The 286,997-nt window shown below is 40.1% G+C and overlaps 3 protein-coding genes across 7 annotated transcripts; 1 reads left to right on the top strand and 2 right to left on the bottom strand.

Moving 5' to 3' along the window:
• Positions 1–49,474: 49,474 nt before the first annotated feature.
• Positions 49,475–245,132, bottom strand: LOC307164771 (uncharacterized protein). 5 transcript variants are annotated; one of them, XM_079881848.1, is made up of 9 exons: positions 245,033–245,132; positions 244,564–244,848; positions 229,764–230,063; positions 206,152–206,436; positions 183,869–184,159; positions 101,877–102,032; positions 75,482–75,553; positions 75,368–75,451; positions 75,032–75,283 (listed from the first exon to the last, which is right to left on the bottom strand). In XM_079881848.1, exons 1-9 carry the CDS (start codon positions 245,091–245,093, stop codon positions 75,132–75,134), a joined length of 1,686 nt encoding a protein of 561 aa, XP_079737974.1. In that variant the 5' UTR covers positions 245,094–245,132; the 3' UTR covers positions 75,032–75,131. The 5 variants fall into 5 exon arrangements, with proteins under 5 accessions (XP_079737973.1, XP_079737974.1, XP_079737972.1 ...); XM_079881847.1 differs by lacking the exon at positions 75,032–75,283 and adding an exon at positions 49,475–49,694 and having other exon boundaries at positions 75,368–75,553; XM_079881846.1 differs by having other exon boundaries at positions 75,368–75,553.
• LOC307164783 (uncharacterized protein) lies at positions 166,454–199,345 on the bottom strand. The gene is made up of 4 exons (XM_079881875.1): positions 199,318–199,345; positions 189,374–189,727; positions 188,860–189,167; positions 166,454–166,532 (listed from the first exon to the last, which is right to left on the bottom strand). The coding sequence occupies exons 2-3, from the start codon at positions 189,666–189,668 to the stop codon at positions 189,124–189,126; spliced, it is 339 nt and encodes a 112-aa protein (XP_079738001.1). The 5' UTR covers positions 189,669–189,727; positions 199,318–199,345; the 3' UTR covers positions 166,454–166,532; positions 188,860–189,123.
• A 9,922-nt stretch (positions 245,133–255,054) lies between the features above and the next one.
• Positions 255,055–272,501, top strand: asmt (acetylserotonin O-methyltransferase). The gene is made up of 8 exons (XM_079881462.1): positions 255,055–255,188; positions 257,090–257,261; positions 258,430–258,559; positions 259,475–259,543; positions 263,546–263,664; positions 267,189–267,329; positions 268,884–269,006; positions 271,176–272,501. The coding sequence occupies exons 1-8, from the start codon at positions 255,111–255,113 to the stop codon at positions 271,385–271,387; spliced, it is 1,044 nt and encodes a 347-aa protein (XP_079737588.1). The 5' UTR covers positions 255,055–255,110; the 3' UTR covers positions 271,388–272,501.
• Positions 272,502–286,997: the final 14,496 nt, after the last annotated feature.

Here is a 286,997-nt window from a genome sequence, read left to right as displayed (position 1 = left end):
AGTTATAGGATGAATTTACTGTTGCTGTATAAACTCATGCTGTGGTTCTTTTCTGTCTTTAGTAGATTTCTTAAACGTTATTGTGGATTAACTAACATTTATGAAATCGAATAAAGACACAGAAAAGAAGCACAGCGTGTGCAAACTGGTATATCCATATATCTTTAGTAGATGTTAGTAAATGTTAGTGCTGTCCTGTAACAGTGAATGTTAATCCTCTCTGACTAATTTAACCAGTCATTTATTACATGGAACCAGAACTGAAGCCATAAAAACAATTTTAAAAGAAACACAAACAGAAGAAAACGATGCGAAACATCTTCAGCACTTTCAGTCCACAAATATGTTAAAGGGGGGGTGAAATGCTCATTTTCACTCAATCTCCTGTTAATCTTGAGTACCTATAGAGTAATATTGCATCCTTCATATCTCCAAAAAGTATTTTGTTTTATTATATTAATAACAGAAAGATAGACTGTACCGAGTCTTTCCGGAAAAAAACGAGCGGCTGGAGGCGGGCCCTGTGGGCGAAGCTTAGCTGTGCTAACGCGCCAAGCTAGTGACAACACACAGAGACATTTGTTCAGTTCAACAGTTTTACTCACCGTCCGGTTCCAACGCACGACCGCGAATCTTTATCATTGCGACTGCTCGATCCTAAGCATTAGACGATCTGCAAATCCATCTGTGGGGGACCGAACGTCACCCCAAGTATTGGGATGTGTAGGCTCACTAGCTTGCGATGGTGGAGGTGGAAAAGACGGCTACCAGATCTTAATTGTTCCAAAAAATAAAATAAAGTTTATTTATATTTTAACTCAGAATTCAAGAAAACAAAATAATCAAAAATAAATCAAAATAGCACAATGCTTTTAGCTTCCAACAAGAGCAAACACTTTGTACATAGCCTCACAGCAAAATAGTACTCACCCTTCCTCCCCGAATACAGAATGAGGCCCTTTTAAATAGGCCAAAGCATTAAGCCAAATTGGACCATACCAACATTCAGGGTATTATCTTTAGCCTAAGGCCATAAGTAAGCTATAAGCTAAGTAGAAAATAAACATTACATGAAAACAAAATATTATCATCATATCACTAACATTTTATACAACATTTACACCACCTATTCACACCACACATATACATACAACACATTATTACAAACAAACACCCCTGTGAACAATGCTCTGCACCCTCTGCCCTGTGACCAAGATAAATATCGCCCCTACAGCGGCGCGCGCATCCGCAAAGGAGCAGTCGAATCGGACCGGGATGCAGGAAATGCGTGAGTCACAATATGTATGAATTAACTAGGATTTCAGACAGAAACAGGGAGTAAATGGGACATGAACTAGTGGGTACCGCACTACATGTCATGGAGGTGGTAAAGTAGGAAGTAATAAGCAGTGACAAATTAGTTTTGAGTGTTGTGAATGAAATCGCGGACTAACCGTTCTACAAACAAATGAACGCGAATGCGTTAATGGCGCATAGCCCCGCGTCAGCCTTCTCTTTAAACACAACCCCCCCCTGTGTCCATTAGCCATCCATACCCCTTCACAAAATAACACAAGTAGCCTAAGCATGGCATCATGTTTATAAAGGAGCGTGCAGGTGTATGTGTGTGCGTGTTCAAATGTCCAGAGTCTCTCCCGCTCTCGCGTGTAACGCCATTCACAGTCAATGCGAGAGTGCGTAACAGTGAGAAGTGAGGTTCACTTTCTCACATTTCCCTCCCCCTTTGGAGTCTCGCCAACAGGGTGGCGAGACAGAAAGTCTGCAACAGTATTCTGCTTGCCCGCTCTGTACTGCACCGTGAACCTGTAGGGCTGCAGTGCTAAAAACCAGCGGGTGACTCTAGCATTGGAGTCCTTCATGCGCCCTAGCCATTGCAAGGCGCGGTGGTCAGTCTCTAGGGTGAAGTCTCGACCAAGCAGGTAATATTTCAAAGTGTCAAGCGCCCACTTCACGGCCAGGCACTCAAGTTCTATGGCCGCATATCTGGTCTCTCTCGGGAACAGTTTCCGGCTAATATACGCCACAGGTTTCTTGTCGTCACCCTCTCCTTGGAGCAGCACCGCCCCAAGACCAACACCAGATGCGTCCGTCTGGACAGTGAAGTGCTTTCCAAAGTCAGGGCTCTGGAGAACTGGATCTTTGCAGAGGGTCTCTTTCAAATCCAAAAAGGCTTTGTCTTGCTCCTCCCCCCATTGAAGCTGGGTGGAGCTTGACTTCCGAGTCAAGTCCGACAAGGGAGCTGCTCGTCGGGCAAAGTCTGGCACAAATCGGCGATACCAGCCCACCAGCCCCAGAAATGACCTAACCTGCTTCTTTGTCTGGGGCCTTGGACAGTCCTGTACTGCCTCGACTTTGTCCTTTTGCGGCCGGATCACACCACGACCCAGAACATGGCCAAGGTATTTGACCTCCTCTTGGGCTATGGTACACTTTTTTGGGTGGATGGTCAGGCCCGCTCGCTGAATGCGCTGCAATATCTCACCTAGATGACGCTGATGCTCCCCCCAGGTGGCGCTGTACACCACTATGTCATCCAGGTATGCAGCAGCAAAAGAGTCTGTACCTGCCAACACGATATCCATAAGTCTTTGAAAAGTGGCTGGCGCCCCCTGCAGGCCAAATGGCATTACCACAAACTGGAACAGACCCTGCGGGGTCCGGAATGCAGTGTATGGCCTGTCTGTCTTGGCCAAAGGCACCTGCCAGTATCCCTTGCATAAATCCAAGGTAGTGATGAAGGATGCTTTGCCGAGGCGCTCGATCAAGTCCTCGAGCCTAGGCATGGGGTAAGCGTCAAAGTGGGACTGGGCATTCACCCGCCGAAAGTCAATACAAAAGCGCATAGTGCCATCTTTTTTGGGCACTAGCACCACAGGATTACTCCACTCACTGGAAGAGCGCTCAATCACCCCCAAGGCTAGCATCTCCTCCACCTCGGCTTTGAGAGACGGGAGAAGACGCTCAGGAACCCGGTACATCCTTTGGCATATTGGGGTAGTGTCTTTGAGTGGAATGGAGTGTTCCACCACAGAAGTAAATCCCGGCTTTTCCTGAAATAGGTCAGGAGGGATGATTCCTTCTAGCTCCCTCTGCTGGTGGGAGGTCAAGTGGGATACCTCCAGGGTAGATGCTGGCTGACTGGTGGGGAAGAATTGCTCAGGACTCTCCTCTTCCTCCATCACCGCCTGCACCCGGAGTTATATTCCTGGCTGTACGGCCCTCTCATGCCATTCTTTCAGGAGGTTGACATGAAAGGTCTGTCTGGGCTTTCTTCTCCCAGGAAGGTCAATTTCATAGGTGGCCGGACCCATTTTCCGCACCACCTCGTACGGACCCTGCCACCTAGCAAGCAGTTTGTTTTCCGAGGTGGGCAGAAGAAGCAAAACTTTCTGCCCTGGGTTGAGGTGCCTCTGCCTGGCAGCCTTGTCATACCAGGCCTTCTGGTGCGTTTGGGCCTGCTCCAGGTCATCCCGCACCAGCTCGGTCATTTCCTCCATCTTGTCCCTCAATTTGAGGATATGCATGAGGACGCTGTGGGATTTGGGGGTCTGAGGTCCCTCCCAGGCCTCTCTCAGGACATCCAAAGGCCCCCTCACCTGTCTCCCATACAGAAGTTCAAACGGCGAGAAGCCGGTAGAGGCCTGGGGGACCTCCCGGTAGGCAAAGAGCAAGTAAGGCAACCAGCGGTCCCAGTCTTTACCATTGGCCGCTACAAACTTCCTCAACATGCCCTTTAAAGTCTGGTTATAGCGTTCAACCAGCCCGTCTGTCTGAGGGTGGTATGGGGTGGTCCGGATGCTTTTGATGCCTAGCAAGCTATACACTTGTTTTAATGTCTTTGACAGGAAGGCGGTGCCCTGATCGGTTAGAACTTCCTGGGGAATGCCTACCCTAGAAAATAGCTGCAACAGGGCCTGCGCAATTGGACCAGCCGTAACCTTGCGCAAAGGAAACGCCTCAGGGTAGCGGGTGGCATAGTCACAAATGACTAAAATGTATTTGAACCCCGTTTGGGTTCTTTCCAGGGGCCCTACAATGTCCATGGCTATGCGAGAGAAGGGAACTTCTATGATTGGCAGTGGCTGAAGGGGGTAAGGGCTAGTTTTCCTCTTGCTGGTGAACTGGCACTCGGGACAGGATTTACAGTATTGCTGCACCTCACTATAAAGCCCTGGCCAATAGAACCTGGCTGCAATACGCTCATAGCTTTTGGTGTTGCTCAAGTGACCTGCCCAAGGGATGGTATGCCCCATGGCTAACACCCTTTCCCTCAACTGCCTAGGAACCACCAGTTGCTCTGTCCTGCCATCGCCTGGCTCATGGTAAAGCAATCCCTCCTTCACTACGTAGCCTTCTCCAGACAGTGAAGTAGGCATCTCAGTGGACATACCATCTACTTGTGTGACCCTGTCATACGCTTTCTGCAATGTGGGGTCCTCTCTCTGCAGCTGCTCAAAGTTATCTGGGACCTCATCCCAATCATCCACTGGCTGGGTAAGTTGTAGCTCTTCACTTCTCTCCATGGCGCCCACTAGCCTAGCCTGCCTCCGCTGTCTTCTGCTCTTTCTGCACTTTGTTTTGGCTGGAGGGGTATTCTCCTCCTCTGAAAAAGGCAACGGAACCTCCTCCGGTACACCTCCTCGTTGATTTCATATTTGTGCAGTATTGCCTCCTTCACACTGTCGTACTCCATCGACCGGTCCACACCCATGGCCACATAGGCACTGCGGGCCTTCCCAGTGAGGTATGGCACCAGAAACACTGCCCAGTCCTCTCTAGGCCAGCGGTAAGCTGTGGCCAGCCGCTCGAACGTGGTGAGGTACTGTTCGATGTCGTCCCCTTCCTCGAACCTTGGAATGGCCGATCTGGCCCAGGCTGCTGGAGCTGCAGGTACTGCTGGTGCCACCGGCGCCACTGGAGCTTGAATCGGAGCTGGAACTGGAGCTGCTGGTGCCGGTGCTGGTGCCACCGGCACCAGCTGCCGGCTGAACTGGCCCTTCTGGTTGAGGCCCTGGTGGAGCTGTAGGTGGATGCCTCCTCTCTGCCTCCACATCATCCCTTAACTGGTTCAGCTGCATCTCCACACTCCTCCAGCGCTGCTCCTGCTTATACGCCTCCCTCTCATGTGTCTGCAGAGTCTTCTCAAGGAGATGACGCAGGGTTGCAAGGTCAGTCCCCTCTGTCTGGTCTCCGCCCATTGCTTGGGCCCCACCATCGCCATCTGGGAGTTCATCGGTCTCCTTTTCAACCTCCTTCGGGTCACCTTTGGCTATCCGCCGATATGCCATTCTCCCCCGGGACTGGCGCCGTTTTCCTCCTCTGTCAGCCAGTGTCGGTCAGCGTACCATCCCACCGCTGCCACCAAATGTGGGGGACCGAACGTCACCCCAAGTATTGGGATGTGTAGGCTCACTAGCTTGCGATAGTGGAGGTGGAAAAGACGGCTACCAGATCTTAATTGTTCCAAAAAATAAAATAAAGTTTATTTATATTTTAACTCAGAATTCAAGAAAACAAAATAATCAAAAATAAATCAAAATAGCACAATGCTTTTAGCTTCCAACAAGAGCAAACACTTTGTACATAGCCTCACAGCAAAATAGTACTCACCCTTCCTCCCCGAATACAGAATGAGGCCCTTTTAAATAGGCCAAAGCATTAAGCCAAATTGGACCATACCAACATTCAGGGTATTATCTTTAGCCTAAGGCCATAAGTAAGCTATAAGCTAAGTAGAAAATAAACATTACATGAAAACAAAATATTATCATCATATCACTAACATTTTATACAACATTTACACCACCTATTCACACCACACATATACATACAACACATTATTACAAACAAACACCCCTGTGAACAATGCTCTGCACCCTCTGCCCTGTGACCGAGATAAATATCGCCCCTACAGCGGCGCGCGCATCCGCAAAGGAGCAGTCGAATCGGACCGGGATGCAGGAAATGCGTGAGTCACAATATGTATGAATTAACTAGGATTTCAGACAGAAACAGGGAGTAAATGGGACATGAACTAGTGGGTACCGCACTAAAAGTCATGGAGGTGGTAAAGTAGGAAGTAATAAGCAGTGACAAATTAGTTTTGAGTGTTGTGAATGAAATCGCGGACTAACTGTTCTACAAACAAATGAACGCGAATGCGTTAATGGCGCATAGCCCCGCGTCAGCCTTCTCTTTAAACACAACCCCCCCCCCTGTGTTCATTAGCCATCCATACCCCTTCACAAAATAACACAAGTAGCCTAAGCATGGCATCATGTTTATAAAGGAGCGTGCAGGTGTATGTGTGTGCGTGTTCAAATGTCCAGAGTCTCTCCCGCTCTCGCGTGTAACGCCATTCACAGTCAATGCGAGAGTGCGTAACAGTGAGAAGTGAGGTTCACTTTCTCACACCATCGATCTGGGCTTTGTTTATAAAACAATCATCGTCGAAATGCAGGGAACAAACAGTCTTACACAACTCCGTTTATGCTCAGGAAAACAAACTCCATCCACGGGTTCCTTAATGCTGGGTTCTTTGGGAATCTGTGCAGGGTTGTCTTGCCCTGGCAACCAAAAACCCACTTCTTTGGTGACATTGACTTCCCAAAAGCAGGGCAGGGCGAACTGCTTTCACTCTCTTGCTCTGGTCTAAGAGTGCGCGCGCGGCCGCGATCTTACCGGAGAAGTGCCCTTAGGACCCATATAAGGAAATTCCGTTACATCTGACGTCACACATACCCATACTCGAAAAAAACTTTCCGAAACTTGTGACAAACCGGAAGGAGTATTTTTGGAACAAAAATACTCCTTCAAACGTACAACTTAGTTTTTGAAACTTTGTCCATGTTTAGCATGGGAATCCAACTCTTTACCAGTGTAAAAAACTCAGTATGCATGAAATAGCATTTCACCCCCCCTTTAAGACAAACTCTTCAAAACTGCTTCAGTAATAAAATGACAGATGATCTGATGTGAAGCTGCTCTGTAGTGAAATGAAGTGAAACTCCACCAACATCTAAAATAACTGCACATCTATAAGTGTTAATGCATGAACATCTAGATCTTTATTCCTGATAATTCACACTCTGACCTTTATCACTTTGAGCTCCAGTGCGCCTCAACTTCTTGTCATTTTCAAGCATAGTAAACACTGACCCATGACGTGTTAAAAGTGTAAACATATTCTCTTGATATTTTCATATATGATCCACAATGGATTACACCACTGCTGTGACACTCTAAATGCTCACTTTATTCAGAGTAAACACTGCATTAGTGAGACGCTCAAACAAAAACACTGAAACGGTGCAACAGTTTCTCACATGTCTCAGACGAGCTGCTAAAGACTGTGACCTCAGAGCTGACTAAGATAATCAGTTATGAGATACCATTGTGAGCAAATGCTTGGATTCAAGGCTGGCAAATAAAGCAATAATTTGAGACCTGAATCCAATTCCAGCTCCAGACGAGCTCCTTATTCTAACAGTGAGCAAAATCAACATGAAGTTGCATCAGCGCTCGTACTGAGGGAATATCTCTGAGGATATTATTATACTTGCTCCAAACCAAGAGACACTTGATCAGAGACAACATGCAGAGGCTCGTAGACCTTAAACATTTTTAAGTCTGAAAATTGTCAGGGCATTGGCGCATGTTCACATAAGAAAACAACTGAAAACAGCGCTGTTTGTTTGCCTTAGTTGTAGTTGTATCCAATAAACTATGATATTAAACAAGCTAACGCTATAATCGCGAACATAGCAGACTCATGGACAAATACATTCATTTTCTTTTTTATCATGACTAATTTATAAATGACTCAGCATCGTCTGTATTAATGAGAAAATAACCACTTCATCTGATGTTTAAAGTGAATAAAATAGCCTTGACTGAAGAACTTTGTTCTCTCCACCGGCAGCGTTCCCAGATCGGGAGAACGATTTCCAGCCAAAGAGCCCAACAAAAAAACACCCAAAACTTTAACTATAAATATAATGTTATATAATTTTATTGCCATGCCAATAAGGTTGATAATGATTTTATTAAACTCATTAAAACAAAATAATGTTAAAATAATATAAAAATAGTTAAATTCCCCAGGAAAACTAAAGAAAGAAATTTTAGCAGATATGACTAAAATGCGCAGACAGACTCTGTCATGATTCCTGTCTTGTGTTCCACTTGTTTTGTGTGTACTTTTGTCATTTCCTGTCTTGTAGTCCTATGTAGTTTTTCATGTTGATTAGTCTCCAGGTGTATCTTGTTTCCTCATTTAGTTAAGCTTGTTTGCCCCTGTGTATTTATAGCCCTTGTGTTTCACTTGTTACTTTGTCAGTTGTTGTACATATACAGGAAATGACAAAAGTACACACAAAACAAGTGGAACACAAGACAGGAATCATGACACAGACACTGTCAAAATGGCAATCAAGAAATGAACCGATACCCTTGGAAAAACAGATGGAACATTTTCAATGTCAACAGTCAGAATAAGTAATGCAAAAAGTGAACTGAATAATTAACAAAATTAGCAGGTATTTCACGCTTGTTCAGACACTACGACAGTCAAAACTGTCAACAAAGAATTAACAGCAATAATGCGCTTTCCTTCGTGTTGCAGTTTAACTTCAGACAGAAGTGTAAAAGATGTCCTGATGCAGGTTTCATATAGTTTCATATTCAGTTTTGATTTCAACTGTGAACAAACAGTGAGTTGTATTTTTTAGAGTTACAATTATATGAACTAAGAGCCTTCCTCATCTCCCTCCACAGTGTAATTCACGTTTTGAGAGTTAGTGACTCTCCCACTCTTTACCATGTAACTTATATTTAGGAAACCCTGGCATTGTGATCACTTGAATATACCAACCCGGTCACACTAAATGCGTCTCTATAGCATGCATTGTCTTTATCGTGCAATTTATATGCGAAAATGAGTTTTTACGTGCATATGATATGCATGGTTAGGTTTAGGGTAGGTTTAGTAGTGGTGTGGTGTACGTGTGTATTATTCGTCTGGTTGGGATTAGTGGTTTATCATTTGAGAAACCAATCCTGTTCAAGTAGTGCTATAGACAACACTTAATGCTTGTTGTTGGGTGCGTGTGTAAGCCTATTACACACAATAAAGTATGTATCACATGCACATAAAAACTAATTTTCGCGTATAAATTGCACGATAAACACGTTCAACATCGGATATCTTATCGCGCTAAAACCCGTCACTCATGAATCATTATGTTTGTCTGCTGATCAAAGCACTGTGAGGGAAGGGAGTGAGGACTCAATGTTTCTGAACTTTTTGTTTTACCTCATTTGTGTTTGTATTGTTTTACTTACAGTTATTTGAGTATATATTATTATATTATTTCCAATACACAGCTTGGTTTTTAATGATATTTTTAGGGGGGAAACCCTGAGATCGGGTCCTGACCCCCGCTATTTCTGCCTACACTAATAACTGAGTTTAGACCTGAATTCAAACTTGATCTCACAGTAAAATCACAGCTCAATTATTTCTATATGAGAATAACAGTGAATGTTAAATCCTCTCTGTCTAATTTAACCTGTAATTTATTACATGGTACCAGAAGAGAAACAACCAAAGTCATATTTAAAACTCACCATCCAGACGCCAGAAACACAGACAGAAGAAAACGATGTGAAACATCTTCAGCGCTTTCAGTCCACAAATATGAAAAGACAAACTCTTCAAAACTGCTTCAGTAATAAAATGACAGATGATCTGATGTGAAGCTGCCTCCTGTTTTCTAAACTCCACCAACATCTAAAATAACCACACCCTTAACCCTTAAACAGGCAAGAGTAGAAAATGATAAGCAACAAATAATTTCATATCATTTTTTTATATCATCTGGACTTAAGTAAATCATATCCAAAAGAATTTTTGAAAAATGATGTATTTTGGATTTTATGAGTTGTGACTCCCAGATCACATTGCCTGTTTAGGGTATAAAAAAAGGACCAAATCTATAACTGCAACTGCCATTGCATGTTTAAAACAATTATATCCTATACTTCAACTCATTATAACATACATTATATATGTTGACATTATATATTATATATCATTGGAAAGCTTACAAACTCAAAATTCAGCCTGAGAAAACCGTTTTGAAATCGGACCTTGCGTTACCATAAAAATTGTACTTTAAATTATTTTAGCAAGTTCCTTACCTAGTGGGTGGTGTCAGGTTTCTTATTACAAAGTTTATTTTAACTACTTTATAATAAAAAACTTTTCTAATCTTGACAAAACACATATCGTCGGAAAGGTCTGAAACTGTATTGAGACTAAAAATAAATAAATGTTTTACAAAAAACACCCAGTGGCTATTTTTGGTATAGCTAAAGCATTCTTGAATTACAACCATTTAAATTTGGATAGTGCAATATTACATATATTCTCAAAAAGGGGGATGACAGGTTTGTAATATTGTTGTTGTTTTTCAAATCATGTGACCAGAATACTCAAGACAGGCATGCTGTATCAGTTTAACCTGTACATTTTATAATTTGTAAAAATAAAAAAAATAAAAAATACCCCAGAATACAAAGATAGTCAAAAGTAGGGTTAATCCCTTTTTTATACCCAAAAGTGGCAATGCGACTCAGGTGTAACATATATTTCAAAACGTGCTAAATAACAACATGAACAACATTTTTATAAATTTTCTTTTTCAGCACCTTAAGAAAATGTTCATAATTAATGTTAGCAGTGTTAGAATTTTTTTTTTTTTCAAAAGAAAAGTAAGTTTAATATATACACTCACCTAAAGGATTATTAGGAACACCTGTTCAATTTCTCATTAATGCAATTATCTAATCAACCAATCACATGGCAGTTGCTTCAATGCATTTAGGGGTGTGGTCCTGGTCAAGACAATCTCCTGAACTCCAAACTGAATGTCAGAATGGGAAAGAAAGGTGATTTAAGCAATTTTGAGCGTGGCATGGTTGTTGGTGCCAGACAGGCCGGTCTGAGTATTTCATAATCTGCTCAGTTACTGGTATTTTCACGCACAACCATTTCTAGGGTTTACAAAGAATGGTGTGAAAAGGGAAAAACATCCAGTATGCGGCAGTCCTGTGGGCGAAAATGCCTTGTTGATGCTAGAGGTCAGAGGAGAATGGGCCGACTGATTCAAGCTGATAGAAGAGCAACTTTGACTGAAATAACCACTCGTTACAACCGAGGTATGCAGCAAAGCATTTGTGAAGCCACAACACGCACAACCTTGAGGCGGATGGGCTACAACAGCAGAAGACCCCATCGGGTACCACTCATCTCCACTACAAATAGGAAAAAGAGGCTACAATTTGCACAAGCTCACCAAAATTGGACAGTTGAAGACTGGAAAAATGTTGCCTGGTCTGATGAGTCTCGATTTCTGTTGAGACATTCAGATGGTAGAGTCAGAATTTGGCGTAAACAGAATGAGAACATGGATCCATCATGCCTTGTTACCACTGTGCAGGCTGGTGGTGGTGGTGTAATGGTGTGGGGGATGTTTTCTTGGCACACTTTAGGCCCCTTAGTGCCAATTGGGCATGGTTTAAATGCCACGGCCTACCTGAGCATTGTTTCTGACCATGTCCATCCCTTTATGACCACCATGTACCCATCCTCTGATGGCTACTTCCAGCAAGATAATGCACCATGTCACAAAGCTCGAATCATTTCAAATTGTTTTCTTGAACATGACAATGAGTTCACTGTACTAAAATGGCCCCCACAGTCACCAGATCTCAACCCAATAGAGCATCTTTGGGATGTGGTGGAACGGGAGCTTCGTGCCCTGGATGTGCATCCCACAAATCTCCATCAACTGCAAGATGCTATCCTATCAATATGGGCCAGCATTTCTAAAGAATGCTTTCAGCACCTTGTTGAATCAATGCCACGTAGAATTAAGGCAGTTCTGAAGGCGAAAGGGGGTCAAACACAGTATTAGTTTGGTGTTCCTAATAATCCTTTAGGCGAGTGTATTTACTTATCTCAAAATCTGAATGTCCTGCACCACTGGCAGCCATGTTGGATTTAGGTCAGGCTGACTAATAATCACAAAATTTTTTAAACAAATCATGTGACCAGCATACTCAAGACAGACCAGGCTGTGATACATGATAAAAGGATTTGATGAAAAAATCATTCTTACGCCCCAAACAAGATGACAAAAACTATGTTACACCCAGATCACATTGCCAGTTTTTGGGTTAAGTTAATGCATGTGAGCAGCTAGCACTTTATTAACTCATCATTTCATGCTCTGAACTTTGTCACTTTGAGTTCGATTGCATCTCAACTTCCTGTAAGTGTGGATTTCCTGCAGTGGTTCAGGCTGCAAGACTGCTGAATGACTAAACATATCTGTTTTATATCAATATTTTAATCAATATTTTCAAACAAAGGTTCATAAGACTGTATATGACAAACAATGTAAAAAATATATTTAATAGGCTACTCAATCAAAAGAGTTAACACAACTACAAGCCAAGTATACTTTGAATAATTATACTTTTAAGTATATCTCGATTAAAAGATTGAGTACAAGTACTGGCCAAATATACTTGGACTTTTCTCTCAGTATAAGTCAAGAACACTTAAGTGTAATTAAGTATATTTCTGAGAAGTACATAAAGTATATTTTTGAGAAATACTGTATATAAAATGTAGACTGAAAGTATGCTTTCTTCTTTTTAGTTAAAAAGAAGTATACTAATAGAACACTTGAATAAACGTATTTTCCATGCTTATTTTATTTACTCTATAAGCTATTCCACCCGAAAGTTTGTTACTATATTGTAACAGTTTTACAGTTACATTTTGTCCCATTCGCCTTATTCACCTCGAACGTTCCACCGAGCCTGAGGGGTACACTTACCACCTTCCGGGAGTTCTCAAAACGCGATTTATCTCAGTGCAATGGCGCCTCACGGCTGTGTTCCCCAATGTAAAAAAAAATTATTGCATTACAATAAGCGTGTCGTGATTGTCAAAACATTTTTAGTAACTAAACTGAATTTTATTAGGTTTAGTGACAACATGTTACAATGTTTACATGGTACAATTTCTGGTAAGCTACGCTTTTTTATTATTTCAATTCAATTCAGTTATTGTGATTTGATTTAATATTGACTTATTTGGATAAATATTAGGTACACAAGATAGGCATTACATTTTCTCAAGAAAAAAACAACTCACAGGTGTCTAATTATTAGGTGTCTATTAGGTCTAATGCTGTAAACATACAGAGAGCCATATCAGCTGGCAGTATTATTTAAGGTTAAAATAACTCAAATTAAATATAATGCGTTTTTTTTATTATAATAACAACTTTATTTAATGATATAAGTACAAATATAATAAATATGTAATATAGTAGGCCTACACATATTTAGCAAAATACTCTCTATAGCTCTTTTTTTCTATCCAACTAACGTGCTATAGCCTCGACAATGGATAATACACATCAGAAGGGATCCTGGTCGTAATTTTAAGGTTAGTTTTATTATATGTCTGGAGCTGCTGAATCTTCTATAGAAGATCGTATGCGTCGGAGTCAAACTTCCGGGTTTGTGTACCCCTCAACGGCGTTCGAGTTTTCAAAATGGCCGCCAGGTGAATAAGGCGAATTAGCTTTCAGGGCGTGTGTTATTTAATCCTGTCACTAGGGGTGCTCTAGCCAGTGAGATGCCTAGTAGCATAAAAGGGTAAGAGCAGTGTTGCCAGATTGGGCGGGTAAAAAAGGGTTTGGGCGGGTGGACAAAATTTGGGCTGGTTTGGGGTCAGTTCGGCGGTTTTCAAACATCTACATTTTAAAGTCTAATTGGTTAAAAAACTACACTAAAGTGTGCATGTAGTCCATAAAATCAGTCATCATGACATTACTGTACACACACGCCCATGCAGAGTCAGCTGGCGTTGGTGTTGACATCACCAACGAGCACCAGAGCATTCTCTGCGAGCACGCACTTTTAGCCAATCAGCGATCAGCAGGCAGATGCGATTGAGCGCGATAAGTTGTAGCTGTATACTCAAGTGATTGCTAATACCTAAGTAATATATAGCCTACTAAACATTAAGTTGTACACAGTAAAGAGTGAGCAACTCTAAAAGCGTACACGTGGTGGGAGATATCGATGGTGACTATAACTCTGAGAGGAGAGCACAGTTGAATGACTTGAAATTAAATAAAATATGGGACGTGAAATATGTCCATGGTCATGTGCACACTAGCCTAACCTTACCAGACATCGGCAACTTTTACACCATCCAGACTGCACTATACTCGACCCTGACAGCTGCTGAAAAAGGTTTGAATCAACGATTGATCCATTTTGACTGCTAAATTCTGCATTATGTTCTGCAATATGTACTTCCGAGGATTGTCATCGGTTAATTTCTTGATTGCCGTTTTGATAGTGTCCATCTGGACATTTTAGTCATATTGGCTAATTCTCCTTAATTATTGCCCTGTTTTGATCTGTTTTCCTGGAAAAAAAAAAAAATATATTTTTTTTATCATTTTTATTTTGTTTTAAGGAGATACAAATTGTGCTTATCAACCTTGAATGACATGGTAATGAAATTATATAATATTGTTTTGACAGTAAAATTTTGGGCGGTTTTTTCTTGTAGTGGGCGGGTTTTGGTGAGCTTTTGGGCTGGAAATCACCGTCCCAATCTGGCAACACTGGGTAAGAGAACAAGTATGGAGTAGGAAGTATGTGTTAACCACATGGAGGAGCCTTCTCACCAATGCTGTCTTGCTTTTTTCCCTCATTTGAGGAACCTGAGGTTCTTTAACTCAAATGTAAGTGATCTTGTTAGTACTTTATTTGTATATATGATGTTGGGTAATGTTTATGTAAATATGGGATGAGTAAATGTGTTACTGGTGGCACTAAGTTTATCTGTTTGTTTGATGCAGAGGGTTCAACATGCAGGCCTGAGCTGGCAGCTGGACTATTGATAGGACCTTGATCAAAAAATGGGATTAACTGTCTTTGTTTTGTCCACAACATCTTTTTGCCATCTATGGTTCATTTTATAAACTACAGTTCACATTACTGACAGTTATTGGGAAGCTCGGATGCAGGCAGATGGGGCCTCATCAACAAGGCACTTAAGTACTATTTCATCTTGCTTCTATGTCACTTAAGACTGAACCTTGAGTAATCAAAGACACTGCTACAAAAGTCTGAACTGAACTGTTTGATTTTTCCCATGCAACTGTGTAACTATAAGTACATTGTAAGTTACTGACTGTATGTTGATTTGTGGTGTAATACACGTGGCTCATTGAAATGAGAAAGTCTCTGGTCCCTTAATTATGTAGCATCAAAAACATTATTTTAAAATCAGGTGTTACAATATAAAGCTGAACATGTTAGTTTATAAGTCGGTGTGTAATTTTATAATTTAAAAAAAGTATTTAATAAGCTACTCAATCAAAATAGTAAACACAAGTACAAGCCAAGAATACTTAGAATACTTAATTATACTTTTAAGTATATCTCGATCAACAAGTATAGGCCAAATATACTTAGACTTTTCTGTCAGTATAAGTCAAGTATACTTAAGTGGAATTTGAAGTTTATTTCTGAGAAGTACATAAAGTATATTTCTGAGAAGTATATAAAAAGTAGACTGAAAGTATAATTTCTTATTTTTAGTTTAAAAGAAGTATACTAATAGCACACTTGAATAAACTTCTTTTTCGTAAGGGATTCGTTACATGTGTTCCCTGTCGGAAAACAAATGGATAATTCGATAAATTACAATTTTAGTTTAACAGAATTTATCAACTTGTTGCCTGATGTGGTTTTCATTCACATCCTCTCTAAAAATGTGAAAGTTTTTGGTTTAATATATTCTTAAAGGGGTCATATAATGGTACATGCACTTTTACAAGCTGATTGTACTGAAATGTGTGTTGGCAGTCCCTGTACACAACCATCATAAAATGATAAAAATCCATCCAGTGTTTTTTTTAATCTTCATATGTTTTCCTCCGTCTCAAATCAAGCCGTTCGATTTTGTGACGTCACAAAATCGACACCCCTCCCACAAATGTTGATTGACAGCAGCGTTTCAACACAGACCCGCCCTCGCTCGTGAGTCATCATAGTCCGCGCGTCATTGTTGATACGCTGGAGCACTGTCTATGAGCAGAATGGCGTCTGAGCGATTGTGGTGTTCTGTTCTTGGGTGTAATAACGAACACAGCATCAACCGCTGAAGTCACAGTGGCTGAGTTTTGTTTTCGAAGGGAATATTCCCCACGATCAACGTCAATGCTTTCATGTTTGCGCGAATCATTTCACACACCAGACAGCTTTACAAACAAGGGTCAGTAAAGCTGGTTGTGCTAAGAAGCTGCTCCTGAAAAAAGGATCGGTACCAACTATTCGTGTTCCTGCTGCACCTCCAGAAGAAGTGAGTGTAATGTTTTATTAACCTTTATATTAATATTTATATTAATCTTTGCAAATCACTTGCTGCATGCTTCACAATGAATGCCTTTTACACTTCCTCCTACAATGACGCAAAAATCGTCATTTTGCGTCATTGTAGGAGGAAGTGTTAGAGGGGGGGATTTCTGTTGAGACTACAAGCACTCGTTCCTCATCTTTCCCAGGGGGCGGGACCCGCTCACGCTACAGACCTATTACAGATCAGTGGGTGGGACTTTACTCTCTGAAACTGAAAGCAATATCCTCCATCTTGTTTGAAGCTAAGCTAACAGGCGCTGTGGAGACAGATGTAAAGTAATGACAATAGCGGAGGAGAGTCCTCAATATGATATAGAGGAAAAGGATTTCGGAAGTCTGATGCTTGAATCAGGTGTTTGTGGCTACCTTTACGAGCCGGATTATAGCGAAGAGCAGCCGAGGCAGAAGACCTGCCCGCCGCGGACGAGCAGCCCGGACTGGCTCGAGTTAGGGCGGACTGGTGGCGCCGGTGATCTCACTATGCAGCTACGAACCGCTACGAACACAGAGATAGAGTCCGTCTGCGGCAAAGAATTTCAACGATGACAATTTCTCCTGGACGAAATCTCTGAATCAGACGAGGACACGGACGTTTGTGTTGAGAACTATCCTAGTTTCGCACCGCATATGTTCTGACTGAACATCCAGGTACCATGCAATAATTCACCTTTTCGAAAGAAATACAAACGAGGAGTAATGCACTAATGAGTTCGCCAACTAACTAGACATTTTGTGTGAATGTGAAATGAATTTCAAGCTCTGGTAGTAGCTAGCCTTGTAGACGGAAGAGTGATTTCTCTTATAGGCAGATGCGCTCTCTGGATTAGTGGGAGTGGCTTGCGGAGCTGTGCAATGTGGTGCATTGTGGGAGTTGTCTTTCATACAAATGCGTCCTGAAGTTATTTTTTGTCTTTCCTCGGTCACAAAGGCACCAAATTCAAAATTTATTTTACATATCGACTACATATATGACCCACTTTAAATAAAAAACAATGTTCAAATGGGTGGAATGCCCCTTTAAAGTATATTACAAACTTTTAATTTAGACCCTAAAGAATCATATTAGCTTGTACAGAAATGGCATTATATGACCCCTTTAAAATATAAGACTGTCAATGAACTAATTTCATGTTGTTTTATATTTTATTTGTTCATTATTCATTTTGTTGGATTTTAGTTGGACTTGGTCAGAACTGTTTAAAAAATAGTTATCTGCATGATTATCAAGGTGGCTTTATTTAAATGATTTAACTCTACACTTCCCTATAACATAAATTCTATATTTTTAAAACTGAACACTCACAATATTTTTCTCAATTACAATTACTATAATTATGATCACATACTTGTATATTTTATATCATTGATCAATCTGTCAATCTGTTGACCAGGCTACACCTGACACGAGTTGTGGTCTCATTGGCACAAATTAATGTAGATGAGATTAGACAGAACTGTATTGACCCCACTCTTGTATGTCACGGACTTCTGAAGCTTTGTTTGGTCACATGCTTTTCTTCTCTGGTGATTTGTTAGATATGGTGCAGAAAACAAGTCTGACCACCAGATGTCACTAATGCGCATTGTGGTAAAAGCTTCGAGTAATGAACCTTTTTTTCGGCACAATCTGATGAGAGCCTCAAATGCTTCAGAAAGCCTCAGTTTCCCATCACTAGTTTACAGATGGAGTGGAGAATATACCTGTGAAATGTAAGTTTTGCACAAACACATAAAACAGCACAAAATATCGGATCTTTGTGTGTGCTGTGGTGGATCGATTTGATCCATGATCGACCTCTAGGACTGCTTATATGCTGGGGCGCATGCGCAAGTGCTGACCCAGACGCTGGCGTGTTCGTGTCGTTTGTTTGTATTTTAAATTTTGTTTCTGATGCTGTTTTACTCTCAAAACTTTGGAGATATGTTTTTTTTTAACTTATATCGATATGGATCTGGATCTGGAGCTTGGAATATTCCGCCGATGGTGCTTTTGCACTCGAGGCTGACATAGAGTTGGGAAGTCTGAGAAACGGCAAATTGATTATCTACAGCCGGGAGGATCTACTGAGTCTTCGCTATAATGCGAGAGTCCCACCGAAACCTCCTTGTGCTATTCCCCTTGAAATCATCTATTCTCCACAAACAAGAGAAGGAAAAGGAGAAGGAGAGGTACTAGAGGGGGAATTAGGAACAGATTGAAACGACGTGGTAGCCGTTTTCCTCTGCCCACAATTACTCTAACTAATGCTCGATCACTTAAGAACAAAATGCCTGAACTCAAGGCATTAATCAAATATAACAGAGACTATAAAAAAATTAATCTTCTTTGCATCACTGAAACATGGCTAACGGAGGAGAATGATGATGTAAACCTCTAGGGATATACTCTAATTCGACTGGACCGTGATAGTCAGAAATCATCCAAAACCATCGGAGGAGGATTGTGTATGTTTGTCAATAACAGCTGGACAACAAACATCACGGTACGTGGAACTTATTGCTCAACCCATTACGAACTGTTATCGGTGTCTTTCAGGCCACACTATCTGCCCCATGAGTTCGGACAAATAACTGTTATTTTAGTTTATGTACCTGGGCCGAATTTTCCATTTGCAGCCGAGGGCATTGCTGCCAGCTACAACATGGCATTACGTAACTCATCGGATGATCCGGTGTTCCTTTTGGGAGATTTGAACAACTGTGAATTATCTGCGTTTTTGCCGAATTTGGAACAGTACATAACTTGCCCAACAAGACTGAGTAAAACCTTGGATAAATGTTTTGGTAATGTGGATGGGGCTTATGTACCAAGGCTGCACCCACCATTAGGATGTCCAGACCATAATGTTATCCACCTCCTTCCAAAATATAGACAGATACTAAAAAGGACTGAACCTGTCATTCAGCAGGTCCAGTTATGGACTAAAGACTCAATTGCAAACCTCAGAGATTGCTTTGAAAGTACAGATTGGAATCTGTTTTTTAATAATTTTAATTGTTGTAATGTCGATCATGAGTCCTTGAATGACACGATTACCAGTTATATTAACTTCTGTACAGAGTCAGTAATTCAAACAAAAAATATTAGACTATTTCCAAACAACAAACCTTGGATTAACAAAGATCTTAAACAAATTTTAAACAAGAAAAGAATGGCCTTTTTAAGGAATGAGACAGACATAGTAAGAGAATTAAATAAAGAAATCAAATGTAAGATAAAGGAGGCCCAAACACAGTATAAAGGTAAAGTTGAAGATAAATTCAAAACCGGTAATGTCAGAGACGCATGGAAAGGATTAAATGCAATGATGGGCAAACACCAGAGACGGGCACAACTGGTTATCAATGATGACCCGCATAGCTTTGTAAACAATTTAAATGTTTTTTGTTAAATGTAGATATTGAGCATAATGTCACTCTGATAGAATCTGAACCTATGAAAATAGAGGTAGGGGAGGTTATCAAAGTGCTCCGTAGAATTAAACCAAATAAGGCTACCGGTCCAGATGGCATTAGGGGTATTGTTCTAAAAGAGTGTGCAGTACAACTTGGGCATGCATGTACTAGGCTGTTTCAGATCTTTTTAGACGATGGCTTTGTGCCGGTAGCATGGAAAAACACCACTGTAATTCCAGTACCTAAAACCACTTATGCAAGAGATCCTAAGGACCTTCGCCCAATTGCCCTCACATCTGTCCTGTGCAAGGAACTTCTAGCACAAATTAACGGATCTGTTGACCCATTACAATTTGCTTACAAGCCCAATCGGAGCACCACTGATGCCTCCCTGACCTTACTTCATAAAGCCCAGCATCAAAACGAGTTGCTCTCAGACGCACATCAGAAAAGGGGTAGAAAAGGGGCCTGTGGAGCTATAATAATGAGGAATTCAGACCCAAGCATTGCAGTTCTGCTTTATATAGACTACAAATGTATGATTTATATGTAAAAAGGAACGACTTAAAAGCATGATATGTCTCCTTTAAAACTATCACCTGTGATCCGTCGCAGCACAGATTTGTTACAAGGTAAACAATACTTTTTCACCATTGACGTAAGGAAAAGTAACGCAAGTTATACTAGAGGTCGTTCTGGCGTTATGCACAACCATGCTATGGTTAGACAAGCAACTATAAAACTTCGAATTTACACAAATAAGCTGAATTACCTGTCGAGAAGAAAGCAGGCAACTTCGGCGTCAGTTTGAAATCTTTGCTCCTCATGAGCTCTTTCCATCTGGGAAAAGTTACTGCAATATTGACTTTGGTCTTGTTGATTTGCCTGTCGCGTTGACGTTTTAATTCTCTCTTTCGCTTCCTTGTCGACTCTGCGACATGTCCTCGAAAATAGGCGTGATCCTCCATCAGCAATCTTTCAAATCTGCCGGCAGTTGCGAGTAATCTCCCCCTCGCATTCGTCTCTGTGTCACTGAGTGTAAAGCGCGAAAGGCGGAGCTTGAATTTACAGGTATTGTCCCTCTTTGGCTAATGTAGTTTCAAGATGGAGGGGCAACATGGCGACCGGCATTCGAACCCCTCACCCGTATGTACTTTCAATGGCAGATTATAAACTTACGAGAATACTTTATTACTTGAAAGAAGTAAATTTACACAGTGTAGCTTTAAGAAAAGCGTGCACATGCAATTATCCAGACTAGATAAACCTGGAGAAAATTAGTGGGATTGCGTGAACTTCAATTACCTTTTATGAAACCGCTTCAGCCCCAATTTGTTCATTCAAGTCAGGTGTTGGAGTTTAATCCCCGCTTTTATAGCGTCTTTTATGAAACAGGCCTCAGATGTAGTAAATGATTGGTGTAGTCATTCAGCAAGTGCTATGCCATGTAGTTAGTTTTAGCTAGCTAAGTTTCCACTAATACAATTATTTAAATTGAGATTACATGACAATTTGAAGTTAAAGGCACAATATTTACGTTTTTGCCACCATTTTCAAAACAATAACAAAGTCGAAGCTTGATGATGCTATGAAAGAGAGTGGAAAGATGGGAGAATAATGTTGTTTTCATCATCCAGAGATGTATGGATTTCATGAATCATATTCACGGAAGAGGTAATGTATTAGTTTTTGTATCACCTGTATGTTTTATCAACATTATTTTATGTCATCGTAATGAATTAGCTGCAAGTAATGTGAAATGTGATGCTATATTAGCCTGTTACTGATATGTGACTATTTGTCAAATTATTTGTTGCGTTAATGCTGCGCAGTTTTACACTTTTAAAACAATCACACTTAAAGTAAAAATGAACAAATTTGTGGGTAATGGCTAAATATTTTTGTGCAACACGAACTGTATTTAATTTTACTGCCACAGACTTGGTCACCAGACTTAATAAAAAGCATTAGTACAAAGTACAAAGTACAATCTAACTGTATGTTATATTTGCTTTCTTGTCTATCTATTGCTTGCATGTCTCTGTAATTAGAGACTGAGTGTGAGTTTACAAGTGATGGCTAAATTTGTGTTTTTATTAACTACTAGTTCTATTTTTCATTTTCATTAAATGAGTAGAGCAGATTAAACAAAAAACAAACATTCCTCCACCCATCCTCCCCACTCCCAGTCCAATTTACTCCTGCTCATCAGAATCAGATTCTGGAGTTTCAGAGGTGCTTTCCTGAGCATTCTTCTTCCCCTCCATGAACTCTGGCCTTCTAGGCCGGATGCTAGCCTGATGGTGAGAATGAGGTCAGCCAGGGTGAGGATGTCGGGGCACTGGTGTTGCAAAAACCTGTTGATTTCTGGCCATGTCTTCATGTGGAGCCTCTCTCCCGTCTCATACAGTCTGGTCTTGAGAATGGTCCACTGATCTGCGATGAGCTCAACAGCGACCCCCGAGGATGTCAGGATGCTCTTGAAGTGTCTAGTTAATTCCTCCACTTCTGATTCACCAAATTCTGAAAAGAGACGGACATAATGAAACAACTGACTTTCATGCTTTCATGACTTTGTAGATGAAATGTTATGTATGAACCTAGACCACATACCTTTAGAGCGATCTGCGTCAGGCCAACTGTTCAGATTCACTAACTTTGTAGCTTGGAGAATCCCTATGGTCATGTTTGCAGACTCTGGCAGAGTTTGTCGAGCAGCTCAAACTTGGCCTTCATGACACGGTTTAGGGCGCTGTCATCATTCTCGTGCTGCTTCATACAGGCTTTCAGCTTGGGCCCAGCTCTATGGTACATTAGTAAGTTAATTCAAGATATTCAGCAATGAGTGAAGGGCATGGGACCGCAATCTTCGCTTTCTCGTCTTTGCTCCACAGTTGGACACTTGATCTCACAGGCATTGCTCAGGAGGGTAACACATTTATTGTCATACCATTTGACTGTGAGTACTCCTTCAGCAGACTTAGTCAAGAGCTCCACGTCCTCTCTCCATCAGCTCTTTGTCTTCTATCAGGTGAGCTCCACCGATGCAGTTTGATCGGGCTGTGCCGATGCACTTGATGCCCAGATTTGCGTGCAGGATCAGGTCGAAACTAGTTAAGTAATTGTCAAAGAAGACAACTGAAAGCCATGGCTGTAGTACAAGGGCCAGAAAATTCCGTGGCCTTTAACCATAAAATGATTAAGCATCCATCTTTTGCTTCTAAAACACAGAAATACAAGGTGGGAATAAGGAAATGATGCACCATTACATATAAATGTCAGCATGTTACAAAAATCATACATATTAAACTATTTAAGTATAATAACACTATAACTGTAACATATTGATAACAATGCATGAACAGCAGTGTTTTTATTCCATGGAAAATAGTGCATTTCAATAAAATTAGCATAACTTCACCAAACTGTTACCATGCGGTTGAGCTGTCATTCCATGCCAAGGTTTACCATGGAGTGCCAACTCAACCGTATGGTCAAGCATGTTTTAAAAAAAATATTTGACCATTATAAGATGTTTCTGTTTTGCATCAATTTACATAATTCTGTTAAGTAACGTGTTAGATGATATAAAATGTTGACAAAACTAACTCACCTTTGAAAGTACAGCCAAAAATAGTCCATATGTCAGAGGTGATTTTTCAGTTTTAAATTTGCTAGCAGCAGGATGAGTGACAAGTTCTACTGTCAAAAAATAGTGACCTCTAGTGGATTTGTGAAGCATAGCATACCTCAACCAAGCTGACCCAATCAGCTTGAGTTCAGTTCCACACATTTTTCAATAAGATATAGCGACTCAAAAAGTGATCTACCAAATGGTTGAGCAGAACATTAAAGGGTTAACACAACTTTTCAGTTCTCTGACACTCACCTGGTTTTGTATTTTGTGAGCACTGTTTGGCTGTCAGGCAGCTGTGTACTTCAGCCACTGTGATAGCTGAGGTTTGAAGAGTCAGAGATGGGTCAAGCAATCATGCATGAAGTTGCAAAACATGAAAAATGCTGGATCCTGGCAGGTTTGGAAGTAGTGGCGTGCTTTACTCTTCTGCACTGCATTTACCCCTTCAGCATCTGGTGACTGAATCTTTATACAAAATCCGTCAAATCAAACAAGAAAAGTCATTAGTTCAATTGCCATTTTTATAAAGTGTAAGTTAGTTTGATTTATTAAATTAAACGGACCTAACCTTTTAACTTAACATTCAAGTTCTCTACACTGTTATTTAGCCTAACTGGTCTAGGTGCTGGGTAAGTCCCTGGTAACCCCTCAAAAAATGGTCAATGGCCCTGAAGAGGTGAGAAACCCACCTTGTGCCTCCAACCCTAGTTGGTACAAGGGGATTCTGGCCCAGAATCTTGAAGCTGTGCTTTAGGTTTGCCCTGTTGAGAGCACTTTTACTATAGAACGTATGCAGCCCTGACAGCACATCTTCAAGCTGTTTTGCCATAGAGCAGCTCTTAATGGCATCCTTGAAAGCTAGTTCCAGGCGGTGTGCCATACAGTGAATACCCAGGACATGCATGTTACTTCCTCTCAGCCTGCTCACTACTCCTTTACGTGTCTCTGTCATCACCGACGCACCATCAGTTGCACATGCCACCGACTTGGCCTGCCACTCTTCTCCACAGACCTCCCTCATCATGTTATCTATTGCCTGGGTGATGTTCTCACCGTCTGCTTTCTCCACATCCTGTATCCCTACAAAGTGGACCTCCACCTTGCCTCGGTTGCACAAGCGCGTGTACAGCATTTCCTGAATGCAGAAAGCTCATTGTGTGTTTCTACAAGAGACTCTTTCTTCAGACTTGGATTCCTCTTTCTGGACTAATCAATGGGGAGATGAGATGTTTTTCAGTTATGGTTCTAACCGTTCTGGAGGAGTGGCAATTTGCTTTTTGTGAGAACTGCAGTGTACTATTAATATTTACAATATAATAATCAGAGCCATTCCAGTTCCTTTAAGATTAATGGTTGAAGAAGACATTTTGTACTCAAAGTCTCCCCAGAACTGAGGCAGCTCTCCTTAGAAGGTTGTGATTTTTGTGATTTAAAATGTACAAATAGAGTCATTAGAAATGTTATTTTACAGGCTTATTACACAAACACTATTAGACGGGAATACATGCAATCAGGAGAAAATATTATTTTCCATGAGTCTTTTCCTCTCCCTCCTAAAACTAAGGAGGTGAAAGAAGCTAAAGCTATTACCTTTCATGTAGTGGTGGGGTGCCTGCGGATGATGATGATGGCGCCGGTGTGTGTGGCTTGCCGTCCGTTATCTGTTATACTTTCTCGTCTTTTTGTTTTAACGTGTTTTGTGTCCGCTATTTTACAAAATGTTTCATCACTTTTAACATACGATCGTCAAACGCTGCTTGATATCAAAGACATCACTGAAGAGCTATGCCATGACGTTCAGTGTGGTACTCAGTTTGACTCTACTTTGGTGACTATACCTGACTATCTGCGCTGCCTCCACTGTCCTTTGCCTGGAAGGAAGCGCCGCAAAAGACGGGGAAGGCGCGGAGGTGTTGCGGTCAAGTTCAAGCTCCATCTGATGTCTGAATCGGATTTCCTGCATCGCGCTGGCCTTCGCGCTTACGTGGCAGGGTGCGGCCGCTACGTTGTAGGGCGTTCGCTGGAACGACTGCGTGTATGGAATACACCGATTGTAGGTGATCCGCTGGATCAACGTCCAAAGAGCCGCTCACCCCGTCTGCGCCGCGGCGGCGTTTGCGCCATTCACCTTCGTTCGTTATGCCGGGCCACAGAACGGACCGTCGAGTCGCGGCAGATCAGGATGTCTTTGATCAATGCCAGGTCAGTGGCTAATAAGACGGTGATCCTCAATGACTTTTTTACTTCACGCAGCCTAGATTTTCTATTTATCACGGAAACTTGGCTTACTCCAGGTGATAGGAGCCCTCTTTCTGAACTGGTACCAACTGACTGTTCATTTTTTAACTCTCCTCGTTCTGTGGGCCGAGGGGGAGGACTGGTCTCTATTTTTAAACAGAACTATTGCTGTCGGATGTTAGCGACTGATGTTTACTCGAGTTTTGAATTGCAATCATTTGTCTTGGAATTGGATAACCCAGTGGCGATCTCTGTTATTTATCGTCCGCCTAAACCTCATAAAGATTTTATCAATGAGTTTTCTGACTTTCTAGGGGGAATTATCCCCAATTTTGATAGACTGTTAATTATTGGGGATTTCAACATACATGTGTGTTGTCCAGCTAATTTATTAGCCAAAGAATTTTTGAGCCTTATTGACTCTTTCGATTTGGTACAGCTTGTGAATTCTCCTACTCATAAACAGGGTCACACTCTTGATTTGGTGCTTTCACATGGCTTGACATTGTGCGACTTAGAAATAGAAGATCATGCTATTTCTGATCACAAGCCTATTACTTTCAGAGTGCCCATTTGTTTTAATATCACAAGACCCACTAAGGCTGTTCGATTGTCTCGTAAAATCACGCCAACTACTTGTACTGAATTTACAGCTGTTTTTAAGGAGGTGTTTCAATCATCTGACTTATTTTGTGATAACTGGAGTGGTGCAGATTTTCTTAATCATTTTTATACCACCTCCACTAATATTTTAAACTCTTTGGCTCCCTTAAAAGCCAAACAACACAAACCAAAGTCTGAGCCCTGGCTCAATGATGATACCCGTGCTCTTCGGCAGGTCTGCAGAAGGGCCGAAAGAAGGTGGAAAAAAGACAAGCTGCAAGTCTCATATGAAATACTTAGGGACAACCTGATACAATATCAGAAGGTGGTGAAAATGGCAAAGTCTAAGTATTTTTCAGATTTGATTGAAAAACATAATCACAATCCAAGAGCTCTTTTTTCCATCATAAATGCTGCTGTTAACCCCTCTGTTGGTCTTTTCCCCACAGAGTCTCTGACACATTTTTAAAATTCTTTGTGGATAAGATAAGTAATATTAGGGCAAAATATCTCCACTGTATCTCTTGAGTTTTCTGTCCCGCCAGTTTGCACGGGTCTTTTGAGTTATTTTGAGCCTGTAACTCTGCCCGATTTACAAGATATTGTAGCCAAGCTCAAACCCTCAGGATCTCCCTATGACGCTCTTCCCCCATGGTTTTTTAAACAAATTTTTGAGGTGATTGGGCCCATTGTTCAAAAGATCATGAACAGCTGTCTTGTAGCAGCAACGGTACCAGATGACATGAAGCATGCAATTGTACATCCACTTCTCAAAAAGCCAAATTTAGATCCGGCAGTTCTGACAAATTTTAGGCCAGTCTCAAATCTTTCTTTTATATCTAAGATTTTAGAGAAAATAGTGTTTCATCAATTACAGAACTTTCTTAATGAAAACAAGATATTTGAGGTGTTCCAATCGGGTTTTAAGAAATACCATTCTACAGAAACAGCATTGGTTAAAGTTTTAAATGATATTTTATTGACCCTTGATTCCGGCAAGTCTGCAGTGTTGGTGCTGTTAGATTTGAGTGCGGCGTTTGACACTATTGACCACTCTGTTCTAATTTCACGGCTGGAGCATTGGGTGGGCATTCGGGGAAATGCCCTTAAATGGTTTCAATCCTATTTGAGTAATAGAAGTTTCTCTGTTAATATTGGTGAGTTTACTTCAAATGCAGCGCCGCTTACGTATGGGGTCCCTCAAGGTTCTATCCTTGCTCCGATTTTATTTTCCTTATATATGCTTCCCCTGGGGTCGATTTTTAGGAAGCATGGCATCTCCTTCCATAGTTATGCTGACGATACCCAAGTTTATCTGCCCCTGGGATCAAATAACTTGGGTTTAGATAGTCTGTTGGCTTGTCTAGCAGAGGTAAAGGCCTGGATGTCGCTAAATTTCCTTCACCTTAATGATGGTAAAACTGAGATCATAGTTTTTGAACCATCAGAAGCTGCTAGCTCCCTTTGCCCAAATTTTGGCTCTTTATCTCCATGTGTGAAATCATTAGTGAAGAATCTGGGCGTGGTTTTTGATAGTGCTCTCAAATTTGACAAACAGATTAATACGGTAGTCAAAACCAGTTTTTTTCATCTTAGAGTTTTAGCCAAAGTGAAATCATTTCTTTCTTTTAAGGACTTTGAAAGGGTGATTCATGCTTTTATTTCGACAAGGCTTGACTATTGTAATTCCCTGTATCTGGGCACTAATCAAGCAACTCTTAACCGTCTGCAAATGGTGCAGAATGCAGCTGCCAGGCTCCTTACTGGTGTACGCAAACGAGAGCACATTACCCCAGTTCTTAAATCTCTGCATTGGCTCCCAATCCGTTACAGAATTGATTTTAAAGTTGTGATGCTGGTTTTTAAATCCTTGAATGGATTGGCTCCTGTATACGTCTCTGATTTACTTTCCATCCACAATCCTGGAAGGTCTCTAATTAGGTCATCCAACCAGAGACTGTTAAATGTTCCGCGGGTCAGATTAAAAACGAGAGGAGATCGAGCCTTTGCCGTTGCTGCACCAAAACTTTGGAACAGCTTACCTGTTTTTATTAGAACTGCCACTACACTACATGAGTTTAAAGCTAAACTCAAAACCTATTATTTTTCTCTGGCTTATAATTGTAGCTGATTTGTGCGGTGTCTGGTATGTTCTGTGTTTTGTTATGTTTTCTTATGTAGTAAATGATGTTAATGCCAATGTTTTGTGCAATAATGTACAGCACCTTGGTCAACAATCGTTGTTTTTAGTGGTGCTATATAAATAAAGTTGAGTTGAGTTGAGTTGAGGTGAACTTCAGAAAAATTGTGAAGCAAATATTGAAAATTTAGAGCGGAAATGTAATTAGGTTTGGTATTTTTCTGGAAAACAAAGAGTTTGAGTTTATTATTAATTTCTTGTTGTGTTGGAAAGTTTTTCATTCATAAGTGCAGATGGTTTAAATCTAAACCCAACTTTATCTAGTGGATGAACGAGGTTAAACTCTTGTGCAAATCTTTAAAACTTGTTAAAAACCAGAAAGCCCTTACATTGATTTTTCTTTTGGATGCGTATAAATTAATTAAAAAAACCCTTCTTGATTTACTAATCAAAAACAATCAAAAAATCAATCAAAAACTTTATTGACAAAGGCAAGCAAATCCAGATGACAGATGAACAGCAGTAGTAAAGTGAGATCTGTGCCTTTGAGAGAAATGTGTCGTGTTTAGTCTGTAAAAGAGCTTCAGTATTAGAGACGTCTGATCTGAACAATAATAACAATGCAACACATGTGAGACTTTAAGTGTGATTGGAAGTCATTTTTAAATTCCCCAATCAAATATGAATTACGTACTAGATGAGTAAAAAAATCAGTATTTACACTGACAAACACTTTGAGCACAAATGAGAAAATATATTGCTGTTTGTTCTCAAATTATGTTCTAGGGTGGAAATAAGCCTCCTGAAAATAAACATACAGTAAATGCCAGCATATAAAGCCATTACAAATAAATGAAGATTAATAAATGACAAAAAATAGTAATATGAGAAATGACACCATTAGGTTTCTGATGTGTGAATATGTGCTTGATCTCGTTCAGCTCTTCTGGATCTGATGTCATAAACCAGAATAATGACAGTAGCCACGCCCACCAGAGCAGAGAGGACCAATCGGATCACAGCTTCAGTAGGACCACACCAGTGGACAGAGTCTGAGGAATAAAAGCATCAAACTGAGATCAGATCAGTTCATAAACACTAATATCAGGAACAGGCAGACAAGCTGGAAAACATGAGAGAGAAAAGATAAATACAAACAAATCTAATCAACAATCTTATTTTTGGTTCTTTTTGGTTGAGTCAGTGTTTATATGATCTATCATATCAAACTATTAAATGATTCAACAATGAATAAATATGTAAATAATTGCTTAAAAACAAGATTATTTGAAGGACATGAGAAATGATCTCTACTCACCAGAGACAGAAACTCTGAAAGCTTTTAATGAGAAACTTTCTGAGAGCCCAAACTTTCTCTCACTGTTGATCTGTAGTTGATAATCTCCAGCATGTTCAGTTGTGATGTTTGTGATGGTCAGAGATCCAGTTTGATTGTTCAGCTTCAGTCTGTCTCTGAATCTCCCAAGATAATCATCATATAAAGTGATTCTGTCGGCCTTTACATTAATTTCAGCTATTAAAATATTTTCATTTCCAAACATCCACCGAATCCAATCATAATCCTTTATTTCAGTGAGATTAGAGTTTACAGTGAGTGATTCTCCCTCCTTCACTGATATTTCGACTGTATCAACAAACAGAAACAGAGTTTGCATCTGAGATATTGATATGTCAAATTAACAATATAAAACAAAAACAGAAAAAAAGCTAAATGGTGTTTGGATTAAAATTGTATCTGGGTAATAAAACATAAAATGGTAAAACAAGTATTTAACTCACCAAAGACAGCGAGAAAGAACTTATAACTGACCACTGTATAGGAAATTTGAGCAAGTTTATTTCTGATCAGTCGTCTATAAACTCCAGCATGTTCAGTTGTGATGTTTGTGATGGTCAGAGATCCAGTTTGATTGTTCAGCTTCAGTCTGTCTCTGAATCTCCCATCAAGAACATCATCATATACAGTGATTCTGTCGTCCCGTTTATTGATTTCAAATATTACAATTGTTTCATTTCCAAACATCCACCAAATAAAACTATTATTTTTTATTTCAGTGAGACCAGTGTTTAGAGTGACTGATTCTCCCTCCTTCACTAACACTGACATCCCTCCTGTAAAACCAAAAACACACACAGAACACACACAACCAGGGTTTGTCAGATTACTGTGAAATCATTTAATAATGTTTTACTAATAATTTAAAATGTCAGTTTTAGAGATGCATGCACCGATTACAATTTTCTAGGCCGATGCCGATTTTTCATTGAATTTGACCTGCCGATACCGATTTTAGCTGATTCTGATTTAATTTTTTTCTAACCACTTTACAGCACACACAAATATTTATTTTCGATCTTTTCAACTTACACTTTAACCCTTTCACGCGTAAGTTTAAAATATTCTAACTGACACCGCCACCCCCCACCCCCAGAGTGAGTTTTTTCAAGGCGAACGTTCCCTTTAATGTTTCCATGGCGACGCGTCACGCGATACACCGCAGCCACAACAATACTGTATGACAGATGCGTCGCTTTTATTTCGCTTTTCCCTTTTTATTCAAAATATTCACAAACTTGCTTACCATGTCATCAACTAGCCTATCTGATAACCCGATTCTCAAATACGTGTAAGTGAGTGTGTTTGGTCGTTTAAAAACCTTTATAAATAATCTTGATCTAACGTTATAACATGAGATGGGCGCCGCAATGTTGTCCTGTCAGTCGTATTTACGTTACAGCACGTGAATTCATCAGTTTCTCCCGAAATAAATGCAAGAAAGTGGCCGGTGAACTGAGAAGAATAGAGTAAACTTTATAGTTACTTCCACTATGTTTGTCTGATGTGAATAACACACGTCGGCAAATTATATTTGAATAGATTGTTATTGCTGCTTCCACAGACATCAGTGTGTTTTACAAACTCCAAATGTATTGTTTTACTCGTGCTTATGTGTATTTAAATATCTGAAACCTAAAATAAACATTATGAGGTTGAGAACACTGCTTAAGGCCCTTTCACACCGGATGCGTAACGAAAAAGCGAATAGTTCGTGTGCGAATAGTTCGCGTCAAAACCAAGCGGCAACCTCCCCGTCTCTCTCTTGAAACCAACACGGAAGTGAGTTAAACTGCAATTCATTAACTGGCCGCTTGGGCTGGCTGCAGAAGTGAGTCAAATCTGTATCTCCCTCATGTTAAAATTACCAACTTTACAGCAGAAAAAAACATGTTTACAGCCTGGTTCTCTATGTGGCTTTGGTCTATACAGCTCATTTTGCCCTTCATAACAACTGTGAGGGGGGTGAATTTTTTTATAACTCATCCGTTTAGTTGATTAATATTTAAATTTAAGGGTGTGGCCACTTGAGTGACAGGTGGATTCCCGCTGATGTCAATGCTAGCCGTTTGTCTGCTGTTACTAGCCGTCACTTCACCTCAGCAAATGTTAGCTGCTGAACTTGCCATCTCTGCAGTGTTTGTGCTTTTTTTCGGGATTATTTCATACAATTTAATACTTGGGTACAAAGCCCACGTCTTTGGATTCAGTCGTTGTCGTCGAGTTTCGTTCGAGAGAACAACCAGCGCTGTATTTCAGTTGTTTTCCTCTGTGAACATGCACTAATGGATGTCTGACAATTTCGTTGCTTTTTGGGGTTTTCAAATTTAAAACGTCAATAAAGGCTCGTTCGTTCTGCTCTCACGGAACAGATGGATTATAATATGCTTATGTACCGTCAGATGAAATCATGCAGGCGTCGGCGCTTTCTCCGTCCGTGCAATAAATGCACATGAATGAGCGCGGATTTTCTAGAGCATTTACTTGCACTTCAAAGGCAATATATCTATGGTTTAACGGTTTAACCCATTTGAGAGGCGGCCAAAATCAGAATTTAAAATGGACTGAATAAGCTCTCTACGAACTTGAGTGATGCCGCGCTGACGAACCATGAAAGAGTGACTGACATGTATGCACATAAATCACTGTCACACACAAACACTCTCGAAGTAATACACAGTCTCACTTGTAGCCATGTATTTTAACTATTATAATATTTCGAAGGGCAAAAACAGGAACTTTTAATTGGCTTTACATCATCAGCTAACTCGATCACGTCGAGCTAGGTGATTTCAGATAGCCAGGCTCATATCTATGGCCAGGCTCCTCAGCTCCACCTCACCTGTTTGCCTATTTTCTGTTATCCGGGAGTGACGCAGGGCCAAGATGGCTCCGCCCACTTTAGGCTTCAAAAATGCTCTTCAGAAACCTACGGGTGACGTCACGGACACTACGTCCATATTTTTTTACAGTCTATGGTCAAAACCCATCACATGAGCCGCGTAAACACGGTCTCTATCTCTATCTTTGACGATTAGCTTTCTACCCCAAATGTAGTTTAGCCTGCTAGCCTACACAGCACAGGACTATACAACAACTAAAACTATCACACAACATACTCACAGTCGTGATAACCGAGTTGGTTGGCAATGCTACGCCACACAATCATTGTCCTTATGTCCTTATGAGTATATGATTGGCTGAAGTCTTTTCTGTCGCCGCAAAAGGAAAAAAAAATCGACATCGAAACGAAAAAAAAAAAGTTGTTTTTTCGCCGCAGCACATTCGCGTTCGGTGTGAAAGCACTCATTACACAAACAGCTGATCAAAAAATAAAACCATCGCGCGAATTATTCGTGCGTAAAAATCGCGTCCAGTGTGAAAGGGCCTTTAGTTGTGATATGACAGCGCTGAACGCGTCCGACTCTGGCTCAGCGCCAGCCAACGCATGAAAGCACAGTTTGAATCTGGCAGTTATGCGACGTCACTGAACATTCTAAATGTGGCACCGTACTCTCAGGGGCACAGAAATAAAAATCCCTTTTTCTCAATTACATTGAGACCGTACCGCTCAAAAGGTTAATCATGCGGCGCCCGAGTGCATTTGACCAGCATAAAATCGGAATATGTCAGACTGACCGGCCGGTCGCCGGTCATGGCCGATCACGTGAAAATCGGCCAATTCCGGTCACCAGCCGATCAATCGGTGCATCTCTAGTCAGTTTGAAATAAACAATATTATAAAACAACATAAAGAAATGGAATGGTGTATGAATTCATTGAAATGATGAAATTAAATAAAGGTGAAGCAAATGTGTTTAACCTCACCATAGTAGCCAATATTGATCTTTCTCTTTCTCACACCGTTGATCTGTAGAGAATAATCTCCAGTCTCTTCAGTGATGTTTATGATGGTCAGAGATGCAGATTGATTGTTCAGCTTCAGTCTGTCTCTGAATCTCCCATCAAGAACATCATCATATACAGCGATTCTGTCGGCCCGTTTATTGATTTCAGCTATTAAAGCGTTCTCATAATATCCAAACCTCCACTGAATCACATCATCATCCTTTATTTCAGTAAGATCAGAGTTTAGAGTGAATGATTCTCCCTCCATCATACGCTTAAATTCATCTTCATCACCAAACACACCTGAAGAACAGAGTTTTTCACAGATTTAAGCTTTAAATCACTTAATGTTGGTTTGATGAAGCTTCACTGAAATATTTTAAACATTTAAATGTGATATTAATAATATTCTGCAGCAATACAAAGACAAAAGATGATGAATTAAAAGAGAATTTTTTTTTTTTTTGTTCCAGATTTACATATGGAACAAAAACTAAATAAAAAGACACTTTTACTTTAAAGGGACACTCCACCCATTTGCATTAAGCTTTGCATTGTTAGAAACCCAGTCATACTATTGAATGGTCGTGCAACACTCTCTCATTTTCCCCTGAGACGGGAGAAATCCGTTATTTACCTTTTACACTTCCTCCTACAATGACGCAAAAATCGTCATTTTGCGTCATTGTAGGAGGAAGTGTAAGAGGGGGGGATTTCTGTTGAGACTACAAGCACTAGTTCCTCATCTTTCCCAGGGGGCGGGACCCGCTCACGCTACAGACCTATTACAGATCAGTGGGTGGGACTTTACTCTCTGAAACTGAAAGCAATATCCTCCATCTTGTTTGAAGCTAAGCTAACAGGCGCTGTGGAGACAGATGTAAAGTAATGACAATAGCGGAGGAGAGTGCTCAATATGATATAGAAGAAGAGGATTTCGGAAGTCTGATGCTTGAATCAGGTGTTTGTGGCTACCTTTACGAGCCGGATTATAGCGAAGAGCAGCCGAGGCAGAAGACCTGCCTGCCGCGGACGAGGAGCCCGGACTGGCTCGAGTTAGGGCGGACTGGTGGCGCCGGTGATCTCACTATGCAGCTACGAACCGCTACGAACACAGAGATAGAGTCCGTCTGCGGCAAAGAATTTCAACGATGACAATTTCTCCTGGACGAAATCTCTGAATCAGACGAGGACACGGACGTTTGTGTTGAGAACTATCCTAGTTTCGCACCGCATATGTTCTGACTGAACATCCAGGTACCATGCAATAATTCACCTTTTCGAAAGAAATACAAACGAGGAGTAATGCACTAATGAGTTCGCCAACTAACTAGACATTTTGTGTGAATGTGAAATGAATTTCGAGCTCTGGTGGTAGCTAGCCTTGTAGACGGAAGAGTGATTTATCTAGCAGATATGCGCTTTCCGGATTAGTGGGAGTGGCTTGCGGAGCTGTGCAATGTGGTGCATTGTGGGAGTTGTTGTCTTTCATACAAATGCGTCCTGAAGTTATTTTTTGTCTTTCCTCGGTCACGAAAGCACAAAATTCAAAATTTATTTTACATTTCGACTACATATATGACCCACTTTAAATAAAAAACAATGTTCAAATGGGTGGAATGCCCCTTTAAAGGGGTGGTAAAACACGATTTCACTTTTCTAACTTTAGTTAGTGTGTAATGTTGCTGTTTGAGCATAAACAACATCTGCAAAGTTACAACTTTCAAAGTTTAAAGCAAAGGGAGATATTTGCTTTTAAAGAAATCAATTTCTAAGAACTACAAAAAACGGCCAGTAGGGACTACACCACATTCCTGCGGGCTTGCTGACATCACTAAGCCCAATATTTACATAAACCCCTCCTCCGATGAAGGATTCGCACAATGGCTAGTCCTGAAAGATGGAGCAGTTCCAACTTTAAAAACAGAAACTGTTTAAGGGCCACAACCTGTAAGTATGATTTATTTTTCGTCGTTGTGTTTTCCTGTAATAGTTCGTATTGTTAATTGTACGTTGTAGCAAGGAAGTAAACGAAGGACAACGCTGTTTCGCTCCACAAACCAGCACTGTAAAAACGAACTTTTTGGTATAGTAATATATATTAAATTAACCATCATCATTTTTACTTTATAAAATTAAAATTCAATGAGAACTAGAATTTTCTAAGTAAAATTTGAAATATCTACACATTTAATTCATGTAATAAATTAACTGGTTGGAAAGAGTAAATCTTATTATATATTTGCTTATAATATTTAAACATTTTATAGTCACTTCACATAAACATAGTAATTTTAAGTAAATTTTAATCGAAAAATATAGCGCGTTTGAATCCGCACATGCGTGTTTGGACAAGACAGTCTAACTGCCACTTTAGGTCAGACGGATTGGCGAGCTGCTGCGTGGCTGCTTTTTGTCGTGTTTGAGGTAAGTTTGTCTTTCTGTTTTACATTTAATAAAACATGGGTCTGTGTGGATTTTGATTGATGATTCTTGTTTACTTGACTCAATAAACATTAATGCTCATCTTATAACATGACCTCGTATTAGTGTAACGGGTCTGGGTTATCCATAGTACATTAACGTTATAACCCCGCCTTACATTTCACTTCCTACATTAGTTAACGGATATTTAATCGGAAAAGTTTTCAATAGTTTTATAGATTCACAAAGCACTGTTTTTCGTGTAAAAATTTCAAACTGATTGGATACCGTTGTAACTGCTAATTAGCTTGCTAACATTAGGCCTTAAAATTAACATTAACCGCTTTCCTGCTGTAACGTTAAGTAAGTTAACGTTAACGTTATACTGTTGACTATGGAAAAGTTTGAATTTTCTTAATGAATATTGCCCAGGAAGGTCTACACATAAAGCTACAATTTTTCAATTGCACTAAATCGTGCATAAATGAGGTCTCAAAATAAGCAGGTCTGTGTTTCTAAAAGCATTGTGCGCTAAGTTGATCGTAGAGATAATACTTTTTTTAGTATGTGTAGGCCTATGTGTTCATTCTGTTGTGATAATGAAGTCACTTTCTATTTTTGTTTCTCAAAAGATTTATATTTTTTCTTCTAAACTGTATGCAGGAGGACAGCTGCAGTGACATCACTCAGCACATCACTTTTATCCATATCTTTCACATCTACTGCAGTCAGATTCACCCGTGTTCACTCTGAAGGAATCACTCACATGGCCTGTGCACTTGTAATGACACATCAAGGATGTTAAGAGGCTAAAAGCAGGTTTAAAACTTGCCCCATTGAAGTCAACAGGGTGCAAATTTTAAAAAGAGGATAACACGGTGTAGGCAACACTGATTTTTGTCGTTGTTCTCTGTACTGACAGCACTCCAAATTTACAAAAAAATGAGCTCAATGTTAAAATTGACCGGAGTTCTCCTTTAATCTTTACCCAAAAGTTCAAAGATTGAAGATGAAGTTGTATTAAATGCTTATGGTATGATGTAACAGTTTAAACATTCAGCTGTTCATGTTTTAATACATTAAAGTTGTAATGGTATTCTTTAAAGTTCACTATTTCAGAGTGCTGTTTTGAATGTTGAATGGTTTGCATAATTTTTTTTTTAAATACATTTGTTATGTTTAAAACAAGGGTTACAGTATAATTCTGAAGTTTTTACTGAATGCACCTGTGTCAAGAGATGACTGTGAATGTTCATTTTTGTATGAAGAACATTTTTTGATGACTGAAAAATAAACTGTTTAATTGTATTTTAATTGTGTGATTTGTGAAAAATATAGAGAAAATGTTAATTTATTTATGTTCATGATTATAAAAAAGAAATTAGCAATGTTTACATAATTATAGGGAGTATTATAATTTCATAAAACTAAGTAAATGAAAACAAAAAAACTTAAATAAAATCTACTTATTTACTTCATTAAATGGTAAGATTTACTTAATAATTTCATAAAAGCAAGCTTCCTAATTATAAAACAATAAATAAACTTTACTTAATTACTTTAAATAAATATAACTTCTAAATGAAATGTAAATAGGTAATTTTTACTTAATTTCTTCATGAGCGTTACGTTCAATACTAAGTAGATTTTACTTGATAATGACACGTAAGTTGTACTTGATATTATAGCAGTAAAATTTACTTAAAATATACTTGTGCAAATTGTTACGAGGATTTTATTAAGTAAATCTTACAAGTAGTTTTTTTCAGTGAGTTTGTTAAATGCTAACGTTAATTCATACTTACACTGTATCCGACAAACACATACAAACTTCTGTTTAATATCACCAGCGCAGCGAACGTGGAATGTTCGTGGTTGTTGTCGTTTATGTGATCACTGTAAATTATTCTATGATTATAGCTTTTTTGTATTGTTTATCTACAGGCATGCTAAACATGGTTTTGTGTTTGATTTGAACCCGGAAATCATCCGACCGTTTTTACAAGGAGGGACAGAGCAGTGTAGAATAATGGTTAAATATGTGAAAAATAATGCAAATTTTTAAAAACGAAGCATGAACACATGTTACAGTGCACCCCACAAACACAATCAAGCCTTCGAAAAAAAGGTGTTTTACCACCCCTTTAATGTTGTAACAAGTTATAGGATGAATTTACCGTTGCTGTATAAACTCATGCTGTGGTTCTTTTCTGTCTTTAGTAGATTTTAAACGTTATTGAGGATTAACTAACATTTATGAAATTGAATAAAGACACAGAAAAGAAGCACAGCGTGTGCAAACTGGTATATCCATACATCTTTAGTAGATGTTAGTAAATGTTAGTGTTGTCCTGTAACAGTGAATGTTAATCCTCTCTGACTAATTTAACCAGTCATTTATTACATGGAACCAGAACTGAAGCCATAAAAACATATTTAAAAGAAACACAGACAGAAGAAAACAGTGCGAAACATCTTCAGCGCTTTCAGTCCACAAATATGAAAAGACAAACTCTTCAAAACTGCTTCAGTAATAAAATGACAGATGATCTGATGTGAAGCTGCTCTGTAGTAAAAGTGAAACTCCACCAACATCTAAAATAACTGCACATCTATAAGTGTTAATGCATGAACATCTAGCTCTTTATTCCTGATAATTCACACTCTGACCTTTATCACTTTGAGCTCCAGTGCGCCTCAACTTCTTGTCATTTTCAAGCATAGTAAACATGATATATGATACACATGGGTTGGTTTAGTAGTGGTCTGGGGTACGTATGTATTATACGTTTGGTTAGGATTAGTGGTGGGGGGTGTATTACACGCAATAAACTGCATATGCACATAAAAACAAATTTTTGCGTATAAATTGCACGATAAACACGTTCAAAATCTGATTTCTTATCGCGCTAAAACCCGTCACTCATGAATCATTATGTTTGTCTGCTGATCAAAGCACTGTGAGGGAAGGGAGTGAGGACTCAATGTTTCTGAACTTTTTGTTTTAACTCATTTGCGTTTGTACTCTTTTACTACTTACACAGTTATTTGAGTGTATATTATTATATTATTTCCAATACACAGCTTGGTTTTTACTGATATTTTTAGGGGGGAAACCCTGAGATCGGGTCCTGACCCCCGCTATTTCTGCCTCCACTAATAACTGAGTTTAGACCTGAATTCAAACTTGATCTCACAGTAAAATCACAGCTCAATTAATTCTATATGAGAATAACAGTGAATGTTAAATCCTCTCTGTCTAATTTAATCTGTAATTTATTACATGGTACCAGAAGAGAAACAACCAAAGTCATATTTAAAACTCACCATCCAGACGCCAGAAACACTGACAGAAGAAAACAGTGCGAAACATCTTCAGCGCTTTCAGTCCACAAATATGAAAAGACAAACTCTTCAAAACTGCTTCAGTGATAAAATAACAGATAATCTGATGTGAAGCTGCTCTGTAAAATAAAGTGAAACTCCACCAACATCTAAAATAACCACATCCTTAAGTGTTAATTCATGTGACCATCTAGCACTTTATTAGCTCATTATTTCATGCTCTGAATTTTGTCACTTTGAGTTAAAGTGCATCTCAACTTCCTGTAAGGGTGGATTTCCTGCAGTGGTTCAGGATGCAAGACTGCCGAATGACTAAAGAAACGTTATTAGCAAGATGGTAGAAAACTGTACATTTCTTGTCTATTCCACCCACTGCCACTTATACCAGCGACTGAAATAAGCGCAGTTACAATAGTTTAATATGTGGGAGAGTGTTGCTATAGAGAGTGACGAAGGCAATACCAAATCAAGACTAGTTAGCACATTATTTGTAATTGAAAAGGTTTAATGACAAAATATGGTTACACTTAAAATAGTTACAAAATAGATGTATGAGATGATGATAACTTATACCATTAATTGTACCCAGCATATATGAAAGATGTTAGAGAGAGAGAGAGAGAGAGAGAGAGAGAGAGAGAGAGAGAGAGAGAGAGAGAGAGAGGACAAATTCAAAATCGCAATAATCAAATTATTCAACATTGTTTTGAGTGGATATTTCCCCGACTCCTGGAACCAAGGCCTGATTACACCCATCTTTAAACAAGGAGACAAATATGAGCCAAACAATTACAGAGGCATATGTGTCAATAGCAACCTGGGGAAAATATTCTGTTCGATTATTAATATAAGACTGCAGAACTTTCTCAAAACCCACAAAATTCTGGACAAAAGTCAGATTGGTTTTCTGCCCAAACACAGAACATCTGACCACATTTCCACCCTCCACACCATCATTGATAAACATGTTTACCAAAATAAATCCAAAGTCTTCGCTTGTTTTATTGACTTTGAGAAGGCTTTCGATTCGATCTGGCACGAAGGACTCTTCCTAAAACTACTGGAAAATGGGATTGGAGGGAAAACATTTGATCTGATAAGCACCATGTATAAAAACAATACATGTGCTGTAAAAATAGGAAATAAACGAACAGAATTTTTCCCCCAACATCAAGGAGTCAGACAAGGTTGCCCATTGAGCCCCACTCTATTTAACATCTATATAAATGAGTTAGCCAAAGCCTTAAATAACTCCACTGCCCCCGGCCCAACCCTGACGGACTCAGAGATTAGATGTTTGCTCTTTGCAGATGATCTAGTCATTCTGTCAGAAACAAAAGAGGGACTACAACAGCTCCTCGACGTCGTAGAGACATTCAGTCAAACGTAGGCTCTCAAAATTAACTTCGATAAAACAAAAATAATGATTTTTCTAAATAGATCCAGATGTAGGGAAAATAAATACGTCTTCAGAGCAGGAAACCAAGTCCTCCAACACACCCACGATTACACATATCTGGGACTAAAACTGAGTTCTACAGGGAACTTTAATCTGGCTGTGAATGAACTGAAAGCAAAAGCAATGAGAGTCTTCTACATGATTAAAAACACTATTCGACATGAAATTCCAATTCAAACCTGGCTAAAAATCCTAAAAGCAATAACTGAACCCATTGCTCTGTATGGCAGCGAGATATGGGGACCTCTAAAAACCCAAGATTTTTCAAAATGGGAAAAAGAGGAAATCAAAACTCTGCATACCCAAATTTGTAAAAGAATCCTAAAAGTAAACAGAGCGACACCAAACAACTCGTGCAGAGCTGAATTAGGACAATACCCCTTATTGATTAGAACCGACACCGGAGCGCAGTGACCCGAGCTCATACCAGCTGAAGCCCTGCGGTGTCAGGAGCAGAACCGGCACCGGAGCTCAGTGACCCGAGCTCATACCAGCTGAGGCCCTGCGGTGTCAGGAGCAGAACCGGCACCGGAGCGCAGTGACCCGAGCTCATACCAGCTGAAGCCCTGCGGTGTCAGGAGCAGAACCGGCACCGGAGCTCAGTGACCCGAGCTCATACCAGCTGAGGCCCTGCGGTGTCAGGAGTAGAACCGGCACCGGAGCGCAGTGACCCGAGCTCATACCAGCAGAAGCCCTGCGGTGTCAGGAGCAGAACCGGCACCGGAGCTCAGTGACCCGAGCTCATACCAGCTGAGGCCCTGCGGTGTCAGGAGTAGAACCGGCACCGGAGCGCAGTGACCCGAGCTCATACCAGCAGAAGCCCTGCGGTGTCAGGAGCAGAACCGGCACCGGAGCGCAGTGACCCGAGCTCGTACCAGCAGAAGCCCTGCGGTGTCAGGAGCAGAACCGGCACCGGAGCGCAGTGACCCGAGCTCATACCAGCTGAAGCCCTGCGGTGTCAGGAGCAGAACCGGCACCGGAGCGCAGTGACCCGAGCTCATACCAGGCTGAGGCCCTGCGGTGTCAGGAGCAGAACCGGCACCGGAGCGCAGTGACCCGAGCTCATACCAGCTGAAGCCCTGCGGTGTCAGGAGCAGAACCGGCACCGGAGCGCAGTGACCCGAGCTCATACCAGCTGAAGCCCTGCGGTGTCAGGAGCAGAACCGGCACTGGAGCGCAGTGACCCGAGCTCATACCAGCTGAGGCCCTGCGGTGTCAGGAGCAGAACCGGCACCGGAGCGCAGTGACCCGAGCTCATACCAGCTGAAGCCCTGCGGTGTCAGGAGCAGAACCGGCACCGGAGCGCAGTGACCCGAGCTCATACCAGCTGAAGCCCTGCGGTGTCAGGAGCAGAACCGGCACCGGAGCGCAGTGACCCGAGCTCATACCAGCTGAGGCCCTGCGGTGTCAGGAGCAGAACCGGCACCGGAGCGCAGTGACCCGAGCTCATACCAGCTGAGGCCCTGCGGTGTCAGGAGCAGAACCGGCACCGGAGCGCAGTGACCCGAGCTCATACCAGCTGAAGCCCTGCGGTGTCAGGAGCAGAACCGGCACCGGAGCGCAGTGACCCGAGCTCATACCAGCTGAAGCCCTGCGGTGTCAGGAGCAGAACCGGCACCTGAGCGCAGTGACCCGAGCTCATACCAGCTGAAGCCCTGCGGTGTCAGGAGCAGAACCGGCACCGGAGCGCAGTGACCCGAGCTCATACCAGCTGAAGCCCTGCGGTGTCAGGAGCAGAACCGGCCCGGTAGCGCAGTGACCCGAGCTCATACCAGCTGAGGCCCTGCGGTGTCAGGAGCAGAACCGGCACCGGAGCGCAGTGACCCGAGCTCATACCAGCTGAGGCCCTGCGGTGTCAGGAGCAGAACCGGCACCGGAGCGCAGTGACCCGAGCTCATACCAGCTGAGGCCCTGCGGTGTCAGGAGCAGAACCGGCACCGGAGCGCAGTGACCCGAGCTCATACCAGCTGAGGCCCTGCGGTGTCAGGAGCAGAACCGGCACCGGAGCGCAGTGACCCGAGCTCATACCAGCTGAGGCCCTGCGGTGTCAGGAGCAGAACCGGCACCGGAGCGCAGTGACCCGAGCTCATACCAGCTGAAGCCCTGCGGTGTCAAAAGCAGAACCGGCACCGGAGCGCAGTGACCCGAGCTCATAAATAAATGGAACCAGAACTGAAGCCATAAAAACATATTTAAAACTCACCATCCAGACGCCAGAAACACAAACAGAAGAAAACTACTTTCAGAAACATTTTCTTCATCGGTTCACCGAAAAGCCCTTAAAATGTCTGAAAACACTGAAACGCGACTGAACTGTGATTATTTATCTGGTTATGTGTGAATCCTCCCCCAGTTTACTCTGACGTCCGTAAACATCACGAAAATCAAAACAAAAATCAAAAGTTTGAGTCAAAATCAGTGTAAATCAAGTAGAAATACACAGGCTTGGTAATGTGTCTCCGTCCGCACTATAGCGTTTTCAAGTGTTTTCCAAAAGCCTGAAAATACTTAAATCATCTCCATGTTTATGTGTAAAACTTAATAAACGCTCACAGAGACTTTCTGGTACCCAAGTCACAATCAAAATCATCATTACATGTGTAGCCGGTCGATTGAGACATTTGAGCTTTATTTAATATTTTTTTCATGTAATTTGTGAATTTAATTTGATAGTCGTGTACCTCAGTATATGCTAGGGCTATCTTCATACTAATTCCCTCGTGGTATATTTGCATGCAATGTCTGTGTCTGTGTTTGTGCAAAAAATAACTTTATTATACACACAGTAGTTCAACAATCAGATTTTGATGCACTTAAGAGTTTACAGCACATTTGCATTTTATGTGAGTTTACAGCATATTTGTATGTTAACTTAGGGACTGTTCATTTTTTATTTAAGGGGCTACCGGAGGAGTTTTGAGATCTGTAGTCAAAATAGACTTGACCCTCCCTTCGCCAGCAATACATTCTTCTATGACCCTTCAAAATGATTGTGAAAAAAGGCATGACCCTCCCCGATAATTTATTGATTACTTCTGTACTGATTTGCGCTTGGCAAAGATGATCAGATAGCCACTGTTTTTTTACAACCATGACACACTCCGTACGTGAATACGTCTATTAAAGAGTGTATATGTGTACAAAGAGAATCGTAATGCTGACACAACTTTTTTTTAATTAAAGCTGCTGATAACTTCTGGATTAGAAAAAAAAAAAAGTGAGTATGTGTTTGTGGTTCAGCCGTGGTTTACACACTGCAAACGCAGCATATGTGAAAGCACTATAGCGTGAGCTGCTCCTGCACCGCACACACACTGCACACGGAGTCGGCCTGTGTGTGAAACAGGCGTTAACCTCTGCTTTCATCACACTCCATTTCAGTAGATTTACTCACTAACATTTGTAGGACTGATTTTCCTGCTGAAACAAAACTCACCCTGCAATAAAGCCATGAAATGCACCCTGGACAGCAAAGACAGAGCACAGGACACTGCCCTGCCCAAACTTATCTCCTTGTCTCCTTGTTTGACTTCAACTCATCCCCCCTCTCCCTCCTCTTCTCCCTCCTCAAGTCACTGAAAGTTCATTAAGAATGTCTATATATCGCATATGATGTATCTTGTGAATATGTTGTTTTTTCCTTTTCATGTTTGGTATCATTTTAAGTGTCTCAGTGCGATTGGTAAAATGGTCTTAATTTCATTGCAGTCATTGGTTTAATGAGAAAGATTGAGAACTTAGGAGAATCCGGTTCCCCTCTCTGGGTGAAATCTCCTGAAACCAGGTGCTACCCCCTGGGGTACATGGATTGACCCAAACAACTCTTAAACAATATTTGTTAACCCTTTTGTTCTGGTCTGGGTATTTAAGGCGAGGTGACAGAGCAGTCTTTGGGACTCTTTACCAGGATCATCCCCCATACAGTGATGTTTCAGTGTTCTCCTGTTGGAGAGCCCTCACACACTGTGTGTCTCTGTCAGGAATGCATTGCTTACTTTTAGAGTCATCTTTGAGTAAATTATGTCATGTATTTATTATTTCTTGGCTTTTAATCATTTACTTGTGTAATTGGCATGATACATTTTTATCTGACAAATAAATGTTACATCTTGATTTATTCTGAAGTTTTCTGAAATCATTATTTTAGTAGACTATGAGGAGGCTGGCGCTCCCGCAGCTCATGTGTCCAGGATAGGTCAAACTAAAGGCGCATATGAACGGAGCAGTAGCACGTCATCTGAAGACCTTTTGATTTCTGTCTATCACTGACTTGGCAAGTTGTACGTAAGTGGCAAAATAAACTACACTTTTTGTATGCGTGAGCAGTAGGCAACCGACTTAAGAGGTATTAGCAAACCCTGCACCCTCTGACCAAGATCAGACTGGCGAGGCTGTGTCCGTGAGATCCACGTAAACCCGGGGCGTGTGACTCTGTGCGGCATCGGGTCCCTTAGTGAATTAATAATTGAAAGTATGGGATACTCAGAATAATCAAAGATCTAAATAAACTCGTAATCAATATTTATGACAATTTTCTAATCAGAAACACAATCTAAATTTGGTTATCATTTGAAATTGGAGTCAGATTAAGCGCAGAGCTAAAGTAATATTGAAACTAAATTCCAATAAATTAAGTGAATTTCACTGGCGCGCTGAAAAGACATGCATGCATTATTCCTTCGCCAGGCCGTTGGATTCCGTCATTGGGCCATTGGGTGATCCTTACACTTCCAACCTTGGAATACGTCCTCAGAAAGCAGCATTTATCAATTTTCTTTCTAAACTTTCTAGCGTTTACAGTAGTGATGGGACGGTGGATACCGGCGCTCTGATGCTCCAAAGCAATACCACGTGATTGATGACATTTGAAGCTTCGAACAACATGCAGTGTTGGAGGATCAGGACAGATGGTTTGAAATAAATTGGAGCGTCGCAACCTCATCTGATGCATAACAAGAGAAATGATTATCAAGGAGGCTTTATTTAAATGATTTAACTCTACACTTCCCTATAACATAAATTATATATTTTTAAAAACTGAACACCCACAATATTTTTCTCAATTACAATTACTATAATTATGATCACATACTTGTATATTTTATATCATTGATCAATATGTGAATCTGTTGACCAGGCTACACCAGACACGAGTTGTGGTCTCATTGGCACAAATTAATGTAGATGAGATTAGACAGAACTGTATTGATCCCACTCTTGTATGTCATGGACTTCTGAAGCTTTGTTTGGTCACGTGCTTTTCTTCTCTGGTGATTTGTTAGATATGGAGAAAACAAGTCTGACCACCAGATGTCACTAATGCACATTGTGGTAAAAGCTTCGAGTAATGAACCTTTTGGCACAATTTGATGAAAGCCTCAAATGCTTCAGAAAGCCTGTTTCCCATCACTAGTTTACAGATGGAGTGGAGAATATACCTGTGAAATGTAAGTTTTGCACTGAGGAAAACACCATGTCTCAAACGCATAAAACAGCACAAAATATTGGATGTTTGTGTGTGCTGTGGTGGATCGATTTGATCCATGATCGACCTCTAGGACTGCTTAAGAAACGCGTGCACACGCAATTATCCCGACTAGATAAACCTGGAGCAAATTAGTGGGATTGCAGGAACTTCAATTACCTTTTATGAAACCACTTCAGCTCCAATTTGTTCATTCAAGTCAGGTGTTGGAGTTTAATCCCCGCTTTTATAGCGTCTTTTATGAAACAGGCCTCAGATGTAGTAAATCAAATGATTGGTGTACTCATTCAGCAAGTGCTATACCATAAAGGCACAATATGTAAGTTTTGCCGCCATTTTCATAACAATAACAAAGGTGAAGCTTGATGATGCAATCATGGGAAAATAATGTTGTTTTCATCATCCAGAGAGAATTCATGAATCACTGATAAGGTAATGAATTTAATGAGTTTTTGTATCACCTGTACATTTGATCAACATTATTTTATGTAATCGTAATGAATTAGGGACTGTTCGTTATTTATTTAAGGGGCCACCGGAGGAGTTTTGAGATCTGTTGTCAAAAAAGACATGACCCTCCCTTCGCCAGCAATAATTTTTTCTATGACCCTCCAAAATGATTGTGAAAAAAGGCATGACCCTCCCCGATAATTTGATTAGCCTACTTCTGCAAAGATGTTCAGATAGCCATTGTTTTTTTTTTACACCATAAACTCTTGCTTTCTCATCTTACAAGGGCTGTAACGATAGACCAAACCCACGATTCGGTTCGTATCAAGATTTTTGATTTTAGATTTGAAAAAAATAATGTTTTCGGTGCTGATGCGGTGTGACTCGTTCACCATGTGGGTGGCGCTGCCAACAAAGCATCTAAAAGCTGTCACAAAATAACCGGCAAAAGTAATGATTATTAGCCTAATATGTCAGATATAGCAAATATAGTAAGGAGACATTTTAATTGTTTATTAATAAACAAGTGTGTTCTGTGTCGACTGCAAAGATGAAGTTGACAATGAAGTTGACGATGCGCCGTGATCTTCTCAGAACGCGCCAGAGAGAAATGCACATTTCAAAAGCAGAAAGCAGTCTGTTTTCCTTCGTTTTGAATTGTTCTGTTTAAAAGTAGACATTTCAAGCTTTCTATATATTTCTCAGGTCTGTGAGGCAAGTAGCTTACCTTACGCTGAGTTTCGGTTCATTTATGAGACAAGAGTCCAGTTCACTCGCCCGCGCCTCCGTGTCATGATCACCTAGACAGTTCTACTATATTTACTTCTTAGGCTATTTATTAAATACAGATGAAACATTGATTAAAATTAAGATACAATTAATAAAGAATCGAAATTCACTTTAAAGAAAGGCTTTGTGCTTTCTGTTTGAGGTCTCTGGGATATTTTTAAAGTCGCTTTCAGACGCAGAGCAGTCATGTCTGTAATGGAGAACTGTCACGCCCGTAACATTGTTTTTATTTCATTTTTTCACATAAATGCGAACACGAAAAATAAAATAAAAATAGCCTAATATTTGATGTTCTGTGGAGGCCGATCTTTATTCATCCGGTGTGTATATATCTTTTGGTTTGCACAGTGTAATTTATAGAATTACTAACAAATATTTTGCCACCTAAAAGTTAAAGATTTTTTGTGTCACGTCACATGTGTATTTCCCTCATATTAAATATAAAACGCATTTGTAGACTGATATTTTTCTAATGTCTTGACTCCTTTCAGACGTTTCAACATATTGGTATTAAATGCATTTTCTGAGAATTTATATTTCAAGTTTTGACTGCAAATGTCACGTCCATAACACTGGAATCGCCCAATTTTAACCAAATTTATCCTCAACTAGTTTTTGTGGTGTAGGTCTATGTATTTAATGTTAACTTAAATAATACTAATAGTAATTTAAAGATGTGGTAGCCCTACATCTTACACATCGTGGAAACAAAATAAGAATAGAAACTAAAATATGGTATCGCGCTAGCGCACATTCTATCTGCAGTTCTGGCGCCTCAGTCCCAATACTGTAAAACTCGACGTACGTTCACATCACATGTTAATGCAGTGGTAGAGGTACACTCACAGGACACTGTGCACTTATTCGCATTCACAAAAGTTCATTATTAGCTCGTGCTTTAAAGCTTTGCCGGGTAAACATTTCTTTGGCATTCTGTTCTGACATGATGCACTTTTTCTAAGCACGAACTGAAGTGCGCGAACAGCGGCAAACGTGATTTTTGTTGGGTCAGACCCATCTGATATCGAAGGGGGGCTGATAACGCGAGATCAACATGCCATGGAGCTAAATGGAACAAAATAGCACCAAACAAGCCACTTTGAAATGTTGCTATTTTCATGAATATAAAAGTTGGGTGACCCTCCCCTTAGACTTAAAAAAAGTTGGATGACCCTCCCCTCAACAAAGAATAAAAAGACATGACCCTCCCCTATTTTCCTCCGGTGGCCCCTTCCATAAATACCGAACGGTCCCTTAGCTGCAAGGAACGTGAAATGTGATGCTATATTAGCCTGTTACTGATATGTGACTTTATCAAATTATTTGGTGGGTTAATGCTGCGCATTTTTACACGTTTAAAACAATCGTACTTAAAGTAACTTCATCACTTGAAGGAACACTCATGGATGAAGTCGAACTGGAAGCCATGTTAATCTTGGAATAATACGTCCACCGTAGGAGTTAAAACGCCCTCGGAATGGGAGGAGCTAGAAAGCAATATTCAGTTGGTAGTCATATACAATAGCTAGATCACCGCTAGAAGGGAGAAAATCCTAGCTTTAACAATAATGTAAACATTTAGAAATGTTTAAAGTGCTAGAATTGTTAAAATACATATGGAGGGTATTCCTGCGCTCGACATAATAAATCTAATAAAACAATGAGTTAATGTTAAGGAGAAAATGTTGCTGTTTATTCTCAAATTATGTTCTAGGGTGGAAATAAGCCTCCTGAAAATAAACTTACAGTAAATACCAGCATATAAAGCCATTACAAATAAATGAAGATTAATAAATGGCAAAAAATAGTAATATGAGAAATGACACCATTAGGTTTCTGATGTGTGAATATGTGCTTGATCTCGTTCAGCTCTTCTGGATCTGATGTCATAAACCAGAATAATGACAGTAGCCACGCCCACCAGAGCAGAGAGGACCAATCGGATCACAGCTTCAGTAGGACCACAACAGTGGACAGAGTCTGTGGAATAAAAGCATCAAACTGAGGTCAGATCAGTTCATAAACGCTAATATCAGGAACAGGCAGACAAGCTGGAAAACATGAGAGAGAGAAACGATAAATACAAACAAATCTAATCAACAATCTTATTTTTGGTTCTTTTTGGTTTTGGAGGAGTCAGTGTTTATATGATCTATCATATCAAACTATAAAATGATTCAACAATTAATAAATATGAAAATAATTGGTTAAAAACAAGAATATTTGAAGGACATGAGAAATGATCTCTACTCACCAGAGACAGAAACTCTGAAAGCTTTTAATAACAAACTTTCTGAAAGCCTAAACCCTCTCGTACTTTTGATCTGTAGTTGATAATCTCCAGCATGTTCAGTTGTGATGTTTGTGATGGTCAGAGATCCAGTTTGTTTGTCCAGCTTCAGTCTGTCTCTGAATCTCCCAAGATAATCATCATATACAGTGATTCTGTCGGCCTTTACATTAATTTCAGCTATTAAAATATTTTCATCTCCAAACATCCACCGAATCCAATCATAACCTTTCATTTCAGTGAGATCAGAGTTTACAGTGAGTGATTCTCCCTCCGTCACTGATATTTCAACTGTATCAACAAACAGAAACAGAGTTTGTATCTGAGATATTGATATTTAAATTTCAAATGAACAATATCATAACAAAAACCCAGAAAAGAAACAAAATGGTGTTGAGATTTATATTGTTTCATTTGATTAAAAAATTAAATTGTAAAACAAATATTTAACCTACCAAAGACAGCAAGAAAGACACATTTCATCGAAATCAGCCTTCGTTTATAAACTCCAGCATGTTCAGTTGTGATGTTTGTGATGGTCAGAGATCCAGTTTGATTGTTCAGCTTCAGTCTGTCTCTGAATCTCCCATCAAGAACATCATCATATAAAGTGATTCTGTCGTCCTCTTTATTGATTTCAGCTATTAAAGTGTTTTCATCTCCAAACCTCCACTCAATCGGTCTATCACCTTTTATTTCAGTGAGATCAGTGTTTAGAGTGACTGATTCTCCCTCCTTCACTGACACTGACGTCACTGATCCTGATACTAAAAACACACACAAACAGGGTTTGTCAGATTAATACTGTGAAATCACTTAATAATGTTTTACTAAATAATTTAAAATGTCAGTTTGAAATAATATCATAAAACAAACAAAAATAAACAAAATGGTGTATGAATTAATTTAAATTTGTTCATTAAAGTCCGCGTGAACCGGAAGTTGCAAACAACTTTTCTCCAGTGTTGTGACGTATTTCCGAGTGAAAAGGAATATTGAACAGAGGGCAGGGTTTTACTCTAGCGCTCCTCCTCTCCATCTCTGCTCATAACAGACTAACGGTTTGAGGGGAGTGGTTAAGCGTTTCTCAAACCAAGCCGTCAAACCTACGTCATCAGAGAAGGTCCTCCAATGCAGAGGGGAGGGGCATTTTCAGATTTTGATTAAAGATTACGAAGCCAAAACATTTTTTTGTGTGGATTGACTTGCATGGATGAATTGTTCACCACAAAACAATCAATTTAGGCAAACAAAGTAAATATGGTCAATTTTGATTTCATGTGGACTTTAAATAAAGGTGAAACAAATGTTTAACCTCACCATAGGAACCAATAATGATCTTTCTCTTTCTCACACCGTTGATCTGTAGAGAATAATGTCCCATCACTTCAGTGATGTTTATGATGGTCAGAGATGCAGATCGTATGTTCAGCTTCAGTCTGTCTCTGAATCTCCCATCAAGAACATCATCATATACAGCGATTCTGTCGGTCCGTTTATTGATTTCAGCTATTAAAGTGTCTTCATAATATCCACACTTCCACTGAATCACATCATCATCCTTTATTTCAGTAAGATCAGAGCTTAGAATGAATGATTCTCCCTTCATCATATACTTTTCATCTTCATCACCAAACACACCTGAAGAACAGAGTTTTTCTCAGATTAAAGCTTTAAAATCACTTGATGTTGGTTTGATGAAGCTTCACTGAAATACTTTTAATAATTTAAATGTGATGTTAATAATATTCTGCAGCAATACAAAGACAAAAGATGACAAATGAACAAAAACTAAATAAAATGACACTTTTACTTTAATGTTGTAACAAGAACTAGGCTGAATTTACTGTTGCTGTATAAACTTATGATGTGGTTCTTTTGTGTCTTTAGTAGATTTAACAAACTGGTATATCTTCCTCTGAGTCTGCACTTTCGTGACGTAATGCCGCTTTGATTGTCGGGAAGAAGTCTGCCGCGGGCTCGGCAAAAGTGCGCATCAAGGACGCAAATCGACCGCACCCTTCTGAGATCTAAAGATGACAAATGGGACACACTGCGGTCTCACGGACTATAAGTGTTAATGCATGTGACCATCTAGCTCTTTAACATTAACATTATTAGTGAGGTCATAAAAACATGCAATAATTACTACATGAAAGTACCAGGGAAAAAAAAACACATTCACAACTAAAACACAAGATGGCAGCAACAGGGCTTCAGTGCTGACAGGTCTGATTACTAATGAGCCAACGTTTTAGATGAGATCGAAAGGCTATATGTGTTGATGTCTCTGATTGTTAATGGAATGGTGTTCCATTCCTGGGAATCCTAACAGGCGGACTGACTAAAAGCACTTTATGAAATAGGGTAGAAATAGATTTATATATGATACAAAAACTAAATAAAAAGACACTTTTACTTTAATGTTGTAACAAGTTCTAGGTTGAATTTACTGTTGCTGTATAAACTCATGATGTGGTTCTTTTCTGTCTTTAGTAGATTTTTTAAACATTATTGTAGATTAACTAACATTTACGAAATTGAATAAAGACACAGAAAAGAGAAACAGCGTGTGCAAACTGGTATATCCATATATCTTTAGTAGATGTTAGTAAATGTTAGTGCTGTCCTGTAACAGTGAATGTTAATCCTCTATGAATAATTTAACCAGTCATTTATTACATGGAACCAGAACTGAAGCCATAAAAACACATTTAAAAGAAACAAACTGAACAAAACAATCCAAAACATCAACGCTTTCAGTCCTCAAATATGAAAAGACAAACTCTTCAAAACTGCTTCAGTAATAAAATGACAGATGATCTGATGTGAAGCTGCTCTGTAGTGAAATGAAGTGAAACTCCACCAACATCTCATGTAACTGCACATCTATAGGTGTTAATGCATGAACATCTAGCTCTTTATTTCTGATAATTCACACTCTGACCTTTATCACTTTGAGCTCCAGTGCGCCTCAACTTCTTGTCATTTTCAAGCATAGTAAACACTGACCCATGACATGTTAAAAGTGTTAACATATTCTTTGATATTTTCCTATGATTAATATTCATCCACTATGGATTACACCACTGCTGTGACACTCTAAATGCTCACTTTATTCAGAGTAAACACTGCATTAGTGAGACGGTCAAACAAAAACACTGAAACGGTGCAACAGTTTCTCACGTCTCAGACGAGCTGATAAAGACTGTGACCTCAGAACTGACTGAGATAATCTGTTATGAGATACCATTGTGAGCAAATGCTTGGATACAAGGCGGGCAAATAAAGCAATAATTTGAGACCAGAATCCAATTCCAGCTCCAGACGAGCTCCTTATTCTAACAGTGAGCAAAATCAACATGACGTTGCATCAGCGCTCGTACTGAGGGAATATCTCTGATGATATTATTATACTTGCTCCAAACCAAGAGACACTTGATCAGAGACAACATGCAGAGGCTCGTAGACTTTAAACATTTTAAACACTTCATAAAAATGATAATTCAGCCAGCGCACATACCTGTATTTTCTTCCTGTTTTCGGTCAAAGTCCAAAGTAGTCGATTGTCGAGTTCACGCGCGTGATCATAGGTAACTAACTAACTGCGTGAACTCGACAATCGACTACTGTGGACTTCGACCGAAAACAGGAAGAAAATATAGGTATGTGCGCTGGCTGAATTATCATTTGTATTCATATCTTTCACATCTACTGCAGTCAGATTCACTGCGTTCACTCTAAAGGAATCACTCACAATGGCTGGGCACTTGTAATGACACATGAAGGATGTTAAGAGGCTAAAAGCAGGTTTAAAACTTGCCCCATTTAAGTCAACAGGGTGCAAATATTAAAAAGAGGATAACACGGTGTAGGCAACACCGATTTTTGTCGTTGTTCTCTGTACTGACAGCACTCCAAATTTACAAAAAATGAGCTCAATGTTAAAATTGACCGGAGTTCTCCTTTAAGGGTGGAGGGAGACAGCCTTCGCTCCAGCCCTTCTTGCAGGAAGGAAAGCACGGCTCTGATCGAGCAAGATCGGGGGTTCTCCTCGTGAGAGGAGCACCAGTCAACGAACAGGTTCCACTTCAACGCATAGAGGCGCCTCGTAGAGGGGGCTCTAGCGGAAGTGATGGTGTCAACTACCGCAGGGGGTAGGTCACCTAGAACCTCCGCGTCCCGTCCAGGGACCAGACATGGAGTTTCCAGAGGTCTGGATGTGGGTGCCATAGGGTCCCCCGTCTCTGAGAGAGCAGGTCCTCTCTCAGAGGGATGGGCCAGGGAGGGGCTGTCGCGAGGAGCACTAGTTCCGGGAACCAGGTCCGGTTGGGCCAATACGGCGCAACTAGCAAGACCTGCTCCTCGTCCTCCCTGACTTTGCACAAGGTCTGTGCAAGAAGGCTCACTGGGGGAAACACATACTTGCGTAGGCCCTGGGGCCAGCTGTGTGCCAGAGCATCCGTGCCGAGGGTCCCCTCGGTCAGGGAATAGAACAACTGGCAGTGAGACGTGTCCGGGGCGGCAAACAGATCTACCTGTGCGGTCCCGAAGCGCCTGAAAATCAGCTGGACCACCTGGGGATGGAGTCGCCATTCTCCCGGTAGCACCTGCTGCCGTGAAAGCTCGTCGGCTGGACGGTTGATCAGGCCCGGAATGTAAACGGCATGAAGCACCCTCAGATGTTTCTGACTCCAGAGGAGAAGATGGCGGGCGAGTTGTGACATGCGGCGGGAGCGTAGACCACCTTGGCGGTTGATGTACGCAACGGTCGCAGTGCTGTCTGTACGGACAAGTACATGCTTGCCTAGTAGCAGCGTTTTGAAGCGGCTCAGTGCAAGACGTACTGCTAACAACTTGGGGCAGTTGATGTGCCAATGCAGTTGAGGCCCCGTCCACAGACCTGAAGCTGCATGCCCGTTGTACGTGGCCCCCCAGCCGGTGGCAGAGGCATCCGTGGAGACCACAGAGTGCCTGGACACTTGTTCCAGGGGAACACCTGCCCGCAGGAACGAAGGGTCCGACCACAAGCTGAGAGTTTGGCGACAGTGCGGAGTCACTTGGACCCGGCACGAGCCGCTCTGCCACGCCCATCTCGGGACTCGATCGTGGAGCCAGTGTTGGAGCGGCCTCATATGAAGCAATCCGAGCAGCGTAACCGCGGCTGCAGATGCCATATGCTCCAGGAGCCTCTGAAAAAGTTTCAGTGGTGCCGCTGTTCTGCGTCTGAGCGTGCTCACGCAGTTCAACACTGACTGGACACGGGCCTCGGTGAGGCACGCTGTCATGTTGATCGAGTCCAACTCCATACCGAGAAAAGAGATCCTCTGCCCGGGGGTGAGTTTGCTCTTTTCCCAGTTGACCCGAAGCCCTAGGTGGCTGAGGTGACTGAGCACCATGTCCCTGTGTTCGCACAACTGCTCTCTCGACTGGGCCAGAATATGCCAGTCGTCGAAGTAGTTGAGAATGCGAACACCACGCTCGCACATGGGAGCAATGGCCGCCTCCGCGACTTTCATGAAGACGCGGGGCGACAGGGCCAGCCCGAAGGGTAAGACCTTGTACTGATATGCCCGCCCCTCGAACGCAAAGCGAAGAAATGGTCTGTGTCGAGGGAGAATCGAGACATGAAGTATGCGTCCTTCAGGTAGATCGCTGCAAACCAATATTGGGGACGGATGCATTTGAAAATGCGTTTCTGCGTAAGCATCTTGAACGGTAGCCTGTGAAGGGACCGGTTCAGGACGCGCAGGTCCAAGATTGGTCGTAACCCACCACCTTTCTTGGGTACAATGAAGTACGGGCTGTAGAAGCCGGTCTTCATATCGGCTGGAGGGACCGGCTCGATCGCGTCCTTCGCCAGTAGGACTGCAATCTCTGCCCTGAGCACAGGTGCATTGTCCGCCAGAACACGGGTGAACAGAATGCCCTTGAAAGCAGGGGGACGCCGGGCGAACTGAATCGCATAGCCGAGTCTGATGGTACGGATGAGCCAGCGAGACGGGCTGGGAAGCATTAACCAGGCTCCCAGAGACCGAGCAAGCGGGACCAAGGGCACCACAGACGTACCCGGGGTGGGGCAGCGCGGCAGAATGCAGGGACCCGACTCAGACGGCACAGCAGCCCGAAGTGGGGTCTGAGTGTGTGGTGCAACACATACCTGCTTCCGTCGAAGGGCAGAGTGAGTGTGCGGAGGCATCAGTGCGTCCAGGACACAGCCACTGCTGCCTGCTGGCGATGAAAGAGGGGCTCGGGAGTGACAAGGCATGGCGCCGTGGGTCAGTGGCGGAACAAAAAGAAAAGGAAACAAAAGATTCTCCGCCCGGCCCTCCACCGGGGGAAGGAGTGGCGCCTTCGCCATCTCCTGAAGAGCAACTTGATCCACCTCTGGGCCGCCCGTCTCAGGGTCGTTTGCACCGTCGCTTGCCTCCTGGTTTGGCAGCGGCCTGGACGGGCGGGGTCGGCTTCCTACGGCTTGCTCCGCGCTGAGGCCTGGATGGTTGCTGCAGCTGGGGCTTAGCGGGAGCGGAGGATGCCACAGAAGGCCGACCTCGGCGACGAGTAGACGGAGAATCTGCGGCCGGCGGACGGGTGGGAGCAGCAGCGGTCCGCCGGGGCAGGATGTGTCGGATGGCCTCCGTCTGCTTCTGTGCGGCCGAGAACTGCTGGGCAAAGCTCTCGACCGCGTCGCCGAACAAACCAACCTGGGAAAGAGGGGCATCCAGGAACCGATATTTATCGGTGTCCCTCATATCCGCCAGGTTGAGCCAAAGGTGGCGCTCCTGGGCCACCAAGGTGGACATCGCCTGACCGACTGAACGTGCGGTTTCCTTCGTCGCCCGGAGGGCAAGGTCGGTTGCCACACGGAGCTCCCGAAGGAGCTCTGGGTCAGAACCACCCTCGTTCATGTCCATGAGCGCCTGGGCCTGGTGGACCTGCAAGAGCGCCATGGCATGGAGGGCGGAAGCAGCCTGTCCACAGGCCAAGTAAGCCCTCGCCGTTAGACCGGATGAGAACTTACAGGCCTTGGACGGGAGGCGTGGATTACCCCGCCAAGAGGAAGCGGACGCCGGACACAGTTGCATTGCGATGGCCCGCTCCACTGGGGAGATATCCACATACCCCTTAGCTGCCCCGCTGTCGAGGGTGGTGAGGGGGGAGGAGCCACTAGAACGGCTTCGGGCACTATACGGAGCCTTCCACGTCCTAGAAAGCTCCTCATGCACTTCCGGGAAGAAAGGTACAGGGGCGGCGCACTGAGAACCAGCACGGCCCGCCCCGAGAAACCAATCGTCCAACTGAGAAGGTTCGGGACGTGGTGGAGGGTTCCACGCAAGCCCAACCTTCTCGACGGCCCGGGAAAGCATAGCCGCTCATTCTGGATCAGTCTCGGACAACGCTACACGCCCCGAGGGGGGCAACGCAGCCGAGTCGTCATCTCCAGAGGACTGAAGCTCCCCCTCCGATGCTGCGATCGACATCTGGTCGTCAGGAGGAGCCCCAAAGGAAACGGCTGGTCGTTCCGGAGAAGGACCAAGACGTTCACTAAGGGGCTCCCGTGGCAGCAGCGCTTGTGAGGCGTGAGGGGAGGTTGACTCGACGGGGAAGCCCTCACGGTAATCCTCAGATCACCCTGGTCATGCGCCAAAGTAGGTGTATTCTGCGGGCCAGAATAAACACTAGATCGGGGCATAGGCGAGGGGACTGCACCTCCCTTGAGGTAAGCGAGTCTCGATCTTAGCGCTGAGATAGTCATATTCCCGCAATGAGAACATGAACTATCCACAAAAGCTGCCTCAGCGTGTTGTCTTTCCTTCCAAACACGAGAGGCAACTATTGTAGCCATCTGCTGGCGCCAGGGAACGACGGCATCCAGAAACGCACAAGCGGAATGACATCTTGAAAAAGACGCAGGGTCACGCTTGTGTTGCTTTTTTAGTAAAAACAAAAAAGGTTGAAAAATACTCTCTCAGTGCTGAGGCACCCAGGGGTAGCCGCGGTGTGAATGAACACACAAGGAAACGCCCACCGAACCGACACACACACACACTTAAACACAGAACAATAGTGCTGTGAAAACAGCAGTTGTGAGCTGCAATGCTCGCGGCCACCGCTGATCGCGCCGTCACACCAACACTGTAGGCAGAGAGTAGATCTCTTTGAAGTCTTCAAGGGCTGATTTCTTTGTAGACAGAAGTCTCACGAAAGCTCGGCTCCGAAGTGAAAGACAATGTGTGCGTGCGCCCGCTTCCTGTTTATACCCGCGGGGGCGCGTGACGCGTTCACGCACGCCAACGTTCATTGGCTCGTTCTGTAGACACTCAAAGTCGATAGGGCTCCCTGAAGTGATCCCAATTACGTCGTCACGTCGACGTTATGTCAAACGTGAGCGACTGAAAGGGAACAAAATTATACATTAATTTAAATTTTGTCATTAAAAAACAAGTAAAAAAATTTTTTTAACCTCACCTTGGATATCGACACTGAATTTTCTCTTTCTCTCGCTGTTGATCTGTAGTGAATAATATCCATCATGTTCAGTTGTGATTTTTGTGATGGTCAGAGATCCAGTTTGATTATTCAGCTTCAGTCTGTCTCTGAATCTCCCATCAAGAACATCATCATATACAGCAATTCTGTCGGCCCGTTTATTGATTTCAGCTATTAAAGTCTCTTCATAATATCCAAACCTCCACTGAATCACATCATCATCCTTTATTTCAGTAAGATCTGAATTTAGAGTGAGTGATTCTCCCTCCTTCATTGACACTCTTTTCACTTCTTCATCACCAAACACACCTGAAGAACAGAGTTTTTTTTACAGATTAAAGCTTTAAAATCACGTAATGTTGGTTTGATGAAGCTTCACTAAAATACATCTAATCATTTAAAAAAAGATGACGAATGAAAAGAGAAATAGATTTATATATGGAACAAAAACAAAATAAAAAGACACTTCTACGTCAATGTTGTTACAAGTTCAAGGTTATACTGTTGGTGTAGTTCCTCTCAGTTGGTCATGTTTGACGTACGTCGACGCAGGGAGCCCTATCATCTTCGAGTGTGAACAGAATGAGCCAATGCACATTGGCTTGCAGGTATAAATAGGGTATAAATAGGAAGCGGATACAAGCTCCATTTGTCTTTCGCTGAGGAGCCAAACAGTTCGTCTGAATGCTGTCTCTGAACAGTGTTCTCCAGGAAGAAGCCTCTCCCTAGTGTTGACGTGACAGCGCGAGCAGCATTGGTCACGAGTTTATAGCTCTCAACTGCTGTTTGCACAGTATTGGTGGTTCGAGGGCGCCTTCAACGAGGCCACTGTTTTTATAACTCATTCCCTGCCAGTGTTGCCTCTGCCATTTACCCTGTGTGCTAGTCTGAATAATGTGCTACCCTGTGAGTTTGAAACCCATGTGCTGGATAATTTGAACACTAATCAAAACCAAATTAATTATTTTGAAATTCAAGTCAAAGGTCTTTGAAACAATGAGAGGAAGCAATAATTATGGAGGTTAAGAATGAATGACAATGAATAAAACAGATCTTAGAGCGCATTCAAGATTTGGGCCGGGCAGTTATGGATTGTCTTAAGATTTTACTTCTACGCCTGCCAGACATTCAACTTCACTCTAACAATAAACTCATGCAAGCTCTCACAGCCCTGGACTCTGACGAGTGTTTTCTGGACAAAACCAAACTAAAACCACTGTTGGACCTGACAGGTACGGAGCTCGTTGATCGCGAATACGCTGTTAATACCACTTGATAAAACTTACTTTTGAGAAAGAAATGCACAAATGAGTGAAAAGAACTGCAGAAGTTCGATTCAGTGAAATACTGACGCCTTCAGCTCTACCGACTGTAAGTTTGACTTTTTTTTTTTTTTTTTATTATATATGGATATACCTGTATGCACCCGCTGTGGTTCTTCTCTGTGTCTGTAGTGGATTTCGTAAATGTTCTTGTGCAGTGTAGAGCAATATTTTCCAGGATTACATTACATGTTGGGGATTTTCTTGTAATATCCTCCTGAGTTTAGATTTTTCTGTTAGTTTGTGTTTGCTCACCCTTAGAGATTGAATCCCCCCCCCCCCCCCCCCGCCCCCCATCAGTGCTGTTCAAACAGTTAATGTTAATCTTCTCTGACTAATTTAACCAGTCATTTATTACATGGTACCAGAAGAGAAAGAACTGAAGCCATAAATACAGATTTAAAACTCACCATCCAGGCACCAGAAACACAGACAGAAGAAAACAGTGCGAAACATCTTCAGCGCTTTCAGTCGAAAAGACAAACTCTTCAAAACTGCTTCAGTAATAAAATGACAGATGATCTGATGTGAAGCTGCTCTGTAGTAAAATGAATTGAAACTCCACCAACATCTAAAATAACTGCACATATATAAGTGATGATGCATGAACATCTAGCTCTTTTTTAGCTCATTATTTCACGCTCTGAACTTTGTCACTTTGAGCTCCAGTACACCTCAACTTCCTCTAGATCAATGACATCATTTTCCACAGAAATGAACTGACCCATAACATGATAAATATATCTAAAGCAACAGTTTGATCTTGTCATGAGATTCTGTGAGTGTTTGGCTCTGCTCTCTCCTCTAACATGTTCTTTTCTTATCAAATGTCTCAATTGTTTCTCCTCTCAGACTGAGTTTCTCTAATGGCTTTATGGAGATCGAAGAGTTCTCTGATATGAAAATATGATTAATATTCAACCGCTATGGATTCCAACGTTCCACATAAACACCACATTAGTGAGAGTCTGCCTTGTTAAATCACACAACAACAAGGTGAGGTTGTGTAACAATATGAGAGACTACATGCAGTTTAGCAGAGGCTCTTATCACTGGCGGAGCTAGGGGGGTGCCAGGGGTGGCTGTGGTCACCCTTGGTCTAAGCTTGGCCACCCCTCTCACAACTGCTGTTTCTGTCTCTTTTTTTATTGACAAAAATTGCGTTTTTTAAAATGCTGAACCGTCTCTTTAAGACCACAAAAAAACGTGAGATTTTTCAGACGCACACTCTACCTCAGCGCCAGGCGCAAGTCAAACGAGTGTGGAAATGTGCAAGTGCCGAATGAGCTTCAGCAGAACATCAGACAGTGATATGCACATAGTAAATATAGAGTCAATCTTTCTCAACTGGTGGGTTGCAAGACCGTTTTGAGTAAGTCGAATAGTGAGCAGTCAACAACAAACGTAATTCTCTTTTTTCTGATGCTACTTTTATTTTAGAAGATGTGTGTGAAAGCTTGTGACACTTCTGTCAGATGCTGAGAAAAGGGCGTTGTCCTTATTCAGTTGGCTATCTTCGGTAAGATGAGATGTTGTCAGGCCAAGGTTGCACAAATGTGGCGTGCTGTAGCCGTAGTTGTCGTCAATTAACTCATGTAAGAATCAAAAAGGCGATTAAAGCTGTCAAAACTGCATGCATGTACAGTGCTATGCATGAGTTTAGACACCCATACTAAAGTTGACTAAAAAGAGGAATAAAAAATCATCTTTTGGAAACTGAACTTAATGCCTTAATTTAAAAAATTAGGAAAAATCCAACCTTTAAGGACACCAATTTTCTTTGTGAATGAATAATGTATCGTAAATAAATAAATGTTCTTCCTTAAAATACAGGGTGCATAAGTTTGGACACCCCTATGTTAAATTCCCATAGAGGCAGGCGGATTTTTATTTTTAAGTATTTTTATTTATTTATTTTTTAGGATACTATGCATCCTGATAAAGTTCCCTTGGCCTTTGGAATTAAAATAGCCCCACATCACCACATAGCCTTCACCATACCTAGAGATTGGCATGGTTTTATTTCAGTTAGCCTAATAGCTAGTTTGATTTGCATTGAGAGATGATCTTATGGAAAGTACCCCATGCCAATCTCTAGGTATGGTGAAGGCTATGTGATGATGTGGGGCTATTTTAATTCCAAAGGCCAAGGGAACTTTATCAGGATGCATAGTATCCTAAAAAAAAAAAAAAAAAAAAAATACTTAAAAATAAAAATCTGCCTGCCTCTATGGGAATTTAACATAGGGGTGTCCAAACTTATCCACCCTGTATTTTAAGGAAGAACATTTATTTATTTACGATACATTATTCATTCACAAAGAAAATTGGTGTCCTTAAAGGTTGGATTTTTCCTAATTTTTTAAATTAAGGCATTAAGTTCAGTTTCCAAAAGATGATTTTTTATTCCTCTTTTTAGTCAACTTTAGCATGGGTGTCTAAACTTATGCATAGCACTGTATTTGTTATATATGCGTTACATGTGTCTGGATTAAAATATTCTGCTATGTGAGATCACAATGGCACAAACTGATATGTAATGTTTTAATGTCCAAATAAATGTGAGCACTGTGCATTTGTACTAGACGATAGGCATTCATTTTGCGTTAATTTGTAAAGGACAAACAAAAATGGATAATTTTTAAATCCACAAAATAACATATTTTTACATTCTGGCAACATTACATTATGAAAAACATAACATTTTACATTATGTGCTGTTGACTTCCGTCTTGTTCACATTCTTGCACATGGGAGAAAATAAAGTACATAATTGTACCTTTAGGGGTACAATGGCTTGTCACTGGGGCTGTACCCTCAAGGGTACAATATTGTACCTTAACCTTTAAAAGAAACGGTACATATATGTACCATTTAATGCTTTTTAACCCTCAAAAAGGTACATATACTGTATGTACCTTAAGGTCCAATAATAAGCCCTATGGGGTACGTTAGTGTAGACTGTACCTTGGGGGACAGAAATGGACTCCTACTGTACCCCTATTTCTGACAGTGTAGTCAAATTATTTTTTATGATAAAATAATTAAGATTTCTGTGCCACCCCAGACTGGTTTCTGGCCCTTGCCTGGCCACCCCTATGAAAAAATCCTGCCTCCGCCACTGTGTCATGATTCTGCCCTCTTGTCCTTGTGTTACTCTAGTCTTGAGGCAGGATCATGACAGGCCCATGTTTTGTGTGCGAGCACATGGCCTTTTGTTTGGGCTGTGTGCTTGCGTTGTCTCGTCTCCTTACCCCGCCCCCTTGTTCTCCTTGTTTGTCATCGTTTCATCAGTGTCACCTGTTGCCCTCATTATTTTCTCCCTTATTTAATCCCCTTGTGTTTGTTGTCCTGTGCTTGTTCATTTCGTATCCTGTCTGTGAGTAATCCAGTCGAGTTTATTGTCAAGTGAAGTTTATTGTTAAATTTGTTGTGTATTAATTGTCAAGTTCATTGTCTAGTTATAGTCTAGTCTTGTTAGTGTTTTATTTGCCTTGCCAATGTTGTTTGGGTTTTGTTTTCCTTGTTTTCTGTTCAACAATAAACTGTTCATTTAATACTGTCTGCGCTTGGGTTCGTGTCTGAAATCCGTGACATAACGAACAAGACACTTATGAACCCAGCAGACAGCATGTCTCTTCCCGCCAGGCGGCAGTTGGCTGACCATGAACAATGGTGGCAGTCGACTGCCGCCGACATGAAAAGGGGCAAGGCTCCATTTCCTCCCCGAGGGAGAGAAGTCCCTGGGGAAGTATGCCCAGGCCCTGGAGGAGAGGAGGTTTCTCATGCCGGAGATCCTCCTCAATTCCTATCTCATCGCGGGTCTCAATGTCCCTCCTCCTTTGACTGAACGGGAGGGGCTGATCCGCCGCCTGTTCCGTGAAGTGGTGGACCGTTTGTGTCGGGAGGAGCTGCAGGATCCCACCATGACATCACCACCTGCCTCGCTGCCAATGATCCCGGAGGGTTGCATCCTAGCCGTCGCAACGCTTGGGGACCATGCTCTCGACTCCCGAGGCACCTGCCGCAGCTGTTAGTCTCCGTGGAAAACGAGGAAGACGGGTGTCGTGGGAGTCTGCATCGGAGGCCTCCTCGACTGAGTCTGCCTTGCCTGTGGCGGTCCCCCCAGCCCCAGCAACGGCCCCCGCTGTGTTCCCCCTACCGGTCACAAGTCCGGCTATGGCCTCTGCCCCGTGACCTAGGAGAAAGAAGAGGAAGAAGGGAGCTTCCTGTCCTCCGTCTCAGTCTTCTCCTGGGTCCGTGTTGGCTCTCCAGCCTGCTGCAGCCTCCCCTGTCCTAGCTTCACAGCCAGCCGCAGCGCCCTCTGTCTCAGCTTCACAGTCACCTGCAATACCCCTTGTCTCGGCTCCACAGCCGCCTGCCGCACCCCTGTCTCAGCTCCGTTACTGGCTGCAGCGCCCCCAGTCTTGGTTCCTGTCACGTCTCCGCTGCCAGCTGCAGTGGCACCTGCCTTGTTCCCTTTTGTTTCCCCGGTCACCCCTACCTCTGCCCAGCCTCAGTTTGTTCCCCTGGTCACCCCTGCCACTGCTCTACCCCAGTTTGTCTTCCCCGAAACTATACCTCATGTGTCTCCACCCAAACCTGCCCGGATTCCTCGTCCTCAGCCCTCGCCCACATCCCGTAAATCTAAGACTCCTTTCCCACCCATCCACCCTGGACCACCCCCTATGAAACTCTTTTGTTCCCCTGCCCCCCCTCCCTTGGTTGTTGTTTTTATTATGTCACCCCAACCCTGCTATGTATTTTTGTTTGCCATTGTTGTTATTTGTCATGTTTTGTTGGTTTGTGTCTATTTTTTAGTCTGTCATGTCCCGTGTTTAATGTTCCCCTGTGGAGCGTCTGGTAGCCGCCCCTTAAGGGGGGGGGGGGATGGGGGGTTCTGTCATGATTCTGCCCTCTTTGTCCTTGTGTTACTCTAGTCTTGAGGCAGGATCATGACAGGCCCATGTTTTGTGTGCGAGCACATGGCCTTTTGTTTGGGCTGTGTGCTTGCGTTGTCTCGTCTCCTTACCCCCCACCCCCTTGTTCTCCTCGTTTGTCATCGTTTCATCAGTGTCACCTGTTCCCCTCATTATTTTCTCCCTTATTTAATCCCCTTGTGTTTGTTGTCCTGTGCTTGTTCGTTTCGTATCCTGCCTGTGAGTAATCCAGTCGAGTTTATTGTCAAGTGAAGTTTATTGTTAAATTTGTTGTATGTTAATTGTCAAGTTCATTGTCTAGTTATAGTCTAGTCTTGTTAGTGTTTTATTTGCCTTGCCAATGTTGTTTGCCCCCTCATGGGTTTGTTTTCCTTTTTTTCTGTTCAATAATAAACTGTTCATTTAATACTGTCTGCGCTTGGGTTTATGTCTGAAATCCGTGACACACTGGCTCCTATACTGTGGATTGACACTCAACAGTAACACAATATGAAGTTCATGGGAATGCTGGTTTCAGAAAGGGGATTGAGCCGACCACTGAAAGGGTTCATGATGTGGTCGAGGCCAGAGAAACAGAGAAACACAGAAGTTTAAGAGCCCTAAAACAGAAGTTGGCTTAAGCTGAACCCTTGCTTACTTTGACAAGAAAGCATCAACCAAAGTCATCTCACATGCAAGCGTTATTGATTCAAGAACAGAGTGGATGAATTGTTCTCATATGTAATGTTACTGTATGGGAGCATCAGCACAGAGAGTGAATTAAGGGAAGTCAGACACAGACTGGTTGTTTAATGAATGTAAATCATACGCTCACATTGCCAATGAGTTAATTGTGATGGGACAATTATTCTTGAGTGGAACATGCATTGTGTTTCTACAGTCACTCTGTGCTAAAGCGTTAAATTTAACTCATGAGGGACATTAGGCATGATCGACACCAAACCGAATCAAGTCCTTGTCCAGCTTTATATGTGGCGCACTGCTGAAATTTGGGTAAAATATACACTAAATATACAATAAATGTAATAAAACATGGAGAGACTCTTGAACCTCAGACTGAGAAAACGTTATTGATAAAGACAAACACCTATGGCAAATGGACAGCAGTAGTAATAATGTGAGATATGTGTGTCTTATATACTGTAGCAATATTAACAATAAAGCCTCACAAATATTAGCTAAGCAGAACAGCTCATCCAGATCTGATCGTAACATCTGACTGTTTCAAGCAAGTGGGCATGATGGGACTTACTATCCATTGAGAAGAGCTGTAACAAATTAGCTTAAAGGGGAAATATTCATAATAAATCATAACTGCTTATTATTAAACCTCTGCTTAAATTGTGCGTTACTTGCATCTCCTTTGCAGTGGAATCAGTGTGTGACATATTTGAAGTAGATCTCATTGGTTCCATGAGTCGATGGTTGGAGTTGTGATGAACTTCTTCTGCATTGAGTGAAGAAATTGTGCCAAACTCCTGATGTTGTCCTTGACTCTGTTGTGGTTGAGAGAGTATTTCTCTCCTGAATGAGCACATGGCTGGTTGTGAGTCAAGGCCTGCTGTGTAGATGCTCTATAAAGCCTGAGAAAAGTCCCTCTCAGGGTTGGCTTGACCAATAAGCAAGGTGGAATTTCCAAGCGGGAAAATTCCTCTGATGGGAGGATTTATGACTTAGGCCCAATCCCAATTCTATTTTATACCCCTTCGCCTACCCCTTACCCTTGCCCCTTGAAACAGAGTGGCAAGGCGTAGGGGTGAAAATATTCCCCTAAGAAATGGGACACCACTACTACAGCGTTACACGTCATTTTACGTCGTCACTAGCGACCTACATCACAGGAGATGCGCCAATGTTTATCACAAACTTCCAAGATGCCGGCGTCAGCTGTAATCATCTCAATAGCGTGAGTTACAGCTATTTTTTTTTGCATTTTTCTTCTGAAGTTCGCAGAAAACAACGGAGATGACGATATCTTCGACGCCTAAGTATTTTTGGACTTCAGGAAACTCTTTGCTCGTTGTCAGCGCGAAAACGAATGAGCCTCCGGGTTTCCTCTGGTGTCCCTGTTTGATAAAGAACATACAAGACTGGTTGATCATGTTGCAAAAAGCACGAAACTGTGTAAGCACTGTTCGTTTATCTGCCGCAATTATATTCACCAGTTATCAGACATGAAAATATGTTGCGGGACTATCATTAACGAACTTCAGCGATTTTTTTTTGTTTTTTTTTTTGCAAACGTTTCTTTGAAGAACATGACTGTAAATATGAACACCAGATTGAATGTGACATAAAGAAAATGATTATTGGCAGCCATGTTGCCTCTGTAGCCGGTGTATGCAGGTACATGTCTCATACCCCTTCGTTTGAAGTGTGATCCCGAAAAATCTTCGTTTCAAGGGCTATCTGGCCCTTCCCCCTAACCCTACCCCTCCAACCAAAAGAGAATTGAGACATCCCTACCCCTTCACAGGAACGCGCAAAACAGAGGGGTAGGGGAAAGTGAAGGGGTAAGGGGTAGAATTGGGATTGGGCCTTAGTCTCAAGTGTGGTTAGACATGATTCTTACCGTTTGTGTCCATTTATACTCAGATTAATATTGTAACAGTTCTAGAGTGTTTTCACTGTTACTGGCTGACTACAGCTGTTTTGCAATTATCTTCCTGGTCACCAGGGGGCAACGCCCTCAGGTAAGGGGGTTAGATTACCCATATAAGCAAGAACAAGTTATCTAGCTTTTAAGCAGAGCCCGTCTACGGAGAACCTGGCCACTCCCTATTAAGTCCTATTGTACTGAATTTTGGTTGTAGTTCCACCAGAGTTCCACTGGGGGCGATCGCCCATGAGTGCAAAATGAATGGGAGTCTATGGAGCTAGATGGCTAAATTTGTCTCTTTCACCCGATTGCCGTTGAGAAATCTCAGATTTGATTGTAGGTTTTGCAAGTTCAACATGGGTTATAGGTCGAAAGTTGAATGAACGAGTACTTATGTCCTTTGATTTCTTACAGGTTGAGTTGTTGGGGATATTTGGGGATATTTAATTTAATTAATCAATCAACAATACTATTGATCAGCATTACCAAACGTGGACGTTCCACTAGAAACAAACATTGATGTATTGTTTTAATTTAATACTGTGAAGCTGCTTTGATACAATCTATGTTGTGAAAAGCGCTATATAAATAAATTTGACTTGACTTGACTTGTTGCCCATAACACGCTAGCATTCTGCTAATGAACGCTGATTGGTCAGTGAAGGACTGATTACGACCAGAGATACCGCTTGATGGCATCGTGTGTGTGTGTATTTTCGGCGTGGTCTTTTAAAACAACAAAACATAAACTCTTCTAGCACGTGTGTTTACCTGTGTCAGCTGTATTGTGTTTCCCTGTGTCAGCTGTGTTGTGTTTACCTGTGTCAGCTGTGTTGTGTGTTTCCCTGTGTCAGCTGTGTTGTGTGTTTCCCTGTGTCAGCTGTGTTGTGTGTTTACCTGTGTCAGCTGTGTTGTGTGTTTCCCTGTGTCAGCTGTGTTGTGTGTTTCCCTGTGTCAGCTGTGTTGTGTTTACCTGTGTCAGCTGTGTTGTGTGTTTACCTGTGTCAGCTGTGTTGTGTGTTTACCTGTGTCAGCTGTGTTGTGTGTTTACCTGTGTCAGCTGTGTTTACCTGTGTCAGCTGTGTTGTGTGTTTACCTGTCAGCTGTGTTGTGTGTTTACCTGTGTCAGCTGTGTTGTGTGTTTGCCTGTGTCAGCTGTGTTGTGTGTTTCCCTGTGTCAGCTGTGTTGTGTGTTTCCCTGTGTCAGCTGTGTTGTGTGTTTCCCTGTGTCAGCTGTGTTGTGTGTTTCCCTGTGTCAGCTGTGTTGTGTGTTTCCCTGTGTCGGCTGTGTTGTGTGTTTCCCTGTGTCAGCTGTGTTGTGTGTTTCCCTGTGTCAGCTGTGTTGTGTTTCCCTGTGTCAGCTGTGTTGTGTGTTTCCCTGTGTCAGCTGTGTTGTGTTTACCTGTGTCAGCTGTGTTGTGTGTTTACCTGTGTCAGCTGTGTCGTGTGTTTCCCTGTGTCAGCTGTGTTGTGTGTTTGCCTGTGTCAGCTGTGTTGTGTGTTTCCCTGTGTCAGCTGTGTTGTGTGTTTACCTGTGTCGGCTGTGTTGTGTGTTTATCTGTGTCGGCTGTGTTGTGTGTTTCCCTGTGTCAGCTGTGTTGTGTGTTTCCCTGTGTCAGCTGTGTTGTGTTTACCTGTGTCAGCTGTGTTGTGTGTTTACCTGTGTCAGCTGTGTTGTGTGTTTACCTGTGTCAGCTGTGTTGTGTTTCCCTGTGTCAGCTGTGTTGTGTTTCCCTGTGTCAGCTGTGTTGTGTGTTTCCCTGTGTCAGCTGTGTTGTGTTTACCTGTGTCAGCTGTGTTGTGTGTTTACCTGTGTCAGCTGTGTTGTGTGTTTACCTGTGTCAGCTGTGTTTACCTGTGTCAGCTGTGTCGTGTGTTTACCTGTGTCAGCTGTGTTGTGTTTACCTGTGTCAGCTGTGTTGTGTGTTTACCTGTGTCAGCTGTGTTGTGTGTTTACCTGTGTCAGCTGTGTTGTGTTTACCTGTGTCAGCTGTGTTGTGTGTTTACCTGTGTCAGCTGTGTTGTGTGTTTACCTGTGTCAGCTGTTTACCTGTGTCAGCTGTGTCGTGTGTTTACCTGTGTCAGCTGTGTCGTGTGTTTACCTGTGTCAGCTGTGTTGTGTGTTTACCTGTGTCAGCTGTGTTGTGTGTTTACCTGTGTCAGCTGTGTCGTGTGTTTCCCTGTGTCAGCTGTGTTGTGTTTGCGCCTGTGTCAGCTGTGTTGTGTGTTTACCTGTGTCAGCTGTGTTGTGTGTTTACCTGTGTCGGCTGTGTTGTGTGTTTCCCTGTGTCAGCTGTGTTGTGTGTTTCCCTGTGTCAGCTGTGTTGTGTTTCCCTGTGTCAGCTGTGTTGTGTGTTTCCCTGTGTCAGCTGTGTTGTGTGTTTCCCTGTGTCAGCTGTGTTGTGTGTTTCCCTGTGTCAGCTGTGTTGTGTGTTTCCCTGTGTCAGCTGTGTTGTTTACCTGTGTCAGCTGTGTTGTGTGTTTACCTGTGTCAGCTGTGTTGTGTGTTTACCTGTGCCAGCTGTGTTGTGTGTTTCCCTGTGTCAGCTGTGCTGTGTTTACCTGTGTCAGCTGTGTTGTGTTTACCTGTGTCAGCTGTGTTGTGTGTTTACCTGTGTCAGCTGTGTTGTGTGTTTACCTGTGTCAGCTGTTTACCTGTGTCAGCTGTGTCGTGTGTTTACCTGTGTCAGCTGTGTCGTGTGTTTACCTGTGTCAGCTGTGTTGTGTGTTTACCTGTGTCAGCTGTGTTGTGTGTTTACCTGTGTCAGCTGTGTCGTGTGTTTCCCTGTGTCAGCTGTGTTGTGTTTGCGCCTGTGTCAGCTGTGTTGTGTGTTTACCTGTGTCAGCTGTGTTGTGTGTTTACCTGTGTCGGCTGTGTTGTGTGTTTCCCTGTGTCAGCTGTGTTGTGTGTTTCCCTGTGTCAGCTGTGTTGTGTTTCCCTGTGTCAGCTGTGTTGTGTGTTTCCCTGTGTCAGCTGTGTTGTGTGTTTCCCTGTGTCAGCTGTGTTGTGTGTTTCCCTGTGTCAGCTGTGTTGTTTACCTGTGTCAGCTGTGTTGTGTGTTTACCTGTGTCAGCTGTGTTGTGTGTTTACCTGTGCCAGCTGTGTTGTGTGTTTCCCTGTGTCAGCTGTGCTGTGTTTACCTGTGTCAGCTGTGTTGTGTTTACCTGTGTCAGCTGTGTTGTGTGTTTACCTGTGTCAGCTGTGTTGTGTGTTTCCCTGTGTCAGCTGTGTTGTCGATGCCTCGAGAGAAAAGAAAGTGCAGAGCGTGAAAGCACCAAAGTGACTGAAGGATTGCCGTAAAGCAGTATCTCTGGTCGTACGATGTGTATGACGTCATTGACATTTTAAAAGACTTTTTAAAGCAAATAAGTGACTCTAAAAAATCTAACACCCAGCAATGTGTAATTTCTTTATATCTCCTTTCGAATACAACATTCAAATTACTAGACAAAAAAATGATATCCTGAGAAAAGTGGATTTTGAGGGGTATAGCGCCATAGACCTCAATTCATCCTGCACTCGTCCTTAAAATTTATTTATTCAAATTTATTAGCAACGGCCAAACAGTGCTGGAGAACTTGTAGCGTGCAATTCATTGACTCTGAATGAACATTCATATTGTAGATAGGGGGTTAAATCAGTCGTTTGTATGATGCACTGTTTTAATCATAATCTACATCTAGTGGTTGTTCATGCATTATTGACTGAGAGTGAAATTCTTTTTCAGTTTTGTTTGTGATCTACTTTACAAATTCATCAGAAAGAACGAGAAAAGATCGACACAGGATCAATACCATTACCTTCCAAAGGATCCTAATGCCAATGGGAAAATGGGTTTTTATTTTCAACAATTTGAATGTCTCAGCAGTGCATTATTTTTTTGTATTCGATATATTTCACTGTGGATTATTTGGTAAATCAGTTGTAATTTCGGTGCAGGCTTTGCAAACAGACTTTTAAAGCTACAATATGAAAGATTTTTGTAATAAAATATCCCAAAATCACTTGCACAGTGTGATATATTTCCTGCAGTTGTGTACTTACAATATCCCAAAAGTTCCCAAAGATTTTTAATTTCAGAGAAATTCCAATTTTAAATAATGGCTCGTCCCTGTTCACTTGTCGCCTGTCAATGACGTAATATCCGCGTTATTCCTGGTTTCCACTCGTACTGCCATAGTAACCATGGTGACAGACGTGGACAACTGCGTTACGTATAGTGGCACACTCACACTGTTGTTTCGTTCAAAACATTATGGACCATGGCAAGCAGACTTTGGGACAAAAGGAGAACTAAAACGAGGATCAATATCAGCCTGATATGAGGTTTGATTGTATTCATGTTGTGTGGAGTGTTGGATTAGTTGTTATTTACCCTTGTGGTATTACGTCTACCATTGTTGTTATTTGATAATCATTGTTACCTGAGGTAATATCTGTATATTATGAATATGTATTGTATGTATGTGTGGTCTTGCACATGTGGAACTATAATACTGTTTCTTAATGAGGTATTATTATTACTATTATTTATTTTATATATATTTTTCTTTTTTCTCTTTGAGATAATTGAACAAGGAAGAAGCTATTTTGTTTGTATACATTCTTTGACAGACTGGGGTGGGGTTCAATAAGTTTTACTTCTCCCCACTCCATTTCAAGCATCAGTGTATATGTTATTATAGTTATTATTATTTCTATTATTATTATTGTGTATCTATTCTGTTGGCACACTATTTGCTTGAAATAAACAAATAAATAAACAAAAAATAAAATAAATAAACTTACTTGAAGATTTAAAATTCTAAAAAAAGGCACATCTAATGACCAACAACAAATATCTTAGCATATATATATTTTATGACCTTTATTATGTCTTTCAATTCAAACACATTTAACTTTCATTTCTTTTTTTTACTTTTGTGATAATACCCACCAACACATAAAAAAAAAACATTATTAGAACAATAACCATTAAGTACATAGTTAGACCCTTTTACATTTGTGAAAAATGAAAAAAGACAAAAAAATATATAAATAAATATTAAACATTCACATATCAAACTCTTATAATGACACATAACTCCTAATAAGTTATTCTAGTATTATTATTTAAATATAAAATAATTATTAAATAATATATCTACACTTTTGCTGTTAATTTCATGTTATCCTTTAAATCTAATCAGTCATTTAAAACTGGGGATTCTTGCTTTGTCCAAAAAAAATAAGTATTGCTTTAAAAAATGTAATGTAAGTCATCTTTATTAAATAGCATAGGTTATACACCCACAACTATATTGTGTATCTTTATTTGCTTTCTTCCCTGAATTACTTCAATGTCATACTAACATTATAAGGGTGTCCCATTAAACATTATACATTAATACAATCCAGTTCATGACTCCTTTAAAAAAGAAATATACATATATATATATATATATATATATATATATATATATATATATATATATAGAACAATAACTAAATCAAAAGACACTTTTACTTTCTTTTTTGACGTCACATTAAAACTAACGCTGTTGAGTATCTGAGCTTCACATCAATCACTAATAAATTGTATTAGACCTGAATTCAAGCTTGATCTGACAGTAAAATCACAGTGAATTATTTCTATAAGAGAATAACAGTGAATGTTAATCCTCTCTGGTTAATTTAACCTGTCATTTATTACATGGTACCAGAAGAGAAACAACCAAAGTCATATTTAAAACTCACCATCCAGACGCCAGAAACACAGACAGAAGAAAACAGTGCGAAACATCTTCAGCGCTTTCAGTCCACAAATATGAAAAGACACTTTTTAGAACTAAAATGACAGATGAGCTGATGTGAAGCTTCTCTGTAGTAAAATGAAGTGAAACATCTAAAATAACTGCACATCTATAAGTGTTAATGCATGTGACCATCTAGCTCTTTATTAGCTCATTATTTCACGCTCTAAACTTGGTCACTTTAAGCTCCAGTACACATCAACTTCCGCTAGATCAATGACATCATTTTCCACAGAAATAAACATGTTAAAAGTGTCTTAAAGCAACAGTTTGATCTTGTCATGAGATTGTCATGTCTCAATTGTTTGTCCTCTCAGACTGATTTCAGAGACCTGTGGGACCTGAGACAGGCTACCCAGCAATGGAGGAAGTTGCTCTTCGGGAGATAGTGTCCGCACCTCTCCCTCCCCCGGAGGAGGACCGGGTGGAGAATCCTTTGTTTAATTTTCAGAAATCAATGTCTTACTGACGAAGGTCGCGATCGAGCCAGTTCCTCCAGCCGAAATGAAGACAGGGTTCTACAGCCCCTACTTCATTGTACCCAAGAAAGGCGTGGGTTACAGCTGATCTTGGACCTGCAAACCTTGAATCGGGCCCTGCACAAGCTCCCGTTCAAGATGCCCATGCAGAAACACATTTTCGAATGCATCTGTCCCCAAGATTGGTTTGCAGCGATCAACCTGAAGGACGCATACTTTCATGTCTCGATTCATGTTCTCGAGGCTCCTGGGGCATATGGCATCCGCAGATACAGTAGGGAACTCTATGGCACCCGTGTCCAGACCTCTGGAAACTCCATGTCTGGTCCCATCACTTCTGCTAGAGACCCCCTCAACGAGGCGCCTCTATGCTTTGAAATGGAACCTGTTCATTGAATGGTGTTCTTCCCACCGGGAAGACCCCCGAGGATGTCCGATCAGAGTCGTGCTTTCTTTCCTGCAAGATGGGTTGGAGCGAAGGCAGTCTCCCTCCACCCTCAAAGTGTATGTTGCCTCTATAGCTGCACATCACAATGCAGTTGAAGGTAAGCCATTGGGAAAGCATGACCTGAAGATTCCTGAGGGGAGCGAGGAGACTGAATCCGCCTCGCCCCCTCTTGGGACCTGTGTCTGGTGCTCAGCGCACTGCAGAGACCTCCCTTTAAACCATTGCAGTCAGCTGAGTTAAAGATCCTGTCACTAAAGACAGTGCTCCTGACTGCTCTGGCTTCCATCAAGAGGGCAGGGAACCTGCAAGCATCGGAGAATTCGGAATAAATTTTGTTGTTATTTTTAAAAATTAGAAATGTTACACTGTAAAAAATTTCTAACCCTCCCAAATCAAAAATTTCAAGTGACCGATAACATCTAATTTTTTCACTTGGCCCAATTTTTGATTTGGGAGGGTTAGAAATTTTTTACAGTGTACCTAGTCAACTAACAGAAATATCTCTTCTATGGAAGTTGCTTATTTCATTTGTGTATTTTAATCATTTTAGTTTAAGTTAATCAAAGCTGATTCAGATTAATGGTGCATCAATATGGAGTTGTTTTATGACCAATTATTAAAATTGTACACTTGACCAGATATTTACTTAATTCACAAAACAACAAATATGAAGCCTGTTTTAGGATAATTAAAATTAATTTTTTTCATTTTCTTTCCCCTAGCAAATTTTTTTTTTTTCATAATGAAAATTAGGCCTGTTTTAGGATTGTATTTTTATTTTTCCCATATTTTTTTTATTTTGCTCCTTAAGTCCCCAATCAACTATGAATGACTAGATTGTAAAAAAATAATAAATAAAATCTGTATTCACAATGACAAACACTTACATTTAACACTTTGAGCACTAATGAGTAAAAAATATGTTCTCAAATTATGTTTTAGGGCAGAAATAAGCCTCCTGAAAATAAACATACAGTAAATGCCAGCATATAAAGCCATTACAAATATATGAAGATTAATAAATGGCAAAAAATAGTAATGTGAGAAATGACACCATTAGGTTTCTGATGTGTGAATATGTGCTTGATCTCGTTCAGCTCTTCTGGATCTGATGTCATAAACCAGAATAATGACAGTAGCCACGCCCACCAGAGCAGAGAGGACCAATCGGATCACAGCTTCAGTAGGACCATAACAGTGGACAGAGTCTGAGGAATAAAAGCATCAAACTGAGATCAGATCAGTTCATAAACGCTAATATCAGCGCTGACATCAACTAATATCAGCCGTACCTGAACATGTGTGACAGAGTTGAGTGATGTTGAGATGTTGAGTCTGGTTGCTGATGGGATTAGGATGAGATCCTGGTGATGATGGTGATGATGATGATGATGATGCTGATGATGATGATGATGATGGTGGTGATGATGATGAAGATGAAGAACAGTCTTTGCTGATGACAGGAACAGGCAGACGAGCTGGAAAACATGAGGGAAAAAAGAAAGATAAGAACATCTCTAATCAACAATCTTCTTACGGTTCAGTCAGTGTTTAAACTATCTATTATCACAAACTATAAAATGATTCAACAATTAATATGTAAATAATTGGTTAAAAACAAGAATATCTGAAAGACATGAGAAATGATCTCTACTCACCAGAGACAGAAACTCTGAAAGCTTTTAATTTGTAACTTTTTGAAAACCAAAACTTTCTCATACTTTTGATCTGTAGTTTATAATCTCCAGCATGTTCAGTTGTGATGTTTGTGATGGTCAGAGATCCAGTTTGATTGTTCAGCTTCAGTCTGTCTCTGAATCTCCCAAGATAATCATCATATACAGCGATTCTGTCGGCCTTTACATTAATTTCAGCTATTAAAATGTTTTCATTTCCAAACATCCACCGAATCCATTCATAATCCTTTATTTCAGTGAGATCAGAGTTTACAGTGAGTGATTCTCCCTCCTTCACTGATATTTCAACTGTATCAACACACAGAAACAGAGTTTGAATCTGATATATTGATATTTAAATTTCAAATGAACAATAACATAAAACTTAAAACAGAAATGAATGGTGTTTGGATTAATATTGTTTTGTTTTGTTTGATTAAAATATAAAATGGTAAAACAAATATTTAACCTACCAAAGACAGCGAGAAAGACAAAACTGATCGAACTTGGCAGCCTTCGTTCATAATCTCCAGCATGTTCAGTTGTGATGTCTGTGATGGTCAGAGATCCAGTTTGTTTGTTCAGCTTCAGTCTGTCTCTGAATCTCCCATCAAGAACATCATCATATACAGCGATTCTGTCGTCCTGTTTATTGATTTCAGCTATTAAAGTGTCTTCAAACCCCCACTGAATCCAACTATCACCTTTTATTTCAGTAAGATCGGAGTTTAGAGTGAATGAATCTCCCTTCTTCACTGACACTGATACCAAAAACACACACAGAACACACACAAACAGGGTTTGTCAGATTAATACTGTGAAATCACTTAATAATTTTACTAAATAGTTTAAAATGTCAGTTTGAAATAAAATCATAAAACAAACAAAAATAAACAAAATGGTTTATGAATTAATTTAAATGTTGTCATTAAATAAAGGTGAAACAAATGTGTTTAACCTCACCATAGATGACAATATTGATCTTTTTCTTTCTCACACCATTGATCTGTAGAGAATAATCTCCAGTCTCTTCAGTGATGTTTATGATGGTCAGAGATGCAGATCGTATGTTCAGCTTCAGTCTGTCTCTGAATCTCCCATCAAGAACATCATCATATACAGCGATTCTGTCGGCCCGTTTATTGATTTCAGCTATTAAAGTCTCTTCATACTTCCACTGAATTACATCATCATCCTTTATTTCAGTAAGATCAGAGTTTAGAGTGAGTGATTCTCCCTTCATCATAAGCTTCAATTCATCTTCATCACCAAACACACCTGAAGAACAGAGTTTTTCACAGATTAAAGCTTTAAAATCACTTGATGTTGGTTTGATGAGGCTTCACTGAAATACTTTTAAACATTTAAATGCATGTGGGAAACGCCATTGGATTATTATTTTGTTTGGATTTTCCTTGCCTGGAGCTGTTTAAACCTGTGGATTAAATACAAACTTTCCATGGATTATTCGTTGACTCATTATGTCATTATGCTGGTTGCCAGTTTTGGAGCGCTTGGGACAAATTTATTAGCAAACAGCGCTGGAGAACTTGTAGCGTGCAATTCATTGACTGCTCTGAATGAGCATTCATATGGTAGATAGGTGATTAAATCAGTCGTTTGTATGATACACTGTTTTAATCATAATCTACATCTAGTGTGTCATAATTCCTGTCTTGTGTTTCCCTTGTCTTGTCACAAGCCCACAGTATCCCCTCAGCCTTAGCTTCACATCAGTCCTGCCGAGCCTGAGTTTCCTCACGTCAGTCCTGCCGAGCCCGAGTTTCCTCACGTCAGTCCTGCCGAGCCTGAGTTTCCTCACGTCAGTCCTGCCGAGCCTGAGTTTCCTCACGTCAGTCCTGCCGAGCCTGAGTTTCCTCACGTCAGTCCTGCCGAGCCTGAGCTTCTTCACGTCAGTCCTGCCGAGCCTGAGCTTCTTCACGTCAGACCTGTCGAGCCTGAGCTTCCTCACGTCAGTCCTGCCGAGCCTGAGTTTCCTCACGTCAGTCCTGCCGAGCCTGAGTTTCCTCACGTCAGTCCTGCCGAGCCTGAGTTTCCTCACGTCAGTCCTGCCGAGCCTGAGTTTCCTCACGTCAGTCCTGCCGAGCCTGAGTTTCTTCACGTCAGTCCTGCCGAACCTGAGTTTCCTCACGTCAGTCCTGCCGAGCCTGAGTTTCCTCACGTCAGTCCTGCCGAGCCTGAGTTTCTTCACGTCAGACCTGTCGAGCCTGAGTTTCCTCACGTCAGTCCTGCCGAGCCTGAGTTTCCTCACGTCAGTCCTGCCGAGCCTGAGTTTCCTCACGTCAGTCCTGCCGAGCCTGAGTTTCTTCACGTCAGTCCTGCCGAACCTGAGTTTCCTCACGTCAGTCCTGCCGAGCCTGAGTTTCCTCACGTCAGTCCTGCCGAGCCTGAGTTTCTTCACGTCAGACCTGTCGAGCCTGAGTTTCCTCACGTCAGTCCTGCCGAGCCTGAGTTTCTTCACGTCAGTCCTGCCGAACCTGAGTTTCCTCACGTCAGTCCTGCCGAGCCTGAGTTTCTTCACGTCAGTCCTGCCGAGCCTGAGTTTCTTCACGTCAGTCCTGCCGAACCTGAGTTTCCTCACGTCAGTCCTGCTGAGCCTGAGTTTCTTCACGTCAGTCCTGCCGAACCTGAGTTTCCTCACGTCAGTCCTGCCGAGCCTGAGTTTCCTCACGTCAGTCCTGCTGAGCCTGAGTTTCTTCACGTCAGTCCTGCCGAACCTGAGTTTCCTCACGTCAGTCCTGCCGAGCCTGAGTTTCCTCACGTCAGTCCTGCTGAGCCTGAGTTTCTTCACGTCAGTCCTGCCGAGCCTGAGTTTCTTCACGTCAGTCCTGCCGAGCCTGAGCTTCTTCACGTCAGTCTTGCCGAGCCCGAGTTTCTTCACGTCAGTCCTGCCGAGCCCGAGTTTCTTCACGTCAGTCCTGCCGAGCCTGAGCTTCTTCACGTCAGTCCTGCCGAGCCTGAGCTTCTTCACGTCAGTCCTGCCGAGCCTGAGTTTCCTCACGTCAGTCCTGCCGAGCCCGAGTTTCTTCACGTCAGTCCTGCCGAGCCCGAGTTTCTTCACGTCAGTCCTGCCGAGCCTGAGCTTCTTCACGTCAGTCCTGCCGAGCCTGAGCTTCTTCACGTCAGTCCTGCCGAGCCTGAGCTTCTTCACGTCAGTCCTGCCGAGCCTGAGCTTCTTCACGTCAGTCCTGCCGAGCCTGAGTTTCCTCACGTCAGTCCTGCCGAGCCCGAGTTTCTTCACGTCAGTCCTGCCGAGCCTGAGCTTCTTCACGTCAGTCCTGCCGAGCCTGAGCTTCTTCACGTCAGTCCTGCCGAGCCTGAGTTTCCTCACGTCAGTCCTGCCGAGCCCGAGTTTCTTCACGTCAGTCCTGCCGAGCCTGAGCTTCTTCACGTCAGTCCTGCCGAGCCTGAGCTTCTTCACGTCAGTCCTGCCGAGCCTGAGCTTCTTCACGTCAGTCCTGCCAAGCCTGAGTTTCCTCACGTCAGTCCTGCCGAGCCTGAGCTTCTTCACGTCAGTCCTGCCGAGCCTGAGTTTCCTCACGTCAGTCCTGCCGAGCCTGAGTTTCTTCATGTCATTCATGTCAGTCCTGCCGAGCCTGAGCTTCTTCACGTCAGTCCTGCCGAGCCTGAGCTTCTTCACGTCAGTCCTGCCGAGCCTGAGTTTCTTCACGTCAGTCCTACCGAGCCTGAGCTTCTTCTCGTCAGTCCTGCCGAGCCTGAGTTTCTTCACGTCAGTCCTACCGAGCCTGAGCTTCTTCTCGTCAGTCCTTCCGAGCCTGAGCTTCTTCAAGTCGGTCCTGCCGAGCCTGAGTTTCTTCTCGTCAGTCCTACCGAGCCTGAGTTTCTTCACGTCAGTCCTACCGAGCCTGAGCTTCTTCATGTCAGTCCTACCGAGCCTGAGCTTCTTCATGTCAGTCCTACCGAGCCTGAGCTTCTTCATGTCAGTCCTGCCGAGCCTGAGCTTCTTCATGTCAGACCTGCCGAGCCTGAGTTTCTTCACGTCAGTCCTGTCGAGCCTGAGTTTCCTCACGTCAGTCCTACCGAGCCTGAGTTTCTTCACGTCAGTCCTACCGAGCCTGAGCTTCTTCATGTCAGTCCTGCCGAGCCTGAGTTTCTTCTCGTCAGTCCTGCCGAGCCTGAGTTTCTTCACGTCAGTCCTACCGAGCCTGAGCTTCTTCATGTCGGTCCTACCGAGCCTGAGTTTCTTCATGTCGGTCCTACCGAGCCTGAGCTTCTTCATGTCGGTCCTACCGAGCCTGAGTTTCCTCACGTCAGTCCTGCCGAGCCTGAGTTTCTTCACGTCAGTCCTACCGAACCTGAGCTTCTTCTCGTCAGTCCTGCCGAGCCTGAGTTTCTTCTCATCAGTCCTGCTGAGCCTGAGTTTCTTCACGTCAGTCCTACCGAGCCTGAGTTTCTTCTCATCAGTCCTGCTGAGCCTGAGTTTCTTCACGTCAGTCCTGCCGAGCCCGAGTTTCTTCACGTCAGTCCTGCCGAGCCCGAGTTTCTTCATGTCATTCATGTCAGTCCTGCCGAGCCTGAGTTTCTTCACGTCAGTCCTGCCGAGCCTGAGTTTCTTCTCGTCAGTCCTGCCGAGCCTGAGTTTCTTCACGTCAGTCCTACCGAGCCTGAGCTTCTTCATGTCGGTCCTGCCGAGCCTGAGTTTCTTCTCGTCAGTCCTGCCGAGCCTGAGTTTCTTCTCGTCAGTCCTGCCGAGCCTGAGTTTCTTCACGTCAGTCCTGCCGAGCCTGAGTTTCTTCTCGTCAGTCCTGCCGAGCCTGAGTTTCTTCACGTCAGTCCTACCGAGCCTGAGCTTCTTCATGTCGGTCCTGCCGAGCCTGAGTTTCTTCTCGTCAGTCCTACCGAGCCTGAGCTTCTTCATGTCGGTCCTACCGAGCCTGAGTTTCTTCACGTCAGTCCTACCGAGCCTGAGCTTCTTCATGTCAGTCCTGCCGAGCCTGAGTTTCTTCTCATCAGTCCTGCTGAGCCTGAGCTTCTTCATGTCAGACCTGCCGAGCCTGAGTTTCTTCACGTCAGTCCTGCCGAGCCTGAGTTTCTTCTCGTCAGTCCTACCGAGCCTGAGCTTCTTCATGTCACTCCTGCTGAGCCTGAGCTTCTTCATGTCAGACCTGCCGAGCCTGAGTTTCTTCACGTCAGTCCTACCGAGCCTGAGCTTCTTCATGTCAGTCCTGCTGAGCCTGAGCTTCTTCATGTCAGACCTGCCGAGCCTGAGTTTCTTCTCATCAGTCCTGCCGAGCCTGAGTTTCTTCACGTCAGTCCTGCCGAGCCTGAGTTTCTTCTCATCAGTCCTACCGAGCCTGAGTTTCTTCACGTCAGTCCTACCGAGCCTGAGCTTCTTCATGTCAGTCCTGCCGAGCCTGAGTTTCTTCTCGTCAGTCCTGCCGAGCCTGAGTTTCTTCACGTCAGTCCTACCGAGCCTGAGCTTCTTCATGTCGGTCCTACCAAGCCTGAGTTTCTTCACGACGGTCCTACCAAGCCTGAGCTTCTTCATGTCGGTCCTGCCGAGCCTGAGTTTCTTCACGACAGTCCTACCAAGCCTGAGCTTCTTCATGTCGGTCCTACCGAGCCTGAGCTTCTTCTCGTCAGTCCTGCCGAGCCTGAGTTTCTTCTCATCAGTCCTGCCGAGCCTGAGTTTCTTCTCATCAGTCCTGCTGAGCCTGAGCTTCTTCATGTCAGACCTGCCGAGCCTGAGTTTCTTCACGTCAGTCCTGCCGAGCCTGAGTTTCTTCTCGTCAGTCCTACCGAGCCTGAGCTTCTTCATGTCAGTCCTGCTGAGCCTGAGCTTCTTCATGTCAGACCTGCCGAGCCTGAGTTTCTTCACGTCAGTCCTACCGAGCCTGAGCTTCTTCATGTCAGTCCTGCTGAGCCTGAGCTTCTTCATGTCAGACCTGCCGAGCCTGAGTTTCTTCTCATCAGTCCTGCCGAGCCTGAGTTTCTTCTCGTCAGTCCTACCGAGCCTGAGCTTCTTCATGTCAGTCCTGCTGAGCCTGAGCTTCTTCACGTCAGTCCTGTCGAGCCTGAGTTTCTTCACGTCAGTCCTACCGAGCCTGAGCTTCTTCATGTCAGACCTGCCGAGCCTGAGTTTCTTCACGTCAGTCCTGTCGAGCCTGAGTTTCCTCACGTCAGTCCTGTCGAGCCTGAGTTTCTTCACGTCAGTCCTACCGAGCCTGAGCTTCTTCATGTCAGACCTGCCGAGCCTGAGTTTCTTCACGTCAGTCCTGTCGAGCCTGAGTTTCCTCACGTCAGTCCTGCCGAGCCTGAGTTTCCTCACGTCAGTCCTACCGAGCCTGAGTTTCTTCATGTCAGACCTGCCGAGCCTGAGTTTCTTCACGTCAGTCCTGTCGAGCCTGAGTTTCCTCACGTCAGTCCTGTCGAGCCTGAGTTTCCTCACGTCAGTCCTGCCGAGCCTGAGTTTCCTCACGTCAGTCCTGCCGAGCCTGAGTTTCCTCACGTCAGTCCTACCGAGCCTGAGCTTCTTCATGTCAGTCCTACCGAGCCTGAGCTTCTTCATGTCAGACCTGCCGAGCCTGAGTTTCTTCACGTCAGTCCTGTCGAGCCTGAGTTTCCTCACGTCAGTCCTACCGAGCCTGAGCTTCTTCATGTCAGACCTGCCGAGCCTGAGTTTCTTCACGTCAGTCCTGCCGAGCCTGAGTTTCTTCTCGTCAGTCCTGCCGAGCCTGAGTTTCTTCACGTCAGTCCTACCGAGCCTGAGCTTCTTCATGTCGGTCCTGCCGAGCCTGAGTTTCTTCTCGTCAGTCCTACCGAGCCTGAGCTTCTTCATGTCGGTCCTACCGAGCCTGAGTTTCTTCACGTCAGTCCTACCGAGCCTGAGCTTCTTCATGTCAGTCCTGCCGAGCCTGAGTTTCTTCTCGTCAGTCCTGCCGAGCCTGAGTTTCTTCACGTCAGTCCTACCGAGCCTGAGCTTCTTCATGTCGGTCCTACCAAGCCTGAGTTTCTTCACGACAGTCCTACCAAGCCTGAGCTTCTTCATGTCGGTCCTGCCGAGCCTGAGTTTCTTCACGTCAGTCCTGCCGAGCCTGAGCTTCTTCATGTCGGTCCTACCGAGCCTGAGCTTCTTCTCGTCAGTCCTGCCGAGCCTGAGTTTCTTCTCATCAGTCCTGCCGAGCCTGAGTTTCTTCTCATCAGTCCTGCTGAGCCTGAGCTTCTTCATGTCAGACCTGCCGAGCCTGAGTTTCTTCACGTCAGTCCTGCCGAGCCTGAGTTTCTTCTCGTCAGTCCTACCGAGCCTGAGCTTCTTCATGTCAGTCCTGCTGAGCCTGAGCTTCTTCATGTCAGACCTGCCGAGCCTGAGTTTCTTCACGTCAGTCCTACCGAGCCTGAGCTTCTTCATGTCAGTCCTGCTGAGCCTGAGCTTCTTCATGTCAGACCTGCCGAGCCTGAGTTTCTTCTCATCAGTCCTGCCGAGCCTGAGTTTCTTCACGTCAGTCCTGCCGAGCCTGAGTTTCTTCTCATCAGTCCTACCGAGCCTGAGTTTCTTCACGTCAGTCCTACCGAGCCTGAGCTTCTTCATGTCAGTCCTGCCGAGCCTGAGTTTCTTCTCGTCAGTCCTGCCGAGCCTGAGTTTCTTCACGTCAGTCCTACCGAGCCTGAGCTTCTTCATGTCGGTCCTACCAAGCCTGAGTTTCTTCACGACAGTCCTACCAAGCCTGAGCTTCTTCATGTCGGTCCTGCCGAGCCTGAGTTTCTTCATGTCAGACCTGCCGAGCCTGAGTTTCTTCACGTCAGACCTGCCGAGCCTGAGTTTCTTCACGTCAGTCCTGTCGAGCCTGAGTTTCCTCACGTCAGTCCTACCGAGCCTGAGCTTCTTCATGTCAGTCCTGTCGAGCCTGAGTTTCTTCACGTCAGTCCTGTCGAGCCTGAGTTTCCTCACGTCAGTCCTGTCGAGCCTGAGTTTCTTCTCGTCAGTCCTACCGAGCCTGAGCTTCTTCTCGTCAGTCCTGCCGAGCCTGAGTTTCTTCTCATCAGTCCTGCCGAGCCTGAGTTTCTTCTCATCAGTCCTGCTGAGCCTGAGCTTCTTCATGTCAGTCCTGCTGAGCCTGAGTTTCTTCACGTCAGTCCTGCCGAGCCTGAGTTTCTTCTCGTCAGTCCTACCGAGCCTGAGCTTCTTCATGTCAGTCCTGCTGAGCCTGAGCTTCTTCATGTCAGACCTGCCGAGCCTGAGTTTCTTCACGTCAGTCCTACCGAGCCTGAGCTTCTTCATGTCAGTCCTGCTGAGCCTGAGCTTCTTCATGTCAGACCTGCCGAGCCTGAGTTTCTTCTCATCAGTCCTGCCGAGCCTGAGTTTCTTCACGTCAGTCCTGCCGAGCCTGAGTTTCTTCTCGTCAGTCCTACCGAGCCTGAGCTTCTTCATGTCAGTCCTGCTGAGCCTGAGCTTCTTCACGTCAGTCCTGTCGAGCCTGAGTTTCTTCACGTCAGTCCTACCGAGCCTGAGCTTCTTCATGTCAGACCTGCCGAGCCTGAGTTTCTTCACGTCAGTCCTGTCGAGCCTGAGTTTCCTCACGTCAGTCTTGTCGAGCCTGAGTTTCTTCACGTCAGTCCTACCGAGCCTGAGCTTCTTCATGTCAGACCTGCCGAGCCTGAGTTTCTTCACGTCAGTCCTGTCGAGCCTGAGTTTCCTCACGTCAGTCCTGCCGAGCCTGAGTTTCCTCACGTCAGTCCTACCGAGCCTGAGCTTCTTCATGTCAGACCTGCCGAGCCTGAGTTTCTTCACGTCAGTCCTGTCGAGCCTGAGTTTCCTCACGTCAGTCCTGCCGAGCCTGAGTTTCCTCACGTCAGTCCTACCGAGCCTGAGCTTCTTCATGTCAGTCCTACCGAGCCTGAGCTTCTTCATGTCAGACCTGCCGAGCCTGAGTTTCTTCACGTCAGTCCTGTCGAGCCTGAGTTTCCTCACGTCAGTCCTACCGAGCCTGAGCTTCTTCATGTCAGACCTGCCGAGCCTGAGTTTCTTCACGTCAGTCCTGTCGAGCCTGAGTTTCCTCACGTCAGTCCTGTCGAGCCTGAGTTTCCTCACGTCAGTCCTGCCGAGCCTGAGTTTCCTCACGTCAGTCCTGCCGAGCCTGAGTTTCCTCACGTCAGTCCTACCGAGCCTGAGCTTCTTCATGTCAGTCCTACCGAGCCTGAGCTTCTTCATGTCAGACCTGCCGAGCCTGAGTTTCTTCACGTCAGTCCTGTCGAGCCTGAGTTTCCTCACGTCAGTCCTACCGAGCCTGAGCTTCTTCATGTCAGACCTGCCGAGCCTGAGTTTCTTCACGTCAGTCCTGTCGAGCCTGAGTTTCCTCACGTCAGTCCTGTCGAGCCTGAGTTTCCTCACGTCAGTCCTGCCGAGCCTGAGTTTCCTCACGTCAGTCCTACCGAGCCTGAGTTTCTTCACGTCAGTCCTGCCGAGCCTGAGTTTCTTCACGTCAGTCCTGCTGAGCCTGAGTTTCTTCACGTCAGTCCTACCGAGCCTGAGTTTCTTCACGTCAGTCCTGTCGAGCCTGAGTTTCTTCTCGTCAGTCCTGCTGAGCCTGAGTTTCTTCACGTCAGTCCTACCGAGCCTGAGCTTCTTCATGTCAGACCTGCCGAGCCTGAGTTTCTTCACGTCAGTCCTGTCGAGCCTGAGTTTCCTCACGTCAGTCCTGCCGAGCCTGAGTTTCCTCACGTCAGTCCTACCGAGCCTGAGCTTCTTCATGTCAGACCTGCCGAGCCTGAGTTTCTTCACGTCAGTCCTGCTGAGCCTGAGTTTCTTCACGTCAGTCCTACCGAGCCTGAGCTTCTTCATGTCAGTCCTGCCGAGCCTGAGTTTCTTCACGTCAGTCCTGTCGAGCCTGAGTTTCCTCACGTCAGTCCTACCGAGCCTGAGCTTCTTCATGTCAGACCTGCCGAGCCGAGCCTGAGCTTCTTCATGTCAGACCTGCCGAGCCTGAGTTTCTTCACGTCAGTCCTACCGAGCCTGAGCTTCTTCATGTCAGTCCTGCCGAGCCTGAGTTTCTTCACGTCAGTCCTGTCGAGCCTGAGTTTCTTCACGTCAGTCCTACCGAGCCTGAGTTTCTTCTCGTCAGTCCTGTCGAGCCGAGCCTGAGCTTCTTCATGTCAGACCTGCCGAGCCTGAGTTTCTTCACGTCAGTCCTGCCGAGCCTGAGTTTCCTCACGTCAGTCCTGCCGAGCCTGAGTTTCTTCACGTCAGTCCTGCCGAGCCCGGGTTTCTTCACGTCAGTCCTGCCGAGCCTGAGCTTCTTCACGTCAGTCCTGCCGAGCCTGAGTTTCCTCACGTCAGTCCTGCCGAGCCTGAGCTTCTTCATGTCAGTCCTGCCGAGCCTGAGTTTCCTCACGTCAGTCCTGCCGAGCCTGAGCTTCTTCACGTCAGTCCTGCCGAGCCTGAGTTTCTTCACGTCAGTCCTGCCGAGCCTGAGCTTCTTCACGTCAGACCTGTCGAGCCTGAGTTTCCTCACGTCAGTCCTGCCGAGCCTGAGTTTCTTCATGTCAGTCCTGCCGAGCCTGAGTTTCCTCACGTCAGTCCTGCCGAGCCTGAGCTTCTTCACGTCAGTCCTGCCGAGCCTGAGTTTCTTCACGTCAGTCCTGCCGAGCCTGAGCTTCTTCACGTCAGACCTGTCGAGCCTGAGTTTCCTCACGTCAGTCCTGCCGAGCCTGAGCTTCATCACGTCAGTCCTGCCGAGCCTGAGCTTCTTCACGTCAGTCCTGCCGAGCCTGAGCTTCCTCACGTCAGTCCTGCCGAGCCTGAGCTTCTTCACGTCAGTCCTGCCGAGCCTGAGTTTCTTCACGTCAGTCCTGCCGAGCCTGAGCTTCTTCACGTCAGACCTGTCGAGCCTGAGTTTCTTCACGTCAGTCCTGCCGAGCCTGAGCTTCTTCATGTCAGTCCTGCCGAGCCTGAGTTTCTTCATGTCAGTCCTGCCGAGCCTGAGTTTCCTCACGTCAGTCCTGCCGAGCCTGAGCTTCTTCACGTCAGTCCTGCCGAGCCTGAGTTTCTTCACGTCAGTCCTGCCGAGCCTGAGCTTCTTCACGTCAGACCTGTCGAGCCTGAGTTTCCTCACGTCAGTCCTGCCGAGCCTGAGCTTCTTCACGTCAGTCCTGCCGAGCCTGAGTTTCTTCACGTCAGTCCTGCCGAGCCTGAGCTTCTTCATGTCAGTCCTGCCGAGCCTGAGCTTCTTCATGTCAGTCCTGCCGAGCCTGAGTTTCCTCACGTCAGTCCTGCCGAGCCCGGGTTTCTTCACGTCAGTCCTGCCGAGCCTGAGCTTCTTCACGTCAGTCCTGCCGAGCCTGAGTTTCCTCACGTCAGTCCTGCCGAGCCTGAGCTTCTTCATGTCAGTCCTGCCGAGCCTGAGTTTCCTCACGTCAGTCCTGCCGAGCCTGAGCTTCTTCACGTCAGTCCTGCCGAGCCTGAGTTTCCTCACGTCAGTCCTGCCGAGCCCGAGTTTCTTCATGTCAGTCTTGCCGAGCCTGAGGTTCTTCACGTCAGTCTTGCCGAGCCTGAGCTTCTTCTCGTCAGTCTTGCCGAGCCTGAGCTTCTTCTCGTCAGTCTTGCCGAGCCTGAGGTTCTTCACGTCAGTCCTGCCGAGCCTGAGCTTCTTCTCGTCAGTTCTGCCAAGCCTGAGTTTTGTTTTGTCAGTACTGTGCCTGAGTTTCTTTTTGTCAGTCCTGCCGAGCCTGAGTTTCAAGATGGCCCTCTCTACGCATGCATTATTGACTGAGAGTGAAATTATTTTTCAATTTTGTTTGTGATCTACTTTACAAGTTAATCAGTGTTGATGCAGCCATTTTCATGAATTATAACTGGTTATTTTAGTAAACTATATGGAGGAAGAACACACAGACATCACTGGGTATTCTGTTGGACCGGAAACTCTTTTATTAGCATAAATCCATTTATGGATAGCAGCAGGTCACACACATGTGACATGAGCAGTATGAGGGCACACATTACAAACTTTAACAATCATATAGTATTTCACTACAAGGTCAAGAACCTAAAACATCTCTTGGATCAGCAGCCATCTTCGTGTTATTCTTAAATATCTGGGAGAAATGTGTTCGCTGTTGGTGGGCATAAGTAATGATCGTAATGAAGTAATTAATTATTGATCTGTCCCATAGGCATTCGAGTTGAGGCTACAGGACCGGTGCGATCAGTGACAGAACCTAACTTGGTACATAAGATACTGAAACTTCTTGACCCAGCAAACAAAATTCTTCAAGCAGAAAACACTGATTTACCCGCAGCCATTAAGTTTGTAATTTAAATTACGCAGATGATTGCATAAAAAAAAAACGATCAGTTCAGTTAAAAAAAAAAAGTTCAGTGAGCTTTGGAGAATTATCTGTGATCTGGTCCGAACCGAAATCAAACCAAACAAAAGACAACGCACAACAAGTGAGAACTTGTACCATTATGAACACAACATGAACACAATGACGAGACTTCATCTTCTTTATTTCTGCACAGTTGATGCTGTGAGTGGAGAAATGTCTGAACGGTTTGGAGACTAACAATAAACTCATGCAAGCTCTCGCAGCCCTGGACTCTGATGAGTGTTTTCTGGACAAAACCAAACTTAAACCACTGTTGGACCCGACAGGTATGGATCTCGTTGATCACAAATATGCTGTTAATACCACTTGGTAAAACTTACTTTTGAGAAAGAAATGCACAAATGAGTGGAAAGAACTGCAGAAGTTCGATTCAGTGAAACACTGACGCCTTCAACTCTACCGACTGTAAGTTTGACTAATTTTTTATTATATATGGATATACCTTTATGCACCCGCGGTGGTTCTTCTCTGTGTCTGTAGTGGATTGTAATGTTAATCCTCTCTGTCTAATTTAACCAGTCATTTATTACATGGTACCATAAGAGAAAGATCTGAAGCCATAAAAACATATTTAAAACTCACCATCCAGACGCCAGAAACACAAACAGGAGAAAACAGTGAGAAACATCTTCAGCGCTTTCAGTCCACAAATATGAAAAGATAAACTCTTCAAAACTGCTTCAGTGATAAAATGACAGATGATCTGATGTGAAGCTGCTCTGTAGTGAAATGAAGTGAAACTCCACCAACATCTAAAATAACTGCACATCTATAAGTGTTAATGCATGTGACCATCTAGCTCTTTATTAGCTCATTAATTCACGCTCTGAACTTTGTCACTTTGCGTTCAAGTACACCTCAACTTCCTCTAGATCAATGACATAATTTTCCACAGAAATGAACTGACCCATGACATGATAAATATATCTAAAGCAACACTTTGATCTTGTCATGAGATGCTGTGAGTGTTTGGCTCTGCTCGCTCCTCTAACTTGTTCATTTCTTATTAAATGTCTCAATTGTTTCTCCTCTCAGACTGATTTCAGTGTTTCTCTAATGGCTTTATGGAGATGGAAGAGTTCTCTGATATGAAAATATGATTAATATTCAACCGCTATGGATTCCAACATTCCACATAAACACCACATTAGCGAGAGTCTGCCTTATTAAATCACACAACAACAAGGTGAGGTTGTGTAATAATTTGAGAGACTACATGCAGTTTAGCAGAGGCTCTTATACTGTGGATTGACACTCAACAATAACACAATATGAAGTTCATGGGAATGCTGGTTTCAGAAAGGGGATTGAGCCGACCGCTGAAAGGGTTCATGATGTGGTCGAGGCCAGAGAAACAGAGAAACACAGAAGTTTAAGAGCCTTAAAACAGAAGTTGGCTTAAGCTGGAACTGCTGTACTTTGACAAGAAAGCATCAACCAAAGTCATTTAAGGGCACCTATTATGCAAAATCCACTTTTACATGGTGTTTGGACATAAATGTGTGTTGGCAGTGTGTGAAAAAATCCAACCTCTCCTTTTATTTTAATCCCCATTAAACCAAATCAGTCTCATTTGACATGATTCTCTGAGCATTGTGACATCATACTGCTCAGGCCCCACCCACGGCCATTGACTGACAGGCCTGCGTTACCATAGTTTCCGCCCTCAGCAAGTTGAACACTATCCGCCATTTTCTCCGTGCTCGAGCAGCTGTAGCGTCAACAATGTCTCGTAAGCATATAGGCGTAATTTGCGGGTGGGACATGTACCCACCAGTGTTGGGGAAGTTACTTTTAAAAAGTAGTGTTTGCTCGTTACTCGTTACTTTTTAAAAAAGTAATCCGTTACTTTACTTAGTTACCCCATTTGGAAAGTAACTTTTTACGTTACTCGTTACTATTACGTTACTTTTATGTTGCTTGACTTTGGGCAGAACCCAATATCTGTTCCTAAATATGTAGACATAAAGTTATACAATGGAGGACATAACAGGTAATTATTTTGTGCTCTTTATTATAAAAAATAGTATCAATTTCGAAAGAAAAAAAGTCCTTCTCATTGGCGCTGCTGTGTGCGGCAACTTTTATTCTCAGCCGGCTCTGCATCATGCGAGTGCGACACTCCGCGATGAGCAGCGTGCCCGCACCACTTCTCTCCGCTCCGCTCCCCCTATCCACCGAACTTTAAATTTCGGCAACAGCCAATAAAGCGCTCCTGCTCTCTAACACCGGTGCGAATCGCGTCTTGATAGCATAGGACAAAATGATATAGAAGACATAAGCTTAGTTTTCAGACATACGACTCACTCTATCAAGGGAGTAGGAGAAAAAAAAAGAGATTTTGAGAGAAAAAAAAATATTTGGTTTAAAAGTACACATATTCAAGCTTTCTATATATTTCTCAGGTCTGTGAGACAAGTATAGCTTATCTGAGTTTCGGTTCATTTACAGTATGGAGACGAGCTCCAGTTCACGCGCTGGTGCCGTCATGATTATTTTGCATGCCATATTTACTTATTTATTAAATTCAGGCAATTAATTGGTTGGTAAAACATTGATTAAAATTAAGATACAATTAATACACAACGAAATTCGTTTTAAAGAAAGTCTTTCTACAAAAACAAACTTAATAAAGTGGTCTAAATCATGTCTGCCCACTCCATTTATCTCCCGATATATTGCACAAAATTATGATCTTACTCATGCTATTCACTTTTCATATAATCAACATAGATTAAATTATTTATTTATTTATTTTATTTAAACATAAATATGAAACTAAATAGTTTTCTTTAATTTACTTATTAAATTCAGGCAATTGATTGATAAAACATTGATTAAAATTAAGATACAATTAATACAAAACGAAATTCACTTTAAATACATGTTTTCTACAAAAACGAACTTAATAAAGTGGTCAAAATCATGTCTCCACACAAAATTGTTATTTTATTTAATTTAAACATAAATATGAAACTAAATCGTTTTCTTCAGTTCTCAACAGTTCTCTTCTCTCAAGCGCGCAGCTGAGGCAGTGTCGCTGTCAAATATATCCATGGGAAAAGTAACGTTGCGCCGAATTGAAAAAGGAACTACATTTCGTTACCAAATTTTTAGTAGTAACGCGTTACACTACTTTTTACCCGAAAAAGTAGTTACGTTACTGTAACGCGTTACTTTGTAACGCGTTACACACAACACTGGTCCCCACCACTTTTTGCCAGGGTCGATATTGTCCCCACCACTGTTTGAAACATCTCACGGCACGGATGTACCTAATACAAAAAAGTAAAACATCTCCAGTTAACTAACAGAGCATTAATTTCATTCGTTTGTTAAAGAAGAAGCATTATAGCGTTAAAATGTGTTGTTTTTAAATCAAGTGGTCAAAGTGCTCATTGCCGCTGCTATGAGTGACGTAGACATATGTGTTTTCATGTGGCTCGCGCACACTGTCTCTCTTCACTCGGACGCACACTTCAATCTATCGCTTTATGCCGTTGGAGACTCTCTATTCGTTCCAGTGAAATCATAAAACAAAACGCACACAAACGTGTAGCTTGACATACAACTACTGATAAACATATTCGGTAATTATGAGAAGAAGAAAAAAGTGCCGATTAGAACCCAGAACCTCTGACACGCTACTGATTACTACTAGTAATTATTTTTTTTTGTCTTTTTTTCTGTTTTATAAAAAATAGTTTTGGTTCTCTGAATGTTAGGGGCTTAAAGGACATTTAACTCCTCTGATGTGAGTTCACGTAGTGTAACAGCGCAGCGCTTCTGGGTTATACGTCAGAACGTAGGCTCACTATTGGCCGACGCTGGTCATGTGTGATGCGTGTGATGCTAGCCAATAGTGAGCCTGCGTTTTGACATACAACCCAGAAGTGCTGTGCTGTTACACTACGTGAACTCACTCTGAGGCCCACACAGAAGAACATGAAGAGTTGAATAAAGTCGTTATTTTTGTTTCTTTTGCGCACAAAAAGTATTCTTGTCACTTGATAAATTAAGGTTGAGCCACTGTAGTCACTTGGACTATTTTAAACTCACAAAGATCTGCAGCTAGTTTTTGCCAAGGGAGCTCCGGCAAAGGCGTTGTGATGAGTGGTTCCCGGCTTTGGCTTGGTTTGTGCTCATTACAGTGAGGGCATGAGGAAACTTTCTCCTTTACCGCATGGCTGATCTTTGGCCACCAGATGGCATCATTGTATCTCTCCCTGGATGTGTTTAGGCCTTGATGCCCATGGTGGATCCTCTCCAGCATCTCAGTTCTCATTGTTTGTGGGGTCACTATTTGGTTTCCCTTCTTTACCAGTCCATTATGCTCACTAAGACTACTTCTCTCCATAAAATAGTCTAAATCGCGGCCAGCCAGACTTCATGTATTGTCTGACCTTCTGCAGAGTTTCATCCTTCTCTGTCTCTGCCTTTATGCGCTCCAGCACTGTTTTAGGCCTTTCCAGCTCTTCGATGGCGTCCACGTATGCCTGGATGTCCTCGCTCAGTTTTGTGTTGTCCACTTTTGACTCCGGGTGCCTCGACAGCACGTCAGGTACTATCAGGTTCGTATCTGGGATGTATTCAGCGACAGGGTTGAACTTCATTAGGCGGATCAGAAGTTGCTGACACCTCAGTGGAGTTTTGTCAAGGTCCCTGTGGTTGATGAGTGTCACCAGTGGTTTATGGTCGGTAAGTAATTTGTAGCTTTCCAGACCACACAGATATAGATAGAACATCTCTGAAGCCCATTCACTAGCAAGACACTCCTTTTCTATTTGTGCGTACTTCCTTTCCGCTTCATTTAGTGTACGAGAGCAGTAGGCTACTGGTTTGAGTGTGCCTCCATGATTTTGCAGCAGTACTCCTCCTAATCCATACTACAGTGGGCAGTTTTGTATCAAAGTACTGAGGAACGGGTGCAGAGGATATCAGTGTTTTTACCTTCTTGAAGGCTGCTTCTTGCTGCGAGTCTCACACCCATGCTACTGTATTCTTCAACAGCTTGTTAAGGGGATGAAGGATTTGTGACAAGTTGGGTATGTATCTACCAACATAATTCACCATACCAAGTACCCTTTTTAACTCACTCACATTTGTAGGTGTCTCCAGGGCGGTGATGGCGGACACTCTTTCTGGGCTTGGAGTCACGCCCTCTTGACTGATAACCTGGCCCAGGAAGTGAAGGGAAGCCTGCCTGAACTTACCCTTCTGGCGGTTGAGTTTTAGGCCAGATGCGCGGATCGTCTCCATCACCCTTTTCAGGCGGCGGTCATGCTCTTCCAGACTGGCTCCGAACACAAGTATGTCATCCATGTAAACTACCGTGCCCTCGTGATCCTGCAGCAGTTCTTGCATCCTCCTTTGGAATATCTCTGGTGCGGATGTTATTCCGAATGGGAGCCGTTTAAAGCAGTAGCGACCATTAGGTGTTATGAAGGTAGTCAACTTTGAACTTTCTTCATCTAGGGCCATCTGCCAAAATCCACTGGCAGCATCCAGAGTTATGTACACCTTACTTGTGTACATGCTGTCTGTGGTCGGCAAGATGAACTTTTCCCTTTTCACGTTCTCATTCAGTTTAGTAAGACCTACACAGATTCTTACTTTTCCAGTCAGCTTAATCACAGGCACCATAGGCGCTACCCATTCTGTAGACTCCGTCACGTGCTCATATGCCATTTTCTTACATTCGCTTCAGCTCCTCTTTTACTTTTAGGTAGCAGTGGAATAGGTATGCGGCGAGGGGCTGCGACGCTGCATGGCTTAGCGTTTTCTTTTAGGACTATTTTTATGGTGTCTCCTTTAAGCAGTCCTAACTCCCCAAACACATTGACTTCTTCAATGTGTTGTATCAGACCCAGGCGAACACCGACAGATCTGCTCAGTAGGTTATCACATGTAGACTTTGCCACTATTACCCTAAAGTAACAGTCTGTTATTTTTCTCCCTTTTGACTCCTGTGTCTTAGCTAGGAATTGCCCCAAATGGACCACTTTTCCTCCTGGACTTTCCAGTTTAGAGGTAACTAGACTAACTTTTGGCTTGACACGGAGGCGGCTATATGTAACCTCATTTATTATTGTTGTGTCAGCACCAGAATCTATCTTGAAGCTAACTGGAGTATGGCGTATCACTAGAGTTGTGCGCCATGGTGGCTCTGTATCGGTGAGGACTTCATCCACTGTAGCCTCATTCTTGCTTGTAGTCTCATCTATTGAGCCTAAGAATAAGCTGTCAACTTCTTCAGTCAATTCCTGTATCATTCTGGTTTTGCGTTTGTTTGCAAAGTGACCAATTTTGTGGCATTTATTACATTCTCTATCTTTAGCTGGGCATTTGTCTCTTGCATGCCTGCGCGCACATCTTTCACAGTTTTTCCTTTCATTTTCTTTTCATCCTCCAGTTGCCTCATACTGTATGTTTTCTCACTTACTTTTATAAGACTTTGATTTCACGTCATCAACGTGCCCTGATGCGCCAGCCTCGCTGTTCTGTTGCTTCACAAGCTCAGAGTGCCTGGCCATGTTGACTGCCTTTTGTAGCTTCAATGAAAGATATTTGTCTTTAATCCCTATGACAAGTCTATCTCTTATTTTTTCCTCCTTCTCATGAAAGTCACAGTGAGCTGCAAGTTCATACAGGTGCCTTATGTACTGTTCAACGGACTCACCCGCCTCTTGCGTCCGCGAGCGGAAACGTGTTCTCTCGAAAATCACGTTCCTCTTCAGCCCAAAGTGCTCGTCAAACAGCCTCAGCACAGTCAAAATCCTCTTCCTCGTCATCCTTCAAGACGATTGATTTGTACACTTGTTCTGCCTCCGGGCCCATAGAATAAATCAATGCGCTGACCTGGACATCGGCTGGCTCTTTGTTAAGCTTCGTTGCTACTCGGTACCTGGAGAAGCGTCGTTTCCAATCAGGCCAGTCCTCCGGTTTAGCGAAGTTCAGCTGCACAACTTTGCCATCCTGGGCGGTTTCCTCCAGTGAAACTACGTCCCCGAGTCAGCTTGCTGTGTCGGTTCACTTCTGACACCAGGTGAAGTGTTGCTATCTTCGTATAATATATAATTATGAGGAGACAGTAGATTGTCTTTAACTCGACTTTATTCCAACATGATGTAGCCTCACACACATGAATCTGCTCAGTGTTTTACTTCCTGTATTATTGTACGCATACGTAGGTACTGACACATGCTCAATCATAGATCGTAACTGGTTTACGTGACAAAAATAACAATAACAATTATGTACAACTCATTAAATCAAGTTCATGAAATGCGCATTTATATGAAGCCACCAAACGCAGGTGTTAGTGCATAGATAGCGCAACATGTAGGCATTCGCTTTTACCGGCAGTCTTTTCAGATGCAGAGCGATCCCGTGCAGTTTAGATCAAAGTCCTTGACTCAACGTTTCCAACGCCTCCACGCTGCTCACAGTTCACAATGAAATGAGCAGTGCGAGCACTATCTCCAAGCCCAAGGTGCGCGCCACGCTGATTGAAACCAGCTTCACTGGGCGTTCATTCCCGTGTGACGAGAGGCGTGACAGCGGGCGGTTTGCCGCAATAATGTTACCAGCTGCATTTCCATTACAGATTTGCACAGAACTTTTACAATATTTTCTAAATGTCACTAAAAAACTATTGCGAAATGACGACATTTCCATTAACTGACTGAAACGTTTTTTTTTTTTCTCTCGCCATGAGTCATTCCAACAATTATGGCAACATATATCCCAGCCGCCACACTAGCCATTATTTTTAATGGAAGGAGACGTAGGCGTGTTATACTAATCTTGCCTCACTACTCTGTTAAAGGTGAATATATTCCACATGTCCATCATTGTGTGGTCGTGTTTATGATGTCCGGAGGTTACCACTTGTAGTCTGCTACACATGTTTGGCTCAATACACAAATCATGTTTTGCTGTTAACTCACGCCGCTCCTTCTAGTGGGTATTGTAGGCCTATATATGTCTACTGGGGGTATGGGCGGCGCCATCTTGGAAAATCTTGGGAAATCCTAACCCCGCCCACCTTCTGACGCAGCGCGCGTCACTCAGCTCACTCTGCTACTCCGGTCATCTTTGTGTATATTTTAGGCAACGAAATATGTTATAAAACACCATACTAACTCTTTTCGTTTTCATTTAAAGAAATCTTAAACATTATAGCCACACAAATGTGGTTCAGGCAACGCATATTGATTATATTCAACTGCACATAACGTTTGCCTATTTATGAAAAAACAAAATATAAAACACAAACCTGCCTCTTTTCATTTTAAATATAATATAAAAATATTAAACATTTTATGGTCCAGGCAATATGTGCATTTGTTCTAAACAACAGATTTTGCAGTAAACATTACAGATCATCTTCTTGTATTAAAATTTAAAATGACAAAACTCAACCCAGTCTCTTTTTGTTAAATTTCAGTTTTATCAATATTAGCCATTATAAAAGTATAAGTAAAAGGTATAAGAAGCTATACAAATAAAGCAAACAATTCAGTCAAACATACAAAGTCAGCGCTCTAGTCTAACCATACAACGGTAATGTTAAATAGCTTATAAAGTTATGAAACTTCCCCTCAGCCAAAACGATTGGCCAGGGAAAAAATTATAGATTCACGAGACCAAAAATCGCCCATTAGATATACACAAGACGAATTATATCTCATGTTTAACCACTACAGAGACGCCAGAGTCCGCGGCATTGGCGGCAAACCTAGCCGAGGAAAGGCTGCTCCAGGCGGGGTACATGAACGCCGAGCGCCCGGTCATCGCTGGATCAACTGGATACAATTTTCATAAATCTTTAAATAAACCACAGATTTGAGCTTTAAACAACTACATTCTTGTCTGAAAAACTCTTAAAACTACATTTCATGATACAGAAACAGTAGTATTATATGTCAACTGTATTAAAAAATGGCGCTTCTTATGTTGTCATTCTCCGTGGCGCTGCCTTGTCAGCTGTCAATCAAGCTGTCAATCAAAGTTAACCACGCCCTTATTGTCATACATTTTATATCTAAATACGATCTAAACTAACGAGTTAGAAAAAAATTCACCCCCCTCACAGTTGTCAGGCACTCGGAACCTATCGAAAAATACAATAAAAGTCCATGGGACCAACCTGTAAAAACATGAATTTATGCTGTGAAAACGGACATTTTAACATGGGGGATATGGACATTTGCTCCCTTTTGGGACCTCCCTCTAGCGGATTTTCGATGTATTGCAGTTTTTCGCACAGAATGTTGCCGCTTGGTTTATACTTTGCCTTTTTTCCGTAAGGTTAAAAACGTTGTTTTTTTTGAGCAGGGAAATAATTTGAATAGGAAATGAAACGTACATATGCCAGTGGTGCCTGTTCATGAAGCTGAAAGTGCGCGTAATAAAATAATGATGCAAACCAACAAGAATCCTTGCTTTTTCTGCTCATGTTTACATTTTATGTGGGCAGGGCCCCATATTAGTTATTGAAACAGGCCCCCAGATGCTTAAGGCCGCCCCTGGGTATCGATGGCTACTTAAAGTTTTTTTTGTTTTGTTTTTCTGATCTGAAAAACTATCGTATCTGTAACTCAAAAAACATAATATTGTCTGAACCGCGAGTTTTATGATCCGTTGCCCCACTAATAAATGGTCTCAACCGCGATTTTTGTGATCCGTTGCCCCCCTAATAAATATTATGGTAAGTGCATTATGAAAGACAATCAAGGAAAGTTATTTAGATGCAAATTAAGGCTATGTCTGGTTAAACAGTTATTGTGTGATTTTGTTTATTTGTCAACTTGAAGCATGAATTTGAGAAAGAAAATAATTTTTGGAAGAAAATGCACCACATACTTTTGTCAATGATATAAGTTATAGCTAAAAGATTGTAAAAGCTTTCAGTTCACCCTGCAAGTCAAATTAAGCTTGATTAATGATATAGTGACTGATCAAATAAACTACAGCATCGGGAATATACGTTAACTCCCATGTGTTTTGCAGCATTTAAAATGTTAGTCATTGTGTTATGCGAAAAAAACACACATAAGAAATTATTGCTGACAGCACTTTTATTTCCAGAGAGTTTTTTCTTTCACACAAAAACACAACAGTAAGTGTCTTTCAAATTCAATGCTTTTAAACACTTGATTCCTCGTTCTTTGTCATATCACAAATGATGTGTATGAACACCGGTAAGCATTAGCCTCGATAGAGACGTAGATAGTAGTCGTGTCTCCTTCATTGCGTATTTTTATATTTTGAATCCCTCCACTGCATACTGTAACCCCTTTTGTCTCGATCTGGAGGATATCGCGGAGGTATTGCTCCAAAAATGGTCACTGACACGCACGGGTATACCTCTTTCCGCAATGGCAATCTGTCGCGCTGGTCGTGTTTGACCATTTGTTTGTCGGACGTAGCAACAGTAACTGAGGGGGGCGGGGCTCGGCGAAAGGTCAATTGCACACATGAAGAATCAATCATAATAGAGAACATTAATGCAATGGATCATGTCATTAGCCGCATTTCCATTACAGATTTGCACAAAACTGCGATATTTTCTAAATGTCGATTTTTTTTTTCTCGCCATGAGTCATTCCAACAATTATGGCAACATATATCCCAGCCGCCGCACTAGCCATTATTTTTAATGGAAGGAGACGTATGCGTGTTATTCAAGCATTAATGGCAAGGAAAGACTCTTATACTGGGAGCGGCACATATGAGGAGTTTCTGGTGTTTCTCCCTCATATCTGCTTTCAGGTCTTGATTCTGGCATTTATTAGTGGTTTAGAATCCAGTATTTCCCTAATTCTTTAGTCTTTTATGAGTTTAATAAAGAACTGTCTCATCTTCTGTCCAAACACATCCTCTACGTCAGGTGACCTGTTGTAAATACGCAAAAACTGTTTCCATTGCAGTTTTGCGCAATATGCCTTTTTCAAACTGCCTGAAAAACCACCTCATGAGAGCATAATTAGTATTATTTTTTGATATATGGGAGTTTTTGCGAAATTGGCGTGTTTCCACTGGGCGTATTTCCCATTCGCAATTCCAATTCCAGGGTTAGGGCGCAATTTGAAGGGGAATAGAAACGCGGCTACTGTCATACACTTATTCTACAGTATATAATCTGTTGTTCTCGATTTTGTCGTGGGATTCTCTCTGAAATTGGTCGAAATCCTCCCGGCTGTGATTAAAGTATATTCAAAGGCATTGTTTGGAAACCTCACAGCAAATCCCCGGTGTTAAATGAACACCACTCAGTGATATGGGAATTGAGATAATTAGTTAATTAATTGAGTGATGATTGTTTGATTATTGTAGACACCTGATGATAATGAACAAGATTTGATCCTTTAATGTTTATTATTCGGTACATTAATACATAATGTATTTGTGGTTTGTTTCAGAAAATCTGGCAGAGGTACAAAAATATAAACTAAAAAACTAAAAATATTCTTTTAGTGTTAATGGAGGATTTACCTTAATAATAATGTAAACATTTAGAACCGTTTAAAAAAATGTAAAGTGCTATAATTGTTAAAATACATAGGGTTAGTATTCCTGCGCTCGACATTATGAATCTAATAAAACATGGAGAAACTCTTGAACCTCAGACTGAAAAAAACTTTATTGACAAAGGCAAACAAATCCAGATGACAGATGAACAGCAGTAGTAAAGTGAGATCTGTGTCTTTGAGAGAAATGTGTCGTGTTTAGTCAGTAAAAGAGCTTCAGTATTAGAGACGTCTGATCTGAACAATAACAATACAAGACATGTGAGACTTTAAGTGTGATTGGAAGTCTTTTTTAAATTCCCCAATCAAATATTGTATGAATGAATAGATTGTAAAAAAAAAAAAAAAAAAAAAAAATTTTTTTTTTAAGTCAGTATTTACAATGACAAACATTCAAATGTAACACTTTGAGCACTAATGAGTTAATGAGAAAATATATTGCTAAACTATATATAGTTTGTTTTCAAATTATCTTCTTGGATGGAAATAAGTGTAACGAGTTAGCTCAAAGAATATTAATAATCAATCATAACTTGTTATAATTGATTATGAATATTTGGATCAGTTAATAGAATTAACTTAATGTAGTCAAATTAATATTACAATCAACCCACCTCTTCGTCCGGTGAACACTCAGCGTTAATTGTTTATTAATTCTAAGAAATATTCATTTCCGGGGAAGGGAAATGTCTTTCTTACTGTACTGTACAGTACTAAGAGCCTGTAGTCAACATCTAAATCGTAAAGTAAACTTTGTTGCAAGCAGAGAATCAGAACCAAATACATATTGTGCACAAGTTTTATGAACTAAATCACAAACATAACTAATCTAAACACACATACATGCATGCATAGGTGAAAAGAAGAAGGATTTTTGATGGTTCCATGAGTCTCAATCGATTTCTTCGGCGTTGACTGAAGAAATGGTGATGAACTTGCGTGGTTAGTTTGACTCTGTTGCCATGGCTGGAGTGCAGATTGTGGCCTGTCGGCCCTGGGCTCGCAGAGCAAACAGGAGAAGGGAGGAAGAGTTAATGGTGGGAGTTGTGATGGACTTCTTCTGCATTGAATGAAGACATTGTCCAAACTCCTGAGGTTGTCCTTGATTCTGTTGTGGTTGAGAGAGTCCTCTCTCTCCTGAATGAGCACATGGCTGGTGATGAGTCGAGGCCTGCTGCCCTGGGGTCTGGGGCCCGGTGCGGCCCCGCAGGACAGCAACCCGAACGTACAAGAGAAGGCCAAGAGAGGGAAGGGTTTGTGTAGAGGCCATTTAAAGCCTGAAAAAGGTCCCACCTTTCAGGGTTGGCTCAACCAATAAGAAAAGGGGAATTTCTAAGCGGGAGATTCCTCTGTTGGGAGGATTTATGACGCTATCTCAAGTGTGGTTAGACATATGTGTGTCCATTTATACTCAGATAGATATAACAAACACACACTGCATTCTAAGAGAAGGTGATGTACACTAAAGTGTGAGTCATTAAATGAGAATAATTAGATAGGAGACATGACACAGGTGGGGTTACATTGACCGTTGGTTGTATAATAAAATACATACTGTAGTATCAAAGACATAATAGTACACAAGACAGTAAATCATTCACAGTGTCCTGGGGTGCATGTTCATTTATAGATCAGTTTGTCTATAAATGAATGCAGCAAAGATTGTTTTAAAGTCTGTTTCTGTCTTCCCTATGGTCTCTGTCTTGACCACATGACCACAATTTTAACAGCAATTAAACCAACTTATCTGATCGTAGTCATGGTAACCAAACCCTTCTTGCCCTTGTTGGGGGGATGGGACCATAGATCCCAGAGTGAGTTTTAAATATTATTTTGTTAACTATAGTAGATAATTGTGTCTGATTTGTCTCAGTCGTTACATAAGCCTCCTGAAAATAAACATACAGTAAATGCCAGCATATAAAGCCAATTACAAATAAATTAAGATTAATAAATGACAAAAAAATAGTAATATGAGAAATGACACCATTAGGTTTCTGATGTGTGAATATGTGCTTGATCTCGTTCAGCTCTTCTGGATCTGATGTCATAAACCAGAATAATGACAGTAGCCACGCCCACCAGAGCAGAGAGAACCAATCGGATCACAGCTTCAGTAGGACCACAACAGTGGACAGAGTCTGAGGAATAAAAGCATCAAACTGAGATAAGATCAGTTCATAAACACTAATATCAGCGCTGACATCAACTAATATCAGCCGTACCTGAACATGTGTGACAGAGTTGAGTGATGTTGAGATGTTGAGTCTGGTTGCTGATGGGATTAGGATGAGATCCTGGTGATGGTGATGATGATGATGATGATGATGATGATGGTGATGAAGAATAGTCTCTGCTGATGACAGGAACTGGCAGACAAGCTGGAAAACATAACAGAAAAAAAAAGAAAGATAAGAACACATCTAATCAACATATATAACATATCTAATATATATATAAATGTAACACACTCGAGGAACAACACTAACTCCAGAGCGTGTTGGAATCAAGGTTCTTTACTGTCTCACGCTGAAACTGAAATTACAAAACATGAACAGCTCATGAGATGCCGTTGCTCACGCAGGCACACGGGAACATATTACAACAAATGCACATGCACCTATCATCCACGACCCTTAACGCGTGCACCTAGAACTGTCAATGAGTACAGGTTATGTGCCTAAATGAATAATTTTTTAACATCTATAAACCATTCTATACTGTATATAAACATAGAAACATCTGGGATGAGATTACAATTAAAGGTACCAAAATAAAGATTCTTCTAGGTGACAGAATTACACAGGCAGGGGGATCTCATATTATACACTACATTCTTCACCATCCTACACACACACACACACACACACACACACACACACACACACATACTGTATATATATATGAAGGACAGGACAAATGATCTCTACTCACCGGAGACAGAAACTCTGTATGCTTTTGATGAGAAACTGTATTGAAACAACTGTAGTTTATAATCTCCAGCATGTTCAGTTGTGATGTTTGTGATGGTCAGAGATCCAGTTTGATTGTCCAGCTTTAGTCTGTCTCTGAATCTCCCAAGATAATCATCATATACAGTGATTCTGTCAGCCTGTTTATTGATTTCAGCTATTAAAGTGTCTTCATCGCCAAACATCCACCGAATCCAATCATAACCTTTCATTTCAGTGAGATCAGAGTTTACAGTGAGTGATTCTCCCTCCTTCACTGATATTTCAACTGTATCAACACACAGAAACAGAGTTTGTATCTAAGAGAGATTTTAAATAACTCCATGATTGCTTTTAAAAGCAAATAATTTGATATATTTAAAAATTTCAAATAAACAATACCATAAAACAAAAACAGACAGAAAAGACAAAATGCTTTTATTTTTTTTTTTTATTTTTTTTTTTATTAATAATTGTATCTTGTGATTAAAACATAAAATGGTGAAATAAAAATTGAACTCACCAAAGACAGCGAGAAAGAAATCAGTTTTCATAAAGTTGCTTTGTAGTTTATAATACCCAGCATGTTCAGTTGTGATGTTTGTGATGGTCAGAGATCCAGTTTGATTGTTCAGCTTCAGTCTGTCTCTGAATCTCCCATCAAGAACATCATCATATACAGCGATTCTGTCGACCCGTTTATTGATTTCAGCTATTAAAGCATTTCCAGTTCCAAACTGAATCCAATCATAATCCTTTATTTCAGTGAGATCAGAGTTTAGAGTGACTGATTCTCCCTCCTTCACTGACACCGACGTCCCTGATCCTGATACCAAAAACACACACAAACAGGGTTCGTCAGATTAATACTGTGAAATCATTTAATAATGTTTTACATTAAATAGTTTAAAATGTCAGTTTGAAATAAACAACATAAACATAATACAACAAAAGAAACAAATTTATGTTTGAATTAATTTAAATATTGTCATAAAAAAATGGGTTAAACATTTTTTTTTTTTAACCTCACCAAAGATATCGACATTGAACTCTTTCTTTCTCACACTGTTGATCTGTAGTGAATAAGATCCAATCTGTTCAGATCTAATGTCTGTGATGGTCAGAGATCCAGTTTGATTGTTCAGCTTCAGTCTGTCTCTGAATCTCGCATCAAGAACATCATCATATACAGCGATTCTGTCGGCCCGTTTATTGATTTCAGCTATTAAAGTGTCTTCATAATATCCAAACCTCCACTGAATCACATCATCATCCTTTATTTCAATAAAACCAGTGTTTAGAGTGAGTGATTCTCCTGCCCTCTCTAACACTGACACTGACATCCATCCTGTAAAACCAAAAACACATAGAACACACACAAACAGATTAATACTGAATCACATCATCATCCTTTATTTCAGTAAGATCTGAATTTAGAGTGAGTGATTCTCCCTCCTTCACTGACACTCTTTTCACTTCTTCATCACCAAACACACCTAAAGAACAGAGTTTTTTTTACAGACTAAAGCTTTAAAATCACGTGATGTTGGTTTGATGAAGCTTCACTAAAATACATATAATCATTTAAAAAAAGATGAGAAATAAATTTATATATGGAACAAAAACAAAATAAAAAGACACTTCTACTTCAATGTTGTTACAAGTTCTACACTGTTAGAAATTTCTTGTAATTTTACAGGAAATTCCTGGCTAATAGTTGCCGTAAATTTACTGTAAACAGTATACAGGACTGTTATTGTAAAATAACTACAACAAGGTACTGTACTTAATAGAATTTCCTGTAATTTTACAGGATAGAATACTGTAAATATTACAGCAAAATTTTATATTTACGGCAACTTAGTAGCCAGGAATTTCCTGTAATTTTAGGGATTTCCTGTAATTTCACAGGACAGAATATTGTAAATATTACAATTAAATGTTGTAACTTGGATAAATGTCCTCTTTCAGACTTCTGAAAAGAAAAACAAAACACTTGTTTTTGTATTTTTTTTAAATATTTTTATTTTCTCTTAAAACTGATGAGAAAACAGAGTGCACAATGCACAAACAAACAATCTATTACTGTACCAAACTGGTTAAACATGAGTTGTCAAACATACTAATGTCCTCTAATGTCCCCTGCCCACTAATGTCCCCTGCCCACCAATTCAAAATCCAGCAGTTTCCTACAAAGTGTGCAAACTGGTGCGTTCAGCCCTCGTTTTTTCCTCTGCCTTGCTGCCCGTCTGGGGATTTATGCCGCAAAAGGCTCTGAAAACAGGGGGAAAAACACTCTTATCAGGTAACATTTAAGACTGATATGACATGGTCATAACCATGACATGAAACATTAAGGGATCTTTATGAATGAATGAGTGCTTGTGTGTGTGAGACTGAGTGTCATTGTAGGCTATATGAGTATGTGTGTGTCTGTGTGTATGTGTCTGTGGCTTGGCACGATTGATGCAAGGGTCTGCGATGCGAGTGCACCGGTTGGAGTGGAGTGCATCGGTTGGAGTGGAGTGCATCGAATAGAAATTGGGCTGAAACCGTGATGCATCTCCTTTTAAAAGCTTTGCATCGATAAAATCTGATTTCCTATTTTATATAAGCCTTTATATTTTTAAATGATTATTTTCATTCAATTTACTTTCATAATTATCTCAGCCATTTCCCAAACGAGCAGACTATTAGATGCGGAGGGGTAGGTCTATTTTCAGGTCGAAATTCATGAGCATTGTTTATAAATAGAAAGATCTCTAAACCGTGATTCTAACACCCGAGCTACACCGGGCCTCTACACGCGCGTATTACGCTGAATTCTACGCACTCGTAGATTCAACTGATGTCAGCGATTCTGGCTACACCAGGAACACGGACAGCGCAGACCCGGCGCACGTGTACTTTAAAATAGGAATTGGTTCTATTTTTCCACGCACTCGCACATCACACATCTGCAACACAGAGAAAACTTTCATCTTGTTGGATAGCTGCACGTTGTTATAGTTAGCAAACACAAGTCCCACCCTACTCTGCTTCTGATTGGCTAAACACGTTTTTTTTTTTTTTTTTTGAAGTGAGAGCTGCCATAGGTTTTGGGGAACTCAAAAATGATAAACCTTTTCCGAATTTCTATCCTGATAAAAATTTCTTCACAACCGTGTCACGCCGGAATACTTTAACCCCTGAGTGTGTGCCTGTGAGAGATTGAGTGATCCCTTTCTCACTAAATTGGATAGCATAATTTGAGTTTTTTCTTATACCTGCAAAGCAATGTGTAAAATCTGATCACTCAAAATGCGAAGTAATATGTTTTTGTATTAAGTGACTTAATGACATCCCTAACTCTAACAAAAAATGTCAATTACAGAAAAGTTATAAACATTGATTAAAGGGATAGTTCGCCCAAACATTATATTTAACCCATGATTTACTCACCCTCAAGCCGTTCGAGATGCATATGTCAATCTTTTTTCAGACGAACACATTTTCAGTTATTTTAGAAAATGTCTTAGATCTTTCAGTGGTTATAATGTCAAGTTATGGGGTCCACTTCATTCAAGTCCCAAAATGTGCATGCATCCTTCACAAGAGTAATCCATCCGGCTCCAGGGGGATAAACGAAGGCCTTCTGAGGGTAATCCGTGCGGTTTTGTCGTAAAAATATACATATTTAAAACTTTATAAGTGAAAATAACTGGCTTCCGGTCGCGGTCGACGCGCGTTCACGGAGATGGATGCTAAAATAACTGAAAATGTGTTCGTCTGAAAAAAGATTGACATATGCATCTCGAACGGCTTGAAGGTGAGTAAATCATGGGTTAAATATCATTTTTGGGCGAACTATCCCTTTAAGATCCCTTCATATATCAAGTCATTGCTTATGGAGGTATATTTGATTCAAATCAACTGAACGCCTGTGACAGTGTGATTTGTAGTTGTAGAGAAAAGCCACACATGTGTATCAGTAAATTTGAAGTCAAAGAGATAAATGGTTTAAGAGTTGCAAACTTGTAGACTTTTTTTTCTCTCCCACAAACACAACACAACAGTTACACCTTCTCAAATTCTTCATTGCGGTTTCACAAATCCTATTCTAAAAATCACAAATTAAGAAACTCGTATGCTCCTGTAGCAGGATGCAGTTGACTGGCTCATGCCTCCCTAAGTGACGCTTAATTTGCTGCAGCTGAGAGTGGTTCTGGGCAGTTAACTTGGAGCCAATCGCAAGTGCTACACCCCTTTATAAACCGGGACTTTTCTTTTGACAAATGATGTCACCGGTACGCGACTTGTCTTGTTTACCTGCCCAGTGACCTGATGTCTGCCTGGTTATCTGTCTACCGTAGCGCCGCAGGTATGGTTAGCTTCGTTTATCTTTTCACTCGTTAACTTTATAACGTGGACTTATAGGGAATGTTTCGTGCTATAGAATCCCCGGTGTGGCAGCAGCCCGTTCACCAGCTGAGTGTGCACCCTGCTATCAGTGATCAGAGCTCAGGGCCTGTGACGCAACGCTGATTAATCATAGGTATGTTGCTATACTGAGTAAGAGTTGAATGGTTATTGTGGGACATATTTGTAAATGGACATCCTTTGCATTTTAGGGAGCGCTATTTAACCGGGGGTGCGGCCGCCAGTTGGCTACATCGACGCTGAACATCTGCTGCTTTGCTTATACTCTTCACGTTACATGTTCACGGATTTACGTCGTACCCGACTGCCCTTTCACACTGGACCGAGGAGTATTGAACTCCATTATTAGCTCAAGTTAACAGGCTGTTGGTTGGCGGGTTACATCGTTGCCTGTTTAACACTGTTTGATTCTTCCTGTCATTGTTGTGAATCAGTGTTTGAGTATCGAGTGTTTGATGGACTGACACCAAGTTAATTGTTTTGTTTATTTCTTTTAACTCTTGTATGGAGGCCTTTTCTTGCTGCTGATATCCAAGAGGATTGGCCTAATTTTGATTTCTTTTGTTAGACCTTTTTATGTGATTTGTCCATGTTTAATTGTTTTTTTTATTTATTGATTGTGTGATTGTGAGTCTGTTCATATTGATGATCCAAGTACCACCTTGGGCTTTAGAACAGGTGGCTTATTAGACATTGTGTATTGTTTTTTTTTTGTGGGCCCTTGTGGTGGCGGGTCCCTTGGTGTGCTGTGGCTGCGTGTTCACCAAGTGTGGTCATATCTCTTGCTGTGTGTATGCAATTTGACACGTGTGATTGGGGTGTTTTTCATGGATGCTCATTGCTCGAGCCACTAGCCTCCCACTGGTAAGATTCCGCCCTATTGCCCTCTCTCGTATATGTGCGTTGCGAATAGTATAGTGAGAAGTGAATATTGAGTGTTTTGTTGTTGATTTGGTGTACAGTGCATGTTTGTTGTGAAATCTCAATCATTGTTGAAGTGAAAATAAAGATTCTATTTTTGTACTGGAACACTGTCTCTGGCTATCCATCAACGAACTTGAGTGCCTTGGTTGAACAAAATAGTTAAATCTTTGGGTGAAATTCCCATCGTGGCGTAGTCTGCAAACTGCCTGGGCTTAAGCCCTGAAATGTGTATCCCTTCGTGCCACACTCCCATTTTTTTATACAATTGCTGCAGTGAACATGTCCTTAAAACAACCCTTAACGTTCGTTTTCAAAACTGTGCAATTCACCGAGTGATTAGTGATGTCCGTTGATGTTCCAAAACAAGTAGCGTAGCGAAATACACAATTCTGTTGGAGGACTCATTGCTCGTTAATATTACTGCGCTTCAGACTCAAATATCGAGCGGAAGTTTATACGCGGTTGTGAGGTATCTGAAAAAATAGTTCCACTATAGCAAATCAGACGGATTGAAATCATACATTGCGCCGATATATTTGTTTTTAATCAACGAACACCACTAACCACTCGGTGAGTTGCACAGTTTTGAAAACGAAAGTTAAGGGTTGTTTTAAGGACACCAAAACAAACCAGAAAAGAGACTCAAAGTGCTAAGTACCGGAATTATCCTTTAACCCCTCAGAGCCGCGTGGAGCACTTTTATGATGGATAATTGCAAGTGACTTTTGAGCTTCAAACTGATCCACTGCCATTATAAAGCTTGGAAGTGTCAGGTTTTTTATTTATTTTTTTATAACTCAGATTGTATTTGTCTGAAAGAAGAAAGTCATATACACCTAGACTGGCTTGAAGGTAAGTAAATCATGGGGTAATATTCATTTAAAAGTGAATACCCTTTTAACAAAATAAGGGAAGAATATACCTTGTACAATTAAGCAAGCTGTGCTGGGTAGAGTCTCTCTCTGGATGTCAGCAGCTGTGGCAGAGGGCTAGGGAATAAAAAATGTAAACATTACCAAAAGTATTACCAATTACACAACAAATACCAATTACAAATCTATTATTATTGTAATATTCCATACAGTCTGCCAAGCAGCCACATATAATTTGAGACAAACAAAATGGTTAACTTGATTTTAAATACTACTAATAATTTGCTGCCTTCTCTGAAGACAAAGAGAGCAGTGAAAGCCTTTCAACAGAACCCAGGCTCCGAAAAAAATATTGAATGACGATGCTGGTTGGTTTAAGACGATGCTGGTCAGTTTATTTTATATAAAGACAGCTTAACGTTACATGACTGCTCTTTCACCTTGGTTGGCCAAGCACAAAGTTATAACATCTGAACATACCAAATGCTATATTCAGCTTTTATCACAGTTATAGCTAACTTACAGAATTAAATGAAAATACCTTCAATTAATTCTGTAAGTATTCAGAAACCGTAAAATCTACAGGCTACGTTTATGCTAACTGTTAGTGTGCAAACCACGATTTCAAGAGAGCAAAACAGAAGTCATAATAACGTTACAACAGCCTGTCCGGTAGCACGTGTAATCAATAATAATAATAACCTGAGCTAAGGAAGCTTACCGGGCTAACGTTAGCTAATGCTTATGTTTACAGTCTGGGGTAACGTTATTTGAGCGATCGTCATTGTGGTGGTTTTCCATTAACGTTACATTACAAGCTCAGCTCGACTCGATTCTACTCACCATGTTTGTTTTTCCATTGTGAATATCTAGTGTCTTGTACCTGATGTGGTAACTTACCTTTTTCGTTATGGATTGAGTAAGACGCCGTCACTTCAGCGGGGTCAGTTCATGTTGTGTAACGTTATACCGGGAGTGAGCGAGTCGAGTCGGGGCGAGTTGAGCTAACGTTATAGGGATCTATCTAACGTTACCCTAGATAATGTCACTGAAATATACCAAATGAAAAATTGTGAATATCTCGTACCTTACACCTGCATGTGGTTCCTTTTCCGTATGGATTGAGAAAGAAGACGCCACTTCACCACGGTCAGTTCAGGTTGTTTTTAGTCGACTCGGGGCGAACGTCACTGAAGCTAATGTCACTGAAATATGTCAAACGAAACAATCAGCAGCACTCACTCATATCAACGGTATTAATATATCCATATACTTATAAAATAGATTTCATGTTAACGTTTCATACCTGAGATGTGTTATTCTTTCAAAAATGTTGAATTCTCTGGTACCGTTGGCCGCGCAATTTCAAAATTCAAACAGCAACGATCCCACAATGCTATGCGGCGGCTGTAAAATAATGCTTCTACAGTGTAGTTACAATAAAATTACAGGACTGTCCATAAATTTCCCATCATGCATTTGCATTTACAATAAAAACATGAATACAACATGTTGTTGTAAAATTTATTGTAAAAATTACATCAATTGCTAACAGTGTAGGTTATACTGTTGGTGTAGTTCCTCTCAGTTGGTCATGTTTGACGTATGTCGACGCAGGGAGCCCTATCATCTTCGAGTGTGAACAGAACGAGCCAATGCACATTGGCTTGCAGGATATAAATAGGGTATAAATAGGAAGTGGATACAAGCTCCATTTGTCTTTCGCTGAGGAGCCAAACAGTTCGTCTGTATGCTGTCTCTGAACAGTGTTCTCCAGGAAGAAGCCTCTCCCCTGTGTTGATGTGACAGCGCGAGCAGTAGCGGTCATGAGTTTACAGCTCTCAACTGCTGTTTGCACAGTATTGGTGGTTCGAGGGCTTTTTTATAACTCATTCCCTGCCAGTGTTGCCTCGGCCATTTACCCTGTGTGCTACTCTGAATAATGTGCTACCCTGTGAGTTTGAAACCCATGTGCTGGATAATTTGAACACTAATCAAAACCCTTTGAAACAATGAGAGGAAGCAATAATTATGGAGGTTAAGAATGAATGACAATGAATAAAACAGATCTTAGAGAGCATTCAAGATTTGGGCCGGGCAGTTATGGATTGTCTTAAGATTTTACTTCTATGCCTGCCAGACATTCAACTTCACTCTAACAATAAACTCATGCAAGCTCTCACAGCCCTGGACTCTGATGAGTGTTTTCTGGACAAAACAAACTAAAACCACTGTTGGACCTGACAGGTAGGGAGCTCGTTGATTGCGAATACGCTGTTAATACCACAATAAAACTTGCTTTTGAGAAAGAAATGCACAAATGAGTGGAAAGAACTGCAGACGTTCGATTCAGTGAAATACTGACGCCTTCAGCTCTACTGACTGTAAGTTTGACTTTTTTTATTTTATTTTTTTTTATTATAGCCTATATGGATATTCCTGTATGCACCCGCTGTGGTTCTTCTGTGTCTGTAGTGGATTTTGTAAATGTTGTTGTGCAGTGTATAGCAATTGTTTCCAGGATTACATTACATGTTGGGGATTTTCTTGTAATATCACCCTGAGTTTAAATTTTTCTGTTAGTTTGTGTTTGCTCACCCTTAGAGACTGAATTCCCCCCCATCAATGCTGTCCAAACAGCGAATGTTAATCTTCTCTAACTAATTTAACCAGTCATTTATTACATGGAACCAGAAGAGAAACAACTGAAGCCATAAAAACAGATTTAAAACTCACCATCCAGACGCCAGAAACACAAACAGAAGAAAACAGTGCGAAACATCTTCAGCGCTTCAGTCCACAAATATGAAAAGACAAACTCTTCAAAACTGCTTCAGGAATAAAATGACAGATGAGCTGATGTGAAGCTGCTCTGTAGTGAAATGAAGTGAAACTCCAACACCTAAAATAACCACATTTATAAGTGTTAATGCATGCGACCATCTAGCTCTTTATTAGCTCATTATTTCACGCTCTGAACTTTGTCACTTTGAGTTCAAGTACACCTCAACTTCCTCTAGATCAATGACATCATTTTCCACAGAAATGAACTGACCCATAACATGATAAATATGTCTAAAGCAACAGTTTGATCTTGTCATGAGTTGCTGTGAGTGTTTGGCTCTGCTCTCTCCACTAACATGTTCTTTTCTTATTAAATGTCTCAATTGTTTCTCCTCTCAGACTGATTTCAGAGTTTCTCTAATGGCTTTATGGAGATCAAAGAGTTCTCTGATATGAAAATATGATTAATATTCAACCGCTATGGATTCCAACGTTCCACATAAACACCACATTAGCGAGAGTCTGCCTTATTAAATCACACAACAACAAGGTGAGGTTGTGTAACAATATGAGAGACTACATGCAGTTTAGCAGAGGCTCTTATCACTGGCGGAGCTAGGGGGGTGCCAGGGGTGGCCGTGGTCACCCTTGGTCTAAGCTTGGCCACCCCTCTCACAACTGCTGTTTCTGTCTCTTTTTTTATTGACAAAAATTGTGTTTTTCAAAATGCTGAACCGTCTCTTTAAGACCACAAAAAACGTGAGATTTTTCAGACGCACACTCTACCTCAGCGCCAGGCGCAAGTCAAACGAGTGCGGAAATGTGCAAGTGCCGAATGAGCTTCAGCAGAACATCAGACAGTGATATGCACATAGTAAATATAGAGTCAATCTTTCTCAGCTGGTGGGTTGCAAGACCATTTTGAGTAAGTCGAATAGTGAGCAGTCAACAACAAACGTAATTCTCTTTTTTTCTGATGCTACTTTTACTTTAGAAGATGTGTGTGAACTAACTTCTGTCAGATGCTGAGAAAAGGGCGTTGTCCTTATTCATTTGGCTATCTTCGGTAACATGAGATGTTGTCAGGCCAAGGTTGTCATACGGCTGACAGCCGTTGTACTGTGCTTGCGGTACGCACATCACGCACAAATGTGGCGTGCTGTAGCCGTAGTTGTCGTCAATTAACTCATGTAAGAATCAAAAAGGCGATTAAAGCTGTCAAAACTGCATGCATGTATTTGTTATATATGCGTCACATGTGTCTGGATTAAAATATTCTTCTATGTGAGATCACAATGGCACAAACTGATATGTAATGTTTTAATGTCCAAATAAATGTGAGCACTGTGCATTTGTACTAGACGATAGGCATTCATTTTGCGTTAATTTGTAAAGGACAAACAAAAATGGATAATTTTTAAATCCACAAAATAACATATTTTTACATTCTGGCAACATTACATTATGAAAAACATAACATTTTACATTATGTGCTGTTGACTTCCGCCTTGTTCACATTCTTGCACATGGGAGAAAATAAAGTACATAATTGTACCTTTAGGGGTACAATGGCTTGTCACTGGGGCTGTACCCTCAAGGGTACAATATTGTACCTTAACCTTTAAAAGAAACGGTACATATATGTACCATTTAATGCTTTCTGACCCTCAAAAAGGTACATATACTGTATGTACCTTAAGGTCCAATAATAAGCCCTATGGGGTATGTTAGTGTAGACTGTACCTTGGGAGACAGAAATGGACTCCTACTGTACCCCTATTTCTGACAGTGTAGTCAAATTATTTTTTATGATAAAATAATTACGATTTCTGTGCCACCCCAGACTGGTTGCTGGCCCTTGCCTGGCCACCGCTATGAAAAAATCCTGCCTCCGCCACTGTGTCATGATTCTGCCCTCTTGTCCTTGTGTTACTCTAGTCTTGAGGCAGGATCATGACAGGCCCATGTTTTGTGTGCGAGCACATGGCCTTTTGTTTGGGCTGTGTGCTTGCGTTGTCTCGTCTCCTTACCCCGCCCCCTTGTTCTCCTCGTTTGTCATCGTTTCATCAGTGTCACCTGTTGCCCTCATTATTTTCTCCCTTATTTAATCCCCTTGTGTTTGTTGTCCTGTGCTTGTTCGTTTTGTATCCTGCCTGGAGTAATCCAGTTGAGTTTATTGTCAAGTGAAGTTTATTGTTAAATTTGTTGTATGTGTGGCGAGGTGATGGATCGGGTAAATTACGGTTACACTTATGAGGAAAAGTATACTTAAATGGAGAGCAGACTACGCCACCCCGTTTCACTAAACGGAGAAATGTATACAAGACACGCTGGTTCGTGACCACAGACGACAAGAGACGTGGATCAGAATACAAAAAAATACTTTTTTTATTTTATCAACAATAATTTAATATATAAAAACTTTGAGGTGGACAAAAGTTTTGCACTGTTAAGTGTGCACCAGGCCAGAAATAAAGAAAAAAACAAAAATAAAGAACACAAAAACACTTTTGGGCTGAGGCTTGCCAGCAGGGAGCTAGCTGGACAGTGAGTGTCCTAAGATCACACCACTCATCAAATTCCACTCCACACAACACTCACACTCACTAGGTGAAAGACACACAGGTGCCAACGGCAAAACACTCTGTGAAGGAACCACCACCAAAAGAGGACAGACAGCTAGCTTCCCTGCACGGGGCGGGCCTTCAGCTCCTGAAAGAAGCAAAAAAAAACAATATAATATACTTTCACAGTTGGCTGCAAACGTATGAAATTATAATAAAACAAATTCAACAAAGAAATCGACACTCTGCAAATTACTGGGCACAGTAGTTAACCTGGCTGGTGGTGACCTAGAAGGTTCACAATATGACCACGTTACAGCCGCCAAAGGCTATGAACAAGAGTGAAATGAACCACAAAAAAATAATACAATTAAACATTAAATCACAAAAATCGAATCCAGGATTACAAAAACAAAAAGAAAATGTTGCTCCCTTCACAGTCTTTGAGGAACGCACAGGGCAAAGAGCTCAAGGATAACCAAACGGCTGGTGGTGATATACATTAAGTGGGGCTAGATTATACCATCACATGTAGCTACGTCATGCATGGACGGACAGCTCGGAAACTAGCCACACACTGGTACCACCAGCGTTTACAACCATATGCAGATACAATATAAACTAACGGAAACAAATAATGAATCACGCTGGTCACAGTGATATTAAATGGCAGCAGAACAAAACAGTGCCGTCTTAGCGACATTGTCAATGGAGCATTTTGCCCCCAGTCCACAGTGATGAACCGCTCACAAGTGGTTTAATGCACTAAAAAAAAAATGAAAACAATTAATAAATGAAATTAAAGAAACACCCACCTCAGGTTATTCAAGTGGTTAGATTTACCTACCCAATGGTAGATCGCTAGACCCACAGAAGATTCAGTTACTCACACACAGTCTCATTCACAATAGGCAACCCGCAAATGTACAGAGATGTTGCATCTGCTCAAACACATTAGCCGCGCTATGATGGAAACATGGGTTTACCGGAGATCACATCAAAACAAACGTTAGTCTGTCAGAATAAACATACCTCGGATAGGGACAGCCTGCACCCAAAAGCAACGTCGCATTGATTCGAACAGTAACCTGGCTAAAACATGTACACATTCACTATTAACGTGGGAATGCATTAGCAACAAGATTAGCCAAACAGCTAGGTACATACCTCCCACGGAACTGCGCACGCACCCACAACAACGTCCGTGACGATGACGTATACCCAGGTGACCTGAACTCCGCCTTAAGTAAGCCAGTGTACGAAGGGTACACAATCTACCCCCGTCACTCAACACAAATCACAGGGCGGAATCTAGCCCGCCTTGCCACAATCTACCCCCAGCTTTTGCATTGTCGCCCCGACGATGGACCTAGTCACACTACCACTAAGCAACTCCTAGTACCAGGGCCTAAAGAGGGCAGAGACAGCATTAGACACAGAGGCCACCCTAGAGGAGTCATCCCTCCCAACTTCCGGTGCCCGAGGGAGGTGGTGTCGATTCGAATGATGACCAGCATTAGCTCGCCCCGTCCGTCGCAAGGTAATCTCACCAGTACCAGGTTGGTCCACAGGTAAGGGTTCCATTACCAATGCTGGTTCTGGAGCTACCACACCAAGCTGTCTAGGGGTCACTAAAGCTGTAGGGCTAACGTTCTCGGTTAGACATCGAGGAGCCAGCCCACTAACAGCCTGTGGGATTTCAGGTACCAAAACCCACAGATCAACGTCCTCAGATGGAGATCCCTCCGATGGTGGTGACTCGACCACCAAAGGGCCGCCTGTAGAAACTTCAACAGGAGAGTCCCTTCGTACACGGGTCTTCAACAGGGAGCGGTGGACCCGTTTTACACTACTCAAGTCATCCACCGGCGCAATTGTATACACGGACCCACCTGCCTGCGGTGCTCTCACCACCTGATACACCACTGGGCTCCACAGGTCCTGGATCTTATGGCGCCCTCTCACGCCATAATCCCGAAGGTAAACCAATTGACCCTCCCTCAATGGTGCATCTCGAACATGTGGGTCGTGCTGCTTCTTACGACGATCTGCCGCTACCTTTAAATGTTCTCGGGCCCCTTCGAAGGCCACCAACAACCTGGTTTGGTGCTCCACCACCCACTCATTCACCTTTCCGGATGCCATCTCTTGGCTTTTACCCAAAAGAAAATCAATAGGGAGTCTGGGCTCTTGGCCAAACATCAGGAAGTAAGGTGACTCACCAGTCGCTTGATGCGGGGTAGTATTATAACAGAAAAGCACCTGAGGGAGCGCGGAAACCCAATCTGCCTTTCGGGAGAGGGGTAGGGTGCGCAGAAGATTATGCAGAGTCCTGTTAAAACGTTCGCACTGCCCGTTGCCAGCCGGGTGATATGGTGTAGTGCGGGACTTCTCAACCTGATACAGATGACAAAGCTGTTGTATTAGGGAGGACTCAAAGCTGCGGCCCTGGTCAGAATGAATGCGACCTGGTACACCAAATTTATAGAACCACTCCACCACCAGCATGCGGGCCACAGTCTCAGCTCGTTGGTCTCGAGTAGGGACTGCAAGAGTGTACTTGGTAAAGACATCAGTCATCACCAGGACACTTTCCAGCCCCGAGCGAGAGGGTTCCAGCAGCGTAAAATCAATGGCCAGGATCTCATTTGGCCTGGAGGCCAACAAATGACCCATAAAGCTGCGGGCAACTGGCTGCGTATCCTTGCCGACCTGACACCTTTCGCACTCCCGACACCACTGGGCTACATCGGATGTCAAGCCTGGCCAGTAGAAGCGCTGCCGCACAAGCTCGGTGGTCCGCTCGATCCCCTGATGCCCATGCCCCTGATGCATTTGTGTCAACACTTCCTTATGCAAGGCCGCAGGGAGAACTACCTGGAAAATCTCTTCGCCGCCATTAGAACGGAACACACGACGATGCAAAACCCCTTCTTTCTCTAGTAGCCGGTCCCACTGACCTAACAGGACCCGGGCAGTCTTGGACAACTGTCGACGCTCCTCAAAAGTGGGGCTTGTTCCCAGTCTCCAGAACACCAAAATCTCCTCAATCACCGAATCGGCTTCCTGTAACTCCCTCATGTTGCCCACCAAACTAGGCAAAACAGAAACTACAGCCTGGGTAACTTGTACACCCAGATCTACCCCTGATGCTTCCGTCACTTCCTGTGGAACCTCGGTCCCCAGTAACAACTCTCTCACTGCCCCATGGCTAGCAGGGTCCTGTCTGGAAAGTGCATCGGCATTCCGGTTACTCCTTCCTGACCGATACCGGATCTCAAAATTAAATGCTGCAAGCTGCGCAGCCCAGCGCTGCTCGGTAGCCCCGAGCTTTGCAGTGGTCAGATGGCTGAGAGGGTTATTGTCAGTGTACACAATACACTGCTGCCCTAACAAGTACTCCCTAAATTTCTCAGTCAAGGCCCACTTGAGCGCCAAAAACTCCAACTTCATGGAGCTGTAGTTGGACATATTGCGCTCAGTGGGCCTAAGACTGCGGCTCGCATATGAAATTGGCCGTACTTTACCTCCTTGTTCCTGTGAAAGGACAGCTCCTAGACTGCCATGGCTAGCATCTACCTCCAGGATAAAAGGCAAGGAAAAGTCGGCATAGGCGAGTACTGGGGCGCTGGTAACCCTACTCTTCAGCTCATCAAAACTCTGCTGGCACTGCTCAGTCCAGGCACTAGAAAAACCCTGCCCTGCTCGAGTCCTAGGCTTAATAGCAGCCCATGCGGCAACCATTTTATGAAGAGGGGCTGCCAATTTTGCAAACCCCTCAACAAAATGGCGATAGTAGCTTGCAAAGCCTAGAAATGAACGCAGCTCTGAGGCATTAGTGGGGCGTGGCCAATTAGCCACTGCCTCAATTTTACCGGGATCGGTTGACACTCCCTGTGCTGAAATAACATGTCCCAGATACTTTACCTCACGTTGGAAAAATGCACATTTACTCAATTTAGCCTTCAAGCCCTCATGCTCTAAACGACTTAGAACCACCTCCAACCGCTCTAACTGCTGAGGTACCGAGGAGGAGAATAGTATGATGTCATCAAGGTACAGAAGTAAAGACCTACACTGCTGGTCCCCAAACATCCGTTCCATTAAACGCTGGAAGGTGCTTGGGGCATTGCAAAGCCCAAAGGGCATGCGATTCCATTCAAACAACCCAAAAGGGGTGCAGAATGCGGTCTTAGGTCGATCTCTCTCAGTGACCGGAACCTGGTTGTATCCACTTGTCAAATCCATAGTGGAAAACCAGCAAGCCCCGGTCAAGGAGTCCAACGATTCCTCAATGCGAGGCAGAGGGAACGCATCCTTTCGGGTCTTTGAGTTTAGCTGACGGTAGTCGACGCACATGCGTAGACTACCGTCTTTCTTTTTAACAAGGACAATTGGTGACGCGTACGGGCTACAACTCTCCCTTATAACTTCCGCCTCCAAAAGCTGATTGATGTGAGACTTCACCACCTCATATTCTGACGGAGGTATACGCCTGTAACGTTGCCGGACAGGAACGGTGTCTAACAGGGGAATGTCGTGAGAAATCAAACCTGTACATCCCAAGTCACCCTCGTGCATAGAAAACACAGACTGGAATCTGTAAAGCAGATCCCTTACCTGACCCTGTTCTACTTCCAATAAAACAGACAGATCAAGTGCTTCAATTTGTTCCTGAACAAGAGGGCTCGCTTCAGGGACTATAGAACCCACCATTGCCGCTACAGACCTGACCTCACTAATTCCTGATGGCAAGCTAACCACACAAACATTATTTAGTGTACCAAGGACAGTGTTAGCATAGAGCAACACGTCGATGGTTCCCACATTTACCACGGGTAAATAAACAGTACCTCGCGTAACTTGCACTAATGCAGGGGAAGCCAACAAACCAGCTGGTAACCCAGACTCTGGAGGCTCAAAAAGAACAGTGTTATTGGCATATTGCTCAGAACAAGTAGCTGCCACAAACTTCATCATGCCGCCTGGGATACGCCATGGTCTCCTCCCTCGCACTCTGACCCTTCCTGAACTTACCTCAGGAGGCTGGTTATCAACTAGACGACAATGTTGCAGCGCTTGTAGAACAGAATTTGGAACCTCAATGGTCGGAGGCAATTCGAAAAGGGCCGGGCCATGTTGTCCAAAAAGCTCCTGGTAGCATCGGCTGAGCACATTCATTCCCAGAACGCCTGGGACCCGAGTGCACAAGCCACCAGGAGGGTCCCGTACAAGCACGCCACATCCCGAAATTAACTGGCCGCACAATTCTATGTCCTATTCCACATAACCAATATAGGGAATCGAAAGACCATTAGCAGCTCGAAGCTGTAACCACTGGCACGATTTAAGTCGATCCTGACCCCATGGTTCAAAATGTTTCTGAAAACAACTCTCAGTGATCGTAGTTACCATGGAGCCAGTATCCACCAGACAGGGCACTCGAACTCCGCCAATCAATACGTCAAGATGCGGGCAGGATGACATTAAATGCGACATATTTGAAACTTTTGAGCCAGTTAATTCCCCATCCGTGTTATGGCCCTGAATCACGGTGGGAACTAGTTTTCCCACGTTGCAGATGGGCCAGGCTGTCCTCTTATAGCTACTGACGCGACTGAGCGTGAGGGAAATTGAGCGCGAGAAGGAGCACGTTCCCCGTCGCAATCCCTAGCATAATGACCAGGTTTTTGACACCTTCTACATATTACAGGTCCCTGTCGGGGAGGTTGACTCCGTGACTTGGGGTTCTGCAACCGGGCAAAACTTTGTGTAAGTTTAGTTAACTGCTCTTGTTGGCTTTTAAGCATATCCCTCAATTCAGCCATCTCCGAACTCCCCGGTGAACTACGGATGCCAACAAAAGGATTCCCTCGCACCCCATATTGGATCCCATGAGCAGAGGGAACAGAGTGACTTCGGGCCCTGGTGCTTCCTGGCATACCCTCCCTCTCCCATCTAAGGGCTTCGCTACGAATCTCCAACAAAGTTAATGTAGGCTGCTGACGTATCAACTGTTTTAATTCGCGACGGAGGGCGCTATCAAAAACATGTTCGACAAATTGGTCTCGCAGTAAAATATGTGAATTTGGCATACCGTGAGGAGACTGTTGTTTCACTTGCTCAAGGAGACCCATCAGGACAAGGAAGAACTCCAACAAGCTCTCCCCTTCCTGTTGCTTTCTCGAGAAAAAGGCCTCCTGCAATGAAACATATGACTGTGAGCAACCATACAATTCTCGCAAAGCTGAAATAATCCTCCCTGGGTCCTTACGCTCCACCTCTGGGCGGTACTTAATCTCTTCCCTTGCCTCCCCTTCTAAGTGGTCAAACAAATAAAACGCCTTATCGGTTTCAGAAAGGTGACGAACGCGCATACAAGCCTGGGCCTCCTCAACCCACTCTTCAATGCCAATGCCAACCCTGCCATTAAATTTTGGACACTTTCTGTCTCGTGGTACAAAAACAAATCGTTCTGGTCGGGTGACATCAACATTACCGTGTTGCAAAGGAACAGAAGGCCCAGGTAAAGAAGGTGGTGCATCAACAGGACCTGGAGGCACAGGAACACGCTCCTGACGCAACCTCTCGTTGTCTACTTTAAGCTGATCAATCATTTCCCTCAATTGTTGTAATTCCTCTTCCAGATTTTAACTACAAAGTCACTTACCAATGAAAGAAGAATAAGCCCACAATAAGGGCTAGAATTAATACACAAGACGTGCACTGCTGTTCTGCTGCCACTCCAAGAAAAAAAAAATCAATCCTATAATACAAAAACAAAAAAAAGAGAAAAAAAAACAGAAACAAAAAACAAACAACAACAAACAATTGTACAATTAACCCACGTCTCTGTCTCAAAGTGGAAACCCTGCCGACTATACGCCAGATTGTGGCAAGGTGATGGATCGGGTAAATTACGGTTACACTTATGAGGAAAAGTATACTTAAATGGAGAGCAGACTACGCCACCCCGTTTCACTAAACGGAGAAATTTATACAAGACACGCTGGTTCGTGACCACAGACGACAAGAGACGTGGATCAGAATACAAAAAAATACTTTTTTTATTTTATCAACAATAATTTAATATATAAAAACTTTGAGGTGGACAAAAGTTTTGCACTGTTAAGTGTGCACCAGGCCAGAAATAAAGAAAAAAACAAAAATAAAGAACACAAAAACACTTTTGGGCTGAGGCTTGCCAGCAGGGAGCTAGCTGGACAGTGAGTGTCCTAAGATCACACCACTCATCAAATTCCACTCCACACAACACTCACACTCACTAGGTGAAAGACACACAGGTGCCAACGGCAAAACACTCTGTGAAGGAACCACCACCAAAAGAGGACAGACAGCTAGCTTCCCTGCACGGGGCGGGCCTTCAGCTCCTGAAAGAAGCAAAAAAAACAATATAATATACTTTCACAGTTGGCTGCAAACGTATGAAATTATAATAAAACAAATTCAACAAAGAAATCGACACTGCAAATTACTGGGCACAGTAGTTAACCTGGCTGGTGGTGACCTAGAAGGTTCACAATATGACCACGTTACAGCCGCCAAAGGCTATGAACAAGAGTGAAATGAACCACAAAAAAATAATACAATTAAACATTAAATCACAAAAATCGAATCCAGGATTACAAAAACAAAAAGAAAATGTAGCTCCCTTCACAGTCTTTGAGGAACGCACAGGGCAAAGAGCTCAAGGATAACCAAACGGCTGGTGGTGATATACATTAAGTGGGGCTAGATTATACCATCACATGTAGCTACGTCATGCATGGATGGACAGCTCGGAAACTAGCCACACACTGGTACCACCAGCGTTTACAACCATATGCAGATACAATATAAACTAACGGAAACAAATAATGAATCACGCTGGTCACAGTGATATTAAATGGCAGCAGAACAAAACAGTGCCGTCTTAGCGACATTGTCAATGGAGCATTTTGCCCCCAGTCCACAGTGATGAACCGCTCACAAGTGGTTTAATGCACTAAAAAAAAAAAGAAAACAATTAATAAATGAAATTAAAGAAACACCCACCTCAGGTTATTCAAGTGGTTAGATTTACCTACCCAATGGTAGATCGCTAGACCCACAGAAGATTCAGTTACTCACATGCAGTCTCATTCACAATAGGCAACCCGCAAATGTACAGAGATGTTGCATCTGCTCAAACACATTAGCCGCGCTATGATGGAAACATGGGTTTACCTGAGATCACATCAAAACAAACGTTAGTCTGTCAGAATAAACATACCTCGGATAGGGACAGCCTGCACCCAAAAGCAACGTCGCATTGATTCGAACAGTAACCTGGCTAAAACATGTACACATTCACTATTAACGTGGGAATGCATTAGCAACAAGATTAGCCAAACAGCTAGGTACATACCTCCCACGGAACTGTGCACGCACCCACAACAACGTCCGTGACGATGACGTATACCCAGGTGACCTGAACTCCGCCTTAAGTAAGCCAGGGGTGGCTGCCGATAGGCTGTCACCCCCGTCACTCAACACAAATCACAGGGCGGAATCTAGCCCGCCTTGCCACATATGTTAATTGTCAAGTTCATAGTCTAGTTATAGTCTAGTCTTGTTAGTGTTTTATTTGCCTTGCCAATGTTGTTTGCCCCCTCATGGGTTTGTTTTCCTTGTTTTCTGTTCAACAATAAACTGTTCATTTAATACTGTCTGCGTTTGGGTTTATGTCTGAAATCCGTGACACACTGGCTCTTATACTGTGGATTGACACTCAACAATAACACAATATGAAGTTCATGGGAATGCTGGTTTCAGAAAGGGGATAGAGCTGACCGGTGAAAGGGTTCATGATGAGGTTGAGGCCAGAGAAACCGAGAAACACAGTTTAAGAGCCTTAAATCAGAAGTTGGCTTAAGATGAACCCTTGCTTACTTAGACAAGAAAGCATCAAGTTATTGCACATGCAAGCGTTATTGATTCCAGAACAGAGTGGATGAATTGTTCTCATATGTAATGTTACTGTATGGGAGCATCAGCACAGAGAGTGAATTAAGGGAAGTCAGACACAGACTGGTTGTTTAATGAATGTAAATCATACGCTCACATTGCCAATGAATTAATTGTGATGGGACAATCAGTCTTGAGTGGAACACACATTGTGTTTCTACAGTCACTCTGTGCTAAAGCTTTAAATTTAACTCACGAGGGACATTTAGGCATGATAGACACCAAACCGAATCTTCAAAGCCCTTGTCCAGCTTTATATGTGGCGCACTGCTGAAATTTGCCAATGTTTATCACAAACTTCCAAGATGCCGGCGTCAGCTGTAGTCATCTCAACTGCGTGAATTACAGCTATTTTTTTTGCATTTTTCTTCTGAAGTTTGCAGAAAACAACGGAGATGACGATATCTTCGACGCCTAAGTATTTTTGGACTTCAGGAAACTCGTTGCTCGTTGTCAGCGCGAAAACGAATGAGCCTCCGGGTTTCCTCTGGTGTCCCTGTTTGATAAAGAACATACAAGACTGGTTGATCATGTTGCAAAAAGCACGAAACTGTGTAAGCACTGTTCGTTTATATCGTGTTCACATATAACCACAAGAAAACAATGCGTTCATAGCAGTCATACAGTAAAAGATAAGCCAATTCCCTGCCGCAATTATATTCACCAGTTATCAGACATGAAAATATGTTGCGGGACTATCGTTAACGAACTTTTTTTTGCAAACGTTTCTTTGAAGAACATGACCGTAAATATGAACACCAGATTGAATGTGACATAAAGAAAATGATTATTGGCAGCCATGTTGCCTCTGTAGCCGGTGTATGTAGGTACATGTCTCATACCCCTTCGTTTGAAGTGTGATCCCGAAAAATCTTAATTTCAAGGGCTATCTGGCCCTACCCCCTAACCCTACCCCTCCAACCAAAAGAGAATCGAGACATCCCTACCCCTTCACGGGAACGCGCAAAACAGAGGGGTAGGGGAAAGTGAAGGGGTAAGGGGTAGAATTGGGATTGGGCCTTAGTCTCAAGTGTGGTTAGACATGATTCTTACCGTTTGTGTCCATTTATACTCAGATTCATATTGTAACAGTTCTAGAGTGTTTTCACTGTTACTGGCTGACTACAGCTGTTTTGCAATGATCTTCCTGGTCACCAGGGGGCAACGGCCTCAGGTAAGGGGGTTAGATTACCCATATAAGCAAGAACAAGTTAGCTTTTAAGCAGAGCCCGTCTACGGAGAGCCTGGCCACTCCCTATTAAGTCCTATTGTACCGAATTTTGGTTGTAGTTCCACCAGAGTTCCACTGGGGGCGATCGCCCATGAGTGCAAAATGAATGGGAGTCTATGGAGCTAGACGGCTAAATTGAATGCTGATTGGTCAGTGAAGGACTGATTACGACCAGAGATACCGCTTGATGGCATCGTGTGTTTGTGTATTTTTGGCATGGTCTTTTAAAACAACAAAACAAAAACTCTTCTAGCACGTGTATTTACCTGTGTCAGCTGTGTTGTGTGTTTCCCTGTGTCAGCTGTGTTGTGTATTTACCTGTGTCAGCTGTGTTGTGTGTTTCCCTGTGTCGGCTGTGTTGTGTGTTTCCCTGTGTCGTGTGTTTGCCTGTGTCAGCTGTGTTGTGTGTTTGCCTGTGTCAGCTGTGTTGTGTATTTACCTGTGTCAGCTGTGTTGTGTGTTTCCCTGTGTCGGCTGTGTCGTGTGTTTGCCTGTGTCAGCTGTGTCGTGTGTTTACCTGTGTCGGCTGTGTTGTGTGTTTACCTGTGTCAGCTGTGTTGTGTGTTTACCTGTGTCAGTTGTGTTGTGTGTTTGCCTCTGTCAGCTGTGTTGTGTGTTTGCCTGTGTCAGCTGTGTTGTGTGTTTACCTGTGTCAGCTGTGTTGTGTGTTTCCCTGTGTCAGCTGTGTTGTGTATTTACCTGTGTCAGCTGTGTTGTGTGTTTACCTGTGTCAGCTGTGTTGTGTGTTTCCCTGTGTCGGCTGTGTTGTGTGTTTGCCTGTGTCAGCTGTGTTGTGTGTTTACCTATGTCAGCTGTGTTGTGTGTTTGCCTGTGTCTGCTGTGTTGTGTGTTTGCCTGTGTCGGCTGTGTTGTGTGTTTGCCTGTGTCAGCTGTGTTGTGTTTGCCTGTGTCAGCTGTGTTGTGTGTTTACCTGTGTCAGCTGTGTCGTGTGTTTACCTGTGTCAGCTGTGTTGTGTGTTTGCCTGTGTCAGCTGTGTTGTGTGTTTGCCTGTGTCAGCTGTGTTGTGTGTTTACCCGTGTCAGCTGTGTTGTGTGTTTACCTATGTCAGCTGTGTCGTGTGTTTGCCTGTGTCAGCTGTGTCGTGTGTTTGCCTGTGTCAGCTGTGTTGTGTGTTTGCCTGTGTCAGCTGTGTTGTGTGTTTGCCTGTGTCAGCTGTGTTGTGTGTTTACCTGTGTCAGCTGTGTTGTGTGTTTCCCTGTGTCAGCTGTGTTGTGTATTTACCTGTGTCAGCTGTGTTGTGTGTTTCCCTGTGTCAGCTGTGTTGTGTATTTACCTGTGTCAGCTGTGTTGTGTGTTTACCTGTGTCGGCTGTGTTGTGTATTTACCTGTGTCAGCTGTGTTGTGTGTTTACCTGTGTCAGCTGTGTTGTGTGTTTACCTGTGTCAGCTGTGTTGTGTGTTTCCCTGTGTCAGCTGTGTTGTGTGTTTACCTGTGTCAGCTGTGTTGTGTGTTTACCTGTGTCAGCTGTGGTGTCGATGCCTCGAGAGAAAATAAAGTGCAGAGCGCGAAAGCACCAAAGTGACTGAAGGATTGCCATAAAGCAGTATCTCTGGTCGTACGGTGTGTGTGACTTCATTGACATTTTAAAAGACTTTTTAAAGCAAATAAGTGACTTTAAAAAATCTAACACCCAGCAATGTGTAATTTCTTTGCATCTCCTTTCGAATACAACATTCAAATTACTAGACAAAAAATTATATCCTGAGAAAAGTGGATTTTGAGGGGTATAGCGCCATAGACCTCCATTCATCCTGCACTCGTCCTGTGAGCGCCCTCATGTGGAGCCAGAGTGGAACTACAACCAGTTCAGAAGCCGGAAGTTTACTGAGAGTGGAAGTTCTCCCCTTATTAGACATTCTCTGTTTTAAGCCATGTGGTGGCTCAATTTGGGGATGGCTCACTCTTTTAAATAAAGAGGGGTTTTGAGTTAAGGCTCAACTTTTATGCCTTCTTGTGGTTACTATTTGAGGAACAGTGGGTTTGCAACGCTCAATGTAGGCCATATATATTTCCTCAAATGTTTGTTTGGTGTGCTACCCGGAATCTATGTATTCACCACAGACTTTACACCAACATCAAAATTTCTTCGGATGGATTACTTTGTGGATTATATATTTTTTCTTTTCCAGCTTTGCCTTTGAGGACTTTTGTCTGAGTGAGCTTTTGCTATTATGATATACGGTGGTTGTAACTGAACTAACTTTGAACTGAACTTTTGTGCACAGACAATCAGATTGATCAATGTTGGATTACAGTTCTCTTACGAGAGTCCTCTCGTACTGCGTTTTTATCAAAACGCTACGGGAAAAGTGTCTTTTCACGAAATACTGAAGCAAAAAATTATCCTTAATTTTCATACATGTAAAGCACGTTGCAGCAGCAGTCAGCTATGGCGAGACGGCTTGCTCGCTCATTGGCTGCTCTGCGGCAACTGCATAAGCCTATCGAGCGAGGCCTGAGGTGACGTCAGGCCAATGAGGGCGCTTTGCGCCCTCCTTGCCATTTCCCGCCGAGACGGGTGTGGCTAACCTCTATAAAAGGAGCTCGAAAAGGCTGATTCACCTGATTTTTCATCTCTTCAGCGAAGCGCACGCATCGCTGGATCACGGAATCAAGCGTCGTTTGAAGCAAGCACTTCAGCGGGACGAGCCCTCGAAGCCGCTGGCCAACGCCGCCTTCTACAGCCATACCTGCTGCGCTTTCCGACGCCTATATCCTTTATTGCATATTGCTCTGTTTTGTGTGTGTGTGTGTGTGTTCGCTTATAACACTCACCCCCTAAAAGAGCTGCATCTTTTTAAAGATGCCATCCTGCGGCTCGTGCCGAGCCCCACTCACCGAGGGAGACCATCATGTCATCTGTGTCTCCTGTTTGGGTGAGGACCATGCAGCGCTCGCGCTCGCTGACGGCGGCTGCCCTCACTGCAAGTTTTTGCCGATGGTGACTCTGCGGACTCGCCTGGCATCCTTCTCGAAGCCTGCATTCACCGCCGCGATGCCGCGCCGTAAGAAGCGCCGCTCGCAGCGGGTCCCGGAACCCGCTCCAGCCCGACCAAGCTCGCCGGTTCGCCCGCCAGCTTCGCCGCCTTCTCCCGAATCACTTCCTGATGCTCAGCGCCCGCAGTCTGCCGCCGCTTCATCAGAGGAAGTCGTTTCGGAGGCCGCGTCGGGGGAAAAGGATTCCTGCTCTCTGCTGGCTTCAGGCAGCGAGGACTGGGCGAGCTCCGAGGATCTCGCGCCTCCTGCCCGCAAGCCCACGACGAGAGCCAACATTGAGACGGAGCTCATGCGAGTACTCGCGCTGGCCGCGGCGAGCCTCGGCCTCGAGTGGTCTGCACCGGAGCCCCCCTCTCGCACCCGGCTGGATGGTAGCTTCCTCCCTGGTGAGCGCACTTCTCCGGAATCAAAGCCTGCTCCTTTTCTTCCTGAGTTACATGAAGAAGTTGCGAAGGCCTGGAACGCGCCCTACTCTGCGCGAACGCGCTCATCTGTGTCGCCTGCATTTTCCTCACTGGATAATGCCAAAGACCGAGGCTACCTTTCACTTCCGCCGGTGGAACAGGTGATAGCGACCCACCTTTGCCCGCCCTCTGCTGGACGGCGGACTAAACCGGTGTTGCCTTCAAGAGCCTGCCGCATGACGTCGACGCTGCTCGCGCGAATTTTCTCCGCCGCTGGGCAGGCCGCGTCAGCGCTACACACCATGGCTACGCTGCAGATATTCCAGGGTGATCTCCTCCGAAAGTTGGACGAGATGGGACCTGACGCTATCTGCATCGCGGATTTGAGGAGTGCTTCTGATCTCACGCTCCGAGCCACCAAGGCTGCTGCACAAGCCATGGGACGGTGTATGGCTTCCGCCACTGTTGCTGAGAGGCATTTATGGCTGACGCTCACGGAGATGGCCGATTCCGAGCGCACCGCGTTTCTCGACGCCCCGCTGTCTTCCGCTGGCCTTTTCGGTTCTACTCTCTCCGAGTTCGTGGAGAGATTTACTGAAGCCCAGAAAGCGTCTCAAGCCTTCAAGCACTTCCTCCCGAAGCGCTCCGGTTCTGCAGCGAGTCGTGGAAAACAGACTCCGCGGAGCTCTCAGCCTCAGCCTCAGCCCCTGCCTTCGGCCGCATCCTCACAGCAGCGACAGCAGCGCAGCTCCAGGCCCCGCTCTCGCTCTACCAGCCGACGCCCCGCTCCGCGCGGGCCGCGATCGAGGATTGTGGTGAAGCCGGAAGCCCCGAAGAAGTCCTAGCACGCCTAGGAAAGCGCAGGTGTGTGAGTCCCGTTGCGGCCGGTCTCTCATCCAAGCGCGCCGCTGTTTTAGTCCCAAGACTTGCGACTGTTCCAGCGTTTTCTGCAAGACGCAAGCCCGCTCAGCCGCCCGCTTGCCTGCACACAAAAGCCGTTTTTACGGCTACCCAGATATATCCCGAAAAGAGTGTATTTTCTGGTGTCCCGGCCACGGCCGATGGTGCTATAAGTGTAGTGTCGATGCCCACTCCTCAGTGCCCATCTCTACACACAAGCACAGCCCTACACTTAGGGCTCGCGCACATAAAATCGACTCAGGTCGATTGCGCTTCCAACATAGTGAAAGTGCCCGCACAAACACTATGTCTCACAGACCACAGGCTCTCTGTAAAAACGAGACCTGTGCGCGCTCGCTCTGCTCAGTCAGACAGCGCGCCCAAAGCAGTGAATGTGCCCGCTTCCCGCCCACATTTACTCGCAGACATGAGTCCCACGGGACCCGCTCAGCCCTCCCTCACTCAGTCAAGCGCTGTAGTAAGGTCGAGGACGAGCGCTCTGCCTGCTGTAATAAGCGCGCCCCCCGCCTCGAATGCCACAGGCATAATGCCTACGTTATTGCGCCCCGAAGCGCCTCTGTCGCACGGCGAACAGAGCGCGCTTCGCATCCAGCCCTTAGCCACCCATGCAGAAGCATGGGCAGCGCTTCCAGGGGTTTCGGACTGGGTGCTAGGCATTATAAAGAGAGGCTTCTCGCTACAGTTTTGTCGACGCCCTCCCTGCTTCACAGCGCGCGTCCAAACTACGGTGGTTTCAGAAGTAGCACACCTACTTCGCGCCGAAATATCAAAACTGAAAGGGGCGATAGAGCGTGTTCCCCGAGCTCAAAGCGAAGGGGGGCTATACAGCAGATACTTTCTAGTCCCCAAAAAGGACGGCGGTATCAGACCCATTCTGGATCTAAGACGGCTAAACAGAGTATTAGTGAAACGCAGTTTCAAAATGCTCACGACCAGCAAAATTCTCGCGCATGTTCGCTGAGAAGACTGGTTCATGTCGATAGATCTGAAGGACGCGTATTTTCAAATACAGATAGCGTCACATCACAGGCGATACTTGAGATTCGCCTTCGAGGGTCAGACATACCAGTATACAGTCCTGCCCTTCGGCTTGTCCCTGGCACCTCGTACATTTACGAAATGCATGGACGCAGCGCTCGCTCCTCTCAGACTCAGAGGCATGCGAGTGCTGAACTATTTGGACGACTGGTTGATCCTAGCTCAATCACGATCTCAGCTCGTGGAGCACAGAACCATTTTACTCGATCACCTCGAGAATCTTGGTATCACGGTCAATTGGGCGAAGAGTTCACTGAACCCCAGTCAAACGATTTCGTTTCTGGGTATTGTTCTGGACTCGCAGTCTATGATGGCGCGGCTGTCGCCACAGCGCGTGCTACACATTCAGCGCGCGGCGAAGTCTTTCCGCCGCAGCGCTTTCACCCCGCTCAGGAAGTTTCAAAGGATGCTGGGTCTCATGGCCTCAGCATCATCAGCTCTCCAGCTGGGCTTGCTCCGCATGCGCCCGCTGCAGTTCTCGAGTACCGCGCGGAGCGTGGGTGTCCGGCCGGTTACGCCTCAAGGTCAATCAAAGCTGTGTGACAGCCCTGATACCTTGGTTGGCGGACGGCTGGTACCAATCAGGTGTAAGCCTGGGGACTTCCTCGAGAGTGAGGATGGTGTCGACAGACGCATCCACCGGTAACCTTTCCTTTTACAGTCCCCTAATTACTAGGTATTTACCTGGTAAATATATGGTAAGTTATAGTTGGTTATTGGTAATTACCACAGGTAACAAGTATGTAAATGCAGAGAAACTACAAACTAATTACTAAGTATTTACTGGGTAAATATATGGTAAGTTATAGTTGGTTATTAGTAATTACCACAGGTAACAAGTATGTAAATGCAGAGAAACTACAAACTAATTACTAAGTATTTACCTGGTAAGCATATGGTAAATTATAGTATTTTAGTGTGTAATTACTTAAGGTGATTAGTATGCAATTACAGAGAAACTACCAGGGAAAAAAAACACCACTGTTAAATATCAACTCAACAAAGTACTGTGTACTTGTTACCTGTTTAGGTTGGTAATAACTCAGATTTAATTGTGTACTTCCTCAGAATGTAGGCAGCCAATTTTTAGAAACACCTCCAGTATTACCCATCAATTCAAGTTAGGTGTGTAGTTATCCTAGGGTTATGTTGGTAACAGTCCATGTTTATTTATTACTATCTTGAAATTAAGATGGTAGTTTCCAATAAATTACTTTGTCTTACATAGTTGTTGTTCATTGCTACACCCATTTATAGAGGGTTTATCAAATAATTTACCTTACACTTACCTGGTAACTACCCCGCAGGAACAGTTTTCCCTAATGTCATGGCACATCTTAAATACTGGGTATGTTCTTGCAGATGTTTTTACAATTTACTCAGTAAGTAAAGTGCAACTGTACTGTAAAATGAAGCCTTGTTTATTTCCATGGTATTACCGGAATTGTACCATATAACCTGATCATTCCCTTTTCCATATAGTCACAATTTTTTACCTCGTATGTCCTGCAACGTTACCAAGGAAAACATGACAATTTACTCTGTAAGTAAAGTGCAACTGTACTGTAAAATGAAGCCTTGTTTATTTCCATGGAATTACTGGGATCTTACCCTATAATCTGATCATTCCCTTTTCCATAGTCACATTTTTTTACCTCGTATGTCCTGCAACGTTACCAAGGAAAACATGACAATTTACTCAGTAAGTAAAGTGTAACTGTACTGTAAAATGAAGCCTTGTTTATTTCCATGGAATTACTGGGATCTTACCTTATAACCTGATCATTCCCTTTTCCATAGTCACATTTTTTTTTACCTCGTATGTCCTGCAACGTTACCAAGGAAAACATGACAATTTACTCGGTAAGTAAAGTGTAACTGTACTGTAAAATGAAGCCTTGTTTATTTCCATGGAATTACTGGGATCTTACCCTATAACCTGATCATTCCCTTTTCCATAGTCACTTTTTTTTTTTTACCTCGTATGTCCTGCAACGTTACCAAGGAAAACATGACAATTTACTCAGTAAGTAAAGTGCAACTGTACTGTAAAAGGAAGCCTTGTTTATTTCTATTGTATTACCAGACTCTTACCACATCCTTTGCTGCTTAAACATTTTTGAAATCACAAACTTTTACCATGTGTGTTCTGCAACTTAACTAAAACATTCCAGCCTGGTCTCATTAATAAGTAGTATTAATACGTAATTTTCAAAGATAGAAAACTACATAGGCTACAATTATGAAGAAAAACAACATACAGTACGTGTAATCACAATAATTTATTTATTGCGAAAATGTCAAAACCGGTACCAAAAGTCGTTCACATGACGATGTGTTGCAGTCACAGTCCTCTCTCTCAGTATATAATAGTTTTGAATGAGGTACAGAGCAGAATTTAAGTTGTTAATCCATGAAAATGTTAATCCGGCTTCCCTCTGTGTGAATGCGCGCGCTTCTCCATTTCAAATGTAGTTTACCGACTGAAATACGACATGTTGCAATCTGTGACGAACATGGACGAACAGGTGAGAGCCAATGAACGTTTGATATTACTGCCGTAAAACATGTCGTAACGCTTCTTGAGGGCGCAATTTTTGAATTTGAATTCATCACGAGTGCGGATTTGACAGTTACGGTCTGCGCTGCTGTGATAGCCAGTGAAATGGAGATGAAGATCACTCACTGGATAAAGGGCTGAATTTGGATCTCTTTCTTGCAAACGTATGGATTCTAAAGATTTTGATTATATCAAGTATAATAAAATTGATGTATTTTGTGAATTTATGTTGGTGTATTATTGTTCTATTGGAGAAAACGCATTTTGTGTCTCACTGTAAATAAACTAAATATTAAAATGGTTAAACGATTAAATAAGGTATTTTTAAGGTTTTAAAGTGTATTCTTGTTTAACTGCATGCAGGCTAATCGTTTTTGTGCTGTTAATTCGTAAACATTTTACATTTTAGTGCTGTAAATACGTCAGTATTATACGTTTCTGTGTGTATAAAACGTAAGTAAATGTACGGTAGAATTACACTTTATGTAAAAATACACACGTATTCTCATGAGATCACGTTGAACATTCTCAGTAAGTAAAGTGCAACTGTACTATAAAAGGAAGCCTTTTTATTTCCATGGAATTACTGGGATTTTACCCAATAATCTGTAATAGCTACAGTTACGTAGCTATTAGATTATAGGGTAAGATCCCAGTAATTCCATGGAAATAAAAAGGCTTCCTTTTACAGTACAGTTGCACTTTACTTACTGAGTAAATTGTCATGTTTTCCTTGGTAACGTTGCAGGACATACAAGGTAAAAAATTGTGACTATATGGAAAAGGGAACGATCAGGTTATATGGTACAATTCTGGTAATACCATGGAAATAAACAAGGCTTCGTTTTACAGTACAGTTGCACTTTACTTACTGAGTAAATTGTCATGTTTTCCTTGGTAACGTTGCAGGACATACAAGGTAAAAAATTGTGACTATATGGAAAAGGGAATGATCAGGTTATATGGTACAATTCCGGTAATACCATGGAAATAAACAAGGCTTCATTTAACAGTATAGTTGCACTTTACTTACCGTGTAAATTGTCATGTTTTCCTTGGTAACGTTGCAGGACATACGAGGTAAAAAAAATGTGACTATGGAAAAGGGAATGATCAGATTATAGGGTAAGATCCCAGTAATTCCATGGAAATAAACAAGGCTTCATTTTACAGTACAGTTACACTTTACTTACTGAGTAAATTGTCATGTTTTCCTTGGTAACGTTGCAGGACATACGAGGTAAAAAAAAAGTGTGACTATGGAAAAGGGAATGATCAGGTTATATGGTACAATTCCGGTAATACCATGGAAATAAACAAGGCTTCATTTTACAGTACAGTTCCACTTTACTTACTGAGTAAATTGTAAAAACATCTGCAAGAACATACCCAGTATTTAAGATGTGCCATGACATTAGGGAAAACTGTTCCTGCGGGGTAGTTACCAGGTAAGTGTAAGGTAAATTATTTGATAAACCCTCTATAAATGGGTGTAGCAATGAACAACAACTATGTAAGACAAAGTAATTTATTGGAAACTACCATCTTAATTTCAAGGTAGTAATAAATAAACATGGACTGTTACCAACATAACCCTAGGATAACTACACACCTAACTTGAATTGATGGGTAATACTGGAGGTGTTTCTAAAAATTGGCTGCCTACATTCTGAGGAAGTACACAATTAAATCTGAGTTATTACCAACCTAAACAGATAACAAGTACACAGTACTTTGTTGAGTTGATATTTAACAGTGGTGTTTTTTTCCCTGGTAGTTTCTCTTTAATTGCATACTAATCACCTTAAGTAATTACACACTAAAATACTATAATTTACCATATGCTTACCAGGTAAATACTTAGTAATTAGTTTGTAGTTTCTCTGCATTTACATACTTGTTACCTGTGGTAATTACCAATAACCAACTATAACTTACCATATATTTACCAGGTAAATACCTAGTAATTAGGGGACTGTAAAAGGAAGGGTTACCCATCCACCTTGGGATGGGGAGCGCTGCTCGAGGGCAGACCGTTCTTCGGCCTGTGGTCGGAACGAGAAAAGCTCCAACACATCAACTGCCTGGAAATGCTGGCAGTGCACAACGCGCTGACGCGTTTTTGTCCCCATATCAAGGACCAACACGTCGTAGTCCGTTCGGACAACACGGCCGTGGTGTCCTATATAAATCGCCAGGGCGGTCTGAGATCCACATCCCTGTACAGGCTGGCGAAACGCCTCCTAATATGGGCTCAGCACAATTTGCGCTCGCTGAGGGCAGTGCATGTGCCTGGGCTCCAGAATGTGGGCCCAGACAGACTGTCCAGGAACAACATTCCCCTGGGCGAATGGTCTCTACACCCACAAACAGTCCGGCTGAGATTCGGCAGAGCGGAGGTGGACCTATTCGCGTCCCGCGAAAACGCTCATTGCCCCGTGTTCTTTTCCAAGAACGACAGCGCGCTGTCCCAGATGTGGCCGCGCTGCCCGCTATACGCTTTCCCCCCCGTCTCCCTCCTGCCACAGGTGTTAGAGCGGGTCAGGGAAACAGAATGCCCAGTGCTGCTTGTAGCACCGTTCTGGAGGAACCAAGCATGGTTTCCAGTCCTGATGCAGCTAGCAGACTTCGCTCCATGGCCAGTGCCATTGAGGAGAGATCTCCTCTCGCAGGCCGGGGGCTCGATTTGGCACCCACACCCGGAGCTGTGGTCCCTTCATGCGTGGGCGCTCAACGGATATCCGTTGACCTCGCAGAGGGAGTGATAAATACCATCACTCAGGCCAGAGCGCCGTCGACTCGGCGGCTTTATGCCTCAAAGTGGTCGGTTTTCTCCGGCTGGTGTACAGCTCGGAGCCTATCACCTCTCGATTGTGAGGTGACGGAGGTTCTCTCCTTCCTACAGGAGCTGTTGGATAAGGGCAGATCCCCTTCCACGCTCAAAGTTTACGTGGCGGCTATTACAGCGTTCTCCGGAACAACGCTGGGTCAGTCACTAGGAAGGAACGATTTAGTCATCCGCTTCCTCAGGGGAGCTAGGAGGCTGAATCCACCCAGACCTCCTTCAGTTCCTATGTGGGAGCTTTCTACAGTCTTGGCGGCCATGAAAGATGCCCCTTTCGAGCCTATCCAATCTATTAGCCTCAAACATTTGTCTTTCAAAACAGTGTTTTTGATGGCTCTCGCTTCGGTGAAGTGCATAGGCGACCTGCACGCGCTCTCCGTGAGCCCAGCGTGCTTAGAGTTTGGACCTAATGACTCTAAAGTCATACTCAAACCTAAGCATGGCTATGTGCCAAAGTCCCTCAACACGCCGTTTCGGGCTCAGGTTATCTCCCTGTCTGCCCTGCCGGGGTCAAGTGAGGAAGGGGACTCAAGTTTTCTTTGCCCTGTTAGGGCTTTAAGAGCTTACGTGTCCCGCTCCGCTGTCTTCAGACAGACTGAGCAGCTCTTTGTCTCGTTCAGTGGACGTTCCAAGGGAATGGCTGTTTCGAAACAGAGCTTATCCAGATGGATAGTTGACGCCATAGCGCTGGCTTATACTGTCAAGGGCATTCAGTGCCCGATGGGAGTAAGAGCGCACTCCACGAGGGGCGTTGCCTCCTCGTGGGCTTGGTCCAGCGGGATTTCCTTACAGGATATATGTACGGCGGCAGGCTGGGCCTCGCTGTCTACATTTATCAGGTTTTACAACCTAGAAGTTCCCGCCTTGCAGGCTAAGCTACTATCGGTGTAGTCGATTCAGCTGTCTAACTAGAACACTGAAATCGCATGCGCAACGCGCTACCGACTGTCTTATGGGCAGAATTGTGTAAGACCCACATTTCCCACATTCAGTTCAGGTTCCCCACCCTGTCTATGTGATGTCATATTCACGTCTGCTGGCGCGACCATATAAGGATGGAGGGAATCCCCTCTTGTCTCTAGACTCTCTCTGTGAGGTCATGTTTACGTCTGCGGACGTTACAGTTTAGGGAATTAAGGTCCCCCATCCCTTATTCCCAGATTCTTTGTGAGTCTATCTGGTGATTATGCACTGTACATCTGGCTTAGCTTCCAGTGATCGGTGTTTTTATCCCAGCACGCACGGCGTTTTACAAGGGGTTCCCGTAGCGTTTTGATAAAAACGCAGTACGAGAGGACTCTCGTAAGAGAACGTACTCGGTTACTAACGTAACCTCGGTTCTCTCTAGAAGAGGGAACGAGTACTGCGTTCTCTGCCGTGCGTACGGTTCACTCTGGTTCGCTTCGGCGATGAAAATCAAGTGAATCAGCCTTTTCGAGCTCCTTTTATAGAGGTTAGCCACACCCGTCTCGGCGGGAAATGGCAAGGAGGGCGCGAAGCGCCCTCATTGGCCTGACGTCACCTCAGGCCTCGCTCGATAGGCTTATGCAGTTGCCGCAGAGCAGCCAATGAGCGAGCAAGCCGTCTCGCCATAGCTGACTGCTGCTGCAACGCGCTTTACATGTATGAAAATTAAGGATAATTTTTTGCTTCAGTATTTCGTGAAAAGAGACTTTTCCCGTAGCGTTTTGATAAAAACGCAGTACTCGTTCCCTCTTCTAGAGAGAACCGAGGTTACGTTAGTAACCGAGTACGATTCCTTAAACACATTATCCATATTATCATTTTGTGGTTTTGTGTTTACATTTTATGGACTGAGCTAATATAGAATATTATTTAAACATCAAATAAAAAATAAGTAAATAAAAAGGGAGGGAGGGAGGGAGGGAGGGAGGGATATATAAAAATGGTAATTAATATAAAATGTATTCTTTTATTTTAGAGAATATTCTAGGATTTTAGAGGTGACCATATCTTTTCAAAATGTATACTTTTGCTCTTAATTTAATGTTATCCTCTCCATACATTAGAAACTAAATCAAACCAATCATTTAAAACTAGGGATTCTTGCTTTCTCCAAAATTGTGTTATTGCTTCATAAGCTGTAATTCTCAGTATTCTAAACAAGTATAACTCATCTTTATAAAGTAGCATAGGTCCTATACCCAAAACTTTATTTTGTATATTTATCATGTTTGGTTTCTTAAATTCTTCCCTGAATTACTTCTATCCCAAAGATTTTTTTAATTATTTAAATTACCAGATATTTCTGATGTTGTAAAATATCATATATTGATTTTACAAAATTATTGTGCACATCGCCAAGCTAAACGGGGCCTTGCGCACCGAACGCACACTCACTCTGCAATGACGTCATTTTTGCTATTCGCACCTTCGCTTGCCGTGTGTAGGCCTATATACTGTATTGAATAAATTTCAGATTTATTTCTTGTATGTATCTATGTGTGTATATATATATTATATATATATATATATAGAGAGAGAGAGAGAGAGAGAGAGAGACAGAGAGAGAGAGAGAGAGAGAGAGAGAAATAAATCTGAAATATTGAAGAAATTATCAGAAGGATCTGCTTCCTAAAACATAAACCATGACTTGTTGCCTCGCTGCCTTTCAGGCAATGACTTTCAGACGCCATCTTTATTTTTCTAGCTCAACTGTCACAGAATGTAAACTTTGGAAAGCACAGGATTGTGGGATATCAAAGGCAGCAAAGGATACATCTATGATGCCTTCAAAAATCTATCAGATGAAGGTTTCTCAGGAGACCGGAAGTGAAATATTCAAACATGTCTCGATTTCATCCAACCTTGGGATACGTCCTCAGAAAGCAGCATTTATCAGTTTTCAGACGCAGCCAAGTTTAGCCGCCGACTTTCCAGAGTTTACAGTAGTGATGGGACGGTGGATACCGGCGCTCTGATGCTCCAAAGCAGTTTTCAAAGCACTATTGTATCACACACTGTACCGATGCTTGTATCGAAATGACAATACCACGTGATTGATGACATTTGAAGCTTCGAACGTCATGCAGTATTGGAAGATCAGGACAGATGGTTTGAGAAAAGTTGGAGCTTCGCAACCTCATCTGATGCATAACAAGAGAAATGATTATCAAGGAGTCTTTATTTAAATGATTTAACTCTACACTTCCCTTTAACATAAATTATATTTTTTAAAAACAGAACACCCCACAATATTTTTTCAATTACAATTACTATAATTATGATCACATACTTGTATATTTTATATCATTGATCAATATGTGAATCTGTTGACCAGGCTACACCAGACATGAGTTGTGGTCTCATTGGCACAAATTAATGTAGATGAGATTAGACAGAACTGTATTGACCCCACTCTTGTATGTCATGGACTTCCGAAGCTTTGTTTGGTCACGTGCTTTTCTTCTCTGGTGATTTGTTAGAAATGGTGGAGAAAACAAGTCTGACCACCAGATGTCACTAATGCGCACTGTGGTAAAAGCTTCGAGTAATGAACCTTTTTTTCGGCACAATTTGATGAAAGCCTCAAATGCTTCAGAAAGCCTCGGTTTCCCATCACTAGTTTACAGATGGAGTGGAGAATATACCTGTGAAATGTAAGTTTTGCACTGAGGAAAACACCATGTCTCAAACGCATAAAACAGCACAAAATATTGGATGTTTGTGTGTGCTGTGGTGGATCAATTTGATCCACGATCGACCTCTAGGACTGCTCAAGAAAAGCGTGCACACGCAATTATCCAGACTAGATAAACCTGGAGCAAATTAGTGGGATTGCAGGAACTTCAATTACCTTTTATGAAACCACTTCAGCTCCAATTTGTTCATTCAAGTCAGGTGTTGCAGTTTAATCCCCGCTTTTATAGCGTCTTTTATGAAACAGGCCTCAGATGTAGTAAATGATTGGTGTAGTCATTCAGCAAGTACTATGCCATGCAGTTAGTTAGTTATAGCTAGCTAAGTTTCCACTAATACAATTATTTAAATTGAGATTACGTGACAATTTGAAGTTAAAGGCACAATATGTAAGTTTTTGCTTCCATTTTCAACACAATAACAAAGGTGAAGCTTGATGATGCTATGAAGGAGAGTGGAAAGATGGGAGAATAATGTTGTTTTCATCATCCAGAGAGAATTCATGAATCATGTTCACGGAAGAGGTAATTAATTAGTTTTTGTATCACCTGTATGTTTTATCAACATTATTTTATGTCATCGTAATGAATTAGCTGCAAGGAATGTGAAATGTGATGCTATATTAGCCTGTTACTGATATGTGACTATTTGTCAAATGATTTGTTGGGTTAATGCTGCGCAGTTTTACACGTTTAAAACAATCATACTTAAAGTAAAAATGAACAGTATTTGCAAGTAATGGCTAAATATTTTTGTGCAACACGAACTGTATTTAATTTTACTGCCACAGACTTGGTCATCAGACTTAATAAAAAGCATTAGTACAAACAAAGTACAATATAACTGTATGTTATATTTGCTTTCCTGTCTATCTATTGCTTACATGTCTCTGTTATTAGAGACTGAGTTTACAAGTGATGGTTCAATTTGTGTTTTTATTTACTACTAGTTCTATTTTTATGTCTTTTTTCTGTTTTAGCGTAAATGATTAAGGACAAAATAGTTTTGATTCTCTGAATGTTAGGGGCTTAAAGGACATTGTTAAAAGGAAAGCAGTTTTTATTTTATTTTGTAAAGGGCAGAAAGCTCATTGTGTGTTTCTACAAGAGACTCTTTCTTCAGACTTGGATTCCTCTTTCTGGACTAATCAATGGGGTGATGAGATGTTCTAGCCGTTCTGGAGGAGTGGCAATTTGCTTTTTGTGAGAACTGCAGTGTACTATTAATATTTACAATATAATAATCAGAGCCATTCCAGTTCCTTTAAGATTAATGGTTGAAGAAGACATTTTGTACTCAAAGTCTCCCCAGAACTGAGGCAGCTCTCCTTAGAAGGTTGTGATTTTTGTGATTTAAAATGTACAAATAGAGTCATTAGAAATGTTATTTTACAGGCTTATTACACAAACACTGTTAGATGGGAATACATGCAATCAGGAAAAAATATTATTTTCCATGAGTCTTTTCCTCTCCCTCCTAAAGCTAAGGAGGTGAACTTGTGAAAACATTTGTGAAGCAAATATTGAAAATGTAGAGCAGAAATGTAATTAGGTTTGGTATTTTTCTGGAAAACAAAGAGTTTGAGTATGTTATTAATTTCTTGTTATGTCTTAAAGTATTTCCTTCATAAGTGCAGATGGTTTAAATCTAAACCCAACTTTATCCAGTGGATGAATGAGGTTAAACTCTTGTGCAAATCTTTAAAACTTGTTAAAAACCAGAAAGCCCTTAAATTGATTTCTCTTTTGGATGTATAAATTAATTTAAAAAGCCCCTTTTGATTTACTAATCAAAAACAATAAAAAAATCAATCAAAAACTTTATTGACAAAGGCAAGCAAATCCAGATGACAGATGAACAGCAGTAGTAAAGTGAGATCAGTGTCTTATTTGAGAGAAATGTGTCGTGTATAGTCTGTAAAAGAGCTTCAGTATTAGAGACGTCTGATCTGAACAATAATAACAATACAAGACATGTGAGACTTTAAGTGTGATTGGAAGTCATTTTTAAATTCCCCAATCAAATATGAATTACTAGATCAGTAATAAAATCAGTATTTACACTGACAAACACTTTGAGCACTGATGAGAAAATATTGCTATTTGTTCTCAAATTATGTTCTAGGGTGGAAATAAGCCTCCTGGAAATAAACATACAGTAAATGCCAGCATATAAAGCCATTACAAATAAATGAAGATTAATAAATGACAAAAAAAAAAAAAAAAAAAAAAGATTGTAATAATAGAAATGACACCATTAGGTTTCTGATGTGTGAATATGTGCTTGATCTCGTTCAGCTCTTCTGGATCTGATGTCATAAACCAGAATAATGACAGTAGCCACGCCCACCAGAGCAGAGAGGACCAATCGGATCACAGCTTCAGTAGGACCACACCAGTGGACAGAGTCTGAGGAATAAAAGCATCAAACTGAGATCAGATCAGTTCATAAACGCTAATATCAGGAACAGGCAGACAAGCTGGAAAACATGAGAGAGAAAAGATAAATACAAACAAATCTAATCAACAATCTCATTTTTGGTTCTTTTTGGTTGAGTCAGTGTTTATATGATCTATCATATCAAACTATAAAATGATTAAACAATTAATAAATATGAAAATAGTTGTTAAAAACAGGAATATTTGAAGGACATGAGAAATGATCTCTACTCACCAGAGACAGAAACTCTGAAAGCTTTTAGTTTGTAACTTTTTGAGAACCATCTCTCACTGTTGATCTGTAGTTTATAATCTCCAGCATGTTCAGTTGTGATGTTTGTGATGGTCAGAGATCCAGTTTGATTGTCCAGCTTCAGTCTGTCTCTGAATCTCCCAAGATAATCATCATATACAGTGATTCTGTCATCCTTTACATTAATTTCAGCTATTAAAATGTTTTCATTTCCAAACATCCACCGAATCCAATAATAATCCTTTATTTCAGTGAGATCAGAGTTTACAGTGAGTGATTCTCCCTCCTTCACTGATATTTCAACTGTATCAACAAACAGAAACAGAGTTTGTATCTGAGATATTGATATTTAAATTTCAAATGAAAAAATATCATAAAAAACAGAAAAGAAACAAAATGGTGTTTAGATTAATATTGTTTCATTTGATTAAAAAATTAAATGGTAAAACAAATATTTAACCTACCAAAGACAGCGAGGACCCATTTCATCGAAATATCGAAATCGCTTCGTTTAGCAAGTCGAGCATATACATCATGTAGTTTATAAACTCCAGCATGTTCAGTTGTGATGTTTGTGATGGTCAGAGATCCAGTTTGATTGTTCAGCTTCAGTCTGTCTCTGAATCTCCCATCAAGAACATCATCATATACAGCGATTCTGTCGTCCTCTTTATTGATTTCAGCTATTAAAGTGTTTTCATCACCAAACCTCCATTCAATTGGTCTATAAACTTTTATTTCAGTAACATCAGTGTTTAGAGTGACTGATTCTCCCTCCTTCACTAACACTGACGTCACTGATCCTGATACCAAAAACACACACAGAAAACACAACGGTCAGAATAATACTGTGAAATCACTTAATAATGTTTTACTAAATAATTTAAAATGTCAGATTTGAAATAAACAATATCATAAAACAAACAAAAAGAAACAAAATTGTGTATGAATTAATTTAAATTTTGTCATTAAATAAAGGTGAAACAAATGTGTTTAACCTCACCATAGGAACCGATACTGATCTTTCTCTTTCTCACACCGTTGATCTGTAGAGAATAATATCCAGTCTCTTCAGTGATGTTTATGATGGTCAGAGATCCAGTTTGATTGTTCAGCTTCAGTCTGTCTCTGAATCTCCCATCAAGAACATCATCATATACAGCGATTCTGTCGGCTGTTACATTGATTTCAGCCATTAAAGTCTCTTCACGGTATCCAAACTTCCACTGAATCACATCATCATCCTTTATTTCAGTAAGATCAGAGTTTAGAGTGAATGAATCTCCCTCCATCAAAGCCTTAAATTCAACTCCATCACCAAACACACCTGAAGAACAGAGTTTTTCACAGATTAAAGCTTTAAAATCACTTGATGTTGGTTTGATGAAGCTTCACTGAAATACTTTTAAACATTTAAATGTGATGTTAATAATAGGGGTGTAACGGTTCACAAAATTCACGGTTCGGTTCGATACGGTTCGATACAGCAAAAAGAAAGAAATGGCAGAGAAATTTTCTTGACTTAATTTTTTTTTTTTTTTTTTTTTATTATTATAACTAACATCATAAATTATGATTTTTTTTTTACTTTGAGCAATTCTGGAGCTATAATTGACTCTTCTTAGGAGCATATAAAACAAAACAGAAAAAATGAAATGTAATCTTGTAGTAGTTATAAACAAAGGTTTATTTTAGTTCAGATTAACATTTGAGGGCAGCAATTTTATTCATAATGTCAAAATAAAACCGACTTAATGTTACTTGAAAGCATTATAGCCTACTATTCCTGCCAAACTTCCATGGTTGCAGTTAGTGTTACTACAGTAAATCCATAGTGAATGTTGCTGATCTGTGGACACCGGATAGTTCATTCATGGCACAATGTTTCTTCCTGGTTTCCACGCACTGTTTGATCCGTTAATAACGGAGAAATAACAATGTTATTACTTCTGTGGCGAATTCAAATGCTTTCTTTGCTGGATCTCTTATTAGCGCTGTGTAGTAACAGTAGCCGCGTTTCCATTACAGATTTGCACAAATGTTTTGTGCTATTATCTAAATATCGATAAAAAACTATTGCGAAATGACGGCGTTTCCATTAACCGATGTTATGTGACTAAAACGTCCTTTTTTCTCTCGCGATAAGTCATTCCAAAAATCACGGCAACGGACGTTGGTTTATATAATATCACAGCCACCGCATTAGACATTATTATTATTATTAATGGAAGGAGACGTGGCGTGTTATCCAAGCATTAATGGCAGGGAAAGACCCTTATAATGCGAACGACACATATAGCCTAAGGAGTTTCTGGGTGTTTCCCCTCATTTCTGCTCCGAGGTTTTGTTTGTGGCATTTCTTTGAGATTTAGAATCCAGTATTCCTATAGGCTAATTATTGTTTCTTTTATGAATTTAATAAAGAACTCGTATTCTCGTATTCTGTCCAAACGATCCATGTAGGCTTGTAAAAAAGCCCATGTTCAGTTTATGTTCATTTATTATAAGGGCTGTGCAGCTATTATGTTGGTCATTGATTTGAATGTGAGGAGGCGTGGCTTAAGCTGAGTGCACGCGCGCGAGAGCGGATCATTGTTTCGGTTTGGATCCTGAGGGAAAGTTGAAGTCCTGCAATCTTCCCTGAAAGGCAGTAAATAAGATCGATTCAAATCTCTTTCTGCAGCACCTTCCCTTTGTGAACTGCAGGAAAGAATATTTGTGGTCTTCATTGGCAGCGGATGGTATTAAACTTCGTGCTGAAGTTTCCCTGGTGACGATTCTTGAATGGTCATTGTGAGTTACATTTTGAGTATTCATTATATTATTAATGTGTCACTTATTCACTGTTTAGCTTGATGTACGGCTGCTACATTATATTTTATGTTATATGAGAGTGTGGTTACCTGATTGTGTGAGATATTATGTTAATATTGGCATACGTAATCAACCATTATAGAGTTGTAACGTCTCAGCAGTTCTGCCGTGTTAATTGCATATCTATACAGTTTTCTGTTACTGATTACATTATTTGTTTATTGTAGAACCACATTTGAGAGTCATACATCGAGTAATACACATCCTAGGTCTACTTGCATTTATTATCGCAGAGGATTCATCATTCATCGGAGGGTCTGAGACAACAGCTTCACATCACTAATAAGTTACATTTCGAAGAGACTAACACGGACTCTTATAATCATTGTTTTCACTGCCGAATCACAGACCAGCTGTATCCTTGAAATTAAGCCCTAAACGGCTTAGCTCCAGTCTATTTAACGGATCTTCTATCGCCCTATAATCCATCGCGCTCTTTAAGATCACTAAATTCGAGGCTTTTGGTCATACCTAGGATATCCAGATCCACCAAAGGAGGGAGATCATTTTCACATTTAGCTCCAAAACTCTGGAATAGCCTTCCTGATACTGTTCGTTGCTCAGACTCGCTCTCCCAGTTTAAAACTAGATTAAAGACGCATCTCTTCAGCAGGCATTCATATAATATTTTTAATCTTACAGTTAAATCCGGTCTCTAGTTCATAAACGCCAGAGGAGAACTGGCCCCTGACTGAGCCTGGGTTCTCCCAAGGTTTTTTTTTCTCCATTAGGTCACCTGATGGAGTTTTTCGGTTCCTTGCCACTGTTGCCTTTGGCTTGCTCAGTTGGGGATATTTTGGGGATATTTAATTTTAATTTTATCAATCAATAAATTCCATTAGAAACAAACCTTGTTGTATTATTTTAATTTAATACTGTGAAGCTGCTTTGATACAATCTGTATTGTGAAAAGCGCTATATAAATACACTTGACTTGACTTGACTTGACTTGAAATTCAACTCTGTTGAAATAATTCATTGTTTATTTGTTTATTATTTTGCGTAGGCCTACGCTCTTCATATGTACATTTTCTTTACATTTATGTGATTTTTTTTTTACTGTGAATATGTACACATTGTATTTGATTTGTTATCCAACATTCTTAAAGTAAAATAGAACAACATAGTAAGTCTGTCTGCTCTTCATTACTCTCGTAGTCATTGGACATCAAAATGTGGTAATCGACTCTCTGAAACGGTTGGCATCGTATTAGTAATTTCTACATTTAATGGTCATTCGAGCCGGATGCTTTAACCGTCTCAGCGATGATGTCCAGACTTAGAGAGGGAATGATAGAGGATGAGGTGGTAAGGCCACACAGAATTACTCGACAGCCATTGTATCTTCAGGACTATGAGGTTAGTCATCCTCAGAGGCAACTCACATTTGCAGATGAGTAGGTCAATACGGTAATGAATGCTGATATTCTCTCATGTATTCGTGAAATGAGAGAGGAGAGTAAGCAGCTGTGGCAAGATGTGAAACGTATTTCAGATATAATCGCTAGTTCTCCTGTGTCAGCTCCACTACAGGTTTCATCACCCTCACGGCAATCGCCTAGTGCGGGAAATTAGGTATCTTCTACACCGATGGCTACAAGTATGTTGGCCTAACATCAGGATGATGGAAATCCAGGTCAATCTGAGTATGTGCCATTGGTACCTCCTAGGGATGATTCTCTGCACGCACGTCGTGATGGTTATCAAAATCTTATTGAAGATCTTACTAATCATCTAAAGAGAGTAGGTGGACTGAGTGGTAGCCAATCACATTCAGGCCAGTCAACACCTCAGTATACTGAACCTCCTAATCGGGCGAATGACTCACCGCAACACGTTCCTGGCCGAGCTGCTAAAGTCCGTGGTTTGCAGCAGAGTCAGTCGAATCCTCCTTATTGTCAGTATGATGATGACATGTTGTTGCAGCTCCATCCGTCATCTTACCCCCCTCGCGTTTTCGGTCGTGCTCCTGCAGATGCACATACTTGTCATTCGCATTCAGAGCATCGGCCCATTAGATATCTTCATGATCCATACTATGGGGACCGAGTGCACACTTTGCAAGGAACTGCCTTAGCTGACCGTTCTAGTCCTCCATTTCAACGTGATCTTAAAACTGAGAACTATCCTGGCAACGGACGGCTATATCCGTCTGATCGTTCATATCCAATTTTGGATCAAGATCTTAACCGTTCTTTGCACACGCTGCCAGTGCAATATCGTGGGCCTACACCAGCAGTGGAGATTAGTGGTACCCGGTGGGGTCTTCTGCTGTTGTAGCCCATCCGCCTCAAGGTTGTGCGTGTTGTGGCTTCACAAATGCTTTGCTGCATACCTCGGTTGTAACGAGTGGTTATTTCAGTCAAAGTTGCTCTTCTATCAGCTTGAATCAGTCGGCCCATTCTCCTCTGACCTCTAGCATCAACAAGGCATTTTCGCCCACAGGACTGCCGCATACTGGATGTTTTTCCCTTTTCACACCATTCTTTGTAAACCCTAGAAATGGTTGTGCGTGAAAATCCCAGTAACTGAGCAGATTGTGAAATACTCAGACCGGCCCGTCTGGCACCAACAACCATGCCACGCTCAAAATTGCTTAAATCACCTTTCTTTCCCATTCTGACATTCAGTTTGGAGTTCAGGAGATTGTCTTGACCAGGACCACACCCCTAAATGCATTGAAGCAACTGCCATGTGATTGGTTGATTAGATAATTGCATTAATGAAAAATTGAACAGGTGTTTCTAATAATCCTTTAGGTGAGTGTATATATATAGTATATATATATATAGAGAGAGAGAGAGGGAAGAAAAAAAAGTGTTAGTATTAATTGATCAAGTGTTGATTTTGTGCCAGTATATCACGAAACGCTCTGCATGAAACTTTGCGCGTTAAGTTCATATTCTGAGTCCATTTGCTTGCCTGTAGCCTATATTGTAGCCTGCAGCCTACATCCCCAATAAGGTGTGAGTTTGGTCTTTTATATCACTGTATTAGTCCATAAAGCTACATTAAGCATTTTGTCCCGACAGAAGGGGAATCCTTGAGTATGATGAGGTATTGAGGGAAACCGATTATAATCCTGTTCATGGTAGAGAAAGCTGATGACATGTAGGCTACACAGGGTCCAAGGGAAAGGAACAATGAAGTTATTGAATGAAACCTAAACACAGCTTTTGTGTCTTTATCATCTTTTCTGCATACTGACACAGATAATCATTTTCATTTTATGAATGAATGGCTTGCTCTAACTGTAGCTGGTCTTCATCAACGCGCTTTTGCACCACCTGCTGGTGGGATTGACTAACAGCAGATGGAGAGCATGCTCGGTAATCTACTGCTTTTCCTGCAGTTCCGTTGAATTTACTGTCAAATTTTAACCACTGAATTTGTGGAAGCGAATTTGCAAAGCGAAATAAAATGGACCGAAAATTTCCTGTTGAATATTATAGGTTGTATTTTTAAACAGTTTGAATTTTTTGGAAGTGAAATATGAAAGGTGAATATGGATTATTGAATTTGTAATAATGGAAATGTTTTTTAAATGTTTTTAATTGAAATATTCACAGCTTAAATATTCAACCATGTTGAATTTCAGCCCATAAAAATGCAAGCCCTAAAAATACAATGCATTAAAATGCAAGCATGGTTAATGCAATGCATATTTTTTTCAAGTAGTGCAATTCAACAGGCTTTTTGTTTCAAAAACATTTGACATTATTTTACTTCCATACATGTTCAGTTACACTTGTCTAAAGAAGGATCAGTTCTTGACAAATATCTTTAGGAGGATTTATATGCATTCACAGTTTCTGGAAAAAGATCCCTATATTCCTCAATGCATGTTCAACACATTGTGCATGATTCATCACAGCATGTTATTCCCAAGAAAATAGTTTTTTCTTTGTAATTTTTCATCATATTGTAATAATCTGTTCTACATGAGTGACTATGTGACTAAGACTGAATGAATTTAACCAGTAACTAAAGAGCCTCATAGACATTTTATATTAAGCAAACTCACATTCAGTTCTGGGGTCTCATTTATAAAACGCCTTACTAAAAGTGTACGTGAGCCTGAAAGCCAAAAATGGCGTACACCAAAAAATATTCAGACTTATAAAACCGTTCGTAGAATTCACCAGAACCTGTGTAGAATTCACTTTATAAATCCCAGTCAGCGGAAGATTGTGCGCACGTGCGTCTCCTCCCCAAAATAACCATAAATGGAGCTAACAACACCTAGATTTACTATGCAGAATCCTCATCTGCATATTATTTGCATATGATTATTCATCCACGTGATAACATGTACAAGACATTAGGAAAATATGAAATACGGATATGTGTCAAATTACATTGATAAAAATTATTTAGTAGCCTATCTTTACCTTGTTTTTGAATAAATACATCAAATAGTGTAAAATACATTTCAGAGAAAGTTTTTCTCAAACTTTTCCACTGGCCAAATAGTATCTTTAATTTATTTATATTTTTAATGGAAACAGATAGACCTTGTTGTGCATTATTTGCAAGAAACTATTTTCTCATGATAAGCAATTATCTCTGTAGTTCAAACATTAAAACACAGCATGCCAGAGGAAACGTGTTCAAAAGCATTGCATCCACAACAAATATTTCTATTTATTGAATATAAAAAATGTTGTATCATTGAAATCAGTAATGATTTCATGTAGTTTAAGAGTTTAACTCCATTGAGAACATAGTTTAAATCATTATTTTATTTATTTAAACTGTCATTGTGAACATGCACTGTATTTATGATTAGGACTCATAATGAAGATTTACGGTTTTCCTTCATCTGCAGTTAGATAGGCTATATGCGTCAGTTTCACTAAACAGCCCAACGCTCTCGCTGGCGCGTACATTTAAGAACGGATGGATATTTTCTTTAAGTGTTAGGCTTAATAAGGGAATTATATTTGTATTATCTGTATATTTATATTTATAATCTGTATATGTATAATTTTCTAAAAATGTTCTGTCTAAAAGTGACCAAAAAGACATTTAACTCCAGCTCGGTGTCGCCAAACTGCTCCGTCTCCAAAACGTTCGTACGCATGGGTCAGAGTTTGCGTGCAGGTGCGCAAATTTCCCTGTCAAGAATTGTTTTTATAAATCGCAACGTATGCGTCGGAAGTGGCATATAGCCTCTTTCAGGGCATGTTTTGTGCGTACGCAACGGTTATAAATGAGGCCCCAGAACTTTTTTATTTTACCCCATTTGAATAGTTTTACTCAGTGGCGGATTTAGCAAATTGGGGGCCCAAGGCGAAGGTATGTATGCCCCCCCCCCCCCCCCCATTCGATCTTTAAAAGAGAACGAAAAAAAAAAAATTACCGAATGAATGGTGGATAGGCAGGTAAAGCTAATCTAAGGGGAAGTAAAGGTTGGAGAGGAGAAAAAAAACCTTCCCCTTTAAACACTGCATGCACTTCTTTACTCCAAAATGAAGATGGAAAGTAGATAACACACGAAGTTTAGCACTACACAAACTAGTTACGATGGAACCCAACAGAGAATAAGGTTTCAGATAACACGTCACCTGAAAAATCTTGCATCAGCTGTGCAAATACATCTACTGATGCTACTGGACACATCTTCAGTGATGTTCCTGGAATCATTGGGTGTTTCGGTCTTTCAACATCATACACCCTCATCCAGGTGACCCAACTGTGGCTTATCAGACCCCAGCTTGTGTCCAGTTGGCAAATCTAGTTACCCTGCCCCCATGGATCTCCTCTCTTGAGCTACGTCTTTTTATTATTGCTTGACACAAATTTCACGATTTCAATTCATTGCTTGTGATTTGATTCAATATTGACTCATTTGGATAAATATTAGGTACACAAGATAGGCGTTCATTTTTCTCAAGAAAAAAAAAACCTCACATAATGCTGTAAACATACAGAGAGGCCTATCAGCTTTTAGTATTATTTAAGAATAAAAATAAAAATAACTCAAATTAAACAATGCGTTTTTATTATAACAACAACTTTATTTAATGATTTAAGTAAAAATATACTAAATATGTAATATAGTAGGCCTACACATATTTAGCAAAATACTCTAAAGCTCTTTTTTTTATAGCCAACAAACGTGCTATAGCCTATATTATGGTCACTATTTGGCTTTTCTGAGGTAAATGTTAGGCTATATGTGACAATAATTGTCATTCAATAATTATTGTTCTCCAGCTGTTTTATTCACCCCTTTCCGCAGTTGAAAAACACTGATTGGTTGATATGTATGAGGAATATACAATTTGGTAAGTTGGACTGTATCTTTCAACAGTGTTCATTGGTCTTTATAACTATTAGCTAATAGAGATGATCGGTTCACGTGCGCTAGGGATCTGTCACGTCACATTTACAAGCGCCAAAACGGTATTTATTGTTTGAATTTTGTAATAAAATTGACAGAATCTGAGAGCTGAGGTTTTTTTTATCATAAGTAACCTGCTCTGTCTAGTCTGTCGGTCTCCGTGTCCTCTTGCTTCGCTCTTGCTTGAGAAAATGGATGTGTGGCGTGAGAGCGTGTGAAAAGTGTCAATTGCGTGTGTCTCACGGTGAATGCGTGAGAGTTGGCAGCTCTGACTTCGTTTCATTTTCGCGTTTAGACTCATCTTGCTTTGTAACCTATCTGTTTGTTTCCCAGTCCTCCTGTCACTGAGTGTTTATCTTTCGCGCCGCGCATGATTACGGACTAGTCCATTTCATTGTGAAAGTAGGGGGTGCATGTGTAGGGACAGATAACCATGAACTGGACATTTTAACTACTACTTCAACGTTTCAACGTATTTCTTAAGAATATTAATAAAATTTACCATGCTTTTGAAGCATTTATGATGATAAGGGGCTTTTTTTTTATTTTTATTTTTTTTTTGAGGTTGGTTGGGGGCCCCCCTACTACGACCGCTGGTAGGGGGCCCCAAGCAGCCGCCTACCTATGCCTCTATGTTAAGACCGCCACTGGTTTTACTACTTACAGTTATTTAAGTATATATCATTATATTATTTCCAATACACAGCTTGGTTTTTACTGATATGTTTAGGGGGGAAACCCTGAGATTGGGTCCTGACCCCCGCTATTTCTGCCTACACTAATAACTGAGTTTAGACCTGAATTCAAACTTGATCTCACAGTAAAATCACAGCTCAATTATTTCTATATGAGAATAACAGTTATTGTTAAAACATCTCTGTCTAATTTAACCTGTCATTTATTAAATGGTACCAGAAGAGAAATAACCAAAGTCACATTTAAAACTCACCATCCAGACGCCAGAAACACAGACAGAAGAAAACGATGCGAAACATCTTCAGCGCTTTCAGTCCACAAATATGAAAAGACACACTCTTCAAAACTGCTTCAGTGATAAAATAACAGATGATCTGATGTGAAGCTGCTCTGTAGTGAAATAAAGTGAAACTCCACCAACATCTAATGTAACTGCACATCTTTAAGTGCTGATGCATGCAACCATCGTGTGATAATTCTCACACTGAACTTGGTCACTTTGAGCCTCAACTTGTAAAACTGTAATTTTTAGCAGAAATAAATGTGTGAAAAGTGTCTTACAGCAACAGTTTGCTTACCATGACAAGAAAGCATCAACCAAAGTCATCTCACATGCAAGTGTTATTGATTCAAGAACAGAGTGGATGAATTGTTCTCATGTGTAATGTTACTGTATGGGAGCATCAGCACAGAGAGTGAATTAATGGAAGTAAGACACCTTGGGTTGTTTTAATGAATGTAAATCATATGCTCACATTGCCAATGAGTTAAAAGTGACGGGACAATCAGTCTTGAGTGGGACACACATTGTGTTTCTACAGTCACTCTGTGATAAAGCTTTAAATTTAACTCACGAAGGACATTTAGGCATGATCGACACCAAACCGAATGTGGCGCATTGCTGAAATTTGGTCAAATATACACTAATGTAAACTCCACCCACTGGCCCAAAAACGGTGTCCGGGTCGAAGGTAATTCAGCTTGTTTGTCTTTTCGGGCACTTTTGGAAAAATCCCTTTAATTTGTTAAACAGTTGATTTCCAATTTTAATTCTGACTCCATGAATAATTTAATCTGACTCCAAATTTAAGTGACTCTTTGTTTTTTCAAATTATCTATCTTAACAGCTGATCCTCGGATTAGTTGTGATTTAATTTAGACCAAGGATTATTCTGGGCATCTCATAATTTCAAATATTCGTTCATTACGGACCTAGTGTCACTTTGAGACGTCACGTCGCGAATGTGCGCTCACGATCACAAACTAGCCAATCCTGAAATAGTCAGAGGGTGCAGTGCAAGTATTTTACCCTATGCAGCCGCTCACTGCTGACCCGTAGGTGTAATTTTTTGTAATAGTTGCAGCGTACAACATGCTAAGTCAGGGAATAGTCAGAAATCAGAAGGTCTTCCTAAGATGTGCCCCATGGTCCATTCAAAGTGCCTTCAGTTTGATCTATCCTGGACAAAGATGTGCGGAAACACCAGCCTACACTTTTAATCTACTAAAATGAATGATTCCTGAAACATTTATTTTTGCCAGCCAGAATTAAACATCAAATAAAAGAATTAAAAAGAATACATACTACACAACTGATCAGCATATAAGAGACATCATTCAAAATGCAATATCAAAATAGTTTCAAAGAATCAGCATACCTGGCAATAGAGACACACAGCAACAGTGTGGGAAGTTCTGTTTACAGATGCTTCCTTGAGTGGTTTGCCAATTCCCTTTAAATACCCAAGTGGAACAAAAGAACAATAAACATCTAGCACCCAAATATTTATTCAGCTTTCGTTGGACCCTTTCTTGTGCCCCAAGTGGTCACGCCTGAGTTTGGGGGATAAAGACAAATGTTATCAACGATCTTTATTGGGGCATCTCCCACAACAGAAGAACAGGCATTGTTTTCTTTTTTCTGACTGTTCTACTGCTGCAGGAATTAAACTCCTTTACCATTCGCACCAGAAGTATTTATTTTGACCTCTCATAAAACAGCTGGAGACAGTAGGTGTGTGTGTTTTGCATGACTGAATGAGACCTGGAGGGGAGAAGATAGTGTGAGGAGTCATTAACTCAGGATGGGGGGAAGAGACGAGATTGGAGAAGTTGTGTTGTGCTCTCTGTCCCATAGATCTCTTCTTCAGATTAGTGAGTTTAATATGTAACAAAAACAAAACATTTATGACAATAATATTTATGAATATAATATTAGTAAAAATAATAACTTGACGATGAGGAAGACATGATAATATAGTAGCAATAATAACAGCAATTAGACTTTTCATCAGGAATGAAGGGGAGGCCGGATGACAAGGAAGAGGAATAATGATAATAATAATAATAATAATAATAATAATAATAGTAATAATAACACTAACACTAACAATAGTAAGGTTATTACTAATATGGTATTAAAAAAAAGAGACTGCCTCTGATCCCTCCTTGGCCACAGCATAAGCCAGACCCCAGCCCACGCCACACTACAATGGTCCACCAAGAAGAGGAGCTGCCCCCCCCCCCCCCCCCCCCCCCCCCCCCCCCCCAACACTCCCAACCTCTGGCCATGGAAATCTTTTTTTTTTGTAATGTGTAGGCTAACTGCATGTGAAAATTAATACTACAAGATCTACAATACTTAAGTTGTTTATTTCATAGGGTCTCAGGTCTCAAGGAAATACTGACATTTTCTCTTTCTCTCTTATACACACACAAACCATGAACTGATACACATTTGATGAGTAGGGCAGATTAAACAAAAAACAAACATTCCTCCATCCATCTTTCCCACTCCCAGTCCAATTTACTCCTGCTCATCAGAATCAGATTCTGGAGTTTCAGAGGTGCTTTCCTGAGCATTCTTCTTCCCCTCCATGAACTCTGGCCTTCTAGGCCGGATGCTAGCCTGATGCCAGAGCTGGATAGCAGGGGTGGGGTCATAATCCTCAATAGAGGGAATGGATAGCTGGACAGTCAGCAGGTCACAGAGGCTTCTTGATGTAAGACGGGACCTCCAGCCACTTTTCACTAACTTCATTTGATTGAAGCCTCTTTCACAGTCTGCAGTAGAGGCTGGTACGGTGAGAATGAGGTCAGCCAGGGTGAGGATGTCGGGGCACTGGTGTTGCAAAAACCTGTTGATTTCTGGCCAGGTCTCCATGTGGAGACTCTCTCCCGTCTCATACAGTCTGGTCTTGAGAATGGTCCACTGATCTGCGATGAGCTCAACAGCGACCCCTGAGGATGTCAGGATGCTCTGGAAGTGTCTAGTTAATTCCTCCACTTCTGATTCACCAAATTCTGAAAAGAGACGGACATAATGAAACAACATTGAGTTATATGCTTTCATGACTTTGTAGATGAAATGTTATGTATGAACCTAAACCACATACCTTTAGAGCGATCTGCGTCAGGCCAGCTGTTCAGATTCACTAATTTTGTAGCTTGGGGAATCCCTGTGGTCATGTCGGTGAAAGACTTTGCAGACTCTGGCAGAGTTTGACGAGCAGCTCAAACTTGGCCTTCATCATGACACGGTTTAGGGCGCTGTCATCATTCTCGTGCTGCTTCATACAGGCTTTCAGTTTGGGCCCAGGTCTGTGGTACATTAGTAAGTTTATTCAAGATATTCAGCTAAGCAGCAAACACATTAATGCTGGATCCCGGCAGGTTTGGAAGTAGTGGCGTGCTTTGCTCTTCTGCACTGCATTCACCCCTTCAGCATCTGGTGACTGAATCTTTATACAAAATCTATCAAATCAAACAAGAAAAGTCATTAGTTCAATTGCCATTTTTATAAAGTGTAAGTTAGTTTAATAAATTTTAATAAATTTATTAAATTACACTGAACAAATTCCTGACAGTAAACGGACCTAACCTCTTAACTTAACATTCAAGTTCTCTACACTGTTATTTAGCCTACCTGGTCTAGGTGCTGGGTAAGTCCCTGGTAACCCCTCAAAAAATGGTCAATGGCCCTGAAGAGGTGAGAAACCTATCTTTCACATCTACTGCAGTCAGACTCACCCGTGTTCACTCTGAAGGAATCACTCACATTGGCTGTGCACTTGTAATGATCACTGCACTGCACTAATACATGCATCACTGTTTCCTTATCTCCACATTCACACTGTCCATCAGGATGTTTACCAATCAGAGCCAGCCCACTCCTCAGCCCACAATGCCCAAACCTCAATCTGGATAAGACTACTGCATCTCTTCTCTGACATCTATAATTACATGTCTTTCTCTACCATTCTTTGTACTAAATAATAAGCTCTCCCATTCCTTTCACAATCCCATGACCTTTGCCACATTTCTTTTACTGACCTATTTATTATTTCTGTGTAATCTGGTGACCCATACTGCAAATTAAATTGAACCCTTTCCTCCTGCACTGCTTTCTTTGCCACCTCATCTACCTCCTCATTACCCTCCACACCCATATGCGCCAGAACCCACAAAACCCCCACCTCATACCCTGCTTTGTGAATTCTATACAACACCTGCAAAATTTCCACAAGTAAGTCAGGTCTTGACTTAGTTTTGATATCTTTAATTGTAATTAGGGTTGCGGCTGAATCACTACATATGACTGAATATTCCCGTTTGTTATCTTCTACCCACCTTACTGCCCATAGAACTGCTATCAACTCTGCAGTAAATACTGACAAATGATCAGGAATCCTACAACCTTTTTTATAACCTATTTCAGGTATGCTTATACCGAAAGCCACTTTACCACTCTCAGGATCCTTCGACCCGTCAGTATAAATTTGTTGGTGGCCTCCCCACATTTGACACTGCCGGGTTTTTATCTTCTCCACTACAAACTCTGACATCTTTCTTTTGCTTGTTTTCAAAAAATATAAATCAACATTGGGATCTGGAATCAACCACAAAAGGTACATCTGACCGACATATTGGTGGACATACATTCAAATTCATAATACCAATTTTACCTGCATGGATTTGAGTATTTCTGTAAAGTTTGTTTTAACCAATCTTGCTGTTCCCATAAACTCCCAATGCTGACTCAACAGGTTTTTTGTTGGTCATTTTCCAGTCTGTCCTTTTAGTTTCATTAAATACTTCAAACCAAGTTTACGTCTTCTTATTTCTAATGGCATCTCCCCTGTTTCTTGATCCATGATCGACCTCTAGGACTGCTTAAGAAAAGCGTGCACACGCAATTATCCCGACTAGATAAACCTGGAGAAAATTAGTGGGATTGCGGGAACTTCAATTACCTTTTATGAAACCGCTTTTGCCCCAATTTGTTCATTCAAGTCAGGTGTTGCAGTTTAATCCTCGCTTTTATAGCGTCTTTTATGAAACAGGCCTCAGATGTAGTAAATGATTGGTGTAGTCATTCAGCAAGTGCTATATCATGCAGTTAGTTAGTTATAGCTTGCTAAGTTTTCACTAATAAAATTATTTAAATTGAGATTACTTAACAATTTGAAGTTAAAGGCACAATATGTAAGTTTTCGCTTCCATTTTCAAAACAATAACAAAGGCGAAGCTTGATGATGCTATGAAGGAGAGTGGAAAGATGGGAGAATAATGTTGTTTTCATCATCCAGAGATGTACGGAATTCATGAATCGTTCACGGCGGATGAGGTAATGTTGATAAAACTAATTGTTTTTGCATCACCTGTATGTTTTATCAACATTATTTTATGTCATCTGTTGTGGAAATTCTTTTCTCAACTTTAAATAATAATTGGAAGACAGCTGGAAATTTCAAAAATTATAAAGATCTTTATTTCTTGCAAGAAATTGGCTGTTCACACATCAGTCAGAGTCTGATATGAGAAGGCGCTGACTTCTCCTTTTTGCCAAGCTTATATACCCTTAACACATCCTGGTCTGTCTCAAAAGATCGCCTTGGTTTACCTTAAAAGGCAACACGTCTTGTTCGAGATCTCTTCTAACATAAATTCTATCTAGACAGGACAATACCAAGTCTGCAAAAGTTTCCTGGAAATTAGCTGCTGCTCGATTTCACACATTTTGCCTATCTCTATTTTCATCAAAGCTGCGCACATACTTTTCACACTTGAAGTACACAATAGGTCACTTTGAGTACTCATAGTCTCTTTGCTACCCAGAACATTTTGCCCCTGCAAGCCTATATGATTATATTTCTTTAAATGCTTATAAGTACAAATACATGTTCAACATTAACACAAGTTGCACACATCTGAAAGTAAAAAACACGTCTAAATGTAAAATTTCCATTACAATCCACCCCATGTTCATTCAAAGAACATACACACAATTTGACATTTACTTCTCCTATAATCATAGTAATTTACAACAGGTAAATTTCCCCCATGGTCATTTCATTTCTTAGTCAAACTCATGTTCGCTCTCGTTCTCGTATACCTCATCTTCAGGCACTGTAACCTCAACTTCATCTTCTTCCCAACATTCTAATTCTAGCAATCTAATTCTATTTTCAGAAAAAAACTAATCATACCATAGTACATTGCCTTTTAACTTTAGTAGACCTTGAGTCAAGACCCTTAGGCCTTTAACAGGTTGATACCTGCTGATTAACCATTTTTCTTAACCTTATTTTGCTAGCTTTTAGGCTATTGTTTTACTTAGTCAGATCTATTTAAGGATCTGTGTAATAAAATCTAACCCAAAAAGTTCTATAATTTTCATTTTTATCCTTAACACAAATATACCGTAAATAATTGTATTATCTTGTTTCAAACAATGTCATTAATTTTAAAATTAACTCTCACCCAGCTGTTGCCATGAGAATAGCTTTAGCTGCTGATGTGCCCTTTTAATCATTAGTTACCAATCCTAAAATCCTATTTTTCCAGAATTAACTGATGGACATAACATGTCCTGCCTCTATTTGTTGGCAATGCGGAATAGTTCATAATGGATCCATTGATCCAGGTCATTAAATCTGTAACTTCATTCTGAATTAAAAAGCTTTTTAGAATTTTGCTTTGAGCAAATATTCTATTTCACTGAAATGTCTTAACTGTTTAGATTCATTTTAGTTTAAATTTAACATGTTTGGGTTACATTGTTCTTGGTCTAGGTTTTAACTTTGTGCTCCCTACATAATTATTTTTAATTCGTTGAAGACCTTTCTCAACAAAACAAGTCCATATTTCATTTATGGAAGCCTGGCTAAATTAGCAAGCACTGTTACTGTATTCCTAGATAGACTAGACCCACAGTCACCTCTCAGATATCAAATACAGAAATTAGACAATACATGAAAGGAACATTTCAATAATCACACTGGTAACTTCTTTAACTAATAATATCCAGAAATTAAATATGTTTCCCTAAATCAATCTCCTTTTGAAAGTTTTTCTTTTGCTATTTTAACAAATGGAAACACCTAAAAAATATTTAATGTAGTCATTAATTAATCGCTATAGAAGTTTACCCAATTATCTATTCGGACCTAGTCCAGCAAAGTAACTTCTCTTATTAGAGAACAACTATTACAACTATTCATTTTTTAGCATCTATGATATCTGAATTAGGGTTCTAAACCCCTCAAGTTTCTCCTCAAAAATAGTCCCTAGATTATTTTTATCTTTACAGTAATGTACCTATTTAGAGTCCTTATACTCTACAGAATTAAGACATTTTCCTCTTCTTAATTTACGAGTACCTGAATGTACCTATTAATTAGTAATTGTTCAAATCATGAGATCTATATCAATTCTTAGTCGCACAGTTTGATTGAAACTGAATAAAAACATCAATTATCATAACACACAATTAATTATTATGCTAAGCTTAAACCATTAGTTGGTTCACATCTTCCTCCAGATGTGTTGATCATCTCGTTGCCCCATGGACGTTGCATCTTCACCAGGGTGATTCTTTGCGAATCGTCGCAATGGGCTTCCCACGCCGGCAAGGGAGGAAAGTTACCAGCACTTCCTTTGTCCCTCACTCTACGCTTTGCGTTGTCGTTGGTGTCGGCGTTTGGGGTTGCTGAGGCTGGTTGGTGTAGTTTAAGTCGAGATGCTTGGACGGAGGTGTCACTGCACCCCAGATGGGACCTTGTTTGTGGAGTGAACCATTTCCTGGCTGCTTTCACCTGTGAATGGAGACCTTAAGTATTTTTGTTAATTCGTGACAACATGTATCATGTCGCCAGACTCATCTGGTTGTCCGACCGGTCGTCCTTTTTTGATGAGACCTGTAAAATTTCATGTTAAACAGCAACAAGACAATATTTTATATACATTTGGAACAGAATCAGTTCTGTTCGATGAGATCCATCATGACATCCTGTAAAAAGTTAAATATGGGGTAGACAGGGCAAGCTTGCTTGCTCTCTGCCTTCCCAAAGTTATACGCTGTGCGTGTTGCATTGTTTATTTCTGCCACAACAATAACCCAGCTCAGGATAGTTAGCCAAAATCATCCATGGCCATTATTTTATTGGGAATATTTTCTTCCCTGTTGGGTCATATTTTAACCTGTTTAGATACAGCTGTTTTGATTGACATCATTTATGTCTCTGAACACCATAATTCACACACTCACTTTCACACACTCCACACACCCTTCTCTGGCCAGAGATTCATTCATTCATTCATTCATGTCTGCCTTAGCAGTTTATGAACTGAATGGGGAACATATATTAGGAGTGGAATACCACCAAATCTGAACGGTAACAAAGTTCGACGACGACGGAAACTACTGAACGTAGACACACTGTGGCTTTCCCCTTGCGACAGTGTCTGAACGTTAGGATATCAATTTTCAATTGTCCGATGCAGTCATCATATGTTTAAGTTTACACAGTGAACGTAAACCTAACTTTTCAAAATCAAATAGATGAAACACTTTAAAATAATTGTATAGACCTACAATTGCAGTTGAGAGAATCCGTTTTAATTTCTCAAATGCAATTTGTCATTCTTTGCACAATTTAAATTTTTCAAACTTTTTGTTGTTGCTCATAAGCTATTTAAAAGAAGATTTAGAAATCTTCACACAATCTTTGATCCATGGACAAAAATAAAAAACATTTCTATCTCGCTGATGATGACAGCATGTGATTTCAAATGTTTATAGTTAGAAAACATTGTTTCTATTGAATCCAGAAAATGACCTTTTAAATGAAATGGAGTGACCAATATTTTTGTCAACCCACAATTTATATTTAAAGTTGGTCACCCAATCTCATTCTCATATGCACAAAAAAGTATCTTAGTTAAACATACAGTAAACCATTGACTCTTAGAATCTCATAGATCAAAACCGTTTTTCCACACTGTCTCCCAGGGATAACGGGATACAAATTCTAGACGCCTTCATATAAAAAGTATAATATTTAAACACGTTCAATTCATTTAGTACTATTTATTCATCACTTTAACAGTTCTGATTCCCTTAATATTTTCTCTTATAGTGACTGTTTGTAAACCCTGTGCTCTCAGATGGCCACACATTTTGTCAGCCACCAATCTTTTAGTCACACTGTTTCACAAAAAGCCCCATTCTCTCCACTCTGCAGTCTGTGGTTTAGCTAAAAAGATGTGAGGGACGGCCCCCTCCACATCATACAGTGATGCTTGGCTATCAGTCAATTCAACCTTCACAGCACACCATTTATCTGACCAAATTAACTCTGAGGTTTTTAGTTCCTCAATCTCTAGTTCAGACCATTTTTCAGCAAAAATTTAATCTGGCTCACTGCTAACATGACATGTGCAATGCAAATCACTTTCTTCCATGAAATCATGGTCAGGAGGCATCCTATTTGTGTCTTTGTTTTGCAGACCACACTGAGGAGTGCTCCATTCAAAAACATATAATGTTTCAGTTGGCATTCGCACCATACTCATATCAGCAGTGAGGCCACTGTCATCACAATACAAGTTCAGCTTTAGTTTACACATCAAATCTCTTCCCAGAAGATTACAAGGACAGGTAGTAGTTACAAGAAAAGCATGAGAAAATGAGCGATCACCAATCTGACAAGACAAATCTGCTGTATATGGTTCCTTTACCAGATGCCCTGTGGCACTTCTGGAGGTTGCCCATTTTCCAGATAATACAGTTAAATCAGGCAATTGTTCATTTTTAATTACTGAGTTCGTCACTCCACTGTCAATTTAGAACTTAATTTTCTTTCCCTCGACACTAATGTCAATCATTGGTAATTTTGCAAATGCTTTATACCAAAAGTTCAGTGTCAGCAAGCATATTTTCTTCATTGCAAGAAACAGCAAGCACATTTTCTTCATTGCAAGGAGCAGAAAAAGAGATAAGATTAGACATATTTACCACCTGGGAGTCAGACCCTTCACCGTCGCTCCCCTCCCCCTCCTTCTTTCAATCTCCTTGTGGCTTTGGTGGCTGTTGGAATCCTCTCTTCTTTGGAGGATCCGGACAGTCATTTCTCCAGTGTCCTTTTCGCCCACAATTTAACAAGCTTCAGGGTCCATTGCGGGTTGGTCACCCATTCCACGTCCTCTTCCTCCTCTGCCTAGTCCTCTTCTGCCACCTCTTCCTCCTCCTCTTGAGTAATTTTTCATCATCAACCCTCCCATCTTCAGCAGAGCCAGTTGAGTGTTTTTGTCAGTCTTTTTCTGTTTGTTCTTGGCTTGGTCTCTCAGCAGCCTTTGTTGATGTGTTGCGTGTCGTCGGATTTCTTCCAGCCGCGCTTGGTGGTACCCCACACAAGACGTTTTGACCTTTTTCCCTATTTCAGGGTCCAGACCGTCCAGAAAAACAGTTTTCAGATACTTATCTTTGATTGTCTGGCCTGTGCTTCTCTTTGGGTTGGTGAACATTTACGAATTTTGGAGATGGAGGAGTGTAGTCTGGAGGAGCAGAGGGCAGGGTGATCGAACCTAGCAGGCTTCGATATGGGTGTTTTGGTGGTCTTGCTTGCAGACTCGTTCCCTCTTCTTCTTTGCCTTCCTCAGGATCTTGACCTCCCATTGCTCCTGGTTGTCTTTGTGGTTCGTGGAGGGCCACTGCTGGTGGTGGTTGGTAGGGGGAGTAGGGAGCCGGACAGCGGTCGTCCTCAGCCAGGCGGGTTTTCATGCATCTCATTTCCTCGGAAGAATTAGAAACAGAGTTTAGTAAAGTTTTTCTGGCTTCCTCTGCCTTGGTCTCTCTACTATTTGCACTCTCTAATGGTGCTAATGCTGCGTTTATCTGTCTTCTTTGTCTGGTAATTGCCTCATTTAACCATACATCTATAATTCGACCATCAAAGTCATAATTATCTTTTTCTGTATATTTTTGGACTTGCTTTTTGTCCAATTTTCCTTTGTCTTTTGCAGATGGCTTACACTCAGACATTAAACACACATTAAATCCGTACAATATTATTAACTGTGGTATCCTATGATGCCACCCCGTTCCATTTTCCTTGGTCATGGAACAATAATTCCCTTTTGAGAAATCCACTGTCTCCAACTCTTTATCATTAACATTACTCATTTTTGCACTAATTTTACTCAACAGTATTTATATTTGCGTATTTAAATTTTTCCGCTGCGTGGTCACCACGCACTATATTTACTGTGTTAATTCTTCCCCCCAGCGTGGCCACCACGCCTGCCTAAATCCGTCAATTTAGGACTTTCAAAATGCCCACATCCGTCGATGCTAGGTCTTTTTCCCAAACAAGTGCCTTCTTAAATGTTCGAAAATTACTATCAGGCTTATTTCAAACAGCACCTTGTCTGGACGTTTGAGAAATTACTATCAGGCTTATTCTCAAACTCTGGCCCTTCTGGGAAAACAATTAACACATGGCATTTGAGAAATTACTATCAGGCTTATTCTCAAACCCTGTTTGGAAATTACTTTCAGGCTTATTCCAAACTCCTGACCCTTTTAGGAAAAATATTCAATACGCAAATAATTTTCTTATTTACTCACGTAAATAATTTTCCCTCACCGTGCTTTTGCAGCTTGGTTCTTTTATTCGGGATCGCGTCCACCTAGGCCTGCCGTGGTGTCCACAATTCTCCCGTCCCTTGCATTTTTAGCGTTGGGGTATCGGAGCCAGAGACTTCTTGTCTTTGGGATGTTCAATCAATTGCTTCGTCCACGGAGGTCATCAGCTTTGCGATTCCCATTCCTCGTCGCCATTTGTTGTGGAAATTCTTTTCTCAACTTTAAATAATAATTGGAAGACAGCTGGAAATTTCAAAAATTATAAAGATCTTTATTTCTTGCAAGAAATTGGCTGTTCACACATCAGTCAGAGTCTGATATGAGAAGGCGCTGACTTCTCCTTTTTGCCAAGCTTATATACCCTTAACACATCCTGGTCTGTCTCAAAAGATCGCCTTGGTTTACCTTAAAAGGCAACACGTCTTGTTCGAGATCTCTTCTAACATAAATTCTATCTAGACAGGACAATACCAAGTCTGCAAAAGTTTCCTGGAAATTAGCTGCTGCTCGATTTCACACATTTTGCCTATCTCTATTTTCATCAAAGCTGCGCACATACTTTTCACACTTGAAGTACACAATAGGTCACTTTGAGTACTCATAGTCTCTTTGCTACCCAGAACATTTTGCCCCTGCAAGCCTATATGATTATATTTCTTTAAATGCTTATAAGTACAAATACATGTTCAACATTAACACAAGTTGCACACATCTGAAAGTAAAAAACACGTCTAAATGTAAAATTTCCATTACACATCGTAATGAATTAGCTGCAAGGAATGTGAAATGTGATGCTATATTAGCCTGTTACTGATATGTGACTATTTGTCAAATGATTTGTTGGGTTAATGCTGCGCAGTTTTACACGTTTAAAACAATCGTACTTAAAGTAAAAATGAACAAATTTGTGGGTAATGGCTACATATTTTTGTGCAACACAAACTGTATTTAATTTTACTGCCACAGACTTGGTCACCAGACTTAATAAATTAGTGCAAACAAAGTACAATATAACTGTATGTTATATTTGCTTTCTTGTCTATCTATTGCTTACATGTCTCTGTTATTAGAGACTGAGTTTACAAGTGATGGTTCAATTTGTGTTTTTATTTACTACTAGTTCTATTTTTCTGTCTTTTTTCTGTTTTAGCGTTAATGATTAAGGACAAAAAATAGTTTTGGTTCTCTGAATGTTAGGGGCTTAAAGGACATTGTTAAAAGGAAAGCAGTTTTTTATTTAGTAAAGGGCAGAAAGCTCATTGTGTGTTTCTACAAGAGACTCTTTCTTCAGACTTGGATTCCTCTTTCTGGACTAATCAATGGGGAGATGAGATGTTTTTCCGTTATGGTTCTAGCCGCTCTGGAGGAGTGGCAATTTGCTTTTTGTGAGAACTGCAGTGTACTATTAATATTTACAATATAATAATCAGAGCCATTCCAGTTCCTTTAAGATTAATGGTTGAAGAAGACATTTTGTACTCAAAGTCTCCCCAGAACTGAGGCAGCTCTCCTTAGAAGGTTGTGATTTTTGTGATTTAAAATGTACAAATAGAGTCATTAGAAATGTTATTTGACAGGCTTATTACACAAACACTATTAGATGGGAATACATGCAATCATGAAAAAATATTATTTTCCATGAGTCATGTCCTATCCCTCCTAAAGCTAAGGAGGTGAACTTCAGAAACATTTTGAAGCAAATATTGAAAATTTAGAGTGGAAATTTAATTAGGTTTGGTATTTTTCTGGAAAACAAAGAGTTTGAGTTTATTAATTTCTTGTTATGTCTTAAAGTTTTTCATTCATAAGTGCAGATGGTTTAAATCTAAACCCAACTTTATCCAGTGGATGAATGAGGTTAACCTAACTCTTGAGCAAATCTTTAAAAATTGTTAAAAACCAGAAAGCCCTTAAATTGATTTCTCTTTTGGATGCGTATAAATAAATAAATAAAAAGCCCAAAAACGATCAAAAAATCAATACAAAACTTTATTGACAAAGGCAAGCAAATCCAGATGACAGATGAACAGCAGCAGTAAAGTGAGATCTGTGTCTTTGAGAGAAATGTGTCGTGTATAGTCTGTAAAAGAGCTTCAGTATTAGAGACGTCTGATCTGAACAATAATAACAATACAAGACATGTGAGACTTTAAGTGTGATCGAAGTAATGTTTAAAGTCCCCAATCAAATATGAATTACTAGATCAGTAATAAAACCAGTATTTACAATGACAAACACTTTGAGCACTGATGAGAAAATATGTTGCTGTTTGTTCTCAAATTATGTTCTAGGGTGGAAATAAGCCTCCTGAAAATAAACATACAGTAAATGCCAGCATATAAAGCCATTACAAATAAATGAAGATTAATAAATGACAAAAAAAATAGTAATGTGAGAAATGACACCATTAGGTTTCTGATGTGTGAATATGTGCTTGATCTTGTTCAGCTTTTCTGGATCTGATGTCATAAACCAGAATAATGACAGTAGCCACGCCCACCAGAGCAGAGAGGGCCAATCGGATCACAGCTTCAGTAGGACCACAACAGTGGACAGAGTCTGAGGAATAAAAGCATCAAACTGAGATCAGATCAGTTCATAAACGCTAATATCAGGAACAGGCAGACAAGCTGGAAAACATGAGAGAGAGAAAAGATAAATACAAACAAATCTAATCAACAATCTTCTTTTTGGTTCTTTTTGGTTTTGGTTGAGTCAGTGTTTATATGATCTATCATATCAAACTATAAAATGATTCAACAATTAATATGAAAATATTTGGTTAAAAACAAGAATATTTGAAGGACATGAGAAATGATCTCTACTCACCAGAGACAGAAACTCTGAAAGCTTTTAATTTGTAACTTTCTGAGAACCCTTTCATACTTTTGATCTGTAGTTGATAATCTCCAGCATGTTCAGGTCTGATGTTTGTGATGGTCAGAGATCCAGTTTGATTGTTCAGCTTCAGTCTGTCTCTGAATCTCCCAAGATAATCATCATATACAGTGATTCTGTCGGCCTTTACATTAATTTCAGCTATTAAAATGTTTTCATTTCCAAACATCCACCGAATCCATTCATAATCCTTTATTTCAGTGAGATCAGAGTTTACAGTGAGTGATTCTCCCTCCTTCACTGATATTTCAACTGTATCAACAAACAGAAATAAAGTTTGTATCTGAGATATTGATAATGATATGTCAAATTAACAATAAAACAAAAAAAGGAAATGAAGCAAAATGGTGTTTGGATTAATATTGTTTTGTTTGATTAAAACATAAAATGGTAAAACAAATATTTAACCTACCAAAGACTGCGAGATAGACATCACTGATCGAACCATACAGGCCTCGTCTATAATGTCCAGCATGTTCAGTTGTGATGTTTGTGATGGTCAGAGATCCAGTTTGATTGTTCAGCTTCAGTCTGTCTCTGAATCTCCCATCAAGAACATCATCATATACAGCGATTCTGTCGGCCTGTTTATTGATTTCAGCTATTAAAGTTTTAGACCACCAATCAGTATCATCATCAGTTCCAAACCTCCACTCAATCCAATCATAACCTTTTATTTCAGTAACACCAGAGATTAGAGTGAATGATTCTCCCTCCTTCACTGACACTGACGTCACTGCTCCTGATACCAAAAACACACACAAACAGGGTTTGTCAGATTAATACTGTGAAATAACTTAATTTTTTTTTACTAAATAGTTTGAAATAAACAATATCATAAAAGAAACAAAATGGTGTATGAATTAATTTAAATGTTGTCATTAAATAAAGGTGAAACAAATGTGTTTAACCTCACCAATGAAACCAATATAGATCTTTCTCTTTCTCACACCGTTGATCTGTAGAGAATAATATCCAGTCTCTTCAGTGATGTTTATGATGGTCAGAGATGCAGATCGTATGTTCAGCTTCAGTCTGTCTCTGAATCTCCCATCAAGAACATCATCATATACAGCGATTCTGTCGGCCCGTTTATTGATTTCAGCTATTAAAGCGTCTTCATCATATCCAAACCTCCACTGAATCACATCATCATCCTTTATTTCAGTAAGATCTGAGTTTAGAGTGAATGATTCTCCCTTCATCATACGCTTCACTTCATCCCCAAACACACCTGAAGAACAAAGTTTTTCACAGATTAAAGCTTTAAAATCACTTGATGTTGGTTTGAAGCTTTACTGAAATACTTTTAATCGTTTAAATGTGATGTTAATAATATTGTGCAGCAATACAAAGACAAAAGATGACAAATGAAATAGAGTAAAAATAGATTTATATATGGAGCAAAAACTAAATAAAAATACACTTTTACTGTAACAAGTTATAGGATGAATTTACTGTTGCTGTATAAAGTCATGCTGTGGTTCTTTCTGTCTTTAGTAGATTTCTTAAACGTTATTGTGGATTAACTAACATTTATGAAATCGAATAAAGACACAGAAAAGAAGCACAGCGTGTGCAAACTGGTATATCCATATATCTTTAGTAGATGTTAGTAAATGTTAGTGCTGTCCTGTAACAGTGAATGTTAATCCTCCCTGACTAATTTAACCAGTCATTTATTACATGATACCAGAACTGAAGCCATAAAAACATATTTAAAAGAAACACAAACAGAAGAAAACAATGCGAAACATCTTCAGCGCTTTCAGTCCACAAATATGAAAAGACAAACTCTTCAAAACTGCTTCAGTGATAAAATGACAGATGATCTGATGTGAAGCTGCTCTGTAGTAAAATGAAGTGAAACTCCACCAACATCTAAAATAACTGCACATCTATAAGTGTTAATGCATGCGACCATCTAACTCCAGTACACCTCAACTTCCTCTAGATCAATGACATAATTTTCCACAGAAATGAACTGACCCATGATGTGTTAAAAGTGTCTAAAAGCAACAGTTTGATCTTGTCATGAGATTCTGTGAGTGTTTGGCTCTGCTCTCTCCAATAACTTGTTCATTTCTTATCAAATGTCTTGATTGTTTCTCCTCTCAGACTGATTTCAGTGTTTCTCTAATGGCTTTATGGAGATTGAAGAGTTCTCTGATATGAAAATATGATTAATATTCAACCGCTATGGATTCCAACGTTCCACATTGTAGCGACTGAGACAAATCAGACACAATTATTTGCCATATGCACACACCAATCTTTAAAACTTCCATCCGAGAGCAGGGTCCCAACCCCCAGGCGGGGTGAAAGGGGCCTGGTTGCCATGGCCGCGATCAGATAGGATGTTTTATGACTCTCAGGAATGCTAACAAGTAACTAACTCTGCGACAGATAACAGAACAAACTCTCCTGCATTCATTTATTGATGAACTGACTGACATGAAATGAACAGGCATTCCAGAACATTTTGAGAATGATTTACTGTTGTGTGTTTTGTCTTTTAATAATTCTGTTGATACTATGATCTCTTTGATACTATGTAGTTATTACAAGACCAACTGTCTATGTAACCATGTTTGGTCTCGATAAATTGGTGCTTTGAAGATCGAAATGATTGTGTACATGATATGCCAATAGCTGTGCAACACATTAGAATTACTAAGAATTTTCCTTAGTAGTGTCATTAAACACCAATCCAGCATGCCAGTCCGAGTGAGCACGCTTAAGACAAAGGCTTGTAAATCCTGGTGACAGAAGAAACTCCCGCCAGACAGTCCACCCTTCTCATTGGTACAGCAAACCCAGAGAGGGGTGGACATTCTCAGGCTTTATTAGAGACTGACCACAGTGACCGTTCTCTCTTCTCAACGCTTCTCATCCGACAACAAGGCAGCTTCTGCTGTTACTGGGGGAGGGGCTGGACCCCTTCCCCCCCACTTGGGCCCAGCTCCCTGGGCCCAAACAGGCCTGAGCAATGCCTGCCATGCTTTCATACTCCAAAAAGGGAGTCAGACTTTTCTTCAATCTAGAAAACAACTGCAACTTTACCATCACTGACTCAACGATCCACTCCTGGTCTTCAAGCAAGGACAGCAGGCTTCGACTCACAACAGCCATGTGCTCGAAGCCACCATGCTTTTCTTCAAGGCCATAGACCCAATCAACGAATCCAATCCAATCCAAGAATTTTCCACGATTGCAACTGCCATGCAAGTATTCTTTGATGAGATTGCTATGAAATAAGCTGATGGTTCTTCTTCTCATACTGAGATCTTATTCCATAGTTCTATTTCCTGTTCCACACCACTCACCCCTTTACCTATGCATGTATGTATGGATGTATGAATGTATTTATGTTTGTTTAGTGTTAGTTATGTTTGTGATTTAGTTAATAAAATTTGTGCACGATTATGAATTTGGTTTCTGATCCTCTGTTTGCATACAAAGTCCCTTTTACGATTTTGATCTTGCTACATGCTAATTGCTGTACATAAGGAATAATTCTTTTTCAGCGACCATGAACAATACATTTTCCTTAGAATAAATGAATAATCAAAGAGTTCTTTGGAACTGATTAATTGATTGTAATATTACTTTGGCTTACCTCAAAGTTAATCTGATTAACTGACCCAAATATTAATAATTAATCATAATTGGTAATTATGGATTATTATTAATATTTCCCCTTAGAGCTAATGTCCTTACAACATAAACACCACATTAGCGAGAGTCTGCCTTATTAAATCACACAACAACAAGGTGAGGTTGTGTAATAATATTAGAGACTACATGCAGTTTAGCAGAGGCTCTTATACTGTGGATTGATACTCAACATTAATACAATATGAAGTTAATGGGAATACTGGTTTCAGAAAGGGGATTGAGCCGACCGCTGAAAGGGTTCATGATGTGGTCGAGGCCAGAGAAACAGAGAAACACAGAAGTTTAAAGGACAAGTTCGGTATTTTACACTTAAAGCCCTGTTTTCAGATCGTTTCTGATGAAATAGAACGGTTAAGATTAAAATTTGGACACATGCTGCTGTCCTGAGAATTTTCAGTTTCTGTGGTAGCACCCCCCCCCCCCCACCTCCACCTCCACCTCCTCCTCCACCTCCACAATGGCTGCATAGGTGCACTGGAACAATCCTTCCTAAAATGCATTAAACTTCCGTTAAAAAGACGTGAAACTCACCGAGTGGTCAGGGGTGTTCACTGGTACTGGAACCGGGAACACTTCCCATAAATCCTGATGTACTCGTTACATCATAAGAAGAATGGCATCTACGCTAATTTTAGTGTCTTTGTTTATCCCGAGGTTTTCCCGCAGCCTGCCGGATCCAGGCCGTATCCAGATCTGAAGAAGGACCTTCGGCTGGACCCGATGACAACAGTGCTGAAGTGCCAACTTGTCTCTCCCTATGGAGGATCCCTTTACCACTCTACAGATAAAGCGTCGTCGGGAAACTCAATTCGCGTATCTACCCCGAATTGATAAAATAAAATAAAATTCTGTATCAAAAATTATAAGGAAACACCAGTACTTTGTTTAGGCTTGGTTTGTAGGGAATTACAAACCTGCGTACATATATTCAAACGCACATAACTATAGAACCAATTCTTAATGCGCATGTTCCGTTGTGACGGAAGCGAATCAATCATAACTAACCTTAGCTGGAAAATAACTTTATTAAAGAACCGCTATAAAGCCAAAACAATCTCTGTTACCTTAAATTATACGTTTATCTCTGAAAAGCTGCTTTGAAACAATCTACATTGTTAAAAGCGCTACAGTATATAAATGAAGATGACTTGACTTGACTTGATATGCTCACACAAAAATTGCTGCAAAAGGAGGTGGGGGGGGGTGCTACCACAGAAACTGAAAATTCTCGGGCCAGCAGCATGTGTCCAAATTTCAATCTTAACCGTTCTATTTCATCAGAAACGATCTGAAAACAGGGCTTTAAATGTAAAATACCGAACCTGTCCTTTAAGAGCCCTAAAACAGAAGTTGGCTTAAGCTGAACCCTTGCTTACTTTGACAAGAAAGCATCAACCAAAGTAATCTCACATGCAAGCGTTATTGATTCAACAACAGAGTGGATGAATCGTTCTCATGTGTAATGTTACTGTATAGAAGCATCAGCACAGAGAGGGAATTAAAGGGCACCTATTATGCAAAATCCACTTTTACATGGTGTTTGGACATAAATGTGTGTTGGCAGTGTGTGTGTGCAGATTTAAAACTCACCATCCAGACGCCAGAAACACAGACAGAAGAAAACAGTGTGAAACATCTTCAGCGCTTTCAGTCCACAAATATGAAAAGACAAACTCTTCAAAACTGCTTCAGTGATAAAATGACAGATGAGCTGATGTGAAGCTGCTCTGTAGTAAAATGAAGTGAAACTCCACCAACATCTAAAATAACTGCACATCTTTAAGTGTTGATGCATGCGACCACACTGTAAAAAATTGGCTATGATCAATAAATCGACAACATATGTTTTTACACTGCTTTAACTCATCAAAATAAGTTAAGCAATTTTCAACTTATTTTTAAGTCAGTTTAATGTAATTTAAGTTGAATGACTTAAACATCCAAGTTGATTGTACTTAAAAATGTAAGGCAAAATTTACAGTGCACTTTTTAGCTCATTATTTCAAACTCTGAATTTGGTCATTTTCTCTTGTCCGCCTCAATTTCCTCTAGATCAACGACATAATTTTCCACAGAAATGAACTGACCCGTGACAAGTTAAAGTCACAATTACACCAGTATAACGTATGAAGTATACACCAGTATAATTTTCCTTTCAACTTGTGTGTGCAAAATTAAAAATTGAATGAATGTGTAGCAATTTGTACAAATTGAGACATTTTTGTAAAACGTCGCGCGTCACGTTCATATAGGCTCTTGTCTGTAGGCTATATAGTTTTCCTCTCATAGAGCATATTATAAAGAAAAAGCTTAACGTCAATGCAGTAAGACGGTGATATTTAAACTCAGTAGCCAATACACCTTATTGAACATGCAATGCGCTTTTGCACGTTAAGCTTTTTATAATGCTTTTCTATGGGTGTTGTTCATAATCTGATGTAATCTGTTTGCCTCTATAAAGTATGCTTTATTAATAAGGTAGGCCTATATTGTGTACTAAATTTAGTGCTTCAATATCACTCACATTAAGCGTCTTAAAGGGACACTAAGTAAATTTTTAACCTTAACTGAACAGCTTCGGAGTCAGTGGAATGGTTACGTCAGTCGCGATGTAACGAATTGCTTGACGGCACTGCACACGTACACGCCCACATTCAAGCACCGGATATGTATAACGTTAAGCAAAGGGCAACGACAGATTGAGTTATGGCTGAGCCTGTAAAAAAGAAGCAGAAAGCTAGGAATTCTTTGTCGGAGGACCAACGAAAGAGGAAACGGGAGACTGACCGAGCAAGAAGTCAGACTCGAGTAAATATCGGACCGGCTTTTTCAGAATGGCGAGAACTGAGAGAAACAGAAGCCTGCAAAACGAATGCTGACCTGGCCTTCTTGCTGTTGCACTTGTAAGTATCTTTGGAATAAAATGTGTTTAATATTTAAATTTCAAGTAATTGCGACCTCAGGATGTTTGCTATTGTCTGTAAAGGTTTTTATTATGATCGCTGTCTGTTACGGGTACGCTTGATACTATAACTTTGATGTTAGCATTGTCATTAGCAAACATGTTTGATTTCTGTAGTTGTTTGGCCGTTCCTCTGTCGGTTTTATTTGTGTAACTTACACTTTTATTTTATGTCACTAAGTCAACGCGTCTGATAATAGGCAATAAACATGTTGCACATATCATGATCGAGCTAGAAAAAACGTTCTGATGTTTTCTTAGACAAGCAAAGGTAAACCATCATTCTACCAGATGAACTTATAGACCTTGCTAATATAACTTTAGACAAATATTAGCCTCCGATATATATATATATTTTTTATGCTCATGCCCATTCTCCCAAAAACAAACAAACACGAAAGCAGTAGTTCGCCTCGTTCATATCGTTCGTTCCCGGTAAAAATACTAGTATGCATGACAACAACAACAACAACAAAAAAATCGCCATCAGTTGGAAAGAAAGTATTGCTTTACTTGCCTCGGTAGACATAACTGGTTTTGAAATAGCCGGTTCCTCTGATCAGCTGGGTTGACAGCTGATCAGCTGAGTTGCTCGTGGCGAGGGGGGAGGGACAACAGTTCGTTTTTACGACAGAGTGTTTGAAAGCATTTACTACCAGACACTAGGGGAGCTTTGTAGAGAAAAAACACTCAGACTTGCCTAGTGTCCCTTTAAATAGGGAAGAACGCTTGATTACGCTGCCTTGTCTGTTTTAGTAGAATACTGCCATCTAGTGGTAGCAGGTTTTCTCAGACAGCTGTGTGTGGATCGTGCAAGGCGAAACCGGCGAAATTAAAGTCTCAAAATCCAAATGAATCAAATAGGATCGACTCAGAAACGAGTCAATGAATGAACGCGTGTCACCTGATCCACACATGCACATCTTCTTTGTTGCATGCGCAAATTATGATACTCTAATACAAAGGAAAACATTTGTATTCACAAAAATGTCTCTATTTGTACGAATTGCTTCACATTCATTCAATTTTGAATTTTGCACACGCAAGTTGAAAGGCATGAATAAAACATTTCTGCAACATGTATCAAGTTCATTGATAAGTGTGCTTGCACATGTTAATCATTTTGATACTATATTCATCTCATACCTTTTGATTTACTTATCAAAACTATCAAACAAATCAATCAAAAACTTTATTGACAAAGGCAAGCAAATCCAGATGACAGATGAACAGCAGTAGTAAAGTGAGATCTGTGTCTTATTTGAGAGAAATATTTCGTGTTTAGTCTGTAAAAGAGCTTCAGTATTAGAGACGTCTGATCTGAACAGTAATAATACAAGACATGTGAGACTTTAAGTGTGATTGGAAGTCATTTTTAAATTCCCCAATCAAATATGAATTACTAGATGAGTAAAAAACAGTATTTACAATGACAAACACTTTGAGCACTAATGAGTTAATGAGAAAATATGTTGCTGTTTGTTCTCAAATTATGTTCTAGGGTGGAAATAAGTGTAACCCAGGTTACTAATAAAACAAGATGAAAGTAAAAAATAAGGAAGAAAGAAACAGAAAGAAATCACTGATTAAATGAGGTGATGGGCTCTTTAAGAGCTAGTGGCAGCAGTGAGCTAAGCCCCGCCTATCTGCTACCGATAGAGAGAGTGAGATGACGCAGTTACACGGAGCGATCTTCAAAACCCCTCCATGTAAGTGATTAATTCAGAAAAAAGTGATCAAATACGACAGAAAAACAGGATTTCTGATCTGATGCTATAATATGAAGGAGCTGATGCCAGAGTAAGAAGCGGATGAGACGGAGGCTTGTGAAACGGATCGATGCAGATATACACGGAACATCAATGTGCCACAAATGAACTTCCTTGTTAAAACATATAAATTCATCGCCTTGGTGAGTTAAAAACTCAAACATTAACTTGACGTTTATGTAAAAAGTGCCGCGAATCTGATAAAGAGTCAATACAGTGTTTAGGCCGTGCGAGCCGAAGTGGATAGCACATGGGCAGTGGCGGATTTAGCAAATTGGGGGCCCAAGGCGAAAGTATGTATGGGGCCCCCCCCGTTCGATCTTTAAAAGAGAAGGGAAAAAAGATTTACCAACAGAATGGTGGATAGGCAGGTAAAGCTAATCTACAGGGAAGTGAATGTTGGAGAGGTAAAAAAAAACTTTCCCTTTAAATCCTGCATACATTTCTTTACTCCAAATCCAAAATGAAGATAGAAAGCAGAGAACACACAAAGTGTAGCACTACACAAACTAATAGTCACGATGGCACCCAACAGAGAATAAGGTTTCAGATAACACCTGAAAAATCTTGCATCACAATGTATTGTGATTGTCAAAACATTTTAGCAACTAAACAGAAACATGTTACAATGTTTACATGGTACAATTTCTGGTAAGATACTTTTTTATTATTGCTTGACAAATTTCACGATTTCAATTCAATTCTTGTGACTGATTCAATATGGACTCATTTGGATAAATATTAGGTACACAAGATAGGCGTTAATTTTTCTCAAGAAAAAAAAACTCACATAATGCTGTAACATACAGAGAGCCTTATCAGCTGTAGTATTAAGGTTAAAAACTCAAATTAAACAATGCGTTTTTATTATAATAACAATTTTAATAATATAAGTAAAAACATAAATATGTAATTTATTTACATTTTTACACATATTTAGCAAAATACTATATAGCTCTTTTTTCTAGCCAACTAACATGCTAGCCTATAACATATATTATGTTCATTAAACGGCTTTCCTGAGGTAACGTAACGTTAAACGTTATGTGACATAATTGTTCTCCAGCTGTTTTATTGACGTCTTTCCGCGGTTGAAAAACACTGATTGATCGATATTATGTATGAGGAATATACAATTCGGTAAGTTGTACTGCATCTTTCAACATTTTTCATTTGTGTTTTTTCACTATTAGCTAGTAGAAATGATCGATTCGGTTCACCTGCCGCCAGGGATCTGTCACGTCACATTTACAAGCGCCAAAACGGTATTTATATTAAGGGGGTAACGTAAGAGGGGCGAACTTGGGAGAGGTGATGTTGCATTTTGCTCCAAGCAAATCAACGTATATCCATGTGAGTGTGTTAACATTATTCTCACCTAGCGCCACTTCACAGCTAACGTTAGATGCTGCTCCTGTAGCGGCATGTTCAACGCTTTGGACGTTGTTGTTCCTGTCTATATCCCCAACTGTAGCCGTAAAAAAGTTGGTCTCGTCTTGTTTCGTCTCTGTTTGTGTACTTCCCAGTCCTCCTGTCACTCACTGCGTGTTTATCTTTCGCGCCGCGCTCCGTTACGGGCTAGTCCATTTCATTGTGAAAGTCGGGGGTGTATGTGTAGAGACGGATAACCATGACCTGTTACAGACATTTTAACTACTACTTCAACGTTTCAACGTATTTCTTAAGAATATTAATACAATTTACCATGCTTTTGAAGCGTTCATGATGATAAGGGGATAAGGGGCTTTTTTTTTCTTTTTCTTTGAGGTTGGTTGGGGGCCCCCCTACTACGACCGCTGGTAGGGGGCCCCAAGCAGCCGCCTACCTATGCCTCTATGTTAAGACCGCCACTGCACATGGGCTAAAGCTGACGCACGTGTGAGAATGCTAATGAGCTAACGAAGTATGCTATTTAAGTGTTAAAGTGTTATGTTTAATGTGTTATTTGAAGTGCATACATGTGATTTGACGATGAAATTATTGAATTGAAGACTAATTATTGTTCTGCCTTGTGTTTTACAAGGCTGGGTTTTTTGTAAGATTCAAGTTCTTCTGTGATGAGTTCCTTGATTCGTGCTGGACGCACGAGGTGCAGATTGTATATGGCGAGCCACCCACGGAATCGTTTCTCTGTTGAACTGTGTTTTGAGCCATCAAACTGGTAGGAGAATCTTTTATTTTATTTTTGGACAATCGGGACTCGGACTCATTGAGACCATCTTGTTTTTCTATTTTTTCCTTTTTGATTTCTCAACAAAAAGACATTGATTGTGATCTTGAATCATTCTAAAAGAATCAACGGTTCTTTGAACTTATCGATTCAATTCATGAACTCTGGTTAACTGAATGATTTGTCAAATCTTGAGTCTTTGATTTACATCGGACAGACTATTAAGTTTTGAGAAGAAAGTGATTCAATTGCAACTGAAAGTGAAAGTTCAGAATCCCATTCTGTGTATTGAATCAAATTGATTGTTCATTTGATTTTGAGGTATTTGAACTATTGATTGCAATACTGTGTGTGAAAGCAATATCTATTGTTTCTTTATTTTTGTTGTGTTACAAGGAATTTGACACAGATTTATTTTATTTATTTTATTATTTTGATCCAATAAGAGTCGAAAGTGTTCATTACTGCTGTCCAAATCTGAGTCCACGAATCTGAAAGAAATAACAAGAAGAGTGTGAATATTCTCATTTATTGTATTTTAATTGTTTACCTTTGTGATTCATACAATTTGAGCAAAAGTACATTTTCTTCCAATACAAAATCAAACTGAACCAGAAGCAAGACTTTGTATTGACTGTTCACTCACCTGTTGTGCTGTCTTCCTCTCTTCAGTAGTCGAATCTACCTTCTGATCAATCGGCCCATATTGAATGTTACGCTAGTATGACACGCTAGACACGTGTGACACGCTACACTTTGGCGAGCCAGCCAGGAGAGCGGACGTAGCAGCTGCTGAGGTGAATAATCAATTAAAATAGCACATACAGTGAATCAGACAAAAATGGATGTTGTGGAACGAGAAAATGTCAATGTGCAAAATGCAGTGATTGTCAGTGGCATAACATTAACTGAACTAGATGAAGCTCCTGAGGCTTATCTGCAGAAGTTTGGCTCTATTCGACAAAACGTACTAATTGATGACCCACGCTCTGAGTTTCATCATAACGCAGTAATAGAGTTCTCATGCAATTCTGCCATGTCCAACCTCAAGCCTCAGCTACCCGCAACCATCATAAGTCCCACTGATGCAGACACAGTGTTTCACGTGCGCACCTTGAGTAGCGTATACACCCCTACCGCTAGTAGCGCCACCACAGGGTATTTGGAGAAATTACAGGCAATAGCGGATGCCAGTGGAGAATCCCTTCAGGATGTGCTCCAACGAGAGTTGAATAAGATAAGTGAGATTAGAACTTCAGTTGATGCGCCGTCCAGAACAGAGCCTGAAATAGAGCACCATCCTTGTAAATCAAGTTTTCTGACACATGCCACTAGCACTCCTCAGCATCCAGTGTGTAAATCACTACCTCTACAGAGAACGGAATTTGCTGCAGAGACATTGACTCACCCTTCGAAGAACGATGAACTCAAAAACCCAGTCAAGGAAGCCATGGGCGCTGCATCACCGCATTGCTCAAGGGACCTCGATGACAGCACTACTGAGACAGTATCATTGAAATTGCCTATGACTGCTGTACACCCTCCAGGCATCCAGAAGGTGGTGATGGAACACATTATAAGAACGAATGACTCCTTGTCCTCACACAATACCCCGTTTCGCCTAAGAGCTGATTTACATCGGACAGACTATTAAGTTTTGATTTACATCGGACAGACTATTAAGTTTTGAGAAGAAAGTGATTCAATTGCAACTGAAAGTGAAAGTTCAGAATCCCATTCTGTGTATTGAATCAAATTGATTGTTCATTTGATTTTGAGGTATTTGAACTATTGATTGCAATACTGTGTGTGAAAGCAATATCTATTGTTTCTTTATTTTTGTTGTGTTACAAGGAATTTGACACAGATTTATTTTATTTTATTATTTTGATCCAATAAGAGTCGAAAGTGTTCATTACTGCTGTCCAAATCTGAGTCCACGAATCTGAAAGAAATAACAAGAAGAGTGTGAATATTATCATTTATTGTATTTTAATTGTTTACCTTTGTGATTCATACAATTTGAGCAAAAGTACATTTTCTTCCAATACAAAATCAAACTGAACCAGAAGCAAGACTTTGTATTGACTGTTCACTCACCTGTTGTGCTGTCTTCCTCTCTTCAGTAGTCGAATCTACCTTCTGATCAATCGGCCCATATTGAATGTTACGCTAGTATGACACGCTAGACACGTGTGACACGCTACATAAGCCTCCTGGAAATAAACATACAGTAAATGCCAGCATATAAAGCCATTACAAATAAATGAAGATTAATTAATGACAAAAAAGTGTAATAATAGAAATGACACCATTAGGTTTCTGATGTGTGAATATGAGCTTGATCTCGTTCAGCTCTTCTGGATCTGATGTCATAAACCAGAAGAATGACAGTAGCCATGCCCACCAGAGCAGAGAGAACCAATCGGATCACAGCTTCAGTAGGACCACACCAGTGGACAGAGTCTGAGGAATAAAAGCATCAAACTGAGATCAGATCAGTTCATAAACGCTAATATCAGGAACAGGCAGACGAGCTGGAAAACATGAGAGAGAGAAAAGATAAATACAAACAAATCTAATCAACAATCTTATTTTGGTTATTTTTGGTTTTGGTGGAGTCAGTGTTTATATGATCTATCATATCAAACTATAAAATGATTCACCAATAAATAAATATGTAAATAACTGGTTAAAAACAAGAATATTTGAAGGACATGAGAAATGATCTCTACTCACCAGAGACAGAAACTCTGAAAGCTTTTAATGAGAAACTTTTTGAGAGCCCTCTCTCACTGTTGATCTGTAGTTGATAATCTCCAGCATGTTCAGTTGTGATGTTTGTGATGGTCAGAGATCCAGTTTGTTTGTCCAGCTTCAGTCTGTCTCTGAATCTCCCAAGATAATCATCATATAAAGTGATTCTGTCGGCCTTTACATCAATTTCAGCAATTAAAATATTTTCATCTCCAAACATCCACCGAATCCATTCATGATCCTTTATTTCAGTGAGATTAGAGTTTACAGTGAGTGATTCTCCCTCCATCACTGATATTTCAACTGTATCAACAAACAGAAACAGAGTTTGTATCTGAGATATTGATATTGATATGTCAAATTGACAATAATATAAAACAAAAAAACAGAAATGAATCAAATGTGTTTGGATTAATTTATCTGAGATATTGATATTTAAATTTCAAATGAACAATATCATAAAAAAAAAACAGAAAAGAAACAAAATGGTGTTTAGATTAATATTGTTTAATTTGATTAAAAAATTAAATGGTAAAACAAATATTTAACCTACCAAAGACAGCGAGGACCCATTTCATCGAAATATCGAAATCGCTTCGTTTAGAACGTCCAGCATATATCCGTGCACAAGAGCAATGTGGGCTTTTACGTTATCTTAACCTGGTCATTCCAATCCCAGACAGCAACATAGTGTCGGCCCAGATCTGGGAAGCGCTGAATCCACATGTACTGGATGTGGGCCGTAACATTCACAGTGCAGCACAGCTAGAGAACCAGATTACTTACATAAAGTATTCCTGCAGGGGGCGCCCGATATTATAAATGTAAGAAAACATGGAGAGACTCTTGAACTTCAGAGTGAAAAACTTTATTGATAAAGACAAGCAAATACACATGGACAGCAGAAGTAAAGTGAAATCTGCGGCTTGGTTTGAGAACAGATGTAGAACAGATGTAGTAAATGATTGGTGTAGTCATTCATCAAGTGTTATGCCATGCAGTGAGTTATAGCTAGTTAAAGGGTTAGTTCACCCAAAAATGAAAATTCGGTCAGTAATTACTCACCCTCATGTTGTTCCAACCGCGTAAGACCTTCGTTCATCTTCGGAACACAAATTAAGATATTTTTGATGAAATCTGAGAGTTGTCTAACTCCTCCATAGGCTGCTAGGTGACCGAAACTTGCTGGCCCAGAAAAGTTATTAACCCCCTGAGGTCGGCTATCGCGCCGGCGCGATAGGCTCGTTTTTTTCCGTATGAGTGCAAAAAAAAAAAAAAAAAAAAAAATATTAATTTTTATCTTATATGCTTGTGTTATACATCAATCGATCCTGTTTAGTGTGTATTTTTTTTGTGTATGCTCATAATAAAAACAAACTGTTGTGCTTTTCGCCAAATAAAGAAAAATAAACATGATGCGAGTTCTGCCTACTCTCCGTCAGTGAAGTCAATTCTGAAACGCGTCCGAAAATGAACTGTAACTCAGCGAATACTCAGTCAAACAGGAATACAGACATACAGGCATGAAGCTTGAATTCTCTTCTTTCAAATGAAGTAATTTTTATAAAAAACAAATATTCACAGTTTATATAATATGTATGTAAAGAGAGAGATGTCAGTCGTTCTCATCTCAGCTAATTAAGTTTTAATGTGACTCCGCCTACGGACGCAAATGTGTCCGTAGGCGGACACATTCAAACGCAAATGTGAGGCGATCCATACAAACCTGTGAAACGCCCACATCCGCTGGATAAGGCCGGTGAAACACTGGATGCGTGGCGTAAGCGTCTCAGCTGCGTGGCGTGTCCGTTTTTATTTCGGCTCCCATCCATGTTAACAGTTTAGAGTTTGCATACTGCCTGTGTGAGACGCGCGTCTCAGGCGCGGCACGAGCCGCGTGGAAAACGCGTGCATTCTAGAAATAGAACCGACGCCTAATTTTCACGTGACACGCAAGCGTCCTGGAAGCGTTTCCATGCAAAATTGAATAGGAAAATCTGTTTATTTGTCATTTTGACACGAATACATATTAATAAATGTCCTTTTGATGTTTAAAAGTGTCTAGGTTTTGACATAAATGCAAATATAAATGTAATTTTACAAAATATGATCGATTTTCAAATACTGCTGTATTGAATGAACAGCTTTTTAGCAAACTCTATTGCTATACTGAGATGAGGAATATATACTGTATGTGTTTTGTCAAAAATAAAGTCATCAACTAACTAATGAATCCTTTACTTTGAAATACGTATGATAAAATGTATACTTTAGTTTTGAAAGACGTTGACTAGTTTTGAAAAGATTATAAAGTATGTATGTGCATGCATATATATATGTGTGTGTGTATATATGAAGAGTTCAGATGCAAAAGCCTCTAAATGCCATCTGAAATTTTCTCCTAGAAAAGTTAGCTATAGGTGACACACCTGAATGAATGGCTCATTAAGTATGCAGGGACGTAGTCTCACCAGGTGTGAACTACTAAATATGCATGATGCTGTTGGAGCGGTTACGCCCCATCCGCATATTGGCTTTCCAAACTAAAAGTGTTTCACAAAACTAAAATCAATGTATCGTTTTTTTGTGAATGATTAGGCAGGATGATTTTCATATCATTTTGAAGAAAAAACACTAGGCGATGAAATCCATTAGTCAAAAGTCTTATTGCCACATATTTAGTATGTGTTTTGTGGCCTTATTTCAGAAACTTTAATTTTTAGTTTTTTCGATAACCATGCATAAACATTATTCTCTCAAAAATGAAAACATGTACATACATGTGGCTCACATATTATGGAAGTCCTGTTTGTGCTATATAGAGTGAATTTACACCTTTGCCATTAATATGTTTATAAGCAACTGAAAAAAGCACAAATGTCAGGGCATGTCAGAACATCTCAAGGACCCCAAAAACACCCCAGACCCCAGAGGGTTAAAGAGATCATTAATATAGTCCAAGTGACTCCAGTGGCTCAATCTTAAGTATATCAAGCGACGAGAATACTTTTTGTGCGCAAAAACAAACAAAAATAACGACTTTATTCCACTATTCATTTCCTTCTCTCTGGGCCTCTAGTTGGTTCACGTAGTGTTTTTGCGTAGCGCGTCTGTGTTACACGTCACCACGTAGGCTCACAATTGGCCGAAGCTGGTCATGTGTGTGATGCGTCTGACGTGCAACACAGACGCGCTGCGCAAAAACACTACGAGGCCCAGAGAGAAGGAAATGAATATTGGAATAAAGTCGTTATTTTTGTTTGTTTTTGCGCACAAAAAGTATTCTCGTCGCTTGATATACTTAAGATTAAGCCACTGTAGTCACTTGGACTATATTAACGATCTCTTTAATAACTTTTCTGGGCCAGCAAGTTTCGGTCACCTAGCAGCCTATGGAGGAGTGATCAGCTCTCAGATTTAATCAAAAATATCTTAATTTGTGTTCCGAAGATGAACGAAGGTCTTACGCGGTTGGAACAACATGAGGGTGAGTAATTACTGACATAATTTTCATTTTTGGGTGAACTAACCCTTTAAGTTTCCACTAGTAAAATTATTTAAGTCGAGATTATATGACAATTTTAAGTTAAAGGTTTTAATTAGCTTACTCAAATATTTGAAGTTGAGATCAATTAAAATGTATGAGTACAAAATAAAAATCTGACTGTTCTGTTTACTTAAACTTTAAATTTCTTAACTTAAAAAGTGAGGCAACTGATTTAAGTTTTGTCAGCTTATTCTGGTTTACGGTGTAAAGTTTATACATAAAAATGTAAAGCCTTTTGAATTGGATTTTTAAAAATACATTGCTGAGAGAGAGATCGCAAGCTAAACAATCATCAGTATTTATTATGACAAAAAGATTAGAAGAACAAAAAACACACTTGAAGAACCTTTAAATTTTAGCGTTCTACTTTAGATTTCAATACTTCCTGAAAAAGATGAACATATAAAGCCAGAAATAAGTAAATCTCACAAGCTATATATAAAAAATAGTAATATGAGAAATGACACCATTAGGTTTCTGATGTGTGAATATGTGCTTGATCTCGTTCAGCTCTTCTGGATCTGATGTCATAAACCAGAAGAATGACAGTAGCCACACCCACCAGAGCAGAGAGGACCAATCGGATCACAGCTTCAGTAGGACCACAAAAGTGGACAGAGACTGAGGAATAAAAGCATCAAACTGAGATCAGATCAGTTCATAAACGCTAATATCAGCGCTGACATCAACTAATATCAGCCGTACCTGAACATGTGTGACAGAGTTGAGTGATGTTGAGATGTTGAGTCTGGTTGCTGATGGGATTGTTCAGCACACAGATGTAGGAGTTTTTATCCTGATATTCCACTTCCAGAGGGAGAGAGAGACTCATGCTGAGATCAAACACACTGATGCTGGACAATAAACTGTTTCCTTTGTACCAGGAGAGAGTCACATGACCCACATTCACAGCTGAACACACCAATGAACATGATGATGGTGATGAAGATGAAGATGAAGAACAGTCTCTGCTGATGACAGGAACAGGCAGACGAGCTGGAAAACATGATATATGATAAAAAATTATAAATAAGAACATCTCTAATCAACAATCTTCTTTCGGTTCAGTCAGTGTGTTGAGTCAGTGTTTATATGATCTATCATCTCAAATGATAAAATTATCAAATTATAAAAATGATTCAACAATTAATAAATAATGTAAATAATTGGTAAAAAACAAGAATATTTGAAGGACATGAGAAATGATCTCTACTCACCAGAGACAGAAACTCTGAAAGCTTTTAATGAGAAACTTTCTGAAAGCCCAAACTCTCATATTTTTTATCTTTAGTTTATAATCTCCAGCATGTTCAGTTGTGATGTTTGTGATGGTCAGAGATCCAGTTTGATTGTCCAGCTTCAGTCTGTCTCTGAATCTCCCAAGATAATCATCATATACAGTGATTCTGTCATCCTTTACATTAATTTCAGCTATTAAAATATTTTCATCTCCAAACATCCACCGAATCCATTCATAATCCTTTATTTCAGTGAGATTAGAGTTTACAGTGAGTGATTCTCCCTCCATCACTGATATTTCAACTGTATCAACAAACACAAACAGAGTTTGTATCTGAGATATTGATATGTCAAATTAACAATAAAACAAAAATATAGTTGCGAGCAGCGATTACGGGCCCAAGCCGGTGACACTGCCACCCCGGTGCCTTTAGTCCTAAAGGCCCCGGGGTGGCGGTACCGCCGTCTTTGGCCCTTCATCGCTGCTCGCAGCTATATATATATATATATATGTATATATATATATATATATATATAAATATATAAAAGACAGAAAATATTGCTTGACTGACTTTATTCTGATTTTATGATACACTCAAAATATTCCACAACAAATGCATTAAATTTATTGTAAAAATAAAAACGAAAGTAAGCAGTGTTGGGCTCACGTAACCCTCTCATTAGAATCAAAATGTTTCAACATTTGCGATGTATTTAGATGCTAAGCTATTCTTTATCATAGGCTTTGTACTTCACTCACGTTCCAATATGGACGGAAAAAAATCATCCTCTTCACACGTGCAAAAATGTGCTAGGAAACATCACAGTGGTGCGGTGCTTACTGTGAATGTACAAATTTTACTACTGACTATTTAAACAGAGCAGTGTAATTTTTAAATGTTAGGTTGACTATTTTATTATTATATTTTATTAAGGCTATAATGAACAGGCTGCGATGTCAAGATTGCAATGCTGGAATGTGTGTGTGTGTGTGTGTGTGTGTGTGTGTGTGTGTTTGGCGCGGACGCGATTGAACAGTGGACACATAAAAACATACTCCGTCATTTTGTTCATACAGGACGACATTCAAACTGCAAAGTGTTTACTTGTATTTGTGTACAGTCGCAATAAAACACAACATTGTGCTTTTGTAAAATAAATTCAAGCAATCCACCCCCGAAATGGCGCTAATTTTAAAATTAAACTAAAATGCTCACGGCTGCACGGGCATTCATAACGGTGCGCGTCCACGGCGAGAAATGAGCAGAGAAGAGCGAACTTTTTTTTGTTCATTCCTACTTCCATAAGAATTCATTGAAAACCCTTGCTCTGCTCCGCACCATTATCAATGTCAGTGCGGACGAACATATTTTACTTTCGTTTTTAAGTTAGCGATTCAAAAGCCCCCAGCGGTGTCACATGTCGATTAACTCAGTGGTAAAATATTCTCACTGTCACATACCTAGTATATTTTTATATAGATACAATAGGCCTACCTGATTTTAAACACAAGAGGGCAGTATAGCCCTATATATGACTTGATTTTTTTTAACTAATACTGTTTTTAAACTTAAACATAATTCTTAAATTGAAAAAAAGAATAAAATGGGTTTAATTCTGATTTATAGATAGAAATAAATGGTGTATAATTACATTTTTAGAAGATATGAGTCTTTTAGTTTTTCCTTTTTTGACATTAATCCCTCGCCATATGAGATATTTATTATCCGTTCACAATTTAGCATCTTTAATGTATTTTCATCATGTTGAAAAATTTGGTGGGAATAAAATAAACCACTTAAGAGGAGTGGGTAAAAATTCAGAGGCTGATTTTGCAAATAAATCCACATTCAAACAAAAATATCTGACTTCCTGTTGGTCGGAGCTAATGACAGTAAATTAGAAAGTTGTCCGGCTCGATGAGACCAATATACGTACTGATTTTTTTAACTGTAGGTAAAACTAACCCTGCCACTTTTGTCAAAAGCATTTTGAAAGTGACACACTTCCTGCTGCCAGTTGGTGGCACTATAACTTTGACTCACAAAACACACTGCTTAAAGGGGGGGTGAAATGCTCATTTTCACTCAATCTCCTGTTAATCTTGAGTATCTATAGAGTAATATTGCATCCTTCATATCTCCAAAAAGTCTTTTGTTTTATTATATTTATAAAAGAAAGATAGGCTGTACCGAGTCTTTCCGGAAAAAAACGAGCGGCTGGAGGCGGGCCGTGTGGGCGAAGCTTAGCTGTGCTAACGCGCCGAGCTAGTAACAACACACAGAGACATTTGTTCAACAGTTTTACTCACCGTCCGGTTCCAACGCACGACCGCGAACCTTTATCATTGTGACTGCTCGATCCTTAAGCATTAGACGATCTGCAAATCCGTCGATCTGGGCTTTGTTTATAAAACAATCATCGTCGAAATGCAGGGAACAAACAGTCTTACACAACTCCGTTTATGCTCAGGAAAACAAACTCCATCCACGGGTTCCTTAACGCTGGGTTCTTTGGGAATCTGTGCAGGGTTGTCTTGCCCTGGCAACCAAAAACACACTTCTTTGGCTACATTGACTTCCAAAAGCCGGGCAGGGCACTTTGATGGCGAACTGCTTTCACTCTCTTGCTCTGGTCTACGAGTGCACGCGCGCCCGCGATCTTACCGGAGAAGTGCCCTTAGAACCCATATAAGGAAATTCCGCCCTATCTTACGTAAGACAGAGCCATACTCGAAAAAAACTTGTCGAAACTTGTGACAAACCGGAAGGAGTATTTTTGGAACAAAAATACTCCTTCAAACGTACAACTTAGTTTTTGAAACTTTGTCCATGTTTAGCATGGGAATCCAACTCTTTAACAGTGTAAAAAACTCAGTATGCATGAAATAGCATTTCACCCCCCCTTTAAGTTTCATCAAAATCAGTTAATGTATGCAGAAGTTATAACACACTTCGTGTTTCTCTTTTCTCGCCATAAATTTGTTTCCTCGCCACGGCCAAACCGTTCGAGATATCAAAAATCTGTCCGCAATTTAGCATCCTCAATGTCTTTATGCACACCGAGTTTGGTGGGGATTGGATGAATTCTCTAGGAGGAGTATTTCAAATTCCACAGCAAGCGTTTTCCAAAAAACCCATAATAGCTGACTTCCTGTTGGGCTGGCATAAAACTTGACCAGGGAAAGTTGTTCGGCCCGATGAGATCTATATGTGTACCGAGTTCCATATTAATTCATGCAAGCGTGTTTGATATATGGACCAAGTTTTCAGACCCCGTTCAAGGGGGCGCTGTTGAGCCTTCCTGTTGGTCGAAGCTAATGACTGTAAATTAGAAAGTTGTCCGGCTTGATAAAAACAATATACATACCAAGTTTTGTTGCTGTAGATAAAACTAACACTAACACTTTTGTCATAAGGTGACGCTACTGAGCCTCTCACCTCGCCCGTTTCTGAAACTTTTCACATGTCTACTGGCTAATAAATGTGATGTATCTGTTGAGTTTCATCCAATTTCAAGCATAAGAGTCTCAAAAGCATCTGAAAAGAATATTAAAGTTTGATGCGTTGCCAAGGCAACAGTATCTAAGATATCAAGAATCCTTTCACAGGTCTACATCTACCTTGTATTTACATTATACACATAGAGTTTGAAGCAAATCGGGTAAAAATAATAGGGTGATTTCAAAGCAATTTGAAAGTGGCACAATTCCTACTGCCAGTTGGTGGCGCTAAAACTTTGACTCACAATGGTCACATCCATGTGATCGGCCTCTTACAACGAACATACTGTTGAAGTTTTATCAAGATCAGTCAATGTATGCTGAAGTTATAACACACTTCCTGTTTCTCTGTTCTCGCCATAAATTCGTTTCCTCGCCACGGCCAAACCGTTTGAGATATCAAAAATCCGTCCGCAATTTAGCATCCTCAATGTCTTGACTTCATGCTGACCGAGTTTGGTGGCGATCGGATGAATTCTCTAGGAGGAGTATATCCAATTCCAGAGGATGTGTTTTTCAAACAACCCATAATAGCTGACTTCCTGTTGGGCGGAGCTAAAAACATAGTGTGGAAGTTGTTTGGCCCGATGAGATCTATATGTGTACCGAGTTTCATATTAATTCATGCAAGCATGTTTGATATATGGACCAAGTTTTTGGACCCCGTTCAAGGGGGCGCTGTTGAGCCCCCCTGCCACGCCTGGGTACCAGGTTCAGCCCGGCCCTGATGGCCGCGATGGCCTGTGTGCAAAGTTTCAAGAGTTTTCAAGCATGTTAAGGGCCCCAAAAGTGCCCAAAAGTCAAAAAAAAAAGAAAAAAAGAAGAAGAATCCTAACGAAAACAATAGGGCCCTAAAAACATGAATTTTTTGAAAAAAATTAAGCAAAATGGTGTTTGGATTAATATTGTTTTGTTTGATTAAAACATAAAATGGTAAAACAAATATTTAACCTACCAAAGACAGCAAGATAGACATAACTGATCGAACCATACAGTTTTCGGAAATAAACTCCAGCATGTTCAGTTGTGATGTTTGTGATGGTCAGAGATCCAGTTTGTTTGTTCAGCTTCAGTCTGTCTCTGAATCTCCCATCAAGAACATCATCATATACAGCGATTCTGTCGGCCCGTTTATTGATTTCAGCTATTAAAGTTTTAGACCACCAACTAGTCTTATCTTCAGTTCCAAACCTCCACTCAATCGCTCTATCACCAGAGTTTAGAGTGACTCTCCCTCCTTCACTGACACTGATGTCACTGATCCTGATACCAAAAACACACACAGAACACACACAACCAGGGTTTGTCAGATTATTACTGTGAAATCACTTAATAATGTTTTTCTATGCTTTAAAATGTCAGTTTGAAATAAACAATATCATAAAACAAACAAAAAGAAACAAAATGGTGTATGAATTAATTAAAATTTTGTCATTAAATAAAGGTGAAGCAAATGTGTTTAACCTCACCAATTAAACCAATATTGATCTTTCTCTTTCTCACACCGTTGATCTGTAGAGAATAAGGTCCAGCATGTTCAGTTGTGATGTCTATGATGGTCAGAGATCCAGTTTGATTGTTCAGCTTCAGTTTGTCTCTGAATCTCCCATCAATGACATCATCATATACAGCGATTCTGTCGGTCCGTTTATTGATTTCAGCTATTAAAGTGTCTCCATAATATTCATACTTCCACTGAATCACATCATCATCCTTTATTTCAGTAAGATCAGAGTTTAGAGTGAATGATTCTCCCTCCATCATATTCTTCAATTCATCTTCATCACCAAACACACCATCTTCATCTTCATCCCCAAACACACCTGAAGAGTTTTTCACAGATTAAAGCTTTAAAATCACTTGATGTTGGTTTGATGAAGCTTCACTGAAATACTTTTAATCATTTAAATGTGATGTTAATAATATTCTGCAGCAATACAAAGACAAAAGATGACAAATGAAATATAGTAAATATATTTATATATGGAACAAAACCTAAATAAAAACACACTTTTACTTTAATGTTGCAACAAGTTATAGGTTGAATTTACTGTTGCTGTATAAACTCATGCTGTGGTTCTTTTCTGTCTTTATTCGAATTCTTAAACGTTATTGTGGATTAACTAACATTTACGAAATCGAATAAAGACACAGAAAAGAAGCACAGCGTGTGCAAACTGGTATATCCATATATCTTTAGTAGATGTTAGTAAATGTTCGTACTGTCCTGTAACAGTGAATGTTTATCCTCTCTATTTTAACCAGTCATTTATTACATAATGTTTTATTAACAAAGTTCAGGAGGAGCACGTTCAGATAATTAACACAAGTGGAGAGCACTCAGCAATCAATGGTAAGAGGTATATACACCAAATACGCATTAAACTTTACACCTTCTAATTGCATGTAAGTGTAAACTCGTGAATTGGAACCAGAACTGAAGCCATAAAAACATATATAAAAGAAACACAAACAGAAAAAAACAGTGCAAAACATCTTCAGCGCTTTCAGTCCACAAATATGAAAAGACAAACTCCTCAAAACTGCTTCAGTGATAAAATGACAGATGAGCTGATGTGAAGCTGCTCTGTAGTAAAATGAAGTATATACACACACACACACACACACACACACATATATGTATATATACACTCACCTAAAGGATGATTAGGAACACCATACTAATACTGTGTTTGACCCCCTTTCGCCTTTCAGAACTGCCTTAATTCTACGTGGCATTGATTCAACAAGGTGCTGAAAGCATTCTTTAGAAATGTTGGCCCATATTGATAGGATAGCATCTTGCAGTTGATGGAGATTTGTGGGATGCACATCCAGGGCACGAAGCTCCCGTTCCACCACATCCCAAAGATGCTCTATTGGGTTGAGATCTGGTGACTGTGGGGGCCATTTTAGTACAGTGAACTCATTGTCATGTTCAAGAAACCAATTTGAAATGATTCGAGCTTTGTGACATGGTGCATTATCCTGCTGGAAGTAGCCATCAGAGGATGGGTACATGGTGGTCATAAAGGGATGGACATGGTCAGAAACAATGCTCAGGTAGGCCGTGGCATTTAAACGATGCCCAATTGGCACTAAGGGGCCTAAAGTGTGCCAAGAAAACATCCCCCACACCATTACACCACCACCACCAGCCTGCACAGTGGTAACAAGGCATGATGGATCCATGTTCTCATTCTGTTTACGCCAAATTCTGACTCTACCATCTGAATGTCTCAACAGAAATCGAGACTCATCAGACCAGGCAACATTTTTCCAGTCTTCAACTGTCCAATTTTGGTGAGCTCATGCAAATTGTAGCCTCTTTTTCCTATTTGTAGTGGAGATGAGTGGTACCCGGTGGGGTCTTCTGCTGTTGTAGCCCATCCGCCTCAAGGTTGTGCGTGTTGTGGCTTCACAAATGCTTTGCTGCATACCTCGGTTGTAACGAGTGGTTATTTCAGTCAAAGTTGCTCTTCTATCAGCTTGAATCAGTCGGCCCATTCTCCTCTGACCTCTAGCATCAACAAGGCATTTTCGCCCACAGGACTGCCGCATACTGGATGTTTTTCCCTTTTCACACCATACTTTGTAAACCCTAGAAATGGTTGTGCGTGAAAATCCCAGTAACTGAGCAGATTGTGAAATACTCAGACCGGCCCGTCTGGCACCAACAAACATGCCACGCTCAAAATTGCTTAAATCACCTTTCTTTCCCATTCTGACATTCAGTTTGGAGTTCAGGAGATTGTCTTGACCAGGACCACACCCCTAAATGCATTGAAGCAACTGCCATGTGATTGTTTGATTAGATAATTGCATTAATGAGAAATTGAACAGGTGTTCCTAATAATCCTTTAGGTGAGTGTATATATATATAATAAATACATAAACACATTTTTAGAACAATAAACAATAAGTACATAGTTAGACACTTTTACATGAAAAAAAGGAAAACAAAACATAAAAAAGTATTAATAAATTCACATTTATTTATTTATTTACCAGGAAAGTGTATATTAACAACAGTACACCTGTAACATGCCAGAATTAGCCAAGGGCTAGTTTACATCTGTAGTCCTGTTGGCCAGTTGTACAATGGCACCCTAGGGAAAGCATACAACCTTATAAACAATTGACAAGTACAAAAGTACAACTGTAGTAGTACAGCTGTGTTTGTCCACTACAGAGTAGATGAAAGTGTTAAAGTTCAGTAAAATTAGTTCAGAAAAACAGAATAGTTATATGCACAGGCAGCAACAACAAATAATTTGGTAAAAGCATAAAAGCAGCAATCTAAGTAGCATGCACTGTCAGTAAAGCAGGATACAACATTTTTTAAATGCAGATTAAGATAATAAGCGTTAACATTATTAGTGAGGTCATAAAAACATCTGTAAGGGTGGAATTCCTGCAGTGGTTCAGGCTGCAAGAACTGCCGAATGACTAAAGAAACGTTGTCAGCAAGATGGTAGAAAACTGTACATTTCCTGTCTATTCCACCCACTGCCACTTATACCAACGACGGAAATAAGTGCAGTTACAATAGCTTAATATGTGGGAGAGCGTTGCTATAGAGAGTGACGATATTGTATTGCAATATGTAGCGCTTCAAAGTCAATACCAAATCAAAACTAGTTAGTACATTAGTCGTAATTGAAAAGGTTTAATGATAAAATATGGTTATGGTTACACTTAAAATAGTTACAAAATAGATGTATGAGATGATAACTTATACCATTAATCTTACCCAGCATATATGAAAGATGTTACCTGAGAGAGAGAGAGAGAGAGAGAGAGAGAGAGAGAAAAGAGAAGGCAAAAGGAGAGAGCCCCGAGAATAAGAAAAGAGGGGACCCAGAGAAGAAGAGAGACAGAGCACCAAACACACATTCACAACTAAAACACAAGATGGCAGCAACAGGGCTTCAGTGCTGACAGGTCTGATTACTAATGAGCCAACGTTTTAGATGAGATCGAAAGGCTATATGTGTTGATGTCTCTGATTGTTAATGGAATGGTGTTCCATTCCTGGGAATCCTAACAGAGAAGGCGGACTGACTAAAAGCACTTTATCTAAGTTGAATAACTTGTGTCCATCCCCTGTAAGATTTTGTAAAGGAATATGGAGCCCTGCGGCAGGCCGGTCGACAGAGGGAAGGGCTCAGACTGACTATTATAAATACAAACAGTTTGTCACCGCTGAGAAAGATATGAGTTTATCCATTTTAATAACATTGTCTGAGAGATTAAAAGAGGATAATTTTGCTGGCAGGATATGGTGGTTTACTGTATCAAATGCCTTTCTAAGGTCAAGAAAGACAGCTCCTACAATGCTATTGCTATCAAGTGAAAAAGAGTAGAAATAGAATTATATATGGAACAAAAACTAAATAAAAAGACACTTTCACTTTAATGTTGTTATAAGTACTGAATTTACTGTTGCTGTATAAACTCATGCTGTGGTTCTTTTCTGTCTTTAGTAGATTTCTTAAACGTTATTGTGGATTAACTAACATTTATGAAATTGAATAAAGTCACAGGAAGTAGGACAGGGTGTGCAAACTGATATATACATATACCTTTAGTAGATGTTAGTAAATGTTAGTGTTGTCCTTTAACAGTGAATGTTAATCCTCTCTGACTAATTATTTCATTTATGGAACCAGAACTGAAGCCATAAAAACATATTTAAAAGAAACACAAACTGAACAAAACAATCCAAAACATCTTTAACACTTTCAGTCCACAAATATGAAAAGACAAACTCTTCAAAACTGCTTCAGTAATAAACTGACAGATGATCTGATGTGAAGCTGCTCTGTAGTGAAATGAAGTGAAACTCCACCAACATCTCATGTAACTGCACATCTATAAGTGTTAATGCATGTGACCATAATACACACCGCATATGCACTGCAAACGGAGTATGTGTGAAACGGCGTAAGTGTCAATGCATGAACATCTAGCTCTTTATTTCTGATAATTCACACTCTGAACTTATGTCACTTTGAGCTCCAGTGCGCCTCAACTTCTTGTCATTTTCAAGCATAGTAAACACTGACCCATGACGTGTTAAAAGTGTTAAAGTGTTCTTTGATATTTTCCTATGATTAATATTCATCCACTATGGATTACACCACTGCTGTGACACTCTAAATGCTCACTTTATTCAGAGTAAACACTGCATTAGTGAGACACTCAAACAAAAACACTGAAACGGTGCAACAGTTTCTCACATGTCTCAGACGAGCTGCTAAAGACTGTGACCTCAGAGCTGACTAAGATAATCAGTTATGAGATACCATTGTGAGCAAATGCTTGGATTCAAGGCGGGCAAATAAAGCAATAATTTGAGACCAGAATCCAATTCCAGCTCCAGACGAGCTCCTTATTCTAACAGTGAGCAAAATCAACATGAAGTTGCATCAGCGCTCGTACTGAGGGAATATCTCTGATGATATTATTATACTTGCTCCAAACCAAGAGACACTTGATCAGAGATAACATGCAGAGGCTCGTAGACTTTAAACATTTTTAAGTCTGAAAACTGTCAGGGCATTTGTGCATGTTCACATAAGAAAACAACTGAAAACAGCGCTGTTTGTTCGCCTTAGTTGTAGTTGTATCCAATAAACTATGATATTAAACAAGCTAACGCTATAATCGCGAACATAGCAGACTCATGGAAAAATACATCTGTTATCAATTATTTTTTATCATGAATAATTTATAAATGACTCAGCATCATCTGTATTAATGAGAAAATAACCACTTCATCTGGGGCCGTATTCACAAAGCATTTTATCTTACCACTAGGAGTACTCCTAAATCGCACTAAAAGATTTTAGCTAGGAGTTTTCTCTTAAAAGTTATTCACAACGCCTTTCAGACCAACTCTTAGTAAAGAAAAATTACAACTCCTAAACTAAGAGTGAGTCTTCGTTGTTATGGATGACGTCATTACTCATGCACGAGCTTGAGTGAAGTGACCACCTTGATTGGCTGATGATTGTAACGCGGGAATGATTCCTAACACCTCCCCTACGATGATGAGTGACAGGTGACAGGTCTGAGAATGCGTGCGCTACACAAGTAGTGCGAAGGACGGAAGATGATGAATAACTGAATAAATAGCCTAAATGAATAACGAGTAAGGCAAAACAAATAGCCTAGTAGCCTAATGAAACATATGGATTGATGCAATATCTTTGCTAGCCTGGGTTTCCCCATACTGCCTTGAGCAGCGCGATTTTATTCACGCTGCAAGGTAGTCTGGCTACCATGGGCTAATTTTTCCCCTGAAATAGGGAACCAATCACAGAACGGGGAGGGAGCAGCAAGACGATGACGAAGTATATGCGACACACCGAAGCAGTTTGTTTATCTATGGATCCAACATGACAGACGTAAAAATATATGCATATTTAGTTTAGCAAGCAAACACATCTACAAAAATATGCCTGTATTTCAAGCTGATAAAATAATTTAAAATCCACATCAGTTTATTTGTGCCGACGCGCCACGCCCTCCCAGGATCTATAACGTTACCTATACTTCCACTTTTAAAAATTCATCATAACCGCGCGCGATCTGCTTGCAGTCGTCGAGATAGATGCTGAGGAGTTGAAGAAAAGAATAGCTAGTGGAGATTGTAAAGTTGTCGACAATATGTCATCAAAAATCAAGTCCAGTGTGTGGGAGAAATTTGGAGTTATCTGAAGAAAATATTGTAAAAAGCTTTGCTGCAAACATTTTCGTGTTGGATAGCCGCAAATGTGGAACTTCATCCCTGAGGAAGCACGCAGAAACTGTGGTAACAAAGCCGTTCTATCGAACGGTATTTTTCATATTTAACACTGTTAGTATGTGTGGTGTGCAGGGCGTGTTTGAAACCCAAAATTGTCAGATGTAGGCTAGACGAAATTGCGTGGCATAGTGGTGTAGCCGCGTCTGTTCGATTTGTGTGGTAACGTTAGCCATGTTCTTCATGTATCGGCCTTTTGACAGCTTCGGCTGAAGTTGTCCTTGTGTTAATTGTCGTGTAATAACTTCTGTATGACCTGGCAATAAACATTTTTGTAAGTGTGTCTATAATGTGATAGTCTAAACTGATTTTATTTCGGGTGCGAGTCGGGTGTCGGTTCTATTTTAAGCGGGTCGGTGCAGATTTTTATTAGTGCTGCTGTTGGAAAACGGGTCGGGTGCGGATTTACAAAATCGGACCCGTGCAGGACTCTTTGGTGTACACATAAATCTCTGACCCATCGTCGTCTTCTTCGTTGAATATCTGTCGCTCTACATACGTCATCTGGTATAATTTGAAACGATTGGCTATGAGCTACGTACAGGCGCATTTGATAGACATTTGTAGCGCACAATAAACGGCTCTGGGCATTCGTAAACCACGCCTCAAATACGAGAAAATGAACATGTAGTATCCAGACCACGTCTCAAAGAGAAAGTGGTCTGACTTTAGCCAGGCTATATCTTTGCAACATTATTGAATTAATCTGTCACTGTATGCCTCTGCCTACGTTTGCAAAGAGAAGAACATTTTAATTTGATTCACAATGAAACGTTACAAATAGTTTACATGCAATGAGTAGCCTAGTTTTGGTTGTTGTTGGTGGCGTTATTGCATCCCTAGTTATGCCTACAATGCAGAATTGTTCCTCGCGATTGGAAGCTCCTGTAGCGCCGCATACGCATTTCAAAACATCGCAGCGTGAAATGCCACAGAAAGCGGTTTGTGAAGGTCTTAGTGAGTTAGGAGTCCTCTCGACTTCTTTTAAGCTGTCCCAGGCTTAGGTGCTACTTTTAGGGCTAAAATGCTTCGTGAATTACTCTTAGTCAAAAAAATTAGGAGTCCTAAAGTTACGAGTGACGCCCATTATTTTTAGGAGTTGCTCCTTTTAGCTACTTTTAGCCTTAAAATTCTTTGTGAATACGGCCCCAGATGTTTAAAGTGAATAAAATAGCCTTGACTGAAGAACATTGTTCTCTCCACCGGCAGCGTTCCCAGATCGGGAGAACGATTTCCAGCCCAAAAGCCCAACAAAAAAACACCCAAAACTTTAACTATAAAAATAATGTTATAGAATTTTACTGCCATGCCAATTAAGGTTGATAAGGTTGATAAACTCATTAAAACAAAATGATGATAAAATAATATAAAAATAGATAAATTCCCCAGGAAAACTATGGCAAAAATGTAAGAAAATTTAGCAACATTTCAAAGACAGACACTGTCAGTGTCAATCAAGAAATGAACCGATACCCTCGGAAAAACACATGGAACATTTTCAATGTCAACAGTCAGAATAAGTAATGCAAAAAGTGAACTGAAAAAGCAACGAAATTAGCAGGTATTTCACGCTTGTTCAGACACAACGACAGTCAAAACTGTCAACAAAGAATTAACAGCAATAATGCGCTTTCCTTCGTGTTGCAGTTTAACTTCAGACAGAAGTGTAAAAGATGTCCTGATGCAGGACAGGATCATATAGTTTCATATTCAGTTTTGATTTTAACTGTGAACAAACAGTGAGTTGTATTTTTTAGAGTTACAATTATATGAACTAAGAGCCTTCGTCATCTCCCTCCACAGGTGTAATTCACGTTTAGAGAGTTAGAGACTCTCCCACTCTTTACCGTGTAACTTATATTTAGGAAACCCTGGCATTGTGATCACTTGAATATACCAACCTGGTCACACTAAATGCGTCTCTATAGCACGCATTGTCTTTATCATGCAATTTATATGCGAAAATGAGTTTTTATGTGCATATGATACGCATGGTTAGGTTTAGTAGTGGTGTGGGGTACGTGTGTATTATACGTTTGGTTAGGATTAGTGGTTTATCTGAGAAACCAATCCTGTTCAAGTAGTGCTATAGACAACACTTAATGCTTGTTGTTGGGTGCGTGTGTAAGCCTATTACACGCAATAAAGTATGTATCACATGCACACAAAAACTAATTTTCGCGTATAAATTGCACGATAAACACGTTCAAAATCTGATATCTTATCGCGCTAAAAACCCGTCACTCATGAATCATTATGTTTGTCTGCTGATCAAAGCTGTGAGGAAAGGGAGTGAGGACTCAATGTTTCTGAACTTTTTGTTTTACCTCATTTGCGTTTGTATTGTTTTACTACTTACACAGTTATTTGAGTAGGGGAGCGCGGGGCACAACCTAACGCGGGGTTAGTTGTAACACGCTTGTTTTAAATACTTCTGCACATGCTTGGATGACGAAACTGTGTGTACTTACTAGTTGCCATATCAACACTATATATATAAAAAAAATCCGCCAAAAATTTTTTTTTTGAAGATATCCATAGACATTTATTAAACCATAGCAAAAGTAAATTTCTTACTTAAGTTAATTTTTCATCTCTATTTTTTGTGTTTATTTAAAATAAGACAAATCTGATATTATTTTAATCTCTAAGATGTTATTTAACAGTTGAGATAGTTCTTTAATGTTTCGCTAACTAGCAGAAGACACTAGCAGGGTTTAAATCCCAGTTGTGCAGGCGGGGGCATGTTGTCACACTGCGTTACAATGTGCCCCTATTAGAAATATGCTATTATATTCTATACTTTTATTAATTTTATTGAGAAAACGTGAGAAAAAGGTGAATAAAGACTGAGAGTCAATGTTCAGAAATTACTAATTATTTATTTGATTTGAACTATGTTGTATAGCTGTGTTTTCATGTGTTCATAGTCAAAACTCAAAAATGAGTTTATATTTAATTATTAAAAATTGCCATTATTTTATATGAAAAAGATTTTTAATTGTATTATATTTAGAAAATATTTTAGTTTGTTTTGTATATTTTTTTAATTAGATCAGATAACATTTTAAGCTGTCATATGGTCATGTTACAATGTGCCCCACGACATGTTACAATGTACCCCACCTATGGGGCATGTTGTCACATTTCACTTCCATTCTTCGGGGTATATCAAGAAAAAAGTATATACTGTATTAATAAAACAAAAACACATAATTGTAGTAGACATGTGGGAAATTAATGTGGGAAAAAATAAATACTCTGAACCATAAGTAGATTTACACAAACTGAGAAAGTCAAAAAGCGTTACTTTGTGCCCCGCTCTCCCCTATATATTATTATATTATTTCCAATACACAGCTTGGTTTTTACTGATATTTTTAGGGGGGGAACCCTGAGATCGGGTCCTGACCACCGCTATTTCTGCCTACACTAATAACTGAGTTTAGACCTGAATTCAAACTTGATCTCACAGTAAAATCACAGCTCAATTATTTCTATATGAGAATAACAGTTATTGTTAAATCCTCTCTGTCTAATTTAACCTGTAATTTATTACATGGTACCAGAAGAGAAACAACCAAAGTCAAATTTAAAACTCACCATCCAGACGCCAGAAACACAGACAGAAGAAAACGATGCGAAACATCTTCAGCACTTTCAGTCCACAAATATGAAAAGACAAACTCTTCAAAACTGCTTCAGTAATAAAATGACAGATGATCTGATGTGAAGCTGCTCTGTAGTGAAATGAAGTGAAACTCCACAAACATCTAAAATAACCACATCCTTAAGTGTTGATGCATGTGAACATCTAACAGTATATAAGCTCATAATTTCACGCTCTGAACTTTGTCACTTTGAGCTCCAGTGCGTCTCAACTTCCTCTAGATCAATGACATAATTTTTCACAGAAATGAACTGACCCATAACATGATAAATACATGTAAAAGCAACAGTTTGATCTTGTCATGAGATGCTGAGTGTTTGGCTCTGCTCTCTCCTCTAACTTGTTCATTTCTTATTAAATGTCTCGATTGTTTCTGCTCTCAGACTGATTTCAGTGTTTCTCTAATGGCTTTATGGAGATAGAAGAGTTCTCTGATATAAAAATATGATTAATATTCAACCGCTATGGATTCCAACGTTCCACATAAACACCACATTAGCGAGAGTCTGCCTTATTAAATCACACAACAACAAGGTGAGGTTGTGTAATAATATGAGAGACTGCATGCAGTTTAGCAGAGGCTCTTATACTGTGGATTGACACTCAACAATAACACAATATGAAGTTCATGGGAATGCTGGTTTCAGAAAGGGGATTGAGCCGACCGCTGAAAGGGTTCATGATGTGTTCGAGGCCAGAGAAACAGAGAAACACAGAAGTTTAAGAGCCCTAAAACAGAAGTTGGCTTAAGCTGAACCCTTGCTTACTTTGACAAGAAAGCATCAATCAAAGTCATCTCACATGCAAGCGTTATTGATTCAAGAACAGAGTGGATGAATCGTTCTCATATGTAATGTTACTGTATGGAAGCATCAGCACAGAGAGGGAATTAAAGGGCACCTATTATGCAAAATCCACTTTTACATGGTATTTGGACATAAATATGTTTTGGCAGTGTGTGTGTGCAGATTTAAAACTCACCATCCAGACGCCAGAAACACAGACAGAAGAAAACAGTGCGAAACATCTCCAGTGCTTTCAGTCCACAAATATGAAAAGACAAACTCTTCAAAACTGCTTCAGTGATAAAATGACAGATGAGCTGATGTGAAGCTGCTCTGTAGTGAAATTAAGTGAAACTCCACCAACATCTAAAATAACTGCACATCTATAAGTGTTGATGCATGCGACCACACTGTAAAAAAATAGGCTATGATAAATAAGTCGACAACATATGTTTTTACACTGCTTTAACTCATCAAAATAAGTTAAACAATTTTCAACTCATTTTTAAGTCAGTTTAATGTAATTTAAGTTGAATGACTTAAACATCCAAGTTGATTGTACTTAAAAATGTAAGGCAGCAACATTTTTTACAGTGCACTTTTTAGCTCATTATTTCAAACTCTGAATTTGGTCATTTTCTCATGTCCGCCTCAATTTCCTCTAGATCAACGACATAATTTCCACAGAAATGAACTGACCCATAACATGTTAAAGTCACAATTACACCAGTATAACATATGAAACAATCAGTTACAAGAAATACAGCCCTTATTAAATCAGCATGTAAACTTGTGTGAGCTACCGCTGTGAATGCTCATGCACACTGGGAAGGAAGAAAGAAACAAAGTGCATATAGAATTGAAAATAATCCAAGATATTTGAAACGAACAAAGACATTTGCTTGACTGTTTTTCTACCACAAGGACCATTTGGAGTTCATAAAGGCACAGATGGGCTGATAGTGATCAAGGCTTGTAGGCCAAGATGTTTTGGGGGTCGATGAATTGTCACACATCAGGTAACATTTTTCATATATGCTGGGTAATTAATGGTATAAGTTATCATCTCATACATCTATTTTGTAACTATTTTAAGTGTAACCATAACCATATTTTGTCATTAAACCTTTTCAATTACAAATAATGTGCTAACTAGTTTGATTTGGTATTGACTTTGAAGTGCTACATATTGCAATACAATATCGTCACTCTCTATAGCAACGCTCTCCCACATATATAGCTATTGTAACTGCGCTTATTTCCGTCGTTGGTATAAGTAGCAGTGGGTGGAATAGACAAGAAATGTACAGTTTTCTACCATCTTGCTGACAACGTTTCTTTAGACATTCGGCAGTCTTGCAGCCTGAACCACTGCAGGAAATCCACCCTAACAGGAAGTTGAGATTCACTTGAACTCAAAGTGACAAAGTTCAGAGTGTGAAATAATGAGCTAATAAAGTGCTAGATGGTCACATGCATTAACACTTAAGGATGTGGTTATGTTAGATGTTGGTGGAGTTTCACTTTATTTTACAGAGCAGCTTCACATCAGCTCATCTGTCATTTTATCACTGAAGCAGTTTTGAAGAGTTTGTCTTTTCATATTTGTGGACTGAAAGCGCTGAAGATGTTTCGCACTGTTTTCTTCTGTTTGTGTTTCTGGCGTCTGGATGGTGAGTTTTAATTGTGTTTTTATGGCTTCAGTTGTTTCTCTTCTGGTACATGTAATAAATGACTGGTTAAATTAGCCAGAGAAGATTAACATTCACTGTTACAGGACAGCACTGATAGGGGAGCTCCGTACCTGTCATGTTCAACAGTGGTTTTAGTTTGGTTTTGTCCAGAAAACACTCGTCATAGTCCAGGGCTGCGAGAGCTTGCATGAGTTTATTGTTAGTCTCCAAACCGTTCAGACATTTCTCCACTCACAGCATCAACTGTGCTGAAATAAAGATGATGAAGTCTCGTCATTGTCTTCATGTTGTGTTCAAAATGCTTTAAGTTCTCACTTGTTTTGCGTTGTCTTTTGTTTGGTTTGATTTCGGTTCGGACCAGATCACAGATAATTCTCCAAAGCTCACTGAACTCTTCCTCTGATCGATTTTTTTTAATGCAATCAGCTGCGTCATTTAAATTACAAACTTAATAGCTGAGGGAAAATCAGTGTTTTCTGATTGAAGAATTTTGTTTGCTGGGTCAAGAAGTTTCAGTATATTATGTACCATAACAGCAATGAAGCTGAAGTTAGGTTCTGTCACTGATCGCACCGGTCCTGTAGCCTCAACTCGAATGCCTATGGGACAGATCATATTATATTTAGGAAACCCTGGCATTGTGATCACTTGAATATACCAACCCGGTCACACTAAATGCGTCTTTATACGCATTGTCTTTATCGTGCAATTTATACGCGAAAATGAGTTTTTATGTGCATATGATACGCATGGTTAGGTTTAGGGTAGGTTTAGTAGTGGTGTGGGGTACGTATGTATTATACGTTTGGTTAGGATTAGTGGTTTATCATTTGAGAAACCAATCCTGTTCAAGTAGTGCTATAGACAACACTTAATGCTTGTTGTTGGGTGCGTGTGTAAGCCTATTACACGCAATAAAGTAAGTATCATATGCACACAAAAACTAATTTCTGCGTATAAATTGCATGATAAACACGTTCAAAATCTGATTTCTTATCGCACTAAAAACCTGTCACTCATGAATCATTATGTTTGTCTGCTGATCAGAGCACTGTGAGGGAAGGGAGTGAGGACTCAGTGTTTCTTAAAACTTAAAACTTTTATTTTATCTCATTTGCGTTTGTACTGTTTTACTACTTGCCTCTGGACATCCGCCTTGCACTTCCATTAACATTTTTAAATCAAAACTGAAAACATACCTCTACTCTCTGGCGTTTTGATACTTAATATCCTTGTTTTACTGTTTGTTTTGTGTGGTTCAATGTTACTGTGCTTTTATTTAGTTTATTTTTCTTACTATGTCCAGCACTTTGGATAGCTCTGCTATGTTGAAATGTGCTTTATAAATAAAATTTACTTACTAAAATTTACTTTACTTACACAGTTATTTGAGTATATATTATTATATTATTTCCAATACACAGCTTGGTTTTTACTGATATGTTTAGGGGTGAAACCCTGAGATCGGGTCCTGACCCCTCGCTATTTCTGCCTACACTAATAACTGAGTTTAGACATGAATTCAAACTTGATCTCACAGTAAAATCACTGCTCAATTATTTCTATATGAGAATAACAGTTATTGTTAAATCCTCTCTGTCTAATTTAACCTGTAATTTATTACATGGTACCAGAAGAGAAACAACCAAAGTCATATTTAAAACTCACCATCCAGACGCCAGAAATACAGACAGAAGAAAACGATGTGAAACATCTTCAGTGCTTTCAGTCCACAAATATGAAAAGACAAACTCTTCAAAACTGCTTCAGTGATAAAATGACAGATGATCTGATGTGAAGCTGCTCTGTAGTAAAATGAAGTGAAACTCCACCAACATCTAAAATAACCACATCCTTAAGTGTTAATGCATGTGACCATCGAGTGATAATTCACTCTCTGAACTTTGTCACTTTGAAGCACCAGTGTGCCTCAACTTACTGTAAAAGTGTAATTTTTAACAGAAATAAATGTGTGAAAAGTGTCTTACAGCAACAGTTTGCTTACCATGACAAGTAAGCATCAACCAAAGTTATTGCATATGCAAGCATTCATTGATCCAAAAATTGTAAACTGGGTTTATATTGGGGATGCTTTTTGTCTTTTTTTCTTCAAATCAAGCCCTGACTACAAACACTAAATATCTTGGATAAAAGGAGAAAAAGCGTTTTATATGGATCAACAACTAAATAATAAAAAGAGAGAGAGAGGTTTACTTAAATAAGAGTTGTGCCGAATTATGTGACCAGAACCATAATGCAACCCTGTAGGGTTATGGTTAGGATTGAGATTAGAATTAGCAATACAGCGTTCAACTAGATTCACAGAATTCAGCACAACACCTGAACTCAAGCCTGATCTCACAGTAAAATCAGAGTTTAATTATTTCTGTATGAGAATAAGTGAACGTTAATCCTCTGAGTAATTTAACCAGTGATTTATTAAACGGTACAAAAACAGAAACAACTGAAGTGATAAAAACACATTTGAAACTCACCAACCAAGTTCAACTGGCTTTAGTCTATTTACTAAATATTATTCAATATATATTTAATGTAACATCATCTATCATTTCTTGTCCATCTTCACAATCTCTACACTTTTCTGTATTTTCCTGATGACAGGCAGACGAGCTGGAAAACATGAGAGAATAGAGATAAATGAAGATGAATGAAGATATTCAAGCAGACGAGGAAGAAGGAACCAAAACTGATCTAATGTAAAGCATGTGAAGGAATAAATAATCACAGCTAACATTGCTTTACCTTGCCGGATTAACATTTATATGCTTTTGAAAACTAAATGTTGCCAACTCTTGGGCCAAAGTTAGTAATAACAAGAGGAAACAACTAGACAGCGGTCTATAGGTTTGTGGATATATTGAAACTCATGACTTGTGTAACAAGCTGAAGGATCAAGAAAGAGGGAAGCATAACAGAGGAGTGGAATTGCACATATTGTGATAGTGTAATGGCTGTAACCACAAAGGGGTTTATTTACACATTTATTAGTGGTTTAGAATCCAGTATTCCCCTAATTCTTTAGTCTTTTATGAGTTTAATAAAGAATTCCAATTTGTGCAATTTGAAGGGGAATGGAAACGCGGCTACTGTCATACACTTATTCTACAGTATATAATCTGTTGTTCTCTTTTTGTCGTGGGATTCTCTCTGAAATTGGTCGAAATCCTCCCGGCCATGACTAAAGTATATTCAAAGGCATTGTTTGGAAACCTCACAGCAAATCCCCGGTGTTAAATGAACACCACTCAGTGATATGGGAATTGAGTTAGTTAGTTAATTAATTGAGTGATGATTGTTTGATTATTGTAGACACCTGATGATAATGAACCAGATTTGATCCTTTAATGTTTATTATTCGATACATTAATACATAATGTATTTGTGGTTTGTTTCAGAAAATCTCGCAGAAGTGCAAAAATATAAACTAAAAAAATTAAAATATTATTTTAGAGTTAATGGAAGAATTACCTTAACAATAATGTAAACATTTAGTTTGGAAATGTAAAGTGCTAGAATTGTTAAAATACATAGGGTTAGTATTCCTGCGCTCGGCATAATAAATCTAATAAAACACGGAGAAACTCTTGAACCTCAGACTGAAAAAAACTTTATTGACAAAGGCAAACAAATCCAGATGACAGATGAACAGCAGTAGTAAAGTGAGATCTGTGTCTTTGAGAGAAATGTCGTGTTTAGTCTGTAAAAGAGCTTCAGTATTAGAGACGTCTGATCTGAACAATAACAATACAAGACATGTGAGACTTTAAGTGTGATTGGAGTAATGTTTAAAGTCCCCAATCAAATAGGAATGAGTAGATTGTTAAAAATAATAATAATCAGCATTTACAACAAACATTTTGAGCACTAATGAGTTAAGGAGAAAATATGTTGCTGTTTGTTCTCAAATTATGTTCTAGGGTGGAAATAAGCCTCCTGTAAATAAACATACAGTAAATGCCAGCATATAAAACCATTACAAATAAAGGAAGATTAATAAATGACAAAAAATAGTAATGTGAGAAATGACACCATTAGGTTTCTGATGTGTGAATATGTGCTTGATCTCGTTCAGTTCTTCTGGATCTGATGTCATAAACCAGAAGAATGACAGTAGCCACGCCCACCAGAGCAGAGAGGACCAATCGGATCACAGCTTCAGTAGGACCACAACAGTGGACAGAGTCTGAGGAATAAAAGCATCAAACTGAGATCAGATCAGTTAATAAACGTTAATATCAGCGCTGACATCAACTAATATCAGCCGTACCTGAACATGTGTGACAGAGTTGAGTGATGTTGAGATGTTGAGTCTGGTTGCTGATGGGATTGTTCAGCACACAGATGTAGGAGTTTTTATCCTGATATTCCACTTCCAGAGGGAGAGAGAGACTCATGCTGAGATCAGACACACTGATGCTGGACAATAAACTGTTTCCTTTGTACCAGGAGAGAGTCACATGACCCACATTCACAGCAGAACACACCAATGAACATGATGATGATGATGATGATGAAGAACAGTCTCTGCTGATGACAGGAACAGGCAGACGAGCTGGAAAACATGAGAGAGAAAAGATCAATTAGAACAAATCTAATCAACAATCTTCTTACGGTTCAGTCAGTGTGTATATGATCTATCATCTCAAACTATAAAATGATTCAACAATTAATAAATATGTAAATAATTAGTAAAAAACAAGAATATTTGAAGGACATGAGAAATGATCTCTACTCACCAGAGACAGAAACTCTGAAAGCTTTTAATGAGAAACTTTCTGAAAACCAAATCTCTCTTGTACTTTTGATCTGTAGTTTATAAACTCCAGCATGTTCAGTTGTGATGTTTGTGATGGTCAGAGATCCAGTTTGATTGTCCAGCTTCAGTCTGTCTCTGAATCTCCCAAGATAATCATCATATAAAGTGATTCTGTCGGCCTTTACATTAATTTCAGCTATTAAAATATTTTCATCTCCAAACATCCACCGAATCCATTCATAACCTTTCATTTCAGTGAGATCAGAGTTTACAGTGAGTGATTCTCCCTCCGTCACTGATATTTCAACTGTATCAACAAACAGAAACAGAGTTTAAATATTGATATGTCAAATTAACAATAATATAAAACAAAAACAGAAAAAAAGCAAAATGGTGTTTGGATTAAAATTGTATCTGGGTAATAAAACATAAAATGGTAAAACAAGTATTTAACTCACCAAAGACAGTGAGAAAGAACTTATAACTGGCCGAAGTATAGGAATTTTCACTATGTTTATTTATGAGTCGTTGATAATCTCCAGCATGTTCAGTTGTGATGTTTGTGATGGTCAGAGATCCAGTTTGATTGTTCAGCTTCAGTCTGTCTCTGAATCTCCCATCAAGAACATCATCATTTACAGCGATTCTGTCGGTCCGTTTATTGATTTCAGATATTACAATTGTTTCATTTCCAAACATCCACTGAATAAAACTATTATTTTTTATTTCAGTAACACCAGAGTTTAGAGTGACTGATTCTCCCTCCTTCACGGACACTGTGACTGATACTGATGCCAAAAACACACACAGAACACACACAACCAGGGTTTGTCAGATTAATACTGTGAAATCACTTAATAATGTTTTACTAAATAATTTAAAATGTCATAAAACAACATAAAGAAACAAAATGGTGTATGGATTAATACAAATTTTGTCATTAAATAAAGGTGAAACAAATGTGTTTAGCCTCACCATAGGAACCAATATTGATCTTTCTCTTTCTCACACCGTTGATCTGTAGAGAATAATCTCCAGTCTCTTCAGTGATGTTTATGATGGTCAGAGATCCAGTTTGATTGTTCAGCTTCAGTCTGTCTCTGAATCTCCCATCAAGAACATCATCATATACAGCGATTCTGTCGGCCCGTTTATTGATTTCAGCTATTAAAGCGTTTTCATAATATCCAAACCTCCACTGAATCACATCATCATCCTTTATTTCAGTAAGATCAGAGTTTAGAGTGAATGAATCTCCCTCCATCATACGCTTAAATTCATCTCCATCACCAAACACACCTGAAGAACAGACTTTTTCACAGATTAAAGCTTTAAAATCACTTGATGTTGGTTTGATGAAGCTTCACTGAAATACTTTTAAACATTTAAATGTGATATTAATAATATTCTGCAGCAATACAAAGACAAAAGATGATGAATTAAAAGAAATAGATTTACATATGGTACAATAACTAAATAAAAAGACACTTTTACTTTAATGTTGTAACAAGTTATAGATTGAATTTACTGTTGCTGTATAAACTCATGCTGTGGTTCTTTTCTGTCTTCAGTAGATTTCTTATTTTAGATTATCTAACATTCACAAAATCAAATAAAGACACAGAAGAGAACCACAGTGTGTGCAAACTGGTATATCCATATATCTTTAGTAGATGTTAGTAAATGTTAGTACTGTCCTGTAACAGTGAATGTTAATCCTCTCTGTCTAATTTAACCAGTAATTTATTACATGGTACCAGAAGAGAAAGAACTGAAGCCATAAACACATATTTAAAACTCACCATCCAGACGCCAGAAACACAAACAGAAGAAAACAGTGTGAAACATCTTCAGCGCTTTCAGTCCACAAATATGAAAAGACAAACTCTTCAAAACTGCTTCAGTAATAAAATGACAGATGAGCTGATGTGAAGCTGCTCTGTAGTGAAATGAAGTGAAACTCCACCAACATCTCATGTAACTGCACATCTATAGGTGTTGATATATGTGACCATCTAGCTCTTTATTCCTGATAATTCACGCTCCGAATTTGGTCACTTTGAGCTCCAGTGGGCCTCAACTTCCTCTAGACCAATGACATCATTTTCAACAGAAATAAACGTGTGAAAAGTGTCTTTAAGCAACAGTTTGCGTACTTTGACAAGAAAGCATCAACCAAAGTTATTGCACATGCAAGCGTTATTGATTCAAGAACAGAGTGGATGAATTGTTCTCATGTGTAATGTTACTGTATGGGAGCATCAGCACAGAGAGTGAATTAAGGGAAGTCAGACACAGACTGGTTGTTTAATGAATGTAAATCATACGCTCACATTGCCAATGAGTTAATTGTGACGAGACAATCAGTCTTGAGTGGGACACACATTGTGTCTCTACTGTCACTCTGACTGTAGAACCTTTAAAGCTTTAAATTTAACTCACGAAGGACATTTAGGCATGATCGACACCAAACCGAATCTTCAAAATCCTTTTCCAGCTTTATATGTGGCGCACGGCTAAACATTTGGTAAAATATACACTAAATATACAATAAATGTAATAAAACATGGAGAGACTCTTGAACATTTATTGATAAAGATAAATATATATGGCAAATGGACAGCAGTAATGTGAGATATGTGTGTCTTAACATTCATGGAACCAAAAATTGTAAACTGGGTTTATAGAGGGGATGCTTTTTGTCTTTTTTTCTTCAAATCAAGCCATGACTACAAACACTAAATATATTGGATAAAAGGAGAAAAGGTGTTTTATATGGATCAACAACTAAATAATAATAAAAAAAATAAAATAAAAAAAAAAAGAGGAAGAGGTTTACTCAAATGAGAGTGTTGAATTATGTGACCAGAACCATAATGCAACCCTGCAGGGTTATGGTTAGGAAACTTTATGACTTGAGTAACAAGCTGAAGGATTAAGAAATAGGGAAGTAAAACAGAGTAATTGCACATATGAAGAACCAATCATAATAGAGAAAATTAATGTAATGGATAATGTCTGTCAAGTGTTTTAAGCTGCATGAGTCCCACACTTGAAAGGGGTTTCTTACTTCTGAATTGAACACTGGGTTCCACTCACAAGAATGAGACTTAAGTTGCCTTTTCTCAATTTATTGCAGGATTTCAGTAGGTGAAAAACCTTTAAAACTACACAACAAACCAGTGTAAGTATATTTACAACAAAACCCTTAAGTAAACAGCAATGCACATGAATTAAACCACCAAAATCTCACACTGTACATAACAGTTTATACAGGTTTAATTTGATAAGCATTAGCAAATTAATATTTTCACTAGAAGGGAATTTAACCATGTTTACCATAATAAATATTCTAGACAATGAATTGGATACACATATTTAAGACAGTGAATTTTAGACAGAAAATGTGCTTTAGCAGATTGAATATATTAATTATTTCTTATTAATAATAGACTATTTTTAAAATTACTGTTAACACTACTACACATTTAGGCTCAGCATTTAAAAACTAACTTAATCACAAATAACAAAATTGTGAAGTGTTGCTATCTTCGTATAATATATATTCATATTCATATTCATATTCATTCTTCATTGTCCTCGATTGAGGAAATTTGTTTCCACAGTCTGTACCAAAGATAACATTCAACACTCATAACATACCCGTACAACACAGAATTTTGTCCACATGAGTAAATTAGGCTTTCTGTGAATTCAGCGCTCTTATTGCTGAAATTACAAAGCTTTTCCCTAGACGTGATTTTTTATGAGGCAACTGTCTATATCTGCGGCCTGAGGGAAGAAGGGTGAAACATGAGTTAAGAGGGTGGCTGGGATTTTGTATGATGGTATTTGCTCTACGAATGGTAGCAGTGTCAATGAGAGCCGGCAAGTTGGGTGTGGGAAGACCAATTGTTTTTGAAGAAGTCTTAGTGATTCTAAGAAGCTTGTTCCTATTAGTGAGAGAAAGCATAGTGAAATAACAGGTGGCACAGTACAGAAGGACGGGTTCAATGATGCTACGGTACAAAAGGAGAAGAAGATGTGGTTTGACTGAGAGACTTCTGAGTTTACGTATGACAGATAGTCTCTGTTGGCAGCGCCTGTGAATGTCTGTGGTGTGGTGGTGAAAACTCAATTTATTGTCCAATTTATTCTCCTCATATATTTATGAGACAGTAGATTGTCTTTAACTCGACTTAATTCCAACATGATGTAACCTCACACACGTGAATCTGCTCAGTGTTTTACTTCCTGTGTTATCGTACGCATTCGTAGGTACTGACGTATGCTCAATCACAGATCGTAACTGGTTACGTGACATCTCCCTCTTTTAGATGTTTTGTTTCATACAGTATTAAACAAAACAACTGTTTCTGAGAAACATACTCTGAAATTACCTTTTGAATGAAAACACAATATTTCCCGTATTCTTCCTTTTAAGAAACTAATGTATCAAATAAGCATAATTTCTCTTATTCTATTTATCAATATTATTCTTTTCAAACTTACTGTTTAAGTAGACATTAACAGTAATACAAATGAACAAGCAAATATAAACAAACATTCTGCTCAGACCTTTCTCTTTTTCCTTTAACATAACTGGTCTGTAATCATTTGTAAACATTACTGGTTAACATTTCTTCTGACTAGTAAGTCAGCTTAACAGCAGGTTTCACAGCACATCCAAGAGCGTGTCCTCAAAACTCTGGGTGACGATGTTATGCTTCCAGTCTCAGAGTCAGTTTGGGTTGGACGGGTGGCGGATGTCATGCTACCCGGTGGGGTGGAGACTTCTGGTGACTGTGTCGGAGTGTCGTTCCTTTCTTGGTTGATGATCTGCAGATGCCTCCGGTTTCGTCTGATGGTGTCTCCTTGTGGCGTTTTCACCACAAATGAACGTGGAGTGGAACACGAAGCCTGGATCACCCCGGTCCCTCTCCATGTCTTCTCTGAGTCTGTTTTCAGTCACACTCTGTCGCCGACACCTAAGGCAGGAAGCGGCTTTGCTGTGTATCTCCTGTTGTAGGTGTATTCATAGGCCTGCTTAGCTTTGGCATCTGACTGTAGACAGATTGGGCCATGCTGGTCTCAACTGATGGTGGAGCTTGGGGACTGTGGTTCGCAGTCTCCTTCCCATGAGGAGTCTGGCTGGGCTTTCTTTTGTCGGCTCTGTGGCTGTGTCCCTGTAGATCAGGAGAGCTAGCTGGGGGTCTTGTTGCCTAAGGATGCTTTTAGCGGTCCTTACCGCTCGCTCCGACCATCCCATTAGCTTGGGGATAGTATGGGCTCGATGTAGTATGCTGGATGTCATACTTGGATGTGAAGACCTGGAACTGCCGTGAGGTAAACTGCGGGGCGTTATCCGTAATCAGCACTTCAGGTATCCCGAACCGTGTAAATGTGCTCATCAGCTTACTTATAACTGCTTCACTTGTGGTCTGGGTGAGACTCAATACTTCAAGCCTTCTTGAATAATAGTCAGTAACAACCAAGAAGTGCTTTCCTTTAAACTCACAAAGATCTGCAGCTAGTTTTTGCCAAAGGCGTTGTGATGAGTGGTTCCCAGCTTTGGCTTGGTTTGTGCTCATTACAGTGTGGGCATGAGGAAACTTTCTCCTTTACCGCATGGCTGATCTTTGGCCACCAGATGGCATCATATCTCTCCCTGGATGTGTTTAGGCCTTGATGCCCGTGGTGGATCCTCTCCAGCATCTCAGTTCTCATTGTTTGTGGGATCACTATTTGGTTTCCCTTCTTTACCAGTCCATTATGCTCACTAAGACTAATTCTCTCCATAAAATAGTCTAAATCGCGGCCAGCCAGACTTAATGTATTGTCTGACCTTCTGCAGAGTTTCATCCTTCTCTGTCTCTGCTTTTATGCGCTCCAGCAGTGTTTTAGGCCTTTCCAGCTCTTCAATGGCGTCCACGTATGCCTGGATGTCCTCGCTCAGTTTTGTGTTGTCCACTTTTGACTCCGGGTGCCTCGACAGCACGCCAGGTACTATCAGGTTCTTATCTGGGATGTATTCAGGGTTGAACTTCATTAGGAGGATCAGAAGTCGCTGACACCTCAGTGGAGCTTTGTCTTGGTCCCTGTGGTTGATGAGTGTCACCAGTGACTTTTCGCTGTTTACTCACGCCGCTCCTTCTAGTGGTTTTTGCATGCTATGGTGGTTTCTTTCTCATTTGCTCTTCTGTTCAACTGGCTTTAGTCTATTTTCTAAATATTATTCAATATGCATATCTTTAATGTTACATCATCTATCATTTCTTGTCCAACTTCACTTTTCTGTATTTTCCTGATGACAGGCAGACGAGCTGGAAAACATGAGAGAATAGAGATAAATGAAGATGAATGAAGATATTCAAGCAGACGAGGAAGAAGGAACCAAAACTGATCTAAGGTAAAGCATGTGAAGGAATAAATAATCACAGCTAACATTGCTTTACCTTGCTGGTTTAACATGTATATGCTTTTGAAAACTAAATGTTGCCAACACTTGGGCCAAAATTAGTGTTGTAATAACAAGAGGAAACATCTAGACAGCGGCCTAGGTTTGTGGATATATTGAAACTCATGACTTGTGTAACAAGCTGAAGGATCAAGAAAGAGGGAAGTATAACAGAGGAGAGGAATTGCACATATTGTGATAGTGTGCTGGCTGTAACCACTATATAGTATTTACGGTATTCCTGTTTGGTAGGGTGAGTACAGTAGTTTACGGTCCCATGTCCCCTTTATGAATGGAGTAGCGTTAGTTCAGTAGTAATGGCGGCGTTCACGCTGAATAGACAACACCAGATAGGTTGCTGCGATTTCTTTCTTTGAGGTTGTAATGATGGTTTGTGCCTGGTTTGGAAAACAGTTGTTGCAAGCTGTTGCCAGGAGCTGGCCTTTGTCACTGTATTGAATTAGTATTTAAGTTTGAGTCAAATTATTGCACGTCTGCACTGATATACTTAGGCGCACTTTAATTTACTATCAACTTGCTTCCATCTAAGCCTATTGTGACAATCAATGTGTCAATAAATTGAATTGAAAAGATAACTGAGTTGGAAAATCTTAATGTGCACCATTGATAGGCTTTACAGTTTGAAGAACCAATCATAATAGAGAAAATTAATTAAATGGATCATGTCACTAGCCGCATTTCCATTACAGATTTGCTCAAAACTTTATGTAATGGAAGGAGATGTATGCGTGTTATTCAAGCATTAATGGCAAGGAAAGACTCTTATACTGGGAGCGGCACATATGAGGAGTTTCTGGTGTTTCTCCCTCTTATCTGCTTTCAGGTCTTGATTGTGGCATTTAGTAGTGGTTTAGAATCTAGTATTTCCCTAACTTTTTTGTCTTTTATGAGTTTAATAAATAACTGTCTTGTTTTCTGTCCAAACATACCGCATCATCTACATCAGCTGACCTGTTGTAGATGCGCAAAAACGGTTTCCATTGCAGTTTTGCGGAATATGCCTTTTTCAAACTGCCTGAAAAACCACCTCATCTGTCACGGAACGCATGACAGCGCCTCCTCCTGGTCTCACTAGGTCCCTCTCTCCTGCATACTAGGACTACATTTCCCTCATTACCTCATTATGATTTCATCCGTTTCACCTGTGCACCCTCAGCTCCCCTTTATCTGGACTGTTCTGTTCTGTTCTCATTGGTGAAGTCTTGTTTTACCAAACCTCTGTCTCAGTTTGTTTCTCTTGCTACTCAGTATTTTGTCTTGATCTCATGTATTTGAACTTGGACTCTGAACTCGTTTGTGAACCTTTGCTGCCTGCCTCTAGTGATGGCCAGGGGTGCGTTTCCCGAAAGCATCGTTGGCCAACTATGGTCGCAAGTTCATCGCAATGTCCATTGAACTCTATTGGTAACGACGGAACTTGCGACCATAGTTGGCCAACGATGCTTTCGGGAAACGCACCCCAGATCGAGGCCTCGTGAAGCAATGAAACAGTTGAACCAAATGTGCCATATTGTTTCGAGGCTTCGAATCAATCCGACACCCGTCTCAACGGTGACACCTAGTGGTCACTTGCAGGTGTTGATCTGAAACAACCTTGACGAGCCATTAAAAAAAATGTGTTGTTTTTTTATTATTATAATTTTCTAATATGTGAAGCTTGTAACCTACAGGCTCCTCACTGTGCATAATGTTATTTTGGTCCTGCAAAATGAATATTAATAAAAGAAATCAAGCCACAATGTCTCACTTTTTTAGAGATTTTTATTCAAAAATATTAATTTCTCTGCTGTGGAAGGACTTAGACTACTTCTTTTTTTACAGATAATTTCTCCAGCCTTTGAAAAAATCCTCTCACAAGGGACACTTGTTGCTGGCATGCAAAGATATATATATATATTAATATATTGTTTTTGGTGATTTTCCTTTTATTGTGACAGGACAGAGAGATGACAAAAAACGAGGCGGGAAAGGTCCACGAGCCGGGACTCGAACTCGGGACGCCCGAGTGCAAAGGCGCTACGTGTCGGCGTACTGACCACGAGGCCATTTGCGCCGACTGCAAAGATATTTTTTAGCTAGGACATACAAATGAGGAAAGATTACTGCTATCTCTTTCCAGTTTCATTTAAATTCCAGTTAAATTTAAATGTAAGCCTAAATAGCCTATAGGCTAACTAATCAAATCGCATATCACCAAAAATCCGCTATCTCAAAATCAAACTCCTCTCACAAAAACCCACGAGGTCAATATGCGTTGATTTCACTTTTATACAGATGTGCGACTGTGTGGTCTGTTCCCGACCGTGTCAATCAAACGCTGATTCGGCGGACCACACCTGATGAAACACTTAGTGAAACACTTCGAGGCTTCGTTTGGCCATAGTCACGTGACATGGGTGTTTTGAATCACGCTTCGGATCAGTGTTTCGACACATCTGCGCTTCGGGATCTCGCAAAGCTTCGGAACGACTATTTCGCGTCAGCCATCCTTACCTGCCTCTGACCTTTGCTTGTTTGACTACGATTCTGGATTGCCCTTGTCTGCTTTAATAAATATCTGCAAATGGATCCGACCATCTCTGCCTCTCCGTCACAGAAGACTTCACCACATCAGGATCCAGCAGATTTCAGTCGACTGGCCTCCGAGGTATCTAATCAAGCTAATGTACTCACTGCCCATCAGCAACAGCTGGTAAAATTAACCACTTTCACAGAGAAGCTCGCAAGAACTGTTCAATCCCTATCGCTGCCTAACGTGACTGAGAATCAAACTTCTAATCCAGCTCCACCCGCCTCTGCACCACCTGTCGTGAGTAACAATTCCATTCAACCCAAATATCTCTTCCTGAAAAATTTGATGGCTCACCGTCTGCTTGTAAGGGATTTCTGTTGCAGTGCAGTCTGTATTTTAACCAGCAGACACAGTCAATTCAATTCAATTCAATTCAATTCAAATTTATTTGTATAGCGCTTTTCACAATACATATTGTTTCAAAGCAGCTTTACAGAAAGTGCATTTCAGAAATGTACATAGAGAAATACAGTTAGTTAATCATGTATTGATTTAGGGCATAAACATATCGCCAGCATTGAGTCGTCTCTTCACAGGCGCCGAGTCGTCTCTGCACGTGTGTTGGAGAATCTGTAGTTTCCATGAGAGGCTGGATACAAACTGGAGCTGACGATCTGTATTTACCTCGGGACTAGCGTCCCGAGATAACAACAGAAAAGCATATGGGAAATAATTAGCGTAGCTGCTGTTCGTAATATTAATGCATTCAATCTGATTCAACTGTAGTATAAAAGGTAAGTATTATGTGAATGCTTGGCTAAAGAGATGCGTCTTTAATCTAGTTTTAAACTGGGACAGCGAGTCTGAGCCTCGAACAATATCAGGAAGGCCATTCCAGAGTTTAGGAGCTAAATGTGAAAACGCCCTCCCTCCTTTAGTGGACTTAGATATCCTAGGAATGACCAGAAGCCTCGAATTTAGTGATCTTAAAGAGCGCGATGGATTGTAGGGCAATAGAAGTTCCGTTAAATACACGGGAGCTAAACCATTTAGGGCTTTATAGGTCAGTAGTAATACTTTGTAATTGATATGGAACTTTATAGGTAACCAATGTAGAGACGACAGAATTGGTGTTATATGATCATATTTTCTTGATCTAGTGAGAACTCTAGCGGCTGCATTTTGGACTAACTGTAGCTTGTTTATTGAGGATGCAGGACAACCTGCTAATAAAGCATTACAGTAATCTAGTCTCGAGGTCATGAATGCATGAACTAACTTTTCTGCATCAGAAACAGATAGCATGTTACGTAGCTTAGCAATGTTTCTAAGGTGGAAAAAGGCTGTTCTTGTAACATATGAAATATGATTTTTAAAAGACAAGTTGCGGTCTAATATAACACCCAGGTCTTTTACTTTTACTGTAGAGGATAGAGTAACAGGACACCCTTCTAAATTAAAGTTGTTTTGTGGGCAGTTTTTTGGACTAATAAGTAATACCTCCGTTTTATCTGAATTTAATAGCAGAAAATTACATGTCATCCAGTATTTTATATCTTTAACACACTCTGTTAATTTAGATAATTTATTGTTTTCATCTGGTCGTGATGAAATATATAATTGAGTGTCATTGGCATAACAGTGGAAATTAATTCCATGTTTTCTTATAATATTACCAAGTGGTAGCATAAATATTGAGAATAGCAGAGGGCCTAACACAGATCCTTGCGGTACACCGTAGTTTACTGACATTATCTTAGATTTTTCCCCATTTACGCAGACAAAATGGTAACGGTCTGATAAGTACGATCTAAACCAGTTTAATGCCTGTCCCTGAACACCAGTGTAGTTTTGTAGTCGGTCTAAGAGTATTTTTTGATCTATAGTGTCGAACGCAGCACTAAGATCAAGTAAAACTAATATTGAGATACAGCCTTGGTCAGAAGCTAGAAGTAAATCATTTGTAATTTTAACGAGCGCAGTTTCTGTGCTATGATGCGGTCTGAATCCAGACTGAAACTTTTCATAGATGTCATTTTCTTGTAAGAAAGAGCACAGTTGAGCGGACACCACTTTTTCTAGAATTTTTTACATAAATGGAAGATTTGAAATGGGTCTGTAATTTGCGAGGTTATTATGATCTAATTGTGGTTTCTTAATGAGAGGTTTTATAACTGCCAACTTGAATATTCTTGGAACATGACCTAAGGATAAAGACGAGTTAATAATATTGAGAAGAGGCTCTTCCACTACAGGTAACACTTGTTTCAGTAGTTTAGTTGGTATTGGATCTAATAAACACGTTGTTGGTTTAGATGCAATGATAAGTTTATTTAGCTCTTCCTGTCCTATAGTTGCAAAGCGCTGTAGTTTTTCTTGAGGGGCGATAATTGAGGCTGAATCATAAGACACCATTAAAGATTGTACATTTACAATTGTATTTCTGATGCTTTCTATTTTCTCAGTGAAGAAATTCATAAAATCATTACTACTAAACTGTAACGGAATATTTTGCTCAGGTAACGTCTGTTTATTTGTTAGTCTAGCCACGGTGTTAAATAAAAACCTAGGTTTATTTTGGTTATTTTCTATTAGTTTGCGGAGATGCTCAGCCCTGGCTGCTTTTAGGGCCTTTTTATAACGTGACATACTGTCTTTCCACGCGATTCTAAAGACCTCTAATTTAGTTTGTTTCCATTTACGCTCTAAATTACGAGTTTCTCTCTTTAGAACATGCGTAGCACTGTTATACCATGGTGCTTTAGTTTTCTCTCTAACCTTTTTTAATCTAATTGGTGCAACGATGTCTAATGTACTAGAGAAAATGGTGCTCATAGTGCTAGTCATTTCCTCTAGTTCATCTGTTTGTTTGGGTTCACTGAGCAGCTGAAATAGATCAGGTAAGCTATTTGAGAAATTATCTATAGTTGTTGGAAGGATTGTTCTGCCTGGTCGATAACGTGGCGCAACATGACAAATTTCAGCGGTACGTAGTATGCAAGTGACCATGTAATGGTCAGTGACTTCATCACTTTGCGGTATAATATCTATATCGGTTGGATTGGTTCCATGTGATATAATTAAATCTAGCGTATGATTAAGACGATGAGTGGGACCAGTTACGTTTTGCTTGACCCCAAAGGAGTTTAATAAATCTGTAAACGCAGCCCCTAACTCATCACTTGAATTATCTACGTGTATGTTAAAATCTCCAACAATTAATGCTTTATCGACATTGACCAAAAGATCTGAGAGAAAGTCTGCAAACTCTTTTAGGAAATCAGCGTAAGGCCCTGGCGGTCTATATACAGTAGCCAAGGCTAGAGATAATAGGGATTTCTTTCTTACATCTAAGAGAGTAACATTTAGCACAAGTACTTCAAACGAACTACACCTGTGACCTGTTTTCTGAGTAACAGTAAGAATATCTTTATAGATTATAGCAACACCACCGCCACGACCAATCAGACGGGGCTCATGCTTGTAACAGTATCCAGGAGGAGTAGACTCATTAAGACCGAAATAATCATTTGGTTTAAGCCAGGTTTCAGTAAGGCAAAGTACATCGAAACTATTATCTGTGACCATTTCATTTACAATAACCGCCTTAGGTGTAAGCGATCTAATGTTTAAAAGACCTAGCTTTACAAATTGTTTTTGTTCACTAATATTGAGATTTTCTGGTTTAATCACAATTAGATTTTTCCTAGATCCTGCAGTAGATTTATTATTTGATCTCACTAAACGAGAAAAGATTCCAATTATTTACAAAGAGCAGTCTCTGTTCATTACACCATGACATTAGCCATTCATTTAGAGCAAATAATCTACTGAACCTTTCATGTCCTAGTCGGTAAGTGGGAAGCGGTCCAGACACGATGATAGTTGTTTCAGGCGATGTGCTGCGTACCGTCTCGATCAGGCTCCTGTAGTACTTCTTCAGAACCTCCGACTGCCGTAGCCTGATGTCGTTCGTTCCCGCGTGCAGCACGACAGCTCCGACGGGCTCGTCACCATTCAGAATCCCGGGAACCTGTGCAGCGACATCGAGAACACGAGCACCAGGAAAGCAGTGAGTGCGCACCTTACCTTTACCTATGGTAGCATGGACATGCCGGACGATGGAACTGCCGATGATCACAGCGTCGCGTTCCGTCTCGCGTAGAGGGGAGAAGCGGTTCCGGGTGGAGATCTCGAAGGCCGGGAGGGGCGGAGAGGTCCTAGCTCTGGTCCTGGCCCGCGTCTTCCGCTGTTGAATCACCCAGGGTCCATGATGTTGTGCCGGAGTGAATGAAACCAGGGATGATCGCATCCTGGGCAGAGAAACACATGGAGTAGACGAGGTCGGAGTCAAAAGGTTACTAACCACTGACTTGTGAGCATCGGCGCGTGATGTTTCAAGCGCGGTTTGCCGATCTCGTAGCTCGGCCTGTCTCTCTAGTAGGTCGCGGATCTGCTTCTCCACGGATTCCAGCTCTAACTGCACAGTGCAGCTCGAAGGTGTCCTCACCTGCACTCAAAGGTAACGTTAGACACACATCCGTTATATTCGCCATTATAGCAGATGTGCTATAATGGCGAATTGTAGCTTTCAGTGATACGGGTGTAAATAAGTCGATCGATAGGCGCGACCACGCGTGTAATGCTAGCGGGCTAAGGCTAGTAGCGGAAGTTCGAAAGGTTGGATATAAGTAGCGATATCAGAGCAATCCGATTGTTTTTTTAAGGAGAATAGTATTCCAGATATGTTCACACGCTATAAAAATGAAAAAGTTCGTTTGTAAAAGAGTGTAAAGAAGAAAATCAAGGTTTCTGAATTCATTCGACGGAGCTCCAAACACAACAATGCACTCAAAACTACTCCACACAGTCCTACTCCACTGAGGAGAGCCGCGTGTCCTTCATATGTTCTCTACTCACTGGTCGAGCTCTGGAATGGGCCACTGCACTCTGGTATGGAGGTCAGCTCTCTTTCCCTTCTTATAACGAATTTCTGACTCAATTTAGAGAGGTGTTTGAACACTCAGCGGGAGGAAAGGATCCAGGTGAACTACTGCTCACGTTACGCCAGGGAAATTCGACCGCAGCGGACTACACGCTCTCTTTCCGTACCCTTGCTGCTCAAACTGGATGGAAGGAGGAACCTCTTAAGCTCATTTATCGCAAGGGACTTAACCCGAACCTCCAAGGAGAGCTGGCGTGTCGCGACGACGGTAAAACTTTAAATCAAATTATGGAGCTTGCTATCCGCCTTGACAATTTGTTACGCTCCCGACGCACACCTCCCAGATCTAGTCCTCTTGAGTATACTCTCCCCAGCGTGGAGTCGGAACCCATGCAGATTGGCTACACACGCCTCTCCACAGCGGAGCGGGAGAGGAGACGCCGTAATCATCTCTGTATGTACTGTGGAGAAGCAGGACATCTGAAGGCCACCTGTCCGGTTAATCCAGCTCTCAAGAATTCTGCTACGGTGAGTTCTAATCGCTCTTCTAGACTATTTTCTTTGGAAAGTTCTCTGAAAGTTAATGAACTGGATTTAGACATAAAAGCCTTGATTGATTCAGGAGCTGCTGGAAACTTTATCGACCTTGCTTTTGCCAAAACTCATCGTGTTTCTCTCCTCGCATGTGAGTCCTGTGTTACCGTGGAAGCCCTGGATGGGCGCCCCCTAGGGTCTGGAGAGGTTCAATACATCACTCAACCCCTCACGCTCAGCTTCGGGAAACAGCACTCTGAAACCATCCAGTTCTTCACAATCCACTCACCTGGGCATCCAGTAATTTTAGGACTTCCATGGCTGGAGAGACATAACCCCCAAATTTCCTGGTCTGAGGGGAGAATTTCCCGGTGGTCCGAATTTTGCCAGTTCAATTGCAAGGCAGCTGTCCAAGGTACTGAGCTCCACAACACTTCCCTTAAGGGAGTGGATTTTCAGAAAATTCCCTCTGAGTATCATGATCTCGCTTTGGCTTTCAGCGAAACTGAGGCTTCTCACCTTCCTGCTCATCGTGCTGGCGACTGTGCTATAGAGCTTTTACCTGGGGCTGTAATTCCACGCGGAAGAGTTTATCCGCTGTCACAACCTGAGACTGAGGCTATGAAGGCGTACATTGACGAACAGCTGGCAAAAGGTTTTATTACCACTTCTACATCTCCGGCCTCCGCCGGATTCTTTTTCGTCAAGAAGAAGGACGGGGGTCTCCGGCTGTGCATAGATTATCGTGGTCTAAATGAGGTAACAGTCAAGTATCGCTATCCTCTTCCACTAGTCCCAGCAGCCTTGGAGATGCTCCGCACTGCCCGCTACTTTACCAAGCTGGATCTTAGGAACGCATTCAACTTGATTCGCATACGGAGTGGAGATGAATGGAAAATTTTCGACTACATCAGGGCACTATGAATACAGGGTTATGCCTTTCGGCCAATAGTCCTTCCGTTTTCCAGGCTTTTGTTAATGAGATTTTCCGGGACATGTTGCATCTGAAAGTTATTGTTTGTATTGATGACATTCAGATTTTTTCTGATTCCCTTGAAGAACATGTCCAAGATGTTCGTGCGGTTCTCAAACGCCTGATTGAAAACCAACTCTATGCCAAGCTTTCCAAGTGCGAATTTCATCAGACATGCATCTCCTTCCTGGGCTATGTCATCAGTGCAGAGGGAGTCCTTATGGATGACGGTAAGGTCAAAGCTGTGGTTAACTGGCCCCAACCATCTTCTGTTAAAAAGCTGCAGCGCTTTCTGGGCTTTGCTAATTTTTACCGCAGATTTATCCGCAACTTCAGTGTGATTGCAGCTCCTCTCACATCTCTGCTTCGAGGAGGAGGTAAATATTTCAGGTGGACAGCGGATTGTACTGCGGCCTTTGCTCAACTCAAGGAGAAGTTTACCTCTGCTCCTATTCTCCATCACCCAGATCCAGAGAAGGAATTCATCGTGGAAGTGGATGCATCTAACACAGGTGTGGGGGCAGTATTATCACAGCGTCATGGTAATCCAGCTAAGATGTTTCCTTGTCCCTTCTATTCTCGCAAACTCAATTCTGCTGAAAGAAATTATGACGTGGGTGATCGCGAGCTTCTGGCCATGAAGACCGCCTTTGAGGAGTGGAGGCACTGGCTGGAGGGAGCCCGTCAACCGTTTACAGTGCTCACTGATCATAGGAATTTGGAGTATATCAGGTCTGCTAAACGTTTGAATTCTCGCCAGGCTCGCTGGTCTCTGTTTTTCTCAAGATTTGATTTCAAGATTACTGACAGACCGGGTTCCCAGAACGGCAAAGCTGACGCCCTTTCCCGCCAGTTCGATGATCCAGCCGACGAATCCAAGCCTGAACCCATTATTCCTACTGCTCTCATCGTGGCTCCCGTTCAATGGGACATCATCTCTGAAATCACCACTTCACTGAGTAAACATCCCGCTCCGCCAGAATGCCCCGCTGACCACTTCTTCGTTCCACCAGATCTCCGCCACCGTGTGCTTCAATGGGTTCACTGCACTCCCAGCGCAGGTCATCCAGGTATTGCAGCCACCATTCAGTTAGCCTCAAATCGCTTTTGGTGGGCTTCTCTTCAGTCTGACATTATCAAGTTTGTTCATCTATGCTCTGTCTGTAATACTGTGAAATCCTCCCATCTCAAGCCCGCAGGATTGCTGCAACCTCTGCCGGTACCACAACGTCCCTGGTCACACATCGCTGTGGATTTTGTAACGGATCTACCTCCATCTCAAGGATTCACTACCATCCTCTCCGTGGTGGATCGTTTCTCTAAGTCCTGCCGTTTCATTCCCCTGACCGGCCTGCCCACGGCCTTACAAACTGCAGAGGCTTTATTCAACCAGGTTTTCCGTCTGTTTGGCTTGCCCGAGGACATTGTGACTGACCGCGGTCCCCAATTTACCTCCCGTGTCTGGAGAGAATTGTGTGCTAAATTAAACATCAATGTCAGTTTAACTTCTGGTTACCATCCCCAGGGCAACGGGCAGGTTGAACGCCTTAACCAGGACTTAATTCGTTTTCTGAGAACTTACTGCTTCCAGAATCAACAGGACTGGAGTCGTTTTCTGGTCTGGGCGGAGTATGCCCAAAATTCCCTGCTAAAGCCTGCCACCGGTCTAACGCCCTTTCAATGTGTTCTAGGTTTCCAGCCTCCCCTTTTCCCGTGGGCCGGGGAGCCTTCCAACCTCCCAGCAGTAGATGCCTGGCTCCGGCGCAGCGAGGCCACTTGGGATGCTGCTCACGTCCATTTGCAGCGAGCCGTTCGCCTTTATCAGCATCAGGCGGATCGAAGGAGCGACCCGGCCAGATCCTCGATACCGACCCGGCCAGTGGGTGTGGCTTTCCACTCGAGATCTTCGTCTCAAGCTCCCATGCAAGAAGCTCTCTCCTCGTTTCATTGGTCCATTTGAGATACTTTCCGGAGGCTTTCCGGGTGCGAGAGATCCTGAACTCCAGACGCCGCGGCGGGGTTTTGCAATATCTCATTGACTGGGAAGGTTACGGTCCCGAAGAACGCTCCTGGGTCAGGTCTCAAGATATCCTGGATCCCACATTAACTGCTGGATTTCACCGGGACCACCCAGACCAACCTGCTCCAAGACCCCGTGGAAGACCCCGTCGTCGGCCAGGTCCTCGCTTCCGGAGCCGCTCGCAGGGGGGGGGGGGCTCTGTCACGGAACGCACGACAGCGCCTCCTCCTGGTCTCACTAGGTCCCTCTCTCCTGCATACTAGGACTGCATTTCCCTCATTACCTCATTATGATTTCATCCGTTTCACCTGTGCACCCTCAGCTCCCCTTTATCTGGACTGTTCTGTTCTGTTCTCATTGGTGAAGTCTTGTTTTACCAAACCTCTGTCTCAGTTTGTTTCTCTTGCTACTCAGTATTTTGTCTTGATCTCGTGTATTTGAACTTGGACTCTGAACTCGTTTGTGAAACTTTGCTGCCTGCCTCTGACCTTTGCTTGTTTGACTACGATTCTGGATTGCCCTTGTCTGCTTTAACCCTCTGGGGACCAAAAACGCGCCGGCGCGTTTTGCTCGTTTTTTTTTTTAGCAATGAAAAATAAACACAAAATGCTCTGTTAATTTTGATCTTTAATTTTCGTGTTATACATCAATCGATCCTGTTCAGTTTCTATTTTTTTTCTGTATACTCACAATAAAAATAAAGTGTTTTGCTTTTTGACAAATAAAGAAACTTTAACATGATGCGATTTCTGCCTTCTCTCTGTCAGTAAACTCCCATTTGAAACGCGTTCGAAAATGATCTATAACTCCGCGAAAATTCAGTCAAACAGGCAAACAGACCCACGGGCATAAAGCTTGAGATCGCATCTGTTAAATGAAGTCATTTATATAAAAAACAAATATTATCAGCTTCTGTAATCTGTATAAAAAGAGAGCGATTCCAGTCGAGCTCATTACGAGCTCATTGACTTTAATTCGTTCACGCCTACTTACGGAGCGCGCTATTCACAAGATAATGTGCTAAGCCATCTATGCAAAACAGGTAAACGCCCCCAAGCAAATGCATTAAACGCTTCAAGTTTCATCATTTCGTCACCTGCGCGTTGGGAAGATGACACGGTACACCGGTGCGGAAGCCCTTCAGTTCGTCCTGGATACTAGCGACGAAGAGTCCAGATTTTCATCAGAAGAGGAGCGCGACTACTCTGATGACGACCGTTTGTATTTTGAAGAGCGACTTGATCCAGCCGTGGATAGAATTTCGGATGAGTAAGTATTTATTCTTACTTGCATTAGTTGACAAGCTATTCAAAACATGAGCTTACATATTATACTGGGTGGACTTGCCATCCAGAGTACTGACATTTTATATCTACCTATATTCAACACGATCTAATGAAAGTGCATATCTATACCATGAATTTAATATCTCGTACCATTTCAATGTTAAAATTTTTTTTTTTTTTTTTTTTTTTTTTGTGTACATATGCTACACCCCTTGGTTAGGAAATTTGTATTTGTATGTGCAGCCTAAATTATATGTTTAGATCATTATGTATGAAAGATAGAATTTAGAAATTATTTTAGAAAGTAGGCCTAGTAGGTGTTTAGATTATATTTTGACTATATAAATGCTGCCTCATTATCATTAACGATGCATGCTCGCAAATATCAGTTGTAAATGTGTGTAAATGTGCTGAAATGTGTAAATATACCCAGTTAATGAAGTGCACAAATGTGTTAGGCTAATGTTTGCGGTGTGCCTCTCCGGTAATGGCCCATTGACACGCATATAGGCTTATTGCACGCGTCTAAAATTATTTACATCAGTAATTCATTATAGACTAATGCTACTATAGTTATATTTATGTAATAATATTCTTCAACTTTTTTAAAAGGAATGTAGCTTCATCACTACCTCCGCCTGCAACTCGGAGTGCGCTTAGCAACACAGTCAGAAATCAGAAAGAGTAAGTATATATTTACCCACTATTTTACAGGTGTTAGTTCAATTTTGTTTATACTTCGTGTTAATAATATGAGCCTGTATGACTTTATTATTTATTTTTGGAGATTGGTTGATGTTACATATGTTTTGTAACTTTTTTTAAAAGGAATGTAGCTTGTTCACTCTCGCCTTCCACTGCAACGAGGACACGCAGCAACAAAAATCAAAAAGAGTAAGTACATATTTACCTACTATTTTACAGATGTTAGTTACATTTTGTTTATATACTAGTGATGATACAAATGTAGCCTATATGTGCCTGTGTGGCTTTGCAACAAATGTGTTGTTATGCATGCACAATATAACAATTATTGATTGGTAATGTTAATATAAAAGGTCACATATATGTAATATATGGTCACATTTGATTTGCTTAGAGCCCGCATCAACGGGGCATAAGCATTTACTGTGAGATACCTGCCTTTACTTTTGTTTTTACAAAATTACAATAAAACAGATTGAAAAACAAAACATTTGAATCTCCTCATTCTTTGTTCAGGCTGCCTCACTGATGGCCCATTAACACTTGGGGGAGCGTCTATGTCACACCCCTGGTCTGAATCTCATTAATATTGATGACCCATTACCACTCCCACGCATAAACCTCTTCTGACAAAAAAACTGTTTTACAATGTTTAAATCAATGTAGTGTTTCATGTGAACAATCAGGCAGGATGATTTTCACATAATTTTGAAGCTAGAACTCAAAGGGACAACATCAATTAGTCAAAAGTCTTGTGGACACATATTTATTATGTGTTTTGTGTTCTTAAATCAGCAACTTTCATTTTATTTTTTTCCAATAACCACGCATAAACATTATTCTCTTAAAAATACAAACATCTACATGCACGTTGCTCGCATATTATGGTAGCCCTGTTTGTGCTATATAGAGTGAATTTACACCTTTGCCATTAACATGTTTATAAATAACTGAAAAAAGCACAAATATCAAGGCATGTCAGAACATCTCAAGGACCCCAAAAACAGCTTGGTCCCCAGAGGGTTAATAAATATCTGCAAATGGATCCGACCGTCTCTGCCTCTCCGTCACATCATGAGACTGTAATTATTGATTTTAATCTTAATTAATTAATTATGCTGATTTTTTTTTTTTGGGGGGGGGGGGTCACCACTTTTGAATAAAAAACAATATCAAGACTATAAAACTCGTCAAATCTCCGCGAATCACAACAAACGTATCAGTGAGAACACTTGTTCAAATAGCACACACTTAAACCTGACTGCACATCACATTTTTGACTTTATTGATTCTGCTTTTATTCGTAACGCAATGGACCGGTCAACGGGACATAAATTAATCCTTAAAGGATGGGACTTTATGGGACATTTGCACAAAAATAATAAATAACTTACCGTAGCCTATTTTATAAGTCGCTCCAGAGTCGCATATCAGTCAAAAAATGCGTCACGAGGAAGAAAAAACATATAGGCCTATAGCTTAAGTCGCACTGGACTAAGTCGCATTTTTTTTAGAAATTTATTTTTAAAAAAAAAGAAAAAAACATGTTACAGACAGACAGTTCTCCGTTACGGACGTGAGCGCTCTAAAGCGGCACTAAACGAATGTTTTAAAACTTTCACAGACACCTCAAACTGAAAGCACAAAGCCTGTCTTTAAATTTAATTTCGTTTTGTATTAATTGTATCTTAATTTTAATCGATGTTTCATCAAAAAATTGTCTGGTTTTAATAAATAAGGCTATTAGAAAATAGATAATCAGGACACGGAGGCGCTGGCGAACCTGGAGCTCGTCTCATAATGAACCGAAACTCAGCGTAGGCCAATAAGGTAGCCTATTGCCTCACAGACCTGAGACATATAGATAGCTTGAAATGTCTACTTTTAAGCAGAACAATTCAAAACGAAAGAAAACAGACTGCGCTGCTTATGTAGGCCTAATTCGTATGAAATGTGCATTTCTCTCTGGGGCTGCGAAGATCGCGATTCGTCAATTGCATGGCTATAGCCCACTGACATAAAAAATAACTGTTTTATTAGTAAACAATTAAAATGTCTCCTGCTATATTTTACATATTTGCCTGTGCCTTACAAGACACTAACAGTGGGGTTTTTGACTGTGTTTTTTATTATTATAATTTTTTTTTGCAGCTGCGGACAAATTCTTTCGACACACACAATACACTCTGCGCTTATGTTTTAAAAACATAATTTAACATATATAACAATTTTTAAATAAACCACTTAAGGTGTTTATTACAAATAAATGACTAAATGCTAAAAATGAATACATTTTAATGAACTAACATATGCATTGCATTTACAATTCTGTGAAAACAGGGGGTGCTGCAGCACCCCCAGCACCCCCACTTCCCGCGTCCCTGAGTCTTTGCGAAATTGCCGTGTTTCCATTGGGCGTATTTCCCATTCGCAATTCCAATTCCAGGGTTAGGGCGCAATTTGAAGGGGAATGGAAACGCGGCTACTGTCATACACTTATTCTACAGTATATAATCTGTTGTTCTTTTTTTGCCGTGGGATTCTCTCTGAAATTGGTCGAAATCCTCCCGGTCGTGATTAAAGTATATTCAAAGGCATTGTTTGGAAACTTCACATCAAATCCCCGGTGTTAAATGAACACCACTCAGTGATATGGGATTTGAGTTAATTAGTTAATGAGTGATGATTGTTTGATTATTGTAGACACCTGATGATAATGAACAAGATTTGATCCTTTAATGTTTATTATTCGGTACATTAATACATAATGTATTTGTGGTTTGTTTCAGAAGATCTCGCAGAGTTACAAAAATATAAACTAAAAAAAAAAAAAATTCTTTTAGTGTTAATGGAGGATTTACCTTAACAATAATGTAAACATTTAGAACCGTTTAAAAAAAATTAAAGTGCTAAAATTGTTAAAATACATAGGGTTAGTATTCCTGCGCTCGACATTATGAATCTAATAAGACAAGGAGAAACTCTTGAACCTCAGACTGAAAAAAACTTTATTGACAAAGGCAAACAAATCCAGATGACAGATGAACAGCAGTAGTAAAGTGAGATTTGTGTCTTTGAGAGAAATGTGTTTAGTCTGTAAAAGAGCTTCAGTATTAGAGACGTCTGATCTGAACAATAATAACAATACAAGACATGTGAGACTTTAAGTGTGATTGGTAGTAATTTTTAAAGTCCCCAATCAAATATGAATGAGTAGATTGTTAAAAATAATAATAATCAGCATTTACAACAAACACTTTGAGCACTAATGAGTTAATGAGAAAATATGTTGCTGTTTGTTCTCAAATTATGTTCTAGGGTGGAAATAAGCGTCCTGAAAATAAACATACAGTAAATGCCAGCATATAAAGCCATTACAAACAAATGAAGATTAATAAATGACAAAAAAAATAGTAATGTGAGAAATGACACCATTAGGTTTCTGGTGTGTGAATATGTGCTTGATCTCGTTCAGCTCTTCTGGATCTGATGTCTTAAACCAGAATAATGACAGTAGCCACGCCCACCAGAGCAGAGAGGACCAATCGGATCACAGCTTCAGTAGGACCACAACAGTGGACAGAGTCTGAGGAATAAAAGCATCAAACTGAGATCAGATCAGTTAATAAACACTAATATCAGCGCTGACATCAACTAATATCAGCCGTACCTGAACATGTGTGACAGAGTTGAGTGATGTTGAGATGTTGAGTCTGGTTGCTGATGGGATTGTTCAGCACACAGATGTAGGAGTTTTTATCCTGATATTCCACTTCCAGAGGGAGAGAGAGACTCATGCTGAGATCAGACACACTGATGCTGGACAATAAACTGTTTCCTTTGTACCAGGAGAGAGTCACATGACTCACATTCACAGCTGAACACACCAATGAACATGATGATGATGAAGATGATGATGAAGAAGAAGATGAAGAACAGTCTCTGCTGATGACAGGAACAGGCAGACGAGCTGGAAAACATGAGAGAAAAGGATAAATTAGAACAAATCTAATCAAAAATCTTATTTTTGGTTGAGTCAGTGTTTATATGATCTATCATCTCAAACTAAAAAATGATTCAACAATTAATAAATATGTAAATAATTGGTAAAAAACAAGAATATTTGAAGGACATGAAAAATTATCTCGACTCACCAGAGACAGAAACTCTGAAAGCTTTTAATGATAAACTTTTTGAAAGCCTAATCTCTCTCATACTTTTGATCTGTAGTTTATAATCTCCAGCATGTTCAGTTGTGATGTTTGTGATGGTCAGAGATCCAGTTTGATTGTTCAGCTTCAGTCTGTCTCTGAATCTCCCAAGATAATCATCATATACAGTGATTCTGTCGGCCGTTACATTAATTTCAGCTATTAAAATATTTTCATTTCCAAACATCCACCGAATCCATTCATAACCTTTTATTTCAGTGAGATCAGAGTTTACAGTGAGTGATTCTCCCTCCTTCACTGATATTTCGACTGTATCAACACACAGAAACAGAGTTTGTATCTGAGATATTGATATTGATATGTCAAATTAACAATAATATAAAACAAAAACAGAAAAAAAGCAAAATGGTGTTTTGGATTAAAATTGTATCTGGGTAATAAAACATAAAATGGTAAAAGTATTTAACTCACCAAAGACAGCGAGAAAGAACTTATAACTGGCCGAAGTATAGGAATTTTCACTACCGGTATGTTCATTTCTGAGTTGTTTATAATCTCCAGCATGTTCAGTTGTGATGTTTATGATGGTCAGAGATCCAGTTTGATTGTTCAGCTTCAGTCTGTCTCTGAATCTCCCATCAAGAACATCATCATATACAGCGATGTTGTCGGCCCATTTATTGATTTCAGATATTACAGTTGTTTCATTTCCAAACTTCCACTGAATCCATTTAAAACCTTTTATTTCAGTAAGATCAGAGTTTACAGTGAGTGAATCTCCCTCCATCACGGACACTGTCATTGATGCTGATACCAAAAACACACACAGAACACACACAACAGGGTTTGTCAGATTAATACTGTGAAATCACTTAATAATGTTTTACTAAATAATTTAAAATGTCAGTTTGAAATAAAACAACATAAAGAAACAAAATGGTGTATGGGTTAATACAAATTTTGTCATTAAATAAAAGGTGAAACAAATGTGTTTAGCCTCACCATAGGAACCGATATTGATCCTTCTCTTTATCACACCGTTGATCTGTAGAGAATAATATCCAGTCATTTTAGTGATGTTTATGATGGTCAGAGATCCAGTTTGATTGTTCAGCTTCAGTCTGTCTCTGAATCTCCCATCAAGAACATCATCATATACAGCGATTCTGTCGGCCCGTTTATTGATTTCAGCTATTAAAGTGTCTTCATACTTCCACTGAATCACATCATCATCCTTTATTTCAGTAAGATCAGAGTTTAGAGTGAATGATTCTCCGTCCATCATACGCTTAAATTCATCTTCATCACCAAACACACCTGAAGAACAGAGTTTTTCACAGATTAAAGCTTTAAAATCACTTGATGTTGGTTTGATGAAGCTTCACTGAAATGCTTTTAAACATTTAAATGTGATATTAATAATATTGTGCAGCAACACAAAGACAAAAGATGATGAATTAAAAGAAATAGATTTACATATGGTACAATAACTAAATAAAAATACACTTTTACTTTAATGTTGTAACAAGTTATAGATTGAATTTACTGTTGCTGTATAAACTCATGCTGTGGTTCTTTTCTGTCTTCAGTAGATTTCTTATTTTAGATTATCTAACATTCACAAAATCAAATAAAGACACAGAAGAGAACCACAGCGTGTGCAAACTGGTATATCCATATATCTTTAGCAGATGTAAGTAAATGTTAGTGCTGTCCTGTAACAGTAATTGTTAATCCTCTCTGTCTAATTTAACCAGTCATTTATTACATGGTACCAGAAGAGAAAGAACTAAAGCCATAAACACATATTTAAAACTCACCATCCAGACGCCAGAAACACAAACAGAAGAAAACGATGCTAAACATCTTCAGCGCTTTCAGTCCACAAATATGAAAAGACAAACTCTTCAAAACTGCTTCAGTAATAAAATGACAGATGAGCTGATGTGAAGCTGCTCTGTAGTGAAATTAAGTGAAACTCCACCAACATCTCATGTAACTGCACATCTATAAGTGTTGATATATGTGACCATCTAGCTCTTTATTCCTGATAATTCACGCTCTGAATTTGGTCACTTTGAGCTCCAGTGGGCCTCAACTTCCTCTAGACCAATGACATCATTTTCAACAGAAATAAACGTGTGAAATGTGTCTTTAAGCAACAGTTTGCGTACTTTGACAAGAAAGCATCAACCAAAGTTATTGCACATGCAAGCGTTATTGATTCAAGAACAGAGTGGATGAATTGTTCTCATATGTAATGTTACTGTATGGGAGCATCAGCACAGAGAGTGAATTAAGGGACGTCAGACACAGACTGGTTGTTCAATGAATGTAAATCATACGCTCACGTTGCCAATGAGTTAAGTGCACTCTCAGAAAAAAAAGGTACAAAAGCTGTCACTGTGGCGGTACCTTTTCAAAAGGCACACCTTTGTACCTGAAGAGTGCATATAAGTCCCTCAAAGGTACATATTGGTACCAAACGTGTACATATTAGTTCCAAAATGTACATATTAGTACCTAAATGGTACATATTAGAACCCTTTTGAAGGGTAGTGTCCCAGTGACAGCTTTTGTACCTTTTTTTCTGAGAGTGTGTGACAATTAGTCTTGAGTGGGACACACATTGTGTTTCTACAGTCACTCTGTGCTAAAGCTTTAAATTTAACTCACAGCATGATCGACACCAAACCGAATCTTCAAAGCCCTTGTCCAGCTTTATATGTGGCGCACTGCTGAAATTTGGTCAAATATACACTAAATATACAATAAATGTAATAAAACATGGAGAGACTCTTGAACATTTATTGATAAAGACAAATATATATGGTAAATGGACAGCAGTAATGTGAGATATGTGTGTCTTAACATTCATGGAACCAAAATTTAACTGGGTTTAGGGGATGCTTTTTGTCTTTTTTTTCTTCAAATCAAGCTGACTACAAACTTTTCTGACTACAAACACTAAATATCTTGGATAAAAGGAGAAAAAGTTTTTATATGGATCAACAACTACATAATAAAAAAAATAAAAAAAAGAGGAAGAGGTTTACTCAAATGAGCGTCGAATTATGTGACCAGAACCATAATGCAACCCTGCAGGGTTATGGTTGAGAAACTTTATGACTTGAGTAACAAGCTGAAGGATTAAGAAATAGGGAAGTATAACAGAGAAGAGGAATTGCACATATGAAGAACCAATCATAATAGAGAAAATTAATGTAATGGATCATGTCTGTCAAGTGTTTTAAGCTGCACGAGTCCCACACTTGAAAGGGGTTTCTTACTTCTGAATTGAACACTGGGTTCCACTCACAAGAATGAGACTTAAGTTGCTTTTTCTCAATTTATTGCAGAATTTCAGTAGGTGAAAAACCTTTAAAACCACACAACAAATAGTGTAAGTATTTACTTAAGTACTTAAAACCCTTAAGTAAACAGCAATGCACATGAATTAAACCACCAAAATCTCAGACTGTACATAACAGTTTATACAGGTTTAATTTGGTAAGCATTAGCAAAAATAAAATTGATATTTTCACTAGAAGGGAATTTAACCATGTTTACCATAATAAATATTCTAGACAATGAATTGGATACACATATTTAAGACAGAAAATTAGCTTTAGCAGAATGAATATATTAATTATTTCTTAATAATTGTAAGAGGCATTTTGTCTTTATTTAAACCTCATGTAAGTGTGTGTCCAGTAGGGGTCTCTCTTTTGATTAATTGGTTGCTGAATATAGGTAGGAACTAGTGATGGCAAAATGAGGCTTCCTGAACCACTGAGACCTCACAGCTCATTGCTTCAGCCAAAGGTTCATTACTCGAAGCTTCATTCAGCATTGCTCACTAGTGACACCTAGCTACTGTGCAAAGAAATAGCAGACAAATTCATTCATTCTGAACCAGTGTCGCGCCCTCCCTCCCTAATTTTATAAAAAATATTTTTTATAAAAAAATGTATATTTTATAAAAAATACTTTTATAAATAAAAATATTTATTTGTAATGTAAATATACAAATAAATATTTATATTTATTTGTATATTTATATTTAAATGTATATTTTATAAAAATATTTTTATAAACAAAAATATTTATTTATTTATTTTGTACTCACTGTTGATGTCTGTAACCTTTCATTTGCAATAATAAAAAGACATGATCAGACATTTGTCCATTACTGTGTATAATATAAAATATATATATTTCTCTGTCTGAATTTACTTGTGCAGAGTCACACACACAGTTAATTAATTATTCATAAATTGTTTGGATAGTGACAGTATGAACAACAACAGTGACACTGTGTTGAGTGCAGTGCTTATGTTAGAGGGAGTGTAATAAAGTACATTTATTCATTTAGCAGATTATAGATAACAGATTAAAGTAAACTGCAACAGAATAGTCCGGAAGGAAGGATTACAATAGATTTTTTATTGAGAAACAAAAAACTATTATTTCAAGTGTGTTGGGGTTTAGACGATTCCTCTTCTTGGACAAAATCTCTCTAGCCTGGGAAAAGATCCTTTCACAAGGAACAGAGGATGCAGGGGAACGTAAAAATGGCAGTGGTACAAATGAGGATCCTGATGTTTCTGTTGAGCCCAAACAGGGGAGGATTCCCTCTTTCTTGCTGGCTCCATTACCAGGAAAAAGGAAGAGGTCACAAAAAGCAAACAAATCAAAAAGGGCAATCCAAATCAAAAAGCAGTCCAGTCCAGATGCAAAAATCCAGAGCAATCCAAATAATCTTATCTAATTAATATAACAAGACTATAATATAGCTAGGCCTACTATAATAATAATATACACTATAACTATTCTAACCTGATAATGTAATAATATACAGCCCTCACATATGACACAATAACGACAATGACAATGATAGTTTTCTAACTCTCTGACTCTCTAACACTATTACAACTGCTTCTACTACTCCTGACAACACCCACAAGGAGGCGCGATGACGTATTTACACAAACCGAGGCCTCGTTTGTCATTAGTCACGTGATTTTTACGTTAACAACACAAGCCTCGAATCGCGGCTTCATCTGGCACGCCCACTTTTTCTCGACACACGCTCCGACGCCTCGGTTCAAATGTCACATCACTAGTAGGAACCTTCCTTCAGGTGACATGTGTTGCTGGAGGGAAGGTGCACACAGTTTTTTGACCGCTAAGCTATGCTACACTGTATGCCATGCTGAGGAAATCTGTATTGGTGAAGGACTTGGAACTGTGGATTTATTGACTGTTTGTTGGACTCTTGCTTACTAGAAATGAGGACCAGTCAAGGTAAAATAAATCTACAATGTAAGCATATTAACTTGGTGTGGACATTGCAGTGAATAACAACCCAAGCGAGCGCGTCCATTAACAAGCACCTTCCAGCAGCCATCAGCTGCTTAAAGTAAATGACTTGGCTGCTTACAATAATAATAGACTATTTTTAAAATTACTGTTAACACGTTTAAGCTCAGTGTGGCGGCACGGACGAATGGACTTAGAGGTGATCAGCTAGCGACTACGCCACCCTGGAATCTTGCCAGGGACAATACAATGGAATTTCTGATTAAAGGCAACACAGGTTCGTTCACAGTAAAGTGGCAGGAGACGTGGATACAAAAATATATAAATTTTATTAAAGATTAATACTTTATATAAAAAAAAAGCACAAAACACAATCAACAACAATTAATATAGACACAACAACGTCACTATTCAACAAGACACACACAGAGCGACCTGAGAAGTCAGCGAAAAAGGAGCCGAGGCAGAGCAGGGGATAAAGGGCGCATAAGGCCTCCACGGCAAGTCACCCTTCCCGTACACCTGTGCACACACACTCACACACAAGTACACACGCCACACAGCACTCGTGAGAAAGACCACCACCAGCAATCCGCCCCTGCTTTACGCACTCAGCTCCTGTAACGCAGAATGAAGTTACACTCAGAATTGTCACTTCACGGAGACAGCAAATGGAATCGAGGTGTTCGCACTTTTCAATTTAAACCTTACCAATTCTAAATCAAAATACAAAAATAACTAATACAAAAGAAAAAGATATAGACCACAAACACACACACGCATACACACACGTAATACACAAACACGAAAGACAACGATGTCAGTCCAATTGTTAACAGCAAAGCAACAGCGCCTTCAGACAGTAGTTCCACGCAGTCCAACCGCAAGAAAGCTAATCGGCCATGCAGACGCCACCAATCCGTATTTGATGCATCTTATGGGTGCGATCCCTGGGAACCAAACCAGTCAGGCAGATAAACGCATACATGCAGACTGAGGGCTCGTCCAGTCGATCGGGAGGACAGCGTGTGCCAGCGGAAACTAAGCACTTCCGTATTGAGGTGTAAACACTCATACTGGCCGTACTTCTCACTCAAACCTTTGACAGAGGAGGGACAACCTCAATCAACTGCCAGCCGCAGGAAACTCGCACACCACTCTGGATGGCGACCAAATGACGACCCGGGAAGGGGCGGTGACTTGTGACACCATAGCCAGCCCGTTTATACATGTTGCTATACAGCCCACTGATAGGACGAAACTCAACGAGTGGACTAACCAACCACATGCAGGCAGGAAGAATTTCATTGGACCTGCCACATCAGCATTTAAACACTAACTTAATCACAAATAACAAAATTATGAAGTGTTGCTATCTTCGTATAATATATATTTATGAGGAGACAGTAGATTGTCTTTAACTCGACTTAATTCCAACATGATGTAACCTCACACATGTGAATCTGCTCAGTGTTTTACTTCCTGTATTATCCTACGCATTCGTAGGTACTGACGTATGCTCAATCACAGATCGTAACTGGTTTACGTGACATCTCCCCCTTTTAGTCTGGGGTTTCATACAGTATTTGTCATGATTCCTGTCTTGTGTTCCCCTTGTCTTGTGTGCACTTTTGTTATTTCCTGTTCTGTGCCATGTTTTGTAGTCCTTTGTAGTTTTTCTTGTTTATTAGTCTCCCCAGGTGTTTCTGATTAACCACGCCCCCTTGTTATCTTGTTTAGCTTGTTTGCCTGCGTATTTAAACCTCTGTGCTTCAGTTGTTGTTGGTCGGTCATTGTATCTTGTAGCTGTGTGCTTAAGTAGTGCTTAAGTAGTGCTTAAGTAGTGCTTAAGTAGTGCTTAAGTAGTGCTTAAGTAGTGCTTGCATGTGGATTCTCTCTCTGCTTCGTCCTTGCCTCAATGTTACAGAACGACAGACCAAAGATGAATCCAGCAGCATTAAAGGGGAATCTCCAGCCAAGTAGGCGGCCACGCCTGATTCTGGTTCCCAGGATGGCCACCGCCACGTCTGAGAGATCGTCTCCGGCAAAGATGGCCGCTGCCATGCCTGAACCTGAGCCCTCAGCAGAGATGGCCGCCTCTACGCTTCCTCTCTTTCTGTTCCTGAGACCACGTCTGTTCATGAGTCTGAGCCTGTTCCTGAACCTGAGTTTTTTCACGTCACATCTGCCGAGCCATGGGCTGCGTTCCAAACCGCATACTCAATGAGTAGGTACTTAATTTCAATAAGTACTTACTTAACGAGCGCTAAAAGAGTAGGTACTTTATAGCCAAATCTCGTTGAGTATGAATGCGAACCGGACATCTGCCAGGTTGACGTTATCATGTGACCTACGACGCGTTATCACACGCGCAACAACTTAAAAGATTTGAACGACACGTTTAATTCATCTATCTGTAAATATCTTGATATTGATTAAACTTGCTCATTTTGTGGTCTTTTTGAAGAAACTGCTGCCCATTTATTTTGTAAATACATTTAGGGTTGATTTAAGTTCTTATATTTAACCCTACTAATGTGACCCACCGTTTTATCCTTAACGATATTATTTATTTTTATTACGAAATCCCAAAATTGTCATCTCTTGAATATGTTGTTAATTTTTTATCCAAACGTTTTCATCCACAAGCAAAAGTGGCTAACTGCTTTATTTTTTCCTCTTTTTCTTGTTCTCATCCCTAGGCCTATAAATAACAAAAAATGATTTTTTTAAATGTATTATAATGAATTATTTAAGAAAATATATATTAAGATATTCAACCTTGTAGGTTCTTTTTTTCCTGTGTAAAAAATCTCATATTATGTATGCAAACCCATAATATATTATATATATATATATATATATATATATATTATGGGTTTGCATACATAATGAGATTTTTTACAGATCTCATAACATCAGTAACTCAACAGCCCTACCTAGAACGGATTTCCTCAGCGTTTGTAATGTCTGCACAAAGGGCAGCTGTGCGAAGATTCGCCTTTGGAGAAAAACTGTTGATTTTATACTCTAAATATTTAAGTATCATTAATATAAAAAATTAATATTACCTCAGAATGAATTGCATTGCTATCCCACCCCAAAACATACAATAACAACAATGATAAATGCTGACCAATACTTAATTATATTACTTTTTACTGAAAATGATATAATTCAATAAAACAAACAAAATGTAATGTATGTCATATGACATAGCTATGCATGATTGAAAACACTCTAGATGTGTATATAATGAACATATCTACATTTTCTTTCAAACAATTAAATAAAACATTAATTAAATAATTATATTTTATTTACTGACAACAATGAGAAATATTAATAAATTAGTAAAATAATGAATGAAAGTCACCATCACACAATAAACAAATGCATAAGTCAACACATGAAACAAAGCTTTATTCAAACTACAATCATGTATGTAGACTACAGGCGCTGAACCCCACATCCTTCTGCCATCTCAACACAGCGGTTCCCATTCTGCGGCTTTATTCTGATGAATCAGCTGACCGCCCGAGGTGAGCCATTCCTTCATGCCGGAGGTTGTTGCGTGATGTGTTGTGCTTCACAATCTGAGGCAATAAGGGCAGGTGGAGTGATGGAGGGACTCATAAGGGCAGGTGGAGTGATGGAGGGACTCATAAGGGCTGGTGGAGTGATGGAGGGTCTCATCCATGGCACCGTTTCCAGGATTCAGCTCTGGGCTCCTCATCCTCAGCGCTCACACCAGCCTGCTGACATTTCAGATCCTACAAAATGCACAAACATAACACAAAAGCAGTCATTTAACCGCACAATGTCATTTGATTTCAGTATTATTTAGAAGACAAAAACGCTTTTTTCCCACAAATGCCGCCATCATCTTCCCTTGCAGGTCCTACTCCACCACAAAAGCTGTGCAGCAAATGCACAGAAATCAAGAATCAGAAAGGTGCTGTAATAGCTCTGTTTGAAATTACAATAATTAAAATAAACTACAATTTAAGATTTAAATAGTTATTCATTTCTGTAGTATACTCACTCAAAGCCTTCATGAGCCACTCTCCACCGGATAAACACACATCTGTTCATCTGTCCCTGTAACATCCAGACAAGATTCACATTAGCCTACCTCTGTGATTTATGAACTCAACACTACATTTACATGTTGAGGTTGTTTTAACTTTTTATCCAACATAAATGTTCCTCAATTTATCAACTACTAATGGACAAATAAAATAGATAACTTATGTTTAACGTTAGTTACTTTATAGATTTGTTCTACATAATAGCACACATTCATCACTCATGTCTATTTCATGTTGTGATATTTCAAGATTTTCCTGTCAGATGTAAATGGACATTTAAAATAAGCGTCTTTAAGATGTATATGGTTTATGTAAATCCACGTTAGAGACGTAACTTACGTGTCCTTACTGGAGCTCCCCTGTTAGCTAACGTTATACATAATAAAACGTGTTTTTACAGCAAAATCACAACTATGCTACACTGTGTAACGTCTTTACACCTTCAACAATTCAACAGTTTACTCTACAGTAGTTCAACACATACAATTTTAACACAAGGAACCGGGTTACTCACATTTGAAAGCACCCGCGTCGCCGATCTCTGCGATGTTTGATAATGACGTATCCTCTCGCGTAGCCTCCTGGGATAGAATAGTATCCATCGGTTGAGCACTCAAAAATCTGTCCGAAAGCAGTAAGCCATCCGGGAACTTCTCGCCTACTCTTTTATGAATACTGATGTTTCGAACGTACTGCTTCCTTCACGTACTGTTTTCGCCTACTATATAGTAGGAAAGTAGGCATATTCGAACGCACTTAAGTCCGAATCTCGCGATAATTAGTACGTCACCCTGGTAATTCTCGCCTACTCTTTTGGATTCGTACATACTTTTTCGCTCGCCTACTCTTTTTCCCATACTAAATAGTAGGGAAGTATGCGGTTTGGAACGCAGCTATTGTCTCCGGACAAGATGGCCGCCACCGAGCCAGGGTCTCCGGACAAGATGTATTCATAGGCCTGCTTAGCTTTGGCATCTGCCTGCCTTACTGTAGACAGATTGGGCCATGCCGGTGTCAATTGATGGTGGAGCTTGGGGACTGTGGTTCGCAGTCTCCTTCCCATGAGGAGTCTGGCTGGGCTTTCTTTTGTCAGCTCTGTGGCTGTGTCCATGTAGATCAGGAGAGCTAGCTGGGGGTCTTGTTGCCTAAGGATGCTTTTAGCGGTCCTTACCGCTCACTCCGCCATCCCATTAGCTTGGGGATAGTATGGGCTCGATGTAGTATGCTGGATGTCATACTTGGATGTGAAGACCTGGAACTGCCGTGAGGGAAACTGCGGGCTGTTATCCGTAATCAGCTCTTCAGGTATCCCGAACCGTGTAAATATGCTCATCAGCTTACTTATAACTGCTTCACTTGTGGTCTGGGTGAGACTCAATACTTCAAGCCATCTTGAATAATAGTCAGTAACAACCAAGAAGTGCTTTCCTTTAAACTCACAAAGATCTGCAGCTAGTTTTTGCCAAGGGAGCTCCGGCAAAGGCGTTGTGATGAGTGGTTCCCGGCTTTGGCTTGGTTTGTGCTCATTACAGTGAGGGCATGAGGAAACTTTCTCCTTTACCGCATGGCTGATCTTTGGCCACCAGATGGCATCATTGTATCTCTCCCTGGATGTGTTTAGGCCTTGATGCCCATGGTGGATCCTCTCCAGCATCTCAGTTCTCATTGTTTGTGGGATCACTATTTGGTTTCCCTTCTTTACCAGTCCATTATGCTCATTAAGACTACTTCTCTCCATAAAATAGTCTAAATCGCGGCCAGCCAGACTTAATGTATTGTAATATAATGTATGTAATGTAATGTATGCGCTCCAGCACTGTTTTAGGCCTTTCCAGCTCTTCGATGGCCTCCACGTTGCCTGGATGCCCTCGCTCAGTTTTGTGTTGTCCACTTTTGACTCCGGGTGCCTCGACAGCACGCCAGGTACTATCAGGTTCTTACCTGGGATGTATTCAGCGACAGGGTTGAACTTCATTAGGCGGATCAGAAGTCGCTGACACCTCAGTGGAGTTTTGTCTAGGTCCCTGTGGTTGATGAGTGTCACCAGTGACTTTTTGTTGTTTACTCACGCCGCTCCTTCTAGTGGTTTTTGCATGCTATGGTGGTTTCTTTCTCATTTGCTCTTCTAGTTCAACTGGCTTTAGTCTATTTTCTAAATATTATTCAATATGCATATCTTTAATGTTACATCATCTATAATTTCTTGTCCAACTTCACTTTTCTGTATTTTCCTGATGACAGGCAGACGAGCTAGAAAACATGAGAGAATAGAGATAAATGAAGATGAATGAAGATATTCAAGCAGAAGAGGAAGAAGGAACCAAAACTGATCTAAGGTAAAGCATGTGAAGGAATAAATAATCACAGCTAACATTGCTTTACCTTGCTGGTTTAACATGTATATGCTTTTGAAAACTAGATATCGCCAACACTTGGGCCAAAGTTAGTGTTGTAATAACAAGAGGAAACAACTAGACAGCGGTCTAGGTTTGTGGATATATTGAAACTCATGACTTGTGTAACAAGCTGAAGGATCAAGAAAGAGGGAAGTATAACAGAGGAGAGGAATTGCACATATTGTGATAGTGTGATGGCTGTAACCACTGTTTTGTATTTATGGTATTCCTGTTTGGTAGGGTGAGTACGGTAGTTTACGGTCCCATGTCCCCTTTATGAATGGAGAAGTGTTAGTTCAGTAGTAATGGTGGCGTTCACGCTGAATAGACAACGCCAGATAGGTTGCCGCGATTTTCTTTCTTTGAGGTTGTAATGATGGTTTGTGGCTGGTTTGGAAAACAGTTGTTGCAAGCTGTTGCCAGGAGCTGGCCTTTGTCACTGTATTAAATTAGTATTTAAGTTTGAGTCAAATTATTGCACGTCTGCACTGATATACTTAGGTGCACTTTAACTTGCTATCAACTTGCTTCCATCTAAGCCTATTGTGACAATCAATGTGTCAATAGATTGAATTGAAAAGACAACTGGGTTGGAAAATCTTAATGTGCACCATTGATAGGCTTTACAGTTTGAAGAACTGTAAATGTAAACTGTAATGTAATGCATCATGTCATTTGCCGCATTTCCATTACAGATTTGCTCAAAACTTTTGCGATATTTTCTAAAATGATGATATTTCCAATAACCGATGTTATGCGACTGAAACATTTTTTTTTTTTTCTCGCCATGAGTCATTCCAACAATTATGGCAACATATATCCCAGCCGCCGCACTAGCCATTATTTTTAATGGAAGGAGACGTATGCGTGTTATTCAAGCATTAATGGCAAGGAAAGACTCTTATACTGGGAGCGGCACATATGAGGAGTTTCTGGTGTTTCTCCCTCATATCTGCTTTCAGGTCTTGATTCTGGCATTTATTAGTGGTTTAGAATCCAGTATTTTCCTAATTCTTTAGTCTTTTATGAGTTTAATAAATAACTGTCTCGTTTTCTGTCCAAACATACCGCATCATCTACGTCAGGTGACCTGTTGTAAATACGCAAAAACTGTTTCCATTGCAGTTTTGCGGAATATGCCTTTTTCAAACTGCCTGAAAAACCACCTCATGAGAGCGTAATTATTATATTTTTTTGATATATTGGAGTTTTTGCGAAATTGGCGTGTTTCCATTGGGCGTATTTCCCATTCGCAATTCCAATTCCAGGGTTAGGGCGCAATTTGAAGGGGAATGGAAACGCGGCTACTGTCATACACTTATTCTACAGTATAATCTGTTGTTCTTTTTTTGCCGTGGGATTCTCTCTGAAATTGGTCGAAATCCTCCCGGTCGTGATTAAAGTATATTCAAAGGCATTGTTTGGAAACCTCACAGCAAAATCCCCGGTGTTAAATGAACACCACTCAGTGATATGGGAATTGAGATAATTAGTTAATTAATTGAGTGATGATTGTTTGATTATTGTAGACACCTGATGATAATGAACCAGATTTGATCCTTTAATGTTTATTATTCGGTACATTAATGCATAATGTATTTGTGGTTTGTTTCAGAAAATCTCACAGAGCTACAAAAATATAAACTAAAAAAATAAAAATATTCTTTTAGTGTTAATGGAGGATTTACCTTAATAATAATGTAAACATTTAGAAACGTTTAAAAAAATGTAAAGTGCTAGAATTGTTCAAATACATAGGGTTAGTATTCCTGCGCTCGACATTATGAATCTAATAAAACAAGGAGAGACTCTTGAACCTTAGACTGAAAAAAACTTTATTGACAAAGGCAAAGAAATCCAGATGACAGATGAACAGCAGTAGTAAAGTGAGATCTGTGTCTTTGAGAGAAATGTGTTTAGTCAGTAAAAGAGCTTCAGTATTAGAGACGTCTGATCTGAACAATAATAACAATACAAGACATGTGAGACTTTAAGTGTGATTGAAGTAATTTTTAAAGTCCCCAATCAAATATGAATGAGTAGATTGTTAAAAATAATAATAATCAGCATTTACAACAAACACATTGAGCACTAATGAGAAAATATGTTGCTGTTTGTTCTCAAATTATGTTCTAGGGTGGAAATAAGCCTCCTGGAAATAAACATACAGTAAATGCCAGCATATAAAGCCATTACAAATAAACAAAGATTAATAAAGGACAAAAAAAAATAGTAATGTGAAAAATGACACCATTAGGTTTCTGATGTGTGAATATGTGCTTGATCTCGTTCAGCTCTTCTGGATCTGATGTCATAAACTAGAAGAATGACAGTAGCCACGCCCACCAGAGCAGAGAGGACCAATCGGATCACAGCTTCAGTAGGACCACAACAGTGGACAGAGTCTGAGGAATAAAAGCATCAAACTGAGATCAGATCAGTTCATAAACGCTAATATCAGCGCTGACATCAACTAATATCAGCCGTACCTGAACATGTGTGACAGAGTTGAGTGATGTTGAGATGTTGAGTCTGGTTGCTGATGGGATTGTTCAGCACACAGATGTAGGAGTTTTTATCCTGATATTCCACTTCCAGAGGGAGAGAGAGACTCATGCTGAGATCAGACACACTGATGCTGGACAATAAACTGTTTCCTTTGTACCAGGAGAGAGTCACATGACCCACATTCACAGCTGAACACACCAATGAACATGATGATGATGATGAAGATGAAGAACAGTCTCTGCTGATGACAGGAACAGGCAGACGAGCTGGAAAACATGAGAGAAAAATGATAAATAAGAACATCTCTAATCAACAATCTTCTTACGGTTCAGTCAGTGTGTATATGATCTATCATCTCAAACTATAAAATGATTCAACAATTAATAAATATGTAAATAATTAGTAAAAAACAAGAATATTTGAAGGACATGAGAAATGATCTCTACTCACCAGAGACAGAAACTCTGAAAGCTTTTAATGAGAAACTGTGTGAAAGCCCAAACCCTCTCATACTTTTGATCAGTCGTTTATAAACTCCAGCATGTTCAGTTGTGATGTCTGTGATGGTCAGAGATCCAGTTTGATTGTTCAGCTTCAGTCTGTCTCTGAATCTCCCATCAAGAACATCATCAAATACAGCGATTCTGTTGGCCTGTTTATTGATTTCAGCTATTAAAGTTTTAGACAACCACCAAGTCTTATCATCTTCATTTCCAAACATCCACCGAATCCATTCATAATCCTTTATTTCAGTGAGATCAGAGTTTACAGTGAGTGATTCTCCCTCCTTCACTGACACTCTTGTCACTGATCCTGATACCAAAAACACACACAGAACACACACAAACAGGGTTTGTCAGATTAATACTGTGAAATCATTTAATAATGTTTTACTATGCTTTAAAATGTCAGTTTGAAATAATCAATATCATAAAACAAACAAAAACAAACAAAATGGTGTATGAATTAATTTAAATTTTGTCATTAAATAAAGGTGAAACAAATGTGTTTAACCTCACCATAGGAACCAATATTGATCTTTCTCTTTCTCACACCATTGATCTGTAGAGAATAATATCCAGTCTCTTCAGTGATGTTTATGATGGTCAGAGATCCAGTTTGATTGTTCAGCTTCAGTCTGTCTCTGAATCTCCCATCAAGAACATCATCATATACAGTGATTCTGTCGGCTGTTACATTGATTTCAGCTATTAAAGTGCCTTCATACTTCCACTGAATCACATCATAATCCTTTATTTCAGTAAGATCAGAGTTTAGAGTGAATGATTCTCCCTTCATCATATACTTCCATTCATCACCAAACACACCTGAAGAACAGAGTTTTTCACAGATTAAAGCTTTAAAATCACTTGATGTTGGTTTGAAGCTTCACTGAAATACTTTAAATCATTTAAATGTGATGTTAATAATATTCTGCAGCAATACAAAGACAAAAGATGACAAGTGAAATAGAGCAGAAATAGATTTATATATGGAACAAAAACTAAATAAAAACACACTTTTACTTTAATGTTGTAACAAGTACTAGGTTGAATTATACCGTTGCTGTATAAACTCATGCTGTGGTTCTTTTCTGTCTTTAGTAGATTTCTTAAACGTTATTGTGGATTAACTAACATTTACGAAATTGAATAAAGACACAGAAAAGAAGCACAGCGTGTGCAAACTGGTATATCCATATATCTTTAGTAGATGTCAGTAAATGTTAGTGCTGTCCTGTAACAGTGAATGTTAATCCTCTCTGACTAATTTAACCAGTCATTTATTACATGGAACCAGAACTGAAGCCATAAAAACACATTTAAAAGAAACACAAACAGAAGAAAACAATCCAAAACATCTTCAGCGCTTTCAGTCCACAAATATGAAAAGACAAACTCTTTAAAACTGCTTCAGTAATAAAATGACAGATGATCTGATGTGAAGCTGCTCTGTAGTAAAAGTGAAACTCCACCAACATCTAAAATAACTGCACATCTATAAGTGTTAATGCATGAACATCTAGCTCTTTATTTCTGATAATTCACACTCTGACACTTTGAGCTCCAGTGCGCCTCAACTTCAAGCATAGTAAACACTGACCCATGACGTGTTAAAAGTGTTAAAGTGTTCTTTGATATTTTCCTATGATTAATATTCATCCACTATGGATTACACCACTGCTGTGACACTCTAAATGCTCACTTTATTCAGAGTAAACACTGCATTAGTGAGACGCTCAAACAAAAACACTGAAACGGTGCAACAGTTTCTCACATGTCTCAGACGAGCTGATAAAGACTGTGACCTCAGAGCTGACTAAGATAATCAGTTATGAGATACCATTGTGAGCAAATGCTTGGATTCAAGGCAGGCAAATAAAGCAATAATTTGAGACCAGAATCCAATTCCAGCTCCAGACGAGCTCCTTATTCTAACAGAGCAAAATCAACATGAAGTTTCATCAGCGCTCGTACTGAGGGAATATCTCTGATGATATTATTATACTTGCTCCAAACCAAGACCCAGCAAACACATTTACATTGTGGCAACGTCTGTGGCACGTTGCATTTCTGCTGTGGCAACGTCGCTGTCTCCGTGCTCGCAACATTGTAACAACGTAGAATTGTAAGACGCGACAGGGCTGTAGCAACATTGCTACTGAAGAATAACAAATTTTAAGAATCTATTTCAAATATGCTTCCATACATAGCCTTAAAAGCTAAATACAATATTCTTTACCGTGATGTTAAGATAATGATTCTGCTCAGCAAAGTTGCAATTCCTGTTTTCTCCTGAAAGCTCTTAATGGCTCTTGGAGCTTGTGTTTTAGCAAGAGAGTCCTGCCAGTCCTGTACTCGGGTCTCAGCATATGAATAGATGTGCTGAGTGGATTAGGAGTGGCAACACTCTCAGTCTAGAACAGGTTCCTAAACCTGTCTCATCACAAAGTTTTAGTTCCTGCCCCTAAATGTATATAAATTGTAAGAGAACGTTCCCTGAGTTAGACTTGGTGACTGCAGCTACCAACAGCTCGTGTTCTCAATAAAGAATCCTGCTGAAGAAAGAACCAAGTCTCCTGGTCTTCGATTCTGAGTTTCCAACACTACGCGAAATTCAGCAACTGAGAGACGACGTTCTGAAAATTTATTTTTTTATGCTAGATAGGCCTATAGATATCCCCCATGTAGCAAGTTATGTTTTGTGGTTAATTTTTAATTAGTCATATGTTATATAATAATATACTTTTTAAATATTGTTTATCCTTATTATTATTTATGGGCCAAACAGTAAATTCATTATAATCAACACCTGCAAGTGTACACTTTGAAGAGTAAAAATGACATAGAAGGTTAGCTAATTCAACTTTATCAAAACTGCATATGGTAATCAAATTGCACTTCCAAAAGTCATACATTTGTGAGAAGAAAACAAACAAACAAACATATTATACAGGGAGTGGACTAACTAGCATGAGCAAACATGCGAAAATCTGGCAAAGAAACGAATGAGACGACAAATCAAAGGAAAATATAAACAGGTGTGCGAGCAGTTACTAACATTTTTTTTTTCTCTGTGCATTTCCAAAAAAAAAAAAAAAAAAAAAAAAAAGTAAAACATTACCGTGCAACAAGTAGGCTACGCATCGCTGCCTGTTCAATGAGAGCTGAAATCAGTTACTCATCATTAAAGTCATTTTGGCTTCATACTTTTGGCATAAAGTTAAATATTTGTCATTCCTGACCAGATGATGTTAAAAAAAATGTCACATTAGACAAAGAAGTAGTAGGTTTTCTTTGATTAATTACGTATCTTATTTAGCTGAAGTTAATTAAACGCAATTCTCACATATCCTCGATGAAGAATGAGAGACGGCCCAATGGTCCGGTGAAATTTAAAAGGCTGATTTTCGCGCTTCAGGGCAGTGACGACTACATATGTCGTCCAGTGGTTGTCAAGACACCGTTGGCACAACCTTAAGCAATGGCCCTGAACGGTGGTTTAATGTCAACATTGTGTCAACGCTGTATCAACCTTCACCACACAACGTAGTTATAGCAACCTTTTGGCCATGTTGTTAAAACGTTGTTAGAAGGTTGGGTACGTTGTGCCAACGTTCTGTGTTTGCTGGGGAGACACTTGATCAGAGACAACATGCAGAGGCTCGTAGACTTTAAACATTTTTAAGTCTGAAAATTGTCAGGGTATTGGCGCATGTTCACATAAGAAAACAACTGAAAACAGCGCTGTTTGTTTGCCTTAGTTGTAGTTGTATCCAATAAACTATGATATTAAACAAGCTAATGCTATAATCGCTAACATAGCAGACTCATGGAAAAATACATCTGTTATCAATTTCTTTTTTATCATGACTAATTTATAAATGACTCAGCATCGTCTGTATTAATGAGAAAATAACCTCTTCATCTGATGTTTAAAGTGAATAAAATAGCCTTGACTGAAGAACTTTGTTCTCTCCACCGGCAGCGTTCCCAGATCGGGAGAACGATTTCCAGCCCAAAAGCCCAACAAAAAAAACACCCAAAACTTTAACTATAAATATCATCATCATCATCATTTCTCTTCATCCCCTATGGGACATAAGGCTTCAATGAGCACTCTCCATTGTATTCGGTCCCTGGCAGCATGTTGGGCCTCTCCCCATGACAGGTTCATCTGTTCCAGCTCTTGTGTCACAGTTCTGCGCCAGGTGGTTTTGGGTCTCCCTGGTTTTCTTTTACCAGGTGGTGTCCATCTTAGGGCAACTTTTGTGATGCTGTCCTGCTCCATCCTTAACACGTGTCCTAGCCATCTCAAGCGTCTTCGTGTAATCTCCTTGGTGATACTCCAGCTTCCCGTTTTCTTGTACAATTCATTGTTTGAGATCTTATTAGGCCAAAATATCTGGCATATTCGTCGGAGGCATCCATTATGGAACACTTCCATTCTCCTCATATCAGTTTTGATAACTGGCCAGCTCTCTGAACCGTACAGCAGAACAGACTTTACATTACAGTTATATAGGATCATCTTCGTTTTAAGGCTGTATTGTTTTGATCTCCATATAGAGCGGAGTTGGGAGAAGGCACCCTGAGCCTTTCCGAGCCTTGCTTTGATATCTTTAGATGCCCCACTGTCCTTACTGATGAGACTGCCCAGATAGGTGAAATTTTCCACACACTCAAGTGGTTCCTCATTAACAAGGATGGGTGCTGTGGGGATGGAGTTGACACACATCACTTGTGTTTTGGAGGTGTTAATACTGAGCCCAACTTGACTGGCAAAGTTGTTCAACCTATCAGTTTTAGCCTGCATGTTGTACTGGTTGGTTGATAGGAGAGCAAGATCGTCGGCGAAGTCAAGATCTTCCAGCTGGGAGAGCAGAGTCCACTGGATGCCTCTGGGTCTGTCTGCTATGGTGTTGGTTGTGATCCAGTCTATGGCGACCAGGAAGAGGATAGGGGAGATGATGCACCCTTGTCTCACTCCGGACTGCACAGGAAACCACTCAGAGAGGTGATTTCCCATAATGACACAACACTTAAAATGTTCATAGAATGTTTTTATGATTGAGATGATCTTTGATGGTATTCCATAGAATTGCAGTATCTTCCAGAGGGTGTGTCGATGGACACTGTCGAAGGCCTTCCTAAAGTCCACAAAGTTGATGTAGAGGGGTGTATTCCATTCCAAGCACTGCTCTATGATGTTACGCAAAGCAAATATCTGGTCCATACATCCTCTTCCCTTCCTGAAGCTATAAATATAATGTTATATAATTTTATTGCCATGCCAATTAAGGTTGATAATGCCATTTTTTAACTCATTAAAACAAAATGATGATAAAATAATATAAAAATAGATAAATTCCCCAGGAAAACTAGGGCAAAAATGAAAGAAATGTTAGCAGATATGACTAAAATACCCAGACAGACACTGTCAAAATGGCAATCAAGAAATGAACCGATACTCTCGGAAAAACACATGGAACATTTTAATGTCAACAGTCAGAATAAGTAATGCAAAAAGTGAACTGAATAAGCAACGAAATTATCAGGTATTTCACGCTTGTTCAGACACAACGACAGTCAAAACTGTGAACAAAGAATTAACAGCAATAATGCGCTTTCCTTCGTGTTGCAGTTTAACTTCAGACAGAAGTGTAAAAGATGTCCTGATGCAGGACAGGATCATATAGTTTCATATTCAGTTTTGATTTCAACTGTGAACAAACAGTGAGTTGTATTTTTTAGAGTTACAATTATATGAACTAAGAGCCTTCGTCATCTCCCTCCACAGGTGTAATTCACGTTTAGAGAGTTAGAGACTCTCCCACTCTTTACCATGTAACTTATATTTAGGAAACCCTGGCATTGTGATCACTTGAATATACCAACGCAGTCACACTAAATGCGTCTCTATATTTATCGTGCAATTTATACGCGAAAATGAGTTTTTATGTGCATATGATACGCATGGTTAGGTTTAGGGTAGGTTTAGTAGTGGTGTGGGGTACGTATGTATTATACGTTTGGTTAGGATTAGTGGTTTATCATTTGAGAAACCAATCCTGTTCAAGTAGTGCTATAGACAACACTTAATGCTTGTTGTGGGGTGCGTGTGTGAGCCTATTACACACAATAAAGTGCGTATCATATGCACGTAAAAACTAATTTTCGCGTATAAATTGCACGATAAACACGTTCAAAATCTGATTTCTTATCGCGCTAAAACCCGTCACTCATGAATCATTATGTTTGTCTGCTGATCAAAGCTGTGAGGGAAGGGAGTGAGGACTCAATGTTTCTGAACTTTTTGTTTTACCTCATTTGCGTTTGTACTGTTTTACTACTTACACAGTTATTTGAGTATATATTATTATATTATTTCCAATACACAGCTTGGTTTTTACTGATATTTTTAGGGGGAAACCCTGAGATCGGGTCCTGACCCCCGCTATTTCTGCCTACGCTAATAACTGAGTTTAGACCTGAATTCAAACTTGATCTCACAGTAAAATCACAGCTCAATTATTTCTATATGAGAATAACAGTGAATGTTAAATCCTCTCTGTCTAATTTAACCTGTAATTTATTACATGGTACCAGAAGAGAAACAACCAAAGTCATATTTAAAACTCACCATCCAGACGCCAGAAACACAGACAGAAGAAAACGATGTGAAACATCTTCAGTGCTTTCAGTCCACAAATATGAAAAGACAAACTCTTCAAAACTGCTTCAGTGATAAAATGACAGATGAGCTGATGTGAAGCTGCTCTGTAGTAAAATAAAGTGAAACTCCACCAACATCTAAAACAACCACATCCTTAAGTGTTGATGCATGTGAACATCTAGCTCTTTATTAACTCATTGTTTCACGCTCTTAACTTTGTCACTTTGAGCTCCAGTACACCTCAACTTCCTCTAGATCAATGACATAATTTTCCACAGAAATGAACTGACCCATAACATGATAAATATATCTAAAGTAACAGTTTGATCTTGTCATGAGATTCTGTGAGTGTTTGGCTCTGCTCTCTCCTCTAACTTGTTCATTTCTTATTAAAGGGTCATTTCACCCGTGGAGACATGAATGTGTATTGAAAGTGGGTCATTTATGTAGAAGAAATGTGAAATTATTTTTGAATTTGGAGCTTTCTAGACTGAGAAAAGCCAGAAAATGTATTTTTGGCTTATGTGGATGAAAGACAACAACTCCCAGAATGCACTTGCTTCGCTGCCCTACAAGGCCACTCCCAAGCCACGCCTACCGGTAAGACAGCGCTGCGCAGTTGAAAACAAAAACAACAAGGCAAGGCTAGGCTACGAGTGAGTCTCCGTGACGAGTTTGCCCAAAATGTCCGGGATTCGGCTTTTGCGTTCTACAGTCGCCATTCATCATGTTTACTGTGGCGAGCAGGACGAGGCTGAGGGGCGCGGGAGAACGGCGCGAGGCCGGTGGCGTGATCACTGACGACCGACACCTGTGAGGCACTGTTCTCGTATCTCGCACGGAGGAGCAGGTATTTTCTTAGCAATGGTAAAACACACATCAACCGATCACGCCACCGGCCTCGCGTCTTTCTCCCGCGGCGCTAGCCTCGTCCTGCTCCCTGTATTACTGTGATTACTGATGAGCGCGCCTGTGAGATGCACCGGTCTCATGGGCTATCTCTCACGGAGGTGCGGGTATTTTCTTAGCAATGTTAAAACACAAATCAACCGATCACTTGTTTAGCATTCATGTAAACATTAAATTCAGATTCACCAATCGGGGTGAATTCAGTTAGATTGAAACAAAAGGTGAGCATGTAAACAATGGATGGCGACCGCAGAAAGCAAAAGCTGAATCCCGGACATTTTTGTCGATCTCGACGGCCGGACATGTCCGGGAAATAGAGCATGGTAACCCCTACTACTCAGCTTTCTTCGTCCCTGTTTTCTGCAGGTTTCTGCCGTTGAAATCAAACGCACTCGCACTGATCTGTGATAGGTCTGTTAGCGCATTAGGTCCAACCCCCTATGGGCGGGTTTGAAAGGGTGGATCTAGTGCTTGTAGTCTTAACAGAAATCCCCCCCTCTTACACTTCCTCCTACAATGACGCAAAATGACGATTTTTGCGTCATTGTAGGAGGAAGTGTAAAGAGGTAAATACAGATTTCTCTCGTCTCGGGGGAAAATGAAAAAATGTTGCATGACCATTCAATAGTATGACTGGGTTTCTAACAATGCAAAGCTTAATGCAAATGGGTGAAGTGTCCCTTTAAATGTCTCGATTGTTTCTCATCTCAGACTGATTTCAGAGTTTCTCTAATGGCTTTATGGAGATCGAAGAGTTCTCTGATATGAAAATATGATTAATATTCAACCGCTATGGATTCCAACGTTCCACATAAACACCACATGCCTTATTAAATCACACAACAAGGTGAGGCTGTGTAATAATATGAGAGACTACATGCAGTTTAGCAGAGGCTCTTAAACTGTGGATTGACACTCAACAATAACACAATATGAAGTTCATGGGAATGCTGGTCTCAGAAAGGGGATTGAGCCGACCGCTGAAAGGGTTCATGCTGTGGTCGAGGCCAGAGAAACAGAGAAACACAGAAGTTTGAGATTTTTAAAATTTAGAAGTTGGCTTAAGCTGGAACTGCTATACTTTGACAAGAAAGCATCAACCAAAGTTATTGCACATGCAAGCGTTATTGATTCAAGAACAGAGTGGATGAATTGTTCTCATGTGTAATGTTACTGTATGGGAGCATCAGCACAGAGAGGGAATTAAAGGGCACCTATTATGCAAAATCCACTTTTACATGGTATTTGGACATAAATATGTGTTGGCAGTGTGTGTGTGCAGATTTAAAACTCACCATCCAGACGCCAGAAACACAGACAGAAGAAAACAGAGCGAAACATCTTCAGCGCTTTCAGTCCACAAATATGAAAAGACAAACTCTTCAAAACTGCTTCAGTGATAAAATGACAGATGAGCTGATGTGAAGCTGCTTGTCACAGAGACGAACTCCGCGATTCCCTCCTTTGACCATCAGAGGGCTCCCTCACCCGAATATTGGGGGGAGGTGGTTAAAAAAAAACTTTTCTGGGATGGCAGATCTCGATGATTATCAAAAATATCTTAATTTGTGTCTGAAGATGAATGAAAGTCTTATGGGGTTGGAACAACATGAGGGAGAGAAATTACTGACAGAATTTTCATTCTTGGGTGAACTAACCCTTTAAAACACTTACAAGTACCTCAGGCAGAGGGGCTGGACACAGAACATGTAGAGATCTACTGAATACAATATACTGAAAAAGTCCTGCTGAGATATACAGCTCATATACAATAATTATTGTATTAAAATGATTGTATTATGATTGCATTATACCACCCCTTTAACTTTTATTTCATGCAAGAATATTTGACTGCAAAATGCCACAATATTCTACTTTTTTTTTTTTTTTTTTTACTTATAATATTTTTACAGGAAAAAATGATGTTCGTCTTGTATTCCAATATAAACCATCTCAAATCAAGATACGTTTACATTCTTATTCTCTGAAAAGTTACATTCTTAAACTCAAACTATTTGTGTATTTTTCTGACCCCACTGGCAGATTTTCAAGCATAAACTCTCTTCATTTTGATTAATTTTTCAGAAAACAAGGCTTAATATCTTCAGTCATTTTGCTTCTCCAGTAAATGTATCTTGATTTAAGAATGTTTAGATATTTGTGCTGGAAAACGAGACAGAAACACTGAGGAAGAATGTATATGTTAGAACAAACTTCAGTCTTCATGTTGACTGTTATATGGTGTTTTTCTGGTTCTGGATGATCCTGTTGTTTAACGAGTAAGCAGCTTTAATTGCTTTCAGAGTAATAAATGTTGAGGTCTGAATTAAAAGCCCTTCTCTGTGTCCATTCAATCTGGACGTGTATAATCCGTCTAATCTGATTAGGTCTCTGCGTAAAGCCGTGCGCTCAGTGTTTCTCACACAGAACGGAGCAAACGCTGATGAACATGGCCACTACTGACCAAGAGCTGTATCCGAGGAAGATCCTGGATTACATGGAGGGATTCCTGGTGTCGAAGGTAAAGGCCGATGTGAACATTTCTGTCCAAAGCAACTTTCATTGAGATCGTAACATGTCTTACATTTACATGAGTTGATCTACCGGTCAAAAGTTTGGAAAAATTCAGATTTTTGAAAGAGTCTCTTCTGCTCACTAAGGCTGTAGTTATTGGATCCAAAATACTGTTAAAACAGTGAAATATTATCACGATGTAAATCATCTGTTGTCTATGTGAATATATAGTAAAGTGTAATTTATTCCTGTGATCAAAGCTGAATGTTCAGCATCATTACTCCAGTCTTCAGTGTCACATGATCCTTCAGAAATCACTCTAATATGAGGATTTTGCTGAATGTTGTTTTCTATTCATCAAAGAATCCTGAAAAATAAAATCTATCACACTGATAATAAACATAAATGTTTCTTGATCATCAAATCCTCATATTAGAGTGATTTCTGAAGGATCATGTGACACTGAAGACTGGAGTAATGATGCTGAACATTCAGCTTTGATCACAGAAATACATTTAATTTTAATATATATTCACAGCTTTACATTGGAATAATATTTCACAATTTTTACTGTATTTTTGATTCAATAAATGCAGCCTTTCAAAAACATAAAACATATTTTGACTGCTTTTTTGATCCAATAAACAACTTCTTTCAACATTTTAGATTAAACTCTACAAATAAAAGTGCATGTTTTAGATAAGCGGTCACTATTCATTACCACTTTTTGTCTTTTCTAGTATTTAAAAAAAACGCTGACGTGAATTTAAATCAAATAAATATGAGCACATAAAACACGTCAGACTACAGGATGTCAAATTCTGTATTACACAATTAGAAAATGATAATTAAATCAGTTTCAGATGAGAGAGTATGAAGTACTGAGAACAAATATCTGAAAAATTAACTTCATTCAAAAGGAAAACAAGATTATTTTTCTGACCTCATTAGCTCATATTGTGTCTTGTTTTAAGCATCAACTCATTTAAACCAAGACTTCACATCTTCATTCATTTTGCTTCTCCTTGATTTAAAGGTGCATTGTGTAATATTTCAGCCCGGTCTCACCCCAAAACGTCACATACTGACGCGTCTTGACCATACGGCAACATACGACGAAAAGGGTACCCCTAAAACGTCCATATGAGACGAAGACATAAGCGCACCAGCAGCGCCTCTTAGCGGTACCCTAACGCATACCTAAACCTACCCATAACCCAAAACGTCACATATGGACGTTTTAGGGGTACCCTTTTCGTCGTATGTTGCCATATGGTCAAGACGCGTCAGTATGTGACGTTTTGGGGTGAGACCACAGGAATACAATACATAAGTGTTCAGTGGTGTATAAAGACCTTAATGAACCGCTATGTTTTTATTAGCTTAGAATGAGCCATTTCTCTCTACACACACGTCGCCTTACATCGACATGTTTCTACAGGAGCCCTAAACACAAACGCGTTTCGTCTCTATGTTGTTCTTCGTGTAAAGAACCTAGCTAATGTCAGCGAATAAAACACTGACACAATGATGAACAAGTTATAATAATATTCACAATAACATATCGTTTTACTGAATAGTTAAGTCAACCTAATTTCTTCATTTATCTTTGTAAAGAAACCTCATTGTTTAACTGGATATCTCTGCTGTCTCAGATAACGATACATTGTACTGTCGGCCATCGTAACTTCTGTTGGTTGCAATTCGCAACATCACCACTAGATGCCGCTAAACACCACACACTGCACCTTTAAGAATGTTTAGGTGTTTTGTGTGTTCCTGAGGAAGAGCGTGTGTGTGTGTGTGTGTGTGTGTGTGTGTGTGTGTGTGTGTGTGTGTGTGTGTGTGTGTGTGTGTGTGTGTGTGTGTGTGTGTGTGTGTGTGTGTGTGTGTGTGTGTCATCGTCAGACCCTGTTCTCTGCCTGTGAGCTGGGAGTGTTTGAGCTTCTGAACGAGTCTGCGATGTCTGCGTCTCAGCTGTCCGAGTGTCTGAGCACCAGTGAGGACGGCACTGAACGCTTGCTGTCCGCATGTGTCGGCCTGGAGCTTCTGAACGCACACACACACCCTGACGGACCAGGTACCGCAAACACACCTGTATTATAGCAGCTCAGTCTGCAGTCACAGGCACATCGCTGGAAAAACGAAACCTCTTCAAGCTGATCATCATGTGAAAATCGGAGAATTAATTACATATAATATGTACTGACACTTTCACCACAATTTATTAAATGTCGACTTCAGGTGTCTTTCGCTCCACATTATTGGTGAAGCAGAAATCAGATAACAGCAGTGACCCTGACATATGAAATAATGTTCAGAAAAAAATCAATTTATTTTAAATGGAACAGTTCATTAAACCTTTAACTATAAATATAGATAGATAGATAGATAGATAGATAGATAGATAGATAGATAGATAGATAGATAGATAGATATAAGTTTGCATGTGTTTTTTGTTGATTATCTATTATATGTGATACATTAGGATTTTATGACTCAGTCTGATATAGTGAGAATATGGAGGAAAAAATAGCAACATTTTATTAAAAGGCCCAAATGGGGCAAAAATATGCAATATTTTGCAGATGCTGATATTTATATTTTATGTGGACAAAAAAAAATATTGAAATTTTCTTCTAGAATGATAATTTTTATCAAGCTCGTATATTTAAGTTCAATTATTTCACTTAAATGGCAATGAAAATTACCTATTAATTGACATTTTAAGTGAAATTACTGAACTTAAATATACAAGCTTTATAAAAATTATCATTCTAGAAGAAAATTTCAGATGGCACTTAGAGGCTTTTGCATCTGAACTCTTCATATATATATATATATATATATATATATATTATATATATATAAATACATACACATGCATGTATATAATTTAGAATAATGTGTTATATATATATATGTTTATATATATAAATTACATATAAATATATATGCAAATATTTCTTAAATTTATACATGCATGTGTCTGTATTTACATATACAAAATAATTATACACACATATTATGTAAACACAAACTTTTATTTTGGATGCGATTAATCGTTTCACAACCCTAAATCTTTCAGAAAATAAGACTTTATATCTTTAGTAAATTACAGTTCTGCTCATAAGTCTGCATCCCCCTTGCAGAATAAGGCGCTGCTCCTCAGTCCTCAGTGCTTTAATATTTTACAGCTGAATGTAAGTGTATTATGAGTAATTGTCTTTTCTCCACATCTTTACTAGTTCTCTACAGTAACACAGAAATGTCCCGCGTGTTTCTGACCAAGGCCAGCCCGAAGTCTCTGTATCACTCGATAGAGTACAGCTCCAGAACCATCTACCTGTGCTGGCATTACCTGACCGACGCCGTGCGGTGAGAAAACACTCATATCTGTGCATATTCATATTCATAAGGCCTCGAAATGATCAATCTCTCCAGTCCTCCTGTGTCTGACTGATAGTTTACACTGTTTTATCAGGTAAAAGTCTTTAATTGTACAAGCGTCCTCCTTCAGCTCATGCTTCTCGTGTCTTTAAATCTGATTTTTATCAAGTAAACGTATAAGAATAACTTTGATATTGTTAGTAATATTTAAACTGGACTGAAGCAACTTCGATTTACTTGATAATATATTTTTTTAGAAAAATCATGAGTATGAAATTGAATCATCAGGCTTTGTATTGCATTGCATTATATGTTTTAAAACTACAGAGATTTAATCATAAAACTAAGCATTAAATATAATCTTACTAAGACATATAATCGGCAGATATTGATATTTATATGCAGTTTATGTAAGTATCTGCTGTACTTTTATAAAGATCTCATTGATTTACAGTACATTACCAGCATAACAATTTCATCTTACTTTTTGTCCATATAAATATAAATATCAGCATCTGCAAAAAAATGCATATTTTTGCTCAGTTTGGGCCTTTGAGCTGTTTATTCCTGCATATTCTCACTATATCAGACTGTATGAGTCATAAAAGCTTGATGTATCACATATAATACTCAACAAAAAACACATGCAAACTTTTTTTATATTTTGTTAAAGGTTCAATAAACTGTTCCATTAAGAAAAAATATATATTTTTAAGACAAACTCTTATTTCTGTAGAATAACGTCACTGAATCAGGAACATTAATTAAGTCAATGTTGAGTGAGTGTCAGTAAAGTGAGAGAAATAAACAGAAATAAACTCCTGGATCTGTTTGAAAACCTTCTTCTTCTTCTTCTTCTTCTTCTTCTTCTTCTTCTTCGTCGTCGTGACTTTTCCTCCTCAGAGACGGGAAGAACCAGTATGAGAAAGCTTTTGGGACGAACTCCAAAGACCTTTTTGAAGCCCTGTACAGGTGAGAGCCGTGTGTGTGTGTGTGTGTGTGTGTGTGTGTGTGTGTGTGTGTGTGTGTGTGTGTGTGTGTGTGTGTGTGTGTGTGTGTGAGAGAGAGAGTGTGAGTGTTTGTGTGTGTGTGTGCGTGTGTGTGTGAGCCGTGTGTGTTTGAGTGTGAGTGTTTGTGTGTATATGCGCGTGTGAGAGCCGTGTGTGTTTGAGTTTGAGTGTGTGTGAGTGTTTGTGAGCCGTGTGTTTGTATGTATGTGAGTGTGTCTGTGTGTGTGTGTACATTTTTGTGATTGTGTGTGTGTGTGTGTGTGTGTGTGTAGGCTTTGTTGTCATTCCCCCAGTGTAGTTCTGTCAGTTGAAGTCTTCAGATCGGAGCTCAAAGCATCCCATAATGCAGCAGCTCTGAGTCTCTGTGACACATCATCAGCAGAACTGAACACATGATCAGTCCTCAAGATCTGTCTGAATCACACACACACACACACACACACACACACACACACACATCCTCCATGTGCAGCACAATCAGCATCAGACACTCATGTAACAGTCAGAACTAGAGTCAAGAATAAGAATGTTGGAAGTAGTTATAATATTAATAGATTACAATGCGGTTACTAAGGTGTTGCTATGATGTTCTGGATGGTTGCTAGGGAGTTTATTTTAGCGAGGGGCGAGCTGACTGTACAAACACCGTCTGATCGTTGGTTCTCCTCAGAGACGTGTGTGTTTCCAGGACAAACACACAGTGGTTGTTGAGTTCAGAGCTTCTCCAGAGCGCCGGCGGCTCCTGCTGAACTTCAGAGTGTGTGAAGTCAAGGCTAACACTCGAGGTTAGACTGTGGCTATAGCTAATCAAACCCTCGGCGACTCTCCTATGAAAAGCTTGACATTTGGGTCGATGTTGCGGAATGGATCAAAGCGGCGATGGGTCTCAGACCAGAACCAAGCCAGAGCTGCTGGACGAGACGTTCGTTTACACACACTGTCCTTCTGTCATTTTTGACTGAAAAATTGTACGTTTATTTATTTATTTATTTATTTATTACATATTTATTACAATTCATCGGAATGGTACGAAACTTCGTAAACGTTTTGGCACTTGCTATGTGAACACACAAAAAAATCATGGACATGATTCGAAAAGGTTAAATGGTCCTGTAAATAATAGTCACACTTGTGCTCCTCGCGGTCAGAAACGAGCGCATTGGAAACGAATGTGAGACGAATGTCCTCTAGTGGAAGCGTTTGGTACTGCAGCCGAACACACTCTCACTGAAAGCTCATGTTTTGGGATATCAAGCTCAAATTTGGAACACAGCTTGTTTAGATTTATGGCTTTGATTTTCTTGTAGTTTTAGAGTAAAACGTGATTTTGAAAATATATATTTCATAAAAATATTGAAAATAGTATTTTTGTGCACTTTTCATAACAGTACACATAGAATTCTGTTATGTTTTTTAAGTTCACTATTTTAAACTTTTTTTTTTTCACTTCAGCAATGATCTGCCAAGTGTAGTCTTTGAAAAAAGATCAAACTTAAGTCTGAAAGCATTCAAGATTTACCACAGTTTAAGTTGGAAATTAAGTTTACAAGTCTATGCTCGAAAAGTGAATAAATGGATTATAAATACAGCGTAAATATAATTTAGTATAAAAAAATCGCCCAAAAAATACAAAGTATTAGATATAAAAACACACTATCAAACTAAAATATAGTACATTCATTTCATTGACAAAAAAAAAACCATCTGTCATTTTTGACTCACGAAGAGCACCAGAGGGTTAAAAAGTTTGTGAACAAATGTTGATATTAGCTTGTCAAAGCCTTGTCTGAAAGTTTGAAGTTACTTAAAAACACATTGTTAGCATGTTGCTAACATGATTTAACATGTTGATGGCATGATTAGCATTTTGCTAGGATGATTTAACATGTTGTTAACATGTTGTTATCATGATTCGCATATTGCTAGCATGATTAACGTTAAATTATGTCAAAAATTACTAACAACATGTCAAAACCTTTTGCTGATATGATTTAACACGTTGTTAGCATGATTTAACACATTGCTAACACAGAACCATATTTCTAGCATGTTGCTAGCATGATTAGCTCATTGTTAACATAGAACCACATTTCTAGCATGTTTGTTAAATGATTAGCTTGCTGCTAGCATGATTTAACATGGATTGCAACAACATGCTAAAACCTGTTGCTGATATGATTTAACACGTTGTTAGCATGATTAGCACATTGATAACATAGAACCACATTTCTAGCATGTTGCTATCATGATTAGCACTTTACTAACATGAATTAGCATGTTAAATTATTTTTAAAAAAGTGTTAACAACATGCTTAAATGTGTTTCTGATATGATTGAACACGTTGTCAGCTTGAATTGGCACATTGCTAGCATGTTTTAAAATGTTTCTAGCATAATTTAGCACGTTGCTAGCATGATTTAACATTTCTAGCATTGAACCACATTTCGAGGATGTTGCTAGCATGAATTAGCATTTTGCTAGCATGTTTCTATCATGATTAAGCACACTTCTATCTTGCTGCTAGCATAATGAGCACATTGCTAGCATGAATTAGCACGTTTTTACATGTTGCTACCATGATTTAACATGTTACTAGCATGTTTTTACACATTGCTAGCATAAATTAGCATGTTATTAGCATGTTTTAACATGTTGTCCTAGGATAGTCGTTAAGCTATACTAGTGATAGGTAGCTTAAAGGGATACTCCACTTTTTTGGGAAATAGGCTCATTTTACAACTCCCCAGAGTTAAACAGTTGAGATTTACCGTTTTCGAAATTTCAGATATTTCTGGTCTCATTGACTTCCATAGTAGGAAAAAATATATACTATGGAAGTCAATGAGACCAGAAACTGTCTGGTTACTGATACTCTTCTAAATATCTGAAACTCGGCTGAATGGATTCGAAAACGGTAAAACTCAACTGTTTAACTCTGGGGGAGTTGTAAAATGAGCCTATTTCCAAAAAAAGTGGAGTATCCCTTTAAATAAACAATAAGTCTTATTGTGCAAAAGTCTTGACCCCCTCAATGAAAGTCTATGGGATGTTTGTAATTTTGATCGTCTGTTTAACGAAAACTGTAAGTCGGATCAAATAGAAAAGATACAGCAACCCGAGTCAGAACAGTCTGAAGGTCTGAGCCGAGTTTGGTGGTTATAGCTTGAAAGTTTGAGTTTGTATTGATATTTTGATTTAGCTTTTATTTATATATTTTTAGCTTTTATATTAATTTCAGTTTAATTTTTTTTAGTAATTTTGTTATGTGCTTTTGTCACTTTTATTGATATATATATATATATATATATATGTATATATATATATATATATATATATGGATTTTAATGGATTCGTCTGCATCTTGTTTTCTGGTTCCCAAATAATACAGTTCGTATTTCTACATGAAAGCTCTGTTTATGTTGCGTTTGCGTTTCAAATATTCGTTTAGATGTTTATATATTTCATGCATCTACAAAACCCTTTCAGTCGGACTGAGCTCAGTTGGATGGATTGTTGTCAGCTTTATTTCTACAGCTCTTTCTCCAGTACAGGTGTGTGTGTGTGTGTGTGTGTGTGTGTGTGTGTGTGTGTGTGTGTGTGTGTGTGTGTAATAACGTATCGTTTTACTGAACAATTAAGTAAACCTAATTTCTTAATTTATCTTTGTAAAGAAACCTCATTGCTTAACTGGATAATCTCAGCTGTCTCAGACGACGATATATTTTACTGTCGGCCACCGTAACTTCTGTTGGGTGTAATTCGCAACATCACCACTAGATGCTGCTAAACATCACACACTGCACCTTTAAGAATGTTTAGGTGTTTTGCCCTGAGGAAGAGCATGATTTCCTGCAGCGTTGACGTGTGTGTGTGTGTGTGTGTGTGTGTGTGTGTGTGTGTGTGTGTGTGTGTGTGTGTGTGTGTGTGTGTGTGTGTGTGTGTGTGTGTGTGTGTGTGTGTCAGGTCTGAGGAGGAGATGGTGAAGTTCATGCAGCTCATGAACTCGATCTGGAACATCTGCGGTCGTGATGTCATCACCGCGTTCGATCTGTCACCGTTCAGACGCATCTGTGATCTCGGAGGTACAAGACACATCTCACATGATGATCTGTATCACTATGGCAAGCTGGGTTAAAGTCCCTGTAAAGTCAAAATTAAGTTTGTGTTCTGAGTTTGTCACACCACAGAAAAATGTGTTATTAGCCACCCAGACAAATTTGAATGATAAAAAAAGCAGCCAAGTACATAAAATAAGCTATCAAAATCTTGAAAAAATGAGCAGTGGTCTCTTCTCTCAAACGCTGGGGGCGTGTCTGCTGGGGGTGTGTCCTCTGGGGCCGTGTCCGCTGGGGGTGTGTCCGCTGGGGGCATGTCCGCTGGCTGCGCTGAAACCACACCCACTTGCAGGCACACAATGCTGATCATGGCACCAGTTGTCGGCGGGACGGGAGGATGATCGCCGAGGCGGGGATAGTCGGTTCGACCCCATTCACCAGTAAAAGCGGATTATCAGTGAATCCCAGTTGTCTCCGCCGAAAGTTTATAAAACTATCCTGTGTGTCTATCTAGCTCAGCGGCTCCAGTGCGTCATCGAGCCCCCGTTTAAGCCCCGCCCCAAAACATCCTGAACACAGCAACGGTGAAAAACTGTTTATAACGGTCTAACTCCACAATTCAGTCCTTCACAGTTCACAGTCATTGTGATGTGTTTTAGCAATACATTTCTAACATTTATAATGTATTTAGAATTTTTTTTTTTTAATTGCCTTTAACGTTTAATCCTTAAACCGTATTAGTATCTATTTAGGATATATTCTCTTCTATTTTCATCTATTTACCTAAAGAATACACACACAAAAAACACTGGGTTAAAAACAACCCAAGGGCTGGGTAAATGTAGGACAGAACACATGTTGTTTTAAATGTACCCATCAAATTGGGTTATTTATTTAACCCATCATACTGGGTTGATTTTTTTTTTTTTTTTTTTTTTAAATGTCATCACCGCGTTCGATCTGTCACCGATCAGATGCATCTGTGTTCTCTGAGGTATAAGACGCTTCTCACATTATGATCTCTATCACTATGGCAAGCTGGTTTAACATTAAATGCTTAAAACATACTAGTCTCTATTTAGGGGCTGTTTACACCTGGCCACTTCATGCGTTTTCTGTGATCTGATACTGATAGCTATCCGATCGTGAAAAGACCAGGTGTAAATTACCTCCGAAACGCATTCGACACGGATTTAAATCCGATCTCTCAAACCACTTCAGGAGGAGATCTGAGACACGTTCCAGATGAAACTAGACAAGAGTAAATGCATCTGGTTGTTGAAACCACATATGTAAATTTCACTCCTCCCAACAATGCTAAAAAATAAACGTGTGAGAGCGTGTTATATCCTATATATCATGTTATAGCCAGATATGACGGCGATACTGCAACACATCACCTCAGATGAGCATCTATTCATAAAGCCAACGTGCAAACTATCGCAAGTCAAAGTGAAAGTAAGTCGGAGACGCTTAACACACGATCTTCTTCATTAAAAGTCTAGAAACTAAATGATCTTACCAGTGTTGTTGCCGCTCTCTCTTATTGCGGTCTTTGATTTTGAAATTAGCTGATGATCAATAAAATGCAGCTCATATCAGTTGCTTTCGATGACGTGATCTCCATTAAATCTGCATATAGCGCGGGAACTGAAGATCGGATTTATATCCGATCTGAGAAAACGCATGAAGTGGCCAGGTGTAAACAGCGACTTAGCATCTGTTCTCGTCTATTTGTATCTATTTACCTAAAGAATAAGTACTAGTAGCATGAAAATAGATACTATTATGTTTTAATGATTAAATGTTAAAGCGGCTTGCCATACTATTACATGCGCTTGCAGACACAATCCACAAGATGGAGCCGTGGAGCTGATTCTGATTTCACTCATTATTGAGAAGCTAAACAAAAATGTTCTTAAAATCAAATATTGCATATTATTGGTGTCAAATATGGACTAACATTGCACAATATGCTTAAATAACAGTGATGTACTACTATATTGTATTAGTATTATACACATTACTGTTCAAAGGTTTGGGGTCGGTAAGATTTGTAAATATTTTAGAAACTAGTCTCTTCTGCTCACCAAGGCTACATTTATTTAAACAAAAATACAGTAAAAAATGTGAAATATTATTATAATGTAAATCAGTCATTTCCTATGTGAATATATAGTAAAGTGTAATTTATTCCTGTGATCAAAGCTGAATTTTCAGCATCATTACTCCAGTCTTCAGTGTCACATGATCCTTCAGAAATCATTTCTTACTATTATCAAATGTTGAATCATCATTATGTTGATTATTTTCATTATGTTGTCAAAAATAATTTTGACTTTTTGTCACAATTTAGATTTTATTTAATTGATCATGACATTTTAACTTTTTAAGTAATAATTTAGTTTTATCATGCCAAAGTTTAGACTTTTTGTCATCATTATGACTTTATTAATAATTGTAACTTAATTATTGTCATAATTATTGCTTTTTAAATAATAATTGTGAGAATTTTGGTTTAGTATTATTTTGTCTTAATTTCATTCTTTTTTTTATTTATTTTTTTTTACTTTGGAAACAAGCACGTCTTTACTGTAGTTTTTGATCAAATTTAAAGCATTATTACTGAATAAAACTATTAATTTCTTTAAACAAAATGTTACTGACACCAAAAATTGCCCACCAAAGTTGTTTTGTCTTTACTATTAGCCTGACATGTTTTTCCACACATCTGTCGTCATCTGAAGACATCAGTTCTCAAATATAGAAACAAGAAGCATGTTTGTTTGTTTTTTACAAAAGACTCTAATCTAACGTGTGTGTGTGTGTGTGTTGAAATGTCACACCAGCTTTCCTCTACTTCCACGAAGTGCTTTGAAAGTGTTCCCTTCAATTATTCAAGAGATGAGGTCTCTGTCAGTTTTAATCGCGCTCAATTTGCGCAGACAGCAGTGATTTGCAGAGGTGTGTGTGTGTGTGTGTGTGTGTGTGTGTGTGTGTGTGTGTGTGTGTGTGTGTGTGTGTGTGTGTGTGTGTGTGTGTGTGTGTGTGTGTGTGTGTGTGTGAGAGGAAGCCTTGATCATCAGACACACACCTGTAGAGCTGCTGTTGTTACAACTAATGATGACAAGACGGCATTAACACGTCGAGTGTGTGTCGGCGCTAATGAGGCCGTGAGATTAAACTGAGACTCACTGCTCCATCTGTGCCAGTAAAACACACTCTCACACACTTCATCTGTGCCAGTAAAACACACTCTCACACACTTCATCTGTCGGTGTTCGGTGGGAAAACGCTTCTTTTAAGAACTGATCTTTGAAAAGATTCTTTGAAGAACCAAAACTGATTCCTCTTTTGCATCTCTGAGAAGAAAGATAATAAGTGAAGTTTCATCCCTTAAAGTGTCCGGAGAGAAGTTTCTCCTTGAGGATAACACACCATCTTGTCCTGAAACACACTTGCGAGCGGGAGGACGTGTGCGTGAGGGTCCAGATGGTTGCGTGTGACAGAACTCAGGAATATTAATGTGTGTGTAACACTTGTTCCCTCAGGCTGCAGTGGCGCTCTGGCCAAACAGTGTGTGTCCGTATATCCCGAATCCACCGTCACCATCTTCGACCTTCCCAAGGTCGTGCGAACATCCCAGCAGCACTTCATGCCGGATCAGGACCAGCGGATCTCCTTCTGTGAAGGTGTGTGTGTGTGTGTGTGTGAAAGAGAAGACAGTATGTGTGTGTGAGTGTTTCTGAGTGTGTGAGTGTGTGTGTGTGTGAGTGTTTCTGAATGTGTGAGTGTGTGTGTGTGTGTTTGTGAGCGTGTGAGAGTGTGAAAGAGAGAGAGAGAGAGTGTGTGTGTGTGTGTGTGTGTGTGTGTGTGTGTGTGTGTGTGTGTGTGTGTGTGTGTGTGTGTGTGTGAGAAAGAGAAGAGAGTATGTGTGTGTGAGTGTTTCTGAGTGTGTGAGTGTGTGTGTGTGTGAGAGTGTGTGTGAGTGAGTGTTTCTCTGTGTACGTGTGTGTGTGAGAGAGAGAGAGAGAGAGTGTGTGTGTGTGTGTGTGTGTGTGTGTGTGTGTGTGTGTGTGTGTGTGTGTGTGTGTGTGTGTGTGTGTGTGTGTGAGTGAGCGTGTGTGTGAAAGAGTGAGAGTGTGTGTGAGTGAGTGTTTCTCTGTGTACATGTGTGTGTGTGTGTGTGTGTGTGTGTGTGTGTGTGTGTGTGTGTGTGTGTGTGTGAGAGAGAGTGTTGAGACTGAGAGTGTGTGTGTGTGTGTGTGTATGTGTGTGAGCGTGTGTGTGTGTGTGTGTGTGAGAGAGCGTGTGTGTGTGTGAACGCGTGAGCGTGTGAAAGAGAGTATATGTGTGTGAGTGTTTCTGAGTGTGTGAGTGTCTATATGTGTGTGTGTGTGTGTGTGTGTGTGTGTGTGTGTGAGTGTGTGTGTGTGTGTGTGTGTGTGTGTGTGTGTGTGTGTGTGTGTGTGTGTGTGTGTGAAAGAGAGAGTATGTGTGAGGGAGTGTTTCTGAGTGTGTGTGTGTGTGTGAGAGAGAGAGAGAGAGAGAGAGAGAGAGAGTAATGAGTCTGAGTGTGTGTGTGTGTGTGTGTGTGTGTGTGTGTGTGTGTGTGTGTGTGTGTGTGTGTGTGTGTGAATTGATGAATCAAAAAGTGAGTTTCTGCTTAAAACAAGATCAATATCTGTCAGGTGAGAAAAATAAACAGAATTCAGAGGGAAATAAATATACATGTTCTGTCCCCCAAATGTGAATGAATGCATTGACCATCACACATGAAGTTCAGCCGCTGTTATTCCTCATGACTCGTGGATCGCTCTTCATTAGTACATGATTATTCATGAACTGTTGTTAAAGTTTTACCCAAATATCTAAACATTCTTAAATCAAGATACATTTACTGGAGAAGCGAAATGACTGAATATATTAAAACTTGGTTTGAGAAAAATGTATCAAAATTAAGTGGTTTTTTTTTTGCTTAAAACAAGAACAAATGTCAGCCGATGGGGACAGAAAATTAATATTTATTTTCTCTTTGAATTAAGTTTATTTTTCCTCTTTTGTGCTGGAAAACATGAGGTATGATTACTTCAGAATGTAAGTTTGTATGCATGTTTGGGGGACTTTATTTAAATAAAGTACACACACCTCTTCAGCTGTTGTCAGGTGTGAACCGTGTGTGTGTGTGTGTGTGTGTGTGTGTGTGTGTGTGTGTGTGTGTGTGTGTGTGTGTGTGTCTCTGACAGGAGACTTCTTCAAGGATGCTCTCCCGCCGGCCGATCTCTATATTCTGGCCCGGATTCTGCATGACTGGACGGACCAGAGGAGTGTGGAGCTACTGATCAAGATACACCAGTCCTGTAGAGCAGGTACACACACACACACACACACACACACACAGACACACACACACACACACACACACACACACACACACAGACTGACCAGAGGAGTGTGGAGCTGCTGATCAAGATACACCAGTCCTGTAGAGCAGGTATACACACACACACACACACACACACACACACACACACACACAGACACACACACACACACACACACACACACACACAGACACACACAGACTGACCAGAGGAGTGTGGAGCTGCTGATCAAGATACACCAGTCCTGTAGAGCAGGTACACACACACACACACACACACACACACACACACACACACAGAGACACACACACACACACACACACACACACACACAGACACACACAGACTGACCAGAGGAGTGTGGAGCTGCTGATCAAGATACACCGGTCCTGTATAGCAGGTACACACACACACACACACACACACACACACACACACACTCACTCACTCTTGCAATTTATTCTTATACTTATTGACTTTAAGTCAATAGTTCAATTACTCGATTTGCAATGCATTATGGGATAGTAGTTCATGGCCTCATTAAAGATGTGAAGGACCCATTGATTGATCTGTCACTGGTTTATTTAGTTCGTGCAGCAGAAATAAATATGAAGAAGAATTTCTGTGGAGAAAATGAACAGGAGAAATGAGTCTGAAGCAAAGGCTTCTGGGAAAGTGTCTGTTCACTGTTGTTCTGTGCTATACACACCTGTTCATCTGTTGACATGGTGTGTGTGTGTGTGTGTGTGTGTGTGTGTGTGTGTGTGTGTGTGTGTGTGTGTGTTAATGTCTGAAGGGCTGCTGCTTCTTGACTCTATAAAAAAGATGAGCAAATGTCAAGAAAACAAAACTCGCTAAACAACACCCGCACAAACGCCAGAAGCTCGTTATATAATTCATCCGCTGACAGCAGTATGAGGCTTTCACTGTCACCTCGTAAAGGCACACTTCACCACACACACGTGCTAAATAATGACAGACGGAGATTTCGTGGTCGATTGTTCCATTAAATTACAGTAATTAAAAACCTCTTTTAGGGAACGTCCTCATTTGTGAAAATGGTATAAAAATAAAATATTTTTTATTGTAAAAATGTAAAAGTTATGGTCAGTCTGTTAGGCTTTGGTTATAGCATTTATAAGTAGACTTTACAGCACTTCTACTTCATCTGGAATATTGAGACCTGAAATCCTCTGATGAAATATTAATAATAATCTGCATTGAGAGAGGATGGTGCTGATGTGCAGGCGGAGACGTGTTGTTGGTCCAAGCTCTTCTTCTTCTTATGTGGTAATCTTCATGGCGAAACCAAAGTGAATAAAGAAATGTATTAATCTTAAATGTCTTTAAAATAGTTATAAGACAAAAATTCTAAAATACATTCTAAATAAATTTCTCTGAATAAAAACGTTGTCTATTGACATTAAAAACAGTGCAGTCCAGTAAATGTTTATTGGAGTTTTATGCATGAATTATGAATATGCATTCTTAAAAATTTTGCATTTATTTATATTAGCAGTTTATGCACTAATACATTCAAGTTCTTGATCAAAATACAAAGGACATTTGCATCTATGAGTTTGTCAGACACTTTAATCCCAGAGTATTGAACATTGAGAGCTGAATTTCACATTCTGAACTAATTAAATAATAATAATCTGCATTGAGAGAGTGTTTAATCCCAGAGTATTGTGTGCTGATGTACAGGTGGAGGCGTGTTGTTGGAGGAAGCTCTTATGTGGTAGTAATATTCATGGCGAAACCAAAGTGAATAAAGAAATGTATTAACCTTAAATGTCTTTAAAATATAAGACACACATTCTAAAATACATTCTTAAATCCATTTCTCTGAATAAAAACGTTGTCTATTGGCATTAAAAACAGTGCAGTCCAGTAAAATATGTTTATTGGAGTTTATGGTTTTATGCATTAAGTATGAATATGCATTATGCATTCTTAAAAATTGTGCATTTATTTATATTAGCAGTTTATGCAATAATACGTTTAAGATCAAAATACGAAGTACATTTGCATGTATGCGTTTGTCAGACGCTTTAATCCCAGAGTATTGAACATTGAGAGCTGAACTTCACACTCTGAACTGATTAAATAACAATAATCTGCATTGAGAGAGTGTTGTGTGCCGATGTGCAGGTGGAGGCGTGCTGTTGGTCGAAGCTCTTCTTCATGAAGATAACAGCGGCCCGCTGACGGCTCAGCTTTACTCGCTCAACATGCTGGTTCAGACGGAGGGTCGCGAGCGCAAGGGTTCGGATTACACACGCTTGCTCACCGATGCCGGATTCTCCCGAGTCCAGATCCACAACACCGGCAAGATCTACGACGCCGTCCTGGCCTGCAAATAAACCAGTACTGATATCCAGAAACTCTTCCTGGAGAAGATTAGATGAAGCACAGCGTGTGTTTTCAGGCCACTGAACGTGCTCAACTGATCAATGACATCATACCTGTGTTCCTACCGTGTTTTACCCATGTTCATATTTACCGTGTTTTACCCATGTCCATATTTACCGTGTTTTACCCATGTCCATATTTACCGTGTTTTACCCATGTTCATATTTACTGTGTTTTACCGTGTTTTACCCATGTTCCTATTTACCGTGTTTTACCCATGTTCATATTTACTGTGTTTTACCGTGTTTTACCCATGTTCATATTTACCGTGTTTTACCCATGTTCATATTTACTGTGTTTTACCGTGTTTTACCCATGTTCATATTTACCGTGTTTTACCCCATGTTCATATTTACTGTGTTTTACCGTGTTTTACCCATGTTCATATTTACCGTGTTTTACCCATGTTCCTATTTACCGTGTTTTACCCATGTTCATATTTACTGTGTTTTACCCATGTTCATATTTACTGTGTTTTACCCAAGTTCCTATTTACCGTGTTTTACCGTGTTTTACCAGTGTTCCTATTTACCGTGTTTTACCAGTGTTCCTATTTACCGTGTTTTACCCATGTTCATATTTACTGTTTTTTACCAGTGTTCCTATTTACCGTGTTTTACCCGTGTTCATATTTACCGTGTTTTACCCAGTGTTCATATTTACCGTGCTTTACCTGTGTTTACCATGATTACCTGTGTTCAGGTAAGAGGTCATGGATGAACTTTTACTGTGTTGATTTACTCTTATAGTGTCACATTATCAGTTACATTGTAACAAATGAGTTTTCCAAGTTGTAAATAAAATTGACATGAAAATACTATTTCAGTTTTTTTTTTCTAGAAAATAAAATTTGATTTTTCGTTGTGAAATTTACTGTGTGAAAATAGTTTCTATGCCAATTATTATAATTTTTTTTTCACTCTCAGATTTTCCAACCTTGAATTTTGAGACCTGAAATCCACTAATTAAATCAAAATAATCTGAATTTCACAACCCGGATTTCAAGTGAAACCTGGTGAATTCATACAAAATATTTTCAAATATTCATAATAAAAGATTGTGTTGAAAATCCAGCTTTTAATGTTGTTTATGTGTCTATGTGGTGTTATTAATACGCTTTAAGACAAAGCATGTGTAAATTCATAAGTCGACAGCATTGCTGAGTATTTCCTCCTTAAAACTGCAGTGAACCAAAGACAGTCTCAAAAACACGCTTTGAAATCGCTGGTGTTTCTGACGTCACAAACTACCTTGTAACCAATCAGATCAACGTGTGATCGTCAACCAGTGGATCTCTGAGCTGAGTGAGTGAGTGGAGGCGGGGCTCATTTGCATATTCATAGAACCACGCATACTAAATGAGGCAAGGGTGTCGAGTTACATTCAAGATATTTTTCAAGAAGAATAAATATTTAAATATGTCAGTTTGGTGATCAAAGATGAGTTTTAAGAGATAAAATTATTGACTACATGGGGACTTTAATATTAAATAAATTGTTTATGAATCACAATGCATTCTGGAATTTTTGTCTCTACAAAAGATTCAAGTGATTCTGTAATTATAAACATAATTATAATAACTAAGAGCATGAAATGTCATAACACACCTTAAAACTAGCTCACTATTTGTGCTTTTGATTTGATTAAAATATTAGTATTATGCTTGAGGTGTTTTTGTCATAATTGATCGCCTGACAAGTTTTTGGACTTATGAATTTAAATGTTGATTATAAAAGGTTGATGATTATGAGTAACACTGTAATGATCAATGTAATGATGTTCCCGCTGGAGGCGTTTTATAAAAGGAAACAAAACAAGCAGTTTTTGATGTGTTATTAAAGCGGGATGAATAACAGATGTCCGTCTGTCCGGATCACATGAGAGTCATGATGTGTGTGTGTGTCTTCGGGGGGGAATGAAGGCCAGTAAAACACCAGTGTTCCCACATGTGATGGTGTTTGTGACACGCTTCATCAGCAGCTGAGGCTTTTATTTGATATACTCTGATGACATCCCTCGTCTTTCATAAAGAACTCTTTGTGAATTTTTATAAATGACGCTGTAACTGGAATTTTGTCTACATTCTACCCACTGTAAAAAATATGTAAAAATAAGTTATGGAAGTACGTTTAACAATAAAATACTATTTTAGGTTTTCACGTTTTCTTTGAAGTATGTTACTTGCAGGTTTTTGTAATTATTATTTTTATTTTTTTCTAAGTAAACAGTTTTTTTCAGTGTCATTTTTTAAATTAATCAAGTTTATTATTGTTAATTAAAAGTAAAACCATTAAAAACTGTTTTGTTGTTTGAAATAAAATATTAAACTTATTTCAACTAGTTTTCAAGGCAACAAAATTACTAAACCTGAATAAACTAAAATTAATAAATAAAAAATAGTAAATACATCAACTAATATATACACTCCCATTCAAAAGTTTGGGGTCAGTAAGATTTTTAATGTTTTTAGAATCTTCTGCTCACCAAGGCTGCATTTATGATTAAAAATACAAACAAAAACAGTAATATTGTGAAATATTATTCTACTGTAAATCAGCTGTTTTCTATGTGAATATACAGTAAAGTGTAATTTATTCCTGTGATCAAAGCTGAATGTTCAGCATCATTACTCCAGTCTTCAGTGTCACATGATCCTTCAGAAATCACTCTAATATGAGGATTTGATGCTCAAGAAACATTTATAATATGCAAAATTATAAAATAAAAAAGACAAAAACACAGTAAAATTACAATTTCAAAACTAATGTAAAAACAAAGTCTAAAAATAAAAATAATACTTAATATTAGCACATGCTATAATAGTAGGTCAATGATACTAAAATAACTTTAGTTAAAATAACTTTCTGTCAAGGGTAAATAATCATGCATGTTCTGTAGTTTCTGTCAAAAAACAGAGAAATATCTGATTTTTTCCCACATATACAGTATGAAAGTGCCTCCTGAAGTCATCATGTTTCATGTCAGATTTGAGCCATTTAGTCATTCAGATGTGAGTCTCTCTATTGCTTAAATAAAAGACTCTGGAACTTCTTAATTCTACTTTGAGCGTTAAAGTCTTTCCAGGGACGCGTGTCTCTCTGTTCGCTGATAATCTGAGGCTTTCGGGTGAGAGAGAGCATATCCTCCAGTTGAAAGGTTAATTTAATGCGTTTCAACTGTGAGACTGATGCTCTTACATCTCATCCTTTAGCAAAAAGGCCAGACCCAAAATACTCCCTTCTTTGTTACCGATGACAGCTAAAGATTAACATGTGGGACGGATTTACACTTAAAGGATTCAGGGAAAGACGTGTTTGGGATGGAGAAGAGTTCACTAGTGCTAGCATACTGGATAGTATTTGGGGGAAACAGTATGTGAAACAGCAATAAATGTTTCATACTTTGTCCCATGTTTATTTAAATAGAGTTTATTTTAGTCTATTCATTGTTTCTCCTATAATACACTGCAAAAATGAGTAGCCTATCTTTGACGTTTCCCAGTACAAATATCTGAACATTCTTACTAACCAGAGTATAACGGCTCCTGAATGTTTTCTCCAAACCAGTAAAACCATGCCTTCGATGTCTTCTATATTTCTTATATTCTATTCTGAAAATAAACCAAAATTACAATCAAATTCGTGATGAAGTGATTTTGACGTCGTTCGATATAGCTTATTAAACTGAAATCAATACACACAATACCTTAAATTAAAAATAAACAATAACCAAGAAGATATATGCCAACATACCGTGTGGCTTCCAATCAGGATTCAGGAGACATTTTCTGATCAAACACTCTTCTTAATTTTACACCTCTCAATTCGTGTTTTTCTCAGAATTGCGAGATATGAAGTCAGAATTGTGAGAAATAAAGTCACAATTCTGAGAAATAAAGTCGCAATTGCGAGATATGAAGTCGCAGTTCTGAGAAATAAAGTCGCAAATGCGAGATATAAAGTCGCAATTGCGAGATATAAAGTCGCAATTCTGAGAAATAAAGTCGCAATTGCGAGATATAAAGTCGCAATTTTGAGAAATAAAGTCCCAATTCTGAGAAATAAAGTCACAATTGCATGATATAAAGTCGCAATTGTGAGATATAAAGTCGCAATTCTGAGAAATAAAGTCGCAATTGCAAGATATAAAGTAGCAATTTTGAGAAATAAAGTTGCATTTCTGAGAAATAAAGTCACAATTGCAAGATATAAAGTCGCAATTGCGAAATATAAAGTCGCAATTCTGAGAAATAAAGTCGCAATTGCAAGATATAAAGTCGCAATTCTGAGAAATAAAGTCGCAATTGCGAGATATAAAGTCGCAATTCTGAGAAATAAGGTCGCAATTGGGAGATATAAAGTCAGAATTGCATGATATAAAGTCGCAATTGCGTGTTATAAAGTCAGAATTGTGAGATATAAACTATTCTGAGGTTAAAAAAAAAAAAGTCTGTCTTTTTTTTCCTTAGAATTGGACTTTATATCTCACAATTCTGAGAAAAGATGTCAGAATTGGGATATATAAACTCGCAATTATGTGTTATAAAGTTGCAATTGCGAGAAAAAAAGTCAGAATTCTGACTTTATATGACGCAATTGCGACTTTTTCACGCAATTCTGACTTTATATCTTGCAATTCTGAGAAATAAAGTCAGTATTGCGAGATGTAAACTCGCAATTGTGAGATAAAAAGTCGCAATTATTTTTTAAAATGTTTTATTTTGTGGCACAAGCTTCCATATGTTTCTCTGTTTTTTTCGGTGTTCACGCAAAAAATAAAATCACATGACCAGTATGTTACTCATTTTCTCCAGTAGGTGTCACTATTGCCAAACTATCATGCAAATCAAATATACAATTCCCAAATAAGTATCAACTTATTGATATAATGTATTACACAACATTTATAAAACATAACAAACAACAACAACAAAAAGGTGACACAAATATTCATCAAGAAAACACACCATCTGCGACCTTGGAAAACATTTTTAAATTTAAAATAACGTGAATTTTTAAGTACAGCCACTAGATGGCAGCAGATGACTACTCAGAGTTTTTCATACAGATTTATGTTTAGACTTTATAAAATCATTATTATAACAACAAAAATGTTGTGCTTAAGTAAAACATCTTTTTTGCAATTATGTCAATTATTACAGTCAAACCTGAACATGGTGTTATGCATTCTTAAATCAAGATGCATACATTAATAAATGCTGTAGAAGTATTGAAGTTAAGAAATTAAACACATATATATATGACAGCGTATATATGACTGATTTGTTTTTATCTCTTCTTGGGAATTGAAGGAGAGTGTGGAGAACGACTGATAACTCCATTGGGAGCAGCAGATTGTCCTCAGGATGAGGATTTATTTTGAGTGTCATACACTTTAAGTTCTCTGGTATAAATGATTCAGAGTTTCTATTACCTTGAACGTCCTGATCCACAAGAAACGGAGGAAAAAGAGCAGGTGTGTGTGTGTGTGTGTGTGTGTGTGTGTGTGTGTGTGTGTGTGTGTGTGTGTGTGTGAGTATAAATGATTCACTATTTCTGCGGCTCTGACCAGAGAAGAATAGAAAGAAAGAGAAACAGCTTTTCTACAGGTAGATGATGAGTTTAATTCATACAGTGTGGGAAGATTCATCAGACACATAAAGACTAATCAGAGACACAAGTATATTCTGCCTTTCTGAGACTTTCTGCAAAAATGATGTTCTTCCACAGTATTTCTGTTTTGTTTTCCAGTACTAAAGATTCTTAAATCAATATAGAATGTTATTTAAGAATGTATTTTTTTACAATATAGAATCAATTTAAGAATGTTTACAGTCTAAACATTCTTAAATCAATATACATTTTTTTATTTTTTTTATTTTATTTCACCTTTATTTAACCAGGTTAATCGATTGCAACCGCGACCTGGCCAAGATAGGCGAAAGGTGCAAGGCAACATAAAATTACACATAGTGTACAAACATTCAAGTATACAGTCACACATATAAAGATATTCAGATTCAATTAAAAGGTAGGACATTAAGTGCAAAATAATTATTTAAAAAGCAAAAAAAATTTAAAGATATTTAGCCTTGTTTTCTGAAAAAATGTATTAGAATGAAGTGTTTATGCTTAAAACAAGAACAAATATCTCCCAGTGGGGTCAGGAAAATAAACTTAATTTAAAGGGTTATATGTAGAATTCAGAAACCTTTGTTATAGCGACACCTGTGGCCGTTAAATGAACTGCAGTCCAAAACGTATTTAAGTGATCTATAAGAGACTGATTGATTCAAGGACCGATATACTAACGCGAAGTACTTTTTTGTTCTTTGCTTAAAAGTAAAAAGAAGTTGTAAATACTGTACCTTTACTTTTAACGAACATCCAGACGTCGTCCACGTGAGATTATATAGATCTGACTGTAGTTTGAATGAATCCGTGACAGAATGGCTCTTTCTGCATTATCCTGCATTAGTGTTATTGGACAGAAGAGAGACTCAGGAGCGAGAGAGTAAACATTAACAATTAAACAAGAACAAAAGTCTTGATTTTTATGTTTCGCTACAAGCTTCTCACACATTGGCAATAAGAAAGCAATTAAAACATGAAAAAAATCTTACGTATAGCCCCTTTAAGTGGTGCCCAGAGAAGTACTTTACTTTCTTTCCCTCAGAAGAAACCAGGAGTGGTTGGTTTACTTCACCTCAGCTCTTCCAGTGGAGAGCGGGAGAAGTTATTAATCAACACAAACTGAAATTAATAATAAAATAGACAAGATTGCTGCCATCTACTGGAAAACAAACACTTTTAAAATGAAAATAACATGATTTGTTTAACTATAGCCAGTAGATGGCAGCAGAGGATTACTCAATGACTCATAAACCCCAGTTTTTCATTTAGATTTGTGTTTAGACATTATAAAATCAGTATTATAAGAACAATTTAACATTTTTTTTGCAATTATGTCACAACATTACAGTCAAACCTGAACATGGTGTTATGCATGTTATATGTGTGTTTTCATTTGTTTATCTGTGGATGTGTGAAGGTGTCACTCCATTTTTGAGTGTGTGTGTGTGTGTGTGTGTGTGTGTGTGTGTGTGTGTGTGTGTGTGTGTGTGTGTGTGTGTGTGTGTGTGTGTGTGTGTGTGTGTGTGTGTCGGTTTAGGGTCAGGGGTCGGGTTAGGCACTTAGTTGTGATGGGTAAGGTTAGGGTAAGCGGCTAGAGATTGCATTGTGTCAATGAATGTTGTCATAAAGATAGATGTACAAGTGTGTGAGTGTGTGTGTGTGTGTGTGTGTGTGTGTGTGTGTGTGTGTGTGTGTGTGTGTGTGTGTGTGTGTGTGTGTGTGTCGGTTTAGGGTCAGGGGTCGGGTTAGGCACTTAGTTGTGATGGGTAAGGTTAGGGTAAGTGGCTAGAGATTGCATTGTGTCAATGAATGTTGTCATAAAGATAGATGTACAAGTGTGTGAGTGTGTGTGTGTGTGTGTGCGTGTGTGTGTGGGGGGGGGGGGGGGCAGAAAGGGTTGGTTGGCCCAGGGCTGATATATTTTCTAGTGGAACATTCCTGTGTGAGTCTCTGCGCCTCCGGCTCTTGCTCGTGTTCAGAGTCGACCAGCGACTCCACAGATTGTCTTTTGTACTGAACTTGATGTGCCGAGTGTTTGATGGAGTGTCTCAGCTGTGGCTTGAGGACGCCTCGGGATGTTAGTATCGTCATGTCACAGGTCCAGTCAAGACACAAATGAACCCCCATCTGGAGACACAAACTCATTAGGAACGTCAATCTACACACTCTCATCCATAGTTTCGTAAGATTCTGTTGAAGAGTTTATTCAGACAGAAATTGTGAAGAAGAAAAAAATCGTTTACTCACTCAAGTCAAATTTAGTTATTAGCATTTTGCACAATAAGAATTGTTTAGAAAGCAGCTTTACAGAAATCATGACGTTAATGTTTATATTATCTTTATGCCTTATAGTCGCATTTAGTAGAGAGCAATCGAGCAGTTGAGATTATTCATTATATATCGCTTTGTGCAAGCATGTATGCAGATGAAGTTGAACTTTTTATAGATCCAACTTTATAGATAGAGCTGGGTGATAATATGGTTACATTTTGTGAATAAAAAAAAATCAGGTGATATGCTAAAATACATTGCTATTGCTTTACATGAAAATATTGCAATAAATATATTGCGATTGCTCTACATGAGTTTACTGTATGTATGCGGATAAAGTGGGATATATGTCAAAAATGAATGTATAGAGTTGTGCGATAATAGGTTTTTTTTGCAATGATATAAATCATGCACATAAGAAGCCAAAAATATTATTTAAAAAGTCATAATTTTTATTGTCATGATTTATTATGCAGCAAAAAAATTAACTATTTAATTTGAACTAATTTAATTATCACACAAGTTTATGTATTAAGTTTGACATACATTAAACTTCATGACATACAAAGTTGAAATTGACATAAATCCAAATTATTACATAAAAAATCCAATTTATTACTTAAAATGTCATATGATGACTTAAAAAGTCAAAATTATGACTTAAAATTATAAATTATTACTTAAAAAGTTATGACAGTCAAAATTGACAAGTCAAAATTATGACATAAAAAGTCTAAATTATTCCTTAAAATGTCATGACTAAAGTCAAAATTGACAAAAAATTTAATTATTACTTAAAAAGTCAAAACAAAATGATGATATAAAAAGGCGAAATTCAAGCTGAATTTATGAGATACAAAGTAAACATTATTAAAAAGTTATGACTTAAGAAGTCAAAATTGACAAAATAATTACTTGAAAAATAAAAATTATGACTTAAAAAGTCTATTATGACAGTTGAAGTTGACTTACTAAACCAAGAGATGACTTAAAAAGTCCAAATTATGACATAAAAACGAAATTATTACTTAAAAAGTCAAAATTTAAACAAACTTATTACTTAAAAATTTGACTTAAAATGTCAAAAAGATTATGTCATGACTTTAAAAAAACTATGTCAAAAATTCAAAATTATTATGACAAAAAGTTAAACTTGTTTCTTAAAAAGTCATAATTGACAAAAAAAAATCAAAATTATGACAAAAAAAAAATTATGGCATAAAAAGTTGAAATTCAAGCCGAAATTATGAGATAAAAATTCAAATTCAAAATTATGACAAAAAGTCAAACTTATTTCTTAAAAAGATAAAATGATGACTTAAAAAAAACAAAACATTTTGACATAAAAACATTTTTTTTAATCTAATAAATGTAATAAATCCTAAATTTAATATCATCTGATTTAGTATGTCATAATTATGACTTTTTATGTCATAATTAAGATTTACTTAAGAAATTAGTTTCTTATGTGGCAGAAATTAGCTTCCAGTGATGTAAACTGAGCTAATATCCATAAATCATACAGCCGAGTGAGGATGAGATGAGCTCACATATAATCCCACTCATAATCCACAGACAGAGCAGAAACTGAAGTACATCTGCACATGCTTTAAGAGGAGGAACAGAGCCGGCAAACACGTGCCACATTTTTAAGTGTGTGGAAGATGTTATTATAGTCATTATAAAGGCCACATTCACATTCACACCAATGGACAATAATGGTCTGTTTATTATCATTTAAGCAATTAATATGCTAAATGCTCACACTCTTTAAAGCAGGATGGATTCTGATTGGCTGTCAATGTTTTCATCGTTCATCAGATGAAACAAAATCATTGTGAAAGTGATTCCAGCGATATCATTTGTCTGTATTGTTATTGTTATAGCTGGCGTGAACTCTGCTATTCTTTTACATTTAGAATGAATTTTAATTAAGAATGATAACTATATTCAATCTTCTGAAGAGCATCTTCTGTCAATAATGGAGTTCATAATTGTGTAGCAGGATTGGTCTATATGAGGTTATATAAGAAATTTTTAAGAAATAAGTTTAACTTTTTGTCATAATTTTTACTTGGCATAATTATGACTTTGGCCCATTTTGAATTTTTAAGTCATAACTTTTTAAGTAATATATATATATTATTTTTTTTATGTCATAATTTTGATTTTAAGTATGAATTTTTTTAGTGGAAACCCCCTATATATAAAATATATGGTTTCCAATAAACTTATAAGCAGCAAAACCTGTTTTCAACACTGATATTAATAAGAACCATTATTAATAATTGAGCACCAGTAATAATCGAGCATCAAATCCTCATATTTCTGAAGGATCATGTGACACTGAAGACTGGAGTAATGATGCTGAAAATTCAGCTTTGATCACAGGAATAAATTACACTTTACTATATATTCACATAACAGCTGATTTACATCGGAATAATATTTCAGAATTGTACTGTATTTTTTTATTGAAAAAAATCTGATTTATTGCAACCGTTTGACTGTGTGTGGAAAGTGATCTCATGCATGAGTTAAAGAATGAAGAAAGACAGATTGAGTCAGATCACATTGTGTGACATTCATCTGAACTCCATTAGTCATGCCTTTGCTCATGGAGTATTCATTGCATGCTTGATTACGACTGTAATTAACCTGGCTGTGTGAAACACTCATTCAGTGTGTGTGTGTGTGTGTGTGTGTGTGTGTGTGTGTGTGTGTGTGTGTGTGTGTGTGTGTGTGTGTGTGTGTGTGTGTGTGTGAATACTAAACGGGAAGCTTCTGTGTTTCTCATTATTATTTCAGCAAATGTCTCTCATTGTTTAAATGCATCTTTAGGTTAGAGATGGTGAACAGAAAACTGAAGCAAAAACTATGAATTCAACATCTGAATCTTGAATATATGTATATCTTGTTTTACAGTACAAATATCTAAACATTATTAAATCATACATTTACGGGAGAAGGAAAATGACTGATTATATTAAGATATTTTCTGAAATGTGAATCAAAATGAAGTGAGTTTATGCTTAAAACAAGAACAAATATCTGCCATTGGCAAAATGATGACAACGTCTAAATTATTCCTTAAAATGACATGACTAAAGTCAAAATTGACAACATTTTTTAATTATTACTTAAAAAGTCAAAACAAAATTATGAAATAAAAGTCGAAATTCAAGCCGAATTTATGAGATAAAAAGTAAACATTATTACTTAAAAAGTTATGACTTAAGAAGTCAAAATTGACAAAAGAAATTACTTGAAAAATAAAAATTATGACTTAAAAAGTCTATTATGACAAAGTTGAAATTGACTTACTAAACCAAGAGATGACTTAAAAAGTCAAAATTATGACATAAAAAACTAAATTATTACTTCAAAAGTCAAAATTATAACAAACTTATATAAAAACTAAAAAAATGACTTATAAAGAAAATTGACATAAAAAGTCAAAATTATTACTTAAAATGTCATATGACTTTAAAAAAAAAATATGACAAAAATTCTAAATTATTATGACAAAAAGTCATAATTGAAAAAAAAAAATTGACATAAAAGTCGAAATTCAAGCCGAAATTATGAGATAATGAGAAGTCAAAATCATGACAAAAAGTCAAACTTATTTATTAAAAAGATAAAATGATGACTTATAGCTGCCATTGGCAGATATTTGTTCTTGTTTTAAGCATAAACTCACTTAATTTTGATTCACATTTCAGAAAATATCTTAATATCTTCAGTCATATGCTTCTCCAGTAAATGTCTCGATTTAAGAATGTTTAGATATTTGTGCTGGAAAACAAGACAGAAGCTCTGAGGAAGAACATCTTTTTTTTTTGCCGTGTAAAAATGTACTTTATAAATTGTAACATTGAAACATTGTAAATCTGCTTTGAAACAATATGCACTGTGTTATTCAAATAAACTTGAATTGAATTGAATAAAACTTGAAAAACATGAAACTTACCAACACTCTAAAAAGAAATTCAGTGGACCTATAATAGAAAAATAAATTATTAATAGGTTCCAATCCCATCACTCAATCATGTTGAAATTATTATATTTTTTGAGTAATCAACTTAAAGTAGTTTGGTTGAATATAATTTCATTAGTTGTCATAACTTAAAAAGTTTGATGCAAACTGTTGTAATTTATTTATTTATTGTTGAACCAAAACATTTTTAGAGTGAAATAAGAATATTTATTGTTCAGCAAGAGTAAAAATCTGTTAAATGAAAGTGGAGCTGCTCAGATCATTTGATGAGAAATGTTTGCATTCATATTGATATTTTGATTGATTGCAGACTGATATTTGCGTCAGTTTAACCCTCATATGTTTTTGAGTTGTTGGAAATACTGGTTAAGGTTCACCTATTATGTTTTTCTTAAAATTTTGTGACCTTTTCACATTTATGGTCATGAAACAAATATAGCAAACCTTTAATATTAATACTTCTCACATGTACATAAAAAACCCATCAGAACATATTTTTTAAAACTATGTTTAACATTTAATTAACGGTTTTCACAAACTCTGAATATTATAAATTATTGTTACTATTTTTAATTTCGGTAATACTTTAGTTCAATAGCCCACTTTAGACATAACTATAAGTAACTACATGTCAACTATCAGTCATTGGAGTATTAGTAGATTTTAGTCTTTATCTGCTAACACTTTATTCTGATGCTCTAAACATACATTTTACTGATTATAAGTTTGCAAGTACATGTCAACTTATTCTAACCCTAACAGTCTACTAATACTCTAATGAGAGTTAGTTAGTAGACATGTAGTTGCAAAGTTACTTATAGTTAGTAGAATGTCTAAAGTGGACTATCAAAATAAAAAGTAACCTTAAAGTCCCCCTAGTCAATACTTTTGTCCCTTAAAACTCGTCTTTGATCACCAAAATTACATATTTAAATGTTTTTTCCTTGAAAAATAAAATTCTTCATGCCTTAAAATATCTTGAATGTAACTCGACACCCTCGCCTCATTTAGTATGCGCGGTTCTATGAATATGCAAATGAGCCCCGCCTCCACTCACTCACTCAGCTCAGAGATCCACTGGTTGACGATCACACGTTGATCTGATTGGTTACAAGGTAGTTTGTGACGTCAGAAACACCAGCGATTTCAAAGTGTGTTTTTGAGACTGTCTTTGGTTCACTGCAGTTTTAAGGAGGAAATACTCAGCAATGCTGTCGACTTATGAACTTACACATGGTTTGACTTAAAGTACATTAAAATCACCACATACACATATAAACAACATTAAAAGCTGGATTTTCACCACAGGGCGACTTAAAACAGTTTAAACAGAAAGGTGTGGAAAAACAATTGATTTAAAAATCAAGTTTTTATGTAACGTGAGAATATTAAAGGTTTACCGTTTTTACCTGATTTGTTTGTTTTTCATTGTGTTACTGTTGGTCAAATCTATTTCGGATCAGACTAGTAGACCGGCACCATGGTTATTGCACACAGATTTTTAACCTGTAAAAGCATAATGAGAGATTTGATATTCATCTTCCAGTCGTCATCATCTGGGTTTTGGAAGAAACATCAGACAGTCTCTCACAGCATGAGACATAAATAATGTCAGACAGACACAGTGAGCCGACGGCGTCGTCCTGCAATCAAACACACACACACACACACACGGAGAGAGAGAGAATCTGTGACACGCCGAAGCCTGGAGGTCAGGGGATTGACATTTACAGGCATCGGCCCAAGGCCTGCAAACACTGACAGAATCATCAAACACACACACAGAATATCTCTTTAGAAGAAAAACAACATCTTAAAGACAGAATTGACCCTTCGCATGGAGTTTGATTGACAGGCGATCTGACCAATCATAATCCGCCATCCGCCGAATCCGCCATTTTTGTCCGACAAAGCAGTCAGGAGAGTTCATAGACAGTAAAAGAAATGGACACAGCACATTGGATTCAACGGAGAAAAGTGAAGCAAATTAGAAGCTCTTCTTCCTGATGGCGGAGCGACTGCGCAGACTCAAACTGAGCTCGACAACGTAGATGTGACGTGAGCAACCCGTCTGTCTTCTAGTAGCTGTGCCGAGAGAAATCTGAATCATTCCCTTCCGAATCTCACAGAGACGGAGAGTGTGAGTACGAGCTGCCCATGAGCAGGAGCAACTTTTGCTAAGTATTCTGATTAATTATTTTGTCATTTTGTCTCCACGTCCGATCGCCCGCGAGCTTCTCCTCCCGTCCATACGGTAATCTCTCTACTGTGCGACAGAGAGTCGCGTGGTTATGACGCAATTGTTAGCCTATTTTTACAAACACTGCTTCTACGGGGCCATAATGTAAGATACAAGGTAATGGAGCCTTTTATACATTGTCGTGTTTCTTTAGAAATAAATAATGTACAAATGTAGAGTCTTTAAACGCCTCAGATGTAAAGTTATTCGCTGTCAAAGTGACGCCAAAATGAATGGGAGTCAATGGGATGCTAACAGCAGGTGATGGTCCGCTAATCAATGGCGGCGCCCGGGGAAACTTCAGTGTTTTCCGGAACATTACCCCCTGGTGAGAACATGGTGTGTGTGTGAGAGCGGTGTGGCTTGTCGGACATAGCAACAGTAACTAAAGGGGGTGTGTCTTTGCAAACGGTCAATTCATCCCAAAAATGAACATTTTGCCATTATTTACACACCTTTATTCATTAGATTCAAGATCTCTTTTTTTTTTCAGCTGTACTTTACTACAGTATAATGCAATTCTTATTTTGTCCATTCCTCTCAAGAAAGATGAAGGGCATTAGAAACAGTAACATAATAAGACAATGAATATAAGGGGCAATATGAATAAACAATTCACAGTAATACACAATACGCAGACTAAATGAAATTACAAACCTGCATGTCTTTCTGTCTCCTGTGAAACACAAACGTCAGTCAGAATGTTGATGATTTATATGGTCAATCTTCAAAAATGAACCATAAAGGCACTGGAAAATACTGTATATGGATTATTGCTGGGATACTTTAATGGTGCTTCTTATGTTTATGGTAAAAATATGTAAAGGGTAAGTTACCATACTCTGTTAAAATGTATAAATCTGAGACATTTCATGTAATTTTACTGTGAAATATTGTTAAGCGTACCGTTTTTGGAAAATGCTACATCCGGCAAGAAACATTCTTATGTACATTAGGGTTGTACACTCACCTAAAGGATGATTAGGAACACCATACTAATACTGTGTTTGACCCCCTTTCGCCTTCAGAACTGCCTTAATTCTACGTGGCATTGATTCAACAAGGTGCTGAAAGCATTCTTTAGAAATGTTGGCCCATATTGATAGGATAGCATCTTGCAGTTGATGGAGATTTGTGGGATGCACATCCAGGGCACGAAGCTCCCGTTCCACCACATCCCAAAGATGCTCTATTGGGTTGAGATCTGGTGACTGTGGGGGCCATTTTAGTACAGTGAACTCATTGTCATGTTCAAGAAACCAATTTGAAATGATTCGAGCTTTGTGACATGGTGCATTATCCTGCTGGAAGTAGCCATCAGAGGATGGGTACATGGTGGTCATAAAGGGATGGACATGGTCAGAAACAATGCTCAGGTAGGCCGTGGCATTTAAACGATGCCCAATTGGCACTAAGGG

Source organism: Squalius cephalus (assembly GCF_949319135.1).
Source record: "Squalius cephalus genome assembly, chromosome: 9".
NCBI classification, from domain to species: domain Eukaryota; kingdom Metazoa; phylum Chordata; class Actinopteri; order Cypriniformes; family Leuciscidae; genus Squalius; species Squalius cephalus.
The sequence above is the reverse complement of the archived record's forward strand: the minus strand, read 5'-3'. Positions and strand labels throughout refer to the sequence as shown.

What these genes read in the sequence shown, in the direction of transcription:
- LOC307164783 (XM_079881875.1), bottom strand. Translation starts at nt 189,668, where the DNA reads ATGATGGAGGGAGAATCATTCACTCTAAACTCTGATCTTACTGAAATA. An exon ending in GATCAATATTGGTTTAATTG is followed by an intron (nt 189,168 to 189,373) that starts GTGAGGTTAAAC and finishes TTTTGGTATCAG; the next exon opens with GATCAGTGACATCAGTGTCA.
- LOC307164771 (XM_079881847.1), bottom strand. Translation starts at nt 245,093, where the DNA reads ATGAGAGGGTTTGGGCTTTCACACAGTTTCTCATTAAAAGCTTTCAGA. An exon ending in ACTCTGTCACACATGTTCAG is followed by an intron (nt 184,160 to 206,151) that starts GTACGGCTGATA and finishes CATGTTTTCCAG; the next exon opens with CTCGTCTGCCTGTTCCTGTC. An exon ending in ACTCTGTCACACATGTTCAG is followed by an intron (nt 49,695 to 75,367) that starts GTACGGCTGATA and finishes TTTATTCCACAG; the next exon opens with ACTCTGTCCACTGTTGTGGT.
- asmt (XM_079881462.1), top strand. Translation starts at nt 255,111, where the DNA reads ATGAACATGGCCACTACTGACCAAGAGCTGTATCCGAGGAAGATCCTG. An exon ending in CACACACCCTGACGGACCAG is followed by an intron (nt 257,262 to 258,429) that starts GTACCGCAAACA and finishes CATCTTTACTAG; the next exon opens with TTCTCTACAGTAACACAGAA. An exon ending in GCGGATCTCCTTCTGTGAAG is followed by an intron (nt 267,330 to 268,883) that starts GTGTGTGTGTGT and finishes TGTCTCTGACAG; the next exon opens with GAGACTTCTTCAAGGATGCT.